The sequence below is a fragment of the Budorcas taxicolor genome, chromosome 1 (genome assembly GCF_023091745.1).
Source record: "Budorcas taxicolor isolate Tak-1 chromosome 1, Takin1.1, whole genome shotgun sequence".
NCBI lineage: Eukaryota > Metazoa > Chordata > Mammalia > Artiodactyla > Bovidae > Budorcas > Budorcas taxicolor.
The window spans coordinates 132,486,515-132,774,007 of NC_068910.1; the positions used below are offsets into that span (position 1 = coordinate 132,486,515).

The 287,493-nt window shown below is 46.3% G+C and overlaps 1 protein-coding gene and 1 pseudogene across 1 annotated transcript; one reads left to right on the top strand and one right to left on the bottom strand.

Annotated features, from left to right (window-relative positions):
- Window positions 1–25,098: 25,098 nt before the first annotated feature.
- On the bottom strand, window positions 25,099–215,432 carry MYLK (myosin light chain kinase). Its single transcript, XM_052638190.1, has 31 exons — window positions 215,268–215,432; window positions 170,595–170,802; window positions 148,646–148,694; window positions 147,371–147,536; window positions 146,282–146,447; window positions 144,169–144,187; window positions 143,596–143,690; window positions 142,433–142,639; window positions 136,733–136,867; window positions 133,563–133,715; window positions 119,595–119,732; window positions 117,883–118,080; window positions 116,915–117,164; window positions 110,851–110,922; window positions 108,761–110,412; window positions 101,484–101,600; window positions 91,138–91,230; window positions 77,268–77,318; window positions 76,396–76,523; window positions 74,421–74,574; window positions 67,046–67,351; window positions 56,538–56,570; window positions 56,349–56,442; window positions 54,704–54,907; window positions 48,984–49,201; window positions 47,208–47,331; window positions 39,426–39,578; window positions 36,861–36,984; window positions 30,849–30,978; window positions 29,255–29,386; window positions 25,099–26,723 (listed from the first exon to the last, which is right to left on the bottom strand). The coding sequence occupies exons 1-31, from the start codon at window positions 215,430–215,432 to the stop codon at window positions 26,473–26,475; spliced, it is 5,985 nt and encodes a 1,994-aa protein (XP_052494150.1). The 3' UTR covers window positions 25,099–26,472.
- Window positions 156,198–156,670, top strand: LOC128045796 (60S ribosomal protein L21-like; annotated as a pseudogene).
- Window positions 215,433–287,493: the final 72,061 nt, after the last annotated feature.

Genomic DNA, 287,493 nt, shown 5'->3' on the forward strand with positions numbered 1-287,493 from the left:
CTGCACTTCACTATCGGCATTGTCCTTCTGAGTGAGTTTGTTTCCCGGAACGCGTGGCTACAACACTAGAATAGTGGAGGTCTGTAGGGTAAGGGAGTTAAAGGCGAGGTTGGGAAAAAGAGCGAGACAGGCACTTCACAGGAAGGGGTGAGAAGGGACAGCAGTCAGATTAGTGAGCTTCTGCACTAACCCAAGAAAAGAGTAAGCATATATGTGGAAAGCTACCGTCTTAAGGGGGCCTGTTCTCCAACGTTATTCGGAGTAGTTATCTCTTAAGTGGCTGGGGTGAGGAATTCTGGAGATGGGCCAGAGGAGGACCTGGAGGGGAGTTTAAACTCCAGGCTATTTTTAGCCATGTAACTTTCCTTCATTTTAGACCCTAAGGAATATATACAAACAGAAAAAGAGAGGTGGGTGCCGTAAATGTTCAGGGCTTCTTTGTGCTGATAAATGAGGGTTAGGGGTTTGTGGTCCAGGAAGAAGAAAGTCTAAGGCCCGTAGTGTTGATTTTCTATTCTAGCCGTCAGGGTCTCAACCAAAAGAACAGTCTTGACTTGGTCTCGGGAAATGGCTTGGATTCGGTCTTGGAGGAATCCCTGGAAAAGATTAAACAAACAAGTCCCAAAGATAAGTAGGAGGATGATAAAAATGAGTGATCTGAGAAGGGAGGGGTAAAACCCAAGGCATCTAGTTTCAATCTGTTAACCATGACTGCTAGGAGTTGCTTAATCTCTGGCGGATTCGTGAGGCTTGATCTGCAAGGGTTTTGCAGCTCCTTGGACAATACCTTATTGGTTGGCATAGAAACAGCAGGATTCGTCTAGAAAAAGGCATAGACCTCCCTTCTCTGCACTGAGTAGATCTGAGTGAGTGAGTGAGTGAAGTCACTCCGTCGTGTCCGACTTTTTGTGACCCCATGGACTGTAGCCTACCAGGCTCCTCAGTCCGTGGAATTTTCCAGGCAAGAGTACTGGAGTGGGTTGCCATTTCCTTCTCTAATCCCCTTCTATTTTGTAATACCAAGGAATCAAGTTGATTTTGGACAGTTATTAGGCCTTGAGCTATTTCATGGAGGCTGTCTGATAGGTCTTTAGATAGTGTCTGATAGTTTTGGATGGAGGTGGTTAAGCTGGCAGTTCCTGTTCTTATTTCAGCTGCCATTTCTAGTCCTATTAAGAGGGGAATGAAATGAATGGCTCGTTTTATTCTTTTGTGAATGAGAGGAATAGGCTAGGGTTGATCATTGGGGGTTATTAAAATGTTTGGACTGGAGTATACAAGGGTGCAGGTTCCGGTCCAATTAGTAGGTAGACAGAGGTATGTAGACATACCACACAGGAAATAGAAGCCAGGTTTCGTAATACAACAGCTGAAGTCGATGGTGAAGAGGAGTCAAGGGGAGGTTTTGATCGTTCATTCAAGGACTCTCAGAGACCCCGCTAAGGTGGCCTCAACGATGGGAGAGGTGGAGGAATATGTTGAAGGAAACCCCCCTGTAAGGGTTAAAGAGTGCCCTGCAGGACCAGAAACATTATATATAGCCTTTCCAGTGGCAAAGAGTAAGGTGGGGGTGTGGATACACATGGAGTTAGGGGTTGTGTCCACGGGTTGGTCGTATGAACTGTTTTGGGAATTTCTGGATATGTAGAAAGGAGCTGGTCGTAACTGTTATTTTCTGGACAATAGGGCCTCCTATTGGAGGTTTTTTGTTGAAGGAGGGAAGTTTGGTGAGTAAAGATTTTAAGAGTGTGTCTAAATTTCTGATTTGGTCTCTAGTGTGAAGATATTTAAGATATGAGATGAGTAAAGGCTCTCCACGGTATGAGTGGTGTAGGGACATGTTACCTGGGGCCCAGTCAAGGATGGATATGGAGAGGGCTGAATCTCCCAGAGGAGTTACGGATAAACATATCCAGCGGTCTTTAGCCAATTGTGGGTTAGGAGCGTTCAGAAGGGTGTGGGTTAAATTACGGGTCCAGAATAGATAGTTGAGGTTAGGATTTTGAAGGAGTTTGTGGGTCAGAGGAAGAAGGGAGAATAAGAAGAAGATGTTAAACAACATTTTGGGAAGTGAGTATAAGATAGATTTTTATGGAAAAGAATTGGATTTTAAAGGGGTACAAGTTATAAAAGGTTCCCTGTAGCCACAGGGTGGAGATGTAATCTTCAGTGTGTTCGAGCATGGATCCTTGAGGACTTGAGACCCAGATGTCTGCCAAAAGTTGTTCCAGGAATAATTGCAGCCATGAAACTGACAGGCTTATCCATTCCCAGTTGGGGCTGGTGGAAGCCGTGCGAACTTTAGAGTTCTAGGGCCAGTGTGAGAAACTTGATAAGTATTAGTCTAGCAAGCATTTTCATCATTGGGCTGCATAACCTTTTTTAATCAGGTGATGATTAAAAGGGTGATTAAAATTTTGCAGTGGTAGGGGTCAGCAGAATTACCATGTAGGGTCCTTGCCATTTGAGGGTTAGATCTGAATGGCACTAAACTGCCATATAGACTTTGTCTTCTATTTGAAGGGATGGGTATGGAAGATTGGGGTGTGGTCAAGGCAGTAAGTTATCTATATGTTGCAAAGGGCATCTCATATCTGGGCAAGTAAAGGAAAAGGAAGGTGGGAAGGCAGTATGGGACTGTCCTGGGAGGAGGAAGACCCAAAGGTATTATGGGCCTCCCATACATGACCTCGAATGGACTGGTATTTAAGGGTTTTTTTGGTAAGGCCCAGACCTTTAAGAGGGCTAAAGGGAGAAGCTTAGTCCAGTCTTGATAAAGTTTGATCATTAATTTGGTCAGAGTTTCTTTTAGGACTTGGTTGGCTCTCTCAACCTTAGAAGACCGGGGATGATAAGGAATGTTCAACTTCCAAGGAACTTGAAGGGCTCGTGCAATATGTGATTTGGGATGTGAACTTAGGCCTGTTGTCAGACTGGAGGGAGGAAGGCATTTCAAATCTTGGGAGGATTTCAGTAAGAATAAGCTGAGCCACAGTAGGGGCTCGTTTGCTGGTAGCTGGGAAAGCTTCAATCCATGCAGAAAATGTATCTACGTAGACTAGGAGAAATATAGCACTTTTTACAGGTGGCATGTGGGTGAAATCTACCTGCCAGTCTTGTGCGGGAAGATGTCCGTGAATTTGGTGGATGGAGAAAGGAGGGGGGGCGGTGAATGTTAGAATTAGGATTTGTCCACTGACAAATGGTACAAGTTTGGGTTAGATTATTTAAAGAAGTCACATTGTCCTTAGTTAACTCAATAAAGTCCTGAAGGAAAGTCTTAAATACTATTGTAGAGGGGTGGAAAAGGGAATGTAAATATGAAAGTGATGTGTGGATGTTAGGCTCGTCAACTTGGGCTATAGTAAAGACAGGACCAACAGGCGGCCTGCCGCTTTGCTTCATAATCTGCTATATTGTTATAAAAGGAGATAGGACTAAGTTGCTGATGTCCCCGGCAATGTATTACAGCAGCTTGTTTGGGGAGCTGAGCTGCATAGAGGAGTTCAGAAGTAAAAGAAGCACTGAGAATAGGTGTGCCCTTCTAAGTAAGGAATCCCCTCTCCCTCCAGATTATGTTAGAATGTAATATGTTATAGACATATTTGGAGTCAGTGTAAATGTTTATCTTTTGGTCTTTGGCTAGGGTCAAAGCTTGTGTAAGAGCTATCAGTTCACTGTTGTGAGGGTATGTGAGCTGGGAGTGTGGCTGACTTGATGAGGTGAGGGGGAATAACTTTGTTGGGCTGTCCCTAAACTAGCATATCTAGCGCCAAATGGGGCTTGTTTCTGGGCACTGCCATCTATGAACCAGGAAGGGACTTTGGAGTCAGTAAGGGGCTGGTTAAATGGCTGATCAAATGTTCAAATGGATTAAGTGTCATATCTAAGGTCTGAATACAGTCATGAGATAGGTGTTCTGCTTCTGGATCTGGTGTAGGGAGTAAGCTAGCAGGATTAAGAGATTTACAAGGCATGAAAGAAAGGGATGGATCGAGGAGGTATGTGTGGAGGATTTGTAATCAAGCAGGGGGCAGAGAAGGCAATGGCACCCCACTCCGGTACTCTTGCCTAGAAAATCCCATGGACGGAGGAGCCTGGTGGGCTGCAGTCCTTGGGGTCGCTAAGAGTTGGACACGACTGAGCGACTTCACTTTCACTTTTCACTTTCACGCATTGGAGAAGGAAATGGCAACCCACTGCAGTGTTCTTGCCTGGAGAATCCCAGGGATGGGGGAGCCTGGTGGGCTGCCATCTATGGGGTCGCACAGAGTTGGACATGACTGAAGTGACTTAGCAGGGGGCAGAGAAAGGAAAGCCCGATGAGAGAGTAAATCATTGAAGGAATGCTGCTGCTGCTGCTGCTGGGTTGCCATTTCCTTCTCCAACGCATGAAAGTGAAAAGTGAAAGTGAAGTCACTCAGTCGTGTCCAACTCTTAGTGACCTCATGGACTGCAGCCCACCAGGCTCCTCCAGCCATGGGATTTTCCAGGCAAGAGTACTGGAGTGGGGTGCCATTGCCTTCTCCGTTGAAGGAATGAGGTGAGCATATATTTAGAGAAGCATTTCAGGTTAGTTGTTGGGCTTCAGGTATGAAGAGGGTGGTTGCAGCTAAGGCCTGGAGACAAGGTAGCCATCCCAGCGTGATGAGACCGAGTTGTTTAGATAAGTAAGCTAGAGGGCCCCATATGTCCCCCTCTTTTTGGCACAGAATCCCTAAGGCATGTCTTTGTGGAGAACGTACAAAAAGGAAAAAAGGCTTGGTATAATCAGGTAAGTAAAGAGAAGGCGCCTGTAGTAATTGTTTGATAAGAGTCTGTATTGTAGTGTGGAGAGAGATGGGGGCCAATAAGGATTCATCTAAGTTTTCTTGAGTAGCTTGGTAGAGAGGTTTTGTGTGGAGAGCAAAATTTGGGACCCATATTCGGAAGAAGTTTAACAGACCTAATAGAGAAAGAAGTTCCCTCTTGGTTTGGAGCCTGGGGATCTGTGTCAAGGCTCAAAGTCTCTGAGCTGGGATTATTTTGGATGTGGGAGTGAGAAGTAATCCCATTTAATTGACAGTGGTGGAAGCAATCTGTGTTTTGGAGAATGAGATTCTGTAGCCCCAGTTGCCTAGGGCATTTAATACCAACGCAGTGTGGACTAGGCAGTTAAGGCGAGAGGAACTACATAAAATAAATCGTCTACATATTGTAGTAAGGTAGTAGAGTCTAGGTCTAAAGTTTGTAGGCCTCTTTAAAGGGCTTGACTGAAAAAATGAGGGCTATCTCTAAACCCTTGTGGTAAAACAGTCCAAGTTAATTGTTGAGATTGATAAGTGTCTGGATCCATCCGGGTGAAAGCAGACAGGGGCTGTGAGGAGTGGTGCAGAGGTATAGTAAAGAAAGCATCCTTGAGGTCCAATACCGTGAAATAGAGTGTGTCAGGGGGAATATGTGAGAAAAGGGTGTAGAGTTAGTGACCACGGGGTGTACGGGTATTATGGCCTCATTGATTTTGCGAAGATCTTGAAGTAAACGCCAGGAGTGGGGTCCCTTTTTGACTGCCAGTATAGGAGTATTATGAGGAGAACAGATAGGTCCATAAGGCTGGCTTTGAGCAGTTGGGAGACTATTGGTTTAAGTCCCTGTCAGGATTCTGTGGTCAGGGTATTGAGTTTGGGTTATTACTTGAGAGGGATTCTTAAGAAAGACCTGCATGGGGAATGGTGTCTGGCTATTGATGGGGCTTCAGTGTCCCAGACCCAAGGATCTATCAGGGGAAGGTCAGGGGACAGGTTTTGGGATTGTGGGCTGGCCAAGTGTTCAGGTGCCATTTGGATGTAAAGAACTGATATGGGATCTAAGAATGGGAGGTTTATAGAAGTTTGTAGCTTAGCCAGAAGATCACATCCCATCAATGCCATTGGGCATTGGGGAACTACTATAAAAGAATGTGTTAGTGTTGTTTTGCCAAAGGAACAAAGGAGAGGAGGGGTTATTTGGGATAAAAAGGGATGCCTGAGACCCCTTTGATGGCTACTTCTGAAGGTTGGAGAGGGCCCTTAAAGGAGGTTAAAGGTGAAAAGGCCACTCCAGTGTCTATTAGAAACTAGACTTTGTGTCCAGCCACCATGTCAGTTACCCGAAGCTCCAAGTCCGTCCGTATGGGGCGGACTTGGGGTCTCTGGAGCTTGGGCTCTGTCACTGGAATAACTCAGGCACAATTGGATCATCTCTCACCTCATCCGAGGAACCATGATCTGGGGTGCCAGGGCCTCCCTGAGTCTGGTTTCTGGCCCATTGTTGTTGGGCCTGGGGTGGACCCCGAGATTTGCTGGTTAGTGTCTGAGGACAATCCATTTTCCAGTGGCCCAATTGTTTACAGGTGGAGCAGGGTTTTGGTGGCTGGCTGGGATTTGGGCAGGACTTAGCCCAGTGTCCTATCTGAAGCAGGGGCCTGGAGGGTTAGGTCCCGTATGGGTGGGCCAAGGTTGATGGGCCAAAGGGGTTGAATTTTTTCCTTGGATAGCTGCAGTGAATAAAGCATATTTGACCTTTCTTTCCTTTTTTCTTTTTTCACTTCTTCCTCCCTATTGTTGAAAACTTTAAAGGCTATTTCTAGGAGATCTCGCTGAGGGGTTTCGGGGCCCTTCTCTAACTGGCATAGTTTTTGGCGAATATCGGGGGCTGACTGGCTTATGAACGGGACATGTAGGTACAGAGGTCTGGTGGGAGTGGAAATATCTAGATTAGTGTATTTTTGGACTGTCTCAGTAAGCCGTGAAAGAAAAAGGGCAGGATTTTCATCTTTTTCTTGAGTCACGTCCTAATCTTAACATAGTTAACACCAATGTGAGAGCTTCTTAGCATTTCTTCTAGTAAACAGGTGATCATATGACGCAGGTGATCATATGATGCTTGATATGTCCACCATGGCTCAAGGGACTGCATCATCAGCCAGCGGATTAGTCCTAAATCTTGGCTATGGAGCTGATTAGCATGAGTCTGGGCTGCCTGCCATATCCGTTCCTTTTCATCAGGGGTTAAAGTGGCATTTAGGATGTAATAAGGATCATTCCAGGTTAAATGATATGCTTGTGTAAGGCGGAGGAGTTCTTTTCTGTGTCTAGTAGGATTTTCTGAAAAGGATCCCAATTTTTCTTCAATTTGGCTCATATCGGGAATTGAGAAAGGCAAATGAACCCGTGTAGGGCCCTCCGGTCCGCTACCTCTCTGAGAGGAAACGTGTTTGCTTCGGGTCCTGGCTGATGGAGGAGGGTGGAAATCTCTTGGGGTTTTGGAGTCATCACTTCCTGTTTTGGAGGAGGAAGGGCTAGAGAATGGGGTCTCGTCTCCAGAAGCTTTCTCTCCATGGCGGTAGGGAGGAGGTTCATCTGCCAGGTCAAAATTGGGGGTTGGGGGTTTGTGGGACCTTTTAGGGGCTATAGATTTGGATTCTTTTGTAATGGAGAGGGAGAGAGAGCAGAGGAGGATTTGATAGGTAGAACAGTCCTTGCAGAGAGAAGGACAGCTTCTAAGATCCCAGGGGGCTTGAATATAGGGGACCTCCGACCGTTTGCCCTTCCGTTTGCGGAAGTTAGTGAGATCTGATAAAATATTGAAATCGAAAGTCTTGAACTCAGGCCAGCGGTTTTGGTTATCCAGTTTGTACTGAGGCCAAATCTGAGTGCAAAGTGACTCAAGTTTATGAACCTTGAGATCGATCAAGAGTAGAGGTTTGAGGTATCGTTTTACGCAGGCCAAGAGAGAGTCCCGTGGGACGGATTGGCTTGACCCCATAGCAAATGGCTAGCGACTGTCCGGTCGAGAGAAAAGGTCGTCACCTAATCTTTTGACTGGACAAAGAGAGAGAGAGACTCTGAAGGAGGGAGGGGTGTCCCCCAAGTACCTCTCCAGAGGGCCTTTTGGCCAGAGGGTTCCTTGGGAACCCGGCAGCGACGATAGTCTATGGCACCCTAGAGTACCATCCGAGCTTACCTGGGCTACTGGGTCAGGCGAGAATCCATGGTGGATGGAGGGAGGTCAGATGACAAAAGGCCTCTCTCCTGGAGCTGGTCGGCCTCACGGAAAAGAAAATGTAGAGAATAAAGGAAGAGAGAGAGAGGCCAGTATTCCTCGAGTTACGTGGAAAACCACTAAAGCTCTTACACAGGACTTGCACCACTCACGAAGGCACAGGGCGTCCTCTCGAGGAGGTCTTGAAAGCCCGGGCAGGAAAGTGAGCTCAGCAGGCTTCCACGCTCTGAAGAGCTGGCCGTGGAGAACAAGAAGGAAACTCAACCTCCTGGGTTTTGGCACCAAAAAAATGTAAGGTTAGGGAGTTAGAGAAGGCGAGGTTTGGAAAAAATAATGAGACAGGCACTTCACAGGAACAGATCACCTTTAATGAGGTGAGAAGAGGCAGCAGTCAGATTAGTGAGCTGCTGCACTAACCCAAGAAAAGAGTAAGCATATATGTGGAAAGCTACTGTCTTAAGGGGGCCTGTTCTTCTCCAAGGTTGTTCGGAGTAATTATCTCTTAAACAACTGGGGCAAGGAATTCTGGAGATAGGCCAGAGGCTGGACCGGCTAGGAGCTGGGCATAATCAACCTTAATGTCCTTTTTTTTTTTTCCCTTTGAGTGAGAGAGTTCTTTGTTTTGCATAGAATTGTGGGGAAGACCTGGAGGGGAGTTTAAACTCCAGGCTATTTTGAGCCGTGTAACTTTCCTTCAGGGTCAGCGAGAAGTATGCCCCTTTTCCTATTCAAATAAAGTTGCCTGAGTGACTTAGGACCCAGTGTCATTCTTGAGGGTCTGAAGTGCCCAAATTCATCTTTCTGCCCGATGCTGCGTGGGCTCACCTGTCACCGAAGCAGGTCGAGGATAATGCAATTAGGCAGTCGGCTAAGGGTAAGGTGTCGATTGGAGTGAACACCTTTCCACTACAGTATTCTAAGTTAGAGGGATGTTAGCTCATATGGAAAACCCATCTGCTTGAGGAAACCAGGACAGAGTGTGGAAACTGCTTCAACCAGCAGACCCCTCTTTCCGTTCATTGCTTTGTAAAAGGGTTTTCTGGTTTGTGGAAGTCTCTTAACCGTCAATTACTTGATACCCAAACTCCAATACTTTGGCCACTTGATGTGAAGCGCTGACTCATTTGAAAAAACCCTGATGGTGGGAAAGATTGAGGGCAGGAGGAGAAGGGGACGAAAGAGGATGAGATGGTTGGATAGCATCACCGACTCAATGGACATGAGTTTGGGTAGGCTCTGGGATTTGGTGACTGACAGGGAGGCCTGGCGTGCTGCAGTTCATGGGGTCGCAAAGAGTCGGACACGACTGAGTGACTGAACTGAGTTGAAACATCTCTTTAGAGTAATTACTATTCATATGAAAGTGAAAGTCGCTCAGTCGTGTCCGACTCTTTGCAACCCCATGGAATGTATAGTCCACAGAATTCTCTAGGCCAGAATACTGGAGTGGGTAGCCTTTCCCTTCTTCAGGGGATCTTCCCAACCCAGGGATCGAACCCAGGTCTCCCACATTGCAGGTGGATTCTTTACCAACTGAGCCACTGGGAAGCCCAAGAATACTGGAATGGGTACCCTTCTCCAGTGGATCTTCCTGAACCAGGAATCAAATGGGGGTCTCCTGCATTGCAGGTGGATTCTTTATCAACTGAGCTATCAGGGAACCCACTGTACCTATGATGGTATACAATACTTCTTTATTCATACCAGCAAATATTTTTTTTATGGAGCATCTGCGAGGTTGCACTGGGGTTCATGGCCCTAAATGAAAGATAAGTACTTGGTTATTCAGAGGTTATGTAGAGGGAGCCAGGTGAAATGACAATGTATTAGTTGCAGGACAGCGTTACCAGTTAGAAGTATTAAGGGAGTCGTTACCAGAAGACGAGAATAGATGTTGGGCAGTTATGGTAAGCTGAAAAATGCCCACTCCCCCACCCCCCAGTGATGTCAAGTATCTGAATGTCACTATATTTGGGGAAAGGGTGTTTACAGATATGATTAAATTAAAAATCTTAAGATGAGAAGACAATCTTGGATTATCCTGGTGGGCCATAAATGCAATCACTTATCCTTACAGAATAGACACAGGGAGAAAAAGAGACTAGCAGGCAGAGAAGGAAGGAGTGTGACAACAGAGGCAGAGACTGGATGATGAACCACAAATTGGGAGATGTTGACAGTCACCAGAATCTGAAAGATGTAAAAATCTCTTTTAGAGCCTCCAGAGGTAGTACAGACTTGCCTTTTTATACCTTGATCTCAGACTTCACAGAATTGTGAAGTCTAATTATCTCCCAGTTTATGATAATCTATTACAGTGGCAACAGAAATCAAATACAGCCAATATAAACAACAGATCCTGAATGCATGTTATCTGCCTCGAGTATCTTATAGTCTCCTGTTGAGAGAATTGTTACATTCAAAGAATAATCAAAATGTTAAACAAGTTAGAGAGGTCTAAGTAAACACCCATTTCTGAGAATCACAAAGCAATATTGTTGTGAGGACAGAGAGGTCAGGAAAATCTTCTTGAAGATGTGTCTCCAACGTAATTATAAAGACAGTAAGGGAGGTGTTACAACAAGTATGAATGTCATTAAAGTGAGAGAAGATAGAAGGTAAGAAATGTAATAGGATATAGCCATGTGTCTACAGAAGGATAACCAAGGTGAAGTGAGGAAAATGAGTTTAAATAAATAGTTGAGGCTTGAGTACTAGACTGGGGAATTTAAGAACTAAGACAGGATAATGAATCAAGTTCTTAAATAGTTATAGGTTGAAAGTATTATCTGTAAAGTAAATCAACTCCTGTTTATTAGTTTCTTACTGCCCATGTGACAAATTACCACAAACTTAGTGGCTTGAAACATCAGGAATTGATTCTCTTAAAGTTCTGTAGGTCAGAAGTCCAAAATGATTCTTTCAGGGATAAAGTCAAGGTGTTGGCAGGGCTGGTTCTTCTGAAGGCTCCAAGGGAGGATCCGTTCTTTGCCTCTTCCAGCTTCTAGGAGCTGGCATTCCTTAACTCACAGGTCCATTTCTCCAATCTCTCCTTCTGCTGTTGGAATGCCTTCTCGAATTTTATTCCACTGCTTCTCTCTTATAGCAACATTTGAGATTACATTAAGGCCAACCAGGTAGTCAGGAATAATCTCCCCATCCCAAGATCCTTAATCACATGGCCAGTCCCCTTTACTGTACAAGTAACGGTCTAGGAATTAAAGCATAGACATATCTGGGGCAGGGCTATTATTCAGCCTATCACATTCCATTACCAAAAGAGACAGACTGAGACTGATAGAGCTAAAACCCCAAAGATTAGAAAAAGTATAAGCATTCTTTGTAAACCATTGGTGAGTTTGTGGGAAATCATTAAAGGATATCTCTAAGTGGGGATCAGAAGTGGAGAGAGGACTTTTGTTGGTGATGGTAAAGAACAATAAATTGAAACTAGAACAGTAATCAGTAAAATTGAAAGCCAGGATTTCTGTGAAGGTAGAATGCTAATACCAGTGCTAATGCTAATACCGAGAGACTGATCAAGTTGAGTTATCTAAGGCATTATCCATTGATTTCAACATATGAATTTTGAGGGGGATCATAGACATTCAGACCATAGAAGTTACCTTCTTTGATAAAAGGAATCTTGCAGATGTGATTAAGTCAGGGATCCTGAGATGAAATCATCTTGGATTATCTGGGTGGGTCCCCTTAATCATAAACGGGAGGTGGAGGAAGAATCAGAATCAGTCAGAAGGGTGTGTGACTATGGAAGAAATAGCGAGATGCATCTTTATCTGGCTTTGAAGGTGGAGAAAGGGGGCTCCCAGAATCTGGAAAACAAAATAGATTCTTCCCTTGAGCCTTCAGAAAAGATTGCAGGCCTACCAACATCTTGATTTTACCCCAGTGAATCCTCTATTGGACTGCTGACATATAGAACTGTAAGATAATAAATCTGTATTATTTTAAATGACTAAGTTTTTGGTATTGATAATTTGTTACTGCAGTAATTTAAAACTATTACATTGAATACATCTATATTGATGGCAGCCAAAAAGCATTACTAGAGATAAAATCTTTCATAATGATGAACTGTTCTGTTCACCAGGAAAACAACAATTTTGAACGTGTGTGTATAATTAATTACATGGCTTCTGTGCTACTGTTCCAATTTTATGTAGACAATTATAAAACATTATTGAATGATGGTAAGGAAGACCTAAATAAATGGAGAGATACTGAGTTCCTAGATTGAAAGACTCAGTATGGTAAAGATGGTGTTTCTCCCCAAATTAGTTTATAAATTACATGCAGTCTTAATCAAAATTTCACAAGTAGTTGTTTGTTTTTATTTTTGTGTAATTTGAGAAGCAGATTGATATTTTTATATGGAAATTTTTAAAGGTCCAAAAATTGCCAAGATATTGGAAGAATTTGCTCTACAAAATATCAACATTTATTGTGAATTATAGTAATTAAGAGAGAATAGTATTAGCATAGGGATGATAAATAGACTAATGGATCAGAATGGAGATCCCAGGAACAGACCAACACATATATAGTCAACTTCATGTATGACAGAGAGTAGAGAAAAGATGGACATTCCAATAAATGATGCTGGGACAAGTGGATATTCACATGGGGAAAAAAATTCCCTACCTCACCGTTTATACAAAAATCATTTCTAGAATTAAGTTGTGAAAAATCAACATTTAAAGTTTTTAGATTAGTATAGGAGAATTGGTACAAAAGAATATCATCTCAAAGGTAAGGAAAGAATTTTAATACAAGATATAAAAAGCACCAACTTCAAATGAAAAGGTTGCTACAATTTAACTATATTAAGGGACTTTTGTTCATCAAAAGGTAGCATAAAACAAGCAAAAAAAAGCAAGGTACAGGGTGGGAAAAGATATTTGTCACATGTGAAATTAATAAAGGACTAGTTTCCACAATGTTTGAAAACTTTTTCAAATCTGTAAGAGACAATCACCATGAAAAGTGGGCAAAAGACTTTTTACTTTACCAAAGAAAAAACATAAATGATCAATAAGTATGTAAATACAGATCAACTCCTTACTAATCAGGGAAATGACAATTATAACCTAGTGAGATACAATTAGCCATCCTTCAGTGGCTAAAATGAACCATTGATGGCACCAGTTTTTGGTGAGGGTATAGTGTGGTAGAAACTTGCAGACTGCAGGTGGGTGCATTCACATTGGGAAACAGCTTGGCATTATTTAGGAAAGTCAAAGATATACATATCCCATGACTATTTTTTCTAATGCTAGGTTCATGGCCTTAAAGATCCCTAGGATACATATCCATGGGGTCACAAAGAGTCAGACACAACGGAGCAACTTAGTTAATACTAAGTCTGTGTTAACCAGACTGCTTAAATCAGTATTGTTCGTTATAGTCCACACTGAACACTACACAACATCAGTCTACGATAGAATAAGTAAGTAAACCGTGGTATATCTTACCATGCTTTTGAACTGTGGTGTTGGAGAAGACTCTTGAGAGTCCTCTGGACTGCAAGGACATCAAACCAGTCAATCCTAAAGGAAACCAAGCCTGAATATTCATTGGAAGGACTGATACTGAATCTGAAGCTCCAATACTTTGGCCATCTGATGCGAAGAGCTGACTCATTAAAAAAGACTCTGATGCTGGGAAAGATTAAAATCAGGAGGAGAAGGGGGTGGCAGAGGATGAGATGGTTGAATTTCATCACCAACTCAATGGACATACGTTTGAGCAAGCTCCGGGAGATGATGAGGGACAGGGAAACCTGGAGTACTGCAGTCCATGGGGTTGCAAAGGGTCGGACACGACGGAGTGGCTAAACAACAGCAACAGTATCTTACAATGGGGTACTTCACAGCAACGCAGGTGAACAAATTGCAGCTCCATTCAACTGTGACACAGAGGAAACTCATAAGCAATACTGAGTGAAGGAAGTAAGGCATAGAAGAATATACACAGTTATGATTCATTTCTCTTAACTTCAAAATCAGGCTAAATGAAATGATTGCTTAAGGAATTCATATACAGGTGGTAAAACTATAAAGAAAGCAAAAAAAAAAAATTATCCCAAAAGTCAGGACAGTGGATACTTACCCTGATAGCGAATAGTGGGGAGGGGCACAAGTATTAGGGAGAGTGGCAGGGGGAGGGGTCCTGGGAGTAATAGAAATACTTTATTTCTTGACCTGGATGGTGGTTACATAGGTTTTCCCTTAGTGATCATTCATTAAAATGTCTTGTTTTGGGTGCTTCTTGCTTATACTTTATATGTTAGATATACTTTGTATGTTAAATATATGTAAATGATATATAATAATAATAATAAAAGAGACATCCTGTTAGGAAATACTGCATGAGGATGATCTTCTAAGGTGCTATTGTAGTTAATCTGGGTTAAAAAAGATGTTAAGGCAGGCGAAGACCTGGTAACAGATAGCAGACATATTTTGTACCCTATGATCCTCATCCCTCTGACTACAGATAGGAATGCATATAGAGATGCTAAGACTGTTATCACACATTCGGGACAGTCGATACTTCTGGACTCAAGCTGGGCACATGACCTAGGAGCAGTTGATAGGGAGGCACCCCTATCCATCATCTTGTCATCTCCATAGAAAAGGCAACTTCTGTCCAGAAGGGGTTATGTATGAATTGAAACAGTGAAGATCAAAACAGACTAGTTAGAAGAGGGATGTATTGAATGGACATTGGGCAGCTCACAAAATTGATGAAAAAGCTGAAGAATAAGGTTTGGAACATCGACGAGCGCCAAGGGAAATTAGGTATCTGAAAATCAATGCACAGGAAGAATCTGGTCAGTATCCAATAACTTCTGTCATGGGCATAGCTGCCATTGGGCATTGGATGCTGCCATTATTGCTTCCTCTATCACCTCTGGAAAGATTCTAAGCTGCCATTTATTTCTGTGTTACTCCAGAGTCAAGGTCTTAGGTAGGAGCATATGGTTCTGGGAAAGGGGCTATCTCCCTACCCTTGAGCTTCTTTACTGGAATTCCCTTCAAATAGGAAGGGTGTTTAGATACTGGGTGACCAAAAATGAAAGATACCCATCACAGGAAATATCAGAAAAAAATATACATCTGGCCCCACAGGGAAGAAGAAAGAGTTATATGATTATGATCTGTGAAATCCATTGGGCCATGTTTTAACTGGGGGATGAGAGACTGTGCGCAGAGTCATAGATTGAAAGGCAGCCAGACTGAAGCTTCAGTGCACCATTCTCTCTCTTTCCTAGTTTCTCTGCCTGTGATTGTGGATTGGGAAGAGGGTGTAATTCTGATACTGTACTATTTATTGGACAATCTATCTTCAATGCAGGAAGGTGGACATCCAAATGTCAGCAATCTTCATGGTTGGTCACACACTCCAAAACATACCCTTATAGGGCTCTCTGGAGTTTTAACATTTGTTTTTTTATTGATGTATAGTTGATTTACAATGTTAATGCCAATCTCTGCTGTATAGCAAAGTGATTTAGTTACAGACATACAGACATTCTTTTTATACATATTCTTTTCCATTAGGGCTTATCACAGGATGTTGAATATAGTTCCCTATGTGATACAGTAACACCTTGTTGTTTATCCATCTTGTATGTAATAGTTTACCTCTGCTAATCTCAGACTCCCAGTCCTTCCCTCCTTCCCCTTCCCACTTGGTAACCACAGGTCTGTTCTCTATGTCTGTGAGTGTGTTTCTTTGAGCCTGTAGAGAGGTTCATTTGTGCCCTAGTTTAGATTCCACATATAAGTGGTATCATATGGTATTTGTCTTTCTCTTTCTGACCTGCTTCCCTTAGGATGATAATCTCTAGCTGTACCCATGTTGCTGCAAATGGCGTTATTTCACTTTTTCTGGCTGAGTAGTCCGTTGTATATATGTATCACACCTTCTTTATCCAGTCATCTGTTGATGGACATTTAGGTCATTTCCATGGTTGGGCTACTGTGAATAGTGCTATTATGAGCAAAGGGGTGCTAGTATCTTTTTGGATTATAGTTTTGTCTGGGCATTTCCCTAGGAGCGGCATTGCTGCATCATATGGTAATCCTATTTTTGGTTTTCTGAGGAACCTCCACACTGTTTTCCATAGTGGCTATACCAATTTCCATTCCCACCAACAGTGTAGGAGGGCTCTCTTTTCTCTACACACGCTTCAGCATTTGCTATTTGTAGACTTTCTAATGATGGCCATTCTGCCCGGTGTAGGGTGGTACTTCATCGTAGTTTGATTTGTGTTTCTCTAATAATTAGTGATGTTGGGCACCTTTTCAAGTGGAGGGCTCTGTGTTAACGGCCACGTGGGCCCTAGTGCTGAGGTCATTCCCCACCTTCCTAATCTAGTTTCAGTGCCATACAAAAACTTGGAGAAAAGGAGGGGTGAATAAAAGAATTCAAGCTCTAAATTCCACTCTAAACTTCCAGTTAGCTAGCCCTTAGAATGGCCAATGATATGACCTAACATGAAAAGGTTGTATCACATTATTCTTTTGAGAATTTGAGCTTGAGGAAACTGACACCTGAGCCAATGTGGAGTGAGGATGCCCTCCATGAGAGCCTATGAGATAACTATTTATAACTTAGTATTTGATGACTTTCTATGATTAGCTTCAGGCAATGGGTCTCCTTGTAAATGGTGAATGAACACACCAATGAAGATCAATAACATTTACGAGCAAATAGTGATTAAAATAATGAGGTAGACGCCCTCTCTTTTCTTTAAAAATGATACTGTTGGCAGGGATATAATGACATGGGTATTCTTAAACTTTGCTACTGAATGTATAGATTGATAGATACACTGTCTGAAAGGCAGCTTGGCAATACATATGAAAACCTTCAAACCACAAATGTCCTTTGACCCAATAATTATACTTCTTGGAATTTATCTTAAGGAATTTAGCTAAACTTAAAAAAATTTTTTTATTGAAGTATAGTTGATTTACAATGTTGTGTTAGTTTCTGCTATACAGCAAGGTAAATCAGATGTTTGTGTGTGTGTATCCACCCTTTTTAAGGTTCTATTCCCATATAGAGGACCTTGTTGTTTATCTATCCTATGTATAATAGTTTGCATCTGGTAATCCCAAACTCCCAATTCTTCCCTTGCCCACTCCCCTTCCCCTTGGCAACCACAAGTCTGTTCTCTGTGTCTGTGAATCTGTTTATCTTTAGGAATTTAGGATGTGAAAAAGATTTAGTTATAAATGCTCATCACAATGCTATTTATAATATCAAACTGTCGTAAATAAATGTTCACAGTACAGACTGGTTAAATGATGACAGAGGTTTAAAATAGTATACGATCCAGACTTTAAAAATGATTTTGCAGAAATTTACTTTCAAATGATTCAGCAAAACTAGAGAGTGTTTGTGTGTGTGTGTGTCTGTGTGTGTGTGTGTAACAGAGAGGACAAGCATGAGAAATTGTGAGCAAAGGGCAAATGTGGCAAATGATATGATTGTTAAGTCAAACTATAAAAGGTCTGAAATTTTTACTCTGCTTGCAAGCTAACAAGGTAGCCTACCCCCTCCTCACCACTCTCATATTTTAATATATAGTTTTCTTTTAGGGCCCAACAGCAGCAAGGTGCCCAGATTTTTGTCCATGGAGACCATTACTGCCAGTTTGAGGGGTCTTCCTCCCAAAGGGCAACCTCAAGGCTTTGCTCTCTGTTACCCAGCCCAAGTTCCAGCACCCTGTGATGAGGGAGCTGGCTTCTCCACCCAAGTCTTTCAATGAGGAGACATTCCTTTCTTTTGAACACCATGGGGGCACACATGAACTGGGGCCTGGACTATGTAGACAGAATGTGGGGTTTCCAAGGAAGAGAAGCAGGGCAGAGCTTGATCTCTCAGGGTGCACTTTGTGACTTAGGGTATGTGTGGGCGGGTTGGTCTGGGTCCAGATAGAGGGGCAGAAAGAAGATGTGTATGTTCTATATATATAATGTAAACGTTATTTATATAGATATTATACTATTATACATATATGTTCAGTATAAATAATAAGCCCTCTGAGTCTGAAAGCACAAACAGTTTGTTATTTATGGCAAAAGCAGCGGCCAGAGCAGTATCTTATGTTGGCTCCCAAGTCCCATCCACATAGGGCAACATAGTGGGGACCAGATGGTACCTGCCTATGCAGGGGAGTGCATTACAGGAGACAAGCCCTGAAATTAGGAAACTCTGATGTTTGGCTGCTGGTGACCTTGTCTTTATTCTAGAATGTAAGGCAGTCTTCTCCAAGAGGGGAAGGAGATATCTTTACTTTTCTGAACCATCTCTGGGGAGAGAAACACATCGAAGCTTTACTACCCTGGAATGTCTCTGTAGGGGAGGGAAAAAAATGTCCTCTGTCCTCTACCCTCTTAGGTTCGGTATCTGGCACCCTTTGAATTCAACTGACGAAAGATTAACAGGAGAAAAAGATTTACTTCATATGCATATGGGAGGCCTAACAGAAATGAAGTGAAAAATCCCAAAGAGGTGATCAGACCCAGAGGGTTATATACCATTTTAACAAAGAGCAATAAATTTGTGGAGAAGTGCCAAGAGAAAGGAAAGTGGATTCAGGTTTTTATGGGTAGTAAATCGTGAGAAGGTAAGCATGTGGGGAAAACTGATGGAAACTAAGGGCTGTTTTTAGTAAAGTTTGTTATGTAGCTGCCATCTCTGAGCTCTGATGAGTTTAGTCAACTTGTGTCTGATGATTAAGAGTTATGCTGCTCTTCCTGATGTAAGAGACAGGAGGGGGACACGTTCACAAAGGGAAACTTATGCCCTGCATTTAGGCAGATTGGGGGAGGAGAGAGAGCCTTTTCTGCATCTGCTGTCCTTCACTTGCCTTCAGCTCAAAATAGTCCTGATGCCAATGTGGCATACTTGGGGGTGCACATTCTGATCTCCTTCAGCTCCTTATACAAATGTTCTTGAACTGATTGTAAATGCTTTTGATCAGAAGACCTGAACTGTGCAGAAAAGTGAGATGTTCAGAGCAATATTCTACTGAAGGGTTTAAGGGTTTAAGGATGAACTATTCTCTCACCCTTTCTCCAAGTTTGAAAAACATTTAAAAAGCTTGGGAAATAATAGTGCAGAGATACATTTGATGTGGAAACTGTTTAGATATATTAAATAGAAAAGTGGACTATACATATTGTGTACTAAGATCTCATTTTTATTTTGGTTAGATGTATCTGTCTTTAAAGAAAAAAATCCACAAGGGAATATACCAATATATTATTAGTGCTTATCTTTGGTCGAGTAAGGGCATTAAGGTTTTTTAAAATGGTCTTTCCATTGGTATATCTTTTGCTTTTTTCCCCAATGAGTGGTTTTTTGAGTGATTTTTTAAAAAATTTTCAAAAATGAATCCCTTTATGGCTTCTTTACCATCTGAGCCACTGGGGATGCCCTATGTCTTTCTGTCTTCTAATGGGAGAGTTATCAGTGACATGTTGGTTTTTTTCTCTCCCTATCTTGGGCATACTTAAATTGGTCCAGAGTGGGGAAGGAAGAGAGTGAAAGATAAAAACATCACGAGGGGAGTAAAGAAGAGAGAAATCTAGGAGACGAGACAGACCTGGGAGGAATTTTCAAATGAAATGCTGACCAATGTGAACTCCCTTATTCACCTTCCTTACAAAATCACTTTTATATATTTGTGTCAGTTGAATCTTTGGTGGGAAACTCAAAAGGAAGAGGAGACAACAGTTTTATGGGTTACATTTTGGGGCTGCCTGGGATTTTCAAACTAAAGTGTACTGTCTAGCTATATTTAAGACTCAACTTGCTTTTAGAGGCTTTCTCCCCTACAAATGGGCTTTCCCGGTGGCTCAGTGGTAAAGAATCTGCCTGCCAATGCAGGAGATGCTTGTTTGATCCCTGGGTCAGGAAGATCCCCTGGAGACGGAAATGCAACCCACTCCAGTATTCTTGACTGGGAAATCCCATGGACAGAGGAGCCTGATGGGCTACAGTTCATGGGATCACAAAGAGTTAGACACGACTTAGCAAGTAAACAATAACAATAACCCCTATAGATGCTTGCAGAGTGGAACAAGTTGAAACAAAATTAATTACCAATTAGTCTATCCAAAAATTTTGTCAACAGCTCAAGTCTAATGTGTCACCTCTCTTATTCTTTGCCCTGTGGGTTTAATGCCTTTTGTGCCTTTACCTTCATTTTAGTGAGATTTTGAGAGGCAGGAGATAAATGCAAGTGTCCAACCTGCCAAGAATGACCACTAGTCTCAATTTAGTTTCCATAGAAACAGCTTCTCTTCCCTTTAGCACTCCATTTTTATTGACTTATATAATAATTAAATTCCATAATTACAGTTGTACAACTGGCATAAAGAAGTTTAAGAACAAATCCAACTGACTCTTGGTAAATAATACTACTCAGTTAGTGGGCATAAGTTAGTAGAACAGAAGGGTGTGGGCATCAGTTAATTTATTTTACAGAAGGAATGAAAGTTGTGGTTAAGTCAGGCAAGTTGGATTAAATGGAAGTTAGTTAACAGTGCTTCCACATTAAATAAATACAAAACATTCATTAACAGAGTACATTATCAAAAGTCTAAATGATTTGGTTTCTTGGACAACCAGTTTAACTTTAAATGAGTTTATCTGTCTTCAAAAATTTCTTGAGTAAGCAAATGCCTTTCTAGAATCAGGCTATTTTCTGTACTATGACCATGGGTACTACTGACGTATTCAGACTGACTTCCTGGACTCTGGACCTTTGTCTGTCCTAACTCTTAAGTATCCCATCCTTCTTCTGCGCTGATCTCCTGGGTGGAATTTTTATCTGATTTGACCTCAGTGACCTTGGTTGGCATCAGTGACTTGTTACTTACCTTCCTTTTGAGGTTCCCCTTCATAGGTACATAGTTCCTCAGTTTCTAACCTTTTGGGGCTTCTTCAGAGGAAAACTGACTTGTCTTGCTATTGGCTTTCTTCCCTGCAGGAAGTCAGGTTTTAACTTCTGTGCTCTAAGTTACCCATTTATCTGTTTGCTTTCCACCCTCTAAAATTCTGATTTTTTTTTCCTTTCTTCTCCTGTATTTGTCTTTGAGGGGTTTATAACTTTAAAACATTATTCCTTTATTCTCAGTTTAATGGGGTTCTGAAGAGAACAGAGTTACTGCTTGTCCTCAGGAGCTCATGTTTGCTCTTCTCTCTACTATGGTAGCTTCCTATTTTGTAAACCCTTTCTCTCTTAGTTCTCCAGAAAACAGGAGCGTGTCAAGCTTTCATTTACACAGCCTCTTCTTGGAACTGCCTAGCAGGGCCCTATTTGTTCTGTGGTTAATATATAGTCAGAAATAAGTCAATGTAAATTAGCTTTTGTAAATATAAATTTATAATTAGCCAACATTTGAGGACTAAATGTTAAGTGTGAGTTTAAAGTCAAGCCAATCGTGAGAAATTTCCTCAGGAAATAGGAAATCTGACCATCTTCAAAGGTCAAATAAACTTTTCTCTTTTGACTGTGAAGAGAGTACTTAGAGATCGGAAGTTAAATTTTCCTGAGAAGAGGGCAGTTGTAACATTTCTTAAACTCATAACAATTGTGTTTTGTACCATTGGACGGGCGCTTTCAGTTTCAAAGATCCTCTTTTCGGAAGGGTGGAATCGAAATAATTTGTTCCCTCTTTCATTAGTGTATAACTTTTCCACATATTTGTTTTGTGTCTACAGAAGTTTTATCAGTTCCTTGAGGGTAGAGGATATTTCTGACACATCTTAGCGTCTCTGAGTGCTGGAAGAATAGAGCTTTCCATAAGCATCAGGTACTGTGCATCAGCTCTTTTAATTTCTATAACAATCTGTGAGGAAGGAACTATTATCACTTTAATTTTATAGATGAGGAAACTGAGGCACAAGCTACAGGGCTCCAGTGAGAAGTACATCTGTAACTGACTCCACTTGGCTGATTAACCTGGTTAGATCATACCCTAGTATTCTGCAGCGTTTGCCTTCAGTGAACAGGTAAGGTGCCTTGCGGAGAGAAAGAGCTGGGATGTCATGGAGCTTACAGAATAGGTTGTATAATGGCTTGCTAATAAATGTTTGTTGAATTTGACCAGAGTCTATCATTCATTGTAACATACAATCTGGAACAAGATTATGGTGAAGTCCTATAGCTTAACCTGTCTCTTAACTGTTGGAAGCTACTGATGTCTGCCCCAAAGAAGCTAATAATAAGAAACTGACTCAGGTTAATTTGTAACCTTCTTCTTCCTTAGTTATCTCCAGCTGGAAGAAATCTAGTCCCAGAGAATCAAATAATGTGAAGATTTATCATGTAGTTCTGTGTGGTCACTACTGGGGCTGTGGTCTCTGGCATGAAGCCCTCCCTGCAGTGTACAAGAATCTGGAACACCAGAAGGCCTACGAGCTAAAAGTTCGTACAACCAGCAGCTAGAAATCGGCTGCTGTCTCCACATGCTGTAGGTCTCCTGAGCATTTTCGGTTTCAATGGGAAGGGAGTTATGATCAAAGCCACTGAGGTTGAAAGGATTCTAGCTGTTAGGATGGCCTCTTCTGGTTCTTTTTGGTTCACTGCTAAGGAAATCTTGCCCCAGAGATGCTGTCTCTCTCTCTGCTGTCTCAGTGATCCTCACTGGAGGCTCCCCTATCCCAAGTAGCTCCAAGTTCCAAAAACACCAGAGATTTTTGGCCTAACTGGTTGCTTCATGTCACAAGTAACTCAGTAATTGCTCATAAATTGCAGATCTATTTAGATTTTGTGGTGAGAAGCACAGAACTGGGGCTTCTTAAATGTCTTAAAAAGTGAAAAAATATGTGAATATAAATAATCAAACATAATAATGTAAATGTTGAAACTATTATTTGATACAATTGATGAAACTATAGACCATACTCTCCAGACTTATTTCATACCAACTTTTAAGTTTTAATCTCACAATAATTTGAAAAGCAATATGCATAGTTTAAGTAAAATTTGGAGTTTCTCTATTCTTCATAGTCCATGTAGAATAGTACTGCCTAGTGGAAATTTATAGAAAGTTCTAATCTGTGCTGTCCAATAAGGTAGCCAGCCACTAGTCTCATGTAATTATTGAGTACTTAAAATGTGGCTAGTGCAACTGATGAATTTTAAATTTTATTTAGATTAATTTAAGTTTAAATAGCCACTGGTGAGTCGTGGCTACCATATTGGTCAGAACAGATCTGGACTATGGTGATGACCTTAGAAAAGGATAGTCTAGGCTATGTTGCAGCCACAAAGAACACTAATACCTTGGTGATTTATAAGAATGAAGATTTATTTCTTGCTTGTGTTATGTACCCATTTGGGGTTGGCTTGGGACCCAGATGGATAAAGTAGCCACCATCTGACAATCATTATGGAGAGTCTTGCACCAGTACTTAAATTCTCTGGACCAGAGGGGATATCCACTGAGCAGGATTAGACACACAGCCCCACCTGACCAGGGAGGCGGGAATGTGGTCCTGATCATGTGCTGGGGGCAAATAGCCTCAGTAATGACTGTCACAGATGTTAGTCTCCTTTTCAAAAAACAGAGGAGTTCCCAAGGGTTAAAGGAGGTAGTGTTACCTGTGTTTTCTTGAAATGTGGAGAGTTTAGTTTCTTTAAAATTCAATTATTCTTCACCTCCTTAATACTCATTAGCACAGATGTATTAAAAGCAGGTAAAATGTGGGAAGTAAAATTTAAACATTTTGATAAAAAGAAACTTTCTGTAAGTAAAGTTAGGGCTGACATAGAAATTCATTTAATATGAAGCTCTGCAGTATAAGGAATAATCAATGTTTTTTTTTTTTTTTAATATGTTTGGGATGAGAACAGGATGAAAAGAAATTATTTGTTATTTTTTTAGAACATGAGGTACATTTTTCACTAGCAAGGAATAAAAGGTCTTTTTCTTTAAAAATAAAATTTCCTGAGTAGGAACACTTGTGGATTGTGGTTGTCTTAAAAAATATGAAACAATTTAACATTATCTGGACAATGGATTCTTTCCAGACTATACTGTGGAATCATAGAATCATCTAGTCCAGCATTTAATAGTATGTCTTGATTCTTTCTAGAATATCTACAATATTGTTTGAATACTCAAGACATGGGGGGACTTCACCATCTGTTCTCTGATAACAGACTTACTATGAAGCAGGAATGATGGTTTCCTGAGAACAAATGCTTCAATATCAAGACATGCAAAGATAGCACTTGGCTGCCAATAACAAACTGCATCACAGTTACAAAGGCAGACCAAGAGCTGGTAAGTAATATTAGTTATGATGATGATTTTGTGACATACTAAAAATGTCAGATAGATTTTAGCACTATGAAGGTACTATAGATATAAGAATGTAATTGAACCAAAATGATGCTCGAGAGAAATTCTGAAGTAAATGTGCAAATTAGGCTACCTAGTATAAACTAGAACTGCCTAAGTCATTCTGTTCTGTAAAAGAGAACCACATAAAGCATTTATACCCCAGAGCATTTGTTATTAGTTTCTGAGATCTATGTCGGTCATCCGCAACTGGTGGTGTGGAAAGGAAAAGAAGGCTGCAGAGACTGAACAAGCAGCGTGCACTGTGGTATCCTTTATTTAAAAATTGTGAGCTAACTACAGTTGTAGTGTTCTCATTTACCATTCTGATGGCATAATAAACTGGGAAAACATTAACACAACTTCAAGAAGGCATCAAAAAACCTGTAAACAAAAATACACACCACACATGCGCACACGTATACAACATACACGCACACGAAGGTTATAGTCTAAATACAATGGAAAGTGATGAAGAAAAGCTTTGAATGCTCTAAATCAACTTTAAAATGCTTTATTATAATAAACTGTGGCAATACTGTGGCTATTATGAAAAATATTGTAACTGCTTAAAAAGCAAAATACTGGCAATTTGAAACTAGCAGCAAGAAGCAGATAAAAATAGAATGGAAGATAACATAAGACTAAGTTACATCAAAATTCTAATGCTGATACTGTGTAGGATTGCACTGAAGTAATTTAAAATTGGTTCTTAAAGAACTCTTTAAAAGTCCTTTGAAATATTAAACTGCTGCACTTTACAAATAGTGGATGAAAAGAAAAAAGTATTTGGAATGTTACACACACACAGAGGAAATGTATTAGGCATATCAGTTTATGGTCTTTGTTTATGACCTGCAAAAAGTTTTATGAAGAAAAATTTAAGTGCCAATGTAGTGAAAGAAAGTTAGAAATTCCTAAAGACGAAACTCTGAGTGCATGTATCAGGTTAAGAATATATTTCAAGGTTGGGGGCAAGGCATGACTGATGCACATCCAAGAAGAACCTTGTGGAACCCAGAAGGTAGACAGAACTGTTTGGAACATGTTTAAAAATGAAGGTATATTAAACTCAGACTATCCTGGCTGAGATTCCAAAGTACATGGAGTTCTATAGCTCTTCAGTTGAAGTCTGTTTCATAGTGGCCAATAAATAATTAAGACTAACTTCTCAGCAAACTGCTTTTTCATACATTCAAACACAAAAATCTTTACCACACATGCAGAGCTGATATTCTAAACAGCACAAATATGAATCCTGGTTTCATGGGAAAAAAGCACATTAACAAGGATTTTTTTCCCATAGGTTCTTATAAAAATGTCTGAAGCTGTTAGACATCTTCAAAGGGGATAAGTTTAGATTTCCTACTGATTTTGGAAGAAAGGAGATTTTATTTTTCTAAGGGAGCCAGTCATCCATGAGAGCAGGAGATATGTCTTCAGAATCTAGGAAGTGTCCCTAATGATTAAACTCATGGCAAGCCCAGATCCAGAAAAACTGGCAGGTAGAACAGGGGATGGAAATGAAAAGTTCCAATGTCTAAGGTATACTTTGGAAATAATGTGCCTCATAAATTAAAATGGCTCAACTGCCTGCAGAATGAAGTGCCACAGGCCTGGAGAAGACCCAGTTCCCTGGAGAAGGAGCTGGGGAGTCCCCATATCCAGGGACCCTTGGGCTGGCTGTGACCAGAGGGTCTTATTTTTCATGAGTGCTTTCAGTTGGGGAATTTATGACTTTGCCCAGATAAAGCTCCCTTTTGGTTACTTTTTCTCTAAAATCAGTTAGTCAGAAAGTTACTGGTGATTTCCCTAAATGAAATCTAGCTGTACTAGCACCTTAAGGTGCCAGCTAATTTAAAGTAATGCCCATCAATAATGCTGCTGGGTGTCAATCACTGCTGCTGAAGAATCAACCCCCAAATAACCTAACTAAAGAATCTATCACACTGGGTGCTTTTACTATCTTGCAGGTTTTTGTTTTTTTTTTTTTTTTGAGCTTTAGAGAAATAGTCTTTGTAATACGACTCAGACGCTGCTTCTCTCTGGTTTTGCTTCACTCTTCCTCCTCCTCCTCTCCCCCTTCCCCTTCCCCTTCCTCCATGGTTTCCACGATGAGCTCTGCTGTGCAGGTGGCTTCCCCGAGACTGTTGACAGCCTTGCAGGTGTACTTGGCATCATCATCCCCGCAAACATCACTAATGATTAAAGAGCAGTTCCCATCCTCGTCGTAGTCTATCTGGAAGTGGCGGGACTCCCGGATTGATTGGTCATCTTTGAACCAGACGACTTCAGGGTCTGGGTATCCTGCATCACAGGGAGGGAGCACGAGTTGCAGAAACTATTATTTAAAGTTTCCCTACACAAACTCTTGAACTACCTCTAATGATTAAGGGGATAGAGGGGGAAAAAAATCTTAGCTTTTAGCATCTACTTTGATATTTACACTTGAATATGGGCATATATTATAAACACTAATGTCTGAGACTTCACATCAGGTATTGTGCATGTAACCCGCACTTCTCATCCATGCAGGGCTTGTGCCACCTCCCATCTTAACACGGATATAGATTATTCTCTGAACATGGCCACAACTCTAATCACATCCTTAGAACTAACTATCTTCTTGGATTAAAAGGAAAATTTTTTTTTTATCCTGTATACAAGTTGAACTTAAGGACTTCCCTGGAGGCACAGTGTGTAAGAACTGGCTGCCAGTGCAGAGGACACAGGCTCAGTCCCTGGTTCGGGTAGAATTCACACGCCATGGAGCAACTAAGCCTATGCCCCACAATTACTGAGCTTGCATGCTGCAACTACTGAGGCCCAAGTACCTAGAGCCTGTGCTTCACAAGAAAAGAAGCCAGCAAAATGAGAAGCCTGAACACCATGACAAAGAGTAGACCCCTCTTGCAGCAACTAGAGAAAGCCCGGCAAAAAAAGCAACAAAGACTCAGTGTAGCCATTAAAAACAAAAAACAAACAAAAAAAAACTTGAACTTAAATAAATTTAAATTTAAAAAAATGAGAGTCAGTAAAAATGGGTACAAGAGATCTTTTGAGAGTGTTGGAAATGTTTTAAAATTGGATTCTGATAAAGACTGCACAATTGTGTAAATTTCTAAAAATAATTGAATTATATAGTTAAAATGGATAAATTTTATGGTATATAAATTATAATTTGAAGGTGATAACAACCTGTAAAACATAAATTGGAGGAACTGATAATACTGCTAAGAAAAAGAAAGCAGTATTTATCTTAATCTGATCCAAAGAGACAATATGCCTGTAGATAAATAGACACTGACCACACTGATTAGTCTCATTTTATGTATTAGTCATATTGCTGCAAAGTTCAGCAATAAAAATGTTTTCTGCCTTCTAACTGACTTGTTTTTAAATTTTTGGAGAAGCTGTTTCACAGGACAAAATTGTATCCCCAACTAGAATAAAAATTACACAGAACAACTTAAGAATTCTAACATTTTTTTCAAGTAGGATTTTGTTTTTATCGAACAGCATCCATATGCTTTAATTTCCCCTCGGCACTTCAGTCAAAGTAATGCAAATACCAAGAAAATAATCCCAAAGAGAAAAGTAAGCAAAAAGATAATTATTATATAATATTTTCTAAAAAAGTAAAGGAAAAGGAACTTAAGACCCAAAGACAGTGGTGATGGTGAGAGCTACAAGCCGTGGCCCCCAAGCTCTCAGCAGAGCCCCCTATCTGAGCACTTCTGCACTAGCAAGGCAGCGCATCCACTCTTTGAAACAATTGGATGAAACACGCGAAAGATAATGGTAGGCCAGGCGTTCATAAGCCAACTTGATGATATGGTGATGCAGGAGAAAAATTGTTTCTTCATTCCTACCTTCGGGCTATTTCACCCGAAAGGCTTCATCTAGCCAGACTGCTGGCGACTGTCACTGCGTGGGAGGCACCGTTTGTTCTTTCTGCTGTCCGGCGCTCTGCTGCCTTGGGGCAGTTAGTCTGACTGAAAGCGGCAGAGAGCCCTGCTGTCACATGACAGTCACAGGCTTGAAGCAGAGAGGCCTGTCTCATCATATCTCGTACCTTTCTAGAACGTTGCAGTCTGTGGAAACTTAAATGCTGTGTGTCACCAACACAGCTGACTCCTCAGGTGCCATGCTAAGACCCCGTAGGGCTCTTTGCGCTCCAACAACTCACTGTGACCACGTTATTTCTGGCTGGCAGAGAAGCACAGGGCAGACAGGCCTGCATCCCAACTTCCCTCTGTCTGATGTCATATCTGCACTTCACCAGTCCTATAACTTTCCCCTATGACTCCATGACGTATTTAAAAGATTTGAAAGGTTTCCCATTTCTATCTGTGTCATCTCACAGAGTCCCCAGAGCCACCCAGGGCATTAGACACTGTCTTACAGAGGAGGGCCGGGGCTTCAGAAGAGCTAAAACACTGCCCCAGGTCACACAGGCCGCTGATTAACAGCAGCGATGTCTTCTCCCCATACTACGCTCTGCACCAGCCTTCCTGAGACAGCCTTTTGTGGTCAGTTCACATGCTTCCTAGAAGCTTGCAAAGCTCATTTCAATAAGCACGTTCCAGAGCCAAATAGGTCCATGGTAAACCACTTTTAACTTGGGTCTGGTGGCTGATGTAAGTGGGTAAAATATCAGAGTGACTAAACAGTGCTGTTCCTCAGTGGGTGGAGGGGGGCAGTGGGCCAACTCCTCCTGACTCGTTTTCCCTCACAGCCTGGCTGTTCCAGAACTGCCATCTTGCCGAGAGAGCACACAGCAGGGGCCCACTGGCCCGCCACACCCCCTGTACAGGGAAGGACGGCTGGAGACTCACCTTCAATCTTGCAGTCAAATCTAGCAGCACTTCCCTCCACAACTTCTAAATCACGAATGGTCTTGGAAAAGTAGGGTTTTACATGGGGCTTCTCCTCAGCAACAGCCTCCAGGAAAGCTTGGGAGACATCTTCTAGAAGGTAAGGAAGAGGATGTGGCCATTTCTTTATTCCCTGTTCTCTCCTCTTTCCTGGTTTAAAAGAGCTGGCTTCTTTTTTTTTTTTCCAAGTTGTTATGATTTAGCAAATAATGCAGCTTAGAGGACTGAATCATAAGCACACCTTTCTCTTGGGGACAGGGTAGCCTGCTGCCAAGTGGTTTTGGCAGAAGAGAGAACTGTGACCAAACTGGGGAAATGTTTGGACTTCCCCCTCCCTTATGCTGACACATTGGAAAAGGAAATAATCTTTAAAAAGGATTTTTGGCTGCATTTCATGCCGTTTCAGGATCCAGTCGAGGGTATCTAAGAAGCACGGGAGCGTACCAGCCCACCAGCCCTCGGGCCTCCTCCTAGGGTGGCAGCAGCAGGCCTTTCATCTGCTCCTTGGGACGGAAGAGACAGATCTTAGAGGCGTTGTTGACTTGCCTATTGCCTGCTGTGGAGCAGTCTATTCCACAAGGATACTGCCTTCACAGTGTGTGACTCTGGACCAGGATTTGGGACTGGTCCAGGGAAAAGCCATAACTTGGAGGGGTTCCTGACCCTCTCCTTCCCCTTCAGGCTATTTCTGGGTCATCTGGGGAGTGGCAGGGGTGGAGAAGAAGGGACTAGGCCCATGTGCAGCAGAGTCGGTCCCCGGCTACATCAGGGCAGCTCAGTAAGCAGTTTCATCAATTATCCCTTATACACAACAGGATCTAGACTCAACTTCTAGCCTCTGGATACCAAAGGCATCAGGCAGCGGGGAGGTGGTGTCTCAGGCTAAACGAGGCACCTCAAGATGATACAGGCTATACCCTACGTGTATCAAAGCAAGAGGGGGCCGAGACCTTCACTGAGGAGATAGATGGGGTAGCATCTCTAAGACAGCGGGCAAGCAACTAACCCTGTTGGACTTTAGGAGAGGCCCTGCCAATCACCATCTACCCAATTCAAACAACATGTTTCAGCATCACGAAAACTACCAAAAAATATGGACTATCTGAGTCAACTTTTGTTAAAAGACAAGCACAAAGACACATTAAAAAAATTGAAGCATATTTTTAAAAAGCACACCACTATATGCGACTTATTTATGTCTGCCTGTCATACAAACATTGCTTTTGTAATAAGAAGGGAACTTTTCATGCAGTTTCTGCTAATTTTTGTGTAAAGTATAGGGAAAAGACCATCTAGTTCTATTAAACAAAGAATAACTTTCCCTCTGAAAATAGTTCAACCTCAGGTGAAACAGTTAAAAAGCAATTACTAGATTTAGTAATTATTGTCAGGGCAATGTAAAAGTAGTTTTGAATTTTTCCTTGTGGGTTGTATTAATGAAAAATAAAATCAATCTCCCACCTTAAAAAAAAAAACAACCTCTAAATCCCCCTGCAACCCCCAACCCTTCCTTTCTCACCATCTGGCTGAAGAAAATCTCTCTGGAGTCCCTTACCTTCAGATTCTAGTTTTTCTGCATTGAGCGGGCTGGTTGGTGACCCTGTTGAGGATTTCCTGCCACTGAGCCCTGAGATCATTGCCATAGAGGACAGTCTTCCGATGGCTCTCACAGCATTGCCCGTTTTCTGGAAAATAGACACTGGCGTTGGGCTCAGGCGGTGTCCCTGGTTCCAGCTGAGCAGCTCAGGGAGAAAAGCCCAGCCCGGGAGAAGCAGTTGTCCCTGAGATGAGGGCCTCCCGAGTGCTGAGCTCCACCAGAGGAGTGAGCCCAACCTTGCTCTGCTCAGCACTATCAGCGTGTCAGAAGATGTTCGGAGAATGGAATGGGGCCTGGAACCGATGTGTGCGTTAATGTGACTAAACAAGGTCAACATGAGACAAAAACCCTTTTCATACTGTGCTTCAACTCCCATAAAAGGGATAGTTTATATAAAGCAACTGCGGGCTGAGACAGCTCCAAAGACTTATTGCGGACGGGGCCCAGTGGGGCTGTTTCTCATAAAACAATGCTAGTGATAGGATTTTAATTGGGCAAGAGAACAGTTACTACAGATCCCACAGGTCCTGTTGGAAAGACAAAAAAAAAAAAAAAAAAGCCTTCTGTTGACCATGGGCAAGTAGCCTCTTCGGGCTTAACCTCACTGGGCTTCAGTTTCCTTCTCTTTATAAGGAGGGGGTTGGACAAGATGATCTCCAAGGTCTCATCTAGGTCTGTTTATGATTCAGATACTTAGGAGATTTGGGGAAACACTCTGCTGGCCCCAGCACAAGTCTTCAGTGGAGTTCTGGAGGGGTGTTCCTCCCTGAGGTATACCCAGGCATCAAAAAGCAGCACCCGAAGAAATTAAAAGCACAGCTCTTGGCTTTTCTGAGTTGAGGCGCCTTGGGAGAGGACAGAATTCCTATTGAAAAAGATGCCAGGACTTGAACATTTTCTTTGTATTGTGAAAATTCTACCAAGCACAGGATTTAGGTCAAGAAGTCCCCAACCACACCTTTAAGATTCTACCCCTTTCCTAAGGTCAATGGAATGAAAGACTAAGATAAGAAACTAAAGCATAACCAGTGCTTTCCAGCCCTGCACCTGAAGCATCTTCTGAGGCATCCAGATGCTGTGCATCAAGGGAGCAGATGTAGCCACAGACTGGCTACTGAGAGAGGAAGGAAATAGCCTGTGCAAAGGCAACGGCTGGCACTTACCAGCTCAACCTCAAACTGTGCTGGAAAAGCCATTTCCTCCTGAATTAACTTCACACACTACAGCATTTCAGGCAGGCCAGTATACTTCAGTTAAAAAATTATTTCAAAAGTAAAGAATTTCAGAGTACTAGGGAATCATACAAAAAATGCGTGTGTGTGTGGTTTAAGCAGAGACCTACTCCTGTACCCACAGTCACTTTCCTGTTACGTCACATCCCATCCTGGCTGTAGACTCCTTTCACGCACTCTCAACAGGCATTCCATCTCGCCCTGTCCTCTGGTCATCCACCCTCTCACATAACACTGTGCAGTGTGGTTATGCCCCTGGCCCTCTGGCCCACAGTGAAGCTAGATCACTCTAAAAGGAACCCAGGAGGCCCCAGGGGGAGGTGACGAAGAGAGAAGGTGAGGGATGATGACCCACTGTGTACAGAAGCACTGTGGCCCTGCAGAGAACGCTCTGGCAGACAGACCACCTGGCAACTTGCACACTCTTCTGGGAGAAGCTGTTACTGGTGACATCATTGATCTGTTTGTTCTGCTAGCTGGAGCGTGGGGAGACCCAGCTCTTCCCAAGGGGAGCTTACCCTGACCTCAGGAATGGCTCAGAGGCGGTGTCAGCCATAGCAGCCCTCCCTGCTTAATCCACATCGGACTAGACTACTTCCTAACCAGCCCTTCTCAGCTCTCCATTGCCTTCATCCAACACAGACTAGCTTGCCCTAGGCTGGAGTCTCTAAACTCAGACAGCTCATTCCTAACAAAGGACAGGTTAGTTCTCTAACCACTGATTATGCTGTGACCTTGTACAAGTCAGTTCCCCTCTCTGGGCCTTATAGTTGGACCGGAAGATTCGAACCTCCCTGCAGCTCTAGTCTTCTACAGAAAGACATAGAAATGGTAGCAGGCAATGGTCCCCTTGAATCCATGGGCTCTCTAATCCCAAAGAACCTGGGGCAGGACTGTCTTCACTTGTATGGTGCAGAAAAGTGAAGTCTTTCCTCTTCTATTAACAAAATGACTCATAGGAAGCTAAGAGAACAAGGCAAATCAAACTATTACATTTCAGAGGAGGCAGCAAAAAACAAACAAATAGACCACACACTGGGGGAAATTTTCCATCAGATGGAGTGATAGACCATATAATTTAGAAAACAGGGAGAAATGTAAGCACTCGATAAAGAAAATCTTAAAAATAACCTACACATCAGAAGTCAATCTTTGGAAGCTGATTCATGGAGGAAAAAAGTTGGTGGGGAAGTTATTTAGCAGAACTGGAAAAGAACAATATATGTTCTAGCCTTCCAGTTTTATGCCTTTGAGCTGAAAATAGGTTGCTGCTTTGCTAACCAAGACTTTTGGAAATGTTTAAAAGATCACCAAAGGAAGTTTCAATTCTTGAGAAGTTCCATCCTTGTTTTGAGGAAGCCTTTTTTCTTATTGGAGAGCAAGTGCCTACACTGGGTTTCTGTGTTTTAGGCGGGCAGAGTCTGTCAATGGTTTTCCTAACACAGCACAGACTCCCTCCCCTGGGAAAGGCAGCAAGGATGACTAACCAGCCTGGTTTCCCAGGACTGAGGGATTACCCGGAATGAGAGTTTTTCAGGGATAAAGCTGAGACAGGCCCTGGAAAATCCAGGCAAGGTGATCACCCTAAAGCCAGGCAGCCATCATGGGCCCTACCTATACACCGACAGCCCCAAGACTACAATTTCCCCTGAGAATGCATATTATCTAAATGTAATGGCCAGGAGTGCCGTATTCCCTGGTGACTCAGTGGCAAAGAATCCTCTTGCAATGCAGCAGACGCAGGTTCAATCCTTGGGTCGGGAAGCTCTTCTGGAGAAGGAAATGGCAACCCACTCCATGGAAAATCCCATGGACAGAGAAGCCTGGCAGGCTACAGTCCATGGGATTGCAAGGCGTCAGACAGGGCTTAGTGACTGAACGACAACAACAAGGGCCGAGGACTCCACGCAGTATTGAGTCAAAAGCCTTCTTCCCTAAGGCCCTTTGGTCTATAGTACTAAAGCCTTTGTGGTTCTCAGAGAACAAAGACAGCTGCCCACAAGCCTCCAATTCATCGTCCTTTGCTTCCATTTTGCAATGCAGAAGTCCTGTTGTCCTGCTCAACTTGCCCACCCTCAATGCTGCTACTCACCATGTCTTTTCATCACTTTTGATATAAATTAAAAAAAAAACAAAACCAACCCTACTCTCTTTCAGAATAACTTCATTCTAAGATCAGTAATATGATTAGTCATCTATCTATTGCCTTGCTTGTTAGGATTTGTTCCCATGTTACTACCCTCCCCGTTTATGAAAACCACACCCAGATGATAACTAGGAACCATTCCTCAGGCAGCTGTAGAGTCTGGGCCACGTGCCCCTCTCCCTCCATCACAGTGCACCCCTTTCTACCCCTCTCCATTGTACTCTGCCTCACCGCGCTGAGCCTCAGCTGCTCCAAGAGGGAACCCCTACTCCAGGGGTGCCAAGGTCTTGGTATCCAGAGCTGAAAATGTGGAAAACATTTTCCTAAGGGAGAAATGTAACACAACATGGTAAGAGGCAGCTGAACTATTACCAGCTTCAGGGGCATTATGTGTTGAATGGGATTTGGTAGACTACTTTTCTATGTAATTTTATGAAGCCTAACCACTGTTTCTGTGGAAACGCTATTTACAAATGCTGCTACCTATATTAAAATAGGAAGTTAATGTTCCTTCTCAGAATTCTTCATTTTTTTTCTCATTTTCAAAAAACCTTATGGCTAATAACACTATAAACAGCAAGAAAACACATAAGTGATTAATATATCACCACAAATTATGGTTTCCTGACCCACCTGACTGAAAAATTCCATGTATTTTCTTTGGAATCTCCATATCTCTTCTCTGCACCTATCCCTTGGGTTTAGGCTCTTTTTTTTGCTTTGGTTCACCAGCAAATGTGTGGGTGCTCCCAGAAGCTTGACGTGATAAGGCTGCCCTTTCACCCACAGCCTCGTCCAAGCAAAACCCAGTGAGATTTCCTGCTCTGTGAACGGCCCCGCCCCCACACCAGTCACCCCATGCGCTTCAGAAATACTGCTATTTCTTTGAGATCTACTGGCCACAGGATCATTCACAGAAATACTGCTATTTCTTTGAGATCTACTGGCCACAGGATCATTCATAAAGCCAACCCTTGATTTTGTGGCTTCTCCCCCCATTTTTAAAAAATAACATTTGCTCCTCTGATTTTACTGGATCCTACTGGCACCAGAAGGTGAGGGAAGCAGCACGGCATTCCCACTCACCAGGTACTTGAGCAAAGTGAGTTGATCACTCAGCTGCAGGAGGAGATAACCAAGAACTGACTCCCGCTGCAGGGGGCCTACTGAGATGCGCAGGGGGCGGAGGCCCTCAGACCCACACTCCCGAAGCCCCTGGCTCTCCTGCTTCTCTCAGCCTTTCAATGCCTGTGGTTTAGTCATTCTGTGTGGCAAATCACCAGTGTCCCAGTTGCCCCTGGAACAGTGATTTCTTTTTCTCTGCCACAAAGGCAAGGTCTAAAGCCCTGGTCCCCTGAATGCCCAGCTAAAAGACTTCTCCCGTCAGGCCGGCATGACCAGGGTGAGGTCCGGCTCATAGCTCTGAGCTTTTTCCTCTGTCTGTGCTGTTATCCCCTCCTCTCTGTGTTTCACCCATGTTCCACGGCCAAATTCAAACTCCTGCCCTTGGCAGCCTTTCCTGACAACCACATCCAACTCTGGTGTGATTGGCTCCATCCTCTGTCCACACTCACATATATGGGTATGGAAAACTATAGTGATCGTTTATAATTCTAGCTGTGTGTTATGTCCTTTTATGTCTATTTGCTTTTCAGGTTTCTGTTTCATTATATACTCACTGAGTATAGAAACCATGTACCCTCCAGTAGCCCAGGAATTTTATACTACTAGCAGTGATAATAAAAATAAAATAGAGGCTGATAAGTTCTGTATGGATTTGGATGATAATTTTCTCCATCTGGTAACAATCAGAAGCAATTTGTGTCATTAAATGGTGTGTTGTTAAGACTGTGTAACTGGAGCTAGTCCCTGGGTTTGAATGCTGGCTTTCCCATGCTTACGAGCTGTGATCCTGGGTGACATTCCTAACTTTTCTCTGCCTTGTTTATCTGAGAATTGGGGATAACAGTAGTACCTGCCTCCCAGGATTAAAAGACAATGTGCATAGAAAGTGCTTTGAATGTTCCCTGACACATGGCCAGCTCTCCGTACATATTAGCTACTGATGTTCCCTGACACATGGCCAGCTCTCCGTACATATTAGCTACTGATCTCATTTGTGAACACTTACTATGTGCCACGTAATGTACTGGAAGTTAGATGATGATCATTTCATACAATCCTCAACGATGCTGTGATTTGGTACCACTATTATCCCCATGTTATAGATGAGTAAATGAAGGCACAGCAAGGTTAAGTAACTTGGTTAAGGATTTGCAGCTAGTAATGCACAACCCCCCATGTCTCTCATTGTAGATCACATGCCCACCTCCTTCATGGTAAAAAAATGTTAAAACCGTCACATTGCCTATAACAAGATCACATTCTCCAGGGTTGCCAAATAGTCCTGCAAGTGACATTGCTCATCCCTACCCACAAAGACATAAAATGTCAGTCTTGGTCCCAGACTATTTCAGAAATAAATGTAAACATTTTTATGGAGTGAAGTCAGGGCAAGTTGGGAATGAGGGTGGCTTGAATAAAGCAATTATGAGGGGCAAGAGACCAGTCCAAAGTGACCCCTGCCATTACCTGCCATTTCCTTCTTGCCATGTACTTCTTCATCCGGTCCTTGGAGAGTTTCTTGGCCTCCATGTTCTTGGTGTCTTTCATTAGCCATGGATGCTGAAGGCACTGGGTACAGTTCAAGCGGTTTCTGATAGAGGCAGAGATCAGAGGATTTCTGAGCTGAAGGGGATCTCAGAGACTGCTGGTCAGACCAGAAACAGGAGGTCACCTGTCCCTAGATACATGGGGCAGAGCCCATGGCTGTCTGCCCCCAATCCATCCACTGTGATGAGAATCATGGTGATCCTAACCTTTTTCCTCTCTTGATCTGGGTTACACTGACTAGACCCAGGACAGATTAGTGTTAAGCAGGCCTAAACACTGATGGGCAGCTGGAGTCTCATGACCTGCCCTTGGGGTCTAGAGAGGCTAAGTGCTGGAGGACAGAGATGTCTTGGAATGACTGGCACCATATTCCAGGGTGGGGTCATTCTGCTGGTCACATGAGGGCTGGGACCTGTGGATGCCAGATCCTTCTACCTCTTTGTCTGATGGAGGGAAGAGTGAAACCTTAAGTCCAAATCTTCAAGAATCAGTGAACTCTCAAGTCTTATGGTGTGGTGGAGCATCAGATTTTTGCCTATTAAAACTCAAAAGAGGTATGTCTTATGTTCAACCTATGAATTATGACAACCTTAGACCTGCACTGAAATTCATTTAATTTGCTGAAAGCTCTGGGAATCTAGACATATTTCAGGGCCATCACCTTAATTATAGAAGGAATAGTAAAGTCCAAAGCACCAAGTGCTAACATACATAGAAAATGAGTAAAAGTGAATTTGCTTATAGAAAAATGTAGTGATCTTTATAAGTGGATATGGATTATTTTAATTTTCATATATTCAAAATTTGTACTATATATATAATTATTTATAATAGAAAACATTTTTAAAAGTGCTGATAAATGGAGATTTCTGGTTGAAGACATGCTGAGTTTGAGTTTGTGGGAATCTAGTGTCTTGATCTATATGAAATCAATTCGTGGGTGAGTCCATTTTACAAGCACAGAGGAGCCAGCATATTACTGAATAAACTCAAGATCAGATGAGAAGATAGGTGATATGAACAATACCTCATTTACCAAACCGCGTGTAAACGAAGCCTGGTTGACAGAAGCCATCCTTGGACCAGAGTCATTAGGAGGGAGGCTTCCATCTCCCTGGGGCAACTTGGAAGTGGGGATCCCTCACACCAGAAGGAAATCCAGCACTGCGCCCCCATCACAACATCCGGATCTTCCCCGGGTCAGGCCTACTTCTGATATAAAGACTGAGACAGCAAAATGCTAAGAGGACCTCACTGTCAAAGAGTGTGGACTGTCTCCTCTGGTGAGGAGTTTGGCCCAGAGCTGGCTACAAAGGACCAAGAGGTGGGTGTGTAATCAGAAAACCAGACAGAACCACTTAAGAGACACCCTAACCTCACTCCTTTAGCAACTGCACTCTCCTATCCCAAACAGGATTTCTTCCAGAGTAGGCAAGATGAGGGACAGCCTTGGAGGGGTGGGGCGGCCTGGGGTGGGGTGGGGTGTGGAGTTGCAGGGGTGAGTTTCACCATCTTCTGGGGAAATGCCTAGAGCTGCTCCCATTGCCAAAAGCGACGCCCCGTGTTTGAACCAGGCCTTGCGTCATTTGGCCACCTGTTCACAGATGAGGGGCCCAGTAGCCAGCTGTCCCCACCTAACACTGCCACCGCTCCCTTCCCTGGGGCAGGACAGTCCTCCCTACACACACAGAGCCCTGCTCACCTTCCTGCTGTGATGGAGCCACTTCCCTGCTCCACTGAATCCTGTCCAGCCACATGCAGGACCCCTCCTCTGCTCTAGCCTCCTCTGCTGTTCCAGTGCTTCTCTCACTGAAATACCGATGAGCACTCTGGGCATCTGACCTTTCCTCACAGCCTTAGGCTGTCTACATGCCTGAACACTCCAGCCTCCTGATGTCTGCAGGTGTTTTATACAGTCATCCACTGACCACCTTGGCAGCTCCATGCAGCCCTGCGAGGTGGGGCTGGGGAACCTCACAGGCTGCACTGTTAGTGGGACAGAGATGGAGCTGGGATAGCAGTCTCATCGACCAGTGGCGGAAGGCGCCTGGCTGTACTCAGGTAGGCAGTTCCTGCATATTATAGCTACTAAAGAAGCATCAAGCCAGAACAGCTGGGAGTATGTTCAGGCCCCACAAATAGGATCTCTTCCCTGAAATCCTAGTAGGATTGCTGCTGGCCACAGCCATACATGGAAAATAAAAGGGGCTGTTGTTATTCATACACGAGCTGCCTCTTCTTTCCCTCAACACTCAGTCAAGGGTTGCTTTTCAAGAGAGGTGTCTGTGCTTCTAAAGACAGGACAGTGTCCAGCCCCAGGGAGCAGGGGCCCAGGAAGACCCCCTTCTGGGCCCTCATGCACACCAGGCCCACCCTCCTGTGCTGGGGTGCAGAAGAGCCCACCACAGGGAAAGGAAGTCACTGCCTCTGGACCCCAGGCCAGGGTGTGGGGAGCCCCAAAAGACTAAAAGCTCAACTCTTTACTTCATATCCTTCTTCAGCAAGTTGCTGATAAAATCCTTGGCGTCATCGGAGATCTCGTCAAAGGCCTCGTCGTCGAAGTCCCAGGTGGCTGAGGTAACGTTGGCTAAGGTTTCGTTGTCATTGTCACCCATGAAGGGGGACAGTCCACTGACCCTGGGGGATAAGAGAGGAGAGCAGTGAGCGGGGGAGGCCGGCAGAGAGGGTGGTCCCCCAGGGGAGCGCTCACTGAGGTCAGAGGTGAGGGCACCCCCAGCACCCCTGCCTCTCCTCCCACCCGGAAAAGAAGAGGGCATGCTCTCAGCCTCTCTCTCTGTACTTCTGGGGTGCCCCCCGCCTGTTGACACCCCCTGCCTGTGAAGCTGAGGTGGAAGTTTTCTTCAGTTTACCATTTCCACACAGTACAGCAGGGCCTTCCTCCCTATCGTCTGTTCGTCCTGGATGCCCAGGCTAGAACGTGGCCCCACAGAACCTTCTCTAACATGCTGGAGGACGAGTCCCCTCCTCCCCGGGGCCCCTCCCCACACCCTGTGGACCGGTCACATGACACAGCACTCGTTGCCCCGCACTGTCCTGCCCTCTCACCTTTCACCCTCAGCACCAAGAACAGGGCCAGCCCATGCAGGGCTCAGCAAGGGTGTCTCCAGGGACAGTGAACCTCAAGCCTGCAGTGTGAGTCTGGGGATCCAGCTACACTTGAGTTCAAAACTCCTGAGGCATTTAGGCCAAACCAGAAAGCTTCCCTCTAAGGGACCAAGGCCTGTTCGTTTGCTGGGTGACCTTGGACCCCGATTTCTGTGTGTCAGCCTCCTCCTCCATTAGGTGGACGACTTGCTACTGAACTACGGAGTGGTCACCACGCCACCTCTCCCTGTTTGCTTTCTCCTGCGTCCTCATCATCATGACAGCAGACATCTGTCAAACACTGACTATGTGCCATGCACTGGGCAGAGAGCTAAAGTAGATTCAGTCTTAACACCACTCTTTAACCCAGGTAACTCATCACTTCGTTTAACAGATAAGGAAACTGCCACACCAAGTGGGGTTAAATAACTTGCCCACGGTTTTGCAGTCAGTGAGCCCCTTCTTTAACCGCTACTTTGTACAATCATTTCTGGAAAGATGAAGTCAGCCACAGCCTACAGCACTGGCAGGAGGCCCGGTCTGCAATAAAAAGCTTGGTCTGTGACCATAGCTGTTACACAGCTCCTCTGTACATAGTTCACCCCCATTGCCTCATCAATCTGTGATCCCAGGAATGATTCATTTACCAATAGCTCAAGCCAAATAAAATGTAGAAGGTAAACTATCTCAAAGTCAAGTGGAACAGACTTCTGGCTTACTAGCCTCACCTCTGGACACCTCATCTCCACCCCAACTATCCAGCCTTCTACCTTGATCCAGGGCTAGCCTCATGGGTCTTAGAAGAGCCCCACTCTTGGTTTAATGCTCTGCTGCCACAATTTTGAAATTATTAATTATGTTGCACAAGCCACCCTATTTTTTAATGCTGCACTGGACCCCACAAATTATGTATCTAGTCCTGTCTGCCCCTCGAGATGTAGTGTGCCATCAACCTTCACAGTTAAGGCTTCACTAACATCCCTTGCCCCAAATCCATCATCATAAACAATAATGCAAACCCTTCGGGAGCTGTTTCACCATTCAAGAGGCCTCAGCTTATGAAATACACCTGGCCCTGAATACTAAGTTTTGTAAAACAAAACCTATTGCATTTTTGCAAGGAAATCTTGCTATGGGAAGAAGAACCCTCTGGTGAAAATCTTCATTTAAAAAAAAAGAAGAAAGCTTTTCAGAGTGACTGATCTCACCCTAATCAACATATTTGTGCTTTTGAATAAGAGAGTTTTATAGATGGCATAAAATGTCTTAAAGCAAGACAGTAATTTACATTTTGAGATGGCATGGAGACAATCACTCTTGATCACCTCATAGTGAGGGAAGAGGGGGAGTCTCTGCAGTTATGTAATACTCATTTCTCTTCTCTGGGCCTCTGAGTCCCTCCTTATACATCAAGTGCACTGGGCTAGAATTCCTAGGGGTTCCCAGCATTCCTGGCTCTCTGACCCTGGGGTGACTTTGACTAGTCCCATTAAGATAGAGCCTGACTCTTGCCCCTCAGCTACGTGCTTCCTTCTGTCTTCCTTCCTTCTGCATTTTCCATTGGAGACAAAGGGGAAAGTCCTGCAGTGTGCCAAGAGATTGCGGGAAAGCCAACAACCCCACTGTGGAATGCTGAAAGCATTCTGTAAACCTCCTTTCCTAATTAGGAACTGCAATCCTGCAAAAATAGGGCTTAATCTCTGTGTGATGTTCACAGTCGGGGACAGCCTCCTGGTCTCTGGCCTCTGGCAATCCTCTTTCCTGGCAGCCCCTCCATCTGAGATCTGCTTGAGGCTTGGCTGCCTCCTCAACTGCCCCAGCTCCCTCAGCACTCCCCCTGATAAAGAGAATGTGTCTCTAAAATAAAACTGGCACAATATGCAGAGCATGATGATGAAGAGAGTATTGGAATTGTAGTGATCCTGTTTCTTGGTGGTGGGATTTTGCAGAATTTTTAAGTCTTCTTTCTTGGACTTTTTTTTTAAGTGCTAGAACTTGCATACGATCATATGTGGTTGGGTTGTTCAATCCAATCAACAAACATAATAACCGTATCATTAGAAACACGATTCACCTCTTTTCCTAGTCTTATCTAATTTTTAACTGAAGGAAATCAGAGTACACCACCCCAAAAGGTGAACTTTGGCATAAACATTGCATTGAGCTGAAGTCAATTAACTCTTTGTCCCACCTCTTTCTATCTACAAGTAGGACATACATGTCTCTTTGTTAAGGTGACATGAATTTCCATTTGGTCTGTTTGTCCATTTCTTCTCTTCTCGGAGGAAGAGAAAGACCCTCATCCGTATATCAGATCTTGCTAAACAGTCTCTATATACATTTCCTCCTCACCTTGTCACAATTTAGCCCCTCCAGAAGCTCCAAACCCTTTCTCCTTTGTCCAGTTATTTCTATATGATTTATCACTCTTTGTTAAAGTAGTATATAAGCTCCAAATTTTAAATGGATCCTGAGTCACATTTCTTTATGAACACCTTTATGAACGTTTATTATATGTACATAATTAAATCTGTTTTCTTTTTGTTAATCTGTCTTTTGTCAGTTTGATTTCCAAGCCCCCAAGAACTGAATCTAAGAGGGTAAAGGAAAGTTTTTTCCTTCCCAACATAACCAATGAATTTGTTTGGTTTTCACAAAACTGTAATCAATGCGGGCAAGTTCTTGGATCCTCTTCTTCTTCACTTGACATTGTCTTTCGAAAGTGTATACAGTCTTCATGTTCATTTTTAATGGTTAAATATTAATCTTTGTGCTAATTAGTCAACAAAGGATATGACTTCAGGGTGTTCTGATTTTTTTAATTCTTAATCTCTTACTGCAGCCAAACTTCACCAGGGAATCTGATGCAGAGACCCGTTCTGCTTGCAGAACAGGACATCAGGAGAAAGAAGGCAAAAATGCCTCTTAAACTACACTTTCTGTATAATTTTTTTAAACAGCAGATGACCCTACTGCGTGAACAGTCAGCAAAGGGGACCACATATCTGCCAGCAGAACTACTGAGTGCTTAGGAAGGGGTTAGTCTTTTCTCCCATTTTAGCCTTGGGATGCTCATTCTCTGGTGCGCTGGGAAGATTTGAGAGGGCTAGGGGGTGCCTAGAGGAAGAGCTGGGCATTGTTTTGTGCAGTAGGCCATGAAACAGCAACCCAGGGTTTAATCATGTTAACCACAGCCCAGGTCCCTGGAGAGCAAAACCTGCAGATGTTTTCTGGACCTGGTGTGGGTACGGGGTGCCTGGAGGTCACAGGAGCTGGAGTCAGAGAGCATGTCTGGACTCAGCGACTAAGAGGTCAGGGGCAGCCCTGGGTGGAGCTCCTGGATCCTTGTGAAGAGCCCTGCATCCAAATCTGAGTCTGAGCAGATACCCGATGCTTGGGCACTGGGACTTCTTCCCATTCACAAAGATGTTGTCCCCAGAAGTCACACTCCAGATGGGATGGACCTGGCTCTCTGGACTATGCTGTGTGTGTGTGCTTAATTGCTCAGCCGTGTCTGACTCTTTTCAACCCCATGGACTGTAGCCCACCAGGCTCCTATGTCCATGGGATTTTCCCAGGCAAGAATAGAGGAGTGGGTTGCCATTTCCTTCTCCAGGAGATCTTCCCAACCCAGGGATCAAACTGGTGTCTGCTGCATTGGCAGGTGGATTCTTTGCCTGCTGAGCCTCGGACCATGGTGCATGCTCACAAATTAGCTGGGAATGGGAAGTCTGCTGCTGAGCACAGCAGGAAGATGTTAGGGAGGAGAACGCAGAGTGGAGGTGTGAGGGAGGGAAGGAGGAGAAGGAGTTCTGGAGTAGGGGTGAGAACAGGACACAGAGACGGGTCTCCACAGGCAGCAGAGGAGCACCAAGTCCTCAGGAAACTGGGGAGAGGAGGCAGGAGGGGAAAGGAGGCTTCGAACGTCTGCAAGGTTGAAGCGTGGCCAAGAGAGCCCAGCCCTCTCTCCTTCTGCCAGAAACCACACGGGGACTGCTAACAGCAGAAGTCTCAGCAGATTCATGAAATCTCTTCTCTCCCTTCAGAATCAGGGCTGAGAGGGTGGAGGCCCCACAACCCCGCCAGCTACATCTCTGCCCTGCCTGGGGACCCTGGGCTGGCCGTGGGGCTGGGTCTCCTGTGCTGTGACAGGATCTGCCCTGATCTCTCTAAAGGTGTGAGGAGGAATTCCTTCAGCAAAGTCAGAACAACCCACCAGGCATGGCTGCTCACTTAGGAGGTGCTAGCCAAATACGTGCTGAGTGATACATCTCTTCTCACCCGGCCCCCAACTTTCCATCTCTCACTGGCCCCAGGCAGGAGATGGGGAGTCCTCTGGAACTAACAAGGAAGGTGACCCTGATAAGGACTGCCAGACAGACGAACAAGCTCCAAACAGAGGGATGGAGGTACAAGAGGGCCGCCAGAGAACCTTGCGGGGGGTGGTTCCAGCAGCAGCTCCAGAATGCCACATAGCAGGGCTGAGAGGAAGCCACTTGGCTGGCTCCACCTTCTGTTCTCACACCACATCCCCACGAAGAGCCCTAGTTTGGGAGGGAGACTCCCAGACCTCAATCCCCACAGTGAGAGCCAGTGGAAAAGTCCCAGGGGGCAGAGAAGCCGGCTGGGGCAGGAGGCAGGAGCCAGGATATGGGGAGGTTGTGTAGGGCTGGCCTGTGTCATTTCCCCTGCTGCTTGCTTGCCTTCCTTCAACACGCACGTCTCCACCCTCCTCTCACCCCATCCAGATCCCTTTAGGCTGGTGCCCCGTTTATCACAATTATTTTCTCCCCATTTCAAAAAATCCTTCCCCATTTCTAAGTCTCAGCTTTAAAAGTAATCTAGCAAACCATGTCACGTGATATCCAAATTACTTCTTCAATCTCAAAGAATTTTCATTTTAAAATAAAGTGCTCCTGTGACCTAGTAATTCTAGTTCTAGATCCAATAGAAATGCATAAAGGCATTTACTAAAGCACATGCACCAGGATACTCACGATGCCCTGAACTGGAAGCTAGTCAACAGCCCATTAGCATAGAATTGAAAAGGAAATTGGAGGAGGTTCAGAGAGTGGCACAGCCTTGGGAAGGGCCAGTCACAGCCTCACAGCATGATACGAACGGGGCTCGCAAACAAGGGAGGGCAGGAGAAGCCAAATACACCTTTCTGTGTGATTTCATGTATGCAGAGTTCAAGAACAGGTGATCATGGTGCACGATGTTAGAATGGGGATCAGGCTATCCCTGATCGGGTGAATGGAGCCATGGTACTGGGAGGGCTGCAAGCGGGTGGTTGCTGGGTCTGGGTATAGCTGTCTTCACTCAGCACATTCACTGAGCATCTAGTCACTGCTCTGGCCCTGACCTGCATGAAGACCATTCTTCCTAGTTTGCCCAGGATGGTCCTCACTTCAGCACTGAAAGCCCCATATCCTGGGACACCTGGCAGTGATGATAAACTGGGACAGCTGGCCACCCTCTAGGACTATGGAAGTGGGTGGCCATGTGGGCTTCTGTGGGCCCCATGAACTCAATGTCAAATAATGATCAAATCCCTGCCCTGTCGACTCCCAGGTTTGTCCCGAGGACCAAACTGATGGTCCGGATCCGATACCAGTGGGAAAACTGATGGAAACAGCAAGATGAGTCTCCTTGATGGCTGCAAGGGGACCCAGGGGCCGAGCCAGGCCACAGGCAGCTGACAAAAGGCTCTCTCAAGAGTCAGGCATCTCTCCCAGGGAAAGACCCAGCGAGAGCAACCCGGCACAGCCCTGGCTGCCTGGCTCTCTGTGTTTACCAAGGGGCCAGAACCGTAGAGTCTGGTGTCGTTTTCATCGTTCCTCAGCTCTCCTTCTCCTGGAGAGGCACTCCTGGCCACAGTTTCTCCTCTGCTGCCCTAGGGGGAGGCTGTGCTGTGGGAGTGACCCCGGGCAGAGAAGAACATGACTCTCTGGGCTCCAAAGCCCGTGACACAGGTTCAGTGGAGTGAAGTCATCCTAACACGCCACAAGGAGAGTCAGACTCCTGAGCACTTGTAAACACCTCACTGCACCAAAAAACCCACTCCACTTCTGCTAGAGCATTGGTAACTGTGGTTCCTAAACCTGGCTGTGCAACAGATTCACCTAAAGCCATTTCTTACAATGGGGTCCAAAGACCCGGGGATCTAAGAAACTACCTGTAGAGGTCTCCTTCAGGTTTTCTATGAGAAGGTTTAATTTGTCCTTTTGCTTTAATGATGGAAGTTTTTTTTCAAAATGACTACAGGCACAGCTGCAGTTTCAGGGAAACCAGCCCATAACTGTGCATTGCCGCAAAGCTCAGGTTTCCACTGAGGTTAACGCCTGCTGCAGCCTGGGACTTCAGAAACTGAATCAGCCAGATTCCAGCAAGAGGGGGTGCTCTACGGTCTGGTGCTCAAAGTGTAGAGCTCAGACCGGCACCATCAGATACCTGTAGCCTGTCAGAAATATGGGTTCTTGGGTCCCCAGAACTTCTGAATCAGAACCTGTGATCTAAGGAGAGGCCCAGGGGATTCATGCAGATTACCGTCTGTGCAGACCTGGTCTGAATCACTGGCCTCCTTGCTTTTCTGCAGCATTTGCCAATGAACGACTCCCTATTTTCCACCTAACTTCCCACCTCTAATTACTATACAGCAGCTTTCTATTGTCTGTTGGCCCCACTAAAAGCTCTATCATCAAACCAGTCCATATACTGAGCCCAGAGATGAGGCTGGCAGTGGTGTCCTGCTGCCATGAGGACGGGGTGCGGTCCCCTGAGGATGACGGTGACATGCACAGGAGATGTGCACCTAGGCTCGCTCTCCGCTTCTCTACAGACCCCAAAACACATGCAAAGGTAAATTACACAGCACCAGCCGTATTCCTGCCCTCCTGACCAAAGGCCCCAGGCTGGCCAGCCTTAGGGATCAGGACGGGCCCAGAATGGGTACCTTAGTGCGTGGAGCTAGACCCTCCCACGCAAGTGTGACACAGGCTGTGGACGTCACCAGGAGCACAGGAGTGAGGCAGGGTGGTGAGAAGGGGCTTAGGGGCCTGTGGCCCTCTTGACTCTGGGTGGGCTCCCCATCAGGCCCTGCCCTGGACCCTCCAACATCAGGGCAGCCTGGGGCCCTCCCTCGTGTGGCCCAGGACTCACAGGATATAGCAGATGACCCCGATGCTCCACATGTCCGTGGCATAGCCAATGGGCTCGTAGTTGATCACTTCAGGTGCGACGAACTCCGGGGTGCCAAAGAGGACCTTCAGAGACCCCGCATTCTCTGCAACCAGGATGGAGAGCGATCAATCACTGGAACATCCCTAAGCCAACCCGAGGTGAGTGGATGCCAGGAGGGACACAAGCCAGGCTGGCCTTCAGCAGCTCTCCCCTTGCAAAACGGCACAGAGACAACGGTCTCCTCACAGAAAAAGTGCACACACCAGTAAAACGGACAAACCGCGTGCACAACTCAAAAGTCTAGGGTGAGGCTGGGGGAGTGGGGAGAGCCCGTGACAGCCCCAGATGGAATGACCTTCTGTGTGTCTGTCTCTTCCACGAGCTTCCCGGTGCAGGGGCTGTGACCTGTGCTTGACAATAACCTCCACCATGCACTCTGTCGTTAGTGCTCCGCTGCCTGCTTTATGAGGACTTTCCTATTTAATACTCTGGCCTAAGAAGGAGCATGACCCCCATTTCCTAAGGAGGAAAGGGAGGCCCAGGGACTGATTCGCCCACCCAGTTAATGGTGGTCAGGACCTAACCCAGCAGACTGACTCCTGAGCCGCGCGCCCCTTCTCCTCACACCACCTCTCCACGTGCAGCGTCACGTCTCTCCTCCCAGGAGCTGCTGGGAGGTTAGTCAGGAAAAGCCATAACCCCTAGGTGGTGCCTCAGGACCATCACCCACCAAAATGATTCTAAGTCCCCATCTGCCTCCCCCTGTCACGCCCTGCCTCCTGCAGGTGCAGGAACAGCAGAGATGCTTCAGAGGACCCTGGCCTAGACCCAGGGCCTGATTCCACTGCAGCCGGCGGTGGGACTTGCTGGGCAAAGTGACGTGGACCTCAGCTTCCTGCTCCATTAACTGAGGCTCACAAATCAGCCCTGCCTACCTCACAGGGTTGCTGTGAGAATCAAACGAAGGAAAGGGTGTGAAAGTGCTCTGGAGACTGAACAGCAGGATGCACCGTCACCAGAATGTTCTGCTGATGAAGGCGCCAGAGTGAAAATAGTCATCATAATAAAACAAATAGCTGACACCTGTAAGTACTCGGGCGTCCCTCATAGCTCAGCTGGTAAAGAATCCGCCTGCAATGCAAGAGACCCCCGTCTGATTCCCGGGTCAGGAAGATCCGCTGGAGAAGGGATAGGCTACCCACTCCAGTATTCTTGGGCTTCCCTTGTGGCTCAGCTGGTAAAGAATCTGCCTGCAGTGCAGGAGACCTGGGTTTGACCCCTGGGTTGGGAAGATCCGCTGGAGAAGGGAAAGGCTACCCACTCCAGTGTTCTTGCCTGGAGAATTGCATAGTCTGTACAATCGTACGCCCTGTATAGTCCATGGGGTCACAAAGAGCCCGACAGGACTTTCACTAGCCAGCGCTTACTATGCGCCCTGTATAGTCCATGGGGTCACAAAGAGCCCGACAGGACTTTCACTAGCCAGCGCTTACTATGCCTGAGGCGCTGCTCTTATCATTCTTATTAGCTCACTTGATTCCCTTAACAATTCTATGAGGTAGGTACCATTATTATCCCATTTTACAGATAATTTGAGATGTAAGTTCCCACAGCTAGTAAGTGGGAGGGGCAACCTCCAGGGTCTCTGATCTCAGCTCCAATCTGGTGCACCCCCCCCTTAGTACCCACGGAATGGAACACAAACAGCCACTGCCGTGGCGCGTTGGGACAACAGGAGAGGCGGCTCAGCCTTACCCAACCTCCTGGCCAGACCGAAGTCGATGAGCTTGATCCTGGTGCCTGTCTTGTTGACGCACATGATGTTCTCGGGCTTGAGGTCCAGGTGGACGATGCCCTGCTTGTGGATGTACTCCACCCCCTCCGAGATCTGCTTCATGTACTTAATGCACTCCCGCTCCGTCAGCTCGAAGTCCTCATCAATGATGCGCTCAAACAGCTCGCCCCCGGACACGCTGCAGGCACAGAGCGGGCACTCAGACCATAGGAGCCCAGGGCAGGCTGGGGGAGGGGTCGAGGGCAGGAGCGCCCAGGGGTGGGGGCGCTGGGCGTCTTCTGCAGCTTTCTGAGCTCTAGGCCACTGCCCCATTATGTGGGTCTCAGTCTTCCACTGTGTGAGGAGGACACAGGCCTCCTGGTTTCCTGCTGGGGAGACCCTGCCTGTGCTTGCTAAGCCTGGGGGGATTCAGGGAAACATGTAGGCTGGACAGTTTCAGAGGTGGTCACGAGCTGAGAGATCCACAACACTCTCCTGAGCAGGAAGGGTAACTGCCAGGTAGCCTGGCTCCCCCAGATAACTGTAGATGTGAGGGACCATCCTGTTCTCTCGCCATGTCTTTCAGCCATAAGGAACCGCAGCTTAAAATACTCGCAGTCTCCATAAGCAGTGGCTTCACCAAGCCAGAAACAGAAAAATATCTCCGACAATTAGGAGCTTCAGCACATTTTCTAAAATTCATTGGCTGTAACTCACTATATTAATACTTGCAGTTGTGACCAATTTGCTTCCTCTGGCTAGGCCTATAGCATCAGTTTACTCCTCCAGCCATAACTAACTTATCTCGGCTTCCTGTCTCAGGCTGGGAGTGTAGCACATCCTTCCTGCCTGGATAGACTTTGGATCCTGGCCATGGTGGTTCTGGGGCCTGCAGTGGGCACCTTTTGCTAAGGATTGGCCCAGAGGCTACAGCCAGCCAACATGTTTCCCTGCAGTGCAAATGCATGGGGCCTCTCTCCCAGCCTTCCTTGCTCAGAAAGTTTAAAGCTCTCATTGGTAACTTATGTAGCATCCAGACACCAGTATGCTCTTTTCCACAATGGCCTACAGATGCATCAGCTGAACAAGGCTGAGTGGGCTTCTTTCTAGGCCTGTCCTCTTCCAAGGGCCTTCCCTCTTCTAAGGGAAGTCATCATAAAGATGAGCAAGAGCTGAGCTTGAACCCTGACTTTGTGTGACAGTAGGCACGTTACTTACCCCTTCTGAGCCCCAGTTTTCTCACCTGTCCCTACACCATAGTAGTTAGGAATGAAGGAACTGCAGGAAAACATGCCTGACATGAAGTGGGTGCTCAGAACATGTTAATTATCATCTGACAACCTGAAACGGGTCAAACAGATCTTGTTACTGACCCTTGAGGGAGAGACAGACAAGGATGCACAATGGGGCCCATGAAGCCTTTGCAGCCTTCCATCACCACAGGACAGACTTTCACGTCTAAACTGGTAAGGGTCGGTTTGTTCCAGTGGCCACTGGGAGGCGCTAGAACCAACACTTTAGAACAAACTGAAAAGGAGGTCCTTGCGCAGCCAGGAGGTGGCGCCTCTGTCCTCAAACCCTTCATTTCTAATGCTCTCCACCCAGGCTCTAAATCAAACTAATTTCCCTTCGTAGGTTCCTAGGTTTCAGGCTGTTCTTAACATCTCTGAGCCCGTTTCTACCTGCAAGGTGTCGGTAAAAACACTGCCACCTCACAGGATTTCTGTGAAGACCAAGTGAATTAATTCAGGTAAACTGTTTAGAAAAGTGCCTGGCATATAGTAAGTGCTCAATAATATTAATTATTATTATTATTATTTTAAAACGACCAGTTGCAGAGGAGGCTCTAGTTGAAATACAGACTCCCAAGCTTCTCTCCTGGAGATTTTGATTTAGAAAATCTTGGCAGGGTCTGTGATCCGTATTTTCAGTGAGTACCCCAGGTCATTCTTACCATCAGATAAGTTTGAGAAATACTGGCTTACTCAATTACTACCCCTGGGAGGCCAGCTGAAATTCACATCCCCTGAGAAACTGCTCTCGATTTCATCATATGATCATTCCTTCTGTGGCTTCCCATAGTCTCATCTCTGAGCTTTCTGCATCAAGTCTGCATTTAATGTTGTCTGCTTTTTAGTGCTGTTTGTGAATATGTCTGGAAAAAGTCTGGTTCATCTCTAGACCCCTGTTTATACCTGGCAATATCTGGCACAGACAAGGTATCCCAAAATGTTTGGTTTTAAATATTCTGAAAAAGCAAGCAACCATTTTTTTTTTTTTTTGTAGCATCCTTGGGAATGTCTGTGGCAATGAGTGGTAGAAATCTGAGCCATGGAGATGGTTACTGCTGCACTTCTAGAGGTAGTCTATTCAACAGAGGTGCATATAGATTCACACCAATTCAAATCTATTTAATAATGTATTTTGAAAACTGTTCCTGTGGTTCATTTTCAAGGATGGTAGGGCTTACACAAATAGGATTATTACTTCTCTATAGGTTTATCTTCCAAATGCTCAAGACTGTGGATGAAAAGAAGCTACCATCCACAGAAATGGGATAAAGCCACAGGCCAAGACTGGGCCAAGGAAATGTATACTTAATAGATAAACAGTGAGAGCGAGAGTAAATGAACTAACGAATACCCGCCTTATCCCAAGGGACTGTATTTATCCCCCAACTGTAGATAATGGCCAGCCCCCGCTGGCAGCCAGAAGGATGCCACTCTATGGGGCTCCCCACCCTGACCCCATCTTCGTGTCACAGCAGCCGGCTGCTTCTCCTTTGATCAGTATTGCCAATGGTAGCACAAAGGTAAGATGGGCAATGGATGACTCAGCCCAAGCTGCATCTGCTTGGGTGCTCAGGGTCCTGCCACCACTTGGAATGTCCCACAAGGACCATCCCTGACTCCCTGAAGAGGAGTCTGAAGGAACCCTTGTAACAGAGAAACACTGCTACAATAATGGCTTGTCCCGTAAGCAAAGGTCAGAAAGGCTGAAGGTACTTTAACTCTGATTTCTCAGTGTGTATGAGGCAGCTGATCTGAAAGCCGGCACCCTGGAATACAGTTTCATCTTTCTGTATCACCAGGGACTGTCCTTCTCTGAATCTGTTTCTCCGTCAAGCAAGGAGAAGAGCAAATCTCACTGCTGAAAGCCAGCCTTTTCCCTGTCAATGCCAGGTCTATTCAGGCTGGAAGGGAAGGACAGGTGGAGCATCAGTCTGCTCCTTCAACTTTAGTCGAGCTCCTATCAAGGGGCAAGCTCCTCACTCCAAGTGCAGGAGAATCATCTGCTGTCTGTGCAAGGAAGACTCACTCCTGTCCATGGGGGAGGCGTGGGGCGGAGGGATGAAAGCCAGACCAGATGAAGCCTTCTTACGTTTTCTCCCAACATTTTCCATCCAGCTTGCCAAGTCCCAATTCCAAGCTAAGTATGGTATTCTGCCCACTGGTGCTGCTGCCCGGCCTCACCCAGGCTGGGCTGCCTCCTACCCCCTCCTGCACCTTCTCATGAACTTGCTCAAGGTTTAACTTCTAAAGATGAGACATTTCTTCACATGTCCCCACATGCCCACACTGCCTGGACCAAGCAACCTGCTCTACAATAAATGTGAAGAGCAGCAGCCCACAGGGCTGTTGTGGGGGCAGGATGAGTGAGGCCATGTACTCAGGCTGAATCTTCCCTAGAAGTGTGGAGGGAAGTTTGAATTGGGGGTTGAAAACTGATTTCAAGTGGCGAATGAGGATTTTCTTTGAATCTGTGTGAAAGTTGCACAGAACTGCAGAATTTAAAAAGGGAGTCTCATCAAATACTGCTCTTCACTGGAAGGATTTCATAATTACAGAATCATGGCTCAACAGTCATAGAAGCTGCCCCCGGGCTTCCTGAAATGCAGGATTTCCACACATTCAGTTGTGTGTTAAAATGGTCACAAAGTAATTTTAAGTGGAGAAAAGACTGGGATATAGAAAAAGTCACTGCATCATACTCCTAAGAATAACTCACAGTTATAGAGCCTCTGCCTGACACATGTTATTCCATCTAAGCCCCACATTATTCACGGGGTGGTTTACAGCCTCCTTTTACAGATAATAAAACTAATGGCTGGCACACTTGGGTAACTTATTCAAGGTCATACAACAAGAGGCAGAGCAGGGATTGGAGTGAGGTTGCTCAGACTCATGTCTGTCTCTTCACCGTGACTGCTCTCCCTGAGGAGCACAGATTGAAAGGAAACACGCCAAAAGGCTCAAGAAGTGCAGGGAGTCACTCCTTAAACTGGGGCTGCCTCTCTGGCTTCACCTTTCCTAGGAAAGAACACTGAGATGCTAACAGGGTCCTCTCCAGAGGAGAGGTCCTTCAAAGGACTGAGATCCCTGAGTCTCAGGATGAGCCATTCAAGGATGCTGGAGGCAATTTCGGAATACTGCCAAAGCTTTCAAATGCACATCTCCTTTGTTCTAGCACTCCCACACTTCTGGGGATTTATCCTACGGATGTAAGCAGGCATGAGGGTAAAGATGTATGTACAAGGTTACAAACACTGCCTTTTTGTAATGCAAAAGCCTGGAAACCATCCAAGCCCCTATCAAAAGAAGACAAATAAACTGTGGTCTATGTACATGAAGAGATGCCAGGGAGAAGGGAGAATGAGGAACCACTGGCTACTGGTATGGGCCTCTCCAAGACACACTGTTGAATGCAAAGAAACCAAGTATAGAATATTGAGTGCAGCTTCTCTTTGGGTTAAGAGGTGAGAAATATGAAAAATATATGAATTATATCTATAAATAATAAATGATTGCATTTCAATAAAGAAACTTTGGAAGGACACAGAACTAACAAAACTCATTACCAGTGGTGATGAGGGGTAGATGAGGGACAGGTGTGGGAATGAGACTTTCATTGTATATTTTCTTATATTTTTTGATATGATTGTATCATATACTTTTAACATTCAGATTATAAAAAGGAGAGGAAATGCTTAAAAAATACACACTGTGGAGGATGCCTGGCTTACCGACTCTAGTATGTGCATTTGTGTGTGTGTTTGTGTGTTTATGTCTGTTGTGTATGTGTGTGTGTGTTTGTGCACATGCAGACCAGCAGCTCAGAGGGAAGAAAGAGAAGGTTGGGACTTGAAGAAACAACAGAATCCAGGAAAGCCTTGGCTGAATGTCATCTGATCATCTCCCTGCCTCTGTACAAGCCAGCTCAGAAAGCACTGCTCTTGGGTGAGTGAGAGGGGAAGAGAGAGCAAACCAGTGTGGGCCAGGGGCACGCAAGACAGAGCAGAGGGCAGGGGCAAGGCTGAGCTCCCACCGCTGGGCCCCCTTCTCTCTCACAGGCTCTATCCGCCCCTAAGGTGGCTCTAATGCTCCGAATGAAACCATGGAGACACAGGGAGGGGGTGCCCTGGCCTTACACAGGGAGGTGAGGGACAAAGGGGTCCTTAAGAGGTCCTCAAGGACCCAACAGTGTGTTCTGGAGCCGAGCAGTGGGTCGGGAGCAGCAGTGTGCACATGGGCTGTTCCGAGTGGTCAGCACCTGGCCAGACGGGCTGCAGAGTGCCGTGCGCATCACAGCCCTGCCTGCAGTGCTCTCCATCTTGGGCGGGGTGGGGGGGGGGACAGTGGGGGAGGGACAGGAGGGGCTCCCAGACCCACTGTGCCGGGCCACCCCTCGCCGAGCCACTCACATCTCCAGGACCATGACGATGTTGGCCTTCTCTTCGAAGGCGTCCACACACTGGACCAGCTTGGGGTGGTGCAGGCAGTTCATGATGCTGATCTCCTGACGGATGTTCTCTTTCTCCTTGGCCGAATAAGCCTTGAAGAATTTCCCTGCCCAGATTTTTCCAGTTTTCTTTTCTACAAGTCGAAAGACCTGTCCAAATTTCCCACTGTGAATGAAAGGAAGAGAGAAATTTAGCCCAGCTGTCCACCGAACGGGAGTGGTCAAGCGACGGCCTGTGGGGCGTGTGTGGCCCCTGCCCTTCTTTTTATAAGTCAAGTCTTCCTGGAACACAGCCATGCCCATGTGCACCCACACTGTCTATGGCTGCCTTTGGGTTTCCAGAGCAGAGCAGGAGCCGCAGCGCTGAACTGGCCCACAAACCCGAACATATTCATTATCTGGCCCTTTACAGTCCCTGCTCTAGATCAATGGAGCACATTGCTGAGGCTGGCGAATCTGCTCTCCGTCACTGGCCAATGTCAGCCGTGTCTGGCCCCACATTCTTACCCAGACTCTGTCTGGTCCTGCTGTTCTATCAGTAAATACTCTCTTTTTTTGGCCACACCACGGTATGTGGGATCTTAGCTCTCCATCCAGGGACTGAACCCACGCCCCTTGTCGTGGAAGCACAGAGTCTTAGCCACTGGACTGCCACGGAAGTCCTTGCTATTCTTTTAACACTGTCATTTCCTTGGGCTGAGGCCTCAGTCTTGGCAAGACTTTTTTTCCTTTCCCCCCAAAGGGATCCATGACATCAGGCTGAGGAAGTCCTCCGCAAATACAGAGAATTTCTGGGCGCCTGCCCTCCCTCCACGCACTTTCAGCACCGGGGCCGTGGAGACAGCCTAGCAAGGCCCCTGCTTCCCTCTGTGCTGCTGGGTGGTGGCGCTCTTCTGACCTCACTCCTGCCGCAGCACAGGGTCCTTGTCCGGGACTCTGATGAGGTTGATGGGACTCCTTTATTTGCCACAAACCCTCCGGAAATAAAAGCTGAGTCCCATTCTTTTTTCTTCCACCTTCCATCGTCCTCCAAGGACAGACGGTCAGAGGGAGGCAGGAGGCCCTGGATGCTGCTGCTGCTGGCGGGGACAGCCTGGCTGAACCCAGGCCTCAGTGTTGGGGTCTGAGTCCATCGGTGTTTCCACAACCCAGGGAAGAGCCTGAGCAAAGACTGTGGACTAGGCTCTCAAAGTGAGGGGTGATGATGGGAGCTGTGTTTCAAGCGGGCATATTTTGCCGCAGCACTAAAGCTAGACCGGTTGAATGGGAGCACAGACCCAACGGAAGGGATCCTAAAGACAGGCCAAGCCAGCCCGGCTGCCCTGGGTTATGTCCTGGGGGAGGGAGGGGAGTGGGGGTGCAGAGAAGGAAGGACCTGCTCAAGCTTGCGGAGTTGAGCCCCAGGCACAGCAGCTCCTAAGAAAGCCCTGGACTGGTGATGCTTTTGTGGGTGCTCGCAGGCCAAGTCTTCCCGGAACCTCAGTCTGGGGAGTTGGCAGAACCCAGGGAAGGACGGGAAGAGGAGGTGTGGAATTTAACCTCAGGGCCAGCACCACCCTCACTCTGGGGCCCAGAAGGGGACCCACTCCACTTCCCACTCCACTTACGATCCTAGTCTCTCTTCGATGTCATAGAAGTCGGACACTTTCTGCTCGGTATTGACCGTGACGGTCCGGTAGTCGACCTCAGGCTCCTTCTCATCTGCAGGGTTGGGGCGGGGTGAGTGTGACCCATCAGATCCCTCCTCACCCCCATCCACCCCTTGAGTCTACCCAAGGACAGGGCCCAGCACTCACCATCATCTGACACCTCCACTTCGTCCTTCGGCTCTGGGGGCAGAGAGGATACAGGTGGTTAGTACTGAAGGCCCGTGAGCTAAGCAAGCTGGGGGCCCTGTCCGGCTTCAGCCTTCCCAAGCACGAGACTATAAGCCCAAAGCTCCGGGCATCGCCATGGGATCAGAGGCTTCACACTGCAACAGGGCCACGTCTACACTGACAGGCCCTGGCCTCCTCAGCCCACCCAGCCCCTTCTCCATCCCCACCTCTCTATCCTCAAGGTCTCCTAGACGTGTCCGTCTTCACATTTTCCTAGTTTCTAGAACCTACAGACAACCTGGACAGTCCCTTTCTACTTTCCCTCAAAAGTCAGCAACTTATAGTTGCTGCTGCTGCTGCTGCTGCTAAGTCGCTTCAGTCGTGTCTGACTCTGTGCCACCCCATAGACAGCAGCCCACCAGGCTCCCCCGTCCCTGGGATTCTCCAGGCAAGAACACTGGAGTGGGTTGCCATTTCTTCTCCAATGCATGAAGGTGAAAAGTGAAAGTGAAATGTCATGTCCTACTCTGAGTGATCCCACGAACTGCAGCCCGCCAGGCTCCTCCATCCATGGGATTTTCCAGGCAAGAGTACTGGAGTGGGTTGCCATTTCTTCTCCAATGCATGAAGGTGAAAAGTGAAAGTGAAATGTCATGTCCTACTCTGAGTGATCCCACGAACTGCAGCCCGCCAGGCTCCTCCGACCATGGGATTTTCCAGGCAAGAGTACTGGAGTGGGGTGCCAGTGCCTTCCCCTCCAATAGTTGCTACTAGTATCAAATCCATTTATCCGTTTACTGAGTTTTTTCTGGAATTCCAGCCATGTACCAGATATCTTGCCAGTGATTGTGGGTATACAAAACAAAATACAGATAGTGTGATCTCTCCATCATGGTGTGATTTTGGGGGCTTATAATTTAGTTGGAGAGGCAAATATCAGTTCAGTTCAGTTGCTCAGTCATGTCCAACTCTTTGCAACCCCATGAATCGCAGCACGCCAGGCCTCCCTGTCCATCACCAACTCCCGGAGTTCACTCAGATTCATGTCCATCAAGTCAGTAATACTATCCAGCCATCTCATCCTCTGTCATCCCCTTCTCCTGCTGCCCCCAATCCCTCCAGCATCAAAGTCTTTTCCAATGAGTCAGCTCTTCGCATGAGGTGGCCAAAGTACTGGAGTTTCAGCTTTAGCATCATTCCTTCCAAAGAAATCCCAGGGCTGATCTCCTTCAGAATGGACTGGTTGGATCTCCTTGCAGTCCAAGGGACTCTCAAGAGTCTTCTCCAACACCACAGTTCAAAAGCATCAATTCTTCGGCGCTCAGATTTCTTCACAGTCCAACTCTCACATCCATACTTGACCACAGGAAAAACCATAGTCTTGACTAGATGGGCCTTAGTTGGCAAAGTAATGTCTCTGCTTTTGAATATTTTATCTAGGTTAGTCATAACTTTTCTTCCAAGGAGTAAGCGTCTTTTAATTTCATGGCTGCAGTCACCATCTGCAGTGGTTTTGGAGCCCAAAAAATAAAGTCTGACACTGTTTCCACTGTTTCCTCATCTATTTCCCATGAAGTGATGGGACTGGATGCCATGATCTTCACTTTCTGAATGTTGAGCTTTAAGCCAACTGTTTCACTCTCCTCTTTCACTTTCATCAAGAGGCTTTTTAGTTCCTCTTCGCTTTCTGCCATAAGGGTGGTATCATCTGCATATTTGAGGTTATGGATATTTCTCCCAGCAATCTTGATTCCAGCATGTGTTTCTTCCAGTCCAGCATTTCCCATGATGTACTCTGCATATAAGTTAAATAAGCAGGGTGACAATACATAGCCTTGACGTACTCCTTTTCCTATTTGGAACCAGTCTGTTGTTCCATGTCCAGTTCTAACTGTTGCTTCCTGACCTGCATACAGATTTCTCAAGAGGCAGGTCAGGTGGTCTGGTATTCCCATCTCTCTCAGTATTTTCCAGTTTCTTGTGATCCACACAGTCAAAGGCTTTGGCATAGTCAATAAAGCAGAAATAGATGTTTTTCTGGAACTCTCTTGCTTTTTCCATGATCCAGCGGATGTTGGCAATTTGATCTCTGGTTCCTCTGCCTTTTCTAAAACCAGCTTGAACATCTTACATTCACTTGAAATATCCATTATGAGTGTTATTTGGTGAAGCACATGTTATTGCCACACAAACCGAGTAGACAATGGAGGAAAGTGACCCAAGTGGGGTAAGTATAAAGTCAGAGCAATTAATCTGGGAAGAAGGAGCCACTGAGCTGTGTCTTAGAGGAAATAATGGAATACGGTGAGAAGGGTAATGTCATGCAGGAAACCAGCAAGGAGGGATGTGAGCAGCCCATGCTGGCCATTCACACAGCTGTGTCAGGGTGGGAAGAGGGCCATGAGTGTCCAGAGGAACACACCCAGTCCCGAGGTCCTGGTTTTCCTTTGCTTTAGCATAATTTGCTGGGCTGGAGGAAGCATAAGCTGGAATCAAGATTGCCAGGAGAAATAACAATAACCTCAGATATGCAGATGACACCACCCTTATGGCAGAAAGTGAAGAAGAACTAAAGAGCCTCTTGATGAAAGTGAAAGAGGAGAGTGAAAAATTTGGCTTAAAGCTCAACATTCAGAAAACAAAGATCATGGCATCTGGTCCCATCACTTCATGGCAAATAGATGGGGAAACAGTAGCTGACTTTATTTTTCTGAGTTCCAAAACCACTGCAGATGGTGATTGCAGCCATGAAATTAAAAGATGCTTGCTCCTTGGAAGGAAAGTTATGACCAACCTAGATAGCATATTAAAAAGCAGAGACAAAAAATAAATAAATAAATAAAAAGCAGAGACATTACTTTGTCAACAAAGGTCCGTCTAGTCAAGGCTATGGTTTTTCCAGTGGTCAAGTATGGATGTGAGAGTTGGACTGTGAAGAAAGCTGAGTGCCGAAGAACTGATGCTTTTGAACTGTGGTGTTGGAGAAGACTCTTGAGAGTCCCTTGGACTGCAAGGAGATCCAACCAGTCCATCCTAAAGGAGATCAGTCCTGGGTGTTCATTGCAAGGACTGATGTTGAAGCTGAAACTCCAATACTTTGACCACCTCACGCAAAGAGCTGACTTATTTGAAAAGACCCTGATGCTGGGAAAGATTGAGGACAGGAGGAGAAGGGGACGACAAAGGATGAGATGGTTGGATGGCATCACCAACTCGATGGACATGGGTTTGGGTGAACTCCGGGAGTTGGTGATGGACAGGGAGGCCTGGTGTGCTGCAGTCCATGGGGTCACAAAGAGTTGGACACGACTGAGTGACTGAACTAAACTGAATTTGTTCCTAAAGGGCCATTGCGGCTTCTTGACCATGGCCAAGTACCTTTTGCTTCCTGGGCTACAGTTTCCTCATCTGTAAAAGGAGAGCGCTGTATTTCTGGGTGATTTCTAGGGCCCCTGGCTAGCCCTGGAGTCCATGCTTTGTGATGGTCTAGGTGCTGCTTGGCCACGATGTGGACTGTGTCCCAGTTGACAGCGGGAGCCAAGGGAGGCTTCCAGCAGACGTGGAAGGACCCAGCGAAGCCAGAGAGGGAGAACAAAGATTTCTAGAGTGTGTGTGCCTCCGTGTGTGTGCCCACAAGATGAGGGAAAAGGGTGTGACTGGCTGAAAGTCTCAGCAGAGCAAGACTGAGGATAGGAAGTAGACAGCAGGTAGAAGGAAGACCAGAGCAGGTGGGGTGGAGGGGTCTGTTAGATGCTGCCCAGCAGGGAGGGTTCATATGGGAGCCGGCTCAGCTTCACAAATGGGATGAAGGCGTGGGTCAGGGACAAGGTGCAGCTCAGAACTGTACACAGTGAGCCCCTCTGTTCAGCTGAGGGCAGAACAAATGACCGAAATCTAAGCAGACAACCCGAAAAAAGCCACACAGTTCCCATACCAGACAAGGACCCCTTACTAGAAAAGAGTCTTGAAAGAGATTATAAGCACCCAACCAGGAACAAGAGAGGCTATGATTTGTTCAGAGTTCTGAAAACACTGCAGGTGAAGTTTAGTTTTAAAAACCAAACACAAGTGGGCTTGGAAGCAATATTTATTACATAAAGGAAAATGCCAGGGAAAAATAAAAAAACAACAAGAGCAATGCGGACTCTCAGATTAGTGGTAGGGTTCACAGAAATTCCTGGGATGTGAGTATAACTGATCAAATCAAATTACAGATTTGAGAGTTGAGAGTGACACTGTCAGATTCATAGCCGACCAGAACGTACGTGGGAGCAACACACCTGGGAGGCAGTAATGGAGTCACGTTGTCAGGGAGAATTGGGTCATTCAAACTTTCAGCCTGACGAGCCCTAAATCTAGTTAGGGCCAAAAATGGGAGCCCAGTTCCTCAAGCAATTGCTCTGGCCAACAGAATGCTGTCACTGGGGAAATGTGCCCTGGCTGCAAATAGGTATTATTATTCTGCCCTTGGTAGAACCTGGGGTCATGTGGTCCTGGAATGCTGGCTGTTAGACAGTCTTGATGGAGCGGGAAGAAGTAAGGGTCATTGACAGGAAGAGCTGCCATGTGAAGACAGAAAGGGTTAGGCCTCTCTAGTTGGGAAAGGAGCCTAAAGCAGACATGATTAAAAAAAAATCACAATAGCCAAGGGTAAGGTTAGGGTTATGACCTTTCACCAGCTAATGCATACTGTGACTTGGGAGAACAATTTAGTGTTACACCCCATATAGGAGGAAGGCTGTAGGCATATGGAAGTCACATCTCAAGAGTTACCATAAGAAGAATAAACAGGTTCAAGAAATGTTCAGCTGAGTTCAACAATGGTATTTCAGATAGGACTTTAAGAAAGCAAGAGATTCAACATCCATTCAATCACTAAGTACCCGTGGATGCCAGTTACTGGATGGGGACTTAGAGACAAAATACTAATGATAATAACTACATTTAGTGTCAGGGAACTCCACTGTCCTGATGCGGCATCGTCAGGAGGCCCCAGTGGAGACAGTGGTTTGACCTGTCTTGACCTTTCGGAGCCCACACCACACACGCTGGTATGAAATGAGCAGCGGGGGGAGAGGACAGAGAGGCAAGCTTTCTTGACCTGGAATCTCCAGGAGAAATGGTCTGTCTTCCCCTAGTGAAGGATCAGCAGCAGTATTGTGAGCCCTCGAGGGGCTTTCCGACAACCTGTTCCCCAGAGGCATCTTCCAGGTTGCCCTGAAAGAGCAGGCAGTTCTAGAACTCGCCTCTCCCCATCTCTCTGACACCAGTTAGAAGTGGAGTTAGCTGCTGTCACCTCAAACACCACACCTACCCTCACCTCCTGCCTTTCTCCTTAGCAGTCAAGACACAGAGCACCTTCCTGACCCATGGCTGTGGGGACACAGCTCAGGCTCAGGGAATCCACACCTCTGTCTCTGTCTCACTGCTACATGGGAACCCTTCCTCTGTGTGGGATGTGGACCGAGGCTCCCGGCTGAGACATTTCCCTTCCTCCTTTTCCTTCTTGTCCTGCCTCCACTCTGTTTGCAGGGGGAGCGGTCATGTGAGGAAGAGTCCCAGAGGAGTGATCACAGTTCAATTAGTCAAGCTCTCTGAGCATCAGGGGGCAGTAATGAGAGAGGTGGCCATTCAGCATCCATCTTTCCACTGAGGAAGGAGCTAAACTGCAGTTGGAAGAATTTCAATGAAATATTAAAAAACAAAAAATCTACTCAGAGCTGTGAGATGCAAGAGTTAAGTGCAAGAACTATTTGGAATACGTTTCTGAGATATTTCTGCAGTCAGATGAGTCCCATCCCCCTGCAGTGGCGTTTGGGGTAGGAGAGACATAGCGCTCCTGCCCTCACAGCGCGTGCGCCCAGCGGGCTCCCTGGACAGTGGTCCCTTTGCACAGCGGAGTGCTGCTGTGCACCCAGTGGACACTAGAGGGCGCGCCCATCTTCGGGAGGATGGCGGTGGTCAGCACCCCACCCCCTGCCCTGGGTGAGCGGCTGATCTTCCTCACATCTCCGGGGCTCTGTATCTCTACCTACCCTTGGGGCTCAGGGAAAGCCCTTACTCTGCAAGATGCCTCTATCACAGCTGTTTGCTAACAATTATACAGACTAGAGGGCTTCCCGGGTGGCTCAGTGGTAAAGAATCTGCCTGCCAGGAGACAGAGGTTTGATCCCTGGGTCAGGAAGATCCCCTGGAGGAGGAAATCGCAACCCACTCCAGTGCTCTTGCCTGGAGAATCCCATGGACAGAGGAGCCTGGCGGGCTACAGTCCATGGGGTCACGAAGAGTCGGGCACAGCTCAGCGACTGAGCATGCATGCAGGCATAGAGACTAGAACAAATTAGGATCAGGAGCAAGGATGGTGTGGATTTAGGAGTTAGAGCTGACTGGAGCTTCCTGGGGGGGGGTGGAGTAGGTGGGAGTGGAGCTTCCTGGGGGTGGGGGGTAGGGGTAAGGGGAGGTGCTAGTTTACCCAGATTTGGGAAGTCAAGGAGGAGAGCTGTCAGGTTAGGCAGCCTGTCTGAGAGGTGGCCCAGGCATAAGGAGGCCGCTGAAGCTGGGTGGGGGCCTCTATGCAGTGTCCTCCGCTGTATCCCCGGCACCCTCAGCGCCAGGAACCCAGGGCAGGTGAAGGACACACTGCATGAGCGAGTGCAGAGTGAGGGCTGGGACGGAGCTGCGAGGCCAGGATGAAGCCAAAAGCTACAGTTGCTGAAGGGGCGGGAAGAAGGGCTGTGGTAGTGGTGGGGAAGATGAGGATCAACACGAGTGGGGCTTAGAGTAAGTAGGGCTCCCTGGCACTGCCTTTCTGATGACCAGACCACACTGGCTCGCAGCAATGACCTGCCATAATCACTTACCCCATCCTGCTTCTACACATGTACCCGTACACACACACACAAACACAGGCACACACTGAGACCCATGGCACTTTTAAAAAGAAGAGAGACAATCGACCCTGGCTATAACTAACAGGCATCCGAACAGTCCACAGAGAGCTTCGCTTGGCAGTCCCACCACCCCCTTACCCTCCCCCTCCCATCCCCCCATCCTTGGTCCCTTAGAGGACCTCCTGATCTGCCCCTCCCCTTCCTCCCCCTGGGACCATTCAGCTGGCTCTGAGGGTGCGAGCTGCCAGCCTGGAAGCCCTGAGTGGACTGGACCCCCTCTGGATTGCAGGAGATTTCAACATTTCAACATTTGTCTGTTCCCAGCCAGGATGGACCCCAGGAGGAGAATCTAAGAACCACAGTGTGTGTGGGGGTGGGGTGGGGGAGTTTCAACTGACTGTGGGGAAGAAGGGAGGGGCCACCTGCCTGGAGCCAAGTGATCTCAGCGCCCCCTCTCCAACAGACCATCCTTGCAGTCCTGGAAGCTGCTGTCCAGGCCTCTTAGAGCCATACTCACAGCTTCTGTGGCCTCCGGCCCTCTGTGTGGGGCTCATCAAGGACACTGCAGTCTCTCCTGCTATAAAGGGCCTTGGAAGCTTTCCTTTCCACCTAATGTATGTCTCACTGCCACGTTATCCCCTTTCTGTCACTTTTCCATGAGCTGGGGAGACAAAGTAATATTCTAAAAACATGCAGACTGCAGCCTGGCCACCTGCCCTGGCACCCCCACTCTAACTGGTTTGCTCCCACTCTGCTCACATCAAAGGGGGGCGTCAAAGGGCAGCAGATGGCAGTTGCGCTACTCTGTTCCTCTCAGCAGGCATTTGTGAGCAGCTAATGGCAGGAGCCCCAGGAAACTGCAGAGGCTGGCAGGGCTGCCCTGGGCCCAGGCTCCATAGTCTCCCCTCCACCCCATCTAGCATGCTGTAGCTCTCAAGACCTGATCTCCAGGTATCTCCAGGGTTCACCTGGGAAAAGTCCCCCAAGACAGGACTGCACAGGCAAATTTGTAAATTTGGTGTGTTTTCCACTGGCATCCTCCAAACTTTCTCTCTGGAGCCCTTGTTTAACTTGAGAGTAAAGTTTAGTTTCTATATTAAACCTAAATTTTAAAACTAAAGAGGGTAACCATGTCATGACAGTTTCCACACTTTTGATGCCTCTGGCTCTCAGGGTGGCTTCAGGCTCTCACTCTGTTGAGCCACTGGCCCTTCAGTCTCCTCTCTGCCTCGCATCTTAAAGCTCATTCTCTCCTAGCGCCCTTTTGCTTGCTTTCCCCTCCCCTTTCCTTCCTGCCCCCAACCTTTTCTCCATGTTAAATTCACAGCACTTGTTTTCTTCTATTCACAGGAAGCTTCTTGACGTGACATTCCACATAGGCCTCCTTCTTCCATTCATTCCTTAGCCACAGGCCAACCATTTTCTACCCCATGGCAGCTTCCCAGGTGGCTCATCAGTAAAGAACCCGCTTGCCAATGCAGGAGATGCAGGTTCGATCTCTGGGTCGGAAAGATCCCCTGAAATAGGAAACGGCAACCCACCCCAGTATTCTTGCCTGGAAAAGTCCTCGGACAGGGGAACCTGATGGGCTGCAGTCCATGGGATTGCAAAAGAGTTGGACGCTACTGAGTGAGCACGCACAGAGGGCCATGGACTTTGCTCTCGAAGATCACCGCACAGCAAAGGGCTAAACCCAGGCCTCCTACTGCACTCTCATCTCTTTCCTCTGCCACTTGCTGCTCCCTGCGTTTCTGCAACACAGCGCCTTCCCTTGGCTCTGCCCCTCTTCGTCCTTTCTCCCGGCCCTGCAGTCTTCCTCATCTCTGCATCAGTGTTGACTCTCTTCCCACCCTCTCTGTGCCCTCACGGATGCTCATGGCTTCAGTTACCAACCCAGTAGTGAAGAGAGCTGAGCTTAAACCTTTGTCCTCAGCTCTGGACTCAGTCATTCAACAGTCTGAAGATATCTCCCTGTGGACAGCCCTCAGACACCTCAAAACCAGAGCCTCCACCTCCTCTAGGACTCCCTGCTATCTAACCTCTAAATCGCTAAGAGGCAGCCTGACCTCCTCCATCAGTGTAACCAAAGGAACTCAGGCTCAGGGCCAGACGGCTCTGAGTTCAAGCTTCAGCACACCATTTTCAAGCTTTGTGACCTTGGGCAAGTAGCTTCATTCCTCTAAACCTCAGTACCCCTATCTGTAAAAGGGGGGTAATAATAGTATCTACTTCATTGAGTTAGATGTGTGAAATAGTGCATGCAAAAATGCTTTAATCTGGCTATATATTAATAGCAAGTGTTAAATATGTTAGTCACCATAAAACATAATAATCTCTAAATGGCTCCTGAATTGGTGTTTAATTATAAGCCAAGATGTGCGAGTAATCTTAGACTCTTCTAACTTTTCCCTGCCCAGGAAGTGATTAGGGATGGTCAATTCCACCTCCTAAGGTTCGCTTACTATCCTCTCCTGGACTATAACAGAGAGGCCCATCCAATATCTTACTGACTTCAGTCTCACCCCCCACCCCATCTGCTCCGGTGCTTCTCAAACATTCATGTGTATATGAATCCATGGGGGGCTGAAGGTGGATGATGTTAAAATGAAGGTTCAAAATGTACTAGGGAAGTGGAGGGGGGTGGTGGGCATGGAGAATCTATATCTCTAACAAGTCCCCAGGATCCCAAGACTGTTGGTCCAGACCACACATTGAGTTGTAAAAGTCTACACTTCCTCAAACTCTAAAAAAAAAAAAAAAAAAATCTAACTATATCAAGCCCCTACTTGAAAACCTTTGATAACTCACAATTTTATCTAGACTATCCTTTTTGTGTTGCTTCCTCCTATTCGACCTCACACAGCATATTCCCCTGGCCACACATGAGAGTCTCAAAATGTGTTTCTACCAATTTGTACCTTTGCTCATGGTGTTTCCTTTGCGAGGAATGCTTCTCTCTATCTGACCTGCCTCTTGGAATCCTATTCCTTTCTCCAAGACTCAGTGTAAGTATTACCTCTAGGAAGCCTTTCCCAAGCTTTATAGCAAACCTATTCATGCTTTCTGCTGTATCTCCACAATTTGTTTATACTGCTATAATATCAAAAGGATGTGGCGCGTCTCAAGATGGTTAGTCTTAACTGTAGTCTCCACTATAGATTTTAAGTTAGATTTTCACTGCTGGATTTTAAGCTTCTGCTCTTAGTGGTCTTCATTTCCCAGGTACCTGACACTGAGTAGACCCTCAGACAGGAGTGCAGAAATGAGGGAGAGGGATGGTAGGGGAAGATGCTGAAATTGTATGTAGGTCTACCTGAATTCCAGCTTTCCAGGACTGTACTTCTGATCAACACACCATCGCCCCCTGGTGGCAGTGTGTCAGAATTCCTGGTGCAATATTTTTTGAAAGATCACAGGTACCTCTTTCAGAGTATGGCTCAGCATTACAACATTGGAAAGCAAGATCCCAAAAGACCCTGACAGTCACCAGCAAAGTCTTGTCAGTTCCCCTGTACCCATCTCCATTCAGACTTCTACACACACAAGGTAAGTCATGTACATTTATCTCAAGCCAGTGATGAAAGGAAGGCAGCCTACCTTCTTCAGGTTTCTCTCCCAAGGCTGTGAGTTCAGACTCCTGGCTTGGCTCACTGGTTCCATAGACATTGATTGCACGCACACGGAACTTATATTCTCGGTCAGGCAGCAGGTCCTGGACGTTGAAAGAAGTGCTGCGGCACGTGGCTAGTTCCTTCCACGTCTTGTCCACTGAGTCCCAGATCTCGACACTGTATGACTGTACGGCGCTGCCCCCATCATACGAGGAACCATACCAGGACAAGGTCAGTGAGGAGCTTCGGATGTCAGAGGCACAAGGCGTGCCGGCTGGGGGGTCTGGCTTATCTGGGGAAACAGAAGCATAGCATCACTCAGCTGTGCAGGATTGCAGGGAGAGAAGGTTTTTTAATTAGCCAGTCATTTACAGATGTGAGAGTTGGACCATACAAAAGGTTAAACACTGAAGAATTGATGCTTTCAAACTGTGGTGCTGGAGAAGACACTTGAGAGTCCCTTGGACTACAAGGAGATCAAACCAGTCAATTCTAAAGGAAATCAGTCCTGAATATTCATTGCAAGGATTGATGCTGAAGCTGAAGCTCCAATACTCTGGGCCACCTGATTCAAAGAGCTGACTTGTTGGAAAAGACCCTGATGCTGGGAAGGAGTGAAGGCAGGAAGAGAAGCGGGGAGACAGAGGATGAGATGGTTGAATGGCATCACTGACTCAATGGACATGAGTTTGAGCAGGCTCCGGGAGATGGTGAAGGACAGGGAAGCCTGGTGTGCTACAGTCTGCTGGGTTGCACAGAGTTGAACACAACTGAGCAACTGAACAACAACAACGAGGGAGAAGCAGCTGTGGTCCCTGGTCCTGGCTGTCTTTCCCTCATCTCCACACTCACACCTATGCAAACACCTGTCTATGTGGAAAGCCCCACAAATACAAATACTATTTGCTTGAATATACCGTCTCTTTTGGCTAGTTTCTAGTCTACACGTCATGATTTCCTGTGCTTTGCCCAAGTCATAAACATATTTCTCAGTGTAAACAGATCTAGGAAGCTCCCCAGGAGGTGTGGACTGCCTCCCGTCAAAAATATGTCTTGAAAGAGAGTGCAGTGTGTGTGTGCATGTGTCTCCTCCAGGCCTGAGGCCAGTAACCTGAGACATAACAGGAACCAGCCTCTACTTTCTCTGGGACACGGGAAACGCCTGTGCTGCGGAGGGTCAGTACGGCACAGTGAGCGCCGGAGTCACACACGGGGTTTGAATGCAGCTCTGTCTTCATTCACTACTTCTTAGCCTCTGTGCCTCAGTTTCCTCCTCTGAAAACGTGCATGATAACGGCACTGGATCACAAGGTTGCCATGAGATATTCTTAGGAAAACACCCTGTTGGAGTAGCCTTGCTGTCATCAAGACTGCAGAAGTTCATTTCTAACTTTATAAAACATTACCCCTGCCCTCTCTTCCATCCTCCTGCTGCTGCTGCGTAGTTGTTCAGTCGTGTCCGACTCTGTGAGACCCCATGGACTGTAGTCCGCCAGGCCTTGTCCATGGGATTCCCCAGGCAAGAATATTGGAGTGGGTTGCCATGCCCTCCTCCAGAGGATCTTCCTGACCCAGGGATCAAACCTGGGTATCGTGCATCACAGGCAGATTCTTTGCCACTGAACTACCAGGGAAGCCCTCCAACCTCCTAGGACTGGTATAAAATGAGATAGAGAATTTCAAAGCAAATCACAGTCATCTTTGAGGGCCGGAAAATGAGCCAAAGATACAAACTAGGAGCAGTCCCTTGGGCTGGCCACCTTCCTACTCAGACCAGTAATGCTAAGAACCAGTAACACTGCCAACTTCAAGGCAGATCACAGCAGCCAGTATGTTCATTAATGAGGTTCTTGAGTTTTGAGATTGTTGACAGTTGTTCATCCCTGCCCGCAATGCAGGAGACACAGGAGTTGCGGGTTTGATTGCTGGGTCTGGAAGATACCCTGGAGGAGGAAATGGCAACCCACTCCAGTATTCTTGCCTGAAAAATCCCATGGACTGAGGAGCCTGGTGGTTTAAAGTCCATGGGGTCGCAAAAAGTCAGACACAATTGAGCAACTAAGCATGATTAAGCACATCTGAACAAAATTCTGAACAAAATTCTCCTATTTTTCAGATTCAGTCTCTGCAGGTAGTTGGTTTAGTGACAGATACAGATCTTCAGTAACCTTCATCTCCTCCAAGGCAATCTGAGTTTTAGAGTTCTCAAACAAACAAGGTCATGTATTATGCTCTGCGAATTTGTAAGCTATGTGAATTCCAACTAATTCCTTAACTTCCAACACTATTTTGCTTGTTTTTTTTTTTTTTCCATTTGGAAAGTGGGGTTATATATCAGTCTCTCAGGGGTTTTGCAAGCATCAAATTAAGCAAACCCAGGTAATGTACTTGATTCCTACTTTCCTGCACCTCAGTTAGGTAGGAAGGCCAAAGAAAACTCCTGCAGATGACCAAAGCACGTGGAGAAGAAAAAAAAAACATTCTGTGTGTGTATGTGTGTATATACATATACATATAAACACATACATATACACATACGCGTGCATACACGTACACCTAAACACACACATACCATACACGCCTTAGACATACATATTCATACCCTCCCCTCCAAATCCTGCTGCTTCTTCATTCCAGCCAGGAATGCACTGCCTGGAAGCCATGCATCCCCTGCAGCCCAAATCTGGGGCTGGAATTCTCACCCTGGAATGACTCTGGGGCTGTGACAGCCACTCCCTGCTGGTGACCATCACTCTGGAGGCCTCTTGTGATGGAACCACTTTCACTGGTTGTTCAACATGTTCTCTTAGAAAAACTGTTTGTTCTAAAAGATATATTGGTCTTTTTATAAATATTTCTGGTGTTGGCTAAGATGTTTATTACTCTAGACTCTCTTACAGGCAAGTGGTTCAAGTCCTCTAAGATTCAGCAAAAGAAGTAAAAAGGCCTAAAGCAGGATGAAAGACAGACTCCTTGCCTCCTTTAGAGGATATGCCTGGAAAACTTCTGAGTGGACACGTTTAGTGTCCTGTAGTTTGAGACAACAAATATAGATACACTCTACTGACTGATATATTCCCCTCCTGCTTTAGTGAAGAGAAAACTTTGAGAAATGGCTATTTTGGAAGAGGTACTATTAATCCCCCAACCTGCTCCAAATGTCTCTTGGCTGAAAAAGAAAAAGACAGGCACCAGTCATATGTCATGGCCTGAAGCACAAGAGAAGATGAAAAACTGGAGAGAATATCTTTAATTCCAAGTGAAACCTCAATGCTTTCAAGGAATCTGATGCCAAATTAAGGAGTTCAGAACAGAGGCAAGTCTAGAGTCATGGGAGATTGGAAGCCCCCACCCCCACGACTGCCCTTAGAGCCACAGGCTGTGCCGGATGCCTTCGGTTCTTTCCAACCTACAGAGTGCACACAGAAGCTGGACAAGCTGGGGATGATGCAGACTGGGAGGGAGGCCTGGGCATGGCCTGGCAAAGGCCAGGTGGGCTCCGTGACTGGGGCCCCAAGCTCCATGCTTCTGTGGAATTCTCTCCTAACTCCCTGGACACTGGCCTAGCCGAATGGGAAATGCTGAGTCTAAGGGAAGGGTCTTTGGTAGCAATAGCTCCAGGATTAGAAAATGTTCAGTAAATGTTCTCACTCCTGGGACATCGAAGGATCTCATCTCTAATGCTTCTCTATGCTGACAATCTCTATGCACCTGTGCATTTGAAGACGGTCTTTGACTGGATCTAAGCCCACCTTGACCTCCCTTTACACGCACCTGCAGCCTTTAAACTTTGGCAGGGCTGCGAGGGCCCCCAGGTTGTGCACCTGGGTAATCCCAGCCCTCTGGGGTTAGGCAAGGTGCTGCGCTTACCAAGAACACCCAGCTGGCCAGTGGCAGAGCCAAAAGGAGATTCAAAATGTCTCCAAACCCTCATTCGAGGGGCCTGTTATTTTCTAGGCTATCACGCCACATAAGATCAAGAAAGCATCTTGCTCAAGCCCAAGCCAAGTGTTATGAAGTGAAATCACCTGTCCTTAAAAATCATGCGCGTTCCCAGCTCAGATAGCCCTGGGGGGTTACTGGGTACCTGGGATTCTCTCTGCTGTGTTCGTCTCCTTTAAAGATCTGCAGAGTGGTCTGTTTGTCTTGTGCTGGACTAGTCACATGAAGGACTTCATCTGGGGCAAGCTGCGCTCTCCTACCCGAGCGGGCCTCCCTCACCCTTCCCCGGCTGAGGCTGGAGACCCAGGCGTTGGCAGCAGCCCTCTGCGCATCACACGTCCCTGCACTGCCCTTTGTTGTTGTTGTTCAGTTTCTAAGTCTTGTCGGACTCTTTGCAACCCCTGAACTGTAGCCCGCCAGGCTTCCCTGTTCTCCACTGTCCTTTAACATATTATAATAAGCCTTCAAAACAGCTAAACATCACTCTTTTAAAGTAACTGAGGCAAAGGCTAATTTTTATCATCATTTTAAGAACTGTGTGCTCAGTCACTCAGTCGTGTCCGACTCTTTGTGACCCCGTGGACTGGAGCGCGCCGGGTTCCTCTGCCCATAGGATTTCCCAAGCAAAATTACTGGAGTGGGTTGCAATTTCCTCTTCTAGGGGATCTTCCCAACCCAGGGATCAAACCCACGTCTCTTGGGTCTCCTGAACTGGCAGGCAGATTCTTTACCACTGAGCCACCTGGGAGGCCCTTTAAAAAAAAAAAAGGAGTCATAAAGTTAATGGTAAACTTCTCTTCTTGTATGTTCTTTAAAGTACTCCTGTCTTTTCAGGTAGTTTATGATTTTTAATTCTAGGAGTCATAAACTACCCGAAAAGAACGGGGTATTTTAAAGAACATACAGAAGAGAAGTTTACTGCTAACTAGGAGAAGTTGTGCTAAATTGGCCTTATTTAGTGGGCTTACAAATGGATGCACCCAGAGTGCTTGAAACAGTCCAGAGTAGGCCAAACAATCTCTGTTTCATCTCATTTACCTTTTAGACCTGCTTAATCAACCCTGATCAGATAATACACAGATGTCCCTAGAGACAGGCAGGTAAATCTGGGCTTAATCCAGGTTTACTTTGGACGGAGTCTAAATCCACAGGCTCTGAATGAATGCGGATTTGCTGTGTCCATCAATGCAAGTTCTCATTTTATTGAGCAATTCTATTCTTAGCTCTCCGAGAGGGAGGCAGACAGAAAGCCCTTCCCCTCCATTCCATTCCCCTTCCAGGACGGCATTTAACATGCTGCTCCTGCCAGCTGGCGGGCAGCCACGCCAATGGCCCTGTCAGCACTGGCCGAGGAGAATGAGAAACTAAACCATAAAAGGCCACAACTGCAGGCTGGGCGGCGGTGATGGGGGAGGGGAGCTGGTGGCACTGTGCGGAGCGTGAGGGCCGGGGGCACTGGCTGCAGAAGAGCATTTCCAAGGAGTTTACCCTAAAGCTCCCCCAGCGAGGGCAGATGAGAGAGAACACCAAGGAAAACTGGAAACCGCTGCCTGCTGATGGGTGGGGCATGGGGCCAAACTGATACTTCAGGTACAGATTTAAGGGTAAAGATGAACTGGATCACCAGTACCACTCCCCGGAGTGTTCCTGACTCCAGGAGAAATGGGTTAGAAGAAGCAATGGAGTCACCAAAGAGATAGCGAGGGGGGACAAGGGTCCCTACTGTCTTTTACAGATGAGAAACTGTTCCCTGAGACCTTGTCCCACTGGCATTCCCAGGGAGAAAAACTCCTGCCCTAAGGAAACCAAGGGCTTCTCCAGTGGTTCAGCAGTGAAGAATCTGCCTGCAATGCAAGAGATGTAGGTTCGATCTCTGGGTCAGGAAGATCCCCTGGAGAAGGGCATGGCAACCCACTCCAGTATTCTTGCCTGGAGAATCCCGTGGACAGAGAAGCCTGATGGGCTACAGTCCATGGGATCATAAGGAGTCAGACATGACTGAGTGGCTGAGCACGCACACATGCACGCACAAGGAAACTAAACACAACAGGATCAAATCAATGAATGCCAGGAGAGAGCCTTTCGTGTGCACCACGTGTGAAGGCCCACGAGTGCACTGGGACCACCTGGGCAGGGACCGTGTGAAGGCCCACGAGTGCACTGGGACCACCTGGGCAGGGACCGCCCACTGTCCACCTGCTGCTCCTTCAAGGTCCTGAATGCCTGCCACGTGAGGGGACGGCAGGCTGAACACAACAGACAGCAGGAAGGCAGTTAGGAAGCCTGCTTGATATTTCAGGAGAGAGTAGACCCGAGCATGAAAAGCACAGCGATTGAGGTGGAGAGGGAAAAGTGAGGAGTCTGGAGACAGACTCTGAACTCAGTCCTATGATGCAGAAGACAAGAAAAAGGCAGTGGGCTAGGGGTTACGAGGGCACAGTGGCCTCAGAAGGGCAGTCCCCACAGATGGATGGGGCCTGGGGGCCAGGCTGCAGGGAGCTAAAGAGCATTGCCAGTGAGCTGGAGAAGCAGACTCAGAGTAGAGACTGGCTCTCTCAGAGGGTTTGGCTGTGGAGAGAGAGCAGGAGAAAGACACTAGGGTGGCCAGAGTGAGACGAGATACTGCGAGAGTTGTGCCTGTGAACATGGGGGAAATGATGGGGGAGCCTTGGCAACATTTATAGGAGAAAAAGAGAAGTTGCAAAAAAGAAGGGTTGGGGACTTATGGGGGTTGGGGGCTTGTAGCCCTCAGGAGCCTGGAGTCTGAGGAGAAAGGTGGGCAACACCCAGAGCCGGGAGGGTGGAGTCAACAGGGGGACAGAGAGACGCCTACAGGTGTGGGGCCACCAAGCTGAGCAAGTTCATGCCTCATGCCTCCTATGTCTTGGAGAGGCCAGAGGCCAAGGCCTGCAGGGTAAAGGGTCTCGAGGAATGGCTGTCACAGGAAGTGGGAGACAGCGCTGACCAGTACTAATGCCTCCACTGAACCTGGATATTGACAGAGCCCAGGGCTGAGGCTGTGAGTTGATGTCACCTCCCTGCTGCACCATGGGCTCAGGCAGAGTGGCAGTGAAGTTGAAAGGCAGCACTGATTCCAGGTGAGGGTCTGCCAGGGGACTGGGAGGGGACAGGACCAGGGGGAGAGGGTATCACAGGGGCTAGCAAGGGAGAGCTGTGGTGGTGGAACTCGGGGTCTCCAAAGGCTAGAGGGGGAGGCCTGAGGAGATTCACAGAAAAAGGAAAACACTGTATGTGCAAGATCTGGGATTCTCAACAAGCAGGAAGGGCAGCCACAGTGTGAGAACAGGAAGAGAAAGAAAGGCCGTGGGCAGAGGGAACACATGTGCTGGGGGAGTACCCCGAAGGTGAGGCCTGGACGCCCGCCATCCTGCCTTCTGCATGCCCATCCCAAGACTCACCCACCACGGTGAGGTTGACCTGGGCCTGCCTGCTGCCCAGTTTGTTCTCCACCAGCAGGGTGTAGCAGCCGCAGTGCTCCTGGTGCGCCGCCCGGATGGTGAGCTTGCTGCCCTGCTCACTGCTCTCCACCTTGATGTGCTCGCTGTCCTGGATCTGGGGGCAGAGAGTGGGGCAGGCGCTGGAGACTTGAGCCAGAAAGGCAGGGGGCTCCCAGCCCTAAGAGATGCACCTGGATAGTGGTATGGGGCTGGTCTTGTCTGCACTCTGGGCTTCCCACTCAGGGGCCCTTCTCCTGAATCCAGAGCCAAGCTGCTCTAACAGGGCCCAGATCTGGGCAGGCAGGGAGGGTGCTGAGCAGGGTCTGGGGGTTGGGAGTAAGCTATGCCTTCACTCGCTGCCCTAGACTGGAAACGAGGAACATCCCAGCCTGCTCCACTGCTCTGGGATGGGAGGGTGGGAAAACACATTGGATCAAAGTCACGTACAAAGCCCACCCAGAAGGTTCTGACCTTCTCTGTGCTGTCAAATACCAGTACTGATCACATGTGGCTACTCAAATTTTAGTTGAATGGAAAATAACCCAAATGTCCATCAATGAATGAACAAATAAAGAAAACATGGTACACCCAGACAATGGAATATTATTTGGCCATAAAAATGAATGGAGTACTGGTTCATGTATGGATATGCCCTGAAAATATTATGCTAAGTTTAAAAAAAAAACCCAGACACAAAAGAACACATATGATTCCATTTATGAGAAATGCCCAGAATAGGCAAATCCTTAGAGACAGAAGATAGGTTAGGGTCACCAGAGTCTGGGGGAAGGGAAGAAATGACTGCTATTGGATCTGGGCTTTCCTTTTGAGGTGATAAAAATGTTCTGGAATTAGAATATTGTTATAGTTGCCCAACCTTGTGAATATATGTACACTTTAAAAGGGTGAATTTTCTGATGTGTGAATTCTATCTCTACAAAACTGTTATAACCATTTTAAACTAACTGAAATGTGAAATTCAGTTTCTCAATTGCAGTAGTCACATTTCACATGCTCAATAGCCGCATGTAGTTAGTGGCTACCATACTGGATAAGAGATACAGAACAATTACATCACTACAGAAAGTTCTGTTGGATGGAGCTGGGACTCGGCTAAATGTCTCTGAAGAGGGTTGAGATTTGCATCTTACTTCAGACACCACTAACCCAGACAAAACCCAAGCAAACACGCTTTGGGAGAAGGCCTGCTTCTCTTCTTATCTTTTGAGAACAACCCTTCCTTCCTCCCCAGTACTAGCCTCCCACCTCTGGGCCTTAGGACAGTTTGAATGGGTTGGGAATGGAGCAACAGAGCCTTCAAGAAGTCATCACACCTTCTGTGGAGTTCCTGACCCAGGGCCAGCCTGCCGCTTCAGGGTCTCTGCTGATCAGGCACGTGGGTACACATTGCCAGCTTATAAATCGTAGTTAGATTTCTGGGTCAGGAAGCCAAAATTCTGTTTAACATACAAGTCATCTACTCAAATACTCAGACGCACTTTTATCTCTCCAGCACTCTGTTAAGTCTAAGTGGTTGCCACAGACAGGGCTCAGTAAGCTGGCACAGAATCACGGAAAGCTCAGGGGTCTGAGAGGTCATTCAGGTCACTGGTTTCATTTTCCTGACTCCGAGTAGAATTCTAGGCAGAAATATCAACATCAGGTGGGAGCCCCCATCAGGTGGGTGGTTTGTTCTATTGTCCTTCATACTCTATCACAAATTGTCCATAAAGCAGGCATTCTTGCCAGGTGCTGAAGAAAAGGTTATTAAGAGCTCAATTTGGTGGGTGGGTGATGGTGGTGAGGGGCTCTCCCATGTCTAAGGCCCCCTGATGAACAGTGACGCTGCCTCCATCACGTTTCTCATCCCCTCTGGCCCAGAGTCGCTCTGGAATTTGCGCAGGTTTTTCTTGGGCCACTGCCCTCCAGGACTGACCTGCTTTCGGAACTTCATCCAGGTGCAGGTGATGGGCTGGGTGCCGGCCACCTTACCAAAGAGCTCCACAGACTCTCCTGCCCGCACCTTCTGGTCCTCAGGAAACTGGATGATCTGAGGCGGCATGGCTGGGGGAGGACAAGAGGGAGAGTGAGCTCGAGGAGGACGGAGCCTCAAACGCTGATACCATCTGACGCTTCCGGTCACTTTGGTCTGTGACTCCTCTCTCACTTTCCGGAACCTTCAGGGTGAGACTGAGGGCAGTGACCTTTGCTCCACATACCTAGGCTGATGGGCCTGCCAGGTCTGTTGGTCTCTTGATCCTGATTCCAACAGAAGCGACCCATACAGTTTACACAGCATGGTTCTCTGTTGGTTGGTTGCTCTGGTATTTGTGATTTCCTCTAAGTTTTTGAATCTTATGTCTTAACTCCTTTCTTAACTATGCAGTGCCTTACCATCTAACATCCAGGTCACTCTGGCTGACAGGCTCAAACTGGCTCACATCCTCAAATGTCTTTCCATGGAAAACAAACAGTGCTTCCTATGACAGGGACCTACAGAGCAGACCACGAGACCAGCACGAATGGGCCATCTCCACAAGGGCAGACCGGAGGACAGAGGGGCGAGCAGGCTTTATGCCAGGAGAGGAGAAAAGGCAAGTAGTGGAAGAGGGCGGAGGGCCCAAACTCCGCGGAGGGCGGAGGCCAGAAACTCAGGGAAAATTCAGCCTAACTCCTGCAGAGCTTGAATCCGGGCTGGGGGTGTGGTCTCCTGGGACCACATTCGCAGTGGTCAGTCTAGCAGAGCAAAGGGAAAACCCCTCACGCCAGATGACTGCCTTGTCCCTAAATGCTGCTGTAACCAATTACCTGCCTTCGGAGGTGTCTTGGGGGCAGGTTTCTTTTTCACAGTTGCATCACCTGAAACAAAGACATTCACAGGTTATTTTCTGTGTTTTCACAAGGCTCCTAAGTCCTGGAAGGCTGCAGTCTGACCCTCTGGCCCCTCATCCAGACAGAGCCCTCGCTTGAGTATGCCTTTGGAGACCTTGCAGACACATGGACAACCTCAAGAGCAAATGAATATCCCTTCTCGGGGGGCCTCCGGAGGGATCCCTGGAACCTCCTTAGAGATGAACACTTCAAAAATGCTTAAGTGTCCATTCTCCATTTCAGTGAGGAGAATCCCAAACTCACTAACTCTTCTCTTACCCTAACTTTCAGGAAACTCATAGGGGAAATTATGTCAGATAAACTGACTAAATTTAGTCCTTGGTGTGGATCCAAGGGTCTCAGGCTTCCTTTCTGTAACAGACTATGGATTGGTGGCTTTTATTTACTTTTTTAATGTTTGTTGAATGGATCAGTGAATGAATGAACAAAGGAATGAGCCAATCAATGGTCCCCTCCGTTCTTAAGGCCACAGTCTCCAAATTACTCACATAAGATAAATGACCCAAACAGACCAGTTTTGCAGCACAAACTATTCATTGGTCTAAGTGGTAATATGGTGATTATGCAAAAATATTCCCAACTATCTTCATGGCTTGTTTTCATATTTCTTTCAGGTCTTTGTTCAAAAGTTATCTAACCTATTTATCCAAATGAAAACCTGCATTCACACAAACATCTGTATATGAATGTTTGTAGTGGGTTTATTTATGATTGTCCAAAACTAGAAGTTATCCAGCTGCCCTTCAACTGGAGAATGGATGGCTGTGGTACATCCACACAAGGAGATACCACTCACTCACCAACAAAAAGGAACAAACTTCTGGTACACATTACGTGATGAATCTCAATGATTCATCCTTCTCTTCCACTAAGAGAAGACAAAGGCTATTACCGTATAATTCCGTTTGTAGGCCATTTTAGAAAAGGCAAAACTATAGGGACAGAGAAAAGGTGGGCATGGGAGGGGCTGAATACTGAGGGGCGCAGGGACATGTTTTAAGGTGTGGAGCCGTATCTTGGTCATGGTGGTAATCACAGGACTATAAACATTTGTCATGGACTGTGCAAGAGAACGGGTGAATTTCATTGTGTGTAAATTATACCTTAATATGAAAAAGGGGAAAGAGTTGGTTAATCAATGAGATCCTCCTGAACCACTCTACATCAAATAGCTGTGGCTTTATAAGAGATTGTCCTTATTTTTAAGAAGAATATACTGACGTATACAGGTGTAGAGGATACCATATGTGAAACTTACTTTCAAACTGCTCATAAAAAATAATGTGTACGTATGTATATGCGTATATGCTTGTGAAGAGGTAGAAGGAAAGAAAAGTGGAAAACAGACAAGGAGAGAGATTATATGATAAAGCAAGCATGATAAAACATCAGTGTTTGAAGAATGTGAGTGAAGGGTACACAAGGATTATTTGTACCAAATAGTACAACTTTTCTCTAGTTCTGAAATTTCAAAATAAAAGTTAAACAGGAAGTTAAACAATGTTTTGTCCCACCAACATGATGTTGTTGAAATGAAGGAGAAAGAGAGAGCAGCGTCTGGTGAGGAGATGGCTGGAAGATGGGACCCAAAACAGACTGAACCTGAAAGATGACCCTTTTTAAAAAAATTTTTTCTTCATGGTAGCATATTTGTTGTTAACTGATATTTCCAGGCATAATATTATTTATTTAGCCAGACTGTGTGGCATGCAGGACCTTAGTTCTCCTACCAGGGATCAATCCCTTGCCCCCTACAGTGGAAGCAGAGTCTTAGCCTTTGGACTGCCAGGGAAGTCCCTTGTGATGATCTGACCTGCAGAGAAGAGTCCTACTGATTAGGAACAGAGTGTCTCAGAGTAGAGAGCCATGTTTATGATGTTTGGTGGAAGATCAGTAGGATGACGTTTGGTTGGACGTAGCTAGAGCACAGGGCTGGTTTCAGAGAGCAGTGGCATGAAGATGGTAGGACAATTTAAGAAGAAAGAAAAATTCTGCCCCTCAGTCACACTCGTCACGTTTCAAGTGCTCATAGCCATACATGGTTAGTGGCTTCCATTGTGCAGACAGAGAGCATTGCAATCATCACAGAAAAGTCCTATTGGACAGTTCTAGGCTAGAATGAATGTGTGAGTTAGGTCTTTGTTCTGAGTAACAGGGAGTCCTGACTCAAGCAAGGGTCCAACTAGTCTAAAGGACCTCTGGAGGTCTTTCCAATTCCAGGGCATGAGAAAATCCAATTAGGAGGCTATTGCCATACTCTTAGAAGAAACTGACCCAGGTCTGGCCTTGGTAAAGGCTGCAGAAAATAAAATACAAATATGAGATGGAAGAAAATTTACAAGATTTTAAGGGCTAAACAAGAGACAGGAACAAAGATTCCTCAGGGATTTCTTGCTTGAATAAATGGGAAAATTTTTTATTGATGCAATATGGAATTCGGGAGTGAAAGATGAGGAGTTTGGTTTGGTCTAAGAGAATGTGGTTGATAAAAGGGTGTAACCAGTATATAGGCTAGAAGTCCAGGATCAGAATTCTAGAAAGAGTTGGTGGAAGCTGAAAGAGAAAGGTTACAGGATGAAACATGCAATCATTAATGGGAACTGTGAGGATGGGTCAGTTCTTTGGGGGAAAAGTACAGTGAAAGATGAAAACCGGTCAGGGTCTTATCTGAGGTGATGCCACCAGTAAGGAGCTGGGATGAAGCAGAAGGGCTATGGAGGGACTGTCCCTGAGACCCAGGACGGAGGAGGAAGGGCACCGAGAAGGTGCGACCAACACTGGGTGATGCGTGGGCAGAAGAGGCACCACCACCTCCAGTTTGAGAGGGCAGGACATGGGGTCAGAAGTTGCTCTAGAGGAGACTCTCAAGAAAACAAGTAGTGAGTCATCTAATCCATCAAGAATTCCCGAGATGAGAGGCACACAGAGAGACAGGGTGACAGAAGGGGAAATGTCAAGCTAAGGTTTCTTCCAGTGACAGAGAAGACTCCAGATGTGAAAGCAGAAGGCTAGGACTAGGTGAGAGGGAGAGCCCAGAGATGCTCATAGACAAATGCCCCCGGGCACTCCCAGACCCCTCAGGAGTGGGCACCAGAGGGGGTACAGAGCCGTGAAGCCCCTGCCCACCTGCACCCAGGGCAGACGGGAAGGGAGAGGGCCCGACTGGAAGAGAGCGGCCCTTCTGGGAAGGAAAAGGTGGTTCCTCCCAGAACCAGGACCTGATCTCCTGGGAGCAGGAGAGTGTGGAGGGCTGCTGTTATGGGCTGAGCTGCGCCCACCCCGCCCAATTCATACATTGAAGCCCTAAACCAGTACCTCAGAATACGACTATATTTGGAAACAGGCACTTTAAAGAGGTGATTAAATTAAAAGGAGGCTGCTAGGGTGGACCTTAATCCAAACTGACCGGTGTCCTTATAAGAAGAGAAAATTTGGGCCCATGGAGAGACACCAGGAAGACAGGCACAGAGCAAAGGCCATGTGAGGACATGGCTAGAAGGCTGCCCCCTGCAGGTCAAGGGGATAGAGGCCTCAGGAGAAACCAAACCTGCTGACTCCTGACCTCAGGCTTCTAGCCTCCAAAACTGTGGAGGCTGATGCTGAGGCCGCCCAGTCTGTGCACACTGGTGGAACTGGGGAGAAGCTCTGGGGGCAGGGTGCCCGCCTCTGGAGCTGTGGGTGAGGAGTTAATAAAGAGGCAAAGATGACATGCAGTAAAAGCGATGACTCCAAAGTTCCCCCTATACTATCTTGGGGTCTGTGGGTAAACTTACATGGCTGGAAGCAGAGCCTGAACTAATATCTATCTTTCTGTGTTATAATTAAATATGGTTGAAGGCCAAAGTTTTCTGGTTGTTCAATAAATTTGGAGCATCTCCTGTTTGAATTCATTAGCATCTGAAACTGATTTGGTTCCCATCAGTCACAGCTATTTTAAACATTAACAATGTTCTGTATCCTATTCTATATGTATTTTAGAGGCCCATCTGCTGAAATCCATTAATTGTGTTCTGGGCTTAGGAGAACATGATTAATGGAGTAGAAAGCAGAGTTACTGGATTCTAACACCTGATTTCTTGTAGACAGCTGGACTCAGCAAGCTGAGTTTCTAATCCATGATGTCATCATCCTTTTTTCATTGGGTTCTTACCCCAACCAAACACAAGCAGGGCACTTCACATTGCTTCCATTTCATGAAAAAGGAGATGGGTTTGAATAAAAGTCAGATGACTTGCTGGGTGCATAAAACGACATGTGGCTGAATTAGAAACAGGGCTTAAGCCTTCTGTTGCCCAGTGTGTGGCTGCTTTTCTCCCATTGTCTCCTGACTCCCTTGGACACTCTCCCCCATCCTCTCTGTCCCTCTGCAGAAATGCAATGGGCATAGGCTCTGGCCCTGGACTTGGGTTCAAATATTGCCCTGTTACTCCCTAAGGGGTGTAACTTAAAGCTTGCTATGTAACCTCTTGGAGCTTTAGGGTCCCCATTCAAAGAATATGGGGAGAATAAAGAAAATTTGTTGTAAAGAATTAAGCTATGTTGTAAAGTTCAGTTCAGTTCAGTCGCTCAGTCATGTCCGACTCTTTGCAACCCCATGAACTGCAGCACGCCAGGCCTCCCTGTCCATCACCAAAGGCCAGAGTTCACCCAAACCCACGTCCATTGTGTCAGTGAAGATATAGCAGAAAGTACACGTTCTGACACCAGTCCTCCTCTCCCCTCCCCAGCTCCTCCCCCCAACCCATTCTCCTTTCTTCCCCAAACAGATACCCAAAGGACTTCTCTGTACTTTCCTTCATCTGTTTAGTCCCTGCACCGCTGGCCAGGTCAGCTTTATACCTATATGAGCTCTCTCCTGCTGTGCCTGGAGCTCCCTCCCCAGTTCAGGGCCTCAGTACAGGTAAAATTCTCACTGGTCCAGATGCCCAAACTCTCAGTACCTCTTGGATCACTAACCAGTTTCTTTCCCTCTGGATGCTTCCTTATTATCTTACTATTGCTGTCAGCCTTTTGTCCCCCACCTCCTACTCCAACATCCTAAACTTTCTGCATTAGCCATTGTAAGAGAAGAGTTTCACAGAAATAGAAAAAGATGTAACTATCCTTGCAAACCCCATGGTGCCTTCTGGCCACAGGGCCTGTAAGGAGAGGACAGCATCCTCTTTCTCCTTGCCCAGGGTCTGTCCCTCTCCCAGACAGCCAGTCCCAGACAGTATACCCCTCCTGGTACAGCACTGCCCACCAAACTCTCAAACTCCCCAAACTACCCTAAGCTCCTCTCTTTATCCCTCTGCTGTCCTCATTTTCCCTGGAGCCCAGACCTCTCTCCTGAGCCCACCCGTACATCCCAGTGCCTGACACCATCTCCCCAGGCACATACAGTAAACCCAACATCTGAAACCAAATGCAGCTCTTCTCCCCACACTGCTGCTCATCTCCATTTCTCCCAGGCCCCCCACCCACCACCTGCCTATTTCCAGTCACTGACTGACATCTTTCAATTCCATCAACAAAATAACTTCCTTGGTTCCTCTTTCCACATCCCCACTGTTACCATTCTAGCCCTAACTGTACCACCTCCTACACTTGTGGTCCCCTGGGCCCACCCTAGTACATCCATCACTCTGTAGCCAAAGTGATCTTTGTCAAAAGGAAATCTGATGTCACTCCACTGTCTACACTTTCCCAGTGGCTGCCCATTGCCTCTTAGGATCAAGTCCAACTCATCAGACAAGGGTTTCCAAGATCTGTCCTCAGCTCTCATCTCCAGCCTTCCTTCTAACTCTTGGGGAACACCCTCACTCATGCCTTTTATGCTCAATGGCAGTGGTTCTCAAAATTTAGCATGCCTGATAATCATCCAGGAGAATTACTAAAAACGCAGATTCCTGACCTTCCTTGGGGTGTGGATGCTGCTGATCCCTGTGCCTTCTGGGGACACTGCTTTGTATACCTCACTGAAAGCCTTTCAGTTTCTACAATGCCAGGCTTCTGCTGTCAGCTCTTTGCTGACTCATTCACACATCACTGCTGCAGGGTGGGTCCCATACACCTCTGAGGTGGTTTCATCAGCAGCTATCACAAGGCATGGCAACTGTGGAAACCTGCCCCCAGTGCGCATTTACCCTGCGAGTTCCCTGAGGACAGGCAAGGGGCCATCATGTTCATCTTCTGTATCCCCAGTGCCTTGCTCCGTACCGGGAACAGGCTAGAAAATACCTTTTAAAGGAATGAGTGGAATCCCTGGGGAACTCGGCTAACATGGTATTTCCTGAGAACACTTCATTACAGCCCTGGGCTCTGATGCTCAGAGATGAAGCCTGTTGGCTTGGATCCCGTGCAACTTTCCATGAAAAGGAGAAGGCCCCTAGCTCTGTCACCAATTTAGATCAAAGTGGCCAGGTGCTGAGCCTTCCACCCCAGACAGGAGACTGAGTCTGGAAAAAGTGAAGCAGCCCAATAAAAACATCAAAACCAAAACACTGAATTTAGAAGCCTCCTGGGAAACCTGGAGCTGGGCTGGAAAGACTGGCTTCCAATCATGTGGATAAGGCATCTTTTGCTTTTGCGCCAGCCTGCCCACACCCAGCTAGTCCTGGCCCATGGACCTTCCTTCTGCCCTGGGAGGGAGGAGGTCAGCACCCCACAGGAGTTTCCACGCTGCTCAATCTGAAGACACATGAGTCTGTCTCTCCAGTGAATCCATAGAGCAGAAAGACCAGAGTCAGCCATTGGGAGATATTTACAGAGCCCAAAGGTGGGTCTTAAAGCTTCCAAAGGGTCTGAGATAACGAGGAGCTGGAGGAAATTGGGGAGGTAGCATCAGTAGCTTTGGGTCCAGGGAGGTCCATGGATCTCTGCCTCTCTGGGGACATTTTCCTTTTTAGGTAGCTAGCTAAAAAATAGACATCAAACCCTCCATAATTCCCCAAATAAGCATTCACTTTCTGCCACAAGCTCCTGAAGGGGACCTGGGTTGGGTGACATGTGAAGGGAGCACCCACCTTGCAGGCTGTGTCACAGCAGGGGGTGGCGGTGAGGATCTGGGGATGGGGCTAAATCTCACTGTCCTGCACTGGGGCAGGCTCAGGGCTCCAGGGGGCTTTAAACAGCACCCTCGACACTGCCCCCCTCCACCCCAACCCCCAACCCCACACATATCAGGCTCTTTCCAGCCCTTCCTTACAAAGTTGTGGAAAAACATTGGTCATTTTCCCAGAATGAACATCTCTGGGCAAATTTCCTGTACACATTCCCTCACAGCAAAGGCCGTCACATAAGATTCCAGAGGAACACTGATCCTCTTGTTACTGCAAATACCCAGCCCCGGGCCGCCAGGACACAGAACATTGGGACAGTTGTGAAAGAGGCAGCCCGCATGGCCAGGACAGCAGCGCCAGCATTGTCTGACTGGTACCCTCCAGGGCATCCCTGGGAGGACCCACCCTGCCATGGAACTGGCTCGTGGGAGTCGACGGCAGAGCAGGGAGGTAGATGGACCTAGCAGCCCAGGGGTGGAAGCACAGGTCCACACGCACAGTGTGCTGGAGGGCAGCGTGAGCACCAAGACCAATACTTTGGTTGGGAGTAAACAGGAGTTGGCTCAGCTTTCAAAGACATTCATGGAAATAACCCCGCTTCTCTCCCAGGGTCCCACAACTTTCCCTGTTGAGCAAGTCTCGATGCCAAGTCTTAACCTCTCCAGCATTTCCTTCCAGCCCTTTGACTCCTAGAGACCATACTGAAAAGAAAGATGGGATCCTGGAGAAACCCTTCAAGATAATTGGACACTGCTTTTGATACCCAAAGATGCTTTCAAGGTGACTGACTTTTGGTTTCAGGGAGAGACACATTCAGGAGACCAAGGCAAAGACATCTAAGAGCATCATAATCTGGGACAGTAGCGAGAGAGGTCAAAGGGACTGGTAAAAGAGGTGAAGCTCAGGCCAAGATCAGGCATAGCACAAAAAGGGTGTTCCACCGTCACCATCTTCCCAGGAACATGGGAACTGATGAAGACACTTCCAAAGGGAAATACTTCCTATATCCCTACTTCAGACCAGCCACTGAAATGTCCGAGATGGACAGGACTTGGTTCCTATTCCCTAATTGTACATGGCCCTATGGATGTTTCTGTCTTTTCTAAAAGATCATCAGCTTTACAGACTGATAGGAGGAATCCCTGGGCCTGTTATCACAGTGCCTCTCTGTATTTTTTTTTTTTCTTTTTGGCCACACTGCGTAGCAAGTGGGATCCTAGACCAGGGATCCTGGTTCCTAGACCAGGAATTGAACAAACCCCCTGTGTTGGAAGCTCAGAGTCTTAATCACTGGATCCTACCTCTGTATTTTTCTCAAGCCATTCCTTAAGCCCCAGCAATGTCTCTTTCACACAAAACTCATCAGATCCCCTCCAGCTGGAACAACCTAAACCTGAACTCCATGCATATAGCCTCCCTCCTGTATGGATATCTCTGCTGCTGTGTGTTCACACTTGCTGGAGCTTCCACCTTCCACACACCAGATGATGTGAAGGGCTTTAGCCAACCCTGCATCACTCCAAAGAAAAGCATTCTACTGAATGGCTTGATGTCAGAGCTAGAAAAGGCCTGGGGTCAGTTGGAGAAAGTCCCCACTTGACACTGTAGAAGGAGGAGGGGCTTTGACCAAGGTCAAGGCCACATTCAACCAGAGGCAGAACCAAGAACCTTAATTCCCTGCTCTCCACCCCAAGGGCTGTCTGGCGGTACCTTGTATCTGAGTGCTGGCCCAGCACGGGGAACACACAGTAAAGGGGCATCTGGGGGTCTGACAAGGAAGGGTGCTGCGGCCCCCCACGTCCCCACACCCCCATAGTGGAAGATGTTTTTCCCCCAGCCCGCACTCCTCCCTGTTCCTTCTTCAGAGGTGGGAGACGACCCACTCTGGGAGTGCAGGAGTGCAGACACTACATTTCCATCAAGAGGGGGGAAAGCAGCCAGAAAGAATGGACAATTGACAAAAGTCAAATGTGGGACTGTGGGTTAGATAGTATCAGTTCAATGTTAGATGTCCTGATTTTAAGAACTGCGTTGCGGTTATATTCTTAGAAGATACACAATAAGACATTTAGAGGTCAAGGGCATGATATCTATTTGTAAGCAGTATATATATTTGTCTCTATATAAAAGTGAAAGTCGCTCAGTCTTGTCTGACTCTTTGCGACCCCATGGACTATACAGGGGGAATTCTCCAGGCCAGAATACTGGAGTGGGTAGCCATTCCCTTCTCTAGCGGATCTTCCTAACCCAGGGATCGAACCCAGGTCTCCCACATTGCAGGCAGATTCTTTACCAGCTGAACCACAAGGGAAATCCATCTCTATATGGTGAATGGTGAATATGTATGACTAGATATAGCATATATAGCATATATATGATATTATAAATATAGGTATGAATATTTGATGAATGGTGTATATATATGAGTTCATACATAATGACAAAAAAGGACAAAATGTAAATAATACATGAATCTAAGTAAATGGTGTACAAGAGTTTCTTATACTATTTTTGCACCTTTTCTGTAAATGTGAAATTATACCAGAATATAGTTATTAAAAAATTCCCATTGAGAGGCATGCAGCAGAGACCCTGACAGGTCTCAAGAACCAGGAAAGCGGACCAGTGTCACCTTTTTCTCCCCACAGCTCTGATGGCAATCAGACCTGTTTCCCCCTGGAGGACGGTGCCTCCGCTGTGTGGACAGCACAAGGGTGGCCCTGAGACTGCGGAAGGTGGAGACTGATATGGGGGGAGCATGGGTCAGGCCACCTCACAGTGCCCACATCTTACCAGCTGCCAGACTCTGGGGAGGGCAGTTTAGCTCTCTAAGACTCAGTTCAGCTCATCTGTAAAATGGGAACAACTAATCGTAGCTCAGTGGCATGAGACTTGCCCGAAGCAACACAGACTGTCTAAAATGATGCCTACTACATAGGTGCTCAGGAAAACGCTTGTTTTGTGTGATGGGTGGATGACTGAATCAGAGGCCCTTGTGATCTTCTGTAACACTTGCGCGTTTCTCCCTCGAGTCTTTCCTCAATAAGAGGAATGTTATTCTTCATCAACCAAACCACATTTCTCTCCTCCTTTGTAACCTGGCTCACCATCTCCCTCATTCAGAAACCTTCCCACACTTCCCAAATCTGACCCCCTCCTCACTTCTGAACTTGTGAGCTGGTGACCAGCAGATTAACTTGTACTTTCACCAGTTTTCTCTCACCCAGCCCCTTGGGTTTGGACAATTCAGCTTGGCTTTTCCCTCATGTTCCCCAGACCCTGGCTGCAGCGGTGGCCCCAGGGGCTCTTAGGCAATGTGTGGACGAGGACCATCCACTCTCATACCTGACAGCTCTTCACAGGACCAAACATTCAAGCTGGGAAGGGTAGGCCACCAAACATGCATCTGGCCACCATCTGTTTGACAAGGAAACCACTCAGCTTTCCCTCAGCCACTGGAAGAAAGATGTACTTCCTGGTTACATTAGGTACTTCCCAGTCCTTGACAAAAATGAATACACATACACAGCCGGGCCACTCAACAACATGAGAATCTGGGCTTTCTCATGGAACCAGAAATGTCTAGGGCAGAGGATGGCAATGCTAACAGAATAAGACAAGTTGAAGAGGTGCACAGACTGCGTAATTCCACTTCTGTGGGAAAAAAATTCGACTGATATATTTGCATGTGTATATAAGAAAATTTATGAAGCAGTAATTGTGAATATATTTAAGGAGGTGAGTGGAATTAGGGGTAAGATGAAAGAGGGCTTTCATGTTGCACTGGGTAAACTTCTGTACTATTCAAAATATTTGAACAAGAAGACAGGCATATTTAATGTATGTAATTAAAAAATAATGCAAATTATCCCCCAAAGTGAGAAAAGAACTCGGGGTGCAGACCTGAAAGACATCCCCTTCATTTCCTATCTCCGGCACACCCTCTCAGGAGCCTCCTGGGAAGGAAGTCCCATGGTGGTGCGCAGGCACCCAGGGAACTTGCAGGTCTCTGAAGGGATCACCCTGCTAATGCTCTCAGCATCCCAGTGGGTGACGGCTGGGGTAATGAGGGGGCAGGGGTCGTGGGCCAGCAAGGAGATTCAGCGTGGCCATTACCATACATGGAGACACACCCTTCCGTCCTTTTGGGAGTAAGACATCTGTCTGTGACTCCAACTTGAAGGCTTTTCTACACAGAGTGAAATTTCCCTTCAGCAGACAAGCAGTGTCGGCTGGAGTTAATGCCATCACAGATGTGTGTGTCTGCTAGGGAGAGAAAGCACTTTCAGCCAGCCCTGCCCCTCCTGTTAAGCAGCACTGCCCACTGAGCCCCATTCCCTGAGCCCTCTGCAGGGGAAAGAACCATGGGGTTCAGACTCTACCACAGAGCACCTTGCTCCCTCTGTAAAGGCGGGTGCTGGAATACCCTGAGGACCTGGGCCTGAGGAGCCCCCAGGTGGTTCCACATTTAAGGGAGGCAGTAGAGAAGACCTGCTTCTGCTTTCTCAAGACCAGAGGTGCAAGAGCACCAGGCTTCCCTCTGGAGCAGCTGCTCTCCAGCCTGACTGGCTGCACCTTGGAATGGCCCAGGAGCTGAAACAAATACTGAAGCTGTCCACCACCAGAGGAGGTTCTGATCCAATGACTCTGGGGTACAGCAGGCGGCAGCGTTTTTAAATGGTCCCTAGGTGAATCTAATATGCAGCCAGGGTTGCAAGCCCCTTCCCTAGAAGTGCATGATGACAACTTGACCGGGGTTTTCTGAAGACTTCTTCTCCAGAGCAACAAACCCATGAGGCTGCTCACTGTCTCCAGCTTCTGTCTCTCTTTCACAACTCTCCTCCCACCCCACCTCCCTTCCCTGGGGATCTCACTGGAATGGATGTGCCAGGGCAGAGGACAGCAGACTGCTGACCTCCCAGCTGGAACCCCAGGGATCCCTGCTTCTGCCCCCAGGAGGGAAGAACAGTCGCTCAGACCAGTTCACTGCCACTTGGTGCTCTTCTAAGAGCCCACGTCTCTCCTGCTGATTTGCTCCCATAACTAAGAGCACAGGCCCAAGTCAGAAGATAAAGTCACTAACCCGTTCTCACCAGGTTTTTGAAAAGAATTGTTTCTGCATTTCCAACAACTCATTAAATGCCCACTTTGGATACTCAGAGGCTCCAAGGTAGTTAGATATCCATGAGAAATTATCACTCCAGTTCGGTCGGCACAGCATACTGCAGGCTGAGAGGGCCCCCTGACAGCCGAGCTGGTATGTGCATGAGGAACCCAAGCTCCTCACTGGGGAGGGAAATATGTTGCTTTGATGAGATGCAAATAAAACTAAGTTCCAGAACACTGCCTTGTAATGGAAAAGTGGAGGCAGCCTGTGAATTACCCTCGCTCACTTCCCTTGTTAGCACGGGTATTCAGGAGTTTGTCTTGTCTTTTGCTCTTTAAAACACAGAAAGGGCGTGTTGGGGATGTCCAGGAAACCCCATACCTCCTGTTAACATTGGAGCTTTCAAAGCAAAGTTCTAACAAAATTAGATAATAGTTCATCAATAGGGGAAGCCAGGGTTGCCTTATGATCTTTGTGGACTCTAAGCACTTTGCCTTTCGGGGCCCCTTCATTCATTAAAGAAAAAAAAAAAAAGTATATATATAAGTTACATTTTATAACTGCATTGGTATAAAGATAAATATTAATATCAAAAATTAAAACATCTTCTTTGATCTAAAAGTTAATATTTTTCCTAATTTTGTAAGATATTGAAACATTTTTATGGGCCTGTAAAAGCCCCCCCATAAAGATGAGGGGGTCCTGGAAGAGGCTGAGATCCAAAAAGAGGGCGAAAACCGTGCAGAGTCACAGAAAAATCCCCATTCCTGCTCAGCTGTTTAGACCACAGCTGCAAGCTGATTCCAAAACATGTGGGTAAGGCCGTTCTACGAACAGGTCATGGCATCGGCATCCTGAAAAGTGCGCCCCTGAGTTGGCCCAGTCACCTTACAAAGTAGGAGGGAGGAGGAGACAGACATGCCACCGTGACACGGGGAAGGAGACAGCCTTCTGGCAGAAGTGGGTGCTGAGTACTACAGGGGCTCACAGGAGGGAAGAGCTCCTTTCAGTCAGAGCAAGGACAAACTCAGGGATGAGACGGCTTTTCCGTGGGAGTCTGTCTGAAGACAGAGATGCCCAAGCGAAGGCACGAGGGGAGGAGCACGGGGATGGCTGGAGCACGCCGAGGAGCTCAGCTTGCCTTGAGGAATACGGGGGGAAAGCAGCTTGCCTTGAGGATAAAACGGGGGAAAGGAGCTGGGGGGCGGGGTCAGCACTCAGACGGGAAGGCTGAGGGGCGATGTCAGAAGGTGTGCGCACATGTGGCAGGCGTGCCAGGATGGCCTCCTGGAAAGGTCCACTTGTAAGGGGCGGGTGGGCTCTGCGGGCGACCAGGCACTCCAGCTGGGATTGATCTGGTCAGAGCCCCCCTTGAGAAGGTGCATCTGGCAGGAAAGATAGCTGAGAGAGACTAGGGGATGGTCTCCCAGGGGTCTGGGTGGGAAGCAGAAGGGGCCTGAGTGGGGCTGACAGAGGACGTGGATATCTTTAGGCCTGAAGGCATGGGAAGGGTGAGGAAGGGTCACCAGGAGCTCACGGGGTACCAGGGTGAGGACAGAGGCCAGGCTCTGCGGAGCACAGGCAAGGCAGTGGCAGCCCTTGGTCCTGGGCTTGCCTGAAGAGCTGAACAGGTACTTACTCTCTGTTCCTAGCACTGGAGGAAGAGAGCTCTTCGGCCTCCGGGCTTTCATCTCCGGGGCCTTGGCATTTTCACTGGCGGGGGCATCTGGAACTAAATGGGAACAACAAACATGAGTTGGTAGCCACCCAGGGAAAGAAGCAGAAGAGACATTGCAATAAAAATCCCACCTCCACCACCCACCATGATAGTCCTCCCCACCCTGTTCCACTCGGAGGGCCCTTCATGCTACGGGGCAGATGGCACCTGGGCTGGCGTCAAGAGCACCAAAGAAGGAGCAGTTGTGCCACCAGGCCTTATATATCGAGTGCAGAGCAAAGTCCCCCTGAAGGTGGATGGACAGGCTACCCTGGGAGCTGGTAAGCATTTCCCCCTCTGCTGCGGGTGTGGGCCAGCACAATTGCATCAGCAGGGCCCCTCTGCTCACCAGGCACCGCCTTTCCCTTCACTGGTTCTTAACCCACTTGGGCTAAACATTCTGGACTTCCAGAAGCCTGCTCTGTGCAGAGAGGTCTCTTAAACAGAGGAAGCAGGGCACAGGGTGGCTGCCCTTGGGCTCATGATCTGGAGGGGTCTTGAGGCCTCTATTTTCTCCAACTCCCTTGGAACAAGGGCACTGACAGTCAGACCTCCAGATCAGATGGAGGCCTGAGCAGGCAGTCGGCAGGCCTCACTCGCTCTGGACTGAACCTCGGACCTGTCATGGGGGCTTCTGCACCCTCCCCAACGTGGACCCAGTGGAACCCTGCAGTGGTAGCCTCTGGGCAGAACTGAAATGCTACATGACTCCTCAGGCCTGTCCTCTACAATCCCTCTTCACGTTCACGCCAAGTGTGGATGATGCCAGGGGAAGCCCTCCCTTGGCAGCAGGGTGTCAACTACAAACTGGCACTTGCCATGGGCTCTTGCCATCTACCTCCACAAAGATTCAATAAGGTGCTGCTGACCCCCAATACCTCCTGAAAGGAGTTCAGGGTGGAGAGCAGAGCTGAGGCACTCTGTGCTCTGGGAGGGCAGTGGGTAGGAAACTCGCAGGGCACGACTTCAGATAAACATATTTTCAGGAGCAAATTTTAGGAGCCAATTCTTGTATCTCCTCATATCTAGAAAAACACTAAAATCCTTCATGGTGATGACTGCTTCTCGTGACTAACACAAGCTTCACGAGACTAGCAGAAACCTGGAAAAATATGTGCTTGATCGCATGGATTCACCCTTCACCAAAATTTCATATATACTTACATTTCCACCCCCATCTCTTTGGAGTAGTTTCTCAGAGCTATCTGAGGTGCTGCCTCCTGGGTTATAGTCCTCATTTTGCCCTAAATAAAGCTTAACTGGCAAACCTCACATTGCGCTTTTTTTTTTTTTTTTTTTTTTGATTGCCAAGCATAACACGGTGCTGGGCTGGGCTGAGTGGAAAAGGCCCTCACTGGGCCTTGAAGAGACCGGACTGGAGCAAGTTGCAGGGAAACTGCCCACGGACCAGGATAAGAAGGAGCTGGCTGTGCCGCTATCACTAGGTTCCAGCATTTTCGCCACAAGGAACTCCCTTCAGAGACTGTGCTAGGAGGGAGCCTCCCCCACTCAGAGCCCCTTCCTGTGCATCCTCTTCCTGCCCCTGAAGAGGAAGCACGAGGGAGAAAGGAGCGGGGGGGACTTTCCAGCTGATGCTTGGCCACATTCCTGCGGCTTGGCTGGTGAGGAAGGGCCATCTCCCTGTCCCTCCTCCAGGGTGGGGCAATCCCGGCTGCTAACATGCACCCTCCCTTAGAATGGACACTAGGGGCTCTGGCGGGTGGGCACATAAGCACAGAACTAGGGGCTGGGCATGCACGCTTCCCTGGCATGCAGACTCAGTGCTCCTCTCAGGACGCATTGCTCCTTCTAGATGGCATCGGATTCCTTTCCTGCTCTAGAACGTGGGTCTGTCCCTATATATTCCTTTACTCCAGTAGGCTGCCTTCCTACGCCAGGGCCGGCCCACTCTTTGTTAGCTAGGTAATTTCAGGAATCCCCCTGCCCTGCCACCATCCCCAGCTGCGTGTTAGCCTCTGCCACCTTCCATAAGAGCCAAAAAGCCCCAGATGATGAGTCAGGGGACCCGCTGTCCGTAGCTGATGTGGCCTGTTTCCTGTCTCCTCAGTGGGCTGCCCCCACACTGGTCTCTGTGGACATGGATGAAGGAGCAGGAAATGCCACAGGGAAGGGATGCTTTCATTTTCTCTTATTGGGTATTCTCCCCAGAAACAGAGGTCATTGTCATCTACAGAAAAATCCTCAGTACATATTTATCAACCTTTGCTTCTCAACCTTGGCTGCTCATTAGAAGCACCTATACCTTGGTATCTCACTCCCCAGATCCCAACTTGATTGGTCTGGGTGGGGAGGCTAGGTGTCAATAATACGCCACCAGGCTGAAAACTGCTAGTCTCTCTCCTCAGGTGGGTGGGTCTGTGGGTGAGCGCAGGGGTGGGGTGGGTCTCAGGGACTATTGCTAGAGTCAGGAAAACCTGTCCATGCTTCCCTTGACATTTGTGGATGAGGCGGCCATAAACCAAGGTTATGAGATGAGTCTAGTTTCCCTTGTCTGAGGCCCTCCCTTCTTCCCTTCCTTCCAGACCAGCACCGACAGCACCAATAACAATTCAAAGAAAGGTACACCCAGACATTTCTTTGTTTTCCCCGCTTTAAAGGAAGAGGTGGTGAGGACAGAGTAGGTACACAGGGTCCTCTTTTCCTTGGCATCAGCACTCTTCTCGCCATCTTTTTCCCAGTGAGTTCCAGGGCATCAGAGGAGTGAGGTAAAGAAGGATCAAGACTTTCTGTTTTAATGATGGGGAGACTGAGGCCCAAGCAAGCAGAGGACGAGAGGCCCAGTCTCTCTGAGTGCCTGAAGGAAGGCAGACAGGGGCTGAGATTCCTTCTCTCCTTGTGGGGTTGTGGTGGGCTTTGCTTCTGAGCGCCATTAGAGAGATGGAGATCAGGAAGGAGCAAGGACAGCTCTAGCTTCGCCTTTGTCATCAGTAATCCTGGGATCATGCCCCGGCTCTCTATTTCCACATTTGTACAGAGGAAATGACACTTATTTTCTCTGCCTTGCAGCACTGCAAGACTCTAGGGAGGGAAGGCACGCAACGGTGATAATTTACCTATTCATTCACTTCTCCTGTTTGCCACATTGCCTGGCCTCCTTCCCAAATCCACTTTAAAATCCTCCCCCTTCAGAAAGCCCTCCCAGAGGCCCTGCTGTATGTTTCCTGCCCCCGCATCCGTCCTCAGAGCGTGGGTGACTGCTTTGCAGTGACTTGTGAGCCTGGCGGGCTACAGTCCATGGGGTCGCCAAGAGTCGGACACGGCTGTCTTGTGCTTTGAGTTTTGTTTGTAGAGGTTCCCTGCACTTATCTTTCCATCTGGCCCTGGGGAAAGGGGCGCAACTTTCACTGTCAAACCAGGCACTCCTGCAGTCGTGGAGCACTGCAGGGGTGGGAGGAGCCCCCTCTTTCCTCTGCAGCGCCCCCGCCCCCTTGGGGGTTGTGCCTGTACCACAAGCCATTAACTATCAGTCTGTCCGTGAGAACCACAGCCAGGAGTGGGCTGGGAGGACCGTGTGCTTAATCAGAACCAGCTTTGTGCTCACACGGCTGCCCAGGGGATAAAAATAATAGTTATAAAAGTTTAAGAGCAGCGTGTATTTTCTGTCTATTTTAATCAGCTTGTGATGAAACTGAACTCCGTTTCTAGATCTGGGCCCCAGGGCTGGAAGTCCTTTGCTGGCCTGCTTGTGCCCCCAAAGAAGCACGGGGGAGGAAGGTGGTGGTGTGGGGAGATGGGGGCCTCGAAATAGAGAGAAATACACATCCTTATATGGACAACACCTCACCCCTTCCACTCCTGAGCTAGCTCTGGGCTCAGCCTCCACTGCAGCCTTCCTCCTTCTGTCTCCCCCAAGAGAGGTCATTCCCAGAGCTGCAACTCTCGGTAGGGGGACTGATGTCTTGGGAGGCTTCTGGGAGGGTGTCTGAGCTTCCAGGAGCCCCTAGAATGGGTAGGGCAGAGGGGCTGGCGTCTCTCTCTCTGGCCGAGAGCAAGCAGCATGCTGGCAAGGCCAGGAGAGAGAGGTCAGACCAGAATGAGCGTCTTCCCAGCTCTGCAGGCCGGTGACCATGAGTCCTCGGGCAAGCTCCTGATCTTCTTCACCAGGAAAATGAGAACAGCCACACCTCCCAGAGGAGGGAATGAGATGTGGAGTAACAGCTGGCATTTATTGGGTACTTAGTCCATGCCTGGGCGTCTGTGCTAAGTCGCTTCAGTCATGTCTGACTCTTTGAGATCCCATGGACTGTAGCCCACCAGGCTCCTCTGCCCGTGGGATTCCCTAGGCAAGAATACCGGAGTGGGTTGCCATGCCTTCCTTTAGGGGATCTTCCCGACCCAGGGACTGAACCCACGTCTCGTGTCTCCTGCATTGGCAGGCAGGTTCTTTACCACTAGCACCACCTGGGAAGCCCCAGTCCATGCCTGGTATGATGCTAAGTACTTTATACCCATGTTTCAGGTTGAACCATACTGTTGGCCAATATTCAGGTGCTTTTGACCTGCTAAAATGGGAATTTGATTTAGTTCAACCTAATACAGTGGTCATGTATGGATGTGAGAGTTGGACTGTGAAAAAAGCTGAGCACCGAAGAATTGATGCTTTTGAACTGTGGTGTTGGAGAAGACTCTTGAGAGTCCCTTGGACTGCAAGGAGATCCAACCAGTCCATTCTGAAGGAGATCAGCCCTGGGATTTCTTTGGAAGGAATGATGCTAAAGCTGAAACTCCAGTACTTTGGCCACCTCATGCGAAGAGTTGAGTCATTGGAAAAGACTCTGATGCTGGGAGGGATTGGGGGCAGGAGGAGAAGGGGATGATAGAGGATGAGATGGCTGGATGGCATCACTGACTCAATGGACGTGAATCTGAGTGAACTCCGGGAGTTGGTGATGGACAGGGAGGCCTGGCGTGCTGCGATTCATGGGATCGTAAAGAGTTGGACACGACTGAGCGACTGAACTGAATTGAACTGAACTGAATGCACATTAGCTGCCTGAGTTGATATAAAGAAGAAATGGGAGTGGGAGCAGATCAAAGCCAGGAAAAGAAGAGTGGGTCGAAGTCAACTCAGCCATCAGCAGAGTTACCTGGCCACAGCGGCAGTGGATTGCAGCAGTTAGGGGCCAAGGCATGGGTTGCATACACCACAAGTTAGGCTTGAAACTCCCTTCTCACAGTTACAAATCACCCCAAGTTGCCAAATCCAAAGGCCAGTGCTCAGGCTCATCTTATTCTGCTTGGCAGAGGCATCTGACGTATTGACCTCCATCATCCTTTCTTGCTGAAATGATCACTCTCTGGCCTCCAGAACAACCCTCTCTCCTCGATTTCTTCCTGTCTCACTGCAGCCAGTCCTCTTTGTCTCCTTTGCAGACCACTGTCCTGCCCTGTTTCTCAGTGTTGGGCTCTCTCCTTTTCTCTGCCATCCAAGTCCACCCCTAGGGACCCCATTTAATCCTAGGACATTCAATGCAGCTGACTCCTCATATCCTGCCTCCAGCCCCGACTCTTGCCTCAACTCCAGATTCGTCTAAATGTTGGCCAACGTGATAAGCCCCCTTGGATATCTTATGGATGTCTTATGGACCCCTTAAACTCCACATACTTGACTCTGCCCCCACCCTACCCCCAACATTCTCACCCCAGTAGCTGGTACCACCGCTGACATGTGCTCTCTCACAGAAACTAAGGGCCACCTTTGACTTCCCTTTCTCTCCTCTTCCAGTTCCTCAGCAAACCCGGTCAGCTGTACTGTCAGGACACGATCCGCCTGGTCATTTCCCACCTCTCCCACGGAGTCTAAGCTCCCTGGACATCGCGGCCACCTCGCACCTGCTCCCCTCGTCCTCCTCCTGGGTCTGGTCACCACCTGAGGGATCCTTTACCATGTCCAGTGTTGTCCCATCTCACTTAGAATAAAATCCGGTGTCCTGCTGCAGCCCATGTGACCTTGCAGGTCCTCAGCCTCATTTCCCACACTCTGCCCCTGGCCCGGTGCTCAGCCACACTGGCCTCCTTACCTCTCTTTCTGGGAGCGCCTGCTCACAGCCTCAGCTCAGCACTGAGCTTCCCACCCTTACTCTTCCTTCCTACTGCTGAGACTCCTTCCCATACGTCTTCAGGCCTCTGTTCAGACAGGCCTCACCCTCCCCATTGCCCCATTTTGCTTTCTCCACAGCATGTGTCGTTGCCTGGGACCGTAGGACTTGTCTGCTCATCCGTGTTTCTGTCTCTCCCTCACTCCAGTGCAAAGGCTCTGAGACCAGGAGCTCTGTTTCATTCACTGCTCTGAACCTCAGCCCCAGGGGCAGTGCCTGGCAGGGCGGGCACTGATGTACTGGCTGAACGAATGCCCACTGGAACGCTACCCCCCATTACACACACACACACCACCCTCCAATGGTTGTGAAACCTCTGATCTCACAAGTGGCTGAGGCCCGAAGCCCTTGGCGGGGCAGCTGGGCAGGGTGGCTAGAGCTGCCCTGTCTTGGAGTCAGGGCCTACAAAGGGCTTTGCCTTCTCACCTCTCACCTGGGCCATCCACAGAGGTGCAGGGCTTGCCAGCAAGAAGGGGTGTTAGTAAGGGAGATCTGGCTCTCTGAGACAGTGGAAACTTCAGTGTTATTCAGGGGCGCCACACAGTCCAGGGAAAGGTGCAGACTTCAGAACCAGACACAGCTGGGTTCAAGCCCTGCCAGGGTAACTCATGCTGTGACTCCCTGAGCAGGGTGGCTCGAAGGGCCTGGGCTTTGGAATCAGACACAGTCAGGGACACAGCATCTCCTCGTACTGTCTGAGTGACTGCGGAAGCCTTCTGACCCTCACTGAACCTGGGTTTTCCCAAGGAGAAGGATACCCTGCCCAATTGTTGCATAAACTAAAAATGCACAAGAGTTTTTGGCCATGGCAGGCCTTGAAGCCCAGCCTTTTCTCCTCGTTGGGGTTTTTCTGACAAATCCTTACCCACTGCAGGCTTCAGCTGCTTTCTGCAGTACAAGCTGACATGCCTGCTGCTACCTTGGACGGAACGGCGGCATGACCATAATCAAGACAGTGCACAGAGCACCCTTTTTCTTAAGGAAACAACCGAAGCTGCAGGATTAAAAGAGCCAGATGTGCCGCCATATAAAGGCTACCTCCCTCTGAGGGAGGCAGCAGTGTGGCTAATACAGAACAGCCAATGAACCAAAGTCATTTTCATGAGGTCTTGAAATATATCATTCTACTGGCCACAGATGTAGAGGCTAAGTGGTGTCCAGCACAGGCTACCCGAGTGATGGTGAGTGACTGTCAGGGGCGAGGCCAGTCTGACATCAGCAGCAGCTGTGTTCCCCTAGTGGAGAGGGACCTTGAAGCCCCTTAGGAGGGATGCAAGACATGTCTTACGCAGAGGTGTAGCGGGAAGTTGCAGATGGAGAGAAATGGAAGACCCTGCACAATGACGGGGCTTACAAGTTCAGTCAAGGTTACTTCTTAGGGCAAGTGGTTCTTCACTCTATTTTAATTCATGACTTATTTTAAGAATATGGGTAAAAACTATGGACTCTATCTTTTAAAAAACGCTCTAATCCACAAACACAAAGAAATTTGCCTATAAGATCAAAGGGCGCATGGACCCACTGGGTACTACCACCAGGTCTTATTGAGTAAGGGAGTGGGGAGAGCTGAGAGGACCAGGGGACAGAGCAGGCCTCAAAGCCTATTCAGCTGAGAGAAGCACAGCGGGAGAGATGCTGAGAGGGGGCCAGGGAGCAGCTCAGAAGTCTGCAGTCCTTAACCATGTGCTCAGAGGTGACTCTTGATGGAAAGATAAAGCTAAATGTGGCAAGAAAGCAACTCACGTGCAGGACAAGAACATATCTCCATGTATACCAACAGGGAAAAGAAAAGTGGGTGTGGAAGGAGCTGCCCTTTTTTCTCTTTGAAAAAATATAAAACAAAACCCAGTTAACCTGGAGTCAGCCCTGTTATCTCAGCCGGTTTCCCTCTGATCTCTTTCCTAGCTCTTCTCCTAAGACCCAAACCTGTAGTTTGAGGGCAAACCCTGCAAGGGCCCCTCCAAAGGAACCACAGATAAATTATGATAGTCAAGGTTCATGGAGGCAGCAAGGGAGTCTGTTTTGCGGAAGGGATTTTGAGCTTACTAGAATGTGATATGGAGAAGGCAATGGCACCCTACTCCAGTATTCTTGCCTGGAAAATCCCATGGACGGAGGAGCCTGGTGGGCTGCAGTCCATGGGGTCGCTAAGAGTCGGACATGACTGAGCGACTTCCCGTTCACTTTTCACTTTCATGCATTGGAGAAGGAAATGGCAACCCACTGCAGTGTTCTTGCCTGGAGAATCCCAGGGATGCGGGAGCCTGGTGGGCTTCCGTCTATGGGGTCGCACGCAGTCGGACACAACTGAAGAGACTTAGCAGCAGCAGCAGCAAGGGAGTCTACTAAGAAGACCAACTTAGGGGCAACAAAAGTGCCTTGAGTTGCAGAATGAATTCCCCAAACCTTTAAAAATATCCCCAAGTGTATTCTGTAAGGAGAAAGGAAATTTTACTTTGAAAACAAAGTTTGGTTTTAAAAATAAACCATTTTGCTCTTTCTGGAAAAGGTGCTGACACTTTGCAGATAAGAATGAACTGCTGTCCTGCCTTCAGCTGGACATGTGAATAGGACCCAAAGAGGCCAGGGGTTCCAAAAGCATAGAACCTCACCAGCAAGTGGGGCTTCCTTCTGAAATCAGCATGGCTCCTAAGTATGGGCTATTTGAAATAGGCTTCTGAGGCCAAGTTTCCAGGAACACTATTCTACGGCACCTGTCTAGAAAGAAACAGGATCTGACCTGGGTGGGTGACAGGAGGAATCAGGAGCAGCAGCCCCTTAGCCTCAAAACACGTGCTTCAAACCCCCTTCAGAACTAACTGTACACTTTGACCCATCGAATCTGCTCCCTTGAACTCAGAATCTCTGTGACAAACACGTTCACAGAACTCCAGGGAGACACACACAGCATTTTGCAATCTCAGGTTTACTATTGGCAACCGACAATTTAATTTGTGTTGCCACTGTGTGTGCGTGTGTGTATGTTTAAAGACTTTGGTTGTTAAGACTCTCCTTCCTTTTCTCTCGCTCATTGTGTATCATGATCTTGGCTTTCACGATCAGGAAATCACATTACAATATCCAGAACAGAGACAATGATTCCACATCTTGTGAGACAGGTTAAGAGTTTAGAAGTCAAGTGATCATGTTCACAGGCAGAGGAACAACAAAGCTGGTCTTCAAGATGCCTTATTTGGACACTAGCTTTTAACATGTCACTGATAGTTACCAGCCAGGCATTTCAAAGGCAAGAAATTGTTTCCCCAAACTACCTTTGTAGATCATTGCAGGCAAGTAACAAAATACTAAGAATGGGCCCTGGATCGTGGGTCCCCAGATGGGACTCTGGTGTTAGCTTGGCCCTAACAGAGCAGCAAACCTCATGAGGGATGCCTTCCCTTCCCTGGACGGCCCGGTGCCCTGTCATGCCAAGTGGAGGCGGTGGCCTAAGCCATTTAGCCTCCTTCCAGATCTAATTTTAACCGACGCAGAGGGGAGCAGGAGGCTCACACACACGCCACCTGCGTGTCTTTAGGACAAATCCCCACAGGACTGGGCTCGCCCCCTCCTCACGGGAAGCTCCACTCAGCCCTGGCAGGACGCTCTGCCCTCACGCCTCTCATCCCCTCCCTCTGCTACATTACAATTATTCCTCTCTAATCACAGAGGCGGGCCTGTCCCCTCTACCCAAAGCCTCAGCCCCCGACTCACCTCCTGGAAGAAGTGCCCCCACTTGGCCCCCACTCTGCTCCCGCCTCACGGGTCTCTCCAGCCAGCACTGACACTTGTTTGTTTCGGCTTGTAAAATACTATGTAGTCATTTTCCTGTGGGTGTGTCTTTTCTCCTTTCTCCTCCTGTCTTGTGTCCCGCTTCCCTGCCTGGCATGGGTGGGGGGCGGTTAGGACCAGGGAGGGGGCCCACAAGGTGAGCAGCCCTCCTCCCAGCTGAGGGCAGGGCTGCACGGCCACAAGGAACCATCAAGCAGAGCTGCCGTTTCACTTCCTGTCTCGTTTTGCAAAAGATGGTTCGTCACCCATGATGAGATGCCTCTGGCAGGGATGGCCGCTTTGGGTGCAGATCTGTTCAGGGATGGTGGGCGCTGATAAGTGGGACTCTGTGTGGGGCCGTGGTGGGTGGGCACCACCTACCGTCCACGGTGACTTGGCAGGAGGACTCAGCCTGGCCGGCACTGTTCTTGGCTACACACTTGTACAAGCCTCTGTCCTCGGGCAGTGCCTTCTCGATGGAGACGGAGCACAAGGAGCCTGTGGGGAGGAGGAAGATGTGTTGAGTGGAGCAGGTCTGAGCCCATCATCTGCCTGGCACGGGAAGTATCACAGCGAGTGTGCTTCACACAGGCATCCGGGGAGCCCAGAAGTCAGAGGTCCTGTGGGAACCAACCCACTCTCCTCATCAGAGCCCACAGATAACCCGGATCCAAAATAACTGATCCCTAGATACACCCAGGGCTTCCCTGGCGGCTCAGAGGGTAAAGCGTCTGCCCGCAATGCAGACCCAGGTTCAATCCCTGGGTCGGGAAGATTCCCCTGGAGAAGGAAATGGCAACCCACTCCAGTACTCTTGCCTGGAGAAGCCCATGGACGGAGGAACCTGATGGGCTACAGTCCACGGGGTCGCAAAGAGTCGGACACGACTGAGCGACCTCACTTTCACTTTCACTTTAGATATACCCAACCCCCGCTTCCAGCGTGTTCTCTCATAGAAATACACAACGGCAAGGTAAGAAGAAGAGAGAGAAATAGCCCCTGCCCTTGGAGAGCAGTAGCACAATACAAGGGGCAGATGGACCCGGGCCCTCACACTGGACGGCACCAAGAGAGACAAGTTCAGGTCCCCAGACTGCGGTAGGGACAGAGGCAGGTGAGGACGCTCCGCCAGCTTACTGCGATGATTTTGCGAATGCATTCTAGAGAAGGATGTTCTGAACAAACAGATGAGTGGAGGAGGGCAGGAGCCTCTGCCCAGCAGGGACACTGGCCTGTGGGCAGATCTGCTGGAAGGAGACAGAGACCAGCCAGGGACTCTGGAGCTGGCTTTTCAGGAACAGTATCTGAGCTGACACTCCTGGCTGACGAGGGGCCCTGGGCTGGGAGAGGGGCACTGCGGGGCTGCTTCCCCCAGGGTAGGGTCTTTTGGTCCCCTCAGAGAGGGATGGGACAGCTCTCTTTCTCGCAGGTCTGCCCTTGCCCCAGCACGCCTCTTCCGGCCTGGCTGAGGGAAGGAAGGGTCAGGTTGGGTGTACGCTCAGGAGTCTGGTCCTCGCCCACCTTGGCTGTCTCACCCCAGGGCTGGCTCCTTCTCTGAGGGACCCCTTTGGGGAGTTTCCCTGAGGGGGTGGGGAGAGAGCACCCGAGGACTGGGCCTGCTGGGCCAGGCAGGGGGGCAGCAGCGCTCTCACTCCCGCCACAGACACACACACAAGCCAGAAGCACAGCAGCCTGCTCGAAGCCACCCTGTTGTCATGGCAGCTGGCACCACATGAGGAGGAGGACGAAGCCAGAGCCACGCGCGTCCTGCCATCTAGAGCCACCGGCTCCGGCCACCGCCCTCTCCACACACTGCCCGGCACAAATCACTGGTCCTGAGCCAGCAGAGCTCTGTGCGTCCCAGGTGTGAGTGTGCCGAGGCACGACCCTTGATCGAAAAAGTACCTGCACCCCCATTAGACAGACACACAGACTTGACCGACAAATACAAGGACACTCAGAGAGAGGAAGGGTGATGTCAGTTCTGCACAGAGAATCTTACCGAGGCTGGAGGAGAAAGCGAGATAGAAGCGTTGTTTACTTCCTGGCACCTGGGTAAAGTCTTCAACAGGGAAACCTCAGTTCCACCAACTCCGTGGGGCAGGATGGCTGATCTGCACCCCCTCCTACACTCTCATTTAGACCCCATCCCTCAGCAGGGCCTCCCTGCACTCTCCTACATGGTACAGCAATGCCTCAGGGTCTCTGTCCCCTGTGGTTAGGCACAGAATTTGCAGAAACTGCCACAGAAAGGATTTAGGCTGGATTTTCAGGAATTCTGTCTTGAAAGTGAGAACTATGAGGCACAGAAATCAGGGAATGAGAGAAACTATCTTCTAGAGAGAGAAGTTCCCATTCATCCGAGAGGCAGGGGCATGAGAAGATGACCTCTGGCCTCCAAACTTGAGGCTTAGAAGACATGGAGCCCATCCTGCTGTTTTTCTTCAGTCTGAGGCTAAGGCCCACTCCCAACGAAACTCCTGGTTGAATCTCTGATTGTCTCTCAGCTTCAGCCCCCCAGCTGCCTTCAGCCTTAAACCAAAATGGCACAAAACAGTAGTGAGACCCCAGAAGAGGTGGAACATGCAGACCAGAGCCCTCGCCCTTCGCAGCGGGAGCTGGGGTGGGAGCCTGGGGGAGGGGTGGGGTATCATGAAGGCAGCTTTTCCAAGCTGCTCACAGCCCAGACCCCTGGCCATGTGTGTGGGTTGGGGGAGGGCCCCGGCAGGCTTGGAGGCTGGGCTAGCCCAGATTGAAGAATCTGGTATTTCCTGTGGGACAGCTTATTCCTGACCTCCAGAAGAAAAACCGTTTCCCAGAGTTTTTTTGAGAAGCCTCAGTCTGGTGGGGAATTTTGAGAAGAAAGAAGGTGAGGGGGATGGGAAGCAGGGATCCAATGAATGGCTCAGCTAGAACCCGCCTGGGGAGCGCCCCTCAGGGTCATAGGGTCTGGAGGCACCTCCCCCCATCCTGCCTGTGTTCTGAGTGTGTAGGGAGAGGGGAGGTGGGGTGTGTGAGGTGGAGGGAGTGGCCCCAAGCCCCAGAGGCTCTGCTGAGGCTGTTCTCTGTGTCAGGGCCCCTGGCTCACCAGGACAGTGCTGCTCAGCTCCGGGTCACCTCCTTGGGGACAGGGCCATCTTGAAGCACCCTCAGCCATAGATGGGCCTCTTCTGTGCCCTGAGTTCGCCTCCCAAGGCCATTACGAAACACGTGCCTCTCTCCCACCCTAGCTGTTGGAGGGCAGTGCCTGTGACTATTGTGAATGTTTTTCCTGAGCCTGGAATACCGTCAGTTTAAAAAAATTCATTCTGAGACTGACCAAGGCATATTTCTGGAACAGGTGATCCGGTAGGATATATGCCAGAAAAAGTCATGAACACTTAATCAAACATAACTGACCCTTGAAAGAGATAATATGGTTTCTAAAAGGGAAAGAAATTCTTAACTCAGAATTCTTCAAGTGGATTATGCATCCAATGAAATGGGCTGGAATACTGCCTTGCACATAGTAAGTGTGGTGTAGATCCTTGTGTTTTGTGGGATGGACTTACATAGGTTTTGAAAAAGCCTTTGCAAGATCCCACACTGATGGCAATAAAAAATAAATCATTCATTGACAACACAACAAAAATGAATCCTCGTTAACAGATGAGGAGAAATGCTTGCCAGGGGAAGAAACCTGGTCTGGGGACAGAAAGTAAGGCATAAAGATGAAAGAAATTCTCAGCAGCAGCACAGAGCTCCCTGTCTGGCCTCGGGCCTCCCAGGCCTGGGCCAAGGCCTGAGCAGCTCTGCTGCAGAAGGGCCTGGTGAGGCCACCCTGCAGGCCCAAGGGCAGGCCCAGCTGCTGCAAGTGAGCACCGTCTGCTTTGTGGCTCTGGGAGACGCAAGAAGCAAGGACACTTCCACAGGTCCCTCCAAGAATGCAGTCAACTCAACTGACTGTCACCACACATCTTCTGCTCTCCTGGCACTAGATGGAGTGAACATAATCATGTTCTGTGGGGCCCATGGGCTGTGAGCCCTATTCAAGCTACAGAGTTCAGAGAAGCTCCCCCTGAAACCTATAAACAGCATCCACTAGCAGCAGGTCACAGACATGCACACTGATGGCAGGAGAGCACAAGGGTCTGTCATGGCCAAAGGCCTGGGGACCACAGTCTGGGACTGAGGCTTGGAGGAAGTGAACCTTGATCTTAGCCGAGGTAACAGCACACGGTTCAGTGCAGTGGAGCGAGAAGGGTGCTGAGTCAGGGAGGTGGGGGTGGAGAGGATACTCAGAGGGGTGTGAAGGATGGAGAAACCCACTTAGCAACCCCTTTCTCCCTACAAACACCTCAAAATGCCAGCTTCCTTATTTCCACTGATGCCATCACTGCAACCCAGTCACCCCAGCACAGACACTCAGTGGTCCTGAACCCCCTCGTCTTCCTTACCAAACCCCTGCCCCCTCAACCCTGTTTCAACCTAGGCACCAGGTTCTGTTAACTCTGCCCTTGCTTCTTAAACCAGTCATGTCCTGTCTGTGGCCATGGCGACCTTGCTAGTCCAGGCCTCACGATGCCTCTCCCCAACCTCTTCAGGACACCCTTTCCTTGTCTTTGGGCACAGAATCAATCAAAGCCCCTAAATCCCAGCTTTGTGTCTGTCGCTCCCATTCCCAGCTCTTACAGGGCTCTTGCTGTCTTTAGAATTGTCTTTCATGTCTTCAGCATGAAAGAGGATGGAATGGACCTCACCTCCCTCTGCAGCCTGGAGGATGCTGGCAGCTGGGAGCTGGCCTCCTCGGCTGCTGCGCTCTGATCTGGGAAGCCCACACACCCCTCTCCTGCTGGGAGCCCTGCCCGCCTCCAAGCTTCAGATCAAGGTCCAGCCCTTTCACCACCAGCCTCTCCCTGTGGCCCAGCACTCAGCTCCCTCTCCTCCTGCTCATCACCGGCACTTGGCTGGAAGAGGTTTATCACTGTGTACGTGTGTCCTCTCTCCCAGGTCTATTGAGAGCAGATTCACTCACACCTCTCAGAGGCCCTACTCCCTGCGGTGGGGTTTGTGGAAGTGGTCACTGACAAGGCTTTACCCTAGGCTTTTTCCTGGGTCTGTGTTTGACCTGGGTGCCTGAAGATTTGGAGAGCGAAGCGCTAGCGAAGGGACAGTGGACAGAGTGCAGTCGCTGCTCTGAGACCAAGCCCCCTCCCTACCTTGGCAAGGCAGCAGGCCTGTTTCAAGGTCGGCTTCCTCCACTGCAGTGAAAACACCAAAATTCACCAGCCCAGAGCCCACCACCAGTCTTCCAGCCTCTTGACAGCTGTTGACAGTGTCGAGGAATGAACAGCCATTAGCCTTTTCCCTTTACAGGCAACGCTCTCGGGGAAGTTGACCAGGGAAGGTCCAGTATGCTGACACGCTAACAAGAATTATAATAACTAAGAGGTGATGGAGCAGAGTGGTCTAGGCATTGAAACTCAACTGCCTACATTCCAAGACCAGCTTTGTTACTAATTAGCTGTGCAACCTCTGGTAAAGCCCTTAACTTCTCTGTTACGTGGGCAGTATACTGGTTAGGAGAATTAAATGAGTGAAAAGAATAAGATGTCTAAGTCAGGCACGTGGTGTTCAGTTAATGCAAGCTATTCTTATTTTTCAAAGAGGAATTACAACTATTTAGAATATTTTTAAAGGTTGGACTTGGGGCTATCTCTATAATCCTGTCCCCCCACCAAACTTCTTGTGCTGGCCTTTTAAAATCATTTCTTCTTCAGCTTTGGACCTAAACTGTCCATCTGAGGTGGTTTCTGTGGGAGGCAATACTGGAGTAGCCAGTGTAAAAGGCTCTTGGTGCCCAGCAGATATAACCCGGCCAGCACCCTGGGTATGAGCAGCCTGTGTCTAAGGGCTTGGGGCTGTGTCTGAGACCAGGGTTGAGGTATGCTTTCACTGCTTCGTCCAGTGAATTGTTTATAAGCAACTCTCGGTGGCTCTGCAGTTTCCATGCAGGTCCCAGAACAGCTGTACAGCTGTGGATATTGTCCTCAGCTGTCCCAACCTCGGCTTCCCTAAGGGTGGTGCAGCCATGCCCCTCACCGTGAGCAGACCTGTGGGACCACACCTGTCCCCAGGATGGCAGCAGCTCACTTTCCGTCCTGCTCTGAGAGTCATCACAGGATAAGATGGGAAATACTCCTGGTCAAGGTTTTGAGTCAGTCTTATGTCTACACTTTCCAACCAGGACAGGCCGACAGAGGTGTCAGGGAAGGGTTGGCAACCTCTGCTCTGGACATCTCAGCCCATCTTGGTGATCCCCCATGCCCTCCTGTGTGTGGACGGCCAGAATGAGCAGAGATGGGGGGAATGGATGAGATGACTTCTGGAGGCCCCTACCAAACTGAGGATTTTCACGTGGAAAAGCTATCATGTCAACACATTAGCAGAAAATAAACCCTTTTCCTCTCTCTGAGCCAGTTTCCCCTTTACTCCTTCGGCAGTTAGAGTCAAAATGCTCAGCCAGCCCAGATGTGCTGTCTGAGTTGCAGAGTGAAGAGAGAAACTCCATCGTGAGCTGAGAGGGATAATGCTATCTTCAAGTACTTCGTTAGGGTTTTTAAGAGGAAGGAAGGAAGCCAGATGAAGGGTGAGGCAGGGGGTGGAGAGGGGTGCTGTCAGAGGACAGGAGGAGGGCCGTGCAGCCAGGGGAGTGCTTCTGTCTCAGCTGATCAGGATTTGACAGGACTTGTCCTCCAGGGCCTCTGGGGTGGCCGCCCTCTACTCCCCAAGGGTAAAGTGCTGCTTCCCAGGGAGCCATGTACCCTGCCCTGTCCAGGGCCACCAGCCTCAGCCTTGAGCTCAGGCCAGACTCTACTGCAGCGCCGGCCACGAGAGTGGGGTGTGGGAAGCCTGCTATCCTTGGATCTCTTGTTCAGGACTGGAATTTATGAAAACATTTCAAACCAAATGGAGGGGTCAGGGAAAAGACCTGTTCACCCCCATCTCTTCTCTAGGTATAAACTGGCCCATCTGAGAATTCCAAATGCTGAAAGGCCCCAGATGGCAGGATTTATGCACCACCCCCCTTCTCTCCACAACCCAAGAATGTGAAATACCAGCAAACAAGCCTCATCCAAATTAGGAAGTGAGTGGCTCTGTCCGCCTGGCTGCTTCACCTTCAGGTCCCTTTAAACCCACAGTGTTATCAAGACTCAAGTTGTTGTTGACCTCAAATCACATCCCATCACTACAAAGCCCGCCCTGAACTGAAAATGCTGCTTCAAAGGCAGCTCTCAGCCCCAAGCCCCCAGCCAGCCCCAGCCCTTGTGCCCCCACGTCCAAGCCTGTGATTGGAGCCCTCTCTGGGCCAGAGATGGGGTATCAGCCCAGACACAGGGCTCCTCTGAGGGGCCACGCCTGGGGGTGCCATGAGGGGGCTCTGCCAGACAGATGCTGAGGTCTGGGAATGTGCCCTGGGACCAGACTCCCGCCTCTGACTGCCAGCAACGGAGTGTGTGCCCCAGGCCCTGGGTGGGCACTGAGCCTGTGGGTGAGGGGCGCAGAAAGCAACCATTCCCACCCGGCTCTGGGCTATGAGCATTGCCAACAAGCAGGGCTCTGGGAGCTGACAGTGGCTAGGACAGGGTTTCCCTTCCTCCCAGCCCCAGCCGTTTTACCTTCTTGGGAGAGGACGATGAACTTGGTGGTCTTGAGGGTCTTTCCATTCAGTGTCCAAGTGACGGTGGCCGGGGGGTCAGAGGACAGCCTGCACTGGAGCAGCAGCTTCTGACCCTCTGCCACATGGAGATCTTGTAGTTTCTCCTCAAAGGTCGGGGCTGTCCCTCGGCTCTCTGGTCTCTTTTCACTGTCTGTGGCCCCTGCATGGCCCTTCTTGCAGTTCACATCATTCTTAACCTCCTTCTTAAGTTCTTCTTTCCCAGTGGGTTTTGGGATTTCAGCCGGCTTGGCATTGCCCAAGGGTTTAGAGGTCTCAGCTGGGTTGGTGTTGCCCACAGATTTGGGGGTCTCAGCTGGCTTGAAGTTACTCAAGGATTTGGGGGTCTCGGCTGGCTTGGCGTTGCCCACAGTTTTGGGGGTCTCGGCTGGCTTGACGTTACCCAAGGGTTTGGGGGTCTCGGCTGGCTTGACGTTACCCAAGGGTTTGGGGGTCTCGGCTGGCTTGACGTTACCCAAGGGTTTGGGGGTCTCGGCTGGCTTGACGTTACCCAAGGGTTTGGGGGTCTCGGCTGGCTTGACGTTACCCAAGGGTTTGGGGGTCTCGGCTGGCTTGACGTTACCCAAGGGTTTGGGGGTCTCGGCTGGCTTGACGTTACCCAAGGGTTTGGGGGTCTCGGCTGGCTTGACGTTACCCAAGGGTTTGGGGGTCTCGGCTGGCTTGACGTTACCCAAGGGTTTGGGGGTCTCGGCTGGCTTGACGTTACCCAAGGGTTTGGGGGTCTCGGCTGGCTTGACGTTACCCAAGGGTTTGGGGGTCTCGGCTGGCTTGACGTTACCCAAGGGTTTGGGGGTCTCGGCTGGCTTGACGTTACCCAAGGGTTTGGGGATCTCTGCTGGCTTGGTGCTGCTCAAGGGTTTGGGGGTATCAGCCAGCTTGGCGCTGCCCACGGGTTTCAGGAACCCTGAAGGCTGGGCATTGCCCACAGGCTTGGGACCTTCTGCTGCCTTGGCATTCAAGTCCTCAGTGTTATTGCTACCATTCTCTGTTGGTAATTTTTTCTTACTGCCCAACACTGAGCGAAAATCTGGGGTGGCAGGTTTTGGAGGGGGTACCTTCTCAGGCACAGGGGTCTTGGGAGTCCCCTTCTTGGCCAAGACAGAGCGGAAGTCCACCTGCTGGGGGCCATGAACTTTCCTCTCCTCCTCCGACAGGGTCTTCGGCTTCACTTGCCGCTGCAGGTTGGCGCGGAAATCCATCTGCTCAGCCGGGATCTCCTTCAGGTCCTCTTCAGACAAGGTCTTTGTACTCACCTTCTTGCCCAGGAGGTCGCGGAAGTCCAGCTGCTCAGCCGGGATCTCCTTCAGGTCCTCTTCTGACAAGGTCTTGGTGCTCACCTTCTTGCCCAGGAGGTCACGGAAGTCCAGCTGCTCCACCTCCTGCTGGCGAACGGCCTCCTCCGTGTGCTGCCGTGTCTCCACGCGCCTCTTGAGCACCCCACGCACGTCCTCGCCGTCGTCTTCCGCGGGGGCACCCTGCCCTCTCGCCACCGGCCAGCCAGGCCTCAGGCTCCCGTAGCCGTCACCACCACCACCACCATCAGCACCAGCTCCTCGGCCACAGAGGCCCTCGCAGCTGGCAGGCTCCCTCCCCCTGCGACCAGTGAAGGGAAAAAGGAAAGTAGCAGGAGGAAAAGGGGCTGGGTAAGAAAGAGACGTCAGGGAGAGCAAATCCCCGAGGGAGGGAGGGAGGGCGGAGGAAAGGGGAGGCCGGGGGGGCTGGCCAGGCCGTGTTTATAGAAGGGAACTTTGGTGAGAGGCGCTTGCTTGCTTAGTTGGTTTGCTACATCGGTAATGACTTCAGTAGCCTTATAAGGGTGTGTGCAAAAAAAAAAAAGAAAAAATTTACCCCCCCTCCTCCCCTCTTCTCCCTCCCTCATTCCCCTTCCAATCTCTCTGTCTTGGCTCCGGCAGCCTCAGCTACAGGATACAAACAATCTGGGGCTGCCGAGCTGGGCCTGCTGGGACCAGGAGGAAGGTGGGTGGACAGTGGCACAGGGCCTGGCCTGGCAACCCCCCAGGGGACACTCACCGCAGGACCACTCTGGCCGGGCTGCTCTGTAGCATCAGGGACACCTGGCAACTGCATTGGCCAACACGGTTCCTGAAGAATTCAAGAGATCAATACAGATCAAGGGGCCTTCTGGGCCAAGGGCCTGCCTCGTCTAGGGCAGTAGGGAGGGCAGGGCAGGCAGGAGCTGGCCACAGGTTGGCTCCAGGGAAGAGGGGACCATGGACTGAGCTGTCTAACACACCCACATCAGACCTAGGTTTAGGGCAGGGCCCTCCCCGACTTTGGTCACCCTTTATCTTTCCAGCTCTTGCTTAAAAAGGGAAAAAAAAAAAAAAGAATCAGCTAAGGTAGGCATCCAGAAATAGGAATACTTTTCTGTAAGTATATTATAAAAATAGTACAATGGACAGTCAAGGAAGAGTAAAGACTAAAGCTGCTGAGGTCTCTGATGGAGCTGCTTGGTCTAGACTGTGTGGCCCCACTAACCTTGCCCAGTGACCCTGAGTCTCATTCCACGCCCCCTTAATAGTGGGGCGGTCATCCCTTCTACTCACAAGGTGCCCCCATCTGCTGGGTCCCCTTTACCTGCTCGTGAAATGAAAACACCCTCTGATCCCTACCCAAGTGACGCTTTTTATTTTTCTGTCACAAAGAGAGGGCTCGGGATTCTTTAGCCCACTGTTAACACTGTCCATGAGCAGCTGGGGAAAGGGGCTCGGGAAAGGGGCTGTACCATACCCATGCTGTGCTGGGCTTACAGCAGATGAGCCCTCAGATCCCACAAGGCTGCCACCTGCTGGCAGGTCTGGGCTCTGACCGGCCCAAGAAGGTGCTGCTCAGACTGGGGGAAGCCGTGGAGGCAGCTCTGACTCTGCCTGCTAATAACCATGTTTTATGTAGCACCCTCCATCTTTCATGACTCACAGCCACTGTGTTTCTTGTCCCCACAACAGCCCGGGGAGGTTCCCAGCATTCTCGTGCCCACTGTAAAGGGAAGGAGGGGAGGCTCAGGGTTTCCAGGATGCAGTGTTGGGCTCTTGGGGTCTCCCACCCATTTCCTGCACTTGTCCATGTCGTGTGCACTTCAGGGGCTGGCACCTACCCCAGGTCCCACCGTAGACCTAATCCCTCTCATATATTCCATCTCCCTTACTCATGGCAGATCTGTGAGGCGGCTGTCAGCAACTGTTTTTAAAGGTGAGAAAAATGAGGCTTTTAAAGGTTAAGTAACTTTGCCTGAACTCACAGAGCTGGCTAGTAGGGAAAAGGGTTGGAACCTGACGTAATTTTCCCATCCCACCCTACAGTGCTCTTCAGTACAAATCTATCCTGGGACACGTGTGTGTTTGTTTGTGTCTATGTGTACATGTGTATATCAACCACATGTAGATGGGATCTACCTGAGGGGCACCTGTACCTGCCGGTCCATGATTGGGAATGTGTGTATGTTACCCCTACATGGACAGAGAGCTGAGCACATGTTCCTGTGGCTCTTCCAATGCACTCCAGCAATTACCTTGCTTTGCATGCTCTCCCTCCCAATGCAGGGCCAGCTCCAGGTCAGGCACCGGCCGCCCATGGTGTGGCAGATGATTCTTGAGGGTCCTGGGGGTCACTGATCGCTCCTCGACACTGGGAACCCGCTTGACAGAGGAGAGGTTGGCCTTTCAGGCTCCCTAACCTTCTCTCATCTGCTGGGTACCTGCCGGTTACCTTCCTCAATGCTCGGGCTCTAGCGAGCGCAGATTCAAGGTTCAGGCACCCCGCTCCGGGCAGTGTGGGCGCCCAGGGTACTCCTTTGCTCCACAGACAGCACTTAGATGCCTTCTCAGCACCAGGCTCTGGGAAGGCTCAGGCCCTCAGAGCATCCTGGGAGCTCAGCACAGAAAACCACCAGGGCTTGGGTGACTCACAGAATAGCCATGGGGGTCACTTGCGGCTGAGGCCTCGCCCCTGAGCACCCTGTGTCTTCCAGGTTGCTGGCTAGTAGGGCCCACTCTGTTCCCACTTTTCTTGTAAGCACAGGGTGCAGGGTCTGGGGTGGGCATGGAGCATGAGGACAGGGTGCCCCAGGGCCATGTTTTCCAGGGCACCCTTTTTGACATCTCCTCTGTTGAGTCTCCTCCTGACACAAATTGAACATAGCCCAGATGCACATTGAGGAGCAGATGTTGACCACATGGCCATGCTTGAACCCCAGCCAAGCCCCTCAGAGGCTCTCAACAGTCGGGTGCCCTGACCCCTGAGCTGAAGTGAGCGCTAGCTCCCCACAGGGGAAGCTGGCAAGGGCTTCTGTTGTTTTCTATTACCTGCCTTGAAGAAGGGGGTGCAGGCAGCCTGCTGCCCAACCCTTCTCCAGGCCTCACGCAGGGGCACCTGGACAGTCTGAAGGGGCAGAATTGGGAATACTACAGCAGTCCCACTAAAGAGATCATCCCTTGGCATGATCTGAGGGTCACTATTTCTACAGCCACACACTGAAATCTCTGCTAGACTCTTTTCTTTTAACTTTGCATTTTGTATTTGGGTATATACAATTAACAATGTTGTCATAGTTTCAGGTAGACAGCAAAGGGATTCAGCTATACATATACATGTGTCATTCTCCCCCAAACTCCCATCCCCTCCCATCCAGGCTGCCACATAGCATTGAGCCGACTTCCCTGTGCTAGTGGGTCCTTGTTGGTTATCCACTTTAAATATTTGGCTAGACTTTTAAGGCAAATCATGGGTTTATGTGGAAAGGTCAGAGAGGCAGGTTACCTGGGACCCACATCCCAGATAACCTAACCAGCTGATCAGCCTCTTGGGGCCTCTTTGGTGTCGGCACAGACTCCGTTACGAAGTCAGGCCTGAGGCTGAGGCCCCAACCCCATGCCCAGCCCAGGTGCTGCCACAGAGGTATGGGGCTGTCACTCTGTAAGTGACATCTTTTGTACCCAACAGAATCCACTGTGTTCCCTATCTCCTAAGCTCTGAGTCAGAAGCCCACTCTCTGGTTACAAAATCTTGGACCCTGCCCCACACTGAATCACCCACCCCTGGAATGGATTCTTTATGCAAAATTAAAGAACTGATTTCCTGGCAAGTATCAATCTTTCAAATATTTCAGCTAGAATTTGGAGCTGATTTTTGGACATTTCCCCCTTTAGTTCAGGAGAACTAGGGAAGGGAAGGTAGGAGTCAGCCGCCCATATGTGCCCCCAGCTCCCGCAGCAACAGACAGCACCTGTCCCACCCCCGCCCTCAGCCCAGCTTCCTCCCAGTCTCTGTCCTTGAAAGGCATTCTGTCCTGGGTACAGGTCTGATTTCTTTCTAGGTCTGGGTCTGAGAAAAGTCAGAGGAGCCCCTGGCAGGCCTGGCACACACTCCCCAGGGCAATTTTCCATGGACTTGCCTCCTTACTGGGGAAAAAGCCAAGGCCAGGGAGCAGCCTCCCAAAGGAATGAGGAGGCTGGACTCAGGGGAGGGAACAGGGGTGAGGGATGTACGTTTGGGGGCTCCAGTGTGACGTCCTGTCCCAGGTTTCCCAAGTTCCCAGTGCGCTGAAACGAAGAATGGAGGAGCATCTGATTTAAAGACAGAGCCAAGGGTTCCAGTCTGGGCTCTGCTACTCACCTTTGGGTGGCCATGACCTTGAGGCCTCAGCTTCCCCCATTATTAAACAAGGAGGCGATTCAATAACTACTGAAGTCCCTTCAGCTAAGACAGTCTAAGTTTTATGACTGTCCCCAGCTGGGCCCAGACAGTCTGCCTGCCGACCTCCCGGTGCAACCCTCCGCTCTGGCCTGGCAGGCTTCCCACAGCCTTGCTTTGCTCTTTCTTACCCTCTCACACTCAGTCTATCCAATGAGACTTGCCTCATTTGCCTCAAAATCCCACAAAAAACTCATCTCTTCTAGGATGTCTAGCTTGAGTACATGAGTACTGCCTCAAAGCATTGTTCCTTTATTCTGCTCTACATTCTGCTCTTTATTCTGTTCCTATACTGCTCTATTCTAACACAGAATCAGTTTCCATTATTTGCACTGGCCGAGAGGAAGAAACAATTTTCTATTTTGGAGGCACATTGGTCTTCCTGATAATAACTGGTTCAGGAACAAGGCTAAGGCCATTGGCGTGTTCTGAGCATATTGCTGATGGTGATAGGATAATCAATTGGCCCACAACCATCTCATCAGCTGCCACAGATGTGGTATTACCTCAGGTGAGGTTTGCTGAGCCTTGCCAGCTAAGTAGAATTTCCTAGCAGATCCAAAGATGCCCAAGAAATTATAAGTGGCTATTTTACTAAAACTCACCAAATATTGGGATGGTTTGTTATGCTGCAAAAGCTAACAATTCAAGTATAAGGCACACGCTCAGAAAGGACCCACGTAGATGGAGCACATGCTAGGTTTTGTCCTTACTTAGAACAACACTCCATCATGGCAGTAGCTTTGGCATATGTTTACAGAGCCCGTCTGTAGCTCAGAGCCCTGGACACCGTGGGCTCAGTACAGGGAAATGACTGATCCAGGAGAGCAAGCCCCTTGTAAAGAGGCCAGGCCCCTGAGCCAGAGCAGTCCAACCACCTTCAGGGTGTGGCAAGTCTGTCTGCAGAGTCATGGTACAGACAAGTGCTCTTTTCCAGTGCTAACACCAACCCTAGGGGCTGGTGTTCTGTCCCCACCAACCCAGGGTGGACATGGAGTTTCAAGAATTAGAGCATTTTAAAGGTGGAAAAATATTTCTGGATCACATCCATTTAACAAATAGCTGCTGCTGCTGCTGCTAAGTCGCTTCAGTCATGTCCGACTCTGTGCGACCCCATGGACGGCAGCCCACCAGGCTCCCCCGTCCCTGGGATTCTCCAGGCAAGAACACTGGAGTGGGTTGCCATTTCCTTCTCCTAACAAATAGCTACCAAATGCCAACTATGGGCAGACAATGTTCTAGGCACTGGGAACACGGCAATGAGCCTTCATGGAGCTTACCTTGCCATGTTCCCTAGAAAGACCTTGAAAGGGAGGAGAAATGCATGGGGACAGTTAAAGTCCCTGTAGTGGTTTTAAATGTCTACCAACTCTTTGATACTCCTCTCTCCAAGAGGAGAACTTAGTTCCCCTTTGCTTGAATATGGGCTGTACTTACTGACTCACCGCTCATGGACAGAATGTGGCAGAAGTAATGACTGCCAAGAATGGTCTCAGGAGATGGAAACTAGTGGTCCCCCTTGGACCACCAGCTCTGGGGAAGCCAGTTGCCGTGCCATGAAGATGCTCAAACAGCCCCAGGGAGAGGCCCACACGGCCAGGAGCTGAGGCCTCCTGCCAACAGCCTTGTGAGTGAGTGAGCCGTCGCAGATGTGGACCCTCAAGCCTCAGTCGCGTCTTCAGAGACAGCAGCCCCTGCTGACATCTTTACCGCAACCTTGTATAAAAGCCTGAGGCAAAGCTCACACAAACTGTGAGAATATTACTGCTGTCTCAAGCAATACGGGGGTGAAAGATAACAAATAAATTCCCTTCATGGGACTTCCCTGGTGGCACTAGTGGTAAAGAGCCTGTCTGCCAGTGCAGGAGATAGCAGAGACCAGGGTTTGATCCCTGGGTCAGGAAGATCCCCTGGAGGAGGAACTGGCAACTCACTCCAGTATTCTTGCCTGGAAAATCCCATGGACAGAGGAGCCAGGCAGGCTACGGTCCACGGCGTCACAAAGAGTCAGACGTGACTGAAGCAACTTGGCACAGCATACTGCCTTCACAATAGATAACACTGCTTTCCCAGTTTTAACTCATCTTTCCTCACTCATATTCTTCCTATACCAAATAATGGGGGGAAGAAAACCAGGATGTAATAAGATGGAGGACTCTGGGGAATTGCACTCAGAAGGGAAGGCTCTCAATAAACCTCTGCTGTCTTGGGGTGGAAGAACAAAAGCTCGTCAGTAGCACCATGCCTGCTCTTTCTTTTTCCTGAAGCCCAGCCCCACATTCCTCTGCGGCTCCTCTGGCTTCCCAGTCCCAAGTAGCGACTTTGCCAGGAGGTAGGGACGGGGTGGGGAGGGGTTGGAGGCAATCAGCAGGGCATGCAGACTCACTTGAGCAGGATCTCATACTGGCCGGCGTGCCAGGGCTGCACGTTTTTCAGAACCAGGGTGAACACATCCTCATTCTGTAGCACCTCGAAGTGGCCAGTGTCTCTGGAGAGGGCTTTGCCATCTCGGAGCCAGTGCACAGTGGGGAAGGGGTCGCCGGCTATGGCACAGGAGATAAGGACACTCTGGCCCAGGCAGGCAGTCACCGAGCGGGGCTTGCTGATGAACCAGGGCTGGGTGCCATCCTGTGGCTCTGAAGTTAGCAGAGGGTTGAGTTAGAGAGGAAGGCCTTTCAGCCGAGAGCATCCACCTAACTCTCCCACGTGGTGAAGGTCAGAAGACAGCATGTTACCCAAAGAACATATCCAGAAGTGACTCTTATTGAACATTCAGGGAGAGCACCTCCTTCTCATGGCAAATCTGTCCTGGTTGCTTCTCAGAGGGCAAAATTAACATGAACTTGTAGCAAGGGGAGGTCACCTAGAACGTATGGGGCACTGGGCTAGGTAACAGTGATCTGTATGATGAAGAGATATCACTTGCTGTGTGTGCTTACCTTGTCTCTCCTCTCAAATATGGGTTCTCTAAAGGCCAGGGCCCTCATAGGCCCTCACCTCCAAAGCTGTCACTGCCAAACTGTTAGTGTATTAGGAGATTTCTCTCCTAGCACTCTATGCAGCTGTGTATTAGGAGATTTCTCTCCTAGCACTCTACGCAGCTGCTCGCCAGTAATCCAGGGAGAGCAGGGGCTTCCAAAGGCGGGGAAGGGTGGCCCCACTCAGCCAGAGCCTCAGATGGAGGATGGGGAGTTTGCCACTGGGGCTGGGATGGAACCAAGCGAGCACAGGAGATGGTAACAAAGTAGGCCCACCTGGGTTCCTCACCTCCAGATCGTCTTTGGAGAGACCATAACCACATAGTTACCCCGTCCCTGCCCCACTTCTGGTCACCAGGTCGCAGGTCAGCCCCACCTTGCACGGTGAGCACGGCCTGTGTGCGGACCTCTCCTGCGCTGTTCCAGGCCTCACAGGTGTAAGTGCCCGTGTCCTCTGGGAACACTTCCTGGATACACAGGCTGTGCTGAGTGCCTCTCTGTTCAAAGTGGAAGTCCTCGGACTCCTGGATCTCAGTCCCGTCGTGAAGCCAGATGACCTCCGGGGGTGGGTTCCCTGAGAGGAGCAGCAGGGGGGCTGGTCAGAGAGGCGCTTCCCTGGGCTGTGGGCAACTCTGCTTAGTACTGTGACATTGCATTGCTTCAGTCTTCCCATCCATAAATATTCTAACCCTACCTACCTCATAGGTTTACTGGGAGGGTTAAATAAAATAATACCACCCCCTTAGCAGCCCACTAGAAAAGCAGATTAGAGCAGCACCTGGCACAAAGAAAGTACTCAATACATGTTCATTATAATTACTTAACAACAAATTTGGGGAAACCAGAAAGAATCCAGAAGTGGAATAAAATAATGATTTCAGAGATGAAAAACATACTGGTAGAAAAGCTTTTAAAATCAGAATTCAGACTGATAATGCTTAGCAGTAGCTGAATCGGTGGGTTCCAGCTCGTTTCCTGCCCCGCGCACCTCACACAGGACTTCACAGAAACTCCCTTGTCAGTTTTCACCAAGGAAAGGCTCCGTCAGCACTTCATTTTGGTACCATACAAATGTCCAAGGGTGAAGACGGGTGTCAGGCTTTCCAGACCCAGCTCTTGGTGGATAGCATTTCCAGTTTTTGCTAGTCTACTTCCCTGGGGGTAGCTTCTAGAAATTTTTCGGGGGGCATAAAACAACAGCCACCTGAGAGGGTTCCTCTGTGGTAAGAGCTGAGCCATGGTGTTCTGCTTCCAGGGGAGCAAGACCCTGGGAATAGCTGCTGGTGTCAGGCTCTTTCAAGGACAGTGAAGACCACTACCTGCCTCGATGGGGTAGCCAACCCTGTGTCTGGAGGGCAGGGGGCCTCTGATTTCTAAACTTGAAGAGTGTGTGCAGGGGAGGGGACCCAGCCTCTGCCTGTATTATCCAGGGACTGCCTCCAGCCTTCGGGAGCAGGGAGTTCACCCTGAGACCGCGGGTTCTCTCCCAGCTCATCCTTATTGCCTTTGCTCCCGAGAAACTGAAAAACCAGAGAGGACCTCCAGGCTGTCAACAGGACTTATCAGAGGCCAGCACAAGTCTATGTCATTAAGACTGTGCCAGGAGATTCCCCAGGCTTCGCTTGCTGGCTCCCAGCAAGCACTGTGACATCTTCCACTGGGCTGCTCACCCCATGCTCTTGTCACCCTGTCCCTATGTGAGAAGGCCTCTGTCCCATCTTCTCACCGTAACATTTGAATACAGCAACTGTCTTTCAAGAGTCTGGGAGTTCTCACATCATCTGGTTTTGGACCAGTGTTCACTATCTCCAGTTACACTGGCCACACTAGGTTTTCAATTAATCCCCCACCTCTCTAGCATGGCCATCTTTTCCCCCTGAACCGCTTAACCTTGAGCCCAGAAAATCCTGCCACAGAAAACAGAAATGAGGGGCCAGGAGGCTTCATTTCTTCAGGTCCGTTGACTGACAGCTCCAGGCTGGTGTCCTGACGGATGAACGAGCCGAGCAGGCTGTCGGGGAGCAATGCCCGTGTTGCAACCATGCCCATTCTCATGCATGCCCAGAGGAGAGAGGCGTGGGGACAGACCTGACACCCGGACTGTCATGGTGACCTGGCTCCCGTCCATGACGTGGAGGTCAGAGAGGCCCTGCAGGAAGAGGGGCGCGGCGGGCTTGCTGGGGGCCGCGGGCAGGAGGCACTCGCTCTTCTCCTCACTCTTCTTCTCTGCGTGGCAAACAGAGTGCAGGGTGAGCACCCACTCGCTCATTCCACAGACACGGACTAAAGGAACAGGCAGCACGTGAATGTGCTGGGGCTCAAGTTCCCGCCAGAAACCGACTACGGCCAGATAAGGGGTGTGGGCGGCCCGGGAGACCCCTCGGACAAGGCGTGGCCGTTTCCCTGCATGGCACGACAGTGCTCTTGCCTCCCAGCAGGGAAGCACGAGGCCTCTGGAGGGCCATGTCCAACCTAGGCTCTGGGTCCCCAGGAGCACTTCCGGGGGGTGCAAGTGGTGGGGGAGAGCCAACGCTTGGCATTCTATGAGATATTCACCCCTTAAATTTTATTTACCCTTTTGAATAAGTGACACATTCATATGGCATAAAGCTCAAAAGGTACAAAGAGAAGGCGTACAGTCTCCCTCTACCCCTGTCCTCTGGCCAAATGTCTCTCCCCAGAAGCAACCAATTTCCAGCTTCTTGTTCATCGTGCCAACGATGGTCCATGTGTATAACACACAGTAGCACATAGGTATACACTTTTATTTTTCTTCTCTTAAAAGACTGATAGCAAACTATATACAATGATTGGCACCTTGCTTTTTCATCTAACAATACAGTCATCCCTTGGTATCTGCAGGGGATTGGTTCCAGGACCCCTTGCTGATACCAAACTCTGCAGCTGCTCAAGTTTGCATATAACCTAAAATCCTCCTATATACTTTAAAATCACCTCTTGATTACTTATAACACCTAATATAATGTAAACACTATATAAATAGTTGCCAGCATGGCAAATTCAAGTTGTGCTTTTTGAAACTTTCTGGAATTTTTTTCTCAAAGATTTTTGATATGCGGCTGTTTGGACCTACAGATGCAGAACCGGCAGGAACACAGGTTGGGCTGCACATCTAGATGTCTCTCATGAAACAGAACCGGAGAGCCTCTTCACTGTTTCCTATGGCTGCATGGTGCTCCATTACCATCTCCTGAGATTTTAAGCACCTCAAGAAAGTCAAAGACACTGCATCATTAGAATGACTAAAATTAAAGACTGGTCATCCTAAGGACCTTGCTGGCGAGGACATGGCACAACCAGAACTCTCCTACGCTGCTGGTGCAGGTGCAAAATGGTTCAGGCCCTTTTGAACACAATCTGACAGTTTCTTAAAAAGTTAATCATTTAGCCCATGATCCATTCATTCTATTCCTGGGCATTTACACAAGAGCAATGAAAGCACTTGTCCGAACAAAGACTTGTACACAAACATTCATAGCAGCTTCCTTCTTAATGGCTCCAAACAGGAAAAAACCCAAATGCGCATCAACAAGTGAATGAATAAACACACGACGATGTATCCATACCAATGGAATACTACTCAGCGCTAACAGAACCACTACAACAAGGACAACTCTCACCAAAATTACCCTGAATGAAAGAAAGCAGACCAAGAAAGTACACTGGATGATTCCATTTATAGAAAATTCTAGAAAAAGCAAAATATAGTGACAGGTTTTGGGGGGCAGGGGTTGGGGGATAGATTGTACAGGGGCATAAGAAAGCATCTGCAGTGATGGAGATGTTCATTTCTTAAAATCATGGTGAAGGTTTCATGTATAAAGGTTCAAAAAATGAAGTGAAGTCACTCAGTGGTGTCCGACTCTGCAACCCCATGGACTGTAGCCCATCAGGCTCCTCCATCCATGGGATTCTCCAGGCAAGAGTACTAGAGTGGGGTGCCATTTCCTTCTCCAGGGGATCTTCCCGACCCAGGGATCGAACCCAGGTCTCCGCATTGTAGGCAGACGCTTTACCATCTGAGCCACCAGGGAAATCCTAAAGGTTCAAAGTAAACACCATAAACATATACAGTTTGTTGTACAGCCAAAATGGGGAGAAAATCTCTCTCTGGGAGAGGGAAAGAGTGCCCCAGCTAGCCAGACAGAAACTAGAACAACTCTCTGGGTTCAGGGCTGGCCCACTCACCCCCATTCTGTTCTCTGGGGGAGGTAGGGTAATAAACAGGCTTTCCTTCATTCTCAGAATCCTCCCTAAGTGGGGCTCTGACCTGCTTCATGAGAGCCAAAGGGAAAGGGGCAGTGGAGAGATGAGCTGGTGTCTGGCTCCCACAGCTCCCAGCTGCTCAGCCTCTGATCCTGCCCTTCGTCCTGTGAGCCACACGGTTCTCATCTTCAAAAATTCTTTTTCAGTCTTTTTGTTTTTGTCTTGGTTGGGGGTGGGGGGCGGGTCTGGAGGGGGCAGGGGTAGAGACAAAGAAGGCTATGGTATCTCTAAGGTAAACTCTAAGTTTGGGGGTAGGGGGACTGTGGTATTTTGAGTTCTTTTCAGCCCAGAGCCACACAAACCAGATCTTCTCCTGGAAGCCTGTAGCCATGACAATACATTTCTAGGCTGATTTACATACCTGGGAAAGGCCTAGCTCCACACTGGCCACTAAATGAAAACGAAATATGGCATACTCAGAACATGCCCTGTACAGCCTCTGGGGCTGAGGGTGGGAGAGGCTGGGAAGACCAGGGAGGTGGGAGGGCAGGTTTCCCCAAGGCAGGTGCTGTATGAAGGGCGTGGAGCCAGAGTGCAAGGGGACACAGGACCCATGCCCTGGCATCATTGCCTCTGACAGGGGCAGCCAGACACCCTTGACAGAAGGCCCAAGTGGTGGGCTTGAGGGACCCAGTATTGGGAATGCTTAGATCTCCCTGGGCAAGCAGGCTGCCTCGGGAGAGTTGAGGAATTTCCTCTTGCACAGAACGAAAAGGCTCAAGGACAAAATGTTTTCGCCTGTCCAGAGCCCTCCCAGTTCCCGCCTCTCCACTGTCTTGGCCAGAGTCCCAGCTTCACAGAGCTCCCTGCAGGCGGACTCTCATTCCCAGATGCTCCGGGAACATCAAAACCTCCAGCTCCCTTTCCTGCAAGCAGTTGACAGCTCCTCCTTGACCCCTCCATGTGTTAGGTCTTCCTACCGCTCAGTTTCCAGGCCTGGGGCTTTGGCAAAGCCAAGCCACCCTGCGGGTCTCAGCCAGTGCAACTAAAGGCCCATCGGCACCTCCCTGCCCTGACAGGGTGTCCTGGGCACTGCCTCCCACGTGACAGCTCATTCATTCTCCAAAAGCCACTGAAATGTAGGATCTGAGGCTGGGACTTGGTCTTGGGCAAGGCATGCTCTCTTTCTAAAGCTTGACTTCCTCAACTGTATTTAGGGGAATAACAGTACTATTATAGGACCTGGGGGGTTTAAAGAGATAATATATGAAAGTACTTTCTCCAGCCACCCATCATCCATGTTCGCAGGTGTGTGAGGCTGGCATGAATGCTCACTCACACCTACCTCTTGGGCTTAATTCCCTGGTGGGTTTATCAGCAGCAGAAGAGAAAATGGAGCCTCACCCCAGGATTAAAGATTCTCATTTCTATGTCACCGAAGGGAAATACTGTGAAGAATACAAATGTGTTGCTTAAAAATATGGATATATCTAAAGAGAAGGAAATGGCAACCCACTCCAGTATTCTCGCCTGGAGAATCCCATGGACGGAGAAGCCTGGTGGGCAACAGTCCATGAGGTCGCAAAGAGTCGGACACGACTGAGCAAATTCACTTCACTTCACTTAAATCTAAATTTTGAGAACAAAATTTCACTGCACTCCTTCAGAGAGAGATGAGTGACAGTGTCTGAATCTGTGGAAACTGCCCCAGGCAGGCATTTAGTTCCAATGTCACCCATCGTTTCTGACCCTGTTGTTGCCTCCCCAGCAAGGGCCCCACAGCAAGAACAAAGAGCAGAGGGAAGTGACAGGGAGTAAATGTGTAGAATGAACCTGTTCTCAAGCCTGCCGTTCAGGGTCACGTGGGACTAGAGGCACAGAGAGCCGGGCTCAGCCCCAGTCGCCGCCCCAGAGTCTTCACATAATGAGAAAAACAACCAAACCTCCCCTACAAACACACTCTGGGCTCAGATCCTGGAGCCAATGAGGATGTCAGTTTTAGACAAGCAGCTTCCTTAGGCAACCCCAGAAAAGCAGCCCTAACTTGAATCCTGAAACCCCAGTCCCAAGCCCACCACGCAACTTTACTGGAGAGAGGCTGGGACGTGCTTAGGTGAAGTAAGCTACTCAAGGTCCCCGAGCCAGTGACAGGCAGACTGAGAGCTCAAACCCAGGCCTCCGGACCATGAGGCCCAGGTGTTCTAAGATTGTCTTTTCCAAGGGAGCCAGTCACCTGCAGGGATGGCCATGCTGGACTCCCCATGAAGACAGATGTGCTATGTGGACCCCCATTCTAGACACCTGACAAGGGAGGAAAGCTAACATAGAGCAGGGAAAGTCAGGGCAAAGGGCAAGGTGTGTTTGTCATTTAATTCCAAAGCCATACACAACTTATCCTGGCTCATCTGTGGCCGTTAGATCACATTCCCTCTTGCACGGACTTAGATACAGTAAGAAGAGACAGATGGAAATGGGTGTTGTGAGCTCCTAGCTCAAGCTGCGTGATCTGAAGCAAGTCCCCCAAGCTAAGCCTCAGTGTTCTCTCCTCTAAACTGATAAGAATACAGCTATCATCATTTACTGACGATCCTGCCCAAGTGATAAGGGGTAATGCACACATCATTAGTATAATGCATGATAAACACTGCCAGATTTTCAGATGATTCAAAGAAAGGACATATATAAAACAGCTAAAGAATATCTGGCACATAATAAGTACAAGAATAAATGTTTTGTGCCTTTCCTAATCCGACTGTTTTTGGTTAGGCAAACTCAATCTGACAATAACTACTGATACGATGAGAAATGATACAATATGGTCTCCTCCCAAACCAGGGTATTCACATATAATTGGTCAGAGATCTGAAAGGTCTCAGCTGCGGAGATAACGTTATAACAATGCCTTACAAAGGTCAGCATTTAAGGATTCTAAAGGATGTCCGCAGCTCTCAGTTCATGTTCAACACCCTCTGAAGTTGGGAAGAATGTGTCCTCATTTTACAGCAGAGTGAGCTGGGACTCAGAGAAGGAAGCTGGCAGAAAAGCTGATACGGCCAATGGGGTCCTGGTCTGGATGCTCCCTTCCTGACCTGAGGACAAAAGCCAGTCAGCTAGGTTCCCCTGGGAGCTCTCCATCCTTGTGCTCTTGCCCAGAGTAGCTGGTTCTCCCAGAGACATCTCTCCTGGAGTCCTGGTTTAGCTGTCACCTGGCGCAGTCCTGGTTTCAGGCAGGGTAGATGGACCAGGGTCTGAGGAAAGAGGCCGCTGGGGGCCACAGCACCTCAGGCAACCTGAACCTTTTTCATTTGGGGAGGGCAGACTCTGGCTGTGGTACACCAAAGGAGGAGGTCCCTGGGATGCTGCGGCAGACTTGCAACCCAGCTCAAATGGGGCCGGATTAAATATACCCCAGGTGCCCCCACAGCTGTGCTTCCTCTGGTCTGCTGAGACCAAGCCCACAGGCCCTTTCTCTTTGGAATCTAGGGCGGGCTGAGCCTCCTTGATTTATGGGCCTAGGACTAAATTTCTGAAGTGAACGTGTCTGTTGCTCAGGTACTTGGTCAATTAGCCAATGGCCCTCCACTCACTTGCTGGCTCTCTCTGCCATTAAACTGGGTAGCCTGGTGTTGGGGGTTCTGTTCCACATTGAGAGAAGGGAAAAGGAACAGGATTGTCCTCTGGTGGGCCAGACAAGAACTGAGATCAAGAACAGCTATAAGCAGTGCACATGCTCGGTCACATTCAACTCTGTGCGACCCCGTGGACTGTGGCCAGTCAGGCTCCTCTGTCCATGGGATTCTCCAGGTAAGAATACTGGGGTGGGTAGCCATTCCCTTCTCCAGGCAATCTTCCCAACCCAGGGATCGAACCTGGGTCTCTTGCATTGCAGGCAGATTCTTTACTGTCTGACCCACCAGGGAACCCCATAAGCAGTTCACTGACAAGTAAAAAATGATGTCATGTACGTTAAACTATAGCCAGACTTAGGAAAGGGATAAAGGAACGAGAGGAGAGAAGAGAGAAGGTGGGAGAAGAAAGGAACATGGAGAGAGAGAAAAGGAAGGAGAGAGACAAAGACAGAGAGAGAGACCACTCTTTGAGCCTATATAGACCCTTCAGAGCTTCCCTAGTAGCTCAGCTGGTAAAGAATCTGCCTGCAATGCAGGAGGCCCCGGGGGGATTCCTGGGTTGGGAAGTTCCCCTGGAGAAGGGATAGGCTACCCACTCCAGTATTCTTGGGCTTCCCTGGTGGTTCAGATGGTAAAGAAATGGTCTGCAATGCGGGAGACCTGGGTTCGATCCCTAGCTTGGGAGGATCTTCTGGAGGAGAGCATGGCAACCCACTCCAGTATTCTTGCCTGAAGAATCTCCATGGACAGAGGCGTCTGGCAGGCTAAAGTCCAGGGGGTCGCGAAGAGTCAGACACGACTGAGTGACTAAGCACAGCACAGACCCTCCAAGTTTTCCCTCCTTGGCCATTTATGCTCTGTTTTGACTCATCAGAAACTGTTTCTGAAATCAGTCCCTAGTCATGAACTTAAACATAAAACTCTTGCTCTGGGGAAGCAAAAGTATCAAACAAATGACTTCTCAGAGACCCAGAGCAGCAGAACGAGCATGTGGGCTGAGGCAACTGGAGGCCTAGAGGGCTGCCTGTGAGCTGGCCTATTGTGGCTGCTGACTTGACGTCTGAGCATCGGTTTTCCTCATCTGTAGAATGGAGTTCATTCAAAAGTAGAGCATGGAGTCGTTACGGGAATTAAAACAAACTGGCTTTAACTGATTAGATCATTTATCAAAACAATGTTCCTCATTAAAAATGATAACTGATGGTCTCATTTTAACACTAATAGGAACTGATATAATCACAATAATAGGTTTTGAAAAGCTCTTATTTAGAGGAAGTTAAGCATCCACACAACAGGTGCTATTTGCTACTTTTCTCATTAATTCTCATACAATAACTAGTATATCATGCAGATGACATTACCCTTATGGCAGGAAGCAAAGAGGAACTAAAGAGCCTCTTGATGAAAGTGAAGAGCAGAGCGAAAAAATTGGCTTAAAACTCAACATTCAGTAAACTAAGATCATGACATCCAGTCCTATCCCTTCATGGCAAACAGATGGGGAAACAATTTAAACAGTGACAGACTTTATTTTCTTGGGCTCCAAAATCACTGAGTGCTGAGTGCTGAAGAATTGATGCTTTTGAACTGTGGTGTTGGAGAAGACTCTTGAGAGTCCCTTGGACAGCAAGGAGATCAAATCAATCAATCCTAAAGGAAATCAATCTTAAATATTCATTGGAAGGACTGATGCTGAAACTGAAGCTCCAATACTGTGGCCACCTGATGCAAAGAGCTGACTCATTAGAAAAGGCCCTGATGCTGGGAAAGATTGAAGGCAGGAGGAGAAGGGGGTGACAGAGGATGAGATGGTTGGATGGCATCACCGACTCAATGGACATGAGTTTGAGCAAGCTCTGGGAGATGGTGAAGGATAGGAAAGCCTGGGGTGCTGCAGTTCATGAGGTTGCAAAGAGTCACACACAACTGAGCGGCTGAACAACGATGACAACTGGTATGAACTTGCTCATCAAAACTGGAGACATGAGCAAGGCCTTGGGCTTTCTTGGGCTTGAAGATTAAGAAGCCACTGCAGCTTTGTTACAGCGCTGGTGTGGATCCGAGTGTCTTCTTTTCTCCTGCAGTCATTCGCCTGTTCCTCCCTTCTGAGTCCTTCCTCACTTTACATGGGTTTAGCAAGAAAAGCACTTCTGAATTTCTCCTTAGACAATTTCTCTTGGATGTTTTTTCCACCTGTCAACTTTTACCAGCTAAGTTACCACTCTCTAAAGTGCCCCATGTTTATGGACTGAATTCGCATTAAATGTACGTGAGTAGTTTGCCTTGAAAATGGCTCTTAGAAGGCTCCCAGCTCATTCAAAACTTGTGTCAGATGAAAATAAAAAATTAAGGATGTTACCTTTAAAGTGTTTAAACAGATGATGACACCCATATGAAACAGACAGAATTCTCTACCATCTAAAGAGCTCCCCAGGGCTCCCCATAAGAGGGACCACTGCCTGTCACAGTTTTTACTAAGTCCTGCTGTCAGAGCCTCAGGCCCTCTCTGTCAGTAGTTTCCCTGCTCTGATACCAGCGTCCCTGGATCCACAGGTTGTCACCAAATAGAAATGGACATGGAAGGGCCCTCCCCTACTTCCTACATCCCCTGCCCTCTCTCAGGTGTGCTGACACATGGACCTCCTGAAGATGCAGTTAGGGAGAGGGAAAAATATTGCCTTCATCTCTGAGCTACTAAAGATTTTCCTTAAGTTTCTAAACGGAAATATTTTGTTTAGTCATAAAAATGCAAAATATCTTTCCAACAGCAAATCCAATTCACTCCACACACTGTTATACTATTCACCCTGTTACACTATGAACGTTCAGTGAATCACCAATGAAAGACAGTTCCAGAAGCACACTCGTCCCTCCTTCCTTGATGTGGTGCTCAAAATCCAGCAGGGTCCAGGGGTCTCGGCCTGGCCTCCTCCTTTCCCTAAGCTCCAGGACTGCTGACTCAAGGGCTCAGCAGGGTTACCTTTGCCCAGCCGCTCTCCACCGGCAGGGCATTTACGCACAGTGCAAATCCCTCTCCAGGGATGTCTGTGAACTCTCTGCCAACAAAAGTCGGTCTAACTGAATAAACCGACTTGGAGAGTCAGCAAATGGTCTACTTGTTGGACATGAAAAGAGAGCCTTCTCCCCATAGCCATGCCCTCTCTTTTGGTTTTCCTGCTCCCCACTGATTTCTCCAGACCCTAAGAAGCAGATGTGAAGAAGTAGAAAGGAAAAGAATGAAAGGAAACAACGACATATGACACTCCCTCCCCCTCCCAAAGAATCTCTGACCAGTAATGATAGGGTTGCCAGATGGAAGTGGGACTATATTACAACCACAGCCTTCTTAAGTGCCTTAGGAGTTGTAATCAAACTCTAAACCTAGAGGTAGGCCATCCAAACCAGCCCATGTACCCTCTAGAGGCTCGTCTGGAAACCACACTCTCCACCACACTGTCAAAGCACGGATCGCATTTTGCCATTAGGAACACAAAACTGTAATTCTGGATGGCATTCCTGACCAAGGACTCCAAGCGAAAAAATGCTACAGATGGCCTGCAGCGACCTAGAAGGAGGCTGTGGTGTGACACGCTCAGTGGCTGTGGAGCATGAGTTTAGCTGTCTCATATTACGTGGGATATGCATGTGCCTCATATGTGTGGGATGGCCCAGGGATCACATCATGTCTCTGCACTGGCATGCAGAGTCTTTACCACTAAGCCACCAGGGAAGCCCCCAGAACTTTTTTTTTTTTAATACATTTAAGAGGCTGTCAGTGCTTAAAGCAAGGGGCTTTCCAGGTGGTGCAGTGGTAAAGAATCGCTTTGCCAGCGCTGGAGATGCAAGAGATGCAGGTTCGATCCCTGGGCTGGGAAGATCCCCTGGAGAAGGAAATGACAACCCACGTCAGTATTCTTGCCTGGAAAATTCCAAGAACAGAGGAGCCTGATAGGCTACAGTCCATGGGTTCACAAAGAGTTGGACATGACTGAACACACACACACACACACACACACACACAGTGTTCCAAGCTGCCCCGCAGAGGGCTTGTCACTAATCTGAAAGCCAGCTGGGCTCTTACTGATGCTTTCACTGTCCAGAGAATGGCTGATTCCCTGGTGCCCATTACTTTCATTAGGGGCTCTTTATCAAAACAAACACTCTAGTAAATATGCTTATTACATTCCATTTTTTATTTTAGAAATCAGGGTTTTAAAAAACTTAATTTATCCACATTTTATGTCCTTCGGTGCCTTTAAGAGCCCAGCAGGCCTTCACTTAAATAAACAAACCATTAGGCTAAGACACTCTGTCTAAATGGGCACATTAGCAGGTTAATAAATCTATAGTCACTTAAGGATTTTAGCCTTGACAAAGATACTCCAAGGGGAGAGAAATTAAAAAGATACTAGTCTAAGGAAGCCCCTGTACCAATGACCAGTGCATATACACTGAAATATTTACTCTCCTCTGATATTCCTGGGTTCTGCAGGAATTTAGATTAATCATCCTTAGATTAATCACCCAGGCTCTATCCTGGGTCAGGAGGGAAGATTTTCGTGGCCTGGTTAACTACTGGGGACTTTTTCCTAGTATGGGAGGAGGAAAGCAGGAATATTTGTTGGTGGGGGGGTGTTTGAGAGCTAGCATGTAGGTTTACTGAGCACCTCCTTGAGCCCTGAGGCCCCAGGCAAGAGAGGAGGTGGAGGGAATGCCCCCTGCACTGCCGCAGAGACTCACCCACCTCCATTTTTCCTTCATCCATTCACTGAACACATGTTCACACAGTAGGACATGTGCTACACGCAATAATGAGACATGGTCCCTGACTGCAGGGAGCTAACAGTCCAGCAAAATAGGGAGTTGAACAGGCAATTAGAGGAAATTTCATGTTGAGGCAAAATGCTTTCTCCCTTCATCGTCCTTCTAGAGACTTGCATGATGTACCCCTGCCTCTCTCTGTGAACCTAACCTCTACCACTTGCCCCTACCCAACTCCTGTGGCTGCAGCCTCACTGTCCCTTGAATAGGCTGCTCTTGTTCCCAACTCAGAGCCTCTGCACTTGCTGTACCACCTGCCTGGAGCAGTCTTTTTTCCACTTCATGAGGTCTCCCCTCAGATGTCACCTTTCCCAAGAGGTCTCCTCTAGCACCCACCTAAGAAAGGATCCCTTCCACCGCCTCTCTATTTCCATTTTCTTAATAGCACACTTGTCAATGCTGGATTAAGCCAGCTTTGGACCATCCAGCAGAATGTAACAGGCAGGAAGACAGGACCTGTTTTCTTTTCATGGCAGCTTCCCCAGAACAATGCTTGGGGCCAAGGAGGTGCTCAGGAAAAATTTGCTTGTAAGTAACTGCTGTGATAAGAGAGGTACAGCAGGTAAGAGAAGTGACATATGTGGGAGGGAGTTGGTCAGATCTGGGGAGGAGGAGGTTACAGAGGAGAGAAAGCAGAGAAAGCCGGGAGAAGAGGCTGCATAAGGCCCATCAGAATGCTGAGTGAGCAGCTTCTCAACGCTGGCAAAACCTTGGCAAAAGGCTAAAGAGGTGAGAAAGAGCACCCATGTCTGGCCTTCAACAGGATCTGCTAAACTCTCCTCCAGCGAAAGTTGCCCTAGAACCCCTCCTCCCTGGAAACCAGAGCAGCGGAGGGAGAGGTATTGATGAACGGCACCCTCTTGTGGCCAGAATTCCCTGAACAGGGTGCTCAGACTATGGCTTTAGTGTCTGGCCCAATACCTGCTTTCTCTGATTCTGCTTCTCCCTTCCTTTTACCCAAACCAAATGAACAGACAGACAGAAAGACAACCACCCAGTGCAGCAGAGTTGATCCTTTGGTAATACCGCTCCTTAGACTTGCCATTTGGAAAGAGTTTGTCTTGTTTAAAGGTTGGGGCTCCTGAGCACGTCCCACGTCTTCAGCGCACGACACGGCAGCCTGGCGGCAGGCTTACAGCCAGGGAGCCTGGTCCGCACTCCACCTGTGGCCTGGGGCCACACAGAGGGGACAGAAAGGCCAGGCCTGGGCAGCTGAGGGAGAGGCCGGGACAGTGGTCGGCGCTGCATGGGATAAACGCCTCCACTGCGGTCATCTCCCACCCTCTGAGCCACCACAGAGACTGCAGCCAAACAAGCTGCCAATAAAGTAAGAAAAACTCCATGGCTGAGGCTAGTGTGGGACGTGGACCAGAGCCCCCTGGGTGCCCTGGGCATGGAGCCAGGGGTGTCACTGTGCCAGGCTTGGCCTCCCCGATCCTGTGCAGACAGCCCAGTGCTGCGGCCGGAGCGTGGCCACGTCTTACAGCCTCCTTCACCATTTATGGTAGCTGAGCCTCTGTTTGGCCTTCACAGGCCAGTCAAACCCCACACTGAGCGGGGGGGCTGTAGGGGTGTCCTGCTCACACAGGGCTGTTTTCAGAGCAGATCCAAACAGGCTCTGGCAGAGTCCTTGCCGGGACCGCTCTGTTTCTGCTTTGAAACATGCTCGGATGGGCAGCCATCCAGGCCCCACTCCTCCCACAGACCTAGGGGGCGAGGGGGATGGCCCCAGAGTCTTCTTGCCCCTCTTCTGGGGACCCCCACCTCCACTGGGACTGTTAGCTCAGCAGGGTCCCTCTAATCCAATCTAAACACAGGCAGCCCAGGACAGGCTCTGGATCAGCAGGGCCCTTGGTCGAAGCCAGCCAGGGAGGCTGAGACCACACAAGCATCATGCACCTCTTTGGCCCCCTCCACCACCACCACTTTGGGGTAGGCCTTTTGGACCTCCAAGGAGAGCCCAGGGGTGGGGGAAGGTGGGAGCAGCGACCCTGGCCTGGATCTGCCATTTCCCCAGACCCCACAATCAGCCATGAGTGAGATCCGCGAGGAAAGAACAGGTGGAGTGTAAACTAGAATGAGGCTGACAAGCTCCTGGGGCCACAGGCAGGCAGGGATGCGAGGAGGAGGGCCTCCCGGGAAGAGGCAGAGCCAGTCCCCAGGTGTTGACTCCACGCCAGGCCCACCGGAGGAATCGCAGAGGAACCCGAGAGGCGGGAGAGCATGTCCTCCTCCTAGGCAGACAGGGCCATGCCTTTATCCCTTGGGGGTGACACTGCCTAGCCCCTGGGGTGAGGGTCATCCCCACTCTGGGGCCAGGGGACTTGCCTTCTGGAGAAGGACAGGGAGTGAGCAGGGGCTTGGAGATCTGGGTTCCAAAGGCCAGTGTGGCTCACAAGGCAAGTGACGTTGACTTTTTGAGACCCCCAGACCCTTCTGTGAAAGATGGGAAGAGCGCTGCCCCCTCCAACCCCGCTTCCGGGGTTTCTGAGAATCGAGAAAACACAGGTGGGGTGACAGTATCTAGCAAGGTAACCAACATAGGATGTTCCCTCCCCCTTTTCAGCGAAACCACCTCTAAGGCCCCCTGGAAGGCTGCTGCTCAGATACAACGAGACTCTCCCCAAGAGGCTGAGCCTGGGGGAACAGAGCCGGATGGCGTGTCTCCTACTGAGCTGCTGGCAAAGCAGGGCATGCCGCGCCCGGTCTAAGCACTCAGTCCCCAGTCACTGTGGGACCTGGGGGCCCGGGCCCAGCTGAGGGTGGGGAATCAGGCTTACCTGAACACCCTGCCTAAGAAGACCTTCTCCAGCTCTGTCACCATGCCTGACAATACCACAGCCCAGACAGCCGTCTTGAGTCTGCATCTCCCCCCTGGGACGTCTGGGACTAAACATTTGGCACTGATCAATGCATGACGACCATGCTAATCAGATTACTGGACACCAGGCTGCTGAGGCGCAACAGCAAGCTTGGGGTGGCAGGGAAGAGCGAGGGCAGAAGGAAACAGGGGACAAATTGGCTCTCTGGAAGCCGCAGTACCGGCACCTGTCACCTGGTGTCCCCCAGTGTCCCCCAGTGCATGAGGGGTCATTTGTGAGAACTCGTCCTCTTCCAGTGGGTGTGGTGTTCTGCCTATCAGACTGGAAGCTTCTCAAACCAAGGGAGTCTTTGCCTCTTTCCCCTGCATCTTCCCTCAGCCACAGTGGGGTGAGGGGTGGAGGACTGGGCTTGCACGTCCATCTCCGGTGGCAGACCCTGGACACTGTGAGCCCCTGGAGGCCATTGCCTCCACCTGCCTGCCTTCAGGTGTGGTGCCCTTTCTCCAAAGCAGATGTGCAGGAAAGGTGCTTCTAGAGGGCTGCCCAGAGGCTCCTACCCTGGACAGTGACGCGGGCGCTGCAGGACACCTGCCCCGCGGTGTTCTCGGCCAGACAGGTGTAGGTGCCATCGTCCTCTGGGAGGGTGTCCTGGATGTGGAGCTCGGCCACGCCAGCCTCGCAGGTGGAGCGGGCATACTGGATGGGCTGTCCTGGGGAGGGAAGCACAGGAGGGCTCAGGCCAGGGGGCAGCCGGCAGAGGGGTGAGTCCTGTCCTCAGCAGGGTGGCTGCTGTCATGAAGCTGGGGTTCCCCACACTTGCTCAGGCCCACTGAGGGCTCATGATGTGTTAGGACCACCCCTAGCCAGCTGGACAGAGGCTCAAGGGGGAGAGAAAGAGGCAGGAGCCAGGGAGGCGAAGGAGAGGGGGTGATTGTGAGGGTGGAGGAGTAAGACTGGGGCTGGTAGGACTTGGGGGAGAGATTCTGGAGTCATTTAGGATACAGGTGGGAAAGGGACAGAATTCTGTGCATTCTGTTTAAATAAATAGTCCCCAGATACACATCCTAGACTTTACATTATTCTAAGCCTGGAAAGAAGCTCACAGGGTCACCTGGCCCACAGCCCAGCCTCAGGCAGAATGGACCTCACCCAGACTGCACATGAGGCTCCCAGCTCCTTTTAGATGTTTCCAGAAACAATGAGCTTATTTCCCACTGCAAATATTTATCAGAAGTGATTCTGTGCCCTCAACCTAATGCTGCAATGAGTTGCATTTTAGGATTCACAGATAAGATAAAGACAGGGGAATAAAAAAAGCAACTCTGGCCCCTTCTTCCAAGGGTCCCTTGCGTGAGAGGCCCTTTATTCAGGTCCCATAAAGTCCTACATGGAGACAGAAGTGTGTGCCATGAAATTCAGTGGTTTCTTTAACGCCATACATTCCCAGGATTTTATTATCTCAGGATGTGAGCTTTCATTTCCAGGAAAAAAGAAAATTTCATTACTGAAGGTCCTGGCCTTAGAGCAGAAATATGTCCATTCACCATAAAGGAAGCAACTGTCAGCTCCTTCCCCTGTCAGCCCCAGGGTCCTGGTTTGCACTTCATAAAACAGGGAGTGGGCAGTGGGAGAGGGAGAAAGTGGTCTTCTCTACACGATGTAATGTTTCCTTCTGCTCATAGCAACATTCATAATCTCCATGACAGAGACTGCCAAGCCAGCCACAGGGCCAGAGGGAAGAGATTCCGCAGGCCCGATGCACTTCACAGAGGTGGGGCTGGGGGCTGGGAGAGCCAAGGGGCCAGGATCCTGCTACTGTGAGGACTGAATACTGCTCTGTGTGTGGGTGTCCCTAAGAGCTCTTGTTTCTTGAGAATGCCAGTATATTCCCCGACTGCCAGCAAAGTGCCTCTGCTGTCGAAATCTGTACCGGCAAGCTGTTTGAGAGCTCCCCTTTTACTGGAGTATAGCTCATCTTGACTCCTCAAGCATGGGGTGCAACGGTGGCCCCAGAAAGGAGTTCTTGGCTCAGGGCACTCAGGATTGGGTGACTCAGCTCCAAGACTGGTAAACCCAGGGTTGGCAGCCTGGGGTCCCTGACTTGTGCATGATTGCCCTCTAGCGGGATCAGTGTGAAAATACCAAGATTCACCAGTCTTTCAGTCTGGAGAGGCGTAAATCAGAGGTCAGCAAACTCCTGCTCCTAGGCCACATCCCACTTGAAGCCTGTTTTTGTACAGTCTGAAAGTTAAGGATAGTTTTTACATGTTTTAAATGCTGGGAAAAAAATCAAGGGAGGGATGTTTCGTGACATGTGAAAATTATATGAATTCGCATTTGTGTCTATTTTTATTGCGTTTTATTGTGTTCATTTACATATGGTCTCTGGCTGTGCTTTGTGCCATGACAGCAGAATTGAGTAGTTGTGACAGAGACTGTGTGGCGTGCAAAGCTGGACACATTTCCCATCTGGCCCTTTATAGACAATCTTTCTTGATGCCTGGCCTGGACCCTGAGCCAAGCAGGAGGGAAATGCTCTTGTTCAGATCTGTTCCTAGCCCTTAACATCCGTGCTGTGTTCCAGCTGCAAGGAAGCCACCTCTGTGCCGATAGTCGTGGGGTCCAACAGGAGCTCTGTCAGTAGTAAGGGGTGGAGGAGGAGACCCCCATTCTCACCTCTCTGCCCAACAAGTCCACAGATAGGGAGACAGCAAGGCAAGTTCCTACGCTGACTAAAGATCATTTCTAGCAAAGCCTGAGCAAACCATACTGATGAGGCAGGCTCATGGCAACATGGCGACAGTGGAGAGATGCCTGGGGACTATTTGGTACACTGTGATGGGCTCTGATCCCTTAAAGCGTTCATTCCATCAGCTGCGAGAGCTGGTAGAGACCCTAAACCTCTGTTCCAAGCATCTCCTCATCAATAAAGAGGGCAGTAAAGTGGGGCGTCTAGGGTCACCCAACCACTCAATACAGAGGAGGACAAGTGCAGGAGCCCTTTCAGCCTCCCTTAAGGTCTCCAAAAAGCAGACCAATTCAACTTCATCAATTTTATGGACTATTTCAGTTCTAGTGATAGAGTTCTCCCATACATACTTTTGGAATTTAAAGGCTTTTTTCTTTAAAAAAAAAAAAAAAAAAAAGAGAGAGAGAGAGAGAAAGGGTGATAATATGTAATAATTATTTTTTTGTCCAAAGGACTTTACTCGGCAAAAAGAAAGTTGAGATGTTTCTATAGGACTATATTGTTAAAAAGAATTACTGGTCTATGAACCCCTAAACCACCTGCCACTAAATAAAAGGCAAGATCCCAAGAGCAACTGCTAGTGTGGTTCATTAATTTGTGGGGTTTTTTTGTTCACTTATTGACTCAACAAATATTTATTGAGAACCTACTTGTGAGCCTGGCTGTACGAGAAGAAGCTAAGTTGCTTGTGCACCTATCTATGTGCCAGGCATCTCATTAAAGAATCTAATTTGACTTTCACAATCACCACCCTGAAAGGTAGGTGGCCTCATTCTCGTCTTGTAGATGAGGAGCTCAAGGCTCAGAAAGGGGTAAAACTTGCCCAGTGTCCCCAGCCAGGCATTGGCAGACTCCCAGGTCCCATGCTCGCTCCATGCTTCTTTCTTATGCATAAATGATTCAGAGTGATATATGGGGAAGCTAAGCAGGAATTCAGGCGAGGCCAAAGGCTCGGGAGGCTGGAGCAGGGGGTCTCACCATTGAGCAGCCAAGTGATTCGAGGCAATGGGGTCCCCTTCACTGAGCATTGCAGCACAAAGTCCTGACCCTCAATGACAGTGCAGTCCTTCAGAGCACTGGAGAATGATGGGGCCACCTCCACCACGGCTGGCTCTGTGAGGGCAAAGGAGAGACAGGCCGTCTCAGATTACCACTGGCCCAGGCTGTGGATTGACCACAGGCAGCCACCTCACTGCCCTGGGCACCCACGGCTTGCTTTCTCAGTGGCCTGGCTTTGCCTCATCCATCATCACACAGGGAAGCAGGCAGTACCGCCATGTGGAGACTTGGAGCCTGAAGCAGAGTGACTCCAGGGCCTTTTTCCTCATCACAAGACACTCCACGTCTGGCAGTACTCAGGACCGAGCCAGCCTCTTCTCCTCCAGGACGCAGATCCCTCCTGTCTTGTCTGGACTTTCACTGTCCTGGAGCATCCACCGAGCTCCTTCATCCCCTTATCTTGGCCTAATTCTACTTTCTCCTGTCTTATATTGTCATTGATGATTCCCATCAGACCCTGCACACTTTTTTTTTTTAATTTTAAAAATCCTTGGCTGAAATGTTTCATTAGATTGAAAACATGCATAAAATAGATTTTCTAAGGAGAACATAAATCATCTAAACGGACTCAACAAACAATTTATAGGGACATCCCTGGCAGTCCAGTGGTTAAGACTTTGCCTTCCAATGCAGGAGGTGCAGGTTCAATCCCTGGTTGGAGAGCGAAGACCCCACATGCCTTATGACCAAACACCCAAAACATAAAACAGAAGCAATACTGTAACAAACTCAATAAAAACTTTTAAAATGGCCCACATTTTTTTAAAGTCTTAAAAAACACACACACAAAAAAATCCCCAACAATATATGTATACATTAGAAGTATACCGTTATGGTTTACTCAAAAGATACAAGGATGAACGCTAAAACACTGTATGTAACAAAAAGACCCTGAACACTCTTGTGAATATCTTTTTACTTGGAAAGACCACATGCCCACTGGTGAGGACATTTCAACTTTAAATTATTATAGTTATTTTTTTTTCAAGTCCAAGACAGGATCAAATGACAAGGACTTACACGAGTTCTCGTTTTCTAATCTAGACCAGTAGTTCAGAAGCACTGAGGGCCTCAATCCCCCACATTTTCATTGAGAATCACTGAGCTGAACTCTATAGAAGACTTCTACATAGGTGAGTTGGGGAACATTTTGCTTGGGGGCCATAATTAAGAGCAATGGGGATAGAAAATCTTTTCTATAACAACCAGAACATGCTGCAGAAGAGTCAAGGTGGCTGATTTAAGGCAGCTGGGTTTTGTGATGAGACGATAGCCCACTGGCACTCTTCAGAGAAGCTATTCAATAGAGTGATGAGGGGAAAACTCTATTATATTGAGAGTACAAAGGTTTTAGGGCAAAAACTAATATTCGAGGGCTTACTAGGTACTTTTCCAGAGGTGACGTGACAATGTCACAAGACTGCTATCTTTACTCATTTTACAGACGAAGTTAATAGTTTCCCACAGTCAAGCCCAGTGATAAAGTAAGGCTTTACACCCAGTTCTCTGACTCTACGTCCACACCTGCTCCTCTAGCCCAGGGCTACCCTAATAGGACAGCAGGCAGTGGGGACACAGCTACAGTCAGCATGTGGTGCCTCTGAATGGACAGGTACAGAGTGAAGGGATGCCAGCTTACCTAGGCAGGTGAGGGGAGACACCACCTCCACCCCTTTGCTCCCAGGAGGCATCAACTTCCCTCATTATAGAAATCCCCTTAGGAGGCACTGCAAACAACACGGGCTTTTGTGTCAGACCAACATGGGTTAGGAATATGCTTTTTTACAAGGCATGGGACCTTGAGCAAGTCGCTTAACCTCACTACAGCTCAGTATTCTCATTGGGATATAGGTGTAACTGATTATCTCTTAAGATTGTTGAGATCACCAAATGAAGTGATGCCAATAAAGTCTTTAGCATAAAGCTTGACTCATTGAACAAGCTTTCAGGGCAGTGTTAGCTCTTATCAGCAGATGGAAGCTGGGCACAGAGACTGGACTAGCAGCAAGTTTGGGGGTAAAAGAAGTATAGAGAAAACTTGGGAACTTAAGGGGCAGTGAGGCAGAGGGAAGATTTGCTTCTCCTTTTTAGATGAGGTGAGACCAGATCATGCCTGTAGGGAGGAGAAAGGGGTCTCCAGATAAGGCGAGGGGGAGAGACTGAAGAGATGGTGGGAAGGTCAATCATTATCAGACCTGATTTCTTATGGGTCTGGGAAGGATGGAAGGAGAAGTCTTTGTAAGGGAAGCGGGCAGCTTTTCTGCAGTGATAGGAAGAAGGAGAAAGAGGTGTTAGATGACCTGCATCTTGGTGAAGCCTTCTGGAGACTTCAGAACAGCTAAGGAGAAAGGCAGGCAAGCCAGACTTCTGGGATGCAGGACTTAGGACTCCCATTAAGTTCTCCACCAGACAAGGAGCAAGAGCCCTGGCAAAGTACTCAACATCAGCTTTCTCAGAACTCTGGAAATTAACCAAAGATGTGCAGCATTCTGAGGAACTTTCATTCTAAAGCAATCATGCAGCTGAATCTTGGTAAGAACAGCAAGCTTTGTGGCATGCCCGGTTCCCACCCTCTCCCTCAGCTCTGCAATGGCTTAAAAATCAACATTGTCTTCCACTCCCAATTTGTGTAGGTACAGGCTCAATGCATAGTTTCCATGTAATAATAATAGCTAATGCTCCAACCAAAGCCTGTTGTTTTTTAACCTTTGGTGGCCAGGAGGCCAAGAGAGTCCCCCACCCTAACACATAGCCCTGAATGATGAAGGTCAGGTTTCCTGACCTGGGACCTCTGCCTACAGGCACTCCCACCTCCAAATGAATGGGTAATATTCCTTGCAAAGGAATTCACAAATGTAGTAAAATTCCCAATTAGGAAGCGAGTCAATAGTACACAGTGAAAAACAAGACTATTTCTCACCCTTTCCTACAGACCCCTACTTTCTCTTCCTAAAGGAAATTGGGGGGCTTCCCAGAAATGTTTATGCACATACAAGCATCAGTTTGCTTTGTGTACATAGATTTTTTTTTCCCCTTTACACAAGCAGCATATGATACACACGATCCTCTCTGCACTTGGCTCATCCCCATACTAACATATCTTGGACAGGTCTCACCACCAGAGTCTACAGGTCGGGCCCATTTGTTCCACTGGCTGCATGGCATCCTACTGTGTGAATGAACTAGGTTCTTTTTTTGGAAACATTTATTATAACAAATTTCAAACACACACAAGAGCAGACAGAAACACACAAAAGTTGTATAGTGAATCATCATATACTTGTTTTTCAGCTTTCATAATGGCCAGTCTCACTTCATTCATACCCTACACCAAGTCCCAACACACATGGATTCTGATACGATCAGAAATTCTATCATTTCACTAGTAAGTAACTCAACTTACATATCTAAAATATGCAGACTTTGAAAAGAATAACCACTGATTCCATCATCACATCTTAAAAATAGCACTAATTCCTTTATATTGAATATCTTATCAATGCTCAAATTTTCCTGATTTTCTTATAAAAAATTTTATATCAATTTTTATATCAACCAGGATCGATCATGCAAAGTCCAGCTGTTGTGATTATTGGTGTCTCCTGTGTCTTTTCATATAAGTTTCCTACAGGCTGTCCCTTCTTTCCTTTTTGTTTGCAATTTACTTGCTGAAAAAGTAAGTAAACGTTATTTGTCTCATAAGTTTTCCAACATCCTGCAATGTGCTGGCTCCACCCCTGTGGTTTACTAATTTCCTCAACAGTAGGACATGGCTCGAGGGTCCCTAAATAGCATTTAAAGTAGGGGGAAATCTCACAGAGAGATAGGTGGGTGCAACATCTATTTCTGCTTTATTGACTATGCCAAAGCCTTTGACTGTGTGGATCACAATAAACTGTGGAAGATTCTTAAAGAGAAGGGAATACCAGACCACCTGACCTGCCTCTTGAGAAACCTATATGCAGGTCAGGAAGCAACAGTTAGAACTGGACATGGAACAACAGACTGGTTCCAAATAGGAAAAGGAGTATGTCAAGGCTGTATATTGTCACCCTGCTTATTTAACTTCTATGCAGAGTACATCATGAGAAACGCTGGGCTGGAAGAAACACAAGCTGGAATCAAGATTGCCGGGAGAAATATCAATAACCTCAGATATGCAGATGATACCACCCTTATGGCAGAAAGTGAAGAGGAGCTAAAAAGCCTTTTGATGAAAGTGAAAGAGGAGAGTGAAAAAGTTGGCTTAAAGTTCAACATTCAGAAAACGAAGATCATGGCATCCGGTCCCATCACTTCATGGGACATAGATGGGGAAACAGGGGGAACAGTGTCAGACTTTAATTTTTTGGGCTCCAAAGTCACTGCAGATGGTGATTACAGCCATGAAATTAAAAGACGCTTACTCCTTGGAAGGGAAGTTATGACCAACCTAGATAGCATATTAAAAAGCAGAGACATTACTTTGCCAACAAAGGTCCATCTAGTCAAGGCTATGGTTTTTCCAGTGGTCATGTATGGATGTGAGAGTTGGACTGTGAAGAAAGCTGAGTGCCAAAGAATTGATGCTTTTGAACTGTGGTGTTGGAGAAGACTCCTGAGAGTCCCTTGGACTGCAAGGAGATCCAACCAGACTATCCTAAAGGAGATCAGTCCAGGGTGTTCATTGGAAGGACTGATGCTAAAGCTGAAATCCCAATACTTTGGCCACCTCATGCAAAGAGTTGACTCATTGGAAAAGACCCTGACGCTGGGAGGGATTGGGAGCAGGAGGAGAAGGGGACGACAGAGGATGAGATGGCTGGATGGCATCACCAACTCGATGCATAAGTTTGGGTGAACTCCGGGAGTTGGTGATGGACAGGGAGGCCTGGTGTGCTGCGATTCATGGGGTCGCAAAGGGTTGGACATGACTGAGCGACTGAACTGAACTAAACTGAAGACTATTGAAAACAGTTTTGTTACAGTAGGAAAAAACTGGAAACAGTCAAAACAATCTAAATGGAAACAACAATGAGGCCATGGCTAGACATCATTCTAGGAAATATATAGTCATTACAAAGCATGTTTTCAAACGACATAAGAAGCACAGAAAGAAATAATGCTGAAAAATGCCTATGGAACATGAGCAAATTAGAAGAGCAAGCAATTTACAAACAGCATAATGCCAAATTTATATTTAAAAATGTAAAAAACGCTTATTTCTGAGCCATACGATTGCACATCATTTAAATTCCTCACACTGCACATCCACTACTTTTATAAACAGATCCTACAATGAGCAGAAGAGAGGGGGCACCCACATCACCTCACGTCACTCTAAGTGTGTCTGTCTGGCTCAAAGTGAGCCCTCAGACAGGCACCTGAGGAGCTAGAGAAAGGCAGCTCACAGCTGGGCTGGGCCTGTCTATTCTGAGGTGATCCTGCTGTGAATTCCCATCAGGAATCACTCCCTTGGAGCAATGACTTTGACCTTAGCCAGTAGGCAGGAATGATGCCTCTCTCGGGTGGTACCCCCTGGGCAGGGGACTGCAGGAGACGACACTGATCCCATGTGTGAAGCGCCCCACGAGAGGTCCTCCCACAGAGAAGCCAGGGGGCCTTGAGGGACGTACTCACTTTTCACCAGGAGGCTCCAGTGACAGGACGCCTGGCCTCGGACATTGGCGGCCGTGCAGCTGTAGCTCCCGCTGTCCTGGGCCCGGGCTCTCCACAGGCAGAGGTAATGCGTCCCCCCAGCTTCGTAAACCTCGATGCTGCCCTCTCGACTCCTCACGGGGACACCGTCCAGGAACCAGGTCACTTCAGGTTTTGGGAACCCTGAAACTACAGGGCCAGGTGAAGGACGTGAGGCCCCCAAGAGTGCTTGTGGGGTGGGGTGGGTGACGAAGGGACTGAGCCTGAGGGCGGGCTCAGCTGGTATGCCACTGCCCTCTGGCTGGAACCCACTGGTTTACCCTCCCCTTCCTCCCCAAGACAGAGGCCGGGGCCCCTCGGGAGGAGGGATGCCAAGTGACACACCCGGCTTCCAGACCAGCCAGAGCCTGCAGAAGGGAGGATAGAGACAGGGACCCTGGGGTTTCTTCCTGGTGGCCATGGTGGTGATGGGTTTCCCATGGCGGGGGCTAAAAATCAGGGCTGGGGTCGGTGCTCTCTTCAACCATGAACAAAGCGCCACTGCAGGGAGCATCTCCTGAGGGCAGACCCCTATCAAGTGCTTCGCCGGACGGGGGACTCTAGTCCAAGGCGATGGTGGGTACAGGAGGCTCCCACCACTGAGCTGAAGGAAGCTCCCCCCCGAAACCCCGGGAGCTACCATATGCATACCAGAGATCCCGGGCCGCTCTACTCACCCTCGCATCTGAACTCGACTGGCTGATCCTCACTGACCTCCTGGCTCTGGGGCTTGTTCTCAAATTTGGGAACCGTGGTGTCCCTCTGGCTCTCCACGGGGACCTTCCTGGTAGCAACCTTGCCCATGGTGTCCTGGCTTCCCAGGCCTGACCGCCTGGTGGGGAGGGTGTCTGGAGGGGCCGCAGCTGGCTCCTCCCTCTCTTCTCTGGAGGGACAGGGGGTGCCTGGGACTGGAGCTCTGGGCTCCAGCTGGACTTTTGCCGCCTGCAGGGTGATGGTGCTGGAGGCCTTCTGCAGGACGGGGCCCCTCTGGCCCTTTCTGGGGGAGTCCCCCAGCGGCTCCAGCTCAGATTCCCTGGGGGGTTGAGGCTGGCTCCCTGTGGCCCAGGTCGGGGAGCCTCCTTGCTGGGTGCTGGGGCGGTTTTTATTTTCGGCAGCAGCCGCCAGGCCATCCGGTTTGGACCCCTGAGTGACTTCCTTCCTGATGTCTGTACCGGCCACCTTTGTTCCTCTCACGAGTGACCTGTTTGGTGGTGAGGGACGGAAGGTGGGGCAGAAGAAGAAGAAAGAGAACAGTCATCTAGTTACTCATCACAAGCACGGGCTCCAGGAACCAAGAAAGCCCACAAACTAGGACAGAGTAAGAGCGAAAGTCTTTCTCTGCAGTTGGCTCAGTTTCCAGCCCAAAGATAAGCAGGTGGATTCTGGCCTTGAACATGGAGGGCATGCTTGCAGAGCAGTGCCCTTCCTAAAGATGGCTAACTAGTAAAGATACTGAGCAGGGTCTTCAGGAGTCTCAATACTGACGGCAAGCCTGGCCCAGGACCTAGGCAGCAAATTACAGTAGAAAATGAAACATTCCAAATAAAACAACGCCCCTCAAACAGGTGGTTCTCCCCACTATATGATGACTCAGAAACTGGCATATCTTGATTACAATCCCTCTCTTCTAACAGGGCATTTCGAGATGGACCAATGACAGTCACAAAGCCTACACATACCTACTGGGATTGTCCAAACCTGGAAAAAGAGAGAAGGCAGAAAGACGGTAAGTGGAATGTTGTATACACCAGGACCAGGAAGTGATAAAACAAGAATCTCTCATTTATGACAGTTTGGCTTCCTGAGCGCTCAGCTTCCCCTGTGGCCCTCCACCCCGTCTCCTTTCAGCTCCCCTGGTCCTGAACTTCTTGAGTTAATCTGATAAACTCCTCTGAGCCCTCCAGACACTCTTAAGTTTCCAGCACTGCCCTGGGCCTTTGCTATGGCCTCTGCTGCCCCACCCTGGGCACAGTAGCTTCCCGTTCTCTAGCCCGAAGAAGGAAACAAAACCCACTGGAGAGATAAACGAAAATAAACACCTACCCAAAATTCAAACCCACACAGTTCCACTTGCATGTAGCCCTCTGAAGAACCCCTCAAGGTAATCATTTTTGACAAATACCTGCTTCATTTTAAAACGTACAGAAAAAGTAATTTTATTCAGTTCTTCAAAGGAAAAAAACACTATTACTAGATATATTTTTCTACCACATTATTTTTTCAAATGTTTTACCATGGAAAATTACAAAATGTGCAACAGTACTGAGAAGGGTGTGACAAACACTGAGAGCCAGCACCCAGATTAGGGAGATACCGACATTTTGCCAATCTTATCCATATCCCTCTGGTTTGTCTTTGAGGGACTTTTTCTGGGAGTATTTTCAAACAAACCCCAGGAAACACACCATTCTGGCATTAATTGCTTCAGAAGGGATCAGTTCTTTAATTCAGTGTTGGGGAAAGTAGAGGAGAGAGGCTAAAACGGTAGGATCCTGAGACTGTAGTGAGTTGTGAAGTCAAAGCCTATGGTCAGTAAAGGGTTTTTTTTTTCCTCAATGAAGTAGAGGAGAAGAGAAAATGCCGGCATGTATCGTATATAATACTCAAGACTGTTTCATGAAACTGGTTTTAGTAATATACGTGTATATGTATTTGTATATGTATATGTTTTTATATATTGCTTCCCTGGTGGCTCAGATGGTAAAGAATCCGCCTGCAAAGTGGGAAACTTGGGTTAGATTCCTGGGTTGGGTAGATCCCCTGGAGGAGGGCGTGGCACCCCACTCCAGTATTCTTGCCTGGAGAATCCCCGTGGACAGAGGAGCCTGATGGGCTACAGTCCATGTGGTCACAAAGAGTTGGACACGACTGAGCAACTAAGCATACACACACACACCCCCACACACACACCCACGACTGAGCAACTAAGCATACACACACACACACACACACACACACACACACACCCTGGGTTGCAATGTAGAATAAATTTGTTTCTGTGGGTAGTAAAAATACTTGGGCCGAAAAAGTGAAGAGAGCAAGGAGGGATACTTTCTGAGGAAGGAAGGAGATGGAGAAGAGGAAAGTCATAGAAGAGTTAAGGGTAAGAAAGGGAGAAGAGAAAGCGAGGGTTGTTTTACTCCCTGATGCATAAATCCCAACCTACTCAAGGTTCCCACTCAAATGGAGTGACCTCAGTCATCCTCCCTGTCCACACATCCCAGTTTCCCCAGGCTGGACTTGGCAGAACCAAGGGCAATGGAATGGGGAGTCATACACAGAGAGATTTCAAGAGACGAGCTAACTGGGGCTGATGACTGTAGCAAGGAAGAAACAGGGGCCAAAGCTGGTCTGAAATGCCCAGTCCGGTGAGAAGGGAAGAGTTAAGTTGAGGGAGCACCTGATCTGAAGGACAGACAGGGTAGACACTGTGATAAATTTTAGGTTGGGTAAATACGAGATGATGGGAAGACACTAGCAATGTGCACTCCTCCAAAAGGCAATTAGAAATGTAAATAACCAAGAAGTCTGAGCAAGAAGGAAAAACTGAACCCGGGTGCACAGACACAGGTCAAGTATCTTCCTCCTCCGCTGCGTCTGTGCTGCTCGCCACCCACTCTTCTGATCCAAGATGCTGACCCGGGGATGGGTGTCTGAGTACAGAAGTGCGGCACATGCAACACACAGATGTGTAACGAACAAGCAGCTCCTTCTAGGTCCTTTAGGGGCCCCGGAAGGGACAGTTCTGCAATGGCCCTCCCACAGCCCTTGGATGGAGGGCTTGGACCGTACCTTGGATGGAAAGCTCAGCAGACATGGAGGCCTTCCCTGACCCGTTCACCACCATGCATGTGTATACTCCCACGTCATCTCGGGTGACATCGTGGATTTCCAGGACTTGCATCCCGTTCTTCTCGGACATAGACACACGAGCACTGGGCTGCAGGGGAACATCTCCCTGTGGACGGCACAGGCAGCTTGGTCAGAGAAAGTGCTCACCTTTCAGCTCTGTCCTGTGTGCTGCCAATCTGCATGGGACAGACGCCAGGCACAGGCAGCAGGGCCCTCTGCTCTGGGCTCTGTCATCACACTCAGAGAGCAGCCTGAGGGCCACCCAAGGGCCCTGACTCTGCTGTATGGATGCGCTGTGGTGTTCCATCCAGCTGAGAGCAGGTGCATGGAACCTGTTTGAAAGGAGTCCGAGTTTGAGGTGGAAAATTCTACATTCCTCGCTTTGGTTCTCCTTTGCCTCCCTCTTCCTTTTATAGATGTTCCAGTGTCAGAACAGGAGAATCAGGACACAGGGAAAAGGTGCCCATCGCTCATTTTTATCCAGGAGTTCCACCCGTGAAAAACCTACTCTCCCTGGCTTTGACCTCCTCGCTGCCCTGTTTACACCCACTCCTGCCCCTCTCCCCTGCTTCCCCACCTCTGTTTTCACAGTGTCTAGCCCCAGTGATTGATAAAGCACTCCCACGTGGAGTCTCCCAACAGTATTTTGAGGTTGGTGGCATTATCTCTGCCTCACAGATAAGGAAACCCAGGTTCTAAAAGACCAATGTCTTGGCCAGCATCACATGCTCTGTGAATCAGGGAGCGATGGCTTGAAATCAGCCCCAGACTTCAAAGTCCACTCTCTTGACATGGTCAGGTCTGTCTTGGCTCAGAAGTTTTATGCTCATCTGTGAGTGTGTGGATTACAGAACATTGTGGGCTGAGTGACAGGGAGAGTTATGTGCACAGGGGCAAGAACAGGCAGGGCTACCAAACACAGGAGAAACTCGAGGGCCATCTACAGTCGAAGTGGCAGGGACTGATTGGGAAGACAGACTCCTACTAGCCCAGGGATCTCACCCAGAGTCAGGGCAGACAGAACCCTACCTTGAGCCAGGTGACCTGTGGCTGGGGCCGGCCAGTGATCTTGCAGGAGAACCGCCCCATCTGTCCTTCTCTGACCACCGCTCGGCCCAGCTTGGTAGCAAATTTTGGTGGACATTCTCCCCAGATGCTAGGACGGGTCTCCACGGCAGGGGCTGCAAATCTGTCCCTGGAGAAAGATCAGCAGGAAATCCCCAGCAATGCAGATCCTTTTCTGTCTGTCCCCCCCAAGTCACTTAAGATGGGCTCAGAAACCAGCAAAGGGAAACTTTCCCAATTCTGTGCCTCAAATACATTCCTGGAAAATATCTGTGGCACCAAAACCTATTTCCTCCACCTCCTGAGCACGCGGCTAGTCTTCAGTTACTAGCCCCTTGAATGTGTGCTCCTCCTCCTGCTCACTTACTCACTCATGCTCAACTCTTTGTGACCCCATGGACTGTAGCCCGCCAGGCTCCTCTGTCCATGGGATTTTCCAGGCAAGAACACTGGAGTGGGTTGCTATTTCCTACTACAGGGGGTCTTCCTGACTCAGGGATTGAACCCATGTCTCTTGCAACTTCTGCATGGGCAGGTGGGTTCTTTACCACTGAGTCACCTGGGAAGTCCAGTGAATTTAGGTACACCTGGATTCTACTGGACTCTGGCCAAAGCCTAAGTTTTGGCCAACAGACTGTGGACAGAAAGCAGAAGCACTATGTGCCACTTTTAGGCTGGACCGTTCAAAACCTCCTATGTGATTCTCTTCTGGCTAGATGCAGAGAGTTCTGCCGAAGAGATGATGGAGCCACAAGACGGAAGGAGCCTGGGTCCCTGAAATTTAGTCGGAAGGCTCTCCACTTGTCTGAGAAAATACGAACTGATTTTGCTTGAGTAAGAAAGAAACTTTCCTTGTGTTAAGCCTTTGTGATTGAGGGGCTTGTTCGTTACAGCAGCCATTTTTACTTACCCTTGCCAATATAGGTTTACTCGCCATAAGGAAAGTCACATATTGATTGCCTCTTCTAAGTCTGCTTATTTTAGGTCCTCTGACTCTGGTCTTGGTTATTAGAGACTCCTGCAGACTATGGCCATATAGCCCACTTCCATTTAGTTGGATCAAAGGAGCGATCCACAGAGGCCACAGGGTTGGGAGGGCTGTGTGAATGACATGCCACACCCCAGTAGGCTCCTGCTTTAGTTATAACCTGGGGTGCTCGAGAAAGCTTGCTCCCCAGGCTGTTCTGTCCAGGTGAGCCAATCCAGCCCTTACCCGGGGCTGAATACCCCAGAACTTACCCCAAGGCTTTGGAAACAACAGGCTGGCCAGGCTTCTTCACAAAGCTCCCTGCAAGTAGGAAACAAAGAGAAAGGCTTGAAGAGCCAAGTCTGAGCTACCAACTTGGAGCAACAGAAGTCAGGAGTCAGCAAGGAGGACGGGGCGAGACGATGATGGTGGCTGGTCACCCTGATTGGGCCTGTACTGGGTCAGAGCACCTATGGTGGGCACTCTGCATGTATCATTGCATGGATTCCCTGCAATAATTTAAGGAGACTGGTATCACATCATCCTTCTATATTTTTTAAACCGGTGGAAAAAATGAGATTCAGAGATGTGAAGTCACCCTCTTGAGTCACAGAGCTGGTAATGGTACAAGAAAGCATCCCAATCTGCCTGTTCTAGAACACGCCACCATTCAGCTGAGCAGTGACGTGTTCTCGGACCTTCCACTCTGGGGACGCCCTGTGGAAATTAGGACCTCTCCAGAAAAGGAGCCAACTGAATGGAGATAGAGAGGCACATGCATCACTCCTGCCGAGTCTGTTCCCATCAGACCCAATCACCGCCCCACTCGGGCCCAGCAAACAGCAGTGTTTGTCCAGCGGGAGCAAGCAGACCACCGGAGAGGGGCTCCAGTGAAGCCAGTGCGTCCCAGAACCTGCACCGGCAGGACACTGGGCACTGCTGGTCCTGGGTGTGGTGCTGCTGTGCTGGGTAGGAAGCAGTTAAATAGCACACCCAGGTGGCTGGTGTCACCTCCTTTATCTAAATGCTGCTGCTGGTAGGAACAACTCACAATGTGACCAGGAAGTGGCCACAAAGTTGTTGGGGTATTTTTGAGGAATGGGGAAGAGGAGAGAAGGAAATTTTTGAGATGACAATAGGCTTGAAAGGTGCTATCTTTTTGTGATAGGCTGGGAATGTTTATAAAACTCCACCCAAAGCACTCATGGAAAGGGTAGAAGTCATTCCCTGATAACAGCAGGCAGCTGCAGTGGGAGATCTGTAGCGGCTTTCTTGGAAAAGCGGAAACTTTCTTAAGTCCCAGCTAGGATCACACTCACATGAATGCATAGGAACATAGGAGTGGACGATGAAGCTCATGGCTGAGTACTTTCCTCAGCTGTATCTGGTTTAAGGTTATACCAAGATCTCGGTGAAAAAGAGCTAATAACGAACAGCGGCATCACATTCACATCGTGGTTCCACATGGGTTGGCAATTGTTATACATGTGCTTCCTCTTAATATAACTATTTAGTTAGCTGGGAAAATACTACACATGGACATCACCAGATGGTCAACACCAAAATCAGATTGATTATGTTCTTTGCAGCCAAAGATGGGGAAGCTCTATACAGTCAGCAAAAACAAGACAGGGAGCAGACTGTGGCTCAGATCATGAACTCCTTATTGCCAAATTCAGACTTAAATTGAAGAAAGTAGGGAAAACCACTAGACCATTCATTCAGCTATGACCTAAATCAAATCCCTTATGACTATACAGTGGAAGTGACAAATAGGTTCAAGGGATTAGGTCTGACAGACAGAGTGCCTGAAGAACTATGGACAGAGGTTCATGACACTGTACAGGAGGCAGTGATCAGGACCATCCCCAAGAAAAGAAATGCAAAAAGGCAAAATGGTTGTCTGAGGAGGCCTTATAAACAGCTGCAAAAAGAAGAGAAGGGAAAGGCAAAGGAGAAAAGGAAAGATATACCCATTTGAATGCAGAGTTCCAAAGAATAGCAAGGAGAGAGAAAGCCTTCCTCAGTGATCAATGCAAAGAAATAGAGGAAAACAAAAAAATGGGAAAGACTAGAGATCTCTTCAAGAAAATTAGAGATATCAAGGGAACTTTTCATGCAAATATGGGCACAATAAAGGACAGAAATGGTATGGACCTAACAGAAGCAAAAGATACTAAGAAGAGGTAGCAAGAAAACAAAGAACTATACAGGAAAGATCTTCAGGACCCAGATAATCATGATGGTGTGACCAATCGCCTAGAGCCAGACATCCTGGAACGGGAAGTCAAGTGGGCCTTAGGAAGCATCACTATGAACAAAGCTAGTGGAGGGGATGGCATTCCAGTTGAGCTATTTCAAATCCTACAAGATGATGCTGTGAAAGTGCTGCACTCAATATGCCAGCAAATTTGGAAAACTCATCAGTGGCCACAGGACTGGAAAAGGTCAGTTTTCATTCCAGTCCCAAAGAAAGGCAATGCCAAAGAATGCTCAAACTACTGCACAATTGCACTCATCTCACATGCTAGCAAAGTAACGCTCAAAATTCTCCAAGCCAGGCTTCAACAGTACGTGAACCGTGAACTTCCAGATGTTCAAGCTGGATTTAGAAAAGGCAGTGGAACCAGAGATCAAATTGCCAACATCTGTTGGATCATCAAAAAAGCAAGAGAGTTCCAGAAAAATATCTACTTCTGCTTTATTGACTATCCCAAAGCCTTTGACTGTGTAGACCACAAAAAACTGTGGAAAATTCATGAAGAGATGGGAATACCACCTGACCAGCCTTCTGAGAAATATGTATTCAGGTCAAGAAGCAACAGTTAGAACCGGACATGGAACAACAGACTGGTTCCAAATCGGGAAAGGAGTACATCAAGGCTGTATATTGTCACTCTGCTTATTTAACTTATATGCAGAGTATATCATGCTGGGTGAAGCACAAGCGGGAATCAAGATTGCCAGGAGAAATATCAGTAACCTCAGATATGCAGATGACACCACCCTTATGGCAGAAAGAGAACTAAAGAGCCTCTTGATCAAAGTGTTAGAGGAGAGTGAAAATGTTGACTTAAAGCTCAACATTCAGAAAACTAAGATCATGGCATCTGGTCCCATCACTTCATGGGAAATAGATGGGGAAACAGTGGAAACAGTAACAGACTTTATTTGGGGGGGCTTCAAAAATCACTGCAGATGGTAACTGAATCCATGAAATTAAAAGACACTTGCTCCTTGGAAGCAACCTAGACAGCATATTAAAAAGCAGAGCCATTACTTTGCCAACAAAGGTCCATCTAGTCAAAGCTTTGATTTTTCTAGTGGTCATGTATGGATGTGAGAGTTGGACTCTAAAGAAAGCTGAGGGCCAAAGAACTGATGCTTTTGAACTGTGGTGTTGGAGAAGACTCTTGAGAGTCCCTTGGATTTCAAGGAGATCCAACCAGTCCATCCTAAAGGAAATCAGTCCTGTATATTCACTGGAAGGACTGATGCTGAAGTTGAAACTTCAATACTTTGGCCACCTGATGTGAAGAACTGACTCATTTGAAAAGACCCTGATGCTGGGAAAAATTGAAGGCGGGAGGAGAAGGGGATGACAGAGGATGAGATGGTTGGATGGCATCACCGACTCAATGGACAGGAGTTTGAGTAAGCTCCAGGAGCTGGTGATGGACAGGGAGGCCTAGCATGCTGCAGTCCATGGGGTCACAAAGAGTCAGATACGACTGAGCAACTGAACTGAACTAAACTAGCTGTGTATATTTTTCAACCCTTAATGTGGGTTTAGTCCTTCTCATTAAATTCTCTTTTCAAGGTTAAAAGAAGTCACAGGCAAATACAAGGAAAGACCTGTTCTGGGAGGGCTCCACTGAGAATTGCAGTCAAGGTGCTGGTTTCAGAAAGTGTCTGAGCACACGAGCACTGTAAGCTTTAAAGCTGTTCTGCTCTTAGACCAGCATCTTCCCTTCTGTCTCTCTAGTCAAAGGAAATGATGCTAAAAGTAGGAAAGAAAGTTTACAGAGCTGCTCACTGTGGTCTTGTTGGTAATAGCAAATATTGGAAGTGATGCAATTGTCACATGTTGATAGGGAGATAATAAGTGGCTCAGTTAAAATGCACAACTAGAATCTTTTTCTGCCACTGAATTATGTTTCAGAATATATGAAATGTTCAGAACTACGTTAAAATATTACAGCATGTGCTCCTTAGCACACTCCAGCTGGGCTGTGATCCTCTCCACTCCACTGAGCTCCCTTCTGACCACCACCTTGCTAAACCCCGTGCTCCAACCTCTTCCCCATCTCACTCAGTAGCACTTGACACCAGGGCCATCCCCTCCAACACTTTTTTCCTCCAGACTCTCCTGCTTTTACGAGGTTGCCTGTTCTTCCTCAACATCCTTCTTTCCTTTCTTTTATCACCAAGAGCACCTTAGGGCTGAGTCTTGGGTCCTCTCCTCAGCACTATGGACTCTTCCCTGGGAGGTCTTGGTCCTATGGCTTTAAATAATACCCATAAGCTGATAACTTCCAAACCATATCTTTACCAGAACTTTGTATCCATCAAAGGTAACCACACTAGTTCCCATCACATTATAGGCATTCAAATATTTGTTAAACAAATGAATTTTATGGAAAAAGGAGCAGCCTGCAAACTTTTCTAATCAATGCGATCATAAGCAGGTAAAAGTTAAATAAAATACCCAAACATAAAAAATATAAAATGCCCCAAAGAAAATATATCCAAATGTTACAACCTCTTCTGCACATTCTATCCCCAGCATTAGTCACATGTCACCTACTAAGACCCTCATCTAAAATATCCCTGTACTGGATAGATAAAGAAGATATAGCACGCATACACACATATAGAGAGTATTCCTCAGCCATTAAAAAGAATGAAATAATGTCATTTGCAGCAGCATAGATGGGCCTACAGATTGTCATGGTGAGTGAAGTAAGTCAAACACAGAGAAATATCGTATAAGATATAATATCCCTTATAGGTGGAAACTAAAAATGAACTCATTTACAAAACAGAAAATGACTAATAGAAAATGAACTTATGGTTACCAGCGGGGGCAGGGGGATGAGGGGAAGAGATAGTTTGGGAGTTTGGGATGGACATGTACATCCCGCTATATTTTAAATGGATAACCAACAAGTTTCTACTATATAGCACAGGGAACTCTGTTCAATGTTTTGTGGCAGCTTAGATGGGGGGGGATTGAGGGAGAATGGATACATGTTATGGCTGAGTAACTTTGTTTTCCACCTGAAACTATCACAACATTGTTAATCAGCTGTATGCATATATAAAATTAAAAGTTTAAAATAAAATATCTCTGTACCATTCACTGCACTTATAATGCTATACTGTACCACTCATTTCATGCTGTAGTAAAGACTTAATAAAAATTAGAGTGATCAACAGATGAATGGATAAACAATATAAGGTCTGTCTATAGACTCTTGAGGGCCCCTTGGACTGCTAGGAGATCCAACCAGTCCATTCTAAGGGAGATCAGCCCTGGGTGTTCTTTGGAAGGATTGATGCTAAAGCTGAAACTCCAGTACTTTGGCCACCTCATGAGAAGAGTTGACTCATTGGAAAAGACTCTGATGCTGGGAGGGATTGGGGGCAGGAGGAGAAGGGGACGACAGAGGATGAGATGGCTGGATGGCATCACGGACTCGATGGACGTGAGTTTGAGTGAACTCCGGGAGATGGTGATAGACAGGGAGGCCTGGCGTGCTGCGATTCAGGGGGTCGCAAAGAGTCGGACACGCCTGAGTGACTGATCTGATCTGATCTGATCTGATACACTGAAATGCTATTCAACCACACAAAGGAATAAAGTGATGACACATGGTACAACAGATTAACCTTGAAAAATTATGCTGAGTGAAAAAAGTCAGACATACACAAAATATATTACTCCATTTGTATGAAATGTTCAGAAGAAGCAAATCCACAGAGACAGAAAGCAGATGAGTATGTGCTGGGGGCTGGGGGAGGGGGAAGGACAATGACTGCTCAGTGGGTGTGGGGTTTCTGTTTGGTATGTGATGGAAAGCTTTGGAGCTAGACAGTGCTGATGGCTGCACATCATTGTGAATGTACTTGATGCCACTGAATTGTACACTTTAAAAATATTTAAATGGCAAATTTAATGTAATGTGCATTTTATCACAATAAAAAAAGTTAGACTAAGCATCTTTAAAACTCTTGGGAGCCAAATGTCTTAATCCAAAAGTTAAAATTCCTTTACTCTTTAAAAAAAAGAAAATAAAACAAAAATATGGCATTTCCTCAAAGAGTAACAAAGGAATGCTGTTTGGAGGTACTTGTATATCAGAGTAAGAGCAGTTTAAGGTACAATCCAAAGGTAATATATAAAGAAGTCAGCTAAAAATGGAATTGAGGAATGCTTATTTTAATGTGTGTCAACACCAAAGAAATACATCAAAGCAAAAAGAGAATTTGGACTAAAATAGCTAACAAGGTCTATTTATAGGCAAAAATTTGAAGCTGCAAATTGTCAGATAAGGCAAAATTAATTTTGTGAAAGTATGAAAATCTGGCAGAACAGCAAGGTTATGTTAAAAAAAAAAGTGGAAAGGGGATTAAGGTAGAAATGCCAAAAATAGAAGAGTAAGTTAAGAGAATTGATGAAGACAGGCTCAAGTTAGTGAGAGGGAAAAAAAGGCACTGAAGGTATTTAAACAGCAATTTCAGATTTTTCAAGGATGAGTAGAAGAGAATACTGGCAGGTTTTAGGAGTGAAAAGTTCAATAGTGGAGGGACCTCGCACTTTTTGTCAAAGGCTGACTAGACACAGAGAATGCTGCTGAAAAGGGAAATAATGTGATCATGATGGTAAAAGGAAGAAATGCTTCTAAAAACATGTGGTGATACAATTTACTATCTAAACAGGGTCTCTGGACAATGAAAGGGACATAATTAACAATTCTGCCAGGACAACAGGAGTAAATCATGACTGTTCCAGGCCAACCAGGGAGCAGTCACCCTACGTGTAGGCAACTTCAAAGTAGACACTGCTGCTGCTGCTGCTGCTGCTGCTAAGCCGCTTCAGTTGTGTCCGACTCTGTGCGACCTCAGAGACGGCAGCCCACCAGGCTCCCCCGTCCCTGGGATTCTCCAGGCAAGAACACTGGAGTGGGTCGCCATTTCCTTCTCTAGTGCAGGAAAGTGAAAAGTGAAAGTGAAATTGCTTAAAACAGTGGTTCTTCACTCAATCAGAACATGTGCTCACTTTTTCTAACATGTATTTAGCAAGGTCCCCTGTGCCATGCTGAATTAATCTTTGAAACTAACCATCTATCTATATAATTTCAAAGAGAAAACAAATGTAAAACCCTAAGTAAAAGATTAAGGAAAAATAAAAAGAAAGTAAATTATAATAATATTTATTTCAATAAGAAATTCCAATAGTGAACATCAACAGATGTTCAAGCGTGACTATTTCAAAATAATATACTCAGGCATATTAGAAGACATAGCGAAACAGATACCTGCACTGACTCATATGCATGTTTGGATTTAAAGGTGAATGATCACAAAACACTGTATAGTCATGGAAATAAAGGAACAAAGGTATACAGGTGGACACCAGAATAACGAGTAGTGTTAGCAATGTTATTTGTCAACTGTATCTCAATAAAGAGAAAAAAGCAGAAAAAAATATAGCAAAAAGAAAAAGTAATGTTAGGATAAATAACAGAGCACACATATTATAAAACAAAAGAAGAAAGAGCCCATTTGGCTGGAACCGCCATCTTCCGGTAATTCGCCAAAATGACCAACACAAAGGGAAACAGGAGGGGCTGCACGGTCTCTAGGCCTTTCAGAAAACACGGAGCTGTACCTTTGGCCACATACATGTGAATACAAGAAGGGTGATATTGTAGATATCAAGGGAATGGGTACTATTCAAAAAGGATTGCCCCACAAGTGAGCATGGCAAAACCAGGAGAGTCTATAGTGTTACCCAGCATGCTGTCGGCATCGTTGTAAACAAACAAGTCAAGGGCAAGATTCTTGCCAAGAGAATTAATGTGCGTATCGAGCATGTTAAGCACTCTAAGAGCTGAGATAGCTTCCTGAAACATGTGAAGGAAAATGATCAGAAAAAGAAGGAAGCCAAAGAGAAAGGGACTTGGGTTCATCCGAAGTGCCAGCCTGCTCCACCCAGAGAAGCACACTTCGTGAGGACCAACGGAAAGGAACCTGAACTGTTGGAGCCCATTCCCTATAAATTCATGGCCTGATGGGTATAAAAATAAAGACCTAGACTGTAAAAAAAAAAAAAAAAAGAATAAAACCTTAAGAGAAGATAACATAGCAAGACAAGGGATAGACCACTGAAGTGGAAAAATGGAGGAAAATGACTGTAACTGTGGTGTCAAAACAACTTTCTGCTATATGACATGGGATCCTTGAGACCTCATCTGTACTGAAATGCAGATTCAGTCCCTATTATGCATAAGGCATTAGCTAGAGCTTCAGCCAGTAGACTGGTGTGTGTAATAAAAGCTAGAACAAAACTTGAGCCTTAAGAGAAAGACAAAGTGCTTCAAAGATGGGGGAGGGGACATTCCGGTGCAGGGCCTGCTGAAGATCCTGACTTTCAGTTTAAAGGTAGAAATCCTTACTGGAAGATTTGAAGGGAGGGAGTGATAAAATATGTTTGATTTTTTTTTTTTTTTTAGCAGCAATTTGGAAATTCATGGGGTCGCAAAGTGTCAGACATGACTGAGCGACTGAACTGACTGACTGATGTGTGGAACTGGGGGGACACGTTGGGAATCCATGCAAGAGGACAGAGATGATGGGCTGGAATGGTGGCAGTGGGGACAAATGAGCTGGCCCAGCAGGATCTGGTGATGGACTGGCAAAAGGGAGGGAGGGGGGACTTCAGGATGACGAGGTGGCTGGGCTGCCTTCCTTCCCAAGAAGGTTTGTGTTGTCACGTGTCAAGGTCTTAGCTGTGTCTTCCAGGAGTCATGAAAGTCCTGGCCATACATGTTAACAGGCCTCTCCCAGGGGCTGCCTGCCCCTGTATAAGCGGGGGCCTCGCCCCATATAAAAGGTTCACCGTACTGCCTCCAGTCAGGCAGTGAGCTTCGGAGGTCACTGCCACACCACAGTTCATTCTCCACGGAAGGTACACACGTGCATTATTCTCATACAATGACACTCAATAACAAGCAGTTGACCCTTGAAGAACATGGGGGTCGGGGGCATCCACCCCATGTAGCAGAAGATTCACATACTGCTAATCTGTCTCAGAAATGAAGGAACTGATACATGACTCACCCAAGGGGAGTACGTTGAAATGACTTGTACAGAACTGGGACTCAAACCCTAGTTCTTTTGATTTGATTATTGTGATCTCTAATCAAAGACAAGCTTTTCCCCACACTTAATTAAATGAAAATACTATTTATTGAAAAGAATCCATGTATATGTGGACCCACACATTTCAAACCTGTGTTGTTCAAGGGTCAGCTGTTCATCCTTCCATAAGGCTAAGGAGGTCATCCAAAGACATCAAGTAGACATTTCAGGAGTTCTGTTTGGATCCCCAGGAACTGATGCACTAAAGAACCAATTCTTCCTCAAGGGGTTGAAATAAAATATTCACCACTTAGAACTACTTCCCAGTCATTGATGGATAAGGTAGTCATATCCTACCAAATGAATTCAAAGGAGTAGTGACCTGAAGTTTCATTCTGGAGGGAGGAATAATTCAATAAATGGCAACCAGGGATCTCTAAGTTGTCTTAAATAAGTACTCTGAAAAGGATTTAGATCCTCTAAAGAGAGAAAATGGCTATTTCCTTTAGAGTCTTCTTTCTGAGGCCAAGACTCCCAGGCATCCCAGCTCACTTCTCAAGAGTTATTTTCCATTGTGATTCTGCCCCCCAAAACACCAAGCCAAGTAGCAGGCATTCCCTTTAGTACTTAAGTCATAAAGACTGATCTTATAAAAATTTATCAGAAAGGAAATAAAGAGAAAGTCACCCCTGGTTTAAGCTCCTCCGCATTTGTGGGTCTGATGTGGTGGGAGTAATCTGGCTGCAGCTACTATATGGATGTCTGATCAGAAACCACCCAGTGGGCAAGTGTAGTGTATGGGAATGTTATTTTAAGCGTGGTTCTGCAGAAATTCATTGTACTAATAAGCAACCCATTTTTGCTTGGAATCACACAAAATGATGGTGTATCAAACACAGAACATGTGAAAAATCTGTGATCATGTGTGGTAGAAACCCATGCATTCAGAAAAATAAAAATAAGTTAGAAGATTCATGAAGCAGAAATAAGCACATAGTATGCCTGTCTTTCTAGCTGTGGCTAAGGGGAGCAGTGGTCTGTAACTTGTCTTGCTATGTTATCTTCTTTTAAGGTTTCATTCATTCTTGTTTTTTTCGTTTTTGTTTTTGTTTTTTTTTACAGTCCAGGTCTTTATTTTTACATCCATCAGGCCATGAATTCATAGGGAATGGGCTCCAACAGTCCGAGTTCTTTTCCTTTCACCTGGAGAGCGACATGAAGTATGAAAATAGAAAAGCAATGATGAAGGGCAGAACTGTCCACTCATACTCTGGGATGGATATGACTCTACAAACCACCTGGTCTCATGCTCCAGACCTGCCATGGTCTCCTCCCCATCTCTCCTTCAGTTTTCATTTCCCACTATCTCTGCTCCTGCCCAGCCCTCCACCCCAGGCCTTAATTCTCTCCACTGTTCTCCCATCCCTATCATCAGAATCAGACTCTGCCAACCAAATGGCATCCACCTGACCTGCTCCTCCAGGACGAACCAAGTCCTTCCTCCACCGAAAAGACATCACCCGTTTCAGCCTCTAGAGATCTCATCCTCCTCTAAGCTTACAGAGCTGATGTGCCAATCATTTGCCAGATAAACCAATGCTATCTTAAGACTGGGGTTGTGTTTTGACTTAGCTTTCAACATGTCTGGGTCTTATCTGACCAACCAGGTTCTTGCAGAAAGGATCTGACAAAGTATGTTGTCTCCCACACGGCACCACCCGAAGTCAGCACTTCCTAAATGCATCCTGATGTTGTTGCCTAATCATCACATAACTATGAAATATGAGGTCAAGAAAGTCAGCCTCTTGAGAGCAATTACCAAGTCTTGTTGCTCTTAGACAACAGCACAAAGTTTGCACGTGCAATAAAGCTTGAGGAATGCAGAAGTGGCCAGGACTACAAGCGACAGGAAAGTACGGGGGGTCGGGGTTGGGGTGGAGATGGGAGAACCGGAGGGAGGAGTAAGAGATGAGGAGAAAAGACGGCACCATCAGGAGTGAAAACTGGGCCAGTCAGCAGTGCTGGCATATAGTTTGGAGGCAAACTGTAAGGTGGAAACAGCTGAGGGAAGGGAGACAAGGATTTGGAAGTCATCCTTCAACAGAATGAGACCAAGTCATTTGTCATCTAACTTTTCCATGTAGCAAATACGTGAGCCCTCTGCCAAGGCACTCTTGACACACAACTGTTTAACAGCGAGACTGCAGGGGCAAAAAGAATAATTTTATCTCTACCACATTTATATATTTAACTTTAATGAGATAGAAAAGGACAAAAATTCAGAGCATTTTAATTTTCTGACTGGGTAAGAAAAAAAATAGGGTGTATACACCTACAAATAGGAGAGTGATTGGGGGTGTTATGGACTGAAAAGAGTTTATAAAGAGTACAAATGAGAAATATAACTACAGGTCTTTAAAGAAGGTAGAAGATTTTAGGTAAAAGAAGATGGTATGAAAGAAGAGAACAACACAACAAAAGGAGAATCATAACAGATGTTCTTGAGGAATAGAGTGATTTAAAACTGCAAATAGACACAGTCTCAAAATATATATTGTCATCAATCTAATTCAATGTGAAAATGAAAGGGATCTGAGAAATCTGCTCCCAAAAAGGGCAGTAGCAAAACATAGTGTAAAAGCATTTCCTACAAACCGAAATATCACCAGATAACCCTGGTGTCAGCGACACCAGCGTAGCTAGGCCCGCGGTCACTAAGGCCACTCTTGCCCCTTAAACACCGTGACGTGGGGTCACTCTCCCTTCTGCTGCCACATTCTGGGTGGCCTGCCACCTGGCTCTGTTTCTCACAAATGGTCTGGGAGCACTTAATTCTACTAAGTCATATTGGTTATCTATCTGCAGTCTCTTTCCAGTAGGAGGTAACCTCCGAGAGGGCAGGAAGCCTGTCTGAAATGGGCCTGGCCCAGAGAGGGACCGAGTGGAGCACAAGGCTGTGGATAGAGGGACACACTCTCAGCTCTGGGAGACATGCCAGCATGAGGCATGTGTCTTTGCTTTTCAACAGAGACAAGTGGAGCAGCCTCAGAAACCATCACCTACAGGGCCTTCCCGCTTAGGACTGGAACCGCATCATCCGCTGTCCTGATTCTCAGGCGTTAGAATTTGGGCAGGAATGACACCATCAGGTCTCCTGGTTCTCCAGCTTGCTGGCTGAAGATCTTGGGACTTGTCAGCCCCCATAATCGTGACAGTCAATTCCTTGTCATGAATCTTTTTATACAACATATACATATGATCTATTTTGTTTATCTGGAGAACTCTAACATAGTGGGTAGAGGCACTAGACTGCTGGTTCTCAAAGGGTTGGACCCAGTGTGCATCAACCTAGTATCAACACCACGAGGAAACTTTTAGAAATGAAAACTCTTCAGCTCATCCTACAGCTACTAACCCAGAAACTCTGGGGCAGCGCCCAACAGTTTGTGGTTTCAGAAGCCCTCCAGGTGATTCTGATGCACGCTCACCCTTGAGAATCACTCATACTAGGATAAATACACCACATCTGTAATGGAATTCTTCCTTACTACTCAAAGTGTGATATGTGGACCAGCCACACGGGCATCACCAGCGACTGGTTAGAACTACAATGCCAAAGAATGCTCAAACTGCCGCACAATTGCACTCATCTCACACGCTAGCAAAGTAATGCTCAAAATTCTCCAAGCCAGGCTTCAGCAATATGTGAAACATGAACTTCCAGATGTTCAAGCTGGATTTAGAAAAGACAGAGGAACCAGAGATCAAATTGCCAACATCTGTTGGATCATCGAAAAAGCAAGCGAGTTCCAGAAAAACATCTACTTCTGCTTTATTGACTATGCCAAAGCCTTCGAGTGTGTGGATCACAACAAACTGTGGAAAATTCTGAAAGAGATGGGAATACCAGACCACCTGACCTGCCTCTTGAGAAATCTGTATGCAGGTCAGGAAGCAACAGTTAGAACCGGACATGGAACAACAGACTGGTTCCAAATCGGGAAAGGAGTACGTCAAGGCTGTATATTGTCACCCTGCTTATTTAACTTATAAGCAGAGTACATCATGAGAAATGCTGGGCTGGAGGAAGCACAAGCTGGGATTAAGATTGCCAGGAGAAATATTAATAACCTCAGATATGCAGATGACACCACCCTTATGGCAGAAAGTGAAGAAGAACTAAAAAGCCTCTTGATGAAAGTGAAAGAGGAGAGTAAAAATGTTGACTTAAATAAAGCTCAACATTCAGAAAACTAAGATCATGGCATTTGGTCCCATCACTTCATGGGAAATAGATGGGGAAACAGTGGAAACAGTGAGAGACTTTATTTTCCAAAATCACTGCAGATGGTGACTGCAGCCATGAAATTAAAAGACACTTGCTCCTTGGAAGAAAAGTTATGACCAACCTAGATAGCATATTAAAAAGCAGAGCCATTACTTTGCCAACAAAGATCCGTCTAGTCAAAGCTATGGTTCTTCCAGTTGTCATGTATGGATGTGAGAGTTGGATTCTAAAAAAAGCTGAGGGCCAAAGAATTGATGCTTTTGAACTGTGGTGTTGGAGAAGATTCTTGAGAGTCCCTTGGACTGCAAGGAGAGCTAACCAGTCCATCCTAAAGTAAATCAGTCCTGTATATTCATTGGAAGGACTGATAATGAAGCTGAAACTCCAATACTTTGGCCACTTCATGCAAAGAACTGACTCATTTGAAAAGACACTGATGCTGGGGAAAATTGAAGGCAGGAGGAGAAGGGGACACAGGATGAGATAGTATCACTGACTCAATGGACATGAGTTTGAGTAGACTCTGAGAGTTGGTGATGGACAGGGAGGCCTGGTGTGCTGCAGTCCATGGGGTCGCAGAGTTGGACGTGACTGAGCGACTGAACTGAACTGAATTGGTTAGAACTGTAGGCATGTGCACAGCACTCCAGAGCTACAGAACAAGAATCTGCGTTTTCGCAAGATTCCCCAGGTGATCTGGGTGCCCTTGCATTCACATTAAACATGCCTAATGGTGGGTCTGAGCTGTTCTGAGGTCGGATCACCTCTGGGCTGACCAATCTGTCTTTCCCTGGGTTCCTGAGCTCAAGTCCTTAAAATTAACCATCTATTGCTTGAAATGATTTAAGTGACTGTCTGGTCCCTGAGACACAAAGGGTCTTCTCAGAGTCACAGCATGGGGTGAGGGGCATATCTCCTCATGTCAGCCCCACCCCTCACTCTACCCCATGCCCGAGGTTCACACTGTGGAGTGACTGCCCTGGACAAGCCACCACCTTGTTTATACCTGTGGGCTTCTTTTCTCTTTTCTCTATGTAAACCTTGTTTATCCCTATTCACATGGGAGTTTCTAGAGCTCTGCTGTCTGGTATGGTAGCCATTAGCCACCAGTTGTTACTGAGCTCTTGAAATACAGCTGGTTTGAATTAAGATGCGCTACTATGTAAAATATGCTGCAAATGTTAAAGAACATAAAATATCTTAGGAATAATTTTCATATTGATTACATTTTGAAATGATAAATTTTAAATATATTGTATTAAGTAAAATATGTTATCAAAATTGATTTCAACTTAAAAAATGTGACTACTAGAAAACATAAGATTACACATGTGGCTCACATTATATGTGTGCTAAGCCACTTCAGTCTTGTCCAGTTCTTTGCAACCCGATGAACTGTAGCCCACCAGGCTCCTCTGTCCATGGGATTTCCCAGTATTATATAGTTGACCTTTTAACAACTTGGAGAGTAGGGGTGCCCATCCTCCCCACAGTGGAAAATCCATGTATAACTTATAGTCAGCCCTCCATACACATGTGGTTTCTATGTATCTGCAGTTCTACATCGCAGATTTAACCAATCTCAGATCATGTAGTACTGTAGTATTTACTACTGAAAAAAAATCCCTGTGTAAGTGGACCTGCAAGGTTCAAACCTGTACTGTTCAAGGATCAACTGTATTTTTCTGGACAGTGTGGGGCTAGAGAACAGGCCATGGCCCCTCCATTACAGAGCAGCTCCCAAGGGGGCAGGCATCGCATCTCTCCCTTGCTCTACACCAAGCTCTGTGACAAGCTGTCTGGAGGTGGATGAGCGTCAGGGCTAGCTACACAGACCCTTTCCAGGGTTCAGCCTAGGGTTTAATTCCACTGCACAAGGTCATGAATGGTCCTGTCATTAAGATGCTTGCCCTCATGGGAGATACTGCATGTTTCTTGGCCCTGGTTACTGAAGGAAATCAGAGGAGAAAGCTTCCTCTTCCACTCTTCCTGCAAGGATTTCCCTCTGTGAGTAGTTCTTAGGATGTTAATGCTAGGTTTGAATCACAAAGCTCCCATTTACTGAGAGCCTGCTATTTGACAGTGCTGTGCTGATCCTTACACAGTCCATGGGGCAGCCATTAGCATCTGTTTCTGGGAAAGAAAACGAGGTTTGAAAGGTTAATTTCTACATAGTTAGAAGTTCAGTTCAGTTCAGTCACTCAGTCGTGTCCAGCTCTCTGCGACCTCATAAACCGCAGCACGCCAGGCCTCCCTGTCCATCACCAACTCCTGGAGTTCACTCAGATTCACATCCATCGAATCAGTGATGCCATCCAGCCATCTCATCCTCTGTCGTCCCCTTCTCCTCCTGCCCCCAATCCCTCCCAGCATCAGAGTCTTTTCTAATAAGTCAACTCTTTGCATGAGGTGGCCAAATAACTGGAGTTTCAGCTTTAGCAGCATTCCTTCCAAAGAAATCCCAGGGCTGATCTCCTTCAGAATGGACTGGTTGGATCTCCTTGCAGTCCAAGGGACTCTCAAGAGTCTTCTCCAACACCACAGTCCAAAAGCATCAATTCTTCAGCGCTCAGCCTTCTTTACAGTCCAACACTCACATCCATACATGACCACTGGAAAAACCATAGCCTTGACTAGACGGACCTTAGTCGGCAAAGTAATGTCTCTGCTTTTGAATATGCTGTCTATGTTGGTCATAACTTTTCTTCCAAGGAGTAAGCGTCTTTTAATTTCATGGCTGCAATCACCATCTGCAGTGATTTTGGAGCCCCCCAAAATTAAGTCTGACACTGTTTCTATTGTTTCCCCATCTATTTCCCATGAAGTGATGGGACCGGATGCCATGATCTTCATTCTGAATGTTGAGCTTTAAGCCAACTTTTTCACTGTCCTCTTTCACTTTCATCAAGAGGCTTTTTAGTTCCTCTTCACTTTCTGCCATAAGGGTGGTGTCATCTGCATATCTGAGGTTATTGATATTTCTCCCGGCAATCTTGATTCAAGCTTGTGTTTCTTCCAGTCCAGCGTTTCTCATGATATGCTCTGCATATAAGTTAAATAAGCAGGGTGACAATATACAGCCTTGACGTATTCCTTTCCCGATTTGGAACCAGTCTGTTGTTCCATGTCTGGTTCTAACTGTTGCCTCCTGACCTGCATACAGATTTCTCAAGAGGCCGGTCAGGTGGTCTGGTATTCCCATCTCTTTCAGGACTTTCCACAGTTTATTGTGATCCACAAGGCATAGTCAATAAAGCAGAAATAGATGTTTTTCTGGAACTCTCTTGCTTTTTCCATGATCCAGCAGATGTTGGCAATTTGATCTCTGGTTCCTCTGCCTTTTCTAAAACCAGCTTGAACATCAGGAAGTTCACAGTTCACGTATTGCTGAAGCCTGGCTTGGAGAATTTTGAGCATTACTTTACTAGTGTGTGAGATGAGTGCAATTGTGCAGTAGTTTGAGCATTCTTTGGCATTGCCTTTCTTTGGAATTGGAATGAAAACTGACCTTTTCCAGTCCTGTGGCCACTGCTGAGTTTTCCAAATTTGCTGGCATATTGAGTGCAGCACTTTATCAGCATCATCTTTCAGGATTTGAAACAGCTCAACTGGAATTCCATCACCTCCACTAGCTTTGTTCGTAGTGATCATTTCTAAGGCTGACTTGACTTCACATTCCAGGATGTCTGGCTCTAGATTAGTGATCACACCATCATGATTATCCGGGTCGTGAAGATCTTTTTTGTACAGTTCTTCTGTGTATTCTTGCCACCTCTTCTTAATATCTTCTGCTTCTGTTAGGTCCATACCATTTCTGTCCTTTATCGAGCCCATCTTGCATGAAATGTTCCCTTGGTATCTCTAATTTTCTTGAGGAGATGTCTAGTCTTTCCCATTCTGTTGTTTTCCTCTGTTTCTTTGTATTGATCGCTGAAGAAGACTTTCTTGTCTCTTCTTGCTATTCTTTGGAACTCTGCATTCAGATTCTTATATCTTTCCTTTTCTCCTTTGCTTTTTGCTTCTCTTCTTTTCACAGCTATTTGTAAGGCCTCCCCAGACAGCCATTCTGCTTTTTAGCATTTCTTTTCCATGGGGATGGTCTTGATCCCTGTCTCCTGTACAATGTCACAAACCTCTGTCCATAGTTCATCAGGCACTCTATCTATCAGATCTAGGCCCTTAAATCTATTTCTCACTTCCACTGTATAATCATAAGGGATTTGATTTAGGTCATACCTCAATGGTCTAACGGTTTTCCCTACTTTCTTCAATTTAAGTCTGAATTTGGTAATAAGGAGTTCATGATCTGAGCCACAGTCAGCTCCTGGTCTTGTTTTTGTTAACTGTATAGAGCTTCTCCATCTTTGGCTGCAAAGAATATAATCAATCTGATTTCGGTGTTGACCATCTGGTGATGTCCATGTGTAGAGTCTTCTCTTGTGTTGTTGGAAGAGGGTGTTTGCTATGACAAGTGCATTTTCTTGGCAAAACTCTATTAGTCTTTGCCCTGCTTCATTCTGCATTCCAAGGCCAAATTTGCCTGTTACTCCAGGTGTTCCTTGACTTCCTACTTTTGCATTCCAGTCCCCTATAATGAAAAGAATATCTTTTTTGGGTGTTAGTTCTAAAAGGTCTTGTAGGTCTTCATAGAATCGTTCAACTTGAGCTTCTTCAGCATTACTGGTTGGGGCATAGACTTGGATTACTGTGATATTGAATGGTTTGCCTTGGAAATGAACAGAGATCATTCTGTCGTTTTTGAGATTGCATCCAAGAACTGCATTTTGGACTCTTTTGTTGACCATGATGGGTACTCCATTTCTTCTAAGGGATTCCTGCCCACAGTAGTAGATATAATGGTCATCTGAGTTAAATTCACCCATTCCAGTCCATTTTAGTTCACTGATTCCTAGAATGTTGACGTTCACTCTTGCCATCTCTTGTTTGACCACTTCCAATTTGCCTTGATTCATGGACCTGACATTCCAGGTTCCTATGCAATATTGCTCTTTACAGCATCGGACCTTGCTTCTACCACCAGTCACATCCACAGCTGGGTATTGTTTTTGCTTTGGCTCCATCCCTTCATTCTTTCTGGAGTTATTTCTCCACTGATCTTCAGTAGCATATTGGGCACCCACTGACCTGGGGAGTTCCTCTTTCAGTATCCTATCATTTTGCCTTTTCATGTTGTTCATGGGGTTCTCAAGGCAAGAATACTGAAGCGGTTTGCCATTCCCTTCTCCAGTGGACCACATTCTGTCAGACCTCTCCACCATGACCCGCCCGTCTTGGGTTACCCCGTGGGCATGGCTTAGTTTCATGAGTTAGACAAGGCTGTGGTCCTAGTGTGATTAGATTGACTAGTTTTCTGTGAGTATGGTTTCAGTGTGTCTGCCCTCTAGTGGAGCTAAAATCCAAGACCATTGGATAACACTGCCAACTAAACTTCACCATTAGGAGGTTTAAAAAGCTCCACATATGAATCATACTCTTAATTCCAGAAGCTCTGCTCTTTCTAAATATGAAGCATAAGTAAAAAGCATAGTACATAAAGCTGGTGAGAAGCAGGGGGCGCTGCTGGATTCCCTTTGGGCTAGCATAGCACCATTGACAATTTATCCATGGCATAAGGGAGCAGAGTGGATTCTTTCAGGCCTGTGGTCAATGGGGTGGTCCCAAACCACACATGGGCCGAAACTGGCCTTTGACGTAGAAGCAAAAAAGAATACAGGGCCATTCACATTTACAGGGGCTGTGGCCTTTAGGTTTTTCTCTATCTCCTAGTGTGAGGAAGAATAAAACATCTTCAGTGGTCTCCCCAAATTAAAGCCAAAAGGGAGGGGACAGGGTTGAGAGCTTTAGCGGTTTCCCATTCTGTTAACAGCTCTCCTGCTTTCCTTTCCCCTCCCCAAGTACCATAACCTAATAAAACTTTTCCTGCTTAGTTGAGACATCAGGTCTAATGTTCTCACTGATGGGAATCAAAAAAAAAAAAAAAAAAAAAAAATTTCATGTGACCTGGGTTGTATATAGCTCCCCAGGTGGCGTTAGTGGTAAAGAATCCACCTGCCAGTGCAGGAGACTCAAGAGACATGGGTTTGATCCCTGAGTCAGGAAGATTCCCCTGGAGAAGGAAATGGCAACACACTCCAGTTTTCTTGCCTGTAAAATCCCATGGACAGGGGAGCCTGGTGGTCTACAGTCCATGGGGTTGCAAAAGAGTCAGATATGACTGAGCACAGATTACACTCCTACCAACTCCATTCCTTTAAAATGGATCATAGAAAACAAGGACTAGTCCAGGCTGCAGAGACCAGAGAATTCAAACCCTTTATTCTGCAGAAACAGAGATAACGGGATTTAAAGTCACATGTTTATTGGCAAAGGTTGGGACCAGAACCTCAGACCTCTGATTTCTCATTTCCCCAGTTCCAAATAGAAAATGAGAAAAGGGATGTTTTAAACATTGCTGTGTCCCCAACCAAATTCCTATATTGAAACCCTAATCACCCCCACTCTCACCCCCATGTGGCTGTATTGGGAGTCAGGGCCTTTGAAGACGTGACAAAGTTCAATGAGGTCATAAGGGAGAAGCCCTAATCCAAGAGGGCTTCCCAGGCGGCGCGGTGGTGAGGAACCCACCTGCCAGTGCAGGAGACACAAGAGCTGAGGGTTCCATCCCTGGGTCAGGAAGATCCCCTGGAGTAGGAAGTGGCAACCCACTCCAGCAAATTCCATGGGCAGAGGAGCCTGGAGGGCTGCAGTCCGTGGGGCTGCCAACAATTGGACAGGACTGAGTGACTAACACATACACACACCTAATCCAATAAGGCTGGTGCCCTTGAAGGAAGATCAAGAGACACCAGAGTTATCTCCACCATGAGAGGACACAGCAGAAAGGTGGCTAGTCAGAAACAGAGCCTTCACCAGAAACCAAATCCTGCTGGACCCTGAGCTTGAACTTCCAGCTGCCAAAACTGTGAGAAAATTAATTTCTGTTATTTAAGGCATGCAGTCTGTGGTATTCTGTTATGGCAGCCTGGGGTGAGTAACACAAGAGGATAAAGTAATTTTTATCTGTGGGCCTTAACTCAAGTTTGGGCATGAAAGGTGCGTAATGTAGGGGAAATCGCAGGACCAGAACTGGCCAAGATAGGGGCCATTCAGAGACTGACTAGGGACCACTTTCCACATGGAATACCCCAGCCCACAGGTACCGGAAGGCCATTAAAAAGAATGAGTCAATTAGTTGAAGAATTTGGGGAAAGCATCCAAACTATGCATATCCTGTTCTGTGAAACAGCCTGTCTGTCCTTTCATGATGCAAGCAAACAGGAAAAACATTGGCCTGGGTACACCTCACCCCCTTCTGAAACCTTCTCTGGCACATAGTGTCCCTTGAAATCAAGGTTGGGAGGGCTGTTTCCTGAGAGAGGAGAAAATGAGTCTGACCCTCTGGTTTATAACCCCTTAGGAAGGGTAGAGGGACTCTTGTTATACTTCTGAGGGTCTGATGAATGCCCACATCCTTTAAGATGTCAGGCCATTAAGTAGCAGCCCGTGGCCTGAACTGGAAATGTTCTCACTGGTGGAGTGTCTTTAGCATGTCGGAGATATACCAGCCACAAAGGAATAGTTTTACTTACAGCCAAATGTTTTCCTAGAACTTTTGAAGTTAATAAAAAAATTTTTAAGTACAAAGGAAAAAGAACAACCACAAAATAATCAGTGTTAACAAGCTGGTATGTTTACTTCTTATATATTTTTTTGAGTTTTACAAAGCTTTTTATGATGGGCCTGTATTACTTTATAATGATGATAATAAACATTGTTCATTCTCTAAATAGTTCAGTATCACATGCCAGGAAGTTTTCTAGATGCTGGAGATACAGCAGTAAACAGATAAAAACCCCTCTTCCTCTAGAGCTTCCAGTCAGCGGGTATTTGGAGGAGGTAGTAAAATAGGAGACAGTGAGCCCTGGAAGGAAAAGTTGGGGTGGAGTGAGAGGACGGAGAGCCCTGGGGATGAAACATCAGAGAGGGTTCTCCAAGGAGGGGATGTCTGAGCAGAGATCTGAGGTAAGTGAGGGGCCAAGTCAGGGGCAGGGCTGCGGAAAGAGCTCCTCTTTACACAGAGAACAGCAGGCGAAGGCCCTGAGGTTTTGCTCACGGAGAAGCAGAAGGCCAGTGAGACCACAGTGAAGCAAGCAGTGGCCACAGTGGAGGAGCGGAAGGAAAGGGGTCTGGAGAGCCAGGCAGGAGCACACTGGGCCTTGTGAGGCCATGATGAGGAGTCCACCCAGGCTCAGTCTCAGTGCGAGGGGAGCAAAGGGAAGGCTGAAGCCGGGGAGTGAGGTGACGTGCAGTCTGACATTGTCTCCTGGATGCCTCCCGTGTTCCGGGGACCACATCTCCCCCATCAGACGACAAGGCCTTGAGTTCAGGGATATGGGGATGTTGTCTCTCGTGGGTTCCTCTCCCAAGAGAGGGCTGAAGCAGGAGCTGCGGGCCATAGGAAAGTGACGGCTCATCTCTCCCCAGGGTTTTGACCTCCTGGGACTCACCTTCGACTGTCAACTCCACTGTCACCTGGCGGGCACCACTACCATTAGTGGCTTCACAGGTATACCTTCCCTTGTCCTCTTCACACACAGCATGAATCGAAAGGCTGAAAGTCCCCCGGGTACCACAGTCCAGCAGGAAGCGGCCCCCACCGGTGATGGGTTGTCCGTTTCTGTGCCATGTCACTTGGGGCTCTGGGTAGCCCTGAACCTTCAAGGAAAAGAAGAAAGGGTGAGAGCTTGTATATAAGGAGTACTTCTTATGCATCAAGTATTGTTCTGGGTACTTTACATGTATTAACTGATACAATCCTCATAAGCAGCCCGTGAAACAAATATTACTTTCATCTCCATTTTAGAGATGAGGAAATTGAGATGAAGAGTTTTGGTAGATTTCTTGAGGCCTTGAAGATAGAAAGTGGCCAAGTCAGGCATCCTGGCTTCAGAGCCCACCACACAGATGTCTCTCAAGCCTGGTTGCATGATTAGAATCACTGCAGGAGATTCAAAGCAAATACTAGTGCCCAGGTCCAACCTTAGACCAATTAAATCAGAACCCCAGGGGTGGGGACTGAACATGGGGATTCTAGACCAACGCTTCCCACTCTAACAAGCAACAGATACTTCTTAAAAGTGCAGATTCTACTTCTATAGGTCTGGGGTGGGCCTGAGATTCTGCCATTCAGATAAGCTCTCAGATGCTGCTGAGGCTGCTGGTCCCTAGAACTCACCTTGGGTAGCAAGGTTCTAGATCTGAGCTGCCCAGTTCGGCGGCCACTAGCCACACACAGTGACCAGGTGCTTGAAACGTGGCTGATCCTGAGTCACACCGTAAGTTTAAGTGTAAATTACACAAGCAGAAGAGTTAGTAAGAAAAAAGAATGTAAAATGCCTCGATAATTTAGAAACACTGATTACATATTGAAAAGTTAGTAACTTTGACATATTGGGTTAAATAAAATATATTGTTAGAAGTAATTTCACTTGTTTCTTTTTAGTGTTTTAAAGTAGCTACTAGGAAAGGTACACCTACATATGTGCCTTGCTTGATGTGTCTATCAGGCAGTGCTACCCGAGACCACTCTCTCTACGAATTGTTAGCAGCTAACATCTTCTGAGGGCTAAGTGTTAAGCACTTTTCTAAATACTTAACATATCTGAGCCTCATAGCAACTTGTTCAGAGAGAAGATGTTTCCCCAATGAGGAGGAAATGCAGGGAGAGATAAGTTCCAAGAAAAGAAATCACTTTGAGTTTCAGAGAAAGTTCCCCAAGGGCCCTGAAACCCAAGAAATTCAATCAGCCCTTCGGAATGGATTTCTCTTCAGAGGAGCAGGGCTCAGACTGGCCCATCAGTGCAAGCCCTGGGACCCTGAATTGGGGGATTTTAGCATTGGAAATGCACAGAAGACATCATAGAACCCTCCTGAGAAAGAAACTGTTGGTGTTGCAAATAGGTGGCAGCAGTAGCTTTTACACACGTATCCACTTCTAAGACAAGAGAGAATGGGTACAGATGCAGCAAAACCCAGATTCACTGGATAACCCCAAATTGCATTTACAAAGAAAGCCTTCAGTGACTGGCAACTATAATCCTGATCACATGCCTCAGCGAGGTCAGAGAGGATGATTTATCAGCACATGGGAGCAAGGGGAGGGTAGGTGGCTGTGCACTCACACCTGGACCACTGCAGCCTTGCCAAGCACACATATCCTATCTCAGGGTGATGGGGTTGAAGGGGACCACATGCATATCATAATGTCTATTGTGATATGAAACAAAAAGAGATCACCTCTGGGTTGCTCCTTTTCCTTTTACTTAACTATCATTTTCTGATATTTTTGCAAATAACCCCCTTGATCTTTGTAAAACAGAAAAAATTTAAATGAAAACATGTGTTCCTTTCATATTAGTGTGTCTGTATAATGAATATATGACTTCCCCAGTGGCTCAGTGGTAAGGAAGCTGCCTGCATTGAGGAGTCACAGAAGATGCAGGTTTGATTCCTGAGTCAGGAAGATACCCTGGAGCAGGGCATGGCACTCACTCCAGTATTTTTGCCTGGGAAATCCCATGGACAGATGAGCCTAGTGGGCTACAGCCCATGGGGTCACAAAGAGTCAGACACAACAGAAGTGACTTAACACACATGCACATAATAAATGTATAGCACAACCATTTATTAATCTGTGGAACCTCTCAAGGTACCTAAAGCTAGAATTGAAGTTAAAAGTGGTACACAAATAAGCATTCTGCATGTCTGCAGGTGGCAGATGCCACATATCCATGTAAAAACATGCCATCGTGTGGTGCACTCTTGGCACAAAACTTCATGCCAAGGAATATCAGACAATCACTCTAGTAGCACATTCTTTTTCTCTGTGAAGCTTGTCTTCAGGAAACAGCTAAGGAAAGAAACTTTCCTACAGAAGGAAGTGTCTTGGGAGTCTGGTCTTACAGTGAATTTGTGAGTCATCATCCTTTCCTCCACCCTATTAGGCAGGGCCAGCCTCACCTCCAGAAAATGATCGGGTAACCTTCTGTCAGTGCCAGAGAAAGGGATGCAGGGCCCTGGGACTGGGGGGAGGTGGTGAATCATTAACTTCACCAAATGCATCCTTGGCATTCCATGAGCAAGTGCTCTGGCCCCCTGCAGTGGTGCCAGCTCTGAGGCCATCAGGGCTGGAGGCATCAATGATTAACCAGGGACACTGCAAGCGCTCCAGACCTTGAGGACACTGACCCCTATTTCCCCTTCTATTTTCCTCTCATTTTCTACACGCGTAGACATTCCCCTCCACCCCACACCACCAAATCCACCTCTGCAGTGCCTTTATATATTAAAGTAAGTATCCAAGGATTTTCTTTTTAAATGCTGAAACTAGTGCCACTTAGAAGTGGCATTGCAGTTTGCAATGGACTTTTGTACACCCTGCGTCTGAAGCAAAAGCAGGAATTTCTATGACCTTTTTCTGTTCCAAGGTCTGAATGATCTGCAGCTCCAATTCTTACCCTTCCAATATGGAAAAACTTGTTCAATCACTGCCTAACCTTACCTAAAAATTACTCAGCTTCAAGTTTTATTGTCTTCCCACTATCTTGGGCTCCTAGGTGGGGAAAGAAGAGAAACCCAGACTCACATTCTTGGGTGTGTGACAGCAGCCCTGCCCTCCCTGGATGTCTTATCTGCCTTCATCACGGGCCTTCTGCCAAGAAGCCACAGCTGGGACTTTTACAGCCCAGTCAAAACTGCAATAAAAGCCCAGTGATACTTCAGTTTTCAGAGTCTTCCACACAGAGAATCTTATTTGATTCTTGCAGTGCTATAATGGCAGTGTCTTGGGAAGCAGAAGCAGAACCTGAGATAAGGATTCAGGAAGCCAAGCCCTTAACTGACACTCAGAGCAACTGGGAGCAGGTGTAGCAGCCTGGTGAAGGTGATTTGGGTGGGGTACCAAGAGTGTCTGTGACAGCATGCAAGGCCAGTCATATTATTAAGCCCTGAGAGCTAAGGAAAGAGGCCTGGAGAAGCGAATGATTTGCATTATTAAGACTAAGTGGCAGACCTGGGGCCACAATTTTGCTCTACCAGTTGAGTAGCTGTCTCTCTGTGCCTCACTGTAAATTTATGTTTTTGGTAAGATAAATACTATAGAACCTAAAGCATTGATAAATGTCTCTCCCTTATAGACCCTAAACCTTCCCTACATTAAAGCAATATCTGTTCCCCACTTGGGGAAAATGTCAATGGTCATGGGCATGCTAAAAGCAAGTCTAGGGCTGCTTCCTTGGAGTAACAAAGGACAGTGCCATAGGCTAAATGCGGCTCTCTAAAGTTCATGTTGAAATCCGAACCCTTAATGTGATTATATTGGGAGGCGGGCCCTTTGGAGTAATTAGGTCAGAAGGGTGGGACCCTCATGAATGGGATTAGTGCCCTTACAAAAGCTATTCCAGGGAGCTCTCTCACTCCTTTTTACCATGTGGGGACACAGCAAGAAGATGGCCATCTATGAACCAAGAGCTGGATCTCCCCAGACACTGAATCTGCAGGGGCCTTGATTTTGGGCTCTCCAGTCTCCAAATCTGCGAGAAATAAATTTCTGTTGTTTAAACCACCCCATCTATTGTATTTCTGTCATAACAGAAATACCCTAACGGCCTAAGACAGATAGGATGGGTGCCATGCATGTGCCCAAGACATCCCTAGGAGAGCCAGTGTGGGTCAGAGAAGACATGACATAACAGCCAGGCCTGTGTCCTAGGTCTGGCTTGGCTTCCTGACCTCTTCAGGTTGTAATTCCTCCCTTTCATTGATGAGAAAACAGTTCTCGATGCCTCAGGTCCCTTCTATCCCTGAAGTAGTCTGGATTAAATAAATAATGACCCGCTTAGCTTCTGGGGGAAGATTCTTTCTTCCCTTTCCAGTCTCCCCTGGGCCCAGCCCACAGCTTTAATACTCTCTAATCCTCCATAAGGGAAAACTGAGCTACCACAAGGAGAGATGCCTGTGACTATGAGTAGGCAGCTCTGACTTCTCACCATAATGAGTTTTTGGAAATGGCCCCAAAGAGGGTCATTCGAAGGAGAATCATATTTTTTGCCACAGTAACCACATTTAATTGGAGGCTGTATTCTTAAACAAAAGCTTAGGATCAAATAAATCAAGGGCATATCTGACAACTTGTCATAAAAATAAAGATAGAGTCACCATAAACCCTATAATAATTTAAACTAGTAAAACTGTGCTTCAGTTCCATAAAATGTCCCCAAGAGCCTTTATGGCCTCAAAAGACCTTTAAAAGGAGTGGGGGCTCATTCTGTGTGTGTTGGCTGGTGAGGAGAAAGCTGGGCTGCAGGCGGGCGGCTGCTTGCTCCATGTCATATCTGCCTGCCACGCTGGGAAGTTTTTCAGAATCTGGTGCCGTTTAGAGATCTGCTTAATGACTGAAAGTGAAACATTCTTAAGGGGGTGCGTGCTCAGTCACGTCAGTTGCATCTGACTCTTTGTGACCCTATGGACTGTAGCCCGCCAGGCTCCTTTGTCCATGGGATTACCCAGGAAAGAACGCTGGAGTGGGTTGCCATGCCCTCCTCCAGGGGATCTTTCTGACCCGGGGATCGAACCTATCTTTTGATTTTTCTCTGATGTGTGTGAAGGGCTTGCAGTCAATTCCGGGTTGCCTGGAACAGGCTACCAGGGTATAAGCCCAGAGCAAAGTCAGCTTCTCTGGCCTCCATACCCCTACAAGACTCAGAGCAACACATCTGCCTTCTCAGCTTGGTAAGAGGTAGAAACGGGGTGATGTTCCTGTTTTTGATGATCTCCTGCATGTCTTTTGTACCTGGGTGGACCTGTCCGTGTTTGCACACTGCCAAGCCACACAGCTGCAGTGCCGAGCTGGGCAAGACATCAAGCCACACAGCTGTAGTGCTGAGCTGGGCAAGACAGGAAACTGAAGCTCTGCTCCTGATGAGAATGGAGGGAGACCAAAAAGAAAGAGAGAGAAACCAGGATTACACTAAAGCCCGGGTGAAAGGGGACTGCTCAGCAGGACACTGGGGAGTTGGAAAGATACACAAAGATGTGAGCAGTGAGCTGAGAAATCCTTGGGGCTGGGAATAATAGATGAAGGGGCTGTCCATAAGTATTTCTTTGAATCCTACTGAGTAACCAAAATCAATGCTGGGAAAGGCTGAGCCTGAAGGATGGGAAATTAAGGAAACCTGCTGGACTGATGTTCCTCTCCTCAAGGCAGACAAAGCTGATTCGGCAACACAACTGTCTCCATGCTTCCTATGATTGCCAGCCTGCCTATAGCCCATCACTCTGAACTTCTTGCCCTATTTCAAGGCAGCTTCTTCTACATAAATAAATTCTCCTAGGATAAATGACTAGGACAGAGCTGGTGATTTAAAAACTGAAAATAATAGCAAAGAAACCAATGATCCTGAGGAATTCACTGAAGATGAATCTTCTGTCCCATCTCCAAGTATAAGCTCATCCAGATAATAAATGGACATGGACACACAGAAAGAATTAAAATATTCACACCTCCAGCAAATTAGACCACAGAAAATGCCTATGAAACTTACATCATGGATGTATTATGAGAGTGAAGAGTGAAGGGTGAACCACAGGTATGACATGAGAGTTTAGGGGCCTGGGTCTGTGTCAGCACCCAGCACCTGGCCCACTGAACAGGCAGGAACTTAATTAAGGCTTTGAATAATCCCATCACCAACAGTCAAAAGCCTTGACTGAACCCACAGAATTTTCAGGAAGAGATCATACCAGCTAAAAGCAGCAATTAGTGAGAGGCTTAAACTGCTGGGCCCTCTCTGCCCTTAAGTCCGAAGTTGTGAAACAGCAGGGACTGAAGCAGGTCCATGAAAAACAAAAGCAAAATGCAGAGAAGCACTCTTCACACCAGCCCGGAGAAGGCCACCTAGGTCTTCAGGAAAGATGCTGGAAGTCTCTCTCTGTGACCAGCCACTCTCACTTCCTGTGGCAAGTTTTCTTTTCCTTTGGCCCAGGACACAGACACCCCCATACCCCCACATCTGCCAGACTGAGATCACACTGTTATTCCCACAGAAAGTGGGAGACAGGTTACAGCTCGGCAGCCTTGGGCTATACCTCAGGCCCTCTCGACTGTTTCAAACAAGAAGTCTGACTTCTTTTATCTAGCTCAAGCTTATCAATGTGTGCAACTTTTTGATTTCCTTTCAATGACACAAGCATTTAAAACTCTGGTGCAGTCTAACAAAGAAACAGAATTCTAAATATACTCAGGAACCTGTGACACTGATGTTTTCCTAGTACTTCCAAATTCAGGGTTTTCCTATGAAAACAAGTGTCCTTCCGCTTGAGATCCCATCCCTGTGGGATGGCTGTGGGACTTCAGCCTTACTGGGAACCTCTCTGCACAAAGCCCTGAGTTCTGGCTTTACCTCCCCTAACAAAGGCTTCCACGGAACCAGTGTCTCCAGCTGGTGAGGCCGGCCCAGCAGCTAAGCTCACCCTCCAGTTTCTAATACTGAGCTGAGACATACTCTCAGATGTATTAAAATTTTAATAAGGGTGCTTGGTATCACAGAAGTTTAACAAATTAGTGCTGTGGCTTGGCTTTGTTGGATGTGCTCAGGATCTCCTGCCCACCTTTAGCAGGGCAAGCCCCTCCTTTGAAGATCTGCTCCCTTCCCTTCTGCCCACCTCAGATGAGTCAGTGGAGAGGAATCAGCAGCTGCCTTCTGGCCAAAGCACTCAAGCTTCCACAATGAGCCCGATCCAAGTCAGCCAATCAGGACTCTTCCCTGCAATTTCAGTTAGAATAAACTGTCTCTTCACAGGGATCCTAAGCTGGGAAGATGTAAGCCTGACGCTACCTGTGGGCAGCCATCCTCCCCCATTCCCACCTCTGTTTCCTTGCCTCCACCTAAGAGAAGCAAGCCATGTGCACGGTAAGACATCACATATACGGTGGAGAAGGAAGGAGATGGACGCATGGCAGGCAGAGCTGCGGTGAACTTAGCTGCGGTCATATGAGACAATACCTGTCTTTCATTTAACCCATGCACTTGGTTTCTGTCCCTTGCAAACAAGAGTCCTAACTCAGGAAGGTATATGGCATCTGGAATCAGACAGAGCCATGTGTGGGTGCTGGCTGTAGCAACCACCAGTTGCCTGACCTTGGGCAAGTTACTTAACTTGCTTGGCCCTCAGTTTATACAACTGTGAGATGGAACTATCTCAGTATCTATTTCCATGAATAAGCTTATGATGAAATGAGAAAACACATGTACAATAGTATGTTAAGAAATTCAAAAGGTTAGGTCCTCTGTCTCTTCTCTCTGAGGTCAGTGATTCCTTGTAATAAGGTACCTTAGCATCCATTCAGCTCAAAGCTTTGACAGCTGAAACTGCTTTTGCCCTAAGAAATACCAGTACTTGTGAACTTCTGGGCTTGCTGAGCCTCCTCTTACACAACTCGAATTCTTATACACAATTTCAAGGTGTCACACCCTTAATTAGATAAAAACCTAACACTTTAACTGAGAACACCTTTTGCCTTAGTGGAACTGGCTTATTATTTTTATTTGAAGGGTAAACCCCTTTTGAAAAGTGATTGCTGACTTTATGTAATAGAAAAAAACACATTTTAAAACAAATATCCCGTCTGTAGTTTTGCCTGTACCATCATCTCACTCCCATAATATCATGTGAAACTTCAAGACAGAGACCATCCCCTTGATTTCTGCCTCACTGACTAATGCAGCCTTGGAATTTCAAGGGCACGGGCAAGTTTCGGGAAGGAAATAAATCTGGGGTAATAAATCTGGAGTTTCTGGCCTGTAATAGTTGGATCTGGAGACAGAGAGACATACTTTGCTGGCAGAAGAAATGGAGCAGAGGGCTCCTCCCCAAACACACAGGCCACTTGGCAGCGGCTTCTGACTCCTCAAACGGTAGAGCCCAGACGCCACGAGGCTCAAAAGTCCACAAGACTCAGTCCGGCCACAGACTGTCCCGGGAAGGTCCCGTCCTCTGAGGACTCTCTGAGAATATGAGGCAATTCTATTTAAAAGCAAAAGTGGGCAAAAGTGACCAGAGGGTCCCAGCCACCGAAAGCATCTCGGCTTGGCTCCCTCACCTGAACTCTCTCTCCTGGCGGCTGCTGACCACCTGCCCCACATGCACGCACATCACCACACAAAGCCTGCGTTCTGCTCGGCTCTCCCAGGTGGCAGGCTGCGAGGGAGCGGGGAGAGCAGGTGGAGCTTGGATGGCAGGCCCTCTCGGGCTGCCTGCAGCAACATGGTCGGGAGAGTGCCTCTGCGCTGCTGTCAAAAATAGCTGCACCAGGGGCAGCAGCAGCAGTGTGAGTTTGCTACTTAGTAGCAGAACGTCCTCCCCAGACCTCACTGCCCAAAGGCACCCTCATCTGCACAGAGAATCACGCCAGGTAAGAAATCAAAAGTTGTTTCCTGTGCAGTGCGTCTGGCTGCCCACCAGGCTGAAAAACATCACCCAACATGCTTTCCTAAAACGTTTTCATCTTCAACTCTTTTAGCCATTCCTTCTGTTTTCTTCCCCAGTGTTTCTAAGTAACAAGCTTACACAACTATTTTATTCTTTCAAATTTTAGACATTATGTCTTAACTTCTCTATATGAAACATGAGCTTTTAGCTCTCAACCTTCCCATAAGCTCTTCCCCTACCCTCAATAACTAATGACAATTTTTATTATGCCAGTGTGTTAGTGTTTGCTTTATTTTAGTTTCACTCACTGCCAAGCTACATAGTATATTACAATTATTAATAGATTTTTTTCCCCTGGAGTTAATACCTGCCTTATGTTTGGTTTGATTGTTTTTTTTAAGAATACAACTTCTCAAGAGAACTATAAAATTCATCTCAGTCAGTTCACTTCAGTTGCTCAGTCGTGTCCAACTCTTTGTGACCCCATGGACTGCAGTACGCTAGGCTCACCAACTCCCGGACTCCATGCAAACTCATGTCCATTGAGTTGCTGATGCCATCCAACCACCTCATCCTCTGTTGTCCCCTTCTCTTCCTGCCTTCAATCTTTCAGTGTCAGGGTCTTTTCAAATGAGTCAGGTCTCTGCATCAGGTGGCCAAAATATTGAACTTTCAGCTTCAACATCAGTCCTTCCAATGAACACTCAGGACTGATCTCCTTTAGGATGGACTGGTTGGATCACCTCGCAGTCCAAGGGACTCTCAAGAGTCTTCTCCAACATCACAGTTCAAAAGCATCAATTCTTTGGCCCTCAGCTTTTTTTATAGTCCAACTCTCACAACCATACATGACTACTGGGAAAACCATAGCCTTGACTAGACGGACCTTTGTTGGCAGAGTAATGTCTCTGCTTTTTAATATGCTGTCTAGGTTGGTCATAACTTTCCTTTCAAGAAGTAAGCATCATCTCAGCAATGGTCAAATGTATTGATGGCTTTTATTTTTTCCTCCATTGGAGATATCTCTCCTGGAACATTCTGTTGCTGTGCTCCAAATCCGAACTCAATGCTATGTAGGCCTGGTGCATAGTGCTCTGGGGACTTTCCTTCACCATCCTCTTGGGTGCCACCACTTTGGTTGAACACGTCCTCCTCCAGTGGTTTCTTATGAACAAATGCAAGGAAGATTAAATCTTTAAGTTTCCAAAAGTCATTTCCAAAAGTTTCAATACTCTACTTTATACTCAACTGGCAGTTTCTCTAGGAAAAGAATTATAGTGGAAAATCTTCCTTCAGAATTTTGAAGGTATTGCTTCATGGCATTTGAAGTCGCTGATTCTGGCATCCAGTGTGGCTACAAGAGGTATAATGCCATGCCACTCCTTCCTCTATGACCCAGTGTATGTGTGTGGGTTTTCTCCTTCAAAGCTTCTGTTTATCCCTGACAGCCTAGAACTCCATGATGAGGTGCTTTGTTGTAAGTCTCTATTCACTCATTGTATTAGATCCTTGGTAATAGGTCTTTTCATTGTAGATAATGCGTATCTTTCCATTCTGAGGAATTTTTGTGTTTTGATTGATTATATTCTTTGCAGCCAAAGATGGAGAACCTCTATACAGTCAGCAGAAACAAGACTGGGAGCTGACTGTGGCTCAGATCATGAACTCCATATTACCAAATTCAGACTTAAATTGAAGAAAGTGGGGAAAACCACTAGACCATTCAGGTATGACCTAAATCAAATCCCTTAGGATTATATAGTGGAAGTGAGAAATAGATTCAAGGGACTAGATCTGATAGACAGAGTGCCTGATGAACTGTGGATGGAGGTTCATGATATTGTACAGGAGACAGGGATCAAGACCATCCCCATTGAAAAGAAATGCAAAAAAGCAAAATGGCTGTCTGGGGAGGCCTTACAAATAGCTGTGAAAAGAAGAGAAGCAAAAAGCAAAGGAGAAAAGGAAAGATATTCTTGAATGCAGAGTTCCAAAGAATAGCAAGGAGAGATAAGAAAGCCTTCCTCAGAGATCAATGCAAAGACATAGAGGAAAACAATAGAATAGGAAAGACTAGACATTTCCTCAAGAAAATTAGAGATACCAAGGGAACATTTCATGCAAAGATGGGCTCAATAAAGAACAGAAATGGTATGGACCTAACAGAAGAAGAAGATATTAAGAAGAGGTGGCAAGAATACACAGAAGAATACACAGAAAGAGATCTTCATGACCCAGATAATCACGATGGTGTGATCACTCACCTAGAGCCAGACATCCTGGAATAGGAAGTCAAGTGGGCCTTAGGAAGCATCACTATGAACGAAGCTAGTGGAGGTAATGGAATTCCAGTTGAGCTATTTCAAATCCTGAAAGATGATCCTATGAAAATGATGCACTCAATACGTCACCAAATTTGGAAAACTCAGCAGTGGCCACAGGACTGGAAAAGGCCAGTTTTCATTCCAATCCCAAAGAAAGGCAATGCCAAAGAATACTCAAACTACCTCACAATTGCACTCATCTCACATGCTAGTAAAGTAATACTCAAAATTATCCAAGCCAGGCTTCAGCAATACATGAACTGTGAAATTCCAGATGTTCAAGCTGGATTTAGAAAAGGCAGAGGAACCAGAGATCAAATTGCCAACATCCGCTGGATCATTGAAAAAGCAAAAGAGTTCCAGAAAAACATCTATTTCTGCTTTATTGACTATGCCAAAGCCTTTGACTGTGTGGATCACAATAAACTGTGGAAAAGCCTGAAAGAAATGGGAATACCAGAACACCTGACCTGCCTCTTGAGAAATCTGTATGCAGGTCAGGAAGCAACAGTTAGAACTGGACATGGAACAACAGACTGGTTCCAAACAGGATAAGGAGTACGTCAAGGCTGTATATCGTCACCCTGCTTATTTAACTTATATGCAGAGTACATCATGAGAAATGCTGGGCTGGAAGAAGCACAAGCTGGAATCAAGATCGCCGGGAGAAATATCAATAACCTCAGATATGCAGGTGATACCACCCTTATGGCAGAAAGTGAAGAGGAGCTAAAAAGTCTCTTGATGAAAGTGAAAGAGGAGAGTTAAAAAGTTGGCTTAAAGCTCAACATTCAGAAAACTAAGATCATGGCATCCGGTTCCATCACTTCATGGGAAATAGATGGGGAAACAGTGGAAACAGTGTCAAACTTTATTTTTCTGGGCTCCAAAATCACTGCAGATGGTGACTGCAGCCATGAAATTAAAAGATGCTTACTCCTTGGAAGGAAAGTTATGACCAACCTAGACAGCATATTGAAAAGTGGAGACATTATTTTGCCAACAAAGGTCCGTCTAGTCAAGGCTATGGTTTTTCCAGTGGTCATGTACGGATGTGAGAGTTGGAGTATAAAGAAAGCTGAATGCTGAAGAATTGATACTTTCAAACTGTGGTGTTGGAGAAGACCCTTGAGAGTCCCTTGAACTGCAAGGAGAGCTAACCAGTCCATCCTAAAGGAAATCAGTCCTGGGTGTTCACTGGAAGGACTGATGTTGAAGCTGAAAGTCCAATATTTTGGCCACCTGATGCAAAGAGCTGGCTCATTTGAAAAGACGCTGATGTTGGGAAAGATTGAAGGCAGGAAGGAAAGGGAATAACACAGGATGAAATGGTTAGATGGCATCACAGACTCAATAGACATGAGTTTGGGTAACCTCCGGGAGTTGGTGATGGATAGGGAGGCCTGGCGTGCTGCAGTTTATGGGGTCGCAAAGAGTCAGACACGACTGAGCGACTGAACTGAACTGAAGAGACTTCAACTTTATCATGCAACCAATCTATTGAAGTTATTATTTTGGCTATCATTAATTTCAAAGAATCTTCTTTTTTGGGGTTTTTAAGACTGCAGTGAGGGGACTTATCTGGTGGCCCAGTGGTTAAGAATCTGCCTGCAGCGCAGGGAACACGGGTTCAGTCCCGGGTCAGGGAACTCAGATCCCATGTACCTCAGGGTAACTAAGGCCATGTGCCACAAATACTGTGCCCTCATGCCACACCTAGAGAGTGCGTGCACTGCAGTGAAAGACCCCTCATGATGCAACTAGGACCCAATGCAGCCAAATATATAAACACATGTTTTAAAAACCACATTGAATAATCTCTTCTTCCTGTTCAATGAAAGCAACGTCTTATCCCTGAGGGATGACAGAATTTCAACATTTTCTGTAGTCTTCTGTTCCTCCTTGGTTTCTTTTTTGATTCTTTTTGTCTTTTTATTAACAGAGGCTTCCGTGGAATAGCTAATGATCCTTCACTGACTTTTCACATTTATGAGTGAAGAAATTAAAAGCCTCATGCAAGTGGGGCCTTGTCAACTTGTTGGATCTCCCAGTAGAGTGAATGGGTTTAAATGCTCAACTATCATTATCTATGGATCTTGTCTCTTGAGATGATTAGGTTCCACAGAGAGGAACTTCTGATTTCCTGCTGAGAGGGTGGTGGTCTGGACATAGTAATTAGGTCTGTCTACCAGCATTTGGGACTTTGACTGAGGAAAGGCCATGAGGGGACTCATTTCAATACACTGATTTCTACTTAGCCCCTCTCCCTTTTGAGTACAACACCTCACCCTGCCTGCAGCTGTACCTCATGCCCAGGAGTTGAGAGTTGGTAAGTTCAGTCTCTCTTCAGATAAACTTTGATCTTCAGGGCAAGAGAGGAGCAGTGGCCTGGCACATGGAGTATGGGAGGGGATTTGAGACCCTAACTGCTTGTTATTACATTTTCAACCAAACCTCCAATTTTCAGCTTCAGTCCACAAGCCAGACTTTCAAAGTTCGTGATGCCACCAACTTCTCAGCCTTTATAGAAACTGTTTTGGCACGAGCAGGCTTACTTTTTTAAATTAGACATGGGTATAGCACAACACAGAAGCTAAAACCCAAGTCACCCAATCATCTGTTCATTTTCCATCATCCACCAATTTGTTGACATGGCTCATCTGCTACTCATCTGTTGTTTCTCTCTCATTCTATTTGTCCTTGTAGGTTTATAAGTTTTCTTTTTCTTTTAATAAAAACTCACTTTAAGGCTGGGTAGCATAAAAAAAAATAAGCAAGGATGTAGATAAACTGGAATCCTTGTATACTGATGGTGAGAAAATAGACTGATACAGCTGCTATGGAAAACAGCATAGTGGTTCCCCCCAAAATTAAAAATAGAACTACCATATGACTGACAATTTCACTTCTGGATATAAACCCAAAAGAACTGAAAGAAGGGACATGAATAGACATTTGCACACCCATGTTCACAGCAGTGCTATTTATATAATATCCAAGAGGCAGAAGCACCCCATGTCCATCAGCAGGTGCATGGATAAACAAGGAGCGGTATATACAAACAATGAAATATTATTCAGCCTTAAAAAGAAGGAAATTATAATACAAGCTACAACATGGATGAACCTAAAGGACATCAAGCCAGTCACAAAAGGACAAACAGTGCATGATTCCACTTAGATAAGGACCTGTTACTGTTCAGTTGTTAAGTCATGTCTGACTCTTTGTGACCCCGTGGACTGTAGTACGCCAGGCTTCCCTGTCCCTCACTATCTCCCAGAGTTTGCTCCAACTCATGCCCATTGAGTCAGTGATACCATCCAACCATCTCATCCTGTCAGCTCCTTCTGCTCCTGCCCTCAATCTTTTTCAGCACCAGAGTCTTTTCTAATGTGTTGGCTAATCACATCAGATGGACAAATATCGGAGCTTCAGCTTCAGCATTAGTCCTTCCAGAGTTGATTTACTTTAGGATTGACTGGTTTGATCTCCTTGCTCTCCAAGAAACTCTCAAGAATCTTCTCCAGTACTACAATTCGAAAGCATCAGTTCTTTGGCGTTCAACCTTCTTCATGGTCCAACCCTCACATAGAGGAAGATCTAGAATAATCAATTTCATGGAAACAGAAAATGGAATGCTTGTTGCCAGGGGTGGGAGGAGGAGGGAAATGGGGAGTTAGTGTTTAATGGGTACAAAGTTTCAGTTTTATAAGATGGAAAAAGTTTGGGAAATGGGTGGTGGAGTTTCATTACACAACAATATGAATATACTTAATACCACTGAACTGTATGTATACTTAAACATGGATAAAACAGTCAATTTCATGCTATGTATATTTTACAGCAATAAAAAAGAATCAATGAGCCAAATATATGTGGATCTATTTTGAACTCTGTTTTGTTTCAATAAGCTGTGTGTTTATCCCTCTGCCAAATACTACATTGCCTTTAGTACAATAGCTCTATGTTAGGTATTAAAACAAGAAATAAAAGTTTGAAAACACATAAATCAGACCAAAGTCACTCCTCTATTTCCAACAATTTCTCATTGCACTAAGAATAAAGCCCGATTACCATGGCTCCCAAGACCCTGGGTGGCCTGGCCCCTGCCTCTTTCTCTCTGAGCCATCCTTGCTCACTGTACCCCTGCCACACAGGCCTCTTCACCATGCCAGGAAATAAGATGGAGACAACAGGCACTCCATCTTGGAGTGGCTCCCAGCCTGCAAGATGACAGGGCACACATAGGCAGGGCTGCGGAAGGGGTACGGACTGAGGATTGAAGGGGTACAGGGAGGATGCGGGGAGCCCCATATGGTGCTGCCGCGGTGAGTTGAGCAGGATTCCGGGGACCACCTCCCAATACAGCATCAGCCCCCAGGGAGCCGGGGTGGGCGGTTGTTAGAGCTGTGTGTGTAAGAACCAACCACTCAAGTCTGACTGGACAGCAGATGGTTCCTGGTAACTCTGCTGACCTTGTGGGAGCCCCTCAGGGTCCCCACCCTGAGATGGGCTCAAGAAGGGGTGAACAGAGATGGATCGCAGGCCAGGGCAGTGGGAGCACAGCCTGGCAGGAGCCTTGGGGCTCCTGATCCTCCCCCCATTTCCCTCCACAAACACCCTAGTGTCACCCGGGGAGTGCTCCTCAGCCACTTCTGCCTGATTCATTACTCTTGGCAACTGAGTTGCACACAGTGCAGCTCTTGCACAAGATATTGTTCAGGAATTTTAAGGCAGGGCCCCAGGGGACACAGGAAAGAGAGAAGAAACAAATGCCAGGACCCTCCTAGAAGGTCCCGTTGTGAGCAAGCCTGTGCGTGCCGTGCTTGTCTGGGTATCTGTTGGTGGCATGCTGGGGGCAGGGAATGCCAGAGGGGTTTGAGTCCTAGTTCAAAACACACATTTAAAGCAGATTTAGATTTCCCAGTCCAAGTCATTGAAATTTCTTTTCTGAAGAAGCATCTGGAAAAATGGAGGGAAAATTTGCCCAGTTATTTAGCAAAAACAAAACTCAAACTTTCCTTCCCCCTTCCTGCCAAGGTCCCTTTCAACTATGTGATCCTCTGGGATCCATGGAGGCTGGGCCCCAGCTGAGCTGGCACCAAGCATGTTTGTCCCCAAAGGAGGCAAGCCCCACACACAGCATCACTGGCTAGATGCTAGGGTACCTCCCCAGCCCCCCAAAGTTGTGTGCCTGACATCAGCAGACCAACCCCTGGCTGGTTGAGAGAGATTCAAAATCAGTCCATTTCCCAGACTGCTACAAGAGAAGCTTGAGGGCTTCCTGTGTTGGAAGCTTTGTAGCCCAAAGAGCCCTTCTCCCCACGTCCTAGAATATCCTCAGTGAAAAGAGGAGCGTAAACAGACAGTCTACAAAAAGCCTGGGCATCTGCTTTCCTTTCTAATCACAGAGAATTGTAGGAAACTCAATAGGTGCCACTGTTGTAGCACAGAGTCAAGGAGCCTGTAGGCAGGGCTTGGCCACGGCCTCACTGTAGGTAACTGCTCAGACCACCCAGCTCAGAGCATTCCAGGTGCAGCTCACACAGCTGCTAAACAGGAGTGGATGTGCTGACAGGCACAGGGGTCACCCTAATAAGTAAGGTGTTTAAGGAATTAAACAAGTTGGCTACAGACACCTCCAGGCTTGAGGAATGGGGAAAAGGTAAGAATGGGTTTGCCAGTCCCTCGGGGAGTGTCAGGAAGTGGCAGGGAGAAGCAATTTACACAGACGAATGGTGCCTGAGGGGTGCCTTCAGGAAAGCAGCCTGCTGAAAAAGATGGCCTGGCTCATACTTTGCGTTGCAAAAAGGGTCAGCTTCAGGTTGGATACTAGAAGGGTCTGTAAACTTATTGTGCCCCTAAGAGCCCACTTTAGCCTGGAGAAACTTAACTGTTTCTAGTACCACTCAGGGCTCCCACCCCTACCCCACACCTTGGCCTCAGCACACCTATTTCTAAACACACCTTCTCAGGGAGCTCCTGGCCTCTGGAAATTCTAATAACTCTTTCTGCCTCTCACCTACACCTTCCCATGGTGTTTCACCAACACTGGAGCCCACCTGAGCAGGACAGGGTATTCCTGCCCCATAACCCAAGGGAAGGGAAGCCAGTCTGCAACCCAGAAGGAAGGGGCATGCCTGGGGCCCAGAGCCCACTGCTCCCATTGGCAGGATGCAAGCATGAGAGCAGTGTTTATTCCCAAGCCACTTTCTGTCCAGAGCCTCTCAGCTGGGTCCAGGGATGGGTCCAGGGTTCCATTTCTAAGACTGGTGTTTTTCCCTTCCTTTTGCTGGACAGGGAGAAGCAGAAAAACCCAGTACTGCCTTGGCCCTCAGCTTCTCTGGAGCTGATTTTGCTGCCCCTGGCAAGGTCTGCCCCCAGAGTAGACATGCAAACCACGATTGCAGGCCACGGCAGAGGCAGAATCCTCAGTTCCAACCGTCCAGTTGGAACACCAGACCCGTGTGGTCTTCCCAGGCCTTCTCTAAGGCAAAGACCCCTGACACCACTCAGGGCTCAGACCACTGATGCTCCCAACCCCACCCCACACCTTGGCCTCAGAGCACCTACTTCTAAACACACCTGTAGACTGCAGGCTGGGGACAGCGCCCCACCTCTAAAGAGGTGGCATTTATTCTAAAAGTTGAAGAAAAAAGGGAATTCCCTGGTGGTCCAGTGGTTAGGACTCCACATATTCACTGCCGAGGGGGCAGGTTCAATCCCTGGTCAAGGAACTAAGATCCTGCAAGCAACGAGGTGTGAAGTGAGCCCAAAAAAGAAAAATTTAAAAAAGACGAAGAAAATATCCTCCAGCCAGTGTTAAATGCCAGTATAACCAACTCTCAGTTATCTCCCCACAGCAAAGTTCCACTTCTGTCTGTCTATAGCATGTGTCCGGCCTCAGATTTATCCTAATTGTTTCCTTTTTAAAAATGCTCACTGACTGTTTCCCCGGTGGTCCAGTGACTACGACTCTGTACTCCCAATGCACGGAGCCCAGGTTCCATCCCTGGTCAGGGAACTAGACCCCTGCAGCTAAAGATCCCGCATGCCACAAGTAAGAATCAGGGCAGCCAAATAAATAAATAAAAATATTTTTTAAATGCTCACATACACCATTAGGTAAACAAGAACCGTACAATTGTGCAGCTAGTGGGACCAACCAAGGAGCAATTCCGAGACACCCTCCCCCTACCTCCTCCAAGACCACTCACTCCCCCTCTAGAGTCTCCCCAATTATCCAGGCCCTTCTCATCTCTCTTACCTCCCAGATTTCAACCCTTACACTATTCTGTAAAGTGACCACATTTTTAAAACCAGCAGACATTTATCTGTTTAAAATCAGGCCTGTTCCAGAAAATCTGGGGCAAACTAATCACCATGACATCACCTTTCATATTTCTTTCTGCCCTACAGCAAGCACAGTGACCATACTTTCCATATAAAATCAGGACACATTATCTGACAGGAGATTCATGGGCAGCCTCCAGGTGCAAGGAGGAGCTGGTGTTATAACGTCTCAACTTCAAAATCCTGGAACTCCAAGGATATTTGGATGACTTAACTGGAAAAAATGAGAATATTCTGAATCAGAATGGCTCAGAACAATCTGAGAGGAGAGCACCTATGCCATTAACACAGGTTACGCTTCTGTTTATTCCAGGCACATTCGGCAGAACTCCCTGACAGACTGTCAGCTATCTGAGAGGGGGAGCCTAGACACCACGCCTGTTACGAAGTTCTCTCCATGTCCAGCAGGGCTACTAAACCCACTACAGAGTGGAGGGTAGATTGATGCCTCTCGTCTCCCATCTTTACGTCCTGCATGGCTGCAATTTCAGAAACACCTTTCTTTCTGTCCCAGACTAGGTTGTGCTGTTCTGCTCTCAGGGCACCCCACCTTCAGTGGGCCTCATCACAGTTCATATTTCTTCTGTGTGCAGCTGCTCTCACCTGTCTCATAGCTGCTTCTGGAAAGAACTACAGAGATCTGGCTCATCAGCGACTCCAACTTCTTGGCACACAGTAGGTGATCAACCAGTATGTTTAAATCAATGACCTGGTCTCTCTGGTAAGTCCCAGGACTTCATATTCCTCCTTTACACCAACATTTTAATCAATTACTTGCAAGAAGACTACAAAGCTGCTCGTGAGAACGAAAGGTGCCAACAATCCTGGGGGCATAACATGTAGGCTAACAGAATCCACCTCCTAAGAGAACAAAAGTCCAAATAAACAGAAAGTTAGCAGAGACCAAGCACTGCGAAGGTTCTAAATCCTCAACTAGACAAAATCAAGAGTGGCCGGGGCAGCTCCTGTGTAAAAGGAGCTGGGCAAGAGTCCCTTAAACTTAATTTAACCGTAAGCTGTATTAACAGAGCATGGTGTGTGAGCAACGAGAGGGCAGGGCCATGCTGCCTCACTGCTACTGACAGCGTGCTCTCAGATACAGGCACTGCAGGGTGGCTGGACCCCGAGAAAGGGGCTCATGATCTAGTGGCGTGATGACCGTGCCTACTGCCCGCAGGCAACTTGCTGGCGCTCAACAGATGTTTACTGAAGGAACATAAAGGCCAGTTGATGGAAACAGGTATACTTAGTCTGGAATGAAACACACCACAAGGAGGACATAACTGTCTTCATATATATGAGGAGCTCACGTATAAAAGAATCTATGTGCTGCATAGCTCCAGAACAGGGGTGTAAAAGTCCAAAATCTAGGCAGATTTAGGCTGATCCAAGGAAGGGTAGCAATGCCTGAACAATGAAAGGGGTCAAGTGTAACATGACAGATCCCCATCCTCAGAGGTCTTCACAAGGAGGCTGGGAGGATCATCTGGCTGGGATGCTGTCAAGGGAAACCTCATACCCTCTAAGACGCCTTCCACCCCAAACCTTAGTCTTCTAAGAACTTAACAGAGCTGAATGCATAAAGTTGAGAGAACTTGGAAAGAAAGATTCTGTTTATGTATAAATTACCTTTGTGCTATGAGCTTGGAATGATCTGTTCCTTGAAGGATTTAATGAACTCACCCACAAAACTATCTGGATAAAGCATGTTTTCAGGAGATACCTCCTCACCCTTCTAATTTCTTCTACTAAATAGTTCACGCTTTCCATTTCTCTTTCAGTCAATTTTGGTAGTTTCTATCTTCTTCAAAAATATATATTTCTTTCAAGATTTCCAAAGGGGGACCTCCCTGGCGGTCCTGTGGATAGGAATCCACCTACCAATGCAGGGGACATGGGTTCGATCCCTGGTTTTGGTGGATTTCAGATGCTATGAAGCTACTAGGCCCATGTACCACAACTACCGAGCCTGCGCTCTTGAGCTTGAGAGCCATAATGACCGAGCCCACCACAATGACGTATGCCCCCCACCACCGCTCACTGCAACTAGAGAAAGCCTGCACAGCAATGAAGACCCAGCACAACCAAATATAAATAAATTAACTAATTTTTTTAAAAGAATTGGTTCTTTGAAAATACAAAAGATTTCCAAAAATATTGTCAGAGTTGAACATGAATATCTCATTTTTGTCAACTCTAGATCTGTGGTCAGAATCTCATTTCTAAATTTTATTTATATTTTCTGGTCTTCTTTGATTGATCTGGCTGGATTTTCTATTTCCTATTTCCAAGATTAGCCCTTAAATATATTCATTAATATAATTTTTCTACTTTATAATGAACTCATTTCTTTTATATAAATAAATCATTTTCTTTGGTTTGTTCTATTATTTTATTTTGTGAGTTGAATGCTTGGTTCATTAATATTTAATGTTTTTTGTTCAATAATAAAAATTAAAGACTATGAGTATATTTCTGATATTGGCTTTAGCTGGTTATAAACTACCCAAAAAGCAAGACTGTTTTCATATCTAGTAGCTATTACTAGTTAGAAAACGTTCACATGCTTATACTTCATCTAGAACTTGAGATGTGCAGACTTTCAAATTTTCTAAGCAACATATGACGTCTTGAATAAATAAAGAAAAATACTTTGTCATTAGATTAAAAATAATCAGTGGAATTATATCATTAAATATGGAATGTTAAAATGCTGTCATAATTAAAACCATTTTGGTTCTGATACAAACATATACATATTGGTTAATAAAACAGTCCAGAAAATCCAAAAGTAATCTCCATACATGTGACTTCAGTATATGATAAAAGTGCCTTAAAATGCATGAGAAAAGAATGAATCATTAAGTAAATAAGTATAATTTTTTAAAAATCACATTTAAGATCCCTAGTTCATACTACTCAGAGAAACATTCATTTCAATTGAAATTTTAAAGGTAACAAAGGCCAGAAGAAATGCATATTATAAGCTTAGAGATTCCAAGTATGATACCAACAGCAGAAACCATAAAGACATTTAGGCACTTATATTTAAAATTTTTGTACAAAAGTACAATTACAACCAAAATTAAAAGGTAAATGAAAAATATTTGAGTTATATGTAGAAAACAAAGGTGGAAGCTCTTAATATATATATAAACATTTTATATTACTAAATAAAATGAGTACATAAAGAAAAAAGTAAAGGGTATGGAGCTCATGAGACAGCCAAAGCTCATGAGACAGCCAAATATAAAAAAAATTTAAAATATGAAATTAAATGTGATACTATTCATTATTAAAGTTTGCTAATTTAATAGGTAAAGTGATAACCAGTGCTTATGAGAGGATGGAAAAATTAAAAGTTAAAAATTAAATTCCTAAACATTGCTGATATGAGAGTAACACTTTGAACTTCATTTTTCTTACCTATGAAGTTATCATAGTAATGATGATCTTAACAATCTGGAAATAGCTATCAAAGACTTTAAAAGATTCAGTAAGTCTAATATCTGCCTATGAAATTGTCAAAGATGTCCATGAAGATGGACGTAGTGTGGTCACTCAGGCGTGTCCAACTCTTTGTGACCCATGGACTGTAGCCCACCAGGCTCCTCTGTCCATGGCATTCTCCAGGCAAGAACACAGGAGTGGGTAGCCATTCCCTTCTCCAGGGGATCCTCCCAACCCAGGGATTGAACCTGGGTCTCCTGCACTGCGGGCAGAGTCTTCACCATCTGAGCCACCAGAGAAGCCTGTCTATAGGAAGGAAACTGCAAAGCTTTGAAATGCTCATTTTTTTAATGTAAAAAATCAATTTTGGATGCCAGATCAATTTAGAGGAAGAAAAGGGATAGGATGCTAAAGCCAAGATGAACACAACAAAAAAATTTTTTTGCTTATTAAAACAGAGAAGCCAAAATTGAAAACATACTTTTTGTCATATCTGTTCTTTAGACCAGACTTTTCCTTCATGGAACACTGAAGAATACAGAGAGTTCTATTTTTGAACGGGACTTCCCAGGTGGTGCTTGTGGTAAAGAATCCGCCTGCCAATGTAGGAGGTGCAAGAGACGCGGGTTTGATCCCTGGATAGGGAAGATCCCCTAGAGGAGGAAATGGCACCCCGCTCCTTTATTTTTGCCTGGAAGATTCTATGGGCCGAAGAGCCTGGCGAGCAAGAGTCCATGTTGCCACAGAGAGTTGGACATGACTGAGCACACACATGCGTAGTTTTTGAATGTGTATAAATGATTCTCTTGCTCTAAGTTATTTTTACAAGAAAAATTTAATTGAACAATCATGGGCCGAGAGCAAAATAAATCTATTTCAAGGATTGTTCTAAAACATAAAAAATTAATTAAAATTAAGTAATTATGGTACAATAGGATGAAGTATTACACAGTTATTATAAATTATCATCTTGAGGCACATGAGAAAACATCAATTAAATATTAATTTACATAAAAAGGCAACTTATAAAACTAAAATTATTTAATATGTATAATGTGGTGTTTAATAACCATATACATTCTTTTTGTTATAAAAGAGGAAAAATTAAAAGGAAATATACAAGAATGTAGACAGCTTCTATCTCCAGTGGTGGGACTGTTTTCTTTTCTATACTTTTCTATATTTCCCAATTTTTTTTTTTACAGTGAATGTCTTTTACTTTCTTGAATAACATGAAAAATATTTTAAAACCTAACTTACTGAAGTTTGAATTATGCAGATTTTCTAGGAAGCCATTTTTTGGCAAATAAATTTAAAAAAGGGAATGGTTGTGACTAGAAGTCCGCTCAGAAAGGAAGACTGGGGATGGCATGCCATTTTTGTCTGTAAGAAAATCCATCTGGAATCGGCATGGCTGGTGACCAGCTAGAAAAAGACCAAATGGGCTGCGGCTGTAGCAAAGCTGGCAGCATTCTTCATGGAAGGTCCTGTGCAGCGGAGGGGGAGAGGCTTCCGAATAGGAGCTTTGAACAGTGTCCCTCACTCCCTAGCTGGTGTCCAGCAGGACCGCTGAAAGGACTTCAAAGGACTATGTAGTCCATCTATCACTCGCCCAGCAGGCAGTGCACACCCCAACACCCCTGCCCAGAGAATCGCACATTGGTTAACTCATCCTGCGAAGATGCACGTCAGTGGTTAACTCCAAGCCCTGAGGGAGATAGCAACTGGTAGTCCTGGCCAACTCCTCTCTCAGGCTTAACTGGTTTCAACCTTTGAGCTGGAGTCTGAATCTGGGTAGAGCCACTGCCATCCCCAGCTGAGGCTGCCAGGGCCTTGGCAGAATCCTGGGGCTGAGCTCTGTCCATGGAGCGAGACAGCTCTGGGCATGGAAAAGCGAGGGGAGGCTGGGCGCCAGCCTCCTCTCCAGCTGTTTTCAATAAGGCTCCACTTCTGAGGTTGCTGGCAGACCTCTGGAAAGGTCTGAACCAACCTCACATAATGTTTTCCATCAAACCCACAATTAAGTAACATTCTCGTAACTCATGAACTGCACATGCAACCTTTTTCCTGTCACTTCTCAGCTCCTCTCCTAGGCAGCCTACCAGTAGGCCATGCTGGGGTGACAGCACTTCTGCAGGGTCAGCAGCGGCCACAGTACAGGCTTCCCGAGGCCACTGCTATGCCTGTTCCTGCTGCACAGGGATGGGAGGGTGGGACATTCGACCCCACAATGTACATACCACACTACATACATCATTTCATTTAATCTACCCAGTGGCCCTGGAAGGTCAGCACTGCTGCTGCTGCTGCTGCTAAGCTGCCTCAGTCGTGTCCGACTCTGTGCGACCCCATGGACGGCAGCCCTCCAGGCTCCCCCGTCCCTGGGATTCTCCAGGCAAGAACACTGGAGTGGGTCGCCATGTCCTTCTCCAATGCATGAAAGTGAAAAGTGAAAGTGAAGACGCTCAGTCGTGTCTGACTCTTAGTGACCCCATGGACCGCAGCCTACCAGGCTCCTCCGTCCATGGGATTTCCCAGGCAAGAGTACTGGAGTGGGTTGCCATTGCCTTCTCCGAAGGTCAACACTGCTATGCTAATTTTACAGGTAATAAAAATGAAGTTCAAAGAAGATAAGTCATTTGCACAAGGTCCCCAGATTCATGATTTTTCCACTACAGCCTTTCAAGGAGGTCAAACAGGATTATGGTCAAGAAAATGTCAGATATCACAAAGCTATTAGAAGACCATCTAGTCTTTTGGCAAGATATTTCACCAGTACCCCTCTACTCCCAAGGTATTCTTGAGAGCACAGTTAAGCATCACAGACTTATTTTGTAACTGAATAAATTAGTGACTCTCAGAAGGCACACCAGGCCTCCCTGTCCATCACCAACTCCCAGAGTCTACCCACACTCATGTCCTTCGAGTTGGTGATGCCATCCAACCATCTCATCCTCTGTCATCCCCTTCTCCTCCTGCCCTCAACCCTTCCCAACATCAGGGTCCTTTAAAATGAGTCAGCTTTTCACATCAGGTGGCCAAAGTATTGGAGTTTCAGCTTCAACATCAGTCCTTCCAATGAACACTCAGGACTGATCTCCTTTAGGATGGACTGGTTGGATCTCCTTGCAGTCCAAGGGACTCTCAAGAGTCTTCTCCAGCACCACAGTTCAAAAGCATCGATTCTTCAGTGCTCAGCTTTTATAGTCCAACTCTCACATCCATACATGACCACTGGCTTGCTGCAGTCCATGGGGTCGCAAAGAGCTGGACACGACTGAGCGACTGAACTGAACTGAACTGAACTGAACTGAGAATGATCTAGGATGGATCCCATTTTCTCCATGAGGTCTTCTGAGTGCTTCTTGCCAATAGCTTTTATCACATATTTTGTAGCATTTTATACTCTGACCAAAGGGCATCAGGTCCCATTTACTGAGGAGGGTTTGTTCATTCACTCACTTGACAAAGGCCTATAGAGCACCCTTCCCTGGCACTGTGCCAGACATTTGTGAGAGATACATGCATGATTATGAACTAGTCTGGTCTCAGGGAGAACTCTCTCTCAGAGAGAAGATGGAGAAGACACATCCAACACAGGAAACCTTAGAAAACAAGTGCACACACACACATTTCACCACCCTAATCAGGCTGCATCAGTCAGTGCTTGGTGACCAGGAACTGAGGCGTCAGTGCTTTCTGCTCCTAGGAGCTACCCCAGTTTCTGGTGTACACCTGTGTTAGAGTCAGCACAGATGACCCAGCCCCTATCTTGGGAAGCCCCCTTTCTTCAGGGGAGACGGTATCCACCTCTAAGCTTCCCCCTTTGGGATCCAATGAAGACAAATATACTCTGAATAAGGGCATGATTGAAAGTGAAAGATTAAAATGAGTTAATATGTAGTCCAGAAGAAAAGCGATGTGTGGAGAAGAGAAAAAGAAAAGCAAGAAGTTCAAGGCCTGACCCCGTGTGGTCGGTGGAATCTCCGAGCCTGAAACTATGAGATCTAATCCATCCCTTTGTGTCTGACACCAGGAAAAGGAAGCCAGCGCCAGGAGGTTAACTCAGAGGCAGATGCAGACTGGGGCCCTGAGAAGGATCCTGGCTCAGAGAGCAATTTGGCAGATGCAGAAAGGAATCAGGCTGTGAGCTGAGGCAGCAAGAAGCTGGTGGAGACAAATTGACAAACTGAGTTTGCATCTCCCAGACAAAGGAGCTATGTCAAGCCAAACAGTCTTTTGGAAAGCACTTGAGCTTAAAAATGCCCGAAGCCCTTGTCCTCATAATCCCTCCACTGCAAACTAATCAACCCCAAAAATAAAATATTATTGAATTGAAACCTTCATGTATAAAGATATTCACCAGAATTTAATTTATAAAAGGAAATACTGGAAACCACCTAGATAATTACCAATGGATTCAGTAAATTGTAACATATCAAATGTAATGGAATATTGACCATTAAAATTATATTGACAGAGTGATTTGAAAAATGATATGTTGGTGGGGGGAAAGGCAGGATGCAAAACAGTATAAATGATGTATAGATGGTTTCAGGACAGTATAAATGATTTTTAGAGTGGTGCTTTGGACAGATGAGTAATCCTGATCATATTACTAGTATAATGTACACCATTTTATTAGGGAACTACTATGTATTGATATCAACTCTCCCAACAATAATGCTGTGAAGCAGGAACTATTATTTCCAGCTCCCTATGGAGCTTAGAGAATCGACTTCCTGGCTGCAAAGTCTGTGCCCTTTCTACTCCTCCCATTGCCCTATGGCCCGAAGGTTCCCTACCCTATATTTAATGACCATTTAAGCCCTGGCAAGGCCACGTTTGCAAGCACTGGGCTGACCATTGCTCCTTGAAGAAGGCAAGATGAACTAGGCCTCCCAGAGGCACTTCCCCACCCTCTGCCATAGCTGGTGTCCCATCTCCTGACCCCTATTCCTCTAAGCCCTGAAACTTTGGAGAGATCATGCCTGACTAGTGGGCACTCAGAGGTTCAGGAAGCATCACCAAATGTAGCAGAGAGAGCTCAGGACCACAGGGAGATGGGGTGAGGAGCAGCTGGAGGTGGGGGGGTGGGGGTGGGCATTGAACTGGTTTAGGAGCAAGGAAGAACAGATAGCTGGGTGACCTGAGTTCTGGGGAGGAAGGGACTGTAGACCAGAGAACAACGACAGAGCCAGGATCCTCCACAATTCGGCCCAATACATCTCCTCAGTTCAGTTCAGTTCAGTCGCTCAGACATGTCTGACTCTTTGCAACCCCATGGACTGCAGCATGCCAGGCCTCCCTGTGCAACACCAACTCCGGGAGTCTACCCAAACTCATGTCCATCCAACTATCTCATCCTCTGTTGTTCCCTTCTCCTCCTGCCCTCAATCTTTCCCAACATCAGGGTCTTTTCAAATGAGTCAGCTCTTCACATTAGGTGGCTGAAGTATTGGAGTTTCAGCTTCAACATCAGTCCTTCCAATGAACACTCAGGACTGATCTCCTTTAGGATGGACTGGTTGGATCCCCTTGCAGTCCAAGGGACTCTCAAGAGTCTTCTCCAACACCACAGTTCAAAAGCATTAATTCTTCGGTGCTCAGCTTTCTTTATAGTCCAATTCTCACATCCATACATGACCACTGGAAAAACCATAGCCTTGACTCGATGGACATTTGTTGGCAAAGTAATGTCTCTGCTTTTAAATGTGCTGTCTAGGTTGGTCATAACTTTCCCTCCAAGGAGTAAGCGTCTTTTAATTTCATGGCTGCAATCACCATCTGCAGTGATTTTGGAGCCCCAAAAAATAAAGTCTGACACTGTTTCCACTGTTTCCCCATCTATTTCCCATGAAGTGATGGGACCAGATGCCATGATCTTCGTTTTCTGAATGTTGAGGTTTAAGCCAACTTTTTCACTCTCCACTTTCACTTTCATCAAGAGGCTCTTTAGTTCTTCTTTACTTTCTGCCATAAGAGTGGTGTCATCTGCATATCTGAGGTTATTGATATTTCTCCCGGCGATCTTGATTCCAGCTTGTGCTTCTTCCAGCCCAGCATTTCTCATGATGTACTCTGCATATAAGTTAAATAAGCAGGGTGACAATATACAGCCTTGACGTACTCCTTTCCTGATTTGGAACAAGTCTGTTGTTCTAACTGTTCTTCTAACTGTTGCTTCCTGACATGCATACAGATTTCTCAAGAGGCAGGTCAGGTGGTCTCGTATTCCCATCTCTTTCAGAATTTTCCACAGCTTGTTTTGGTCCACACAGTCAAAGGCTTTGGCATAGTCAATAAGGCAGAACTCTCTTGCTTTTTCAATGATCCGGATGATGTTGGCAATTTGATCTCTGGTTCCTCTGCCTTTTCTAAATCCAGCTTGAACATCTGGTAGTTCATGGTTCACGTATTGTTGAAGCCTGGCTTGGAGAATTTTGAGCATTACTTTACTAGGGTGTGAGATGAGTCCAATTGTGCAATAGTCTGAGCATTCTTTGGCATTGCCTTTCTTTGGGATTGGAATGAAAATTGACCTTTTCCAGTCCTGTGGCCATTGCTGAGTTTTCCAAATTTGCTGGCATACTGAGTGCAGCACTTTCAATGCATCATCTTTTAGGATTTGAAATAGCTCAACTGGAATTCCATCACCTCCACTAGCTTTGTTCGTAGTGATGCTTCCTAAGGCCCACTTGACTTCCTATTCCAGGATGTCTGGCTCTAGGTGAGTGATCACACCATTTTGATTATCTGGGTTGTGAAGATCTTTTTTGTACAGTTCTTCTGTGTATTCTTGCCACTGATTCTTAATATCTTCTTCTTCTGTTAGGTCTATACCACTTCTGTCCTTCGTTGAGCCCGTCTTTGCATGAAAAGTTCCTTTGGTATCTCTAATTTTCTTGAAGAGATCTCTAGTCTTTCCCATTCTATTGTTTTCCTCTATTTCTTTGCACCCATCACTGAGGAAGGCTTTCTCTCTCCTTGCTATTCTTTGGAACTCTGCATTCAAATGGATATATCCTTCCTTTTCTCCTTTGCTTTTCACGTCTCTTTTCACAGCTGTATTTTATATTTTATAGCATCTCTTACTGCCTTTTAAATTTAGAAAGTTCTCCTTATTTATGCACAGGAAATGTACACATATTCCCAAGTACATAGCATAAGAGAGCTCCTACCAGTTATGTCCTGTGAATACACCTCCTGAGTAAATGAGTTTATTTTTGAAGGACAAATGAGTCTCGTGCCATCATGAATTTAGGAAGCTTATCAGTTCAGTTCAGTTCAATCGCTCAGTCATGTCTGACTCTTCGCAACCCCATGGACTGCAACACACCAGGCCTCCCTGTCCATCACCAACTCCCGGAGTTCACTCAGACTCATGTCCATTGAGTCAGTGATGCCATCCAGCCATCTCATCCTCTGTTATCCCCTTCTCCTCCTGCCTTCAATCTTTCCCAGCATCAGGGTCTTTTCAAATGAGACAGTTCTTCGCATCAGGTGGCCAAAGTACTGGAGTTTCAGCTTCAGCATCAGTCCTTCCAATGAATATTCAGGAATGATTTCCTTTAGTTTGGCCTGGTTGGATATGACGCTTATAGTCACATGTGAAGCCCATCCTGATCAACTCTACAAGACTGTACACCACGCATTTCTGTGTGTTTATCTTACCCAGAGTCCATTATTCCCTCCCCATACTTTCCCTTTGCTCTTTTCTGATCTCTAACCCCCACCCTAGTAGAGGATTAGAAACATTATAAAATTTAATTTATATGGTGGCAATATCACCCCTAAAGGGGTGGAAATTGGTTTGGAGAGAAATCATACTCTTCATACGTATAAAGCACTATATACACACAGTTCATAGAGACAGAGTATATCTTTGAGAACCACTGACCTCTATGAGTCAGCCCTGTGCTCAAGCAATAAAGTGAACACCTTCCCTTGACCCAAGATTGTCAGACACATCATTCCCAGAAGTAAATGACATGGCAGACGCAAGTCCAGTCCCCTGCTGTCTCATGGCCTCAGCCACACCCATGAGCTCTGCCACCCTTGTGCAGCTGAAACCTGCAGCCATAACCTTTGCTTCCATCTCTCGAGACCAATAATCTCATGTCAGTGGCTTGGGGAAGAACCTGTGTATAGGGATAGTGTACTCAGATGAGGATTCCATGGTCTCACCTCAGTGGCGCTGGGATGGGAATTTCCAAGCATTCTGGTGGGTTCTGATGGACCCCACTTTGAGAAACACTACACTACACAAGGTCTCCACCAATGACTCAGGTACCTAGGTGTCCAGATCCTACCCCAAACTCCAAAAAGTCATGCTCTGGCTGTTAAAAATGAAAGGGTCGGGGTGGGTTGGTGACTGACTTGACTTTTACAAGAGCTGTGCCCCAGGTAAGTCATTAATCAGGCACCAGCGTTCCTTACATATGTGTGAGGAACCCACCAGTTCTAGGTCATTATGTGCCCCACTTCCAGAAATCAAGGTCTCCCCTCTCCTCTCTGGACTAAACTGTGGCAAGTGGCCCCATCCTCTGGCCCCACAGAGTATGGCATTTACTGGGGTAGTGTCTGTCTCCAAGGAGCCTGGTTGTGGGGGCTGCAGCCCAGGGAACCAGCCTCCATGGCCTCAGCTTCCCCTCACTGCTCACCAAGGAGGTGAGGCCTGCGTGACAGGCTGTGGAAAGTATGTCCAGGTGCCGGGCTCCCTCAGCCTCACGCCTTTAAAGTCGGGATCCAGGTTTGATTTGCTTTCCCTTGCCTTTCTGGTTCCAACTCTTCCAGGCTCGTTTTTCACTCCCCTGTCAGGCTTCCCAGAGCTGGGGGGCCCGGCCGAGCCAAGTCCTTCACACTCCACAGACAGCCCTTCCCACAGCCCCATGCGCGCAACAGGCCCCCACCCTGCTCCCACCGCCTCAGCCTGCCCTGAATCCCAGGGGAGTTTTCTGAGGGGAGCGGACCTGCGTCTCTTAGAGGAGTAGCTCAGAGACCAGGGTGTCACCCATGAGAGAGCACGACGGCCTGTTTCTTCTTCTCATATCACTCGGCCAGCCCTGTCAGGACACACCTATTCACCATCACTGTGCCCCACCCACCCTCATTTCAGACTGCTCCTGAGCAGAGGTGGGGGACGGGGCTGGTGTGTGTGGACTGGGTGTGGAGAAGCTGATTCACAGCCTCAGCTGACTGAGAGTACGAATCTCCTGAATGGAGAGATAGTCTCCTGATCCTCTCTGACATCATTTTGTCCCCAGTGCACCAAACAGCCTGCACAAAGCTACTGTTCCCTGAACTGAATTCACCTGTAAACAACCCACTCAGGTCAGCCTTGCTGAGTGGCACAACTTCATGTAGTAGTTGGGGTCAGCTGGTGGGCACACTGATAAAGCCATGAGGTCTCTACTCCAAAATCTTGTTTAAATTTTATGTCATGGATTCATGGAATGTTAGAGCAGGAAGAGGCTTCAGAGTCATTGGTCCAAGCTCTTTATTTATAGATGAGGAAAAGAAAGCCCAGAGGTCAGGGCAAATTAGAGACAAAGACCCAGGCATACAAACCTCAGCCCAACTCCCAACCTGGCTTGTGGATCCCAAATACTCCAGTCCTCAGAGGCTGATACAGCTCTCCTTAAATACTCCCCATTCTGAGCAACTAAAACCATACCTGGCTCGTGGTAAAGTGCTCAATTAACATTAGTAAAATGGATCAAATCCAACACTCAAAATCTACCTTATATAAAAGCAGAACATTACTTTAGTGATACGAGAGATTAAAACTTAGAAAATTCACAGACTGAACAAATAATCTCTCCTTATTGGGCACTTACCAGAAGCTGAGACTGAGGTGTGTTTTTCATGAATTAGACATGGGAAATAGGGAACATGTGGAACAATATATAAATTGTAGAATTTCAGACCACAAAGGGCCATCTAAATTATTTTGTTATAAGAAATCTGAGAGTCAAGGAGGTTTGGTGGTTTGTTAAAAGTTTTAAGGCAGCTTCATAGGAACCAGACGGAGAAGGCAATGGCACCCCACTCCAGTACTCTTGCCTGGAAAATCCCGTGGACAGAGGAGCCTGGAAGGCTGCAGTCCATGGGGTCGCTGAGGGTCGGACACTACTGAGTGACTTCACTTTCACTTTTCACTTTCACGCATTGGAGAAGGAAATGGCAACCCACTCCAGTGTTCTTGCCTGGAGAATCCCAGGGACGGGGGAGCCTGGTGGGCTGCCGTCTATGGGGTCGCATGGAGTAGGACATGACTGAAGTGACTTAGCAGCAGCATAGGAACCAGAACCCTAGTCCAGAGTTTTTTCTACCACATACTATGTTTTCATCCCATCGAATTCTAAACTGTAGAGTTCAGAATAAAACCCCTCTAAAATGTGGCAATAGAAAAGAATACAATGGACTGTAGGGGCTAGAAAAGGCTTCAGAGAAAAGCTTAATTCTCCATTACCAAAATTGATAATCCATTAGGTGCAAGATTACTGATGATATTGATTACATTTTTTTTTCTGTGCAGTCTCAAGATCCAGAGTACAGAGGAAACTTGACTCAGATTGGCCAACTTTTAAGAAAGTTCCAACTTAATTGTTAACTTCATTTAAAGTTGGAAGAAAGTTTCGTATTATAAGAAATGTGAACACCTTGGGGTTCTACAGAAACTGTGTCTATGTGAAAAAATAAACCAGGCCTTTCCACGTAGATCCCTACTGATGAACGCCAAACTGGCACTGCACACCTGACCCTCCAGCCACCATGAGCAAACAGAGAGTAACAAAGGCCTAATCTGGCGTCCCCATTTCTCAGTGCTCATTTTGCCACACAATTCTATTTCCATTTCAAGGCAAACAGTCAACTAATCGGAAACATGTTAAAATAACAGAAGCCCAAAGGCCTTATTAGTAGAGACAGATGTATCTAGATAGCACTCAGATTCTCTTCCTTGAGAGGTAAACTGTCACCACAAAATTAAAAAACACAAGACACGCAGAGACCATACAACAACAACAAATTCTATTTATGAGGTTCCAAATCCTCTTCTAATTTTAGGTGGTGAACACATATATGCTTTTATGCGGCAGTGATCAGACTGCTCAGAGTCCTCGCTCCACTTCTCTTTCCACTTTGTGTTATTCATACACATTTCCATTTATGGGCATAGCTCTCCAAATGGATTTGTTTAAATACCTCCTTTTGAGCACAAACTGCTTCCTGTTTTATCATATTTGCTTCAAACATCTTTGTACAAACTACTTCTTTCCTTCTTCAAGAGTGTCAAAAGCAGAATTCTTGACAAAGCACATCAATGTTTTATTGCGCCTATAACATTCTGTCAATCTGGGCCCCAGAAAAGCCAGACCAAAAATGGGTGCTCCCAGCATGCCTTCCTGTCTCCTCAGTTCCCAGCCCTGGGGTCTCGGCATTAGTATGTTGCTATTAGATAGTTTTTCAGGTACATAAATATTTTTCAAAATTTCCAGTGTTCTAGTTGCAGGCAGTGTCGGGTATTTTGATGCAGTGCTGTAGCCTACCAGGCTCCTCTGCCCATGGGATTTTCCAGGCAATAGTCCTGGAGTGGGTTGCCATTTCCTTCTCCAGCGGATCTTCCCGACCCAGGGATCGAACCCGGGTCTCCCGCATTGTAGACAGACGTTTTACCATCTGAGCCACCAGGGAAGTCACATATATTTTTCCACATATATTTTTATGTTTCTTTCAATGTAAACTGTGTATTCATCTTTGACCATTTATCAGTTAGAATCTGGACATTGAACTCAGGTACCACATCTTTTTACAGGCAATTTTATTGTCCCTTTTAGAAATCACAGAAGTAATTCCTGCCTACTATTTAAAAAATTCAAGCTATAAAAATGTGCATAAAGTAAAAGGTAAAAGTTGAAGGTACAAAATGATGAAAGGTTTCTTTCCCTCTCACTCTTGGCCCTCCCTGCAATGGTATCACTTACCAAATATAACCATTGAAATTATGTTTCTAGTCTTCTTATCATTAAACTCTGCAATGCTAGATATTCCACTCTGGGTCCATTTCCTGATCTAAGAATTTAGAAAGCACTTAGTGGATGCCTACAAAAAATGATGACAAATTTCACTGACTTGTACTGCCTCCCTCTCACCAATCATTGTTTGATTTTTAGGTCTTCTATTGCACATTTATGGCAAGATCACAAATTCCAATGCCTAGAAAGTCTGGGCAGGATACCCATGTACAGAAAGTGGGTGAGGACAAGAAATGTCACGAGGCTCTTCCTACCCATCTGTAGCTTTTCCGCTATTAACATGAACGTGGTTAGGGAAACAGCAAAGTCATAACTGGCAACAGATTCTTGCCCATGTTGGGAGATGACTGGGAGTGGGCGGTGGGGGTAGACTATAAAAACCTGGCAAAGATGAGCTTGGATGTCGGGATCGTGTCCACCGACCAAGCGTTGCCACGGGCAGTGCTGCCTGACATTTTCTGAGAGAAGCCATTCAGAAATGAATTGTGTGTGTAAGTTTTCCATTTGTAAATCTTAGCTCAAATTTTTTTGCGAATACTGCTGACCAAATGTAAAAGGTCTGTGTGCCAAGTATGGCCGATGGGCTGACCATTTTTTACCTCTGTCATTATGGTTTTAAGTCATACGCCCAGGTCTCTGTTATTTGATCCATCTGTTTTACATGGCATCTCACTTTCCACCATGTCAGATGAGGACTGTAGTGCCCTCGTAGTTTTCTCTTCCTCCCCTTCTCTCCTCAACCTTACCATTCACCATTCCTTTACTTACGGCTTGCCAAAGCTTACAGAGTTTACTTTCTGTTCTGTACTATAACTAACACTTTTGAATTTTGTCCAAAGGTTGACTTTTCAAAAAGAACAATTTCTTGATGGCAATATTACATTGGACAAATATTTTCTTCAAACATCTGGTGGCCATGAATTAACTCTTCACAATGTATGACTGATGAACTAGTTTCCAAGCGTAGGCTTTCCATCCCCTGGGTGTAGTCTTATCTCCCTCAGTGAGGGGCTTGACTGCAAGCTCCATGTCCCTGAGTGGGGCATGTCTACTGGTGGGCTTCACTTGGAGTGTCTGGCATCTGGACAGCAACTGGACGTCCAACACATTTTACCTGGTGGCAAAGCACAGAGACTTTTTGATACTGATTAATATCCATACCACAAGCTTTGGTTTTCTCCATAGAGATATTAAACAACATCCCTTAGTCACCCTGACATCTGCCCTACAGTTCACTTGTAGTTTCCAAATCCTTTCATTTCAAATATGTGGCTCTCATACGTTATGGCATGGACACCCCTCACCCACTAATTCCCCTCTCCCGTTCTCGGTGCAACTCTCAAGTAACTGCTTTTAACCCTTTCTGCTCATTTCAATGGCACATTTGCAGGGAGGAGAAGTTAATAAATCTGTTCAGTCGGACATTTTCAATCAGAGCAGCCACCAACTGCTGACAACTGTAGTTTCAGCATGACCTGCCCTGCCATTTCCATTCTGCTGCTTTTTCTCTGAATACTTCAGGAATTCTGTGACACCAGGCAACCCACATCCAGCCTCCTTCTCATGAGGATACCTGAATCACTTGGAACAGATGGCCACAGAAATTTTGGGAACATGTTCAGCTTGTTGGAATACCAAGATTACCATTCTTCAATGAAAGTGGAAGACAAAGATTCATTCATTCATCAAGGGATTATATTTTTCTTTGAATGAACTTTATGCCCTATGAAAATTCTCAAGAATTTAATGTCTACTTTCTACTATGAATGGAACAGCCATTGTCAATATATCTTCTAGTTGTGGATCTCTGCTTACATGGGGACTGAATTAAATGCAAGAGAGGCCGTGATCAGCCCTCCCTGATAGAGCTTTCTGTGATGATAGCAATGTTCAATAATCTGTGCTGCCCAACATGGTAGCTATTATTCACCTGTGGATATTGAGCACTGAAAATGTGGCTAGCAAGGCTGAGGATCTGAATTTTTAATTTAATTTTAATTAATCTTAACCTAAATTTCCACTGTTTCCCCATCTATTTCCCATGGAGTGATGGGACCAGATGCCATGATCTTCGTTTTCTGAATGTTGAGCTTTAAGCCAACTTTTTCACTCTCCTCTTTCACTTTAATCAAGAGGCTTTTTAGTTCCTCTTCACTTTCTGTCATAAGGGTGGTATCACCTGCATATCTGAGATTATTGATATTTCTCCCAGCAATCTTGATCCCAGCTTGTGTTTCTTCCAGTCCAGTGTTTCTCATGATGTACTCTGCATAGCAGTTAAATAAGCAATATACAGCCTTGACGTACTCCTTTTCCTATTTGGAACCAGTCTGTTGTTCCATGTCCAGTTCTAACTGTTGCTTTCTGACCTGCATACAGATTTCTCAAGAAGCAGGTCAGGTGGTCTGGTATTCCCATCTCTTTCAGAATTTTCCACAGTTTCTTGTGATCCACACAGTCAAAGGCTTTGGCATAGTCAATAAAGCAGAAATAGATGTTTTTCTGGAACTCTCTTGCTTTTTCCATGATCCAGCAGATGTTGGCAATTTGATCTCTGGTTCCTCTGCCTCTTCTAAAACCAGCTTGAACATCAGGAAGTTCACAGTTCACGTATTGCTGAAGCCTGGCTTGGAGAATTTTGAGCATTATATTACTAGCATGTGACATGAGTGCAATTGTGCAGTAGTTTGAGCATTCTTTGGCATTGCCTTTCTTTGGGATTGGAATGAAAACTGATTTTGGGGCTCCAAAATCACTGCAGATGGTGATTGCAGCCATGAAATTAAAAGACGCTTATTTCTTGGAAGAAAATTTATGACCAACCTAGATAGCATATTCAAAAGCAGAGACATTACTTTGCCGACTAAGGTCCGTCTAGTCAAGGCTATGGTTTTTCCTGTGGTCACGTATGGATGTGAGAGTTGGACTGTGAAGAAGGCTGAGTGCCGAAGAATTGATGCTTTTGAACTGTGGTGTTGGAGAAGACTCTTGAGAGCTCCTTGGACTGCAAGGAGATCCAACCAGTCCATTCTGAAGGACATCAGCCCTGGGATTTCTTTGGAAAGAATGATGCTAAAGCTGAAACTCCAGTACTTTGGCCACCTCATGCGAAGAGTTGACTCATTGGAAAAGACTCTGGTGCTGGGAGGGATTGGGGGCAGGAGGAGAAGGGGACGACAGAGGATGAGATGGCTGGATGGTATCACTGACTCGATGGACATGAGTCTGAGTGAACTCCGGGAGTTGGTGATGGAAAGGGAGGCCTGGCGTACTGCGATTCATAGGGTTGCAAAGAGTCAGACACGACTGAGCGACTGAACTGAACTGAACCTAAATTTAAGTAGTCACGTGTGGCTATCCTACTGGACAATGCAGTTCTAGACCTCAAACAACTCATTCACAATGAGGAAGCAAAAGTCAATAAACAGTAACTGATAAAGCTGGACATTAATTTTAAAAAATGAGTCACAGAAGTATTATAGGAGTTCAGAGGGAAGCAATTGAGGGCTAGAAAGCTAAGATTTAGCTCAGATTTACCTATGGTGTAGATCTATGTGCTAACGTCTAAAAAGAAATGCCAAGAGATGTTAAGCAAAAAGAGCAAGTTGCAGATCAGCGCATGTACATGGGTCCATTTGCATATGCAAAATCATATGCGGATTTATGCTTATATTTACATGGAATATTTCTGGAAGGATACCCAAACTGTTAATAGTGTGTACCTCTGGAAGTAAAGGTCAAGGCACAGAACATTTTTACTTTTGCTGGAATGCTTGTTTTAAAAATAGTTTAACATTTAAATAATTATTTTCTTTATAATAAAATTATAAGCACAGAAATGATTAATGAATAATACATTTTAAAAAGGCCAAGGTAGTCAACTCTTTCCTGTGGTTATTACTCACGAAAGATTTTATGTGATTATTGGGAATTTTCTATATCCTATTACCCTGGTTCTTCTGTCCTCTAATAAAATGCTTTAAAGAGAAAATATACTTAAGGAAAGTAACCTGAAGGAGGTAGGGTTTACATGGACCTTGATGCTGGATAAGATGGTGTGGGAGAAGGAAGGGTATTCTTGATAAAGGCACGACCTGAGGTAAAGAAGGGAGCAGGGATGCATGGATATGGACAGGAACACTGCAGGGAACAGGATGGGGGATGGGTGGGGACAACAGCCGCTAAGAAACATGGGACCAAATGCCTATGAACTTGACTGGCAAGAGGCCTGGAGTCAGACCCTGTCACCTTCTCAAGGAAATCGAACGTTTATTGAGCACCCGTCAGGTGGTGGCCACTGCGCTACTCCCGGGCACAAAGATGAATAAGAAACAGCCACTGAGTTCAAGGAACCAGATGCCACATGTGAAAGGGATGGCAGCATACAGTGAGACGGATACAAGATCTGGACCCGGAAGTACTGCCTCCTTCACTTAAGGACAGAACCTTGGCAACGTCTGTAATTACTCTGAGCCCCGGGGTTCTTCTATAAAAATGGGGATATGAGAGCATTATGCTAAGTGAAATAAGTCAGATAAAGACAAATGCTGCATGATATCGCTTATATGTAGAGTCTAAAAAAATATAACAAATTAGCGGATACGAAAAAAGAAGCAGACTCACAGATATAAGAGAACAAACTGGTAGTGGTTACCAATTGGGAGGGTGGGGAAGGGCACTCTACGGGTGGAGAGTAAGTGGAACAACTATTGGGTGTAAGATAGGCTACCAGGATGTACTGTACAACGTGGCAAAATAGCCAATATCTTGAAATAACCATAAGCATAGTACACCATTTAAAAATTGTATGAATTAAAAAAAATTTTTCAATGGGGACAAAGCTACTTTGCCATGAGGACAAAAGGACTAAGATCACATGCCTGACACCAATAAGGCAATGAGAAATGCTGGCTCCCTTCCGGTGCACTCTGCCGCCATTCCTAATCAATAGGGAAGATAAAATGCCTTCCCTGTTTACCCTTTCTTACAAAGGTGATAGCAGAACAAAGTACCCATGTTGCATCTGTGTGGGTGAGCAGGGCTGGGCAAGCGATGCTAGAGGGAGGAAGGAGGAAAGGGCTCAGGGCTGGAGAGCCAGGAGTTAACCGGAAGGGCCTGTGGGCAGAGCTGAGGAACCTCATCACAGGCTTGAGGACGTTAAGCAGGGAGGTGACCGTCAGACCTGTAAGGCTGTAAGGATGAAGTGGGAGGACTGAAGTCAGGAAGCAAGAAATCAGTTTCCAAACCACTGCAAACCTCATCTTAATCGCCTCTAAATTCCTATAGTACAAACTATTTAATTGTACTATTTCACACATTTAATTATACTGTCATATCCTACTGTTTTATACGCACATGTTTTTCTTAAGAACCTGTGGTTAAAACTTACTAATACTTCTGAGCACAGGGAATTCCCTGACAGTCCAGTGGTTGGAACTGGGTGCTTTTACTGCCTTGGCCTGGGTTTAATTGCTGGTTGGGGAACTAAAATTCTGCAAGCTGAGCCCCGCCCCGCTTCCCCCAAAAAAGATTTTTGAGGACAGAAAGCACACTAGATGCTTCCTTCAAATTTCTCTAAGTGGTTGAGCGCTTCTGAGTTAGAAGTGAACTGGGAAGAAGTTAACGGGGGAAGGATACCACGGTTGGTTAAAGTGGAAACTGAGGAGTTATTCACGTTTTCATGGATCAAGTCTGCTCTGGTCCCTGCCCCCACCCTCCATGATGAGGCCAGGCCAGCCTTTTATTGTGAAGCCCCTTCAGTGAACACTGAGCCCCTCAGCCTGGCCTGAAGCCTCATTTGGGCTGTACTTCAAGAGGCACTCAGATATCAGCTCATTTGATTCACAGCACAGCCAGGGCCTATCAGCATGTTTGCTTTGTCTGATAAGAATGAATTCCAGGGCGAAAGGGGAGAAATCTCCAGTAACTCCAGCATTTTCTCCTACCATCTCAGTCCTTTCGCACTTGGCTCTGTGTCGGGTAGGCAGTCCGCTGGCACTTGGGCTGCCCTCATGGGCAGCAGAGCAGGAGGAGGCATTTCAGTGAGCATCTGGCATGTGCGGGCGCCCGGCTACCTGTCCACGGAGGCCCCCCGGACCCTGGGCCCAGGAACACTCCGCAGGCAGCGGCACACCACACCCTACTTGCATCTGCACTGCCGGGCCCGCCTATGCCCATGGGTGGACAACAGACCCCCACATCTGAGTTTCATCTACCTTTTTAGTCCCCTAAGCAAACCGCTCTCCTTGACCATCATCCCACTCAGTCCCAGCAAAGTCTTCTCATGGAAAGAGGCCCATGATGACGTTAGAAGTGGGCTCAGGGCCCTTCAGCAGAGAATTTCAGAGTTCTGGGTGCTCAGAACGTGAGTGTTGGCGTGGTTCCACTGGGTACATCCCTTGGGCAGACAGGACGCCCTGCTCTTATGTGATGGTGTGTTCAGATGACAAAACAGGTTTCTACAATGTGGGTTCAGGTTGTCTAAATGTGGTATTGATGAGCTATGGATCCAAAGTTGAATGAATTCTGGGAAAATATAATCTTTTTAAGCTGGCAGAGCCAAAAAAGAAAGAGGAGGGGGTAGGTAGCCTTGGCCTAAGCAGTAGACCCTGATTAAATAGTTTTCTATAATGACATTAAATCATCACTTAACACCATATGGTTGACTTCCTCTTAAGAGGCCTTAGACCCTGTTGGTTCAAGCCAGATGGCCACAGCCAGGGAGGAGCAAATCCCTCTGGGATGCTTTATCTGCAGGGCACATTCAACTCAAGTACTCCCCTCACTGTTGGTAGATTTGGTAAGGGTCTGAAAGGGTTTTTTAGTTCTTTTCTGTGCTGTGTCTTCTCCCCTATTTATTCCCATTATTTAAAGAGATAGTATCTCCACATGCATCTCATTAGGTGTTTATCAGTTAGGAACACTTTCTGTAAAATTTCCTGTGTGAATGACCACAGTCAAAGATCCTATCTGGGAAACTCTCTAAGCCTTCGGACTTTTGGGTCTTAGCTGCTGGTCTTTATGCTCCCTCCACTGCTGTGCCCTCCACACCCATGCACATTGCCCATGCCCACACTGACCAACCCTTTGTATTCTGGTTTGTTCCCTCATAGTTTCGATATGACTGCCTGAGCTCCAGGCATCAAATCAGCAGTTAAGATAGGAAGCAAGGGTGAGGTGGAATATGAGATAACCAGTGATTTGTTTTAATCAGAAAAGCGAGAGTTTCCCCAAAAATACACAAGCAGACTTCAGCCAAATGTGTCACTAAGCCACTCTTCGCTGCAAAGGCAAATGGTGCCATGGCTCCTAGAACAGAAAGGAAAGGGCAAAGGGGGCTGGCTGTGGGCCACAAAGTGGAAAAAGCCTAAAGGATATGAGGAGGTGACCCCATTTGGCGCTCGGTCTTTTAAAACAGAAAATTCCCGCTCGCGTCACTCAGCCTCTGCCCTTCCCTTCTCTGAGGCTGCCAGATCAGGTGCATCCACTGTGCAACTGCATTTTGGCATCCAAACAACCACTTCCTCATTCTGGAGTCATCTGACATGGCTCTACCTTGATGCAAGGCATTCCTTTGTGTCCTTTGCTACACTGATAATACACACTCACAACATGCTAGTTTATAAAGCACTTTCTAAGAAAGATCTTCCCTCTGTGGTTTTCTCTGGAAGTTCTCAGATGGAGCCCAGACACTCCACCGAACATCTCTCTGGAATCTTCTTCCTTCTGTGTCCACTATGCACCAGCACACTGTCATGGTGTTGTTCTGGGTTAATTCCAGGGAGTTGATGAGTGGTAACGGAGCTCCCCAGGCTGACTTCTAAGAAACACGTTCACTTTGACCTACAGCCCACATGTAACATACAAAGTTAACTATTTCCTCAATACAAGCAAAATAAAATGTTCACCTAGAGAATGCTCTGCTTCAAGAATACTGCAATCAGCATCATGAATGTATGAAATGCCATTGAATTGTTTAAGATAGTCAAATTTACATATTTGAATGTTACCTCATTAAAAAAAATACTGTTACTACTATACTTTTTGACTTTATGAATTGCTCTTACCATTTTCTTCCTCAATTTGTTTTCTTTTCATATCCCTGCAGGCCTGAAAATACAGAAACAACTAACTAGCTGTTTCTTTTTCTCTTCTTCTATCTTTCTTCTCAGATAAGGTAACCAAAGTCCAGAGAAGGTCTGACCTGCCAACCTGAGGATAACTGAGCAACAGAGAACTCCAGTGTGTGTACTCCTGGGTCAGTGTTCATTCTACAAAGGTTCCAACTCAAACAGCCCAAAGGCTCAGCTCCTTCATGACCTCCACAGTCAGTGAGCGAAACAACACCTCTCCGTCTACAGACGCTAAGTCATCTCTTACTCTCCACAGTTTGCATTAATTTGAGAGAGGAGTCCATCTCTGACAAGCAGTAGTGCAGGAGGGTGGGTATGGATCAATTTCGCTAAGCCATTTTTTTCAAAAGTTCACCTTTAATTTTTTAAGTGTAAATCCAGTGTTCTATAACATACTCAAAAAGCCGTGCAACCTTGTTGTTCAGTTGCTCAGTGTCCAGCTCTTTGTGACCCCATGGACTACACAGTCCATGGAATCCTCCAGGCCAGAATACTGGAGTGTGTAGCCTTTCCCTTCTCCAGGGGATCTTCCCAATCCAGGGATTGAACATAGGTCTCCCTCATTACAGATGGATTTTTTACCAGCTGAGCCACAAGGGAAGCCCACTATCTCCCAGAATTTGCTCAGACTCAAGTCCATTGAGTTGATAATGCCATCCAAACATGTGCCACCATATGCAACCATGTGCAACCACCACCAATACCTAATTTCAGAACGTTTTCATCATCCCCCAAAGAAACTCTGCACCCTTCAGCAGTCACTCCCCACTCCTCCTCCCTAGCCATCAGCAACCACTCAGCTACTTTCTGTTGCCATACATTTGTCTGTTCTGGACATTTCAGATACATGGAATCATTCAATATGTGGTCTTCTGTGTCTGGCTTCTTTCCTTTAGCATGCTCATTTTCAGTGTTCATCGTGTTGTATCATATTTTAAAACTTTACTCATGTTTCTAAATCCCCAAAGACTCTTCCTGTTGCTTCTTTCCTGCCAGTTATGGGCATGGAAGAATGGGGGACCACAGTCAGAGCAACAGAAAAGAGCACTCATCCTGATAGAGCCCAGAGAGAACAGCAGACCCCTCAGCAGCATCACCAACATTCCCCTCTTTAAGTAAAAGATACAATATGACAAGGAACATCAGATCTACCAGCAAACAGTCAACTAGACAGGCTTCTGTAGAGAACATAACATAGCCTCTGAATACTCTGCAGATGACCACACAGCCAAACCTGCCACTTAAACAAAGGCAAGGCTCAGCAACATCCGGGAAGAGTGATGCTGTTGACCCCTTCCATCCACAGACTCAACTTGTAGACTCAAAGTGCAACCTGTGAGTTCATTACCTCACCTGTCTTTTGCTCAGATCAAAGCCTTCCAGCTTCTAAAGCATTTCTTGGGAAGACTGCCTGTGTTTAATCTAGGACAAATATTACTTGCAAACCTCCTGACTTCCATGTGCATCTCCATGTCAAGCTGATGATCTGACTTCCTGGTGGCTTGAGCCAGCAGCTTACTAATGGTCTGTCCAGCTGGGCATAACCTCAATGTTCTTACTGATAGTCTTCCCATCTTCTTCTCCTTTCTAGTACAAGGTGGACAAGGAAATATCATTGTCTGCTTGCAGAGGAAGAAATGGATGCCCAGTAAGGGCAAGAGACCAGTACTTATTAGCAAAAGGTGACAGAACTGAAATGAGGAGTACTGTCTCCTACCCCATTGCTTTGGATGTACCAGGTGGATACACAAGAGGTTGTTAACCAAACACTCCTTCCAGGTAGGAAGTAAGAGAAAAATGAGAGTTCATTCTCCACTGTCCAGATTTGAGGGCACATCTTTAAACTGATGGTTCAGATATTAAAGAATTCACTGCAATGCAGGAGACCCAGGTTCAATCTTGGGTGGGGAAGAGCCCCTGGAAAAAGGAATAGAAACCCACTCCAGTATTCTTGGCTGGAAAATTCCATGGACAGAGGAGCCTGGCTGGCTACAGTCCATGGGGTCGCAAAGATTGGGACACAACTGAGCAAACAACACACACATTTAAACCCAAGTTGTACACTTCCTGCCATCACCGTGCCCTTCTCCTATAATCAGGTGCAGGAACCAGAGCGTGACTCGCACAAATAGCAAAACATCTCAGTGTCCCTCCCCAACACCCAATTCTCCAACACAACCCAAAGTCAACTGTAAACTGTAATAGGGCCGATGGACTTGTATGCATTTTATATGAGGGTCCAAACGAAAGCAGGCTTTCTGCCAGGTCAGCCTGCTGAGAAGGCTGGAACAGAAGCAACTGCCCAGCCCACGCCCACTTCCCCACCCTCCTACCCACCCAACCACCCCCACCACCCCGCTCCCCGCCGGAGCCGCCCACTCAGCCTCACTGCTTACCCTCCCTTCAAACTTGGCGGTGGCTCCTTCCTTGATGCACAGGTTCCGAGGGGGCAAAGTGAAAGCAGGGGCCTCAGTCAGGGGCATGGAGCTGACTCTTGAGTGATCCACAGTGAGGGAGGTTTTGGAAACGTGTGTCTGGGCGGCCAGCTTCACATCCCCCATGGTCTGCAAACAGGAAGGAAGATCCAGTCAGACAAAGTACAGCTCGTCCTCCCTATAGGCGGCCGGGTACCCAGGGTGCTGGTTGGGTTTTACAGGGAGACTCACTAGGTCAGGGTCCACCTGGAGCTCCTCTCTGGGAACCAGAGGCTCTGTCCTCAACTTGTGAAGCTGTAGGAATGAGGCCCAGCCCACCCCAGCAGCAGCTCCCAGGGCCATGTCCTGGGCTCCCCCAAATCCCATGGAGAACTTTCAGGAGAGGGGCAGCTGGGGCAGGAACAGAAAAACCAGATGGTTCTCAGTGCTCTTACAGTGGGTTTCTAAAATCAGTGCCTAATAGTATTCAACCTTCAGAATCAGTATCTGTGTTAGGCACTCTTAGTAGGAAGTAAAAGCTTCTTTTGCCTGAACTGTGAGGGCTCTTAGGCTAAAGAAAAATGGGATCCATACTCCCAGGAAGGAGAGAGTTTGAGATTTATACGGCAAGGAATCTGGGTGAGGTGAGGCGAGAGTGTGGGGCTGAAAGCAGGGAAGGAAGCAAGGCTGGGGAGGACATCCCATTTCTGCGGACCAGACTGTAACAAAGCCTCAAGGCCACAGGACATCAGAGAAGGGGGCGTTTTAAGGCTATCGGGCTCACTCCTCCACTTATAAGCGAAGCCCAGAGGAGGTAAGTCACTTGCCCAAAGAGTCAAAGCACAATGATGGCATCACCGACAAGAAAACCGGGCCCAGGGCCTCGCTGTCTGTGGGGCTGGCAGGTCAGTTGGAACAAAGGGACTTCCTTTGGGTTAGTTCTAGAAATGGGATCATTAACAGGTGTGAACCAGGTTTTGGTTGCAAACTTCAGAAATGGACTCTGGCTCTCATAAAAGGAGAAGCGATATGTTGGAAAGATGGGGAGTGGGAAAGCTGTCGAAGTCCACAGGAAAGGCTGGAGCAGCAGGCTGGGAAAACTGGCAGCAGTGGAGAGGAACCAGGTCGTCAGAGCCCAGCCAAGGTTGCTGGACACCTGTGCCACCCCCTGGAGTGTGTCCTTGTTCCAGATTCTAAACCAGGTGGGCGCCTCACTGGGCTGGGATGGTTCCACTCTAGGGACCTACGCTGGGGACCATGTGTCCATTCTTACTCAGCATGGAATCCACAGTACCTGACCTCAGAGGACTGCAATTTAACAAATACCTGCTAAACTAAAGAGTATTTCTAGTTTTTATTTTTCTGTTCACTTTCTTAGGATCTTTAGTCACAAGCTTAAGTCCCATGCAAATGGGATAAGCTGACAGAGATGAATAGTAGTGTCTGGGCATATAATTAGTTTTAAATTTAATAGCATCTAACAAAAATAAAAGAGAGATGTATTTTGAAGTACAAGTTAAAATAACAAAGACCTAGGTACATCCCTTGCTTGATAAACCTAGCTTTCTCTTTCACTGATGAGGTATCAGCTTTGCAAACAAAATCCTTTCAAAATGATAAGACTCACAGGTTCACTGGAGTAAGTAACAAGAAAAACCAAATTTATGTAGCATTTAGTATATACCAGGAACTATTCTAAGCACCTTATAAACAATAGTTCATTTCTCCTTATAACACTAGGAAACAGATCATCTCATCATCCCCATTGTATAGATTAGAAATGGAGGCTCAGTGAGATTAAGAAATTTGCTTAGGGCCAGGCAGCACTAGTGGTAAAGAACCTGCCTGCCAGTGCAGGAGACGCGGTTTCAATCTCTGGGTTGAGAAGATCCCCTGGAGTAGGAAATGGCAACCCACTCCAGTGTGCTTGCCTGGAGAATCCCATGGACAGAGAAGCCTAGAGGGCTATATAGTCCATGGGGTCACAAAGAGTTCAACACGACTGAAGCAACTTAATGGCACCCCACTCCAGTACTCTCACCTGGAAAATCCCATGGATGGAGGAGCCTGGTAGGCTACAGTCCATAGGGTCACGAAGAGTTGGACACAACTGAGCGACTTCACTTTCACTTTTCACTTTCATGCATTGGAGAAGGCAATGGCAACCCACTCCAGTGTTCTCGCCTGGAGAATCCCAGGGACGGTGGAACCTGGGAGGCTGCCGTCTATGGGATCGCACAGAGTCGGACACGACTGAAGCAACTTAGCATGTACCCATGGCATTTAGCAGGGGGCAGAATTGGCATTTGATCCCAGGTGTGCGGCACTTATTCTTAAGCGCTGGGCCCTTTTGCCTCCTGTAAGCAGTCAGAGTTGGCTGGTGGGATGGGTGTTTGAGGTTGAGGTAATAAGGGAGGAAGCGGCGACCTCTCACCACACACGCATAGACCCGAGACTTTCTGTGTGTCACAGCATACCATCGACAGCATTAAAAGGGGAATGATGATCTGGGACACAATGCTTTCAAGGAGAATAACGGACTGGGACGTCCCTGGTAGCCCAGGGGTTAAGAATCTGCCTTGCAATGCAGGGGAGATGGGTTCCACCCCTGATTGGGGAACTAAGATCCCACATACTGCAGAGCAACTGAGCCAGTGCACCACAACTTCCGAGCCCGTGTGTCACAGCTCCCGAAGCTAGTGTGCTCTGGAGTTCCTGTGCTGCAACCACTGAGCCCACTCGCCGCAGCTAGAGAGTCTGTGGCGCCACACAAAAGACCCTGAATGATGCAACCAAGATCCCATGTGCTGCCAAAGACTCAACACAGTCAGATAAACAAGTGACAAAGCGCCCCAGGATTTAAAAACAAACAAACAAACAAAAAGAATGAAGGATTAGGACACTTCGTATACAAGAATACAGCTGACATAACGAGCAAGCTATCACTTGGACAGTTCACAGAAGATGAATGACCACAACACAAATGGACGCTGTCTAGCCTCAATCAGAATCCAAGAGTGCAAGTTAAGAAGAGGTCACGGTTTTTAAAACTAACCAAACTGACATTTAAAAAGAAAGATAACAAATACCAGTGGGACCATGGATACCACTCATATCCTTTTGAGGAGTATAAATAGATGTAATCTTTCTAGAAAGCAATTTGGAAAAAAGATTCTGAAAAAAACAGTCCATTTCTTTCCCCAATAATCCTACATTCAGAAATGTGTTTTCTGAGAACAAATCAGAGATATAGTTCCAAATTTACATAAAAGAATGTTTACCACATTATTTATAGGGAAATACATAGAAAAATAATCTAGTTAAACAGAAATAGAAAGAAAAAAACAGTTAAATATCCAACAGTGAGAATTGGTTAACTATATCAGGCATTTATGAGTATATATTTACAAGGAAAATAATAATAGGAATTGACTGACATAGAAATTTTAAGCCAAAAATAAGTTTCATAATGGAAAATTTCAAATGGGAAAATAGAACGGTAAAAAGTGAGTACCTTGAATACCCATTGCTGGATTCAACAATGACTATTTTGCCATATTTATATCATTGTGTTTGTGTATGTGTTTGCAGAACCATTTCCAAGTAATCATGATATAATTTTAATGGCAAGCATCAGGATAGAGTCATTCACTCATTTAAAATATATATATTAAACATCTGCTGTGTAACAAGGGATACAGCAGTACACAATGACATGTGTGTGTGATGAGTGGGGTAACAGGGCAGAGGAGGAATGGGGTTCTTACCTCCTGCAGGGCCTGCCAGGACCATGCCCTGGAGGGGCCACTTCTCCACCTGCCCTCCTCCACTGCCTCTGAAGTGAGGGGCAGACATGCTGTGCTGCCAGCACCAGTGATCAGGTCGAGTAAGTGCGGGTGTCACAAGGGTCACACCCAGCCACGAATCCAGGGCACTGATATCTTTCAGCTGTGGCCTGGGCAAGGAACTTCAACTCTCCTGGCCTCAGTTTCCCTTTCTGTAAAATGGGAATGATAATAACTTCACAAGGTTGAGGGGAGGATTTGAATGAGAGTGTATATGAAACACTCAGGGCAGCATAAGAGGCACTTAGTAAATGCTAGCTGTCAACATCATCATCCAGCTCCCAAAGGGAAAGCAAGTCCCCCACCCTGTAGGACAGATCCTTTCCACCAAGGACGGCAAGCCCAGGTCAGCCTGATTGTCCCCTGATTGTCATTGTATAACAGCAGTGGGAAGCAGCTGGCAGACCATGAGGAGGTGGGCAGGAGGGACTGGAGCCCACGCACACTGTTCTATCTGTCCCAGACTGAAGAGGCAGGGTTCAGGCACCCGACACCGTGCTGGGCCCTAATCTTGCTCAATCCCTGGTCCTACAAGGCCATTCTGATTATTCTCCTTTCACAAACGAGGACACCAGGGCTCAGAAAGTCAACTCCATGTAATCCAAGGTCACAGAGCTAAGAAGTGGAAACCAAACTGAATTCTGATCGCAGCCATACCCTGTGGGCTTCCTGGAGGGCCCCAGGCCCAGACGAGGCATTTCCTGCTTTCCCCAGTAATGGGAGATGCCATAGGCAGAGGCTTGGGAACTGCACAAAGGAAGGGGGAGGGGGAGTGCAACACTCCTGCTCTCAGTTCTGGCTTTGGAAAACACAAGACTCTTCCTCTCAGCTTTCAGGGGAGCTGGAAACTAACAGTAGTGACATCAGGCTTAGAATCCTCTCTATTAATCCTCTTGATTCTGACCTTCTGAGGTCTCTTGAAGGTCTTGGATGCTATCAGCAAAAGGAATATGCTCAGCCTCAAACACAGAAGACAGAAGTAAGTCATCCATCCCTGGCCAGGTGGGAAAGTCTGGCTTCAGGTTAGAACAGGCAAGTCAGTGCAGCAAGTGCACTGTGAGGAGTGAGGGTGGGTGAGCAGGCTGGTATTAACCAGAGCCCACTCCCAAGCTGGTCAGGTATACCAAGCAGCTCTGCTCAGCCTATCGCTCCACCCACTGCCATCAGCCACATAAACAGATCCTGTCCACACTGCCAGTGAATGATTACTGACATATTTGGAATGCTCAATCAGAATAATAATAATAGTAACAATAATAATACAAAACATCCTTGTTCCCTTCTAATGCCTCATCCAGCCCAGGGACCACATTCCAATCAAGAGCACCAGGGGGGCTGGGTGGTTTCTGCAATAATTTCTCTACTGGCAGAGCAGTGCTCAGTGGCTAGAAAGGAATACCCCTAGCTAGGGGTTCCATTCAACATGAGTTAAATGCAGATCAAAGGAATAGAAGTAAGAAGAGGGAAAAAAAGAAGGGGGGATCAGAAGAGAGGTGGTCTGAGAGCTGGAAGCCACACCCCGCCACACGCTCACAAGGCGTGGGCCAAAGCTCACTTCCAAATAGGGTTTTCCTAAGTAGCAGAGTTTGCTCATCATTCAAAGCAGCACTAAATTAATTTGAATTTGATCAAAAGCAGTTCAAATTCTCTCCTGAACCCAGAAAGCTGAACACTTTCAACTATGGAACGATGGCCAAAAGAGGGCAAAAAGACTGAGGCAAAAAGACTCAGAGAAAAGTTTCCAATCAAGAATCATGTTATACAGCAGAAGTTCAGAGAAACCAGCTGCCCCTTCCCCACCCAAAGTGCACACATTTCAAATGATCATTGTCCTTAAGCACCTGATCTGGCAGCAAGGCATCTGGAAATACCATACCTTCCCCACAGGGAAGGGCTCCCAGCGGGCTCTGTACTGGAAGCCTGGTAGTCGGCTATGAAGCCACGGAGCCACGGGCACACAGCAGACACAGCAAACCACCCAGGTGCAAATGCCCCCAGCAATGACAGCTCCCTCTCTCCACCTTAATCCTCTCTCTTCAGAGCCCTCAAATCCCAACAAATGCCCTAATCACTCTTAATCCTGGAACGAGCTCCTCGGCTGTGGGCTGAGCCCGCTGACTTGCCATGACCCACAGGAGCAGGCAGTGGGACAGGGCCACACGCCAGAGAATGGACGCGCCTTACCGTGGCCTCTCCCTGGGCAGCTTTACCACAAGTCAGGACGCGTGGGCGGCCACTGCACCACTGTACCGCTGAGATGCCTGTCCAAGGTCTGTCCGAGAAGGACAGTGAGGGAGAGCCAGGGCTGCCGCAGAGCCCAGGGCCAGGCTGAAAAGTTAAGGGGCGTTTGGCTGACTGCTCGCAGATGTTGCAACTTGCCTTGCACCGGGCAGCCAATTTCACTCGGTCAGAGAGATCTGTTGTTTCAATCCGCCCAGCTGGGGTGACCTTTGAAACCCCTGGCTGCCAGCTGCAGAGGCTCTGAGTGGAGTCTCAGGGAAACCAAGAGTGGAAGCTCACAGGTTTTGACTTGTTCAGAGCTGCACGTTCCAATCCGAGTGTGGAGCAAATGGAGGACTCTGTCAAGCCAAGAGCTGAATCCTTGGCAGGGCTGGGCCCACCCCCAACTCCACATCTGGCCTGGAACACAACCCAGCTCTAGACACATCTGGTCTAGGATAACTACCCAAGGCTGGTGGGACCCTTGCCTCCTGAGACCCAGCTCCCTCCTCCTTGAATTGAAGAAGCCTGGTTTATGATCCCTGGAGTGGGAGCAAGCCCAGAGAGCAGATGGACAGGGGACTCCTGTGTTGCAACCATCTTAAGGAATCCGGGCTGAGATTTGAACCACACTCCACAGATTGTGTTCATGTTGAGAAGATCTAGCAGTGCTGGTCCTGACCACTGGAGAGCTTCAGAATTAGTCCCTGGTGCATACTTCTAAAGCATGGTACCAAGGTGATGTCCAGACCAGTCCCTTTCCTCTGGAGGAGAGAATGTATTTCTATAGTTCCAAAGGAATCTCTCATCCTATACAACTCACACCTTGGGACAGACTGCAGATGTCCAAATCAGAAATGAGGGTTTGGAATTAGAGGAACCTGGCATGCTGCAGTCATTGGGATCACACAGAGTCGGACATGACTGAAACAGCTTAGCATGCACACAAGCTGTTCTGCTGGCTCATGTCTGATTCCTGAGTAACTGGTCTTCTCCTAACACCTAGCTGACTCCTTAGCCTCTAGCTCAGCAGTTCTCAAACGTTTTAGTCTCAGGGCCCTTCATGCTCCTAAAATTATTGAAGATCCCAAAGAGCTTATGTGTGTGAATTGTTGCTATCAATAGTAACTGTATTACTAATTAAAACTAAAGAAAGACTAATTCATTCAAAAACATTAATAATGATCTCATTATATTAACATAGATAATAATTTTTAAAGAAAAATATATTTTCTAAAATAAAACCAAGAAAAAGTTTAGTAAGAAGAGTTGTTCATTTTTGCAAATTCCTTTCATTTGTATTTAATTTCTATTTCTTTAATAGAAGACAGATTTTCATGTCTGCTTCTGTATCCAGCTAGTTATAACATCACACTATTTGCAACCACTGGAAAATGTCACTTGAGACATAAGGAGAGTGAAAAAAGCAAATGACATTTTATTACAAAAAACATTTGGGCCTCCTGGGTCCATGAAAGAACCTCATGGTCCCCCAAAGTCTGCAGGGCCCACTTTGAGAACTGTCGCTGTAGCCTCTCCCCTGTACCAACCCCTCCATCACCATCTCCTCTTCTGTCCTCTGGAAAGCACACAAGTGAAAAGGGAAAAGAGGTTTTATAGGAGTATTGGTGTGTGGCTTTGAGGGGCAGATGGGAAAGAATGAATCAATACATAATTTTATTCCATCTTTTTTTCCCAAGAGAAAGGCTAAACACATGTGGACCAGAGAGATTTGAAGACAGACACAGATGAAGGTAACACCTTCAAGTTAACTGAATTCTTGGTCAAGACTGAATATGCACCCCAGACTCTGGAAGACCTTAGACCTTGCACATGCCAGTTATTCAAGTATTTTATGGATAATAAAGGAAGAAATTGAATTAAAAAAAACAACTTGCTATTCACCACTGAGGAACAGAGGTGAATCGAAATCTAGGTCTTCTAGACAGAGGTCTCTTGGAAGGCAACAGGGCTGGAAAGTTATTTTGAACTGGACAGAACCAAGGATGGTAATTTGGACAAAATCGTGGAAGGTGTATCTATCACACACATCACAGTCGGCCCCTATGTAGTCATGTGTTATTTGATGAACATCTGTCTCTCCCACTGGAACACAAGCTCCTGCAATGGGTCATGGGTTCTGTGTGTTTCATTCACTGTTGTATCCTTAATGGCTAGAATACAGATGAGCCCACAGTAAGCTCTCAATAAGTGCCTGTGAAATACATGAATAAATTGAAAGTTGGGCTAAAAAAAAGCATTTAAAAACCATCACTTCCAAACTGAGGCACTACTTAATTTTGTTGTGGAGCAAACATGTGAATGTGAGAAAGGATGTAGGGAAAGGAGTGGGTGAGCAGGCCACAACAATAAAAGAAAGTCTATTCCCTGGGGCCTTCTGGCATTTGGTTCCAGACACACGGGTGCCAGTCCTGGCTTTAGTCCTGGCATGGAAGTCGTACATCCTCTCTCCGCTGAGCTTCTCAGGCTTGCTGGGTGTGAAGTGAGCACGATTACACCGGGCCCTGGGTACACTCTCTGGGCTTCCTGCTGGCATCCTTGAAAGACTCTGATGGGTTCCTGGGTTCCTAAGGGAAATCAGGCAAAGCCAGCCCACTCCTCCCCCAACCCCACCACAGTTGAGTTCTTCTCTGAACCCACCGACAGCCCCTCCCTCCCCAAGAATGTCCTGGGCCTTTCCTCTTGAAAGACACAATAAAGGAGGGGTGGCTTCTGCAGGCAGAGGAGCTGCTCCCACCAGCCCAGCCACACGAGCAGAGGAGCAGACCAGGGTGCGAGGAGGGCATCCGCTGAGCAGCTCTACCCTGAGTGCCCATGCCTTTGGCAGAATGTTATTTTTTAATTTCCTTAAAAGGGGATCAAACCAAATAAACAGCCAACCGAACGCACAGTGAGAACGAGTGAGGCCTGGTCTCCTGGAGCTGCTCTCTTCCTGTTGGGATTCTTGCTTAATTTGAGATTTAATGAGACCAGCTGAGAGAAGCTTTCTGCAGTAAAAGTCACATGCAAAAAGAAATCAAAGCCTGAGCCAGAGCCCCTGACTATAATTAAATTAGCAATATGTGCATTCCTATCACAGTCGAGCAACATGCTAAAGTTCACTCAGCTCATTACCAGTATCATCCCTGCAGAAGTCAGTTTGGGGTCACAGGAGAGTTTATTCAACCATCCCCTTCTCAAAGACCTAGCCTCCCGGCTCCATCCTGCTAAGCCCCAGGTGTGTGCCTGTGAGATGAGCACTGTGAGGACTCAGGCAGCCTTACCTGAGTCCACAGGAACGCAGGAAATCCACCTGGGGAGGAGGCGCAGTGCTCGTGGCTCCGACCCACAGGATGCCCCTTAGTGGGCAGCAGACTGCTATGTAGTCAGACATGCATTCTCCACTGCGAAACTGTGTGGCCCGAGGAAAGGGACAACCTCCGAGTCTTCGACTACTCATCTGTAAAACGGAGCTACTGCTACTGGTCTCATAGCTGCAGGATGAGGGTCAGCCATGCATGTAGGAACAGCCTGGCCCAGTCTCTGGCGCACGATAAGTGTTCAGTCCACAGAGGCGGCTATTGTTAATGGCAGTGTTGTTGTTGTTTTAAGATTTATGACAGAACTCGGAGGATAGAAGAAGCGCTGGCCAAGGAGGAGGCCAGTTCAGGAGAAATCGGCAGGCAGCATCTGACAGTTAAATAGCTCAGGAGAATCAGAGGTTCTGGTGCTTACTGTGGATGCTCCCTAATCAGCTGTGTGACCTTAAGAAACTTACTTCCCGTCTCTGGTTCTTCTCTCTCGCTCTGACCTGAAGGGCCTCTCTGAACCTTCCTGTCCTAGTGACACCTGCGTCTCTAGGACTGTTGCAGGCTCTTCTAGGATACCTGGGCAGGTAGGAAAGGTTCCAGCAGGGGGAGCCAAGCCCAGAGCAGAAGAAGATGTTTCAGGACACCAGGAGAGGAGAATGGAGAGGCTTCTGTTCCAGGCCTGCCACACAGGGCTTCACAGGCTGGCAGCTGAATTAGGCAGGAGCTTCCCTGATGGCTCAGCTGGTAAAGAGTCCACCTGCAATGCAGGAGACCTGGGTTTTGATCCCTGGGATGGGAAGATCCCCTGGAGAAGGGAACAGTAACCCACTCCAGTTTTCTGGCCTGGAGAATTCCATGTACTGTATAGTCCATGGGATGGCAACAGTCAGACACGACTGAGTGACTTTCACCTTCACCTGGTCCTCAGGGCACACCTGTGGGACATGGGCACAGGCCATGAAGATTCTGAAGACTTGACCCGTATTAGGAATGAATATGTATGCACTTAGCTTTTCAGCCTCTGGCCCTTCCCAGGTCCAGCTTCTGATTCTATAATGTCTGTCCAAAGAGTCATTGGGGATGAAAGAACTAAAGGGATATCCCAGGGGAAAAAAGGAATCTATTTGATGAGCACTTACTAGGTGTCAGGAGTAGAATAAGTACTTAAGCTGCCTTCTCTTACCAGAGCAGCATATATTAGCAGAAAAATTAATGAAACAGTGTCTTCCAAGGAGAGGGGGAGTGGGAAGCACTGTCGACAGGAGGGGCTGCAGAGATGTGGTCGCTGATAAGAACCAGGGCTGAGTCTGAAAACTGTCTCTGGCCACAAGTGTCTGCAGCTCCTACAGAACCTCCTGAGGCCTGAGCAGTTGGCAGCACCCCACTAGCTTGAGCACATCCCCGGTTCTCCCAAGCTTTCCTTACTGAGTGGCATGGGGATTCTTCTTTTGCAAACCCTGACACAGCACAAGAAAATGAGACAAGCTGACTTGCTTCACCAACTTCTGTAGGCTCTGGATTTGATATTCAAATTTGCAATTGCTTTCTAATTGTTTTCCACTTGTTTTCTAATTACTCCCACAGACAAAACCTGCCTCCTCTGGCTGTAACCACTGGTCCACCCAGCCAACAGTGTTATGGATTTCTAGTTTCCCTCCCATTCTTGGTTAGCACTGAGTCAGGGGGCAGGTGCATAGAGAAAGGGAAGGAGGAAGGACCCAAGACTGGGTGTCTCCAACATGCTAGAGAAGGGAGGGTGCTATATCCAGGTGGGGTTTTCCAATGATCAGTTCCTACTCTAAGGTCAAGCCCTGAACTGTATGAAGAACACTGCTGGGGTAATCGCTAGTCCTGGGACACTAGGAACAAGAAAGTGACAATCTAAGAGTGAGCTAGTTGGTGATGCCAGCCAGTGGACTTGAGTGAGCCATCTCATCACAGGCTGTGTAGCCAGACATACTGCACCTGGACCTGCTTCTGCCACTTAATAGTTGGATCACCATGCGTGATTTACTTAATCTCTCTAAACTTCAGTTTTCCCATCTGTATATCTGTTTTGTGGGGCTCTGTGGAGATTAGAGGGAAGGTCAAGTATCTAACACAAAGTAGGTACTTAGAATACCCAACACAGTGTAACTGTAATGCAGTTTCTAACCACGCCTGGCACACAGTGAGCACTCAGCCAATGGTAGCTTTCTGGTAACGGTCACCTCTGAGGACCAATGAGAGGCATCACTTATCACTTAAACATTCAAGCTCATTGAAATATTGCTGCAAACATCACCTTAACTATCACAGAGAGTAATTTACTAATTCACACTCTTACACTGATGTCTTTTTATCAGTTACTTGTCATTGGCTAGACGAGATGTATTTCAATTCCTGCTTCCTTTTATCACAGTGGAATGCAAAAGGTGGATCACAAAAGGTGAGGGTTGGTAGGGGATCATCTAGGCCAATCCTCTTACTTTACAGATGAGGAAACAGGCCCAGGATACAAAATAGACCTATGTATCCTCAAAGACAGGAGGCCAGAGATCTCTGAAGTTTGCAAGGCAGAGAGAATTAACCACGGCCATCTAAACAAGTGAGTCCTGTGGTGGAGAGCTGAGCTGGGCAGGGGAGATGGTGGAGCATGTCTCAGGGCAAGGAAGCTGACCTGGCAAACAGGTGGGTCAAGAGCGGTTCTGAAGGATATAGTCATCAAGCTGACTGACAGCAGACTGCAGAGGGGCCTAGGAAGTAGTAATGCTCTTAGATAATGCTGCCTAAAGACTTTCGATCTACAATGCACTTCCACATACTGACAACTTACAAGATGCTTTCCCAATCAAGATCTCATTTGACTTTCACAGTATACTGAGATACACGACGATCCCATTTTATTGATGGAAAATCTGAGGCTCAAAGACCAAGTGACTTGCTTAAAGTCACATAGCTAATAAGTCAGAACTAGAGTCCAGTCCTCATCACTCCAAATCCTGGCTCAATTCAATAATATCTTCCAGGAGAATTTAGCAAGATATATTCAATCTTATCATAATAAACACCATGCCCAACAGGAAAGTTTCAGTATCGCACCTGTGTTGACATTCCTTTAGATTTAATTGGAATGATATCTGATGGGTACAAATTTGACTAATATAATCAGGCCCTTGCCCAGGGAAAGCCCCTTATTATTTATCCCAAACAAAAGGATGGCTTCTTTTCAACCCCCCATGCCTGAGGGAGAAAGACCATGCTTACTGGGTAATCTTCAGCTAATTTATGCAGGACCCACGCCACCATCAGTAGGTACAACTCGCCCCATGCACAGAGATGCTCTCTCTTCCCATTCACAGGCCAGACATCTCTGTGTTCTCCCCCAGAGCATGCAGCTCTTCTCCAGACTCCCCTCAGTTCTCCTCCCACTGGCTAGGCATAGCCCCAGATGTTGGCCTTGGCTGTTGCATCAGAACTGCCCAGAGGATACCTTGGCAGTGTGATAAGCCCTATGCTTCCACATGTAGTTCACCCCTTGCCCTCACCTGCCCTCCTGTGACAGGAGGTCCTATCTCCAGGACGGCCCCCAGCTCTGGATAAGAAACAATGGTTTATTATTTCCTGGAGTTTACCTGGGGTGGTGGAGAGCTGCCAACCCAACTCAGCCACTTATCAGCCCAAGGACGGAAAGTCAGGCTCAGACACAGCCCTGCTCCTCCTTCAGGCTTCTTCAGTCTTTACTCTGAAGGGCTGCGTCATCTTCCCTCCTCCACCAGTGGCACCCCCCTGGCACCGTGCAGTCTCACGAGGGGCAGGGGCACAGGGGAGCCTACCTCCCCAAGGTCCCTTCAGGATTCTTGGGTACCAATTTCAGGTCCTTTGTGGAGGAGACTCTCTCACCCTGGGAACCTGGAATGTTAGCACTGGAAAGGACCTTAAAAATCATACTCTCACACCCCCTTCTCAGAGTGGAGCAACTTATCCTTATGTATAAATTATACTCAAAGATTTGGCAGAAGCATTTTTATATGAGAACCAATGCATTCACATTGGTGTACCGAATGACAATTATAAGTTGATTTTACAAGTCATCCTAAGACTTCAAAGAAATGTGATTGCTTTCTGCAAGCTGCTTCAGGCTACATTCCCAGCCCCTACCCTTAGAATACTATTTCTCTTTCCACTTCCTTTGAGGACAGCAGGGTCAGAGAAGCACTGGTTCCACCCAAACCCAGTATCACAGTAAGGAAACCTCAGATTCAGCCAAATGAAGTGCTCACGAACCCACAATGTCTACAATCGAAATAATCCATTTACTGAATGCTTACTAGGAGCTAGGCACTGTACTGAGAGTTTTGCCTAAGTTAACTTTCATTTTCAAAGCAACTCTATAAGAGGTATGAATATCACTTTAAAGATGAAAAGGAGACTCAGAAGTTGAGCAATCTATCCAAAATCGCAAAGCTACCAATGACAGCTACTTCTTATCAGCTGAATTTAAACCCAGGCCTCTGACTCCAGGGTTCAGAGCCAGGTGACAATCTCACTCTGTTAGTGATGCCATGGGGAGGAGCTGGGAGTCCAGGGTGCTGGTGTCTTGTCCTAGATTACACACAGCATCAGAACACAAGGGGGCCTTAGCTTACCCTCAGACTATCAATAAGAAAACTGGAGGCTCACACAGAAGCATCTAACTTAAGACCAGAGCCACTGAATTTCAGGGGCAGGATCTGCTGACTGTGGGCCCAGGGGGCATATCCTAACCTTTCTGGGGTTAGAAGACCTCTAATATCACTCCTGGATGTACCAGTTATAACCTGATACCCACATCCTGTCAGCCTTTGTGAGCCCTTTAGTCTGCAGACAGCAGCTCAGACAAGCTACCCTTAACCTCTCACCAGGGGGCTGGATGAGGCATGCTCAAGGAACTTGACAATTACCAGTCACTTCTGGTTCTGAATTGATCAATCAGGCTGCTAGTCATTAGCTAAGCCCTGTGTGCCAGGACGCATAATGTATACACAGTAGCCAGAAGCCACAGCCACAAGCACGCACACCCCCCTCAGCAAGGAAATGCCAGAAGTTTATTCATTCCTGCGGTTCATTCCATCTATAAGAACCTTCTTCCAGATCCCGACTACTTAGGCCCCTGATGTTTATCTCAAAAGCCTACTCCACAGCTAGTGAAAACATGTTGAAAAGACGTAACTCCTCTGTGACTGCTTAGAATATTTACATTACCAGTGGTATCATACAGAGCCAATCAAGCCAGGTTTATCAACACTGTGCTCCCTGCAGAGAAGAAGGGGCCCCGGCTGAGAGGTCAGAACACACAGTATGTCTGCACACCCATCACTGTGTGTTTACCCAGCTCCGTCCCAGACCCCATGAGGATTCATGCCTTCAGAGGAAGGAATCAGAGCATCAGGGAGTGAGAAGCAGGAGCTAGAGAAAGCTGAGACTCGGGGGGGCACCTTTGGAGGGTCAGCACTCCTCACTTTGTCCCTGAGGAGGGTCCTGGACATCAGGACCCCGCAGGCTGCTGGGGAAGAGCCCTCGAGAGAATTAATAGGTGGAGGTGGCACACCTCTGGCCGCCTGCCTGCTTCCTCCCCAGCCCAGCCCCGCTACTTTGCTCACACCGACACTGGCGCTGCTCCCTTGAGCATGTGGCTCTGCAGGTTCTGGAGTGTCTCCTCCAGCTGTGGCTCTTTAAAGCTGAGCGACTTCAAGTTCACACAGCCCCTGCCTGATGGTCCCAGCCTATCCCACACCCCACGGAGCTGCTGATTGGGGAGCCCCTCCCGCCTCCTCTAGACAGGCTCTGGGACCCAGGACACTCGCCAGGGGCTGGCAGACCATCCCCTCTCGCCTTCCCTTTCATACCCCTTGAGAAGGCAGGAGAACCCACTCAAGTGCCAGGTGTGCTGTCTGTGGCAGGGCTGGCCTGGCACCCACATAGGGCCTCGGCTCTTCTGCGGTGACCCTCATGCTGGACTGCAGCTTGAGGCCCTTCTGTGCCACAGCCTGCCTCCCTCCCAAAGCAGACACCCTCTGCTTCCCTGTCTCAGCAGGGGATAGGGATGTTGCTGAGAACATCCGGTTCTTACCATACTGCAACCGTGGATGACAAAAGACGGTGACGCATTTTCTCCCTTGATGAATTTTTCCACCAATCATGCCTACCTCACTTCCTCCTCAGGCATCATTCACTGAAAATACTGACAAGGCTAACGTGTCATCTCCTCTCCCGCCTCCAAACCCGCTCTGGAGGGGCACTGTTGAGAAAAACGGTGACCCCTGGAAACCGAGAGGAAAGGGCAGGGAGAAAACGAATGGGCTCCGAGAGTACGGTGCATCAGCAGGAGCACAGCCATGTGTGAGTGAGCCTCTGGACGGAGGACTGTGCTCACAGGTGTCAGCTCATCTGGCCCAGGTGGCGAGGAAAGAGCCCCACCCTCTCCCAGTCCCGACTCGGGAACAGGGGGCCAGCAGGAGATAAAGGGCCACTCCAAGGGTCAGCTGGGCTCACACCTAGACCGGGAGTACACATCTTGAAGACAGGGGACTTGGAATCCTCCTGGAGAGGCCAGGTCAACACAGGCGAACACTGTAACCACAGGGGCCAGGAAAGTGGGACTGGGAATAAAGTGGCTAGTGGGGCCCTGGGCTGTTCACTGGCCATTAAATCCTTCGTGTTCTTCCACTCCTGAGCCCCACAGTTCTGAACCCTGCCCAGGACGCTCAACCAACACAAATCAGCATTCGTTATTCAGCTTAGAGGGGAATGTGGGCTTAGTGTTTATTGGGTGTTAAGTGTTCTCTCTCCCCTTCAGTAATAAGATAGGAACAGGACTCTAACGAGAAGTATGTTGTTTACCATCACTGCAAAGGTTTGAAATGCCCATCCTAGTTAGAACATTTTCTCCTGAGTAATTTATGTAAGCTTCCATCCAGTGGGCATCACAGCTAACCAGCTAGCCCTCTCCAGGTGTGGTGGATTCAGACAAAAAGGGACTACTAAATGTGCTTGTCCATACCAAATATACCATTAAATTGATAATGTACTTCTAAGTATTCAGATGAAATAATGTATCATTCATGCTTGAAGTAAGTATCAGTTTTACTTTCGCTCTGGTGTTTTAGATTACCCATTTCAGGATTTTTCTTAACAGAATGCAGTCCCCTGGGTTTTCCAAGAGTCCAGTGTCTGATGCAGGAAATTCAGGACATGATATTGAAGAATCCTGCTCCCTCTCACACCTGTTAGCCAGGGCTGCATTCCGTCTCTTTGATGGCTTTGTCATTCTTGGTTTCTAGGCCCAAGTGAGCTTCTGGAAAGCTGTGATTTGGCACATGCGTGTACTTACACTCTCTCAGTTGATCTTGGCAGGTTCCTGGCAAGGAACCTTAGCTGAGACAATGCTTCCCCGTACCCCTTCCCACATCTCTTAGCTAGAGAAATAAAACAGTATCCAGAGTGACAGAAGATAATGTCTTAAGCCCAGGGAAAGCCAAAGAGATTATTCCCACTTTGCCACCTCCAACCCACAACCAAACAACAGGATAAAACATCTACAAAAGATCTGGCCATCTCTTCATTTCTGTAATCCCAGAAGCATTGGTCCGCCTGTTCATACACAGAGTAAGCTGCATGTCTGGTTTCCCTGATGACTGGAAGCCCCTCTGAGCTGAGGCTCCAAGGAGATGCTGCCTGAAGGATGTCCCCTGTGTCCGCTTCTCAAGTGCTGCAATGCCCAGGTGGGCATCTCCGGTTGCTTGGGCTCAGACCAATCATCCTGTGGGCACAGAGGAGAGGCCTCCCCTACAAACCCACTTTTCTTACAAGTTGAACCTGAGCTTAGGCTCCCAGACTGAATCAGAAATGGTCAACTCAGTGCTCTGCTCAGGAAGGAGGTGCCAATCAGGTAGCCTTGACAAAGCCAATGGAACAGGGGGAGGACACCAGGAAAGGAACAGGGCCCACCCAGGCCAAGTCTCTACTTACTTCAAGCTATCATTTTCTACCATGTGAACATATTCTGCACTAGCCATCCATAGGCTCGTCTATTAAAAGTCAAGAACTTCCCTAGGGAGAACTGTTTCCAGGTTTACAATTAGGAGGCTGGCTCAGCAGGCAAATGACCTACTCTTACTATAGATACTCTTCTGCTCACTGGAAAATTTAATGGTCATGTATCCAATTTGTGGGATAGGTGTGGGAGGGTGGAGTAGAAGAGGAGCTCCTAGGTCAGAGTGAAATTTGAATTCTAGCCACATGCTAGGGCAGCTTGGGAATAACTACCTTTGACTATCCTATAACTAACCAGGAAGCAGAGCTATATTCAAATTAATCACTTCTCCATAAGGCTTGGGCCTGCCTCAGCATCAGGAAACCTTAAGCACTAGAGGCACCCAACAGAACAATTACCATCAACTTAGAACATCTTCCTCCTTCCTTTTCAATAACTAGGGTGACCACATGACATATTACCCCAACCAGGACTCTACTGGGAGAAGGCAATGGCACCCCACTCCAGTACTCTTGCCTGGAAAACCCCATGGATGGAGGAGCCTGGTGGGCTGCAGTCCATGGGGTCGCTAAGAGTCGGACACGACTGAGCGACTTCACTTTCACTTTTCACTTTCATGCATTGGAGAAGGAAATGGCAACCCACTCCAGTATTCTTGCCTGGAGAATCCCAGGGACAGGGGAGCCTGGTGCGCTGCCATCTATGGGGTCACACAGAGTCGGACACGACTGAAGTGACTTCGTAGCAGCAGTAGCAGCAGCAGGACTCTACTGAAAGTAAAGACAGGCGCTACTAAAGCTTGCCCCGGGTCTGTCCAAGGGAACCAAAATTTATGTATGGCCACCCTAATCACTTCTGCCCTGAATCTGAATATCAGACATGACCTCAAGGATGTCTTCTCTGGCCACGCTCACTCTGTTCTGGCCAAGCACATGCTTCACGTGCCCTTGGTTGAGGAAATTGTTAGGTTATTTCATGCACTGGGTTCTATTTGGATATGTTCTTATATCTGTCCTTACTCCTTTTCTAGACCATCAGCGTCTTGGTTGCCGACTTTTTTTTTTTTTTTGATGTATAGTTGATTTACAATATTGTGTCACTTTCAGGTATATAGCAAAGGGATTCAGTTATATGTATATTATTCAGATCATCTTTCATTATAGATTAATAAAAGATACTGGATACAGTTCCTTGTCCTATACAACAAGTAAATTCTTATTGCTTATCTATTTTAGGTACAGTAGTTTGTATGTGTTAATCCCATACTCCTAATTTATCCCTCTTCCCTTTTGGTAACCATAAGTTTGTTTTCTATGTCCGTGAGTCTATTTCTGTCTTATATATAGATTCATTTGTATTTTTTTAATATTCCACATGTAAGTGATATTGTATAATATTTATCTTTCTCTGTCTGACTTGTCTCACTTAGTGTGATATCCTCTAGGTCCATTCTTAAAATTATACAATGGAAGTGACAAATAGATGTCAAGGGATTGGATCTGATAAAGTGACTGAAGAACTATGGATGAAAGATTGTAACATTGTACAGGAGGCGGTGATCAGAACCATCCCCAAGAAAAAGAATGGCAAAAATGGTTGTCTGAGGAGGTCTTACAAATAGCTGAGAAAAGAAGAGAATTTATTCAACTTAAATTGTTAATCATGTCCAACTCTTTGCAACCCCATAGACTGTAGCCTGCCAGGCTTCTCTGTTCATGGAATTTTCCTGGCAAGAATACTGGAGTTGGTTGCCATTCCCTTCCTGACCCAGGGATGGAACCCAGGTCTCCCACACTGCAGGCAGATTCTTTACCATCTGAGCCATTGGCAAAGAGAAAAGGAAAGATATAGCCATCTGAATGCAGAGTTCCAAAGAATAGCAAGGAAAGATAAGAAAGCTTTCCGAAGTGAACAATTCCAACAAATAGAGAAAAGAAATAGAACAGGAAAGACTAGAGATCTTTTCCAAAAAATTAGAGATACCAAGGGGACATTTCATGCAAAGATGGGCAAAATAAAGGACAGAAACAGTATGGACCTAACAGAAGCAGAAGATATTAAGAAGAGGTGGCAAGATACACAGAAGAACCATACAAAAAAATCTTAATGACTCAAAGAAGGTGGTGTGATCATTCACCTCGAGCCAGACATCTTGGTGTGTGAAGTCAAGTGGGCCTTTGGAAGCATCACTATGAACAAAGCTAGCGGAGGTGATGGAATTCCAGTTGAGCTATTTTAAATCCTAGAAGATGATGCTGTTAAAGTGCTGCACTCAATATGCCAGCAAATTTGGACAACTCAGCAGTGGCCACAGGACTGGAAAAGGTCAGTTTTCATTCCAATCCCAAAGAAAGGCAATGCCAAAGAGTGCTCAAACTACCACACAATTGTACTCATTTCACATGCTAGCAAAGTATGCTTAAAACTCTCCAAGCCAGTCTTCAACAGTACGTGAACTGAAAATCTCCAGATGTTCAAGCTGGATTTAGAAAAGGCAGAGGAACCAGAGAGAAACTGCCAACAACTGTTGAATCATAGAAAAAGCAAGAGAATTTCAGAAGAACATCTACTTCTACTTCAAAGCCTTTGACTGTGTGGATCCTAACAGACTGTGGGAAATTCTTCAAGAGAGGGGAATACCAGATCATCTTACCTCCTGAGAAATTTGTATGCAGGTCAAGAAGCAACAGTTAGACCTGGACATGGAACAACGGACTGGTTCCAAATTTGGAAAGGAGTACGTCAAGGCTATATATTGTCACCATGCTTATTTAACTTATATGCAGAGTACATCATGCGAAATGCTGGGCTGGAATCAAGACTGCAGGGAGAAATATCAATAACCTCAGATATGCAGATGACACCATCCTATGACAGAAAGTGAAGAGGAACTAAAGAGCCTCTTGATGAAGGTGAAAGTGAAGAAGCTGGCTTAAAACTCAATATTCAAAAAATGAAGATCACAGCATCCAGTCCCATCACTTCACAGCATATAGATGGGGAAACAATGGAAACAGTGACAGACTTTATTTTGGGGGCTCCAAAATTACTGCGATGGTGAGTGCAGCCATGAAATTAAAAGACACTTGCTCCTTGAAAGAAAAGCTATGACAAACCTAGACAGAATATTAAAAAACAGAGACATTACTTTGCTCACAAAGGTCCATTTGGTCAAAGCTATGATTTTTCCAGTAGTCATGTACGGATGTGAGAGTTGGACCATAAAGAAGGCTGAGCATTGAAGAATTGATGCTTTTGAACTGTGGTGTTGCAGAAGACTCTTGAGAGTTCATTGGACTACAAGGAATCAGACCAGTCAATTCTAAAGGAAATCAATCCTAAACATTCACTGAAAGGACTGATGATGAAGCTGAAGCTCCAATACTTTGGCCACCTGATGAGAAGAGCCGACTCATTAGAAGACTCTGATGCTGGGAAAGACTGAAGGCAGGAGGAGAAGGGGACAATGGAGGATGAGATGGTTTGGTTGGATGGCATCACCGACTCAATGGACATGAGCTTGAGCAAACTCCGGGAGATGGTGAAAGACAAGGAAGCCTGGAATGCTGCAGTCCATAGGGTCAGAGAGTCAGACATGACTAAGTGACTGAACAACAATAGGTCCATCCAAATTACTGCCATTGGCATTATTTGAAGTAATAATGTTGAGTGATAGTCTTATATATATATATATATATATATATATATATATAGTATGTATATACCACTCTTCTTTAGCCAGTTGCTTGGGATGTTTTCATGTCTTAGCTACTGTAAAGAGTGTTGCTATGAATAATGTGGTGCATGTATCTATTCAAATTAGAGTTTTTGCCTTTTCTGGCTATATGTCCAGGAGTGAGATTGTTGGATCATACGGCTACTCTATTTTTAGGTTTTTAAGTAACCTTCATACTGTTCTCCAAAATGGCTACATCAATTTTACCATTCCTACCAATAGTGTAGGAGAGTTCCCTTTTCTCCTCATCCTCTCCATTGGTTGCTGACTTTTTGCATGAACTTTAAACTCACTCTAATTCTTTGGTCCCATCCACTTTTGTCATTGTTCATAATAAATAGTATTTGCTGATAGTCTGGCTGTAAGTAGGGTTGCAAATGACTTTTTTTCTAACATAAATACTATCATTTTTTATATACATTTTCCAGTATCTCTCTACGTATGTACTTTTTAAAACAAAAATTATACATTATCATTGCCTTCATCTTCAGATTTTCATCCAAGCGAAACCACAACCATTTTCCTGGTTACAGAACATTCTTCCTAAGTCTCATTTTTAATGACTTTATAATATTCTGTCAAGTGGATGAACCACCATTACTCAATCATGCCCTTGTTATTTATATACCACTTAGGTTGCTTCTAATTTCATTAAAACAAACAATGTCACAAGTCACAGTTTCAAGAACATAATTTTGCTGCACCCTAGATCATATCTCCTCAAGTTATATTTCAAGAATATCGACTACTGAGTCAAAGTGTTAGAAATCTTTATGGCTCTCAAATCTAGGTCCTCTTAATTTCTGTTGATGTAGCACCTGGGGTGACTCATGGCTCCTCAAATATTTTGCTCTCCTTCCTCAGCCCCAACTTGATCTTTGAGCTCCTTGATGTGGTGCCAGGTATGAGCCAGGCCCAGGGATTCCTGCACAGTGGAAGGGATGTGCACTTAGATAACTGACCAAGTAAGGCAAGGCTTGGGAAATGAGGCAAGTATTGAGCAAGACAGGGAAGAATCCAAACCCGAGTGATGAAGTTCAAAATAAGTATTATTATCAAGCAAAACATGGGGCCTCTGCTCTCTCCTCTCTAATCCTGCCAGCGGGGGGAGCCCCAGATACCTCTGAGCCTTTTCTACCCGAGTCCTGCCCTCACCTTCAGGTATCCTTTTCTCTAAGGCCTTCCCGACAGGGTTTTATGACACGGGTCCCGGAGCATCGACTAGGACAAGCTTTCCAATCCATGATGAAATGCAGAAAACAAGGACAATACTTGGAGTCTTTCATATAGCTCATTGCACATAATTTAAAAGGCCATCCTTTAATCTCAGTTTTTGTCCTTCATACTTTCTTGGAATTAATGTATTCTTTCATTTATTAATTGTCAGTGGCTTTGTTTAGTAGTTCATTCAGCACATGTTTGGAAAGCTCACTACCTGCCAGGTGCTACCCTAGACCCTGAAGACAAGCTGTAAACGCAAGGGACAAAGGCGCCTGACAATCAGCTTTTTCAATTGTGATGTTAAGTGCCCGACATTTAGCTTTTGATTGCTGAGGCCTCCACTTCAAAGAAATCCATTTCGAATAAATACACTGCCAGCTATGAGACTAGATAAAGAGCAGGCTGTCCCACCCATGTACGTCCCTTTTTTTTTTAGAGAGACCTCTGGCGACCTAGATAACTGACCTTTGACTGACTGCTTTTCCCTTCCTGTGCTTTAATTCCCACTCTTTTGCTTTAAATTCACCAATAAAGAGCATACACCCGAAACCCTTCGTATCCCCACCTCAACCCCATAAAGACAGAACCCCAGGTCTGCTCACTTTCCAGTTCTCTCCCCCTCCCTCCTCTCACCCCCCACCTCTGTCTGTGTGGCCCCAGCAAGTCTTGCACCCTCCAGGACCTGTCAGTAATAAGCTTGTCTTTTCTAAGTCCCCTGACGGTTGTTACTGAGGTGTGTCTTGCAATCTTAATAAGAAGCACAAGGGCTGGTCTACTCACAACATCGGCTCCGAGTGGGGAAATGTCTGTGGGGGTCATCACAAGTAGCACGGCCCAGGGAGTGTCCCCAGACACCTCCAGCTTACAGTATCACTACCATGAGTCTGAGAGGACCTGAAACAGCACCCCTGCTCAGCCCAGCATGAGCTCTACGGAGGCTCTGTCTCTGCACCGCCCTCCGACAGCACTCAGGTTCGGACATCATTGTATCTCCATGGCAGTGTCCTGCACAGACACTTCTTATCAAACGCTTACTGAGGAAGGGGTTTTAAAAAGACACTGCAATCCCCAGAGGACTAATGGGGACACTTGTGTGCCCAGCAGAGGGCCTGCTGGTGGTTTGAAGACTGTGTGAAATCAGCCAACTCTGGGACCATGATGTTTGGCTTCCTTCCAGCTCCGCTGTAGGATCTTCAGCAAATTCTTTCATCTCTCAGCCTGTGCCCTCTCTTGTGAAATGGGCAAGACTGTAACAGTACTTGCCTTAAGAGGTTATGAAGATGGAAGCCCTCTGCACAGTCCTTGGCACACCAGAAGCCCTCAATAAATGTGACCTGTGAAAGTCACTCAGTCATGTCTGAATCTTTGCGACCCCATGGACTGCAGCCTGCCAGGCTCCTCTGTCCGTGAAATTCTCCAGGCAAGAATAATGGAGTGGATAGCCATTCCTTTCCCCAGATCATCTTCTCAACCCAGGGATAGAACCCAGGTCTCTCACATTGCAGGCAGATTCTTTACCATCTGACCCACCAGGGAAGCCCCAAATGTGACCTAGTTGTAGCAATAAAAAGGCAAGAATACTGGAATGGGCTGCCATTTCCTCCTCTAGGAGATCTTCCTGACCCAGACATCAACCTTGTGTCTCTGATGTCTCCTGCATTGGCAGGAGGATTCTTCCACCACTGAGCCATCTGGGAATATGTGATTATGGAAACATTAAACCAGGTGAAAGGTCACAGCCCGGAGAACCAAACTGAAACTGAAGATACATCTGAAGGGCCAGAAATATTAAAGATATAACAGGGAGAATTAAATTTCTATATGAAGAAAGAAAGAAAACAAACTAGCCAGACTTTCTCTTCCTTCTCCACATGCCAGTGATAGAAATTGATAGAATTTTATTTATGTCTGTGATAGAAACATGGCAAAAAGCCCCTGACCAATCCAGGTTTCTCCGATGATGGGCATAAGCCAGAACCCAACCACAAATGGCCACAATGAGTTGGGGGAAATGGAACCAGTGGATAAACATACAAGTTCAGGGACTTTCCTAAAGTATGGACATTCCACAGACAGATGATTTCCGGTGCCATAGAGAGCTTTGGAATTTAAGAAGTCTAAAGGAGGGTGGGACGGGGGTAAAAACAGAACAGTAGCCACAGCAAGCAGCAGGATAGAGGCCCATGCTTACAGAAGTTGCTCTTAGCTCTGTGACTGAAATGCAATGCTGTAAAGTTTAATACCAGCGGTGCAGATAAAATAATGTCAGCAGACTGGATAATTAAGGCTTTTGGACTTACTTCTTTGCTCTCTTGCTTTCTGGAGGGAGATTGATAGAAAAAGGAGATGGGTCCAGTAAACCAAGAATTCCTCAGAGTTTTAAGTATATTTTTAGTTCCTCCTGACATCTGGGAGAGTTGAGACATTATTTCAGGATCAGAGATCAGATCCCGATCATGCTCTTTACACTGGGTTAAACATCACTCTCTAAAACCCTTTGATGAGAATTAATTATTGCAAAGATATGCACAGGCTAATTGAGACCACATTTACAGTGTCTGCAGCTTCTGATGGAAGACGTTTCTGGCTGAGTGGAGCAGATGCCATTAAACCAGTTGCCTGTTTTTCACCGTCTTCCCAAATTCCTTCCTGGACCTGCCTCTGGACCAGACCTGCCCCACTCAGCACTGGAGCTGCCCAAGACCAGGGGTATGATCACAGGTCCTGAGCTGCGTCCTTACAGAACAGTGCTGGACCCAACCCACTGGTCCCACTTGGTTTTTACAGTGTGGGCTACTTGACAAGGAAAGAGTAAATCACAGAACCACACAGTTAAGAGACCAGGGAGATCTTCTAAGTCAACCTGCCATCCAGTAGAAGAACCCTGTTCTGTCTCAAACTGGGCAATGGTGGGACTGATACGTTTGCAGACAAATGCCAGGACCTGGCCGAGCCATGAGCCTGGTGATTACAGGACTGCAACCAAACCCATCAGGGCTGGAGGGTGAGTCCCTTCATAAGAATGCCGGGAGCTACAGGACCAAGGGTGCAGCTGGGACTAGCTCCTTCTGCCCCTTTAGGGCAGGTTGGGGTTCCCCAGAGTTAGGACTCCCCCCACCCCACTCATGCAGGAACCTTTCCTGGGCCTGTCTGACAGGGGAACATTCTCAGAGAGGGGCCAGGACAGGGTGGCAAGGCAGGCGGTTCTGGTTACTGTGTACAGTTGGATCTGCTGAGCCATGATATGGCTTCCCCTAACCGAACCTAATTCTGTTCCCTGGAGCCAGATAAACTCTACCTTTGTACAAGACACACCTACAAATATCTGAAGACAATAATTTATCCTTTATCCTTCTACAGACAAAATACACTCAGCTCCTTCAACTCTCCCTAATTGCCATTGTTTCCAAACCCTCCCACATCCTCTGGGCTCATGTTAGTTTCACTAGGAACCCCCTGGTGTGACCCTGAGGACCAAAGAAAGGAAACAAGAGCACAGTGGATAAACCACAGATTTGAATCTCCGTGCCATTATTCTCCACGCCTCAACTTCTTTCACAGCTTCCTCTGCAGCACTTGATAACCTTAGTTATGAGAAATGCATAAGTCAGTTCATGGAGAGCCTGTAACTGTGCCTGGCAAGGCAGCTGATAAGAAGCTAAGAAAGTCTCAGCTATTTCTTAGCACCACGCTTAGCTTCTAAGAAGTATGCAAGGACTTCACTGGTGGTCCACTGGTTAAGACTCTGCACCAACGCAGGGGGCCCAGGTTTGATCCCTGGTTGGGCTGCCATCTATGGGGTCGCACAGAGTCGGACACGACTGAAGCAACTTAGCAGCAGCAGGTAACTAGATCCCACATGCCCCAACTAAGAGTTTGCATGCCGCAGCTAAAAATCCCACATACCGCAATGAATATTTAAAATACCAGTAAGATTCAGCACAACCAAGATATAAGATCTGATGCAACTAAGATCCGGTGCAATCAAAAAATTTTTATTAATGTCCGCAGTGTATATATAAATCCTGCAGATGACTGAAGCAAGTCAGAGAAAAACAAATATCATATATTAATGCATATTAAATATCATAATTAATCCATATTAATACAGAATCTAGAAAAATGGTACTGATGGACCTATTTACAGAGCAGGAATACAGACTCATAGAGAACAGATTTATGGACACAGAGGGGGCAGGAGAGGATGGGATGGATTAAGACAGTAGCATTGAAATGTATGCATTACTATATGTAGTACAGATAGCTAATGGGAAGTTGTTGTATAACACAAGGAGCTCAACCTGGTGCTCCATGACAACCTAGAGTGGTGGGATGGGGTGGGAGGTGGGGGGTGCAGAGGTTCAGGAGGGAGGGAACATATGTATACCTATGGCTGATTCATGTTGCTATATGGCAGAAACCAACACAACATTGTAAAGCAACTATCCTCCAATTTAAAATATATAAACTAGAAAAAAAATCCTGCAGCTGATACTCCATTACTTGCCAGCTTTCTTACTCATAAAACAACAGTACCACCTCTGAGCTTTGATGAGGTAAGGAGTGAGAGGGCTCCTGGTCAGCACCTGGTGCATAACAAGCAGAGCATACACTCTAGCTTCCTTCCCCTGTGTACAGATCCAGCCTCTAAGAGTCAGTCTCCGTGGGCATCTCACATTCTGCATATCTTGCAGGCACAGGAACTGACGACCTTTGCTCCAGACTCTTTTTCCAAGAGTATTTGTACCATAAATAACCCTGGAAGAGAGAGAACGTCTTCCTTTGGAGCAAAGCACAGACAGGCTTTGTTGTTCAGTCGCCAAGTCCTGTCGAACTCTTTGCAGACCAACTGTTACTGTACATTATAAAAGATTTGAGTTCCCTAAGCTCAGAATTTCTCTCCATTGTGTGTTCAGGTGTCAGCCTATGGAGACTGGAGCTCAGAGAACCAGTGAGAGGAAATGCTGGTACTTTGGCCACTGGCATTATTGTGAATCACAAAGTGCTGTCCCTAACTCACAGAGCTCGCCTTTTGCCAGTGTTCATGAAACCTTGGCAGCTACTTCACTCACTAGCTTGCCAGTTGGTGAAATCTCAGACCCTCCACGGTTATTGACTACAACCGAGAGAAGAGACAATGACAAAATATCCCCCCCGCTGACCCTGCAGTAAAGATCTTAAACTGTCATCAACCCTATCACAGTCTGTCCATACTTAGTCTGATTTTGAAAAGAATTCTAAGTGAAGAATTTTTATTTCCTTATTTATTCATTTTGATTTTCATCTTCCTGATTTTAATCAAAAGTTCCATTCACTGAGGTCCTTCTAAAGCTTCTTTCGAACTTGAAGGTCCCCTTTTCAAGCGCCCTTGTCTAAAATGCAGTCCAAGGTCTCCTGCTCCACTCACTTCTCCCACCAGCGCAGGCAGACCCTCCTTCTAAACCTAGATGCTCATCCATAGCACCAGACACCAGTCTGAACTGTATAAAATTCCTGACAAGCTTCTACCTTCCTTCAATTTGTGGTCAAGAGCACAGCAAGTCCTACCATCATCCTAGGATGCTCTCCAATCTCCCCTCCCCCTTTACTGAGAGCACTGGCTGGCCCTCTCAGGCTAACTCCCCTCTGCCTCTAAACGGTGGGGATGTGTAACCTGTGGGGTGTGGCACAGCTGAAGGTCAGCAGGACGCCAAGTGATGTAGTCAGAAGAGAGAAGATCACCCACCGGCTGCTGGAATCTGGCCTAAAGCTGGTAACACTGTAAACCCCCAGGCAGATAAGTGACCAGCGATTTTCATCATTTTCTCTCTTGGATACTTTCTTGCATCTTATATGCATCCTCCCTCTCTGCCACAAAACTGGTTATATCTAGGTCTCAGCATCTGGCATTAAATTATACCATGATTCTTTTCAAAAATAAAAAAAACAAGGAAGCCAATAAATCTCTTGAACTACAACGCTTTTCTCTTATTCATCTTTTTTAATTTGGGGAGTTTTATTTTTAGATTTTACTGTCTGAAGATTTATTACAATATTTTTAAGCATGTGACTGGGTATCCCAAGACCTCAACATCTGGTCATAAGTTACTTGCAGAACTGTGGCATAGTTTTCTTTCTTTTGAAAAAGTAATTAATCTGTGATGGCTTAATGGACATCAAATGAATAAAAGCAGCTTTTATCTTAACAGCATTTCAGCAGTCAGCATGGGCTTTATCAGGCCCCGTGATCAGGGATCACCCACAAAAGTTTAGTGCTTATTAATATGTTCCCAGGATAACTCCATGGAATGGGTCCTTGCCTTGTAGGCTTGTTGCCACAGTCCCTTCCACTCTAGGTGTGGGTCTTCTACTGAAGCTGGTCCTCTTCGTCATTGCAAACCTCCCTATCTGCAGCAGGAAGCTGATAACGACACAGAAAAGGCTTCATGCACAGCCCACTCCTCAGCCCCTGTGGCTCTACCTTCAGCCCTATTTTAGCTGAGGCAGGCCTGTTTTTAAGTAAAAGGACTTGCATTAATTTCTCCCTCCTTTGATCTTCTGCCTCTGCGACTTCACAAAGTCCTGGCTTTAAGGCTTTTCCCTGCCAAGAGCCATGCTCAGACATGCAGAGTATTCTCTTTGATCCAGGCCCCCCAAATCCTAAAATAATGCCTCCCACCTCACCTGCAGGTTCCGTATTTTCCTTCAGGCAGTGATAGGACACCACTACTTTTTTTTTTTAATCAGCCAATTTAGAGTCGAAACTCATCGTCATTTTTTTAAAAATTCCTGTAAAGTTTTGAGATTTGTTTTATTAACAAAAGACCAGCACCTACATACTACTACTTCTTTTTTTTTTGTCTTTCCAAGTATTCTAAGAGGCTCTTCTCTCACTTCAGTGATGGGGCCATAGTTCAAAGCAGCTTTAGAATCATGGGGGTGGGGGAAACAATCAGTGCTATAAAATCACAGGCCATGCTTCCTTTCACTAATTTCTCTTTTCCCTCCTCTTCCTTCTCACACTCTTTGCTTCACCATAATTGGTTAAAGGCTCCATCAGCCTCCTTTGCACAGAGAGCAAATGGATGGTCCCAGGCCAACACTGGCCGAGGACCCCTGAAGTACTTGTAAGCCTGACAGTCAGCATGGTGGCAGTGGAAAGCCCATCTCCCTCACTGGCTGCAGAAAGCAATGAACCCATCCACCCCTCAGATCACACATGGGAAATCCCCAAAGATCACCTCCTACATGTTTGAAATACTATTGAGAAATACATTTTGGAATGTTATTTGAATTATTCACCATCGTACCGCTGTCCAAAGAAGGCACCATTTACACACTCACTCTGTTCCCCTTGCCCAGGACTTCTCGCTGAGCAGATTGGAGATGGCCACGCCTGTGCAGCACGGCCGGGGGTGCTCTTGGTCAGGACCTAGAATAGCTGGGCCCACATTAGCACAGAATTCTCCCTGTGCACCCACCCCAGCAAGCGCAGCCTGCCAAGGAACCACAGAGTCCAAGGGGAAACCAAGACCGAATGGGGAGCTCATCACAGCAGCCTCCTGGAGCAGCAGAGGAGGAGGTCTGGGGCAGCTTGGAAGCCTGAAGAGCACAGTAGAGGCCAGGGCACCCAGGGCGTTTAATCAGTCTTGATCCCTAGCTGGTTCCATCGACGGCTCCCACCAACCTGACCGGTTCTAGAATTCCGACCAGCTAAGCCATGGTCAAAAGCTAGTGCTAAAGCACCCTGACTCCCCCCTCACCGCCACCCGCCTGGGCCCCTGGCCAGCTGTCATCTCACCTTGGGGGCAGTGGTCCCTCCTGGCTGCCCAGGAAGGCACATAGTTCCCCTCATGGCAGCTCCTCGGCGCGGGCTGAGGGGGAGGAGTCAACAGCATACACTGCACTCACCAACAGGCGGCTCTGCTGTTTGTCGTGGCAACTGGGCTGGGAGGACAAGGGAAGAAGTCCTGGAGGGCTGCCTTGCGGGGGAGACCTCAGCCAGGATGCTCCTGAAGAGTTCTGAACTCTGGCAGGGGCAGCCGATTTGGCAGCCCCCTGAGCAGTGCCTGGCAGAAAGGAGCACAGGAAAAGCCGAGTCGGGGACAGAGACGCCAAAGGGAGAGGGAGCGGCCGGCCGGGAGGAGCCCATCAGCGGAGTGGCTGGTGGAAACATCCCAAGGACAACAATAGCTGCTTTTATAACTGTGTGTGGGGGTTATGGGTTTAGAGTTCAGGAACAACAGTTACGAGGAGAACCAGAACGAGGTGCTTTCTTCCTCCACAGAGGACCGACGCTGGAACGCCTGGGAGGACGGAGCTCCATGAGGCTGCAGGGTCTGGGAGAGGCCATGGCAGGCGTGGGGAGGAAGGCCACCCGGGAGGCCTCTCGGGAGGCTGCCGGGGCCTCTGGAGGGACATGACCAGGGCAAGAGTTACTGACAGCAGAGGGAGAAAGTACCCTCCGCTGGAAGAAGGCCGTCCTCTGGAATGAGGGAGCCCCAGCCCCCAACAGCCCCAGGACCCAGTCCACATCCACGCCCTCCAGAACCCACAGGCAGGCAGCCCCATGGCCCACCCCTCAGCCTGACCCAGGCTCCTGGAACTTACCCCTTCTCCCCACTTTAGAAACCTGCTTCCCACCAGCAGCAAACCTCATATATTCCTTAAGAGAGAAACAAATACCTAGAACATGCAGTAAATCCATTGTATCACAGGAACAAATGACTGATCTCTGAGCCCTTCACGTGCTGCCCTTCCAGAAGGTGCATCAGTAAAGCTGTGCAGGTTGCTGCATTAGTGTCCGACTGTGTGCACTGTATGAACTGTAGCCTGCCAGGCTCCTCTGTCCATGGGATTCTCCAGGCAAGAATACTGGGGTGGGTTGCCATTTCCAACTCCAGGGGATCTTCCAAAGCTAGGGATCAAACCCATATCTCCTAAGTCTGCTGCCTTGGCAGACAGGTTCTTTACCACTAGCACCACCTGGGAAGCCCTATTAGAGTCTCTGTAAACTTCCCTGGAGGCTCAGACGGTAAACCGTCTGCCTACAATGTGGGAGACCCAGGTTCAATCCCTGGGTTGGGAAGATCCTCTGGAGAAGGCAATGGCACCCCACGCCAGTACTCTTGCCTGGAAAATCCCATGGATGGAGGAGCGTGGTAGGCTATAGTCCATGGGGTTGCAAAGAGTAGGACACGACTGAGCGACTTCACTTCACTCACTTGTAAACTCAAAGGAAATTAAATACTCGTGGTGGGAATTTAAGCAGAGAAAGTACTTTCAGGTGGAAAGGGCCTTATACATCCCCTCATCACACAGGAGATCTAGAGAGTGGACATTCAGCCTAGGTGGTGCCCCACCCTCAACTTTAGGTGTACTTTGAAGTGGGAATGGGAATGACTGGGCCCTCAAAGGAGGGGTGGGAAGGGGTAGAATGCCCACCCTGTTACAGTCCTGTGGCTAGACCTTCTTTCCCACCTGCACAAGCAGCTTCAGCAGAAAGCTGATGCCAAGAGTGCTGGCCCCACCTGAACCCACTTGCTCCTGATAATCTGTGTGGCCCTCAGGACCAGGTGGGAGCTGAAGCAGGACAGCATTTCCATAAGTAATAGTTTCTGCGTCTCTTATGGCCTAAGCCAGTTAGTCCCAGCAGAACTTCCCTCAACTGAGCAAGCTGGATCCATCTGCTGCCCGGCTCCTCAAGGATTCTCCACCCTTGGTAAAGGGCCCAGGCACCTGCCACTTGACCTTGACTCCACCTCCAGCCAGAGCACACTTGACACCTCATCCTCACCAGCCACTCCTCCACTGGCTGCCAGCAGGAGGCACCTCCTCACCCGCTCCTCCTCCTGTGCCTCAGACCACATCATCCTACTCTGTGCCCAGAGGAGCCCATTCTATGCTCATTCTTCTGTCCAGTGGATTAGGCTACTCCTAGCTATAATCCTTTCACAACTCAACCTTACCAAGGATTGTTTCTGAAAGGACCCAGAGTCACTCACAAGAAAATATAAAATTAAACTGAATATTTAAAAAGTGAAACTGTGTAAAAGCTGATAATACATGCAAAATGGTTTCCTAAGTGGATTATGCAAAATTGTCAAGCATTACATCTATCCCTGAGTTTCATGACATGCACAGTACAAAAGGGAAATAGAATGGGTCACATAATTCTCCATGCTGTGAGGATGCAAAGGCACTTCATCAAGAAACTGGACCTTCCAGTGCTAATCTCTGCAGAGAAGGGACAATTCTACCCATAGACTTGTAAAAAATGTTCATTTATTTGGCAAGGAGCCTGATAGGCTACAGTCCATAGGATTGCACAAAGTTGGACATGACTGAAATGAATTCGCACACATGCACGCTGGGTCTTAGTTGCAGCATGTGGGATCTTTAGCTGTGGCATGTGGGATCTAGTTCCTTGACTAGGGATCGAAACTGGGCCTCCTGTTGAAAGCTTGGATGGAGTTTTAGCCACTGGACTACCGGGGAAGTTCCCTACCCATAGGCTTTTCAGAAAGAAATACTCACTATTTGGCCCCTTTTAAATATCAACACTTATGAAAGCAAGGAAATATTAAAAGATGACTTGAGATTATTGCAGGGAGCTAAAGCAACATGGTTTGGGCAAGGGTCTAGAAGCTTAACACAAGACACAGTAGTTCTCCAAACTTATGGTTGCCCAGGGCAGGGAGCGGGGGGTAGAGAAGGAATAGTTAGGGGGTTTGCAATGGACACATACATAAGGACCTACTGTTTAGCACATGGAACTTTGCTCAAAGTTATGTGGCAGTCTGGATGGGAGGGGAGTTTAGAGGACAATGGATACATGTATAAGTATGGCTGGGTCACTTGAATTTATTACAACATTGTTAACTGGCTATACCCCAATACAAAATAGAAAGTTAAAAATGTGTCAATGACATGGTTATTGCTGTTGTTCAGGCACCCAATCGTGTCTGACTCTTTGCAACCCCATGGACTGCAGCACGCCAGGCCTCCCTGTCCCTCTGCATCATCTCTGTGTGCAAGCAATACAGCAAAGACGAAAAAATAAAAGACAGTGGTTCTCAGGGCACCTCACCATGTATTCTTCAGGGAAGAAGAAGGTTTGAGGTGGAGGAGCACGAGGAAATGTGGTGGGATTATTAACTGCTATAATAATGGGGGGGTGCAGGCAAGGATGCTAATATCCTACATTAAACAGAATACTCATGATAAAGAATGATCTCATCTAAAATGCTAATGGTGCCCCGTTGAGAAACACTGGAAGAGGCATCAGTAATTAGCACAACTCTTCTAATGCCTTAAATACCAATGAAATCGTCAGAGAGCTGACAGCAAAGATTACAAGAATGTCTGCTCTGGGACTACAGATGAAGGGGCATGCAGGCTTCTGATGTGTCAGTCTTGCTGGTAGTGACACGAAGACCATCCTATGAGGGGGTTGGAGCCAGATGAATATTGTTAACTGGGGAGACAGCTGGAAGATGGGGAGCTATAAGGATGCCTGTGGAAAGGGACAAACCTCTCCTGCTTTTCATTTTTTCATATGGCTAAGCGAGGATACAACTGGGACACCAAAACTGCGCATCAACACATCACAGGAGAATCTAGTCGAGAGCACGGATTTTCAAAGTGTGGTCCCCAACTAGCATCACCTGGGAACTAGTTGACACTACTGCCTACTGAAGACAAGAAACTCTGAGAGTGGGTCCAGCCAGGTGTGTCTTAACAAACCCTCCAGGTGAGTCTGAATCAGGCTCAAGTTTGAGAACCACCAGTCTAAAAGGTTTAGGGCTAACCACGGCAATTGGTCACCAGAGATATTTTAGAAATGCTGTCTCACCTCTGTGCAGAGTCTCTATTAGACTCTGAGAGGGAGGGGATGCTGCAACATACCTCTTGCAGGCCGGTTATCCAAGGCGGTGGGCCTGAGAAGGAAGACCTAAGTGATGGGAAACGAGACTAAAGAGTGATTACCAAGGGTCAGTTTAAGTCTCAAGTCAGATTAATCATCCTAGAAGGACTTTTTAAATTGAAGAATAGTTGATTGACAATATTATATTCGTTTTAGGTATACAGCATAGTTACTTAGTATTTTTATAGATTATACTCCATGTAAAGGCATTATAAAAATAATGGTTAGAATTCCCTGTGCTGTACAATATGTCCTTGTTGCTTGCCTATTTATACATAGCAGTTGATATCTCTTAATGCCGCGCCTCTATCTTGCCCCTCCCTCTTCCCCCTCCACACTGGTAGCTACTAGGTTGTTTTCTATGCTGGTAAGTCTGTTTCTGTTTTGCTATACATATTTTATTCATTTTTTATATTTTACACATAAGTGATGACATACAGTATTCGACTTTTTCTGACTTATTTCGCTAGCATAATACTCTCTAGGTCCATCCATGTCATTGCAAACGGCAGAATTTAATTATTTTATGGCAGAGTAATGTTCCACTGTATATATCTTTCACACCTTCTTTATCCGTTCATCTGTTGATGGACACTTGAGTTGCTTCCATATCTTAGCTATTGTAAATAGTGCTGCTATGAATACTGGGGTGCACGTGTCTTTTCAAAGTATATTTTTCCAGATACATACCCAGGAGTGGAATTACTGGATCACATGATAGTTCTATTTTTAGTTTTTTGAGGAACTTCTGTACTGGTCTCCTTAGTGGCTACACCAATTTACATTCTCACTAATAAGGTATGAGGGTTGCCTTTTCTCTACATCTTCAGCAACATTTGTTATTTATAGATTTTTTGATGATAGCCAATTCAACATGTATGAGGTGGTATTTCATTGCTGTTTTTACTTGTGTTTCTCTAATAAATAGCAATGTTGAGCATCTTTTCATGTGCCTGTTAGCCATCAATATGTCTTCTTTGGAAAAATGTCTATTCAAGTCTTCTGGCCATTTCTTGTTTGGATTTTTTAAAAAATATTAAGGTGTATGAGATGTTTGTATATTTTAGAAGTTAACCCCTCGTTGGTTGCATCATTTGCAAATATTTTCTCCATTCAGTAGATCATCTTTTTGTTTTGTTGATGGTTTCCTTTGCTATGCAAAAGCTTTTAAATTTAATTAGGTCACATTTGTTCGTTTTTGCTTTTATTTCTTTTGCATTAGGAGCTAGATTTCCCCCAGAAATACAGCCACACTTTATGTCAGAGTATTCTGTCTACATTCTCCTCTCCTTTATGTTTTCAGGTCTTATATTTAGTTCTTTAATTCATTTTGAGTTTATTTTTGTATATGGTGGGAGGAAATGTTCTAATCTCATTCTTTTACATATAGCTGTTCAGTTTACCCAGCACCACTTACTGAAGAGACTGTCTTTTCTCCATTGTGCATTCTTGCCTCCTGTGTTTTAGATAAATTGACCACAGGTTTGTGGGTTTATTTCTGGGTAGAAGGATTTTGCTTCTAATCAAACTTGTGCTTCTCTTTGCATAGCCAATACATTTATATGATTCAAAATTCAAAAGATTCAAAGGGTATGCAATAAAAGGTCTTTCACCCTCCCCTGTTCCTAGGTACTCAGCTCCAACTTCCTTCCCTCAGAGCCAGCCATGACATCAGTTGTCTTCTAGGGACATGTATAAAAATATGTACATATATGCTTTCCCCCCACTTTCTTTCTTAAAAACAAGTGATAGCATATTACACAATCTGTTTTGTATGTTGATTTTTTTCACTTAATATATTTTGGGGATTATTCCATATTAAATACATCAAGAACCACCTAGAAGACTTCCAAGTGTCTAAAAACATATAACACCTCAGGGACATGTGTGCCTTCCCTAAAGAGAAGGAGCATCTTTAGGCCATTATATGATTCCTGTGAGTTTCGCAGTGAACCCCCTAAAGAGAAATGGTACTAAAATTCTCCATTTGGAGAACTCTACCAGGGCCATATTTATAAGTTGTTTTATAACAGAAGGAGGCAGTATGGAAACTCTGAGGTCATTAAAGTTGATGAGTAACACCACCATATAAGACCAGCAGCTGGTGGGTCACACACCCTGTGATACACAGTAGAGGGGAGCTCGAATACTAGGGAGAACTCAAAGCCAGGAGAGCTCTCGGAAGTTTTTGCTAAAAGACTAATAGCCGTAAGTCACGTTTTATCTACAGGAACTAGCAAAACACATGAAAGGACAAAGACAAGGGCTAGGAAAGAACACTTAGGAGAGTCAGTTTTCAACACTTGGAATCAGATATATAACACAGAATAAAATAATATATATAATCTCTATCCATCTGCCAGTTTCAGTTACAGTAACATTTCCTTCAAAATTACTTTTTGTTCTGTCTGTCCTTCAGCACCATCAGTAAGATGGCTTATCCCTCCCCGATTCCTGCCAGATTCATATCAATGTGGACTTTGAACCTAAAGCATGAAGGTTTCTGTTTTTTCATTTATTTTCAGTTCAGTTCAATTCAGTTCAGTCGCTCAGTCATGTCCGACTCTTTGCGACCCCATGAATTGCAGCACGCCAGGCCTCCCTGTCCATCACCAACTCCCAGAGTTCACTCAAACCCATGTCCATCGAGTCAGTGATGCCATCCAGCCATCTCATCCTCTGTCGTCCCCTTCTCCTCCTGCCCCCAATCCCTCCCAGCATCAGAGTCTTTTCCAATGAGTCAACTCTTCTCATGAGGTGGCCAAAGTATTGGAATTTCAGCTTTAGCATCAGTCCTTCCAATGAACACCCACTGGAGTATAATTGCTTTACAATGTTGTGCCAGTTTCTGCTGTACAACAAAGTGAATCAGTGATATGTATACATATATCCCCTCCCTCTTGAAACTTCCTCTCATCCCCCATCCCACCTCTCTAGGTCGTCAATAATAGCTTTATTGAGATATAATTCACATACCATATCATTAATCCATTTGAAGTAACAATTCAATGTTTGCTTGTTTGTTTTTTTTTGTACAGTCACAGATTTGTACAGCCATCAACTCAATGCATTTAGAACATTTTTATCACCCAAAAAGAAACCCTGTACCTATCCACAGTCACTGCCCATAGCCTCTCAAATTCCCCCAGCTCTAGGCAGCCAGCAGTCTACTATCTGTTTCTATGGATGAAAGAAAAGGTACTTCAACAGTCTCATTGGCAGACTCAACACAACACAGGAAACAAAATTAGTGATCTTGAAGATAGGCTAGCAGAAATGACACAAATTGAAATACAAAGAAATAAAGAGGGTGGGAAGAATAGAGCACCTAAGAGTTATGAAATAGTATCAAATTGGTCTACCATAGAACTAGGTTCAACACCTGGGTTGGGAAGATCCCCTGGAGAAGGGAACGGCTACCCACTCCAGGATTCTGGCCTGGAGAACTCCATGGACTGTATAATCCTTGGGGTTGCAGAGTCAGACACTACTGAGCGAGTTTCACTTTCACTTTCACTTTCATGTGTAATTGGAATCCCAGAAAGAGAAGAAATAGATACTGATATGAAAGAACTATCTGAAGAAATAATGCCTAAAAATTTTACAAAAATAATAAAATATACAGATCCAAAAGGTTCAGAGAATTCCAAGCAGTACAAATACCAAACAAAAACAATCAAACACATCTAGACATAACATATTCCAACTGCTGAAAATAAAAGATAAAGAGAAAATCCTAAAGGCAGTTGGGGAAGAGGAGGAACATACTATTTACACAGGATGAGAGTTAAGTTTTCAAGTACACTTCTCATCTGAAACAATGCAAATCAATAAACAACGAAATGACAACTTAGGAGTACTAAAAGAAAAAACTTTTAACCCAGAATTCTGCACCCATTAAACTCTCTCTCAAAAGTAAAATAAAAAAAAAAAAAAAAAAACTTTTAAAAATAAATAAAAACTTTTAAAAATAAATGAAAACCTCAGAGAATTCATTATAAACAGGCTTGTCGTTCAAGAACTGTTAAGTTCTTCAGACAGAAGGAATATACTGAAAAGAAGTTGGATCTAAATAAACTAAGATCTCTAGAAATGGTTAAAAAGAAGTAAATATAAAAGACTTTTTAAAAGATATATAGGATACATAAAAGAAAAATATATGACAATAATACAAAAGTTGAGAGGGAAGAACTTGGAGTATAATGTTTTAAGACTTTTATACAATAAGTGGTATATTATTCGAAGGTAGACTGTGATTAAAGATGTATATTGTACTGGGGCAGACACTAAAAAATTTTTTTAGGAAGTATAATCATTAAGTTAATGAAGATAAAAATAAATAATTAAAATTCTCAATTAATCCAAAGGCAGGCAGAGAAAGATAAAAGAACAAAGAAAAGATAAAACAAATGAAACAACTGCATGGCAGATTTTAATCCAACTATATCAATAATTCCTGGAAAAGGAAATGGCAACCCACTCCAGTATTCTTGCCTAGAGAATCCCATGGACAGAGGGCCCTGACAGGTTGCAGTCAATGGGGTCTCAAAGAGTCAGACATGACTGAGTGACGAAAACACATATCAATAATTGTGTTAAATACCAATAGCCTAATCATGCCAATCAATGATTATAAGATTAGATAAAAAAGCAAGACTCAATTATATGCTGTCTACAAAAAGCCCACTTTAACGATAAAGACAGGGATAGGTTAAAAACAAAAGGGAAAAATATTAAAAATGCAGTTCAATTCAGTCGCTCAGTTGGGTTTGACTTTTTACCATCCTGTGGACTGCAGCATGCCAGGCTTCCCTGTCCATCACCAACTCCCAGAGCTGCAAGCACCAATCAAAAGAAAACTAAAATGGTTATATTAATACCATACAAGCAGATTTCAGAACAAGGAATATTAGTAGTGATAAAGAGAGTAATTTCATGATGAAAAGGTTAATTCACTAACTATAACATTCCTAAATGTGTATGCATCTAACAACAGAGATCCAAAGTACATTATTCAAAAATTCTTAGAACTGAAAGGAGAACTAAGTAAATCTCTAACTGTATTTGGATACTTCAACACTCCTCTCTCAGTAACTGATTAAAAGGGAAAAAGTATACAGAAAATAAGTAAAGATATGGTAGAACAGAACACCACTGTCAACCTGCATGACTGAATTGATACTACACAAAACGACAGAATACACATTCAAGTACACATGAAGCATTTACCAAGATAAGCCATATTCTAGGCCACCAAGCAGACCTGGATCAATTTAGAAGAAATGAAATTATAGAGAAATGTTCTGTGAGCATAATGAAATTAAATTAGAAGTTAATAACAAGAAGATATCTGAAAAAGCCCTCAAATATTTGGAGACTAAACACCACACTTCTAAATGACCCATAGATCAAAGAGGAAGTCACAAGGATATTTGAAAACACTTCAGATTGAATGATGTGAAAGCACAATACATCAAATTTGAGGAGACACAGCTAAAGCAGTTAAAGTTTAGCAGGAAATTTATAGCATCAAATGCTATCAGAATAAAAGAAAAGCCTCAAATCTATACATGTGTGTGTGTATATATGGGCTTCCCTGGTAGCTCAGTGGTTAAGAATCTGCCTGCCAATGTAGGAGACATGGGTTCAGTCCCTCGGTCAGGAACATTCTGGAGAAGGAAATGGCAACCCACTCCAGTATTCTTGCCTGGAGAATCCCATGGACAGAGAAGCCTGGTGGCTACAGTCCATGGGGTTGCAAAGAGTTGGATATGGCTTAGCAACTAAACAACTACATGTGTGTATGTGTAAATGTACATATATATATATACTTACATAAATATAGAAATACATCATTATCACGTGAGGCTTATCCTAGAAATGTAGGGTTGGTTCAACATTTGAAAATCAATCAGTGTAATTTATTAATCAACTGACTAAATGAAAAAAAACTAGGTGATCATTTCATTAGATGCAACAACAAAAAAAGCACCAGACAAAATTCAAATTCCATGTATGGCTCTGAGCAACAGCTTTAGTCCGAAGGCAAAAAAACTGGAAAGCTCTGCTTTTAAAAAAGGTAAAAGGTCCTTAAGGGATCCAGAAGTCCTCTTATAAGAAAGGTATCAGCTGACATTAGAAGACTGAGTATGACGGGAGAGATACTTAGCAGAGTCTTCACATACGCAATGAAATTATGTTCACGATATAGTTGTTTCAGATAGAGCTGGTTATATACAGGCAGACTTATAATGAAAAAAAGAAGAGCTTCACTATTACTGGACCTCTGGGCAAAGCCCCATTTGAAGTGGGGTTATTGTGTTGGGATACTGTGGTAGGAGTGGAATGTGGCTCACCAGGGAGGGACCAGAATAAGTGACGGAATCTAGAATCCTCTAGTGCTAGTTTAATAGCTCAAGTCTCAGTGAGTGATCCAAGGGTCAGAGCAGACCTGAGTCTCGAAACCAAATTATCAAAGTAGAGCTGCAAAAGCCCAGATGAATGTCAAGGTCTTTTGAGAGTCACCCCTGGCTGGGAAGCACTGGCTGGGAGGTCATTTTGCAGTGCCAATGGCCCCTGGGGCCCTGCGCCCAGGGAGGGCTCCCACACTCCCAAGGAACGTCCAGGCAGCCTCCACACGGCTGTTCCCTCAAATTTGCTCTGCGGGAGAGAGCTCGTGAGCCTAGGCTTGTCTGCACCAAGCTCGGCTCCTCCGGGCAGAAAACCCTGGGCGCCCACCTGGAGCACGGGCCTAGGGGCCCCAACTGGCATTTTTCGCCTGGAGAGCCCTAACTCGGGGCGGCCCAACAACTGCTTGCAAAGGCCTCCCGTGGCTGTTTGCTTCCTTCTGCCAGAGCTAGCTTTGATCCCCGCTCCGGCATTGGGCACACCAGGGGCAGGCCCCCCACCCCTCGCTGGGGGGCCCATGGGAGGTGCCAGGTGCCCTCGGCCAGGTGACCCCAGCATGGCATCCAGCCCCCTCAGACGCACTCCTTGTGCGTCCTTACTCCGCAACAGCTTCCTTCCCCATGGGCGACCTAGGAATGTGTTTGCAAGGCTCACAGAGGGCAGGCAGACACCCGGCCCTGACTCAGGAACTGAGTCCCTGGGAGCAGGCCTGGAGGTCTGGTGTCTGAGGAGCCACACACTGGCTGCACAGTAGAGACCTGAAAACCCACTGTTCGGGGCTGCCTTTCCTGCTTCCAAGGACGAGAGCGCGTCTCCAGCTGCCTGCGGGCTGAGAGTCACCCCCGGCTGGGAAGCGCTGTCTGGGAGGTCATTTTGCAGTGGCAATGGCCACTTCGAGGGTACTTGAAGCCAAGAAGATTAGAAGAAACAATTATCTCTCTTAATACATGCTTGCAAACTGGGGTACAATTTAAAGAAGCCAGATATGCAAGTGGTAACACCTCAGATGTTAGCCTGGTTATAAGGCTCTGTTACCCCTCCCTGGATGAAAAAGCTGGGCCTTCTGAGTTATGGGACAGGACATGGGAGAACGTACACACAGCTTGCTGCAAATAGACCCATATTCTAAAAGGCACAGGGCCATGGTGATTGGCTTTATGGGGAACTCAGACCAGTTCCAGAATATCAGGTTAACAGTATACCCAAGAAAGAAAAGGGCCTGAAAAAGAAAGATGCCTCTGGCTTCTTTTGGGAGATATACAATATGATGGTTTGATATATGTACACATTGTGAAAATATAACCACAATTAACACATCAGTCACTTCAGATAGTTACCGCGCATGTTTGTCTGTGGTGAGAACATTTAAGGTCTATTTAAATTAGCTAATTTCAAGTATATAATACAGTATTATTATTTTTAAATATTTATTTGTCCAAGCCAGGTGTTAGTTGGGATCTTTAATTGTGGCATGTGAACTCTTATTTGTGGCAGGTGGGGTCTAGTTCCCTGACCAGGTATCAACCTTGGGCTCCCTGCATTGCGAGCATGGAGTCTTAGTCACTGGAGCCCCAGGGAAGTCCATATAATACAATATTATTAACTACAGTCACTGTACCTTAGCTAGAGTCAGGTTACACATCAGGTCTCCAGAATTTATTCACCTTATAACTGAAAGTTTGTACCCTTTGACCAACAAACATCTCCCTATTTTCCCACACAGTCCCCCTCCCCACCATCCACTGGCAACCAAGATTCTCTGCTTCTGTGAGTTTGACTTTTTTAGATTCTGCATATAATTAAGGTCATACAGTACAGGTTTCCCCCACTTTTTCAAAGTAGAGCATTTCTATGAAACCTTTAGTAAGCATAAAGCAAAAAAAGCAATTACCTTAAGAACACATCTTGCTAACAGATGCACAAAAATAAACTGAATAAAGCACAGATGTTCACAGACAAAGTTCAAAGCAGCTTGATGCTGAGATGCTGAGTGTAGTTCCCGGGGTTGGGGCTTGTTTCCACTTTCACTGCTCAGGGTATGTGCTGACTCTTGAACAGTTCACTGAAAAACAAACATGGGCTATTTTCGCTTTTTATAGAAGCAAAAATTCTCTTAGGATTTCTTGCAGTTACCAAAAACAGGTACTAATGTAGTTCTTTCCTAGAGAGAAGTGGTGTAAAGGAAACTTTCAAAAATTGGGGAATACCTCTACACGTCTCTCTTTGCCTAGCTTATTTGACCTAGCATAGAGTCCTCCAATTTCATCTATATTGTCACAATGGAAGGATTTCCCTCTTTTTAATGGCTAAATACTATTCCACTCTGTGTGTGTCCGATTTGCTTTATCCATTTATCCATCAACCAACACTTAGGTTGTTTCACAATCTTGGCTTGACTTACTGTGAATAACGCTGCAGTGAACAAGAGAATGCAGGTATCTCTTTCAGATATGAGTCCATTTCCTTTAGATAAATACCCAGAAGTAGGACTGCTGGCTCATATGGTAGTTCCATTTTTAATTTTTTGAGGAAACTCCATATTGTTTTCCATAATGGCTAAACCAATTTACATTCCTACCAACAAGTGTACAAGAGTTCCCTCTCCTCCATACCCTCACCAGCATTTATTACTTCTAGTCTTCTTTGGTTGGAGAAGACTCTTGAGAGTCCCTTGGACTGTAAGAAGATCAAATCAGTCAATCCTAAAGGAAATCAATTCTGAATATTTATTGGAAGGACTGATGCTGGGACTGACGTTCCAATACTTTGCCCACCTGATGCAAAGAAATGACTCATTAGAAAAGACCCTGATGCTGGGAAAGATGGAAGACAGGAGGAGAAGGGGATGACAAAGGATGAGATGGTTGGATGGCATCACTGACTTGATGGATATGAGTTTGCGCAAGCTCCAGTAGTTAGTGATAGACAGGGAAGCTTGGTGTGCTGCAGTCCATGGGGTCGCAAAGAGTTGGACATAAACACGACTGAGTGACTGAACTGGTTTTTTGGTAACAGCCATCCTAACAGGTTTGAGGTGATATCTCAATGTGGTTTTGATTTGCATTTCCCTCATAGCAAACACCCTCTTTCAACAACACAAGACAAGACTCTATACGTGGACATCACCAGATGGTCAACACCGAAATCAGATTGATGATATTCTTTGCAGCCAAAGATGGAGAAGTTCTATACAGTCAATAAAAACAAGACCAGGAGCTGACTGTGGCTCAGATCATGAACTCCTTATTACCAAATTCAGACTTAAATTGAAGAAAGTAGGGAAAACCACTAGACCATTCAGGTATAACCTAAATCAAATCCCTTATGATTATACAGTAGAAGTGAGAAATAGATTTAAGGGACTAGATCTGATAGACAGAGTGCCTGATGAACTATGGACAGAGGTTCATGACATTGTACAGGAGACAGGGATCAAGACCATCCCCATGGAAAAGAAATGCAAAAAAGCAAAATGGCTGTCTGGGGAGGCCTTACAAATAGCTGTGAAAAGAAGAGAAGCGAAAAGCAAAGGAGAAAAGGTAAGATATAAGCATCTGAATACAGAGTTCCAAAGAATAGCAAGAAGAGATAAGAAAGCTTTCTTCAGCGATCAATGCAAAGAAATAGAGGAAAACAACAGAATGGGAAAGACTAGAGATCTCTTCAAGAAAATTAGAGATACCAAGGGAACATTTCATGCAAATATGGGCTCGATAAAAGACAGAAATGGTATGGACCTAACAGAAGCAGAAGATATTAAGAAGAGGTGGCAAGAATACACAGAAGAACTGTATAAAAAAGATCTTCACAACCCAGATAATCACGATGGTGTGATCACTCATCTAGAGCCAGACATCCTGGAATGTGAAGTCAAGTGGGCCTTAGAAAGCATCACTAGGAACAAAGCTAGTGGAGGTGATGGGATTCTAGTGGAGCTGTTTCAAATCCTGAAAGATGATGCTGTGAAAGTGCTGCACTCAATAAGCCAGCAAATTTGGAAAACTCATCAGTGGCCACAGGACTGGAAAAGGTCAGTTTTCATTCCAATCCCAAAGAAAAGTAATGCCAAAGAATGCTCAAACTACTGCACAATTGCACTTATCTCACATGCTAGTAAAGTAATGCTCAAAATTCTCCAAGCCAGGCTTCAGCAATACGTGAACCGTGAACTTCCTGATGTTCAAGCTGGTTTTAGAAAAGGCAGAGGAACCAGAGATCAAATTGCCAACATCCGCTGGATCATGGAAAAAGCAAGAGAGTTCCAAAAAAACATCTATTTCTGCTTTATTGACTATGCCAAAGCCTTTGACTGTGTGGATCACAATAAACTGTGGAAGATTCTGAAAGAGATGGGAATACCAGACCACCTGACCTGCCTCTTGAGAAACCTGTATGCAGATCAGGAAGCAACAGTTAGAACTGGACATGGAACAACAGACTGGTTCCAAACAGGAAAAGGAGTCCCTCAAGGCTGTATATTGTCACCCTGCTTATTTAACTTCTATGCAGAGTACATCATGAGAAACACTGGACTGGAAGAAACACAAGCTGGAATCAAGATTGCTGGGAGAAATATCAATAACCTCAGATATGCAGATGACACCACCCTTAGGGCAGAAAGTGAAGAGGAACTAAAAAGCCTCTTGATGAAAGTAAAAGAGAAGAGTGACAAAGTTGGCTTAAAGCTCAACATTCAGAAAACGAAGATCATGGCATCTGGTCCCATCACTTCATGGGAAATAGATGGGGAAACAGTGAAAACAGTGTCAGACTTAATTTTTGGGGGCTCCAAAATCACTGCAGATGGTGACTGCAGCCATGAAATTAAAAGACGCTTACTCCTTGGAAGGAAAGTTATGACCAACCTAGATAGCATATTCAAAAGCAGAGACATTACTTTACCGACTAAAATCCGTCTAGCCAAGGCTATGGTTTTTCCTGTGGTCATGTATGGATGTGAGAGTTGGACTGTGACGAAGGCTGAGTGCCGAAGAATTGATGCTTTTGAACTGTGGTGTTGGAGAAGACTCTTGAGAGTCCCTTGGACTGCAAGGAGATCCAACCAGTCCATTCTGAAGGAGATCAGCCCTGGGATTTCTTTGGAAGGAAAGATGCTAAAGTTGAAACTCTAGTACTTTGGCCACCTCATGCGAAGAGTTGACTCATTGGAAAAGACTCTGATGCTGGGAGGGATTGGGGGCAGGAGGAGAAGGGGATGACAGAGGATGAGATGGCTGGATGGCATCACTGACTCGATGGACGTGAGTCTGAGTGAACTCCGGGAGTTGGTGATGGACAGGAAGGCCTGGGGTGCTGCGATTCATGGGGTCGCAAAGAGTCGGACACGACTGAGCGACTGAACTGAACTGAACTGAATGACTAGTGATGTTTCCAAATATCTCTTGGCCACTTAGATGTCATTTTTGGACAAATGTCTATTCAGGTCTCTTGCTCATTTTTTAATTGGATTACTTAATGTCCTTATGGGGGCAGTTGTTTTGTTTTTGCTAGAAACAAAACAACTGTTGAGCTAGATATGCATTCTTTGTATATTTTAGTTATTAATCCCCTTTAGATATACAATTTGCAAATTTTCTCTCATTTTATAGGTTGCCTTTTCATTTCATTGCATATGGACAAGCAAAATTTTCCCAATACCATTTGTTGAAAAGACTCTTCTTTTGCCATTGTGTATTCTTGGACCCTTGTCAAAGATTAGTTGATCGTCTACATGTGGATTTATTTCAGGGCTCTCTATTCTGTTCCACTGATACATGTCTGTTTTTATGCCAGCACCATACTGTTTTGGAAGGGCTGATGCTGAAGCTGAAACTCCAATACTTTGGCCACCTGATGTGAAGCGCTGACTCATTGGAAAAGACCCTGATGCTGGGAAAGATTGATGGCAGGAGGAGAAGGGGATGACAGAGGATGCCTGGATGGCATCACTGACTCAATGGACATGAGTCTGAGCAAACTCTTCGAGATGGTGAAGGATAGGAAAGCCTGGCGTGCTGTACTCCATGGGGTCGCAAAGAGTCAGACACGACTGATTGAACAATAACAATGCTGTTTTGATTACTATAGCTTTCTAATATAGTTTGAAATCAAGAATTGCAATACCTTCAGCTTTGTTCTTCTTTCTCAAGAGTGCCTTGTCTATTTAGAGTTTTCTGTGGTTCCACACACATTTTAGGATTGTTTGTTCTATTGATATTTCCATGGAAAATGTTATTGGAATTTTGATAGGAACTGCATCGAATTTGTAGATCATGTTGGGTGGTATGGATGATTTAATGATATTAATTCTTCCAATCCATGAATACGGGCTATCTTTCCATTTACTTCTGTCTTTTTAAATTTCTTTCATCGGTGTCTTATAGCATTCAGAGTATAAATCTTTCACCTCCCTGGTTAAATTTATTCATATGTATTTATTTATTTACTCTTCCTGATGCTATTATAAGTGGGATTGTTCCCTTAATTTCTTTTTGAGATATTTCATTGTTGGTGCCTCCAGATTCTGACATAGGTTTTAAAGAAGACTAGTTCCTTCTGCAGCCCCTTTCCAAAGGCCACATCAACTCAGAGATAAAAATCAAAACAAAAGCCCCAGAACTAGAGACAGGAAGGAAGGGCAGCTATTCAAACTCCCTGTCCCTCTCCTCCATAGCACACAATAGTTGAGTCCTCTACTAGAGAAGCATAGCTCCAAAAGAATCCCTCTGACCTGGTGTTTTCTGGTTTCAAAGCCTCTGTTTGATCACTGTCACTATGGCGACAAGTCTGCGATGCTCTGCTCTAAGTGAGGAAGCTTATCCCTTCAAATATGCTTCTTGAGTGAGCAACAAAGGAATGCACTGAACCTCAACTAATCTCATATTCTCCTGGGAGACCTCTCTCAAGAGGCCCTTTCCCCGCTCTTGTCCTCACAAACCTCCCAGGTTTAATACTGTTCAGCCAATAACCACATTTACATAGAGATTTACAGTTTACTTTGACCCACATCACCTCAATCAAGCCTGAAGAGTCCTCTTAAGTCACATGAGCCTCTTCTACAGCAACTAAACAAGGCCTTTGGTTTTAGGGAGCCCTTCCCCAGAAGGCTAGCAGACATGGGCCCTGCAGCTGGGATGGGACCCAGGAAGGAGGGGTAGGAGGGCAGGGAGTTTATCTACATGACTTTTTCTTTTCCAGAGGAAAGAATCTGCAGAGGCTTGTAACCCTGATGCCCGCTCCCCCAAAGCTCTTCTCAGTCTGTTCCAGGCTGTTCTGACTTGGCTCATCATTCCCAGCCCCAACTGTTCTAAGAGTGGGTGTCAGCTCTGGGGAATTTATCCTCCCTGACCTCAGATGGGTCTTCCTTAATTATGAGTTCTTAGAGTCAGCCTTGGCTTCCTATAACATAGACGTAAAAAGAAAATGCTCCTTTATTTTCCTTTATTTTCTCTCCTCTATGATATCACTCTCCTTCACTTCTAGTCACCACATGTGTATGGGTTTGCCCCTCATCAAGCAACTGTCTGCAACACAGTTGAGTATCCTACAATTTAACTCAATTCTGACATTCTCTACCTGGAAAGAACATCAGATTCCACAGACTGCACCCACTTCATATGGCAACTGCAAGTCTGGGTAGTCACCTGTACTTCTGAGCAATTGGCGATAAGCGAGAGGTTCCCACACCTGCTCCTTAAGTTTGATCATTAGCTAGGAAAGCTCAGAGAACTCAAGAAAACAGCTTACTTATTAGATTAGTAGTTTATTACATTGGCTATTAAAGAACATGAATAACCAGTCAGATGAAGAGATACATAGGCTGAGGTCCTGAAGAGTCCCAAGCATAGGAGCTTCTGTCTCATGGAGCCTGGAGTATACCACCTTCCTGGCACATAGATGAATCAACCTAGGAGCTCTTCAAACATCATCCTTCTGGGGTTTTATGGAGGCTTCCTATCACAGGCATGATTGATCACATCATTGGCCACTGGTGATTAAGTCATTCTCTAGCCCTTCTCCCCTCCCCAGAGGTCAGGAAGTAGAACTGAAAGTTCCAACTCTAATCACCTGGCTGGTTCTGCTGGCAACTAGTCCTCTTCCAGTGGTCTTCTAGGGGCTTTCCAAAAATCACCTCACGAATATATGCTCAGTGGTCAAAAGAGGCTCGTTATGAGTAGCAAAAAACACCCATTTCATCTTTATGCTCTCGAGCTATTTAAGGAGTTAGGAACAAAAGATGTGCATATAGTTCTTAGCACTTAAGAAATTACAATGGTTTTAAGAGCTAATTCCAGAAAACATGACAAATTTCTTGCATCAGAGCATCACAATAGTGCTGTACTGCGCTTAGTCACTCAGTGGTGTCCAACTCTTTGCGACCCCATGGACTGTAGCCCACCAGGATCCTCTGTCCATGGGGATTCTCCCGGCAAGAATAATGGAGTGGGTTGCCATGCCCTCCTCCAGGGGATCTTCCCAAACCAAGGATCGAACCCAGGTCTCCTGCACTGCAGGCAGATTCTTTACCGTCTGAACCACCAGGGAAGCCCATACCTCTTAATAGTTTTATAACACTGGGGAAGCAATTTAACCCTTTTTTAACATTTTATTTTAGATTGGGGGATAATTGCAATATAGTGCTGGTTTCTACCTTTCTAAGCCTGTTGCCTCCTCTGTAAGATGGGAACAAATACATCTATCCAGTGGGTCTGATGATAAGGACTGAGGGGCCAGATGCCTTCTACAACACCCAGCTCCTTTCCATCCTAGCTCGCTCTGCCCTCAGGGCGCAGGCAGTCTCTAACCTCTTCGGAAGGTTCATAACACAAAGGCAAAACGATGTATCAATCTCTCATTGACTCCTCTAGCTTCTGTTTTGTGGTCACCTAAATCATTTCTGGGTGATGTGTAATTCTTTCCCTTCAGTTTTCAAAATAAACAAATAAGGAAAGCTGTTCAACTTCATTTGTTTTTAATATGAGAGGCAGTGAAGAACAAAGATTATCCTAGGAGGCCAAACTTCTGGGTTCCAGTCATCCCTGCTCACTGAGTTCCTCAGCCTCCTTAGCCTCTAGGAGTTTCTTTCTAAGTAACTCCTTGGCCTTGCCTCCCAGAGGAAAGCGGCTGAGTAGGTTGCTCTGTTGGAGGTCCTTTCCACTCTAAGATCTCCCTTCAGGGAGTACCAAACATAAAATGGGATAAATCAGACTTTGCTGAGAGGCTGGTCTTGCCCTCTAGGAGCATTCTAAATCCAGCCCCGACTTCTTCAGATAAACATTTCATTCGGAAATAATTTTAGATTTTCAGAAAAGTTGCTAAGATGATGCAGAGAGCTCCTTTAACCAATTTCCCCTAATGATAACATCTTACATCACCATGGTACATTTGTTAGAACTACAAAGCCAACATTAGTACACTATTATTTACTAAATTCCAGACTTTATTTGGATTTCACCACTTTTCCCACTAATGTCCTTTTTTCTGTTCCTGGATCCAATCCAGGATACCTCATTGCATTTAGGATAAAATATCTTTTAAATGGTGAAAGATTTCCAACATAGAGACAAACAGAACTTCAGTAAAAAGAACATCAGAAACAGCTGATGCTTTTTGTGCCCTCTCTTCCCATTTTCAAGCCCTTTCCTTTCTCCCTAGAGAATCACCATCACAAACCTATTGTTTATCATTCCCAGGCACCTTTGCATGGATTCCTAAATATATACATATATATAAACATAATAAACACTATATAGTGTTGTTTTCCAGACTTTAAAACTTACATAAACATTATTCTTTTTGCATCCTTCCATAACTTGTTTTTTCATTCAACATTGTTTTGAGATCCATCTGTTAGGAAATAAAATGATGGTTCTTTCAACTGCTACACATAATATGTAAAGTATTTCATTCTATGAGTACACCACTATTATCATACACCTACTGATGGACATTTAAACCATTTCCGCAACCCCCCCCCCTTTTTTTTTTGCTGCTGAAATAGACACTTGAATGCATGTTTGCTGATGCACGTAAGACTCTATCTAGGACTAGAATTTCTAGGTTAAAGATGTAACCAAATTGTTTCTTAAAGCCGTTGTACTGATCTACACTCCTTTCAGAGGTGAGTGAGTCTGTGGCTCCACTTCCTCATCCTTACTTGGAAGTGCATTCATTTTATAAATTAATTGGGAGAGAATCGGCAGCTTTATGATGAGTCTTCCAGTTCAAGAACACAGCAGCTTTCTTTTTATTAAGGCTCTTTTTTTTTCCTTTTAATAACTGCAATTTCTCTAAAAATATTATTGTACATATTTTGGTTAGGCATACGTTTAGGCATCTTGAGGCTTTTATTACTATTGAAAAGTAGAATTTTTAAAATTAATTTTTCTAATTGGCTATTACTGGTAAATAAGATTTTGATATGTTGATTTTGTGTCTAGGGAAACTGGCAAGCTCTTACTATATATTTTCCACTTATAGACCTCAAGAAAGTCATATTGTATGCAAATAAGGACATACCTTTCAATATTCACATTTTCTTATTTTATTGCATTGGTTAGAATCTCCTGTACAGTGCTAAATATAAATGGCAAGAAAGGGCATCTTAATCTTTTTTGTGTCTTTAATGAAAGGAAGCCAAGAGTCTTATTGTAGGGATAGTTTTTGCTGGACTATTCTGATAGCGGCTCTTTATCAAGTTAAGGAAATTCCCTTCTAAGTTTCCTGAGAAGTCTATTCGGTCATGAATAAACCACTGAATTATGCCAACTGCTTCTTCTGCATCTTACAGGTTACAGGTATTAACTGACCTGCTAATATGATTTACTACATTAACACATTTTCTGATGTTGGACCATTCTTAATTTCATGCATAAACTCTACTTAGAATATAAATATTTGAAACAGATTTACAAATATTTTCATAAGAATTTATGTTCATAAATTGGATTGGTCTGTAATTTTCCTTTCTTGTATTCTTGTCTGGTTCATGTATTTAGGTCATATTGTCATTGTAAAAGTAAATGAAAGTGAAAGTTGCTCAGTTGTGCCCAACTCTTTGTGACCCCATGGACTATACAGTCCATGAAATTTTAGGCCAGAATACTGGAGTGGGTAGCCATTCTCTTCTCCAGGGGATCTTCCCAACCTAGGGATGGAACCCAGGTCTCCTACATTGCAGGCGATTCTTTACCAACTGAGTCACCAGGGAAGCTTTTCCTAATTTTCAATTTTTTTTAAACAGTTTGTTAATATTAGGATTATCTACTTCTTTGAAGTTGAATGAAGTACAGATGTAAATCACCTAAGTATGATATTTTGGGGTGAGGAAGTCTTGGTTATTAGTTTAAGTTCTTTAATGATTTTTCCTTTATTGGTATTTTCTCTATTTTTTGAAGGAATTTTGGCAAAAAAAATATTTACCTAGAAAATCATGTCTTCTCCCAATCCAAATTTTGGCATAAAATTCTTCAGAGTATAATCTTATGATTTTTGTTATACATTATACATCTGTAGTTATAGTTCCCTTTCTTCCAAAATATTATTTGTGGCTCTTTTTCAGAATTAAAAAACACTTAATTAGGGGTTAATCAACTTTATAAATCCTCTAAATCACTTTATACATCCTGTTGTTTGCTTTCTTAGGGTCCTTGCTTCTACTTTTCTAAAGGTTTATTTTCTTTCTTGTCTATTTTCTTGAGATAGACATGTGCAGGCAATAATAGATGTCTACACAGTATGTATTCCCCCTTCATTCTTTATTAGCATAATCCTTATTTAGTTTTGGAAAGCAACATGCCAAACAAAAAAACAAAAGAATTATATTTTTAAGACTCCATTATAGCTAGGAAATGCCATATGACTTACTTTTTACCAATGACATATAAGTGGAAGTTACTGGGTAGGGCTTCCAGTAATACTCTGTAATTAAAGATATTCTTCCTTGAGAACCCCATGAACAGTAATGAAAAGGCAAAAAGATAGGACACTGAAAGATGAACTCCCCAAGTTGGTAGGTGCCCAATATGCTACTGGAGAAGAGCCGAGAAATAGCTCCAGAAAGAATGAAGAGGCTGAGCCAAAGTGAAAACAACACGCAATTGTGGATAAGACTAGGATGGAAGTAAAGTCCGATGCTGTGAAGAACAATATTCTATATGAACCTGGAATGTTAGGTCCATAAATCAAAGTAAATTGGAAGTGATCAAACAGGAGAGGGTAAGAGTGAACATCGACATTTTAGGAATAAGTGATCTGAAATGGACCAGAATGGGCGAATTTAATTCAGATGACCATTATATCTACTACTGTGGGTAAGAACCCCTTAGAAGAAACGGAGTAGCCATCATAGTCAACAAAAGAGTCCAAAATGCAGTACTTGGGTGCAATCTCAAAAATGACGGAATGATCTCTGTTCGTTTCCAAGGCAAACCATTCAAGATCACAGTAATCCTAATCTATGTCCCAACCACTAATGCTGAAGAAGCTGAAGTTGAATGGTTCTATGGAGACCTATAAGACCTTCTAGAACTAACACCAAAAAAAGCTGTCCTTTTCAACATAGGGAACTGGAATGCAAAATTAGGAAGTCAAGAGATACCTGGAGTAACAGGTAAGTTTGGCCTTGGAATACAAAATGAAGCAGGGCAAAGGCTTACAGAGTTTTACCAAGAGAACACACTGGTCATAGCAAGTGTGTTGCTTACAACAACACAATAGATGACTCTACACATGGACATAACCAGAAGGTCAACACTGAAATCAGATTGATTATATTCTTTGCAGCCAAAGATGGAGAAGCTCTATACGGTCAGCAAAAACAAGATCAGGAGCTGACTGTGGCTCAGATTATGAACTCCTTATTGAAAAATTCAGATATAAATTTAAGAAAGTAGGGAAAACCACTAGATTATTCAGGTATGACCTAAATCAAATCCCTTATGATTATACAGTGGAAGTGACAAACAGATTCAAGGAATTAGATCTGACAGAGTGCCTGAAGAACTATGGACAGAAGTTGATAACATTGTACAGGAGGCAGTGATCAAAATTATCCCCAAGAAAAAAGAAATGCAGAAGGACAAAATGGTTGTCTGAGGAGGCCTTACAAGTAGCTGAAAAAAGAAGAGAAGCAAAAGGCAAAGGAGAAAAGGAAAGATATATCCATCTGAATGCAGAGTTCCAAAGAATAGCAAGGAGAGACAAGAAAGCCTTCCTCATGATTAATGCAAAGAAATAGAGGAAAGTAATAGAATCAGAAAGACTAGAGATCTCTTCAAGAAAATTAGAGATACCAAGGGAACATTTCATGCAAAGATGGGCTCGATAAGGGACAGAAATGGTATGGACCTAACAGAAGCAGAAGATATTAAGAAGAGGTGGCAAGAACACGCAGAAGAACTGTACAAAATAGATCTTCACAACCCAGATAATCATGATCGATGGTGTGATCACTCACCTAGAGCCAGACATCTTGAAGTGTGAAGTCAAGTGAGCCTCAGGAAGCATCATTATGAACAAAGCTAGTGGAGGTGATGGAATTCCAGTTGAGCTATTTCAAATCCTGAAAGATGATGCTGTGAAACTGCTGCACTCAATATACCAGGAAATTTGGAAAACTCATCAGTGGCCACAGGACTGGAAAAGGTCCGTTTTCATTCCAATCCCAAAGATAGGCAATGCCAAAGAATGCTCGAACTACCCCACAATTGCACTCATCTCACATGCTAGCAAAGTAATGCTCAAAATTCTCCAAGCTAGGCCTCAACAGTACATGAACTGTGAACTTCCAGATGTTCAAGCTGGATTTAGAAAAGGCAGAGGAACCAGAGGTCAAATTGCCAACATCTGTTGGATCATAGAAAAAGCAAGAGAATTCCAGAAAAACATCTATTTCTGCTTCATTGACTACTCTAAAGACTTTGACTGTGTGGATCACAATAAAATGCAGAAAATTCTTAGAGATGGGACTACCAGACCACCTTACCTGCTTCCTGAGAAACGTGTATGCACATCAAGAAGCAACAGCTAGAACCGGACATGGAACAACAGATTGGTTCAAAATTGAAAAAGGAGTATGTCAAGGCTGTATATTGTCACCCTGATTATTTAACTTACATGCACAGTACATCATGTGAAATGCTAAGCACAAGCTGGAATCAAGATTGCCGGGAGAAATATCAATAACCTTAGATATGCAGATGACACCACCCTTATGGCAGAAAGCAAACAGGAACTGAAGAGCCTCTTGATGAAAGTGAAAGAGGAGGGTGAAAAAACAGGCTTAATACTCAACATTCAGAAAACAAAGATCATGGCATCTGGTTCCATCACTTCATGGCAAATAGATGGGGAAACAATTTAAATAGTAACGGACTCTATTTTGGGGGGCTCCAAAATCACTGCAAATGGTAATTGCAGCCATGAAATTAAAAAGTTTGCTCTTTGGAAGAAAAGCTATGACAAACCTAAACAGCATATTAAAAAGCAGAAACATTGTTTTGCCGACAAGTACACGTATAATCAAATCTATACCAGTCAATTGATCCAACCAGGATCAATCCAACCAGTCAATCGTAAAGGAAATCAGTCTTGAACATTCATTGGAAGGACTGATGATGAAGCTGAAGCTTCAATACTTTGGCCACCTGATGAGAAGAACTGACTCATCAGAAAAGACCCTGATGCTGGGAAAGATTGAAGGCAGGAGGAGAAGGGGATGGCAGAGAATGAGATGGTTGGATGGCATCACAGACTCAATGGACATGGGTTTGAGCACACTCTGGGAGTTGATGAAGGACAGGAAATCCTGGTATGCTGCAGTCCATGGGGTTGCAAAGAGTCAGATAGGACTGAGCAACTGAACTGAATTGTTTAAGATAGCAAACTCAGTTGGTACATGCCTATTTCATAACCTGTCATTTTCTCCCCCATCGTGTCTGGAATGCGCATATACAACTGGAAGTAAGGCAGCCACCTTACAACCATGAGGCAGCAAGTTTGAGTATAAAAGCTAAGTTTAGATGAGTCAGCAGTCAGAAGAGCCAGGGTCAACATGGCAACACGCAACCTCCACATCTGCTTTGAACTGTCTACCTCCAGATGAATCAAGTCCCTCCTAAAACTGTGTTCCTCTGAGACAGGAGGGAATAGGGCAGGGCACAGCTGAAACCATGCATCTCAGATTGGAACTTGAACCCGTGGTTTTTAACAAGGTCATACACCTGGTTTCAGGGTTTACTGAAGCTCAAGTTACTGATGTCTCATTGCAGAAAAACTTCAGTGAGACACAAAATGATAGGTAAGAAATGGGTTTATTTAGAGAGAAATTCACTCCACAGAGTCTGGGTCATCTCAGAAGGTGAGAACAACTCTGAAATATGAGGTGGTTAGTTTTTATGGGCTGGGTAATTTCATAGGCTAAGGAGTAGGAGGATTATTCCAGCTATTTTAGGGAAGGAGAGGGGATTTCCAGGAATTGGGCCAACACACACTTTTTGATCTTTGACAGTTGGCTTCAGAACTGTCATGGCACTGGTGGGCGTGTCACTTAGCTTGCTAATGTGTTACAATGAGTGTATACTGAGGTTCAAGGTCTAGTGGAAGTCTGCCATCTTGGACCTATTTGGTTTGAATCAGTTTATGTCTTGTCCTTGGGCTATGTCATTCTTTTAAAGTTTATGTCCTGATCCCTTTCCTTCTATTTTAGAACCATTAAAAGAATGACACAACCATTAAGAAGAGAATAAAATGGCAACCCACTCCAGTACTCTTGCCTGGAAAATCCTATGGATGGAGGAGCCTGGTAGGCTACAGTCTATGGGGTTGCAAAGAGTCTGACATGACTGAGCGACTTCACTCACTCAGTCATACATATATATAGGCTTCCCTGGTAGCTCAGCTGGTAAAGAATCCACCTGCAGTGCAAGAGACTCTGGTTCAATTCCCAGGTAGGGAAGATGCCCTGGAGAAGGGATAGACTACCCACCCCAGTATTCTTGGGCTTCCCTGGTGGCTCAGATGGTTAAGAATTTGCCTGCAATGCAGGAGACCTCAGTTCCATCCCTGGGTTGGGAAGATCACCTGGAGGAAGGCATGGAAACCCACTCTAATATTTTTACCTGAAGAATTGCCATGGACAGAGAAGCTAGGTGGGCTACAGTCCATGGGGTCACAGAGTCAGACATGACTGAGTGACTAAGCACAGCACAGCATACATATATATGGCTGATTCACGTTGGTGTGTGGTAAAAACCAAAAAAAAAAGAACAGGATATGACATAAACTGGTTAGAATCTATTAGGCCCAAGATGGTGGAAGACTCAAACTTCAGTAGACCTTGAGCCTCATTATATGCTCATTGTAATACATTAAGCATTTGCTAAATTACACATTCACAGGTGCCATAACAGTTCTGAAGCTGAACATAAAAGGCCAAAAAGTGGGTAGCAGCCCAATTCCTGGAAATCCCCACTCCTTGCACAAAATAGCTGAAATAACCCACCCACAAGAAAGAAAAGCTTTCTTGATTAAACTGAGAGATCACCTGAGCTGGTCTAATCCAAAAAGACCACCTAGCCAACCCCAAAAGTAATGATATAAATGAAAATGGCCATGGTTTAAGTTCCTAAATTTGAGGTGGCTTGTTATGCAGCATAAGCTAGCTAATACAGAAATTGATTTCAGGAGTGGGGTGCTGCCATAACAAAAGTCTAAAACATGTGGTGTTGGGTTTGGAATAGGTTAGTGACCAGAAACTCAGTAAGGAAACAGATTGCAAAGGCCGAAAAAATGGGGGGGAAAATGCTATAGCAAATTTGTAAAATGATGACTCATACTATGTACAGCAAGAACATCTGGTAAACCTGAAGTTGGCAGTAGCTTGAGAGAGAAAGAAAATGTCAGTTACAGCTAAGTAGATCTCCAGAGAGAATTTGGAAAGTGCCAACTGGGTGCTCTTTACTACATATGATAAAGGACGGCAAGATAGAGGGATGGGTGAAAGAAGGGAATGTTCAGTTTTCAGCCTGAATTTAGATAGAAAATAGAGGGTCCAGGGCCCACTGCATTGGAAAACAAAACTCTCATCACTAGTCTCCACATATCTGAATAGTTTTCAAGTAAAAGATTCTCAAGGTGAAAGGAGACCTAGGACAAAGAGAAAAGCAAGGGTATGGCCACTTGTTAGGACCTCTGAAAGATTTAAGAAAGTGCCTAGCATACTTTCTCAGCTAGACAAAAAGGTATGACAGAGCCTGATCCTAAATCACAGTGAATAAATCTAGAGAAAAAATAATTGTGGGTACAGCTGTTGTTGAATAAAGTAAACTATAAACTGTTACACAGAAAGCCCAAAATGTTAGAAATAAATAAATAGAACTATACCAGAAAAAGCACCATCAGCTTGAACTAGAGGGAACTAAAATTGATTAAACTGCAGAGAGGTCTCTAGGCTCTCAACTACTGATGGGCAGGAAGCCAGATGATAAAGCTATCGAATTGTTACCACGGCCATTTCTTAGGGAAATAAAGGAAAGATTTCTCAAGATGGGGAACCAAGGGACTGAAGAATGGAGTCCAGAGCCTTGGAGGACAGTGGGCTGGGAGGGCACTCCAGGAAACAGAACTGAGCCCTAATCGACAGCCTAGGGGAAATTTTAGACCAGTGACTGCTATAGATCTCCTGATCTTCCCCTTCTGAAGTCAAGTGTGTCTATTCAGTTAACCTGCCTCTGTCTCACCATTGTATGTCAAGTGCGTATGGAAGTGACTTACCACTTTTAATTCACAGACCTCTGAGTCAAGAGGAGCCTGACCCAAGGAGCCGCATCTAAGAATCCTCATCCATCCTGATGTGATAAGATCATGAGATCACAGGCGTCCAGCTTATTGCTATAAATAGGATGGGACAGAAAACCTGGAATGAGGATTAGCAAACTTTACATGCGGGAGAAATGTGAATAATCTGTGGCAAAGGAGTAGACTGTGGTAGATTCTAAAAGCAACCACAAATTCTTTTCCTCGTACCAAGGGGTGGAATCTATTGCTCCACCCCTTGAAACTGAACTTAGCTGCATGACTTGTTTTGACTAACAGAACATTAGTATTAGTAAATACAATACAAACGGAAGCTTAAAAAGTGCTTGCCCAAGGAGGCTTGCTCTCTGGCTGCATTTGGAAGCATGGACTATCATGTGACAGCCTCAGAAGGCAATTTGGAAGTTGAGAGGCAATCTGGAAAAGAACTAAGGCATCCCAGCATGCAGGCAGTAAACTTCCAAACAGGACTGAGGCTATCCCAGATCATCTAGCCATCCACCAGCCCATCACAGATGTGTGATGGTCAAGAGCAGCTGAACTGACCCAGATTTTGAAAACTGCCCAGGCACCCCAAAGATAGAGCTAAATAAGATAATGTTTAAGACATTACGTTTTGTGGTTGTTTGTTACACAGCAAATCTCAACTGATGCAATGACAATTTTTCTTACAAAGTCTATAATTATCATCTTCCTGACTCTGAATATGGATTTAACATCCCCCACGCAATAGCCTGCCCCATATTGCTATTGTTGTTTAATTTCATTGTAATCATATTTTTAAATCACACACTGGACTTTTTTTACACACATTAATATCTAAATCAAAGATTAAATACGTGATCAAATTGCCAACATCCATTGGATCAAACTGCCAACATCCACTGGATCACAGAAAAAGCTAGAGAACTCCAGAAAAAACATCTGCTTCATTGACTATGCTAAAGCCGTTGTCTCTGTGGATCGCAACAAACTGCAGAAAATTCTTCAAGAGATAGGAATACCAGACCATCTTACCTGCCTCCTGGGAAACCTGTATGCAGGTCACAAAGCAACAGTTAGAACTGGACATGGAACAACGGACTGGTTCCAAATTGAGAAAGGAGTATGTCAAGGCCCGCATATGGTCACCTTGCTTATTTAATTTATACTCAGAGTACATCATGCAAAATGTCAGACTGGATGAAGCACAAGCTGGAATCAAGATTGCTGGGAGAAATATCAATAACCTCAGACACAGAGATGATACCACCTTTATGACAGAAAGCCAATTAAAGAGCCTCTTGATGAAAGTGAAAGAAGAGAGTGAAAAAGCTGGCTTAAAACTCAACATTCAAAAAATGAAGATCATGGCATCCGGTCCCATCACTTCATGGCAAATAGATGCGGAAACAATGGAAACAGTGACAGACTTTTCTTGGACTCCAAAGTCACTGCAGATAGTGAATGCAGCCGTGAAATTAAAAGATGCTTGCTCCTTGGAAGAAAAGAAATGACAAACCTAGACCCCATACTAAAAAGCAGAGACATTACTTTGCCAACAAATGTCTGAATAGTCAAAGCTATGGTTTTTCCCATAGTCATGTACAGATGTGAGAGATGGACAATAAAGAAGGCTGAGAGCTGAAGAATTCATGCCTTCAAACTGAGGTGCCAGAGAAGACTCTTGAGAGTCCTTTGGTTTGCAAGGAGAGCAAATCAGTCAATCCTAAAGGAAATTTAACCCTGAATATTTATTGGAGGGACTGATGCTGAAGCCTCAATGTTCTGGCCACCTGATGTGAAAAGCTGACTCATTAACAAAGACCTTGATGCTGGGAAGGGTTGAAGGCAGGAGGAGGAGACAACAGAGGATGAGATGGTTGGATGGCATCACTGACTCAGTGGACATGAGTCTGAGCAAACTCTGGGAGATGGTGAAGGACAGGGAAGCCTGGTGTCCTGCAGTCCATGAGTTCACAAAGAGTTGGACACAACTGAGCAACTGAAGAACAATATTTAAATGAATACAAATATTTAATCAATTTCTGTGTTCACTGTTGTTTCTTATGCATCTTTTCCCATTGTTTGATTTTGTAGATTTTTTCTTTCTAAAATATCTTTTAATGTTCTTTTAGTGAGAGACTTGAGTTTATACTTTTGGTCTTTATTTTTCCCTCACTTTTGTAGGATAGTTTATCTACATATAGTATTTTAGGTCCAGCACTCATAAGTTCTGTTTTCTTCTCCTGTTGCTGCTGAAAGAGCTATCATTGATTTATATACGATATATTTTTAACTCTGATTTTTAGTTAGTTGTTATGGACTGAATGTTTGTGTCCCCTGAAAATGGTGAAGCTTCAACTCCCAATGTGACTGTTTGGACACTGGATCTTTATGGAGGTAATTTGGGTTAAATGAAGTTATAAGAGTGAGGCCCTGATCAGGTCGGGTTGGTGTCCCTAGAAGAAGAGGCACGAGAGAGCTCACATTCTCTCTCTCCCTGCCACAGGAGGGCACAGTGAGAAGGCAGCCACCCACAAGTCAGGAAGACAGCTCTCGCCAGAAACTACCGGGCTGGCCAGACCGGTTGTTTGGTCTTTTCCATAAGATGGCTCATAAGCAGCATTTAGTTGTCTTTAACTTTTTTCAAAACAATTTTGTTAGATTGTATCCTGAGAGCTGTCATATCACATGCCTTTTTAAAAAACTTTTCAAAATCGGTGAATTTTTGTATAGCCATTTTAATATTAAAGATAGAATCAAAAGCAACATTTTCAGCATATTATGCTTTATCACTTCAAGAAAGATGAAAACACAACAAGAAAAGATTTAGGCGGTGTATGGAGAAGGGCTATGACTGATTGAATGTGTCAAAAGTGTTTGCAGAGTTTTGTGCTGGAGATTTCTCACTGGATGATGCTCAATAAATCAGTTTGATCTTGGACTTCCCAGCCTCCAAACCTGTGAGAAATAGATGTCTGTTGTTTAAACCACCTAGTCTATAGTATTTTTTTATAGCAGCCCAAGCAGATTCATATATCAGTCTGCCTCCTGTCTTTGATATTATGCAGTTTCACTACAATATGTGAAATTGTGGGTCAATTTTTATTTAACTGCCATTGTACTAAGAGATACTTTTGATCCAAGAATTCATAGTTACTCAACTCAGGAAAATTACTAGCCATTTATTTAAATATCACTTCTCTTTCATTCCCTCTGCTCTCTCTGTAACTTTTATCAAAGAAAGCTGAAGTCTGTCAATTTATCTTTCATATCTCTAAACTTAGAGGGTAAGTTTCTGTGTACTGTTCTCCAATCTGTTAACTCATACTTCAGTGGTATCTAGGAATCAGTGTACCATATCTATTGTGTCTTTATTTGAATAACTTCATTTTTCATCTCACATTTTTTATGTACACCTGGGGCTTCCCTTGTGGCTCAGCTAGGAAAGAGTCTGCCTGTAATGCAGGAGACCTGGGTTTGATCCCTGGGTTGGGAAGATCCCTTGGAGAAGGGAAGGGCTACCCATTCCAATATTCTGGCCTGGAGAATTCCATGGACTATACAGTCCATGGAGTCACACAGAGTTGGACAGGACTGAGCGACTTTCACTTCACTTCATATATACATCTGATCTTATTTATTTGTGCTTTTCATAATTACTTATTTTTTAAATAATTTTATTTATTTACTATTGGCCTCACTGGGTCTTCATGCTTTGTGTGGCCTTTCTCTGCGTGGTGAGAGGGGGCTACTCTTCACTGCAGTGCCCGGGTTTCTCACTGAAGCGGTTTCTCTTGTTGCAGAGCACAGGCTCTAGGCACATGGGCTTCAGTCGACGCAGCATGCAGGCTTGGTAGCGGGGCTCACAGGCTCTAGAGCGTGGGCTCAGCAGTGGTGGTGCACAGGCTTAGCTGCTCCATGGTATGTCGAAACTTCTTGGACTAGGTATTGAACCTGTGTCCCCGGCATTGGCAAGCCATTCTTATCCACTGTGACTCTTGCGAAGTCCTCATAATTACTAATGAAAGTTATGCTTTCTTTTTTTTTAAGGCCAGGGTACATCCTCTACCTACTTATTATAAACTTTCCTTTGTAGTCTATTCTGTAAAATTAATTTCATTTGGGATAATTTCTTATTCTTACAATTGAGTCTATTACTTGTGTTTCTTGAGTTGCAGTTTTGGAACTGCGAGTTCCTTCTGAGTCTGTTCTCACTTTTGTTATTTTGTTCCTCTCTCTGACCCCCTTTCTTCTTGGCCCTCCAGGCCCGCAATGCAGAAGTAGGTGGGTGTTACAGCCCCGCGGGGACATGGCAGCAGCAGATGTAGAACCAGCAGGCAGCTGGGCTCAGTTCCGGCAGCGAGGGTGTGTGCTTGTCCTTGCTTTCCTCAGTCCACAACTCCTGTCTGAGTCTCAGTCAGCCGACAGTCTCCCTCCCCTCTCACACAGCCAGGCTTCCTTCATGGCCAGTGAGCTCTTAAAGAAGGCCCTGACTTCAAGCCTTGTGGCCTCCCTGATGGCTCAGAGGGTGAAGAATCTGCTTGCAATGCAGGAGACCAGGGTCAATTCCTGGGTTGGGAAGATCCCCTGGAGAAGGGATTGGCAACCAACTCCAGTATTTTTGCCTGGAGAATCCCGTGGACAGAGGAGCCTGGCAGGCTACAGTCCATGGGGTTGCAAAGAGTCAGACGTGACCGACAGACTAACACTTCAAGCCTTACTCTGGTTTCTCAATGTCTGCAGAGTACTTTTTGCCCCTTTATTTCATAGGAGCCATACTCTTCACAGCCACTGCCTCCATCCAACCCACAGCACAAGAAGCTTCAGCCCCTGGTCGGCTTTTTGCAAGTCTCTTCTTTTGTGATCCACAGAGATGGTTACTTCACATCTGAGGTTGGTGATGTCCATTTTTTGTTTTCTCTTTCCTTTTGTTCCTCAGAGACATGAATTCAGGGAAGCAGTTTCCAAACTGCAAACAGAATGTAAATTAGCAACCTAGTCCTCCTTCCCAAAGTTACAAGTATCCCCAAAATGAAACTTAAAAAAAGGACAAGGGGGTCATATGTGAATGCCTGTCATTTCTCTCTGGAGTCAGAGAAGGATCTTCACTTACTAAAGCTTCTTTGTCCAAAAGAACAGTGTGGTGAGGAAGGCAAAGGGACCCACTGCTCTTGGCCTCCACCTACCCTGGATATTTGGGAACTTCTCCTTTTAGATCTAAGCTATTTATTAATCAAACAAACCAGAACAGGACTTTGGAAAGAACATGAAAGACTCATAGAATCTTTCCCACTCATTCAAGTGTAAAAACTTCAGGTAGAAAGAATGGGATGGAAAGAGAATACAGTAAATATTTTGATATGGCATACACTTTTTGGAACAGAACTTGCTACGCTGGGGCATGGACACCTAGTCTCCAGTGTCTGTGACACTGTCCTTAAATAGTTACTGGATAAATAAAGGAATATAACTTAGTCTGGAATCAATAAGAGGAAAACCCACAACACAGGAGCTTTCCTTCCCATGGAAAGGGACTTCTTCCTTGCCTATGAGCATATAGGGAGAAAGTTCACTTTCTGTTGGAACAACACAATCTGGCACCCTCCTGTAGCATACCACTACAACTCTCTCATCTGTTTATCCACTGGGAACTTCCCAGAATTGGTCTCATTGGGGTACCAGGTGGGAATGAGATGAGGCACATCAATTTCAGGACTGACTTCCAGGGCTTTACTTTGTGTGCTTATTTTTGGTTTTACTTTTTGCCAAGCCTACCCTAACACAGCCAGTTTTCCATTTAGCTGCACTACCCATTCAAATATTTATTGAGCATTTACTGATAATAACAGCTCCTATTTAATAAAGACCATCTGTATGCATGACAGTGCATTTTACATACCCACTTAATCTTCACAACAGCTAGTCATTCAAAGTAGGCACCATTACGTTCATTTTTCAATAGAGAAAACAGGCTTAGAAAAGTTCTATAGTTTCTCAAAGTCACCCAGGCTAGAGCTTGACTTTGGATATGACTCCAAAACCCATAATGTTTTTGTTATTACAATCTGAAGACACCTGTTCTTTCCTATAGAGAAACTGTGTGTTACAGGTTATGGCCCTAGTTTTTAATACTGAGGCAAGGCCAGCCTAAAACAGCTCACTCTAGGGCTGTCACCTGGCTTTATATATCCATTTTCCCCTCCACCTCAATCCTGCCATTTGTGCTTCTGGGGTCTGTGCCCCGACAACCCTCAACTACAGGCAGAATCAGACAGAGGCAACAAGAGCCCTAGGGTCACTGCTGGCACTCGACTCTGGGCCCTTCTCAGTCAGGGCCCTGAGGCTTGGCGGTTTTTCTGCTGCTGGAGCTCTGAGGATTTTTCTCCTTCTTAAGCTTATTTTTACCACTTGCAATGGTGCCCAGATCTTGCGGTAAAGGCCTTGGCCCTGAAGATGGTATATAATAGGCAGAAAAATGTAGTGGGACTTGGAAGAACCGAGAGGTCTCCAGAGAGTGCGAGGCCTCAAAGCACTAAGGAAAGGAAAAGTGGGGCTAGTTCCCCAGAAATGCACATGGGCTCTAACCTCCCACCCACTCCTCTGTCCTGTTTATTAATTCCCTGGACAGCCTAGGAGAGCCACGGGCCTCAACTCACCAAAACATCACTGCCTACTTCATCCTGAAAACAAACATGCTAAGTGCTTTGTGTGTCTTACTTCATTTAATCCACATGACATCCTAGAAGGTGTAGGTGCTATTGTCTCCATATTACAAATGAAAAAATCAAGGGACAGGGAAGTCTTATAATTTACACAAAACCACACAGCTAGTAAATGACAGACTTAGGATTCGAAACCAAGCAGTTTGATGTAGAGGCTATACACTGAACTACTATAGAAATAGCCTCCTAGTAAGAACCAGAAAAGATGGATGTAAAATATGTATGTCTCTATAATGAATAATAGTTATACAGATTTGGGAGGATTGGGTAATACTAGGTCAACAGTGCATTTTTAAAATATTCATTTATTCATTTATTTAGCTACATTGGGTCTTCACTGCGGCATGCAGGTTCCTTAGTTGTGGCCTGAGAACTCTTAGCTGAGGCATGTGTGATCTAGTTCCCTGACCAGGGGTTAAACCCAGGCCCCATGCACTGGGAGTGAGGAGTCTTAGCCACTAGACCACGAGAGAAATCCCAACACCATATTTTGACAGGTGAAAAGGCTAGTTCTGTGACCTTTCCACACACTGTCTTCTGAAGGATGCGTGTTCATTTGGGAGGGGACAGAAGGGCTCTTGGCCCACAGCACATCTGACCCATAGCAGTCACTCAATAAATGCTAGCTGTAGTAGAAGCTCCTTTAAATAACCTCCACCTACCAGAATCACCCTTTTGACAATTCTCCATTCACTCTGTACAAGGTACTGGCTGACTGATGCCACCACACTGAATTCCAAGGACTACTAGGTTATGCTCTAGTCTATCTGGACTTTCTGTTCCTTCCAGGGAAACTGTTTGTGAGAGTCACCTGGCTTGTCCCCAAAACCAGTTTTGGCAATTGTATTTATTATTTAAATTATCACATATAATTCATCCTGATTCAAGCATACCCAATGCTAGCCAATTCCAGAAATCTAACCCATGTTCAAAGGATGAAGCTGTGTCGTAATACAAGGGCTTCCCTACTAGCTCAATTGGTAAAGAATCTGCCTGCAATGCAGGAGACTGGGGTTCAATCCCTAGGTCGGGAAGATCCCCTGGAGAAGGAAATGGCAACTCACTCCAGTATTCTTGCCTGAACAGAGGACCTGGTGGGCTACAGTCCGTGGGATCACAAAGAGTCGGACATGACTGTGTGACTTTCACTTTCATAATACAAAATGTTAAAAAGACTGTCCAAATATCACTATCATATAAAGAGCTTCTATAACTCAAGAAGAAAAAGACAAATAACTTAATAGAAAAATGAGCCAAGGACAAAAACAGACAATTTACAAATAGCCAAAAATCACAGCAATGAACTCAATCTTACTTGTTGCTGCTGCTAAGTCACTTCAGTCATGTCCGACTCTGTGTGATCCCATAGACAGCAGCCCACCAGGCTCCCCCGTCCCTGGGATTCTCCAGGCAAGAACACTGGAGTGGGTTGCCATTTCCTTCTCCAATGCGTGAAAGTAAAAAGTGAAAGTGAAGTCGCTCAGTCATGTCTGACTCATAGCAACCCCATGGACTGCAGCCTACCAGGCTCCTCTGTCCATGGGATTTTCCAGGCAAGAGTACTGGAGTGGGATGCCATTGCCTTCTCCGAATCTTACTTGAGGTTAAGCAAAAATTAACAGTGAGATAACATTTATTATCCATTAGGTTGACCTAAATAGTTTAAATAGTTTAAATGATGGATGTCATCTGGTTTTGGCAAGATGTGGGCAATCAAATTGCTACCAGTAACTTCTTGCATCTAGTAGAAACAATAAATTCATATACATAAATACATTTTTAAGTAATGGGATTTTCAGTGTTTTCAGATGCAGCTAAATAAAAGGCAGAACTCTCCCTCAGAAGGAAGAAGGACTGTTCTAAACCTATTAATCACTATTCTAAAACTGAAGTTCCAAAAACATTTAGAGTCATTTAATACCACCAAAAGAAGAGGTGATAACACACACTCTCTGAAGAGGACTACTGTGATTTAGACGATGACTTCCAGTGTGCTGGCTCAGATACCCTTCTCCCAGCTCTATGGGAGCACCCATCCTGGTAGGCAGGTATGGCAGCACCCATCCTGGTAGGCCTAGCTTGGGGTTCCTGATCCCCACGGTGGCTGCCATGAGGTTCAGAGCAGTACCCCTCTCTCTCTTTCCCACACAGAAGTGTACAAGGCTCAGACTCCACCAGGGTGAAGTTTGCCTCTCACATTCTGTGATTAGAGCATTGCTATGTCTCCGGCCTCTCATGCTTGAAACAGACTTGGTATTTGAGCCCTCAGGACACCCAGTGCCTGCAATAAAATAAAGACCCAGCTTCTCTCCGAGACCCACTGAGCCAAGGACATAGTGTTCTATCTATACAATGAAATGCAGATTTCCCAATAAAAGGCAAAATTCTTGACTTTGGGAGGTTGAATAGGATGAAAAAGAATTCCAGCTGGTTAAAGTTATGGTAGTGAAAAAAGTCTTGTCTGAAACTAATTCTTGTGTCTAAGCCCAAGATGCTGTCATCTTGCCATGGATTGTTAAAATATTCACTCACGGCGTGTTCCAATCCTCAAAGCTGTGCCCTGAAACAGTCTAAATTGGTCAGTAAACACAGTGGTTCAGTCTTGCTGCCTTCCTTTCTGAAATTAAGAATATTTCAGCTGACTACTGCCAGGGCATAATGTACAGGAGGCTGTATTTAGTTAAAAACTGGTTGGACACTGTGATTACATGTTAAAATCGTGAAAGAAACGTCAAGAATCCTCCTTCCTGCTGCATATTTGAAAGAGGAGAGTCATAAATACAGTCAGCTGTGCCCCGTGGGCCTAATAAGGTGGGCTCTGGAGTGAGGCTACTGGGTTCTCTCCAAGGGACCATCACTTCCAGCTCGGTGACCCGGCCTAAGTCTCCTGCGACCTCTGTCCCACCACTTCCTCATCTGAAATATGGAGATACTAACAGAGCTAGTGGAGTGATGGAATTCCAGCTGAGCTATTTCAAATCCTAAAAGATGATGCTGTGAAAGTGCCGCACTCAATATGTCAGCAAATTTGGAAAACTCAGCACTGGCCACAGGACTGGAAAAAGTCAGTTTTCATTCCAATCCCAAAGAAAAGCAATGCCAAGGAATGTTCAAACTACTGCACAGTTGCATTCATCTCACACGCTAGCAAAATAATGCTCAAAATTCTCCAAGCCTGACTTCAATAGTACGTGAACCATGAACTTCCAAATGTTCAAGCTGTATTTAGAAAAGGCAGAGGAACCAGAGATCAAATTGCCAACATCCGTTGGATCACAGAAAAAGCAAGAGAGCTCCAGAAAAACATCTACTGCTGCTTTATTGACTATGCCAAAGCCTTTGACTGTGTGGATCACAACAAACTGTGGAAAATTCTTCAAGAGGTGGGAATACCAGATGGTAATACCAGGGAATACCACCTGAGAAATCTGTATGCAGGTCAAAAAGCAACAGTTGGAACCGAACATGGAACAACAGACTGGTTCAAAATTAGGAAAGAAGTACATCAAGGCTGTATATTATCACCCATATTTAACTTATATGTAGAATGCATCATGTGAAATGCTGGGTTGGATGAAGTACAAGCCGGAATTAAGATTTCAGGGAGAAATATCAATAACCTCAGATACGCGGATAATACCACCCTTAGGGCAGAAAACGAAGAAGAACTAACGGGTTTCTTGATGCAAGTGAAAGAGGAGAGTGAAAAAGTTGGCTTAAAAGCCAACATTCAAAAAGCTAAGATCATGGCATCCAGTCTCATCACTTCATGGCAAATAGATGGGGAATCAATGGAAACAGTGACAGACTTTATTTTGGGGGGCTCCAAAATCACTGCAGATGGTGATTGTAGCCATGAAATTAAAAGACACTTGCTCCTTTGTAAGAAAATCTATGACCAACCTAGATAACATTAAAAAGCAGAAACATCGCTTTGTCAACAAAGATCCATCTAGTCAAGGCTATGGTTTTTCCTGTAGTCATGTATGGATGTGAGAGTTGGACTATAAAGAAAGCTGGGCGCTGAAGAATTGATACTTCTGAACTGTGGTATTGGAGAAGATTCTTGAGAGTCTCTTGGACTGCAAGGAGATCAAACCAGCCCATCCTAAAGGAAATCAGTCTTGAATATTCACTGAGAGGACTGATGCTGAAGCTGAAACTCCAATACTTTGGATACCTGATGTGAAGAACTGACTCATTGGAAAAGACCCTGATGCTAGGGAAGATTGAAGGCAGGAGGAGAAGGGGATGACAGGGGATGAGATGGTTGGATGACATCACTGACTTGATGGATATGAGTTTGAGCAAGCTCCAGGAGTTGGTGATGGACAGGGAAGCCTGGCGTGTTGCAGCCCATGGAGTCGCAAAGAGTGGGACACGACTGAGCGACTGAAATGAACTGAACAGAGCTCACAACATAGGATCATCAGAAGGGGAAAATGAGTATACCCATTTAAAGTGTCACTCTCCAAGGAAGCACTCCAATGTCAGTTCTCACCTCTGGAAGAGAGAAAGGGTGGGTTAGAGCGGTTGCTGAAGGGCTTGAATGTCTATCATCGGTATGACAACCTATGTAGAAGGCATTTATTCATGCGCTCTGCTGAAGCTGTACTCTGGCCACTTCATGTGTTAGGTCATTCAGCACTTACCTCACACCTCTTCGTATGGGTGTCACCCCCCACAACTAGATGGTAAGCTCCTGGAGGGCAGGAGCAGGGTCCTAACCTACTGCAGAGTTTGGTCCTCAGTAAGCACTCAGCAAATACCTGATTGACACTGCTAGCTGTTTACATGCAGAACGAACTGGACTCAAAATTAATCATAGAAACTCCATTTAAATGGGCTTTTCAAGAAGTGCAGCTAAATCTTGCAGGATCCATTCAAAACCAGAGACAGAGATGGGTCTCTGATCTATCAGACAACAACACTAGAAGATGCCAGCCTTGCGCAGGCAGTGTGCTGTCTCACTCACTGTCTGGGCTCTTGTTGCTTTTGGCAGGAGCATCCTCCCCACCCTGTAGAGCTCCAGGCCCACAGAGATCCCATGCAGAATCCAGGCAAGCAGCCTGCGTCTTTCCCCAGGAAGCCTTAGCCCTGTTGGCTCAGCATCAGCCATCTGGACTGGCTCCTGTGCCACCTGGAATATTTAGAGACCAGTTCCAGTTCACAATCCTAGCTTCTTACTCTGACTTCCTGACCACGTGTTCTCAAATTGCCAAGTTGCGCAATTAAAGTTGGAGAAGGCTATTTCTGGAGGCCATTTGTAAATTCAGCAAGCTTCCCTGAGGGTCTTTTATATTTCAGAAACTAACTGAATTCTTAAAATACTGAAACCTAATAAAAATTACTAACATGCCATTTATTGAATGAAGCAACAGTTAGAACTGGACATGGAACAATAGACTGGTTCCAAATCAGGAAAGGAGTACATCAAGGCTGTATATTGTCACCCTGCTTATTTAATTTATATGCAGAGTACCTCAGGAGAAATGCTGGACTGGATGAAACACAAGTTGGAATCAAGATTGCAGGGAGAAATATCAATAACCTCAGATATGCAGATGACACCACCCTTACGGCAGAAAGCAAAGAAGAACTAAAGAGCCTCTTGATGAAAGTGAAAGAGGAGAGTGAAAAAGGTGGCTTAAAGCTCAACATTCAGAAAATGAAGATCATGGCATCCGGTCCCATCACTTCATGGCAAATAGATGGGGAAACAATGGAAACAGTGACAGACTTTATTTTGGGGGGCTCCAAAATCACTCCAGATGGTGAGCATAGCCATGAAATTAAGAGACACTTGCTCCTTGAAAGAAATGCTATGATCAACCTAGATAGCACATTAAAAAGCAGAGATATTACTTTGCCAACAAAGGTCTGTCTAGTCAAAGCTATGGTTTTTCCAGTGGTCACGTGTGGATGTCAGAGTTGGACTACAAAGAAAGCTGAGTGCCGAAGAATTGATGCTTTTGAACTGTGGTGTTGGAGAAGATTCTTGAGAGTCCTTTGGACTGCAAGGAGATCAAACTAGTCAGTCCTAAAGGAAATCAGTACTGAATATTCATTGGAAGGACTAATGCTGAAGCTGAAACTCCAATACTTTGGCCACCTGATGAGAAGAGCTGACTCACTTGAAAAGACCCTGATGTTGGGAAAGACTGAAGGCAGGAGGAGAAGGGGACGACAGAGGGTGAGGTGGTTGGATGGCATCACTGACTCGATGAACATGAGTTTGAGTAAGCTCCAGGAGTTGATGATGGGAAGGGAAGACTGGCTTGCTGTAGTCCATGGGGTCACAAAGAGTCGGGCACAACTGAGTGACTGAACTGAACTGAAGTATGTGTCAGGTAATGTGCTAGTTGCCTTCGATCCATTGTCCAATTTAATTCAGGGAGGTTGGCGTTGTCCTCATTTTACAGATGAGGAAAATGAGGCACAGAAATGCAGTAACTTGCTTGAGCTGCCATGATCAGCGAGCTGCAGAGGCAGGTTGAGTTTTGAGAGAAGGCACTCTGATCCTGATGCTTGGCGACTCACTTAATCTGTTTCTCTTCTCTAGCTTTACGGCTCTTGTTCACAGCACCCTTACCACCTAGATTCAATAGATCTAGACTAATTGGACCTTGCATATTTCACGGGCTTTTATGGACCAGGATTGATGTGACAGGCTTTCAAAACCCTGACACTAAACCAAAAAGGCAGAGTTCAGGTTGGATTTAATAATATCCCCTTCCAGCACTGCTTGCTTCCCTCCTCCCTTGTTTATTCCCCCTTCCTTAACTCATCCTCCCTTTTCTAAAAATCTGCCTCCCAATGTACTCAATCAGGTACCCCATAGGTTCCCCAACTCAACCCCAAATAAAACTCACCCCCCTTCCTGACTCCTCTGCTGAAGCTTTACACTGAGCTGCCTGGCACTCGGGTTGAAACCTCAGAGTCATCAGCGTGAGAAGGTAACAGAGCATAATGGATAAAAATAGAAGCTCTGGGTTCAAATTCTGGATCTAACTGTACCAGCTGCAGG

Coding starts and splice junctions, on each gene's coding strand:
- MYLK (XM_052638190.1), bottom strand. CDS start 215,432: ATGGGGGATGTGAAGCTGGCCGCCCAGACACACGTTTCCAAAACCTCC. Junction 146,448..147,370: donor CACAGGTCACCTGGCTCAAG/GTAGGGTTCTGT, acceptor TGCCGTCCACAG/GGAGATGTTCCCCTGCAGCC. Junction 133,716..136,732: donor AATCACTTGGCTGCTCAATG/GTGAGACCCCCT, acceptor TTCCCTCCCCAG/GACAGCCCATCCAGTATGCC.